The sequence below is a fragment of the Mixophyes fleayi genome, chromosome 1 (genome assembly GCF_038048845.1).
Source record: "Mixophyes fleayi isolate aMixFle1 chromosome 1, aMixFle1.hap1, whole genome shotgun sequence".
Taxonomy (NCBI): domain Eukaryota; kingdom Metazoa; phylum Chordata; class Amphibia; order Anura; family Limnodynastidae; genus Mixophyes; species Mixophyes fleayi.
The window spans coordinates 420,873,761-421,162,118 of NC_134402.1; the positions used below are offsets into that span (position 1 = coordinate 420,873,761).

The 288,358-nt window shown below is 41.4% G+C and overlaps 5 protein-coding genes across 8 annotated transcripts; 4 read left to right on the forward strand and 1 right to left on the reverse strand.

The window, feature by feature from the left end:
- Positions 1-28,679: 28,679 nt before the first annotated feature.
- On the forward strand, positions 28,680-118,519 carry PLPP1 (phospholipid phosphatase 1). 2 transcript variants are annotated; one of them, XM_075183567.1, is made up of 6 exons: positions 28,680-29,391; positions 64,225-64,379; positions 83,548-83,828; positions 110,665-110,722; positions 113,922-114,098; positions 117,820-118,519. In XM_075183567.1, exons 1-6 carry the CDS (start codon positions 29,334-29,336, stop codon positions 117,943-117,945), a joined length of 855 nt encoding a protein of 284 aa, XP_075039668.1. In that variant the 5' UTR covers positions 28,680-29,333; the 3' UTR covers positions 117,946-118,519. The 2 variants fall into 2 exon arrangements, with proteins under 2 accessions (XP_075039668.1, XP_075039677.1); XM_075183576.1 differs by lacking the exon at positions 64,225-64,379 and adding an exon at positions 72,289-72,440.
- On the reverse strand, positions 118,377-165,815 carry MTREX (Mtr4 exosome RNA helicase). Its single transcript, XM_075183552.1, has 27 exons — positions 165,579-165,815; positions 163,146-163,286; positions 162,042-162,108; positions 161,600-161,662; positions 161,248-161,360; positions 160,384-160,558; positions 160,201-160,291; positions 159,817-159,941; positions 158,228-158,326; positions 157,921-158,023; positions 156,227-156,358; positions 155,679-155,758; positions 155,072-155,182; positions 154,247-154,348; positions 153,631-153,756; positions 140,622-140,772; positions 140,011-140,183; positions 137,206-137,274; positions 133,439-133,567; positions 129,964-130,074; positions 127,663-127,851; positions 126,786-126,949; positions 126,465-126,570; positions 124,296-124,352; positions 123,110-123,272; positions 120,748-120,852; positions 118,377-118,692 (listed from the first exon to the last, which is right to left on the reverse strand). The coding sequence occupies exons 1-27, from the start codon at positions 165,680-165,682 to the stop codon at positions 118,640-118,642; spliced, it is 3,102 nt and encodes a 1,033-aa protein (XP_075039653.1). The 5' UTR covers positions 165,683-165,815; the 3' UTR covers positions 118,377-118,639.
- A 151-nt stretch (positions 165,816-165,966) lies between these two features.
- Positions 165,967-199,578, forward strand: DHX29 (DExH-box helicase 29). 3 transcript variants are annotated; one of them, XM_075183590.1, is made up of 28 exons: positions 165,967-166,143; positions 167,927-168,146; positions 170,308-170,381; positions 171,335-171,448; positions 172,878-173,007; positions 173,155-173,294; positions 173,518-173,643; positions 174,352-174,478; positions 175,346-175,501; positions 176,277-176,442; positions 176,545-176,668; positions 178,579-179,181; positions 183,497-183,640; positions 184,318-184,494; positions 184,628-184,768; positions 186,987-187,131; positions 187,642-187,762; positions 187,974-188,058; positions 188,297-188,385; positions 189,679-189,807; positions 190,038-190,113; positions 190,556-190,780; positions 190,944-191,080; positions 191,485-191,575; positions 195,260-195,568; positions 195,874-196,005; positions 198,101-198,197; positions 199,305-199,578. In XM_075183590.1, the coding sequence occupies exons 2-28, from the start codon at positions 167,963-167,965 to the stop codon at positions 199,352-199,354; spliced, it is 4,092 nt and encodes a 1,363-aa protein (XP_075039691.1). In that variant the 5' UTR covers positions 165,967-166,143; positions 167,927-167,962; the 3' UTR covers positions 199,355-199,578. The 3 variants fall into 3 exon arrangements, with proteins under 3 accessions (XP_075039691.1, XP_075039705.1, XP_075039698.1); XM_075183604.1 differs by having other exon boundaries at positions 165,967-166,136; XM_075183597.1 differs by lacking the exon at positions 165,967-166,143 and adding an exon at positions 166,150-166,242.
- Positions 199,579-224,748: 25,170 nt separating this feature from the next.
- On the forward strand, positions 224,749-228,440 carry CCNO (cyclin O). The gene is made up of 3 exons (XM_075193638.1): positions 224,749-225,598; positions 226,697-226,882; positions 227,660-228,440. The coding sequence occupies exons 1-3, from the start codon at positions 225,227-225,229 to the stop codon at positions 228,131-228,133; spliced, it is 1,032 nt and encodes a 343-aa protein (XP_075049739.1). The 5' UTR covers positions 224,749-225,226; the 3' UTR covers positions 228,134-228,440.
- Positions 228,441-256,490: 28,050 nt separating this feature from the next.
- Positions 256,491-262,551, forward strand: MCIDAS (multiciliate differentiation and DNA synthesis associated cell cycle protein). Its single transcript, XM_075193647.1, has 8 exons — positions 256,491-256,589; positions 256,680-256,758; positions 256,877-256,962; positions 257,820-257,828; positions 259,469-259,541; positions 260,002-260,210; positions 260,324-260,434; positions 260,888-262,551. The coding sequence occupies exons 1-8, from the start codon at positions 256,491-256,493 to the stop codon at positions 261,353-261,355; spliced, it is 1,134 nt and encodes a 377-aa protein (XP_075049748.1). The 3' UTR covers positions 261,356-262,551.
- The last annotated feature ends 25,807 nt before the right edge of the window (positions 262,552-288,358 follow it).

Here is a 288,358-nt window from a genome sequence, read left to right on the forward strand (position 1 = left end):
AGATCAATTTACCACTTAAACTATGGGTTAAAGCAGGGATAAAAGAAAGACCTTTAGTCAAAATGTAAAGTTTGCAGCCATTAAGAGGATATGTGCTCAAATTGAAAGCTGTTATTTCTTGTATACCTGAGGGTTTGATTTACTATAACGTCTGCCCCAATGTCTAGCTGGTTTACGAAGGCCTTCCCTCCAGCTCTGGTGAACATTGTGCCTTATTCTAAAAAAACAGGTCTCGCTTTAGTAGATGTGTTGGTTGTACCAGTGTCACTTTGAGATATTTGCCTATGTCCGTAAAGTACTTCTGAGGGTCTCCTATTATACCCGAAAGCTAAATTTCAGGGTCGTTTAGTTTCAGTTCCCAATACCAAACGATGTACATTGTGTTCTCTGTAATCTTGTTTGACACTTCTATACTTTTTCTCTTTAAATCTCAAGAGGCTATCTTCAAAGCGGACAACGGGGTTCTATGGTGTAAATACCCAGCCACTGTCCTAATCTGTGCGCAATGTCTCCACATCAGTAGTCTCAAGAGTTTTATTCGCTCGTCTCAAAATATCTACTGGTGAAATTATCCTACATGGGAAAGGTGATCTGGGTCCAGTGTCCCACGTGATGCAGCATGTAAAGTGTTTATATACTCTTACATAGGATGGGATGTTTACAATGTTTTGCATATGCTATACAGCAAAAAAAATAACTTAATACCGCTAATTAATTAAACAGCAGGTCCCACAAATGTGAATAAACACAGGCTGTAATGAATAAATGATCAATTTATTACAGATAAACATGCACCTCTAAACCCATACTGTCCAATCTTGTACATAAATGCAGAGATGTACAAAAGTACATTGTAATATGATGTAATATGTGTGGTTTCTGAGATAACTTTAGTGACATTGTTATATTGCATTGTATCACTGAATTTTGCTACAATACATTGGTCCAGCTTCTTGTCAACGAGTCACATGTAATGTAAATGCACATTTATTGGTTAGTTTGTGATGCTGGGTGACTTGATACCAGTCTCGGCACTGGCAGTGTTTAAATTAACATTATATTCCTTATCTGGGTGACCGTTCAACAGATTCTGTCCCCATAAAGTTTCCCATATATTTTGCTGGCATCCCATCATTGAGTGGAATGTGTAACTAATAGTGGCAAGCAGGGGTTCGGTTAGGGATTAAACAGCACAAGAGATGTACTGCCATAATACTAGCTTCTTGAATCAGAAGACAAAACTGCACACAGAGTGCCTTTATACAGGACACAGAACTCCAACATGACTTCTAACATTCTTACAATTCAAAGTATATGATGCTCTGTTCCATATAGGATTTTAGCAAGCTGTGGCTTTCTTTCAGTGTTCTGGCCAAATCCAGACATTTTGTCAAACAATTTTGCCTTCACCATACCAAATCCGTATCTGGATCCAAAGGATCTGTGCACTGGCCATGCAGGATAATGAAGGTCATTTGCTGGGTTGGGGAACTGTGCTAGATATGATGTGCGTCCTTTGAATGGATTTATTTTATTTATTTATTTTAAAAATGCAAGTTAGGTTTATCCTTATAGAAATGAGTATTGGTTTGATATCCAATTGGGAAGAATACTTTGCATCCAACATAGATACAGTCTAACCCCTCTTCCTTTGGGATGCCTTCAAGGCATTCCTCAGGGACACCTTGATAAATGTAAGAAGGCCACCATGGTAAAGGAAACTCAATTGGAGCAAGTATATTGTGACCTAGAAAGTACCTATCTTTCCACCCATTTGGTCTCAGGATGCAATGGCTACATGTTCAAAGGGAGTGCTTGATAAATCTAACCGTACACTCCCTTTCTACAGGCACGCTGTGTGTGTATGCTGAAGGGGACAAAAGCAGCAGTCTTATGGCTTATCTGGCCAAGACGGAACAGTAGAATAAAATTATCTTTGTCATTTCAGACGATCAGGGTATCAAATACTTTCACAGTGAGCAAATTGCTGAATTTTGTTATGGCAATTAAAAGCATTTGTACGGCTCCTGGGCGCATTATTCACATCAACAGCTGACAGATTATCTTGATCAGGTATGCCTTCCTACATTAGATGCAGAATTGCTTCAGTACCTTAATTTCCCCCATTTCAATAGATGTTACAGATGCATCAATCCTGTCATTCTGTAATAATAAGAACCCTGGGGGTAAATGTATGAACGTCGGCGACTTTACAAGTTTGCTTTTACAAGCCATCGCCGATTTAAATTTTCAATGCAAAGTCGCCGATTTCCGGCAAGTTGAAAAAATTGGACGTTCATACATTTACCCCCTGGGGTGGTTGGGTTGCCCGTGGAGGGGAGAAAAAAAAATCCCATATTTTTTGTATTTTTGGATAACAAGTTCTTGAAGCTTTTAATAATTTATGAATTTATTAACCACAGCCTCAGTACAGTCCTCTATGTCTGAAACCTTGAACTGTTGTCATTCTAAAACAGGGCTAGGACCCATTGTCTCCTGAGTCTACCCAAAAGATTGAATACTGTAATATCTCAAATAATTAATCCAGACCAGTGTCACGGGCACTAGGAGTTTTGACCCAGAATTTACCAGATGTAGCTTTACTCACCAGATGCGTGGAGTCTAACACAGTGGCTGGTCTTCTCCAGGAACTCCCGCAAGGAAGTATGGGTTTTAGCGGCTTCCACTGTGCAGGTCGCGACCCTCTGCGGAGTATGGTAAATATGCGGATACAGCTATACACAATGAGAACACGGATCTCCTTGAGCTGGATAGGAGACGGAATGCCAGAAGATATATAGTCTCTGAGTAGTAGAAACAGTAATGACACAGCGAGTATGATGACCAATAGCAACTGGAAATGAGAAGTTCCGAAGTGCCTAGCATGCAGGTAAACTTGAAACAGATAGATGCTTGACAACTGAAGGAAAGTCTATACGAGCAGCCAATAATACAGTGTAGAAGAGAAGTCAGCGACTAGCAGCTAAGGTGCAATTAGCCCCGCATCCGCAAATTGCGGGGCTAAAATGATCCAATTTGCGGTGAATTGCATCATTTGGCCCCGTCCCCGTGACAAACAGCATATTTGTCGCGGGGGCGGGTCCAAAATGACGCGTTTGGCCACGCTCCGCCCCCTCCCACCCTCTAGACACGCCCATCTCTCGGATACAACTTGCCAAAAGTAAGCAAGTATGTGTTATCTTTGTCACTCTGGCATGGGCGATGGATATCCCAAAATGAAGACTGTAGTGAAATATATTATTGTTTGTCACTGTCCTTCTCTGATATTACTGGAAACCCAAGAAAATGATGTCTCAGATTTGATTACACACGTATTCACACCATTCATGTATTACTAACAGATACCACATGTGAAATTATATTATCGAAAAGGCTTACAGGAACTCAGTGCTCGCAAAAAGAAAAAAAATATTCTTTAAATAAAACACTGACAAGATGTCAGAAAATGTGTATATTAGGTGGTAGCTGAAATGTTAGAGCTTTTTATGTGGGACTAAAATATTATGAAACCCACAGCAGCCTCTACTGGCAAAAGCAAAGTACAGCGGTGATGGAAAACGTCTAAGTTACACACTCGGGTAAACCACATCTATTGCAGTATAACCTTGCACATAAAACTAGAATGTTGTCTCAGAAGGTCTTTTTGTAGTTCATGGAATGTGTTTCCACATGTCAGCGCACTATGCACTCACAGCATCCCACATCTGGGAAAGAAAATCAGACTGGAAGCACCGGCCATGAATCCACAGATCAAAATCCAAAGAGGAAAGAAAAATGTTGCCATTGGCTTTGATCTATTTACTGTGTGCAAAAGGTCCCATTCAGTACCAGAATTATGAATAATAGTTATTAAAATATATTTGGTACAATCCAAAGCAAAAATTGTACAGGGTTGAGATCTTTCTTAAATAGTCCCAGTATCCAGTGTGTTTTCCAAAGCCACAAAGGTTAAACTGCACCTAGACAAAATCACCAGCAATTCTTCTTCCAGACACTTTGAGGAGCACTGCTGTAATAGTTAATTATTATTAAAAAAAATTATATAGTGGCAGAATTTTCAGCACACTTTACAATTGCTGCTGGTAGTGTGGGGGGAGAGATAGGTATGGTTTTTTTTATCTGTTTTAGACATATAAAAGCTAATTGCCAATTGGTTAGTAATGTTAGCCACACTGTAAGATAATGTGGTTAGCAGTGGAGATTATTTGACAGAATATTACATTAGTAACAGGGCATATTATCCAATAGGCTAACTAGGCAAGGCGTTTTTTTGGGGGAGGGGGGCTCAGAATTGTGGCAGGAGGTAAAAACTGAAATTTTAAAATATAAGAGAATAGTTGTTTTTAAAAGTAGATAGAAAACGTGAAAGAGAAATGTAGCAAGGTTTTATTCTTGGAGCATTACCAAGGTAAAGGCTGAAGACAATGAGCAATCCTTGGGTGAGCGCTTGAGGATAAGCGTGTCGGAGAGACAAGGATGGCGACAGCCCCCTCCACATCTTCACCCACACTAGTACTTGTTCATGTCTGCGTTCTGCTATACATTTCCAATTTTAATGAAAACTAAATAAGTGACAAACCTTGCCGTACTCTCCTTATTAGTGTAAAGTACACTGTGATTGGCATGCAGGGAGTATATGAGAAGGTCTGATGGCATGTATGAGGAATTTGGGTATAACTGATGGAATGTGGGAAAGTTAATGGCCATGTGGGGAGGTCTAATGGCATATCTGGAGAATTTGGCTAGATCTGATGGCAAGTGGGGAGGTTGATTGGTAGTTAAGTGGCATGTGGTGAGATCTAGTGGCATGTGGGAAGGATTTTATGATTATTCTGAACATTTTGGCAATGGGTTGGATATTTAGTTTTTTTGCTTAGCAAGTTATTGTATTGTAAATTATGTTATATTTCCAATGTATGTGTATGCCCATGTTTACACTAGGTATATGTATATGCAGTGTCGGACTGGGGCATGAAGGGCCCACCGGGGAATGTAGTGATAGGGGCCCACTACATTGGGGTGTGGTCAACTGTAAGAGTGGGTGTGGCCAGTCAAGGGGGTGTGGTCAGCCCATGGAGGGCAACTCACAACGTAAAGAACAAGGACACCTGGTAAATATATATATATATTCATAATAAGGTGCCATTTAGATGGGGTCTGCAGTATGTGTATTGATTCCATTCCCCCATTTCCCTCAGGGCTTCTCTGCTCCTTTCTGGTGAAAAAAAAAATGACAGGCTGGCTGGCTTGGGATGGCACTCACCTACCTGTGTGGAAAACTCCAGCATCCTGCTCCTCTGGGCGGCCGTGATACCAGGAAGATGGCACACTCCTCCCCTGCTGAAGTGAAAAACACACTACTGCACAGATGCAGAGAGCTCAGACATGGCTCTCTACACCTGCGCGGTAGTGAGTTTGTGACGGAAATGGCCCCGCCGCCCAGAGCTGGATTAAGGCTTTGGGAGGGGGCCCCTGATAATCTAAAATTAAGAGCGTCTTCATTGGGTATAATGCTGTAAACATTGACACATCCTGCATTACGACACCTGTAGCCCGCTAGTACGACATTTACAGCTCTCCCAGAGGGCTCACCTAGCTTGTCTGCACAAGAAAAGTCATTACTTCCACAAACTAAAATACTTTACATTAAAACAATCATCAAAACCCCACATTAAAATGGGCATTGACACCACACATTAAAACCAGCAATGATACCGCACATTAAAAATACAACTGATACCGCACACTAAAACTAGCAATGATACCGCACATTAAAACTAACATAAAAAAAATAAACATTGATAACATAACACCAATTTTGACTATATATGTCTGTATGTGTGTAGCTATGTTTGTATACCCTTATATAATGCAGCGACTATGTTAGAGGATCCTCTATTTTATTAATCAATAGTAAAGCAATTGTTGAAGCCTGCCACTTATATTAAATCTTTTAATTAGATTACACACACACTTTATATATATATATATATATACATACACTAAATTCTCATTCAAGCTTTAATATAAGTGGCTGGCTTATGTCATTACTTTACTAATGAAACATTAATATCAATGTTCAGTGTATATTTATTGAGATATAGCTGATAACAAAAATAAACATGTATATACATATTTAAGAAGACCCTTCATATCATGATTATTACTTGACTGCTTGATTAAATATGTCAAATGTAGCCACCTATAGCAGCAAGAAAATATATATATTCTCACTGCTATAGGTAACATATTTAATCAAGCAATAAACATGCTATGCTGTGAAGGGCCTTCTTGATATTTATTTATATGTGATTGATTTGTTTTTAACTGTATAAATATGTGTCCAGTGAAACTGACACTCACCTGCTCACTTGTTGTTGCTTCCTGAATCTGCTTCTGCTGCACATGCGCAGAAGCTCCAATTCAGACATTTTTGACAGTAGTACAGCAGCACCGCAGCTGCTGTACTACTGAGGAGATCATCTGATGCGGGCAGCGGGGGGAGCCTCGGAGAGAGGGGGGCCCAAAGCACATGCCCCCTATGCCCCCCACGATGATAGCTGACCTCCGGTAAGCTCCGCCCCAACAGCGGAGGGGGCGGGGCTTAATCGCGCCCTGGCCTACCGGTGTATAGCCCGGCTGGCCGGCAGGCCAGTCCGAGGCTGTGTATATGCACACACGAGTGGGGTACGGTAATCCCGATGCTCCAGATACCGTACCATGCAGCATCTTTAGAATTACCATGCGTCGCATACCAGAGTCTTTGTAAATCCACGCCGTCGCTGTAAAGGCAAGTGTATATTGTCATCATGTTGTTTTTTAACAAATCATTTTTTTTTGTAGGAATAGTGGTTGTCTGTATCCCAAGCATCGGGATACCGATTACCACAGGCACACACATATAAAAGGTAAAGTTGGCAGAACCTACAGATATTTGTTTGGCTCTTGGTCTCTTACTGGTTGACCACCTCTGCTGTATGCAATCCATATGCTGCAAGATAAAATGTAACAAGTGAATACCTTTTTGCTACAACATCTACCAGTTGAAATGGAGAATGTACATTTATTTTAAAAATTATTCAATGAAGGTTTGAAGACTAATGGAAAGTCTTGTTGTGAGGGGGAGGGTCTACCACAAAGAGGATGCAGCCCCAAAAAGGTCCTGTACCGGGACCAGTGCCAGATTAAGGGAATGGAGGCCCCTGGGCTAAGAGGACCTCCATTCCCCCGTGAGGCCCCCCCCCCGTGATCCGAGCTGCCCGCATACCCCCCCTACTTCCTTCCCCGGCGCGCTGTACGCTCTTTACTGAGGAGATCTCGTGAGAGTGAGACTCACGAGATCTCCTCAGTAAGGAGACTACAGCGCGCCGGGGAAGGACCGCAGGGAAAGTGCTCAGCAGCACTGATCGCGCCGGGGGCGCCCCCACCCCCGGCCGATCAGTACTGCTGCTGAGCACTTCAAAGGGCCCCCTGGATGCCATAGGCCCCTGGACTGTAGCCCAGTCAGCCCTATGGTTAATCCGGCCCTGACCGGGACTGAGAGCAGATAACGAGTGTAGATGAGAGGCACAGATCTTGTGCAGAATGGAGGTGTCGAGTTGGGAGATATTTTGAGACAAGTGAGGAGATGTATGTTGGTGCAATTTTGTTGAATGCTTTGTATGTTAGTATAAGAATTTTATATTGGATTGGTTAAAAAAACAATGTAGAGACTGACAGAATGGATCGGTAATGGAAGACGATTTGCAAGGAATATCAATCTAGCCGCTGCGTGCAAAAAATATATATATAACACAATCAGGAAAATATCCATTCATGCTGGTTAATGTTCTTTAAACAATGATATTCTGTACTATTGCTCATGTAAAGATATTCATGTTATCCGATGACCTTTAACATTTGTACATTGACCCCAACTGTTTTCCTATTTTTCAGACAAGCGTATTTTTCCACTGATGTAATGGGGATAATTACTAATGACATAATTCAGTTTGTTTCCATTGCACTTTCAAGTTTTCTAATAGTTACGACAGCTTAGGACAAAGGCCACAAATAAAAGATAAGCTCATATCTAAAGATATATTCTTCTGCCAAAGGGAGGAAAAACGTGCTGTAGCCCCATGTATATGTCATTTACACTTTCCAAACCTGGCAGTATGTGTGCCAAGATGAGCAAAAATCATCACATGGTGAAATAGAACATGAAATTTAGAGCAATTCCATAGAAAAAAATATATTTATCTATCTATCTATGTATATATATATATATATATATATATATATATATATATATATATATATATATTGTGGCAAGAGCCCGCTACTGCTGAAGCACACGCGAACAACTTCTTCCTTTTTATGTAGCTTTATTGTCAGGATGGTAAATGTTTTGACACTGTATACTTTCACAGCAATTATGGAGACCCTAAACCCTAGCTATACATAGACCAGCTCTCTCTCAAGACCAGCCAGCTTCCCCAGTGTTGGTCTCAGTGAACAAATGACACAAACAAGCTTTTATACATGATACTCCTCCCCCAGCCTTAGCTTGATGGACAGGTGACACACCCACCTTCTCTTTTAGAGAAAACGCCCATCACTGGCTCTGTTTGAACTAACAGACACACCCTGTCTGTTTGCTGAGAGGAAGCAGCTTTCAAATCATGTAAGTTAACCAACTTTAAACTACACATAAGTCTTTACTTGGTTTAACCTGAATCTAGGTGCATAACTGCGCCAATGTCTTACTCTGCTTGTATGTTTTCTTTGCATCTTGTCAGATAAATGCCTCCCTTTGTTACAATATATATATATATATATATATATATTTAATTTTTTTTAGAAAGCAAGTTCCTGTTATACTTTAATTGAAATTGATAATTATTTTCCCCTAATTTCTACTTTTGTCATTGATGGTCAGTCCAGAGGGAATGTGTAATATCAGAGCCATTTACAGGGATCAACAAAGGCATTGTTGGGGTCTCCGTGCATATATGTGGGTTGGCATTGTACATTGGCTGCTAGATAGTTCTCTGCATTGTAAATTAGTAACTACAAGGCTGTCTGTATTAAAAAGGTCAACAGAACGTTCTTTCAGACATAGTTATTAAACATGGAAAAGCTCTAACTCCAGTGAACACAGGGCTATCTATCAAAGGCCCTTGTGCTATGGCCGGTGGTAGCCCCTTGCTGGCGAAGAGATTTGCCGGATTTCTCCAGGGAAGGCTTACCCACACAGATCATGGGGAGTCTTATTTAATATGTTCTGCCGCAATCCTCCTTTTGATATTGCCATCATAGGATGGCGATAGCAGAAAATAATGAAAGGAAGTAAATGCTTTATTTAAATAAAGATATTTTTCCCCCAAAGTAAATATTTTTTAAGATTTTTATTCATGTTATAGATTTTTTTTCTCACTAAGTGGAATTGAAAGTAGAATACGGGGCTTTCAGTTTCACTATGCATGTGTGACATGGCTAGCCAGGTCACGCATGCGCATACGTATGCCCCAACAATGCGTTAAGTAAAGCCTTAATGGTCTTGGCCAGTAACGTCGTGCAGCGGAGCATCACTTAGCAGCTCCAGCGATATCTTAATAATAAATTGTGGAGATCTCTGGATATTAATATTGGGGCAACACGGTGGCCTAGTGGTTAGCACTTCTGCCTCACAGCACTGGGGTCATGAGTTTAATTGCTGACCATGGCCTTATCTGCGTGGAGTTTGTATGTTCTCCCCATGTTTGCGTCGGTTTCCTGCAGGTGCTCCAGTTTCCTCCCACACTCCAAAAACAAACTGGTAGGTTAAATAGGTTGCTATTCAAAAAATTAACCCTAGTCTCTGTCTGTCCATATGTGTGTGTTAGGGAATTTAGACTGTAAGCTCCAATGTGGGCAGAGATTGATGTGACTGAGTTTTCTGTACGGTGCTGTGGAATAAGTGGCGCTATTTAAATAAATGGTGATGATGATGATGATATTGGTAAATGAGGGCCATTGTATTGTATATGGGTCACAAGAATACTCACTGTATTGTGAACTAGTAACTAGAATGCTCTCTGTATTGTAGAGATTACCAGAAATCTCTTTGTATTATAATATATGTCACTAGAATGTTCTTTGTATTGTACAGTAGTCATTAGTGTACTCTGTGTTGTGTATTAGCCACTGTAATAAGCTCTGCATCAGTGGTGAATCAGTGCATCATTGGCCCCACAGAAAAACTTGGGTAGATGCCCGATCTCCCGGGACCCTCCACTCTGCAATGAAAAGAGCATGTGCAGTCCAATGCATGCGCCCACTGTGCAAGCTCAGCTGAGAAGAGCAGAGAGGGTTCTTGGGGAATGCTGCAGGAGCTTAGGGAGTAGTACGGGGGCTTTTGCAGGGGCAGGAGGAACCGGCGTGACTGGGCATCCTTCACTCTATGCCCAGCCTCACACCCTGCACCCACAGTAATTCAGCCACTGCTCTGCATTTAATAGTAATTGTGACTGGATCACTCATAAATATCTTATGGTATGAATTTATTTAAAGGAAATAGCGCAGGACGATTATTTATATAATTGCATATGCACTTATTTTTTATATTGTATATATGCTGAGATAGGAAATCGTTATTACTGAGAACAGGGTAGAAACTAGTTTTTCCTGTTTTAACCTTACTAAAGGATATGCCTTATTTCTGATGTATATATCTGATATAATAGGCCTTTGTAGATGGAGGTCTTTTGTGTATTGGGATGTGTTTTGTATGGAAGTGTCATTGTGTGGGATTTGTAAGATTGCTAGTGGAAACCTCCAATTAGGCATGGGGAGGGAGTCTAATAGCAGGAATTGCTAAATAAGTTTTGTGATGAAGTGTCGGATACCTGCTCTGGTCAAAGGCCAGCAGGGGGTCGTTACTGTGTGGTCTTTGTCGTTCAAATCTTTCTGAACAGTGTGGACAACATGTTACGCAGGTCATCACAGCATTTCTAGAATTTCCAAGTGTAAATATTGTTACCTTCCCAATACATGTAAATCCATGTTTGTGTAAATAGGTTACATCCTGATGCTAAAAATAGCCTGTGTCTGAACTGTATAAAAGGCACTAGCTTGTATTTGAAACTTGTTCTTCTGATTTTCATCTGATTTGATCACACTAGTACCTTCAACCAGTGTGTGAGAGCAAATAAACATCTGCTTCAATGACCTGCTTGAAAACATCTTCAATATTGCTGTATTCCTGAATAGATCCTAAATCTAATCCATTCACCGGCTGACTCTGAGGTTTGGACCCGAGCTTTTCCAGTACTACTGCTCTGCCTGCTACCCATGCAGTCCTGGTCAGTGTGATAGGCCAGGGGGAGATCCATCCACAGCATCCCTGATCCATAGTAAGAGGTCAGGAGTACCAGCCTAGGTACACCAGCAACAAGATATGCTAGGAGCGTCAGTTACCCAGAAGAAACCGGGTTCTGGATGCCGGTAAGGAGTCCAGTGGTGGCAGCTCGTGTAAGCCCCTCCTACTGCGGGAAGAGGGCGCATTTGGGATAACGAAAGGGAACGGTGGCAAAGTAAGCCCAGCCGGTTCCCAGCAACAACAGACAGGGTGGCATAGGCGGTCCATCCTGTCACACTAATCAAAAGGGACTGGATTGTATTGTATTATCTCTCCTTGAAATAACAATGTTTCATGTATATTATTGGTTGTGTACAACCATCTCACATAAAACAAGTCATGCCAACAGATTTTAGTCATGCCCAAGTTTTGCAGCTACGCATTTTATGGCCCACAGAAGTCCCTGATTATCAATCGTCCTCACTGGCAACAGGGCAGTGTCATAAAGTGAGGAGGAGAATGGAAACAAACAGTAGGCGACAGAGATAGTTAAAGAGCAGGGTACCCCAGCAGAACAGGGAAGTGATATGAGGCTCTTGTGAAGCTGATGCAGAAATTGAGGTGTCAAATGCATTTCTATATGGCATAAAGTTTTTAAACAACTTATTTTTTTTCTTACATGCATAGTGCTGAGGGCATTATGTAAGAAGCACTTTTAGAGAAAGGTGATAGGCTCTCTTACTCCATTACAATCCTAGACGTGCTCTATTTCTGATTATGGTCACAATATCCCCTTTTAGATCCTTGGTTCAATTCCATGTACAATAGACTAAACCAGGAGAGTATTTCTTATATAAAATGTACGATGGTTATTACACAGTCAATCACCTATTGGTCCTTATAGTGATTATTATCCTTGTGCATTTCTCTGTAACATTGTCAGTATGTGAACCTCATACAAATCCCTTCACAATCACCTGTGTCCGATGAGTCCAAAAGCTATAGATACATTGGTTTCTTAATATGTTCCATAATTTTCCCACAGTTCCTGATGTCTCTAACAATATACATATAATCATATATACTGTATATATAGGCTCCTATACCGATTTTGCCTTATTCGGGGCCTAAAAGAAAGTGTAGTAAGATTTTTTTTAAAAAATTATGTGAGCTATGGGTTTCACTATGTTTCCATTAAAAGTACTATAATAAATGTTGTCTTCTCCTTCTCGTTTGCATATGTAATTAAGAAACACATATTTGCCAATTTGGACAGTCTCCTGTTTTAAAGATTTGTCCCTGGAAATGCATGTTTTTGTTTGTTTTGTTTTTAACATTTATACAATGACCCTAACTGGTTCCTAATTATTGGCAGGCAGGTAATTTTCCACTGATGTAATGGGGATAATTACTAACTAATGACATAATTCAGAGAGTTTCCGTCGCACTTTCACATTTTCTAATGGTTACAACAGCTTAAGACGAAGGTCACAAATAAAAGATAAGCTCATGTCTAAAGCTGTATTTCCCTGCCAAAAGGAGGAAAACAGGTTCTGCAACCACACTTTCCAAACCTGTTCATCACCTTGAAGAAATATAGTGAAAGAAATAAAACATATCATTTAGAGTGATTCCATACTACACAACAATTATCCCCTAAGGGATCCCCCCGGCGCTAACAGTCAATAAAGTTTTGATTCCAAAGTGAAAAGATGGAAATATGTAGGTGACCCTGCAGCTAAGACACGGTTCACCAAACCATTAGATCAAAGAAATGCACATAGTAAGTCAAGCGCTGGTGCACCTACAATACTGATATTAATCTGTCCCTATCATAGGGTACAATTTATGATGAAGCCAAATCAAAATTTAAAATTTATTCATACACCATCTAAAATAACATGTATATATAAAATATAAAATATCCTCAATTAGGAATACAAAGCATCACACAAGTTAGTAAATTCTACTCAATGCATGAAACAGAACATATTTCTTATCTCATGAAATCGTTGTAGAGAGGACCAATTACCTGCACCTTCTATATATTAATAACAGGTGAAACGAATCCCTGTATAAATATAGATATTTTTATAGATGGATCCAATATAATGCAGAAACCCAAAAAGTGGTTAAAAAATATGCATTTCCAGTATCTAGAGAACGAATACATGCATGATTCAAAAAAAGGGGGGTTCCATACTACAAACACATTTGTTTTCATTCAGCAAGTTCCTGTTACAATTTAATTGAACTTGACAATTTCCCTCTAATTTCTACTTTTGTCATTGCTGGTCAGTTCTGAAGAAATGATTAAATCCACTCACTTTAAAGAGCCCAACAAGTACATTGCAGGGTTCTCAATGAGTACATGCATTTGGATGGACATTGGACTAGCAATGGTACGAAGAAGGACACGGCCAGTCGGTGGATGTGTTGAGAAGATGGAAGAGTTGACAATAACATCCAACATAAAGAACAGGATGACTGACAGGATTAGGGAATTGTATAGAGAAATGTTTTGCTGGAGATTACCTAACGAAGAACTCTTATCAAAAACGTAAATTGCAATATTGGGTGGAGTTCAATATAAAATCCAACATCATCCTGATGGATCCTGTTGTGAATTCAATCAACAACAGGACTCTGTAGATATCTTTTTTTCTGACCATCAAAATCCTGTGTCATGTGCTGTAACCACCCCCTTTTTGATTGTTCCGTGTTCTTTTATGTTTTCAGAAATGCTTTTTCTTTCAGGCCCACTTCTAGGTTGAAGTAATATAATTGATTATGCTTGAATGGGTCTCCCACTTAGCTTTTAGGGCTTTTCACCCTTTATTAAAAGGTCTTTGTCCACATTAAGTTGTACATCTATAAAATCTGCATAAACTACTACATTTTACCGTGTATTACAATGCTGAACTAGTCTCATACATAACTGCTAACACTTTACAACCATTCCCAGAGACATTGCTGTTGGAAAGATGTAACTAAACATGTCACATGAGGTGTAGTCTACATGGAACTTAGTGTGCCTGAACCCCTGCCCTGACATGTTCACTACACATGACACATGAGGAGTAGTCTACATGGAACTTAGTGTACCTGAACACCTGTCCTGACATGTTCACTACACATGACACATGAGGAGTAGTCTACATGGAACTTAGTGTGCCTGAACCCCTGTCCTGACATGTTCACTTCACATGACACATGAGGAGTAGTCTACATGGAACTTAGTGTGCCTGAACCCCTGTCCTGACATGTTCACTTCACATGTCAATTTGTGCATCGCGGTCAAGCTCCGAGAAGCTAAGCTTTTTGGCACTTGATAAATTTGCCTAGACCAGAGTCCCCATTGAGAATTATAGGACTGCGGTATTGTGCGCTACTTTGCCTAATACAGATCTCTTCTCTTACAGATTTTGTTAAATTACCTAGATGCTTAAACCCTGTGGAAAACGCTGTTTCCACATGGTTTAAGGCTTGATAAATAAGCTCCAATATGTTCTTTTCCTTTTTTTGTCTGTTTTTTGAGCGCCATGGCTGCAGATCGTTCTTTGATTTCAGTATTACAAGGTTCCAGAATTTGCCAGGTATGAAAACCTTTTGCTTGCTTGCACTTGCCTCTACTCAGTTTCTCATGATCTTTCAGTATACTACCCTCTTACTACCCTCTCATACAGTATACTACCCTCTTACTACCCTCTCATACAGTATACTACCCTCTTACTACCCTCTCATACAGTATACTACCCTCTTACTACCCTCTCATACAGTATACTACCCTCTTACTACCCTCTCATACGGTATACTACCCTCTTACTACCCTCTCATATGGTATACTACCCTCTTACTACCCTCTCATACAGTATACTACCCTCTTACTACCCTCTCATACAGTATACTACCCTCTTACTGCCCTCTCATACAGTATACTACCCTCTTACTGCCCTCTCATACAGTATACTACCCTCTTACTACCCTCTCATACAGTATACTACCCTCTCATACAGTATACTACCCTCTTACTACCCTCTCATACAGTATACTACCCTCTTACTGCCCTCTCATACAGTATACTACCCTCTTACTACCCTCTCATACAGTATACTACCCTCTTACTACCCTCTCATACAGTATACTACCCTCTCATACAGTATACTACCCTCTTACTACCCTCTCATACAGTATACTACCCTCTTACTACCCTCTCATACAGTATACTACCCTCTTACTACCCTCTCATACAGTATACTACCCTCTTACTACCCTCTCATACAGTATACTACCCTCTTACTACCCTCTCATACAGTATACTACCCTCTTACTACCCTCTCATACAGTATACTACCCTCTTACTGCCCTCTCATACAGTATACTACCCTCTTATTGCCCTCTCATACAGTATACTACCCTCTTACTGCCCTCTCATACAGTATACTACCCTCTTACTACCCTCTCATACAGTATACTACCCTCTTACTACCCTCTCATACAGTATACTACCCTCTTACTACCCTCTCATACAGTATACTACCCTCTTACTGCCCTCTCATACAGTATACTACCCTCTTACTGCCCTCTCATACAGTATACTACCCTCTTACTACCCTCTCATACAGTATACTACCCTCTTACTACCCTCTCATACAGTATACTACCCTCTTACTACCCTCTCATACATTATACTACCCTCTTACTGCCCTCTCATACAGTATACTACCCTCTTACTGCCCTCTCATACAGTATACTACCCTCTTACTACCCTCTCATACAGTATACTACCCTCTTACTGCCCTCTCATACAGTATACTACCCTCTTACTACCCTCTCATACAGTATACTACCCTCTTACTGCCCTCTCATACAGTATACTACCCTCTTACTGCCCTCTCATACAGTATACTACCCTCTTACTGCCCTCTCATACAGTATACTACCCTCTTACTGCCCTCTCATACAGTATACTACCCTCTTACTGCCCTCTCATACAGTATACTACCCTCTTACTACCCTCTCATACAGTATACTACCCTCTTACTACCCTCTCATACAGTATACTACCCTCTTACTACCCTCTCATACAGTATACTACCCTCTTACTACCCTCTCATACAGTATACTACCCTCTTACTGCCCTCTCATACAGTATACTACCCTCTTATTGCCCTCTCATACAGTATACTACCCTCTTACTGCCCTCTCATACAGTATACTACCCTCTTACTACCCTCTCATACAGTATACTACCCTCTTACTACCCTCTCATACAGTATACTACCCTCTTACTACCCTCTCATACAGTATACTACCCTCTTACTGCCCTCTCATACAGTATACTACCCTCTTACTGCCCTCTCATACAGTATACTACCCTCTTACTACCCTCTCATACAGTATACTACCCTCTTACTACCCTCTCATACAGTATACTACCCTCTTACTACCCTCTCATACATTATACTACCCTCTTACTGCCCTCTCATACAGTATACTACCCTCTTACTGCCCTCTCATACAGTATACTACCCTCTTACTACCCTCTCATACAGTATACTACCCTCTTACTACCCTCTCATACAGTATACTACCCTCTTACTGCCCTCTCATACAGTATACTACCCTCTTACTGCCCTCTCATACAGTATACTACCCTCTTACTGCCCTCTCATACAGTATACTACCCTCTTACTGCCCTCTCATACAGTATACTACCCTCTTACTGCCCTCTCATACAGTATACTACCCTCTTACTGCCCTCTCATACAGTATACTACCCTCTTACTACCCACTCATACAGTATACTACCCTCTTACTACCCTCTCATACAGTATACTACCCTCTTACTACCCTCTCATACAGTATACTATCCTCTCACTACCCTCTCATACAGTATACTACCCTCTCACTACCCTCTCATACAGTATACTACCCTCTCACACAGTATACTACCCTCTTACTGCCCTCTCATACAGTATACTACCCTCTTACTGCCCTCTCATACAGTATACTACCCTCTTACTGCCCTCTCATACAGTATACTACCCTCTTACTACCCTCTCATACAGTATACTACCCTCTCACTACCCTCTCATACAGTATACTACCCTCTTACTGCCCTCTCATACAGTATACTACCCTCTTACTGCCCTCTCATACAGTATACTACCCTCTTACTGCCCTCTCATACAGTATACTACCCTCTTACTGCCCTCTCATACAGTATACTACCCTCTTACTGCCCTCTCATACAGTATACTACCCTCTTACTACCCTCTCATACAGTATATTACCCTCTTACTACCCTCTCATACAGTATACTACCCTCTTACTACCCTCTCATACAGTATACTACCCTCTTACTACCCTCTCATACAGTATACTATCCTCTCACTACCCTCTCATACAGTATACTACCCTCTCACTACCCTCTCATACAGTATACTACCCTCTCACTGCCCTCTCATACAGTATACTACCCTCTCACTGCCCTCTCATACAGTATACTACCCTCTTACTACCCTCTCATACAGTATACTACCCTCTTACTGCCCTCTCATACAGTATACTACCCTCTTACTGCCCTCTCATACAGTATACTACCCTCTTACTGCCCTCTCATACAGTATACTACCCTCTTACTGCCCTCTCATACAGTATACTACCCTCTTACTGCCCTCTCATACAGTATACTACCCTCTTACTGCCCTCTCATACAGTATACTACCCTCTTACTGCCCTCTCATACAGTATACTACCCTCTTACTACCCTCTCATACAGTATACTACCCTCTTACTACCCTCTCATACAGTATACTACCCTCTTACTACCCTCTCATACAGTATACTACCCTCTTACTACCCTCTCACACAGTATACTACCCTCTTACTACCCTCTCACACAGTATACTACCCCCTTACTACCCTCTCATACAGTATACTACCCTCTTACTACCCTCTCATACAGTATACTACCCTCTTATACAGTATACTACCCTCTTACTACCCTCTCATACAGTATACTACCCTCTTACTACCCTCTCATACAGTATACTACCCTCTTACTACCCTCTCATAGAGTATACTACCCTCTTACTACCCTCTCATACAGTATACTACCCTCTTACTACCCTCTCATACAGTATACTACCCTCTTACTACCCTCTCATACAGTATACTTCCCTCTTACTACCCTCTCATACAGTATACTACCCTCTTATGCTTCAAACATTACTTGCAATAGACATTTAAAAGAAAACAGGTTCCTGGTTCACACCTCAATTATCTCTCTATTTAACTTGTTATCTTAATCTGATTCTGTCTTGGGACCTCTCCACTATATGCACAATACAATTTATTTAACATGTTAGTTCACATTGCTTTAATATGTATGCATCTGATACACAACTTTACCTGTTCACACCTGGCATCTTGCCTTCAGGATGATTTCATGTAAATCTAGCCCCAAAGCAAATCTCCCAATCTATCGCCTGCACCCGCTGGTTCTGCATTTGCTTGTCTGGAAAAAAAAAAGTGTAGGCAGGAGAGAGTTTCATAATCATTTATATATGGCTGCCAGTTTCGCAGCGCTGTACAGGGAATATATGTCATTCACATCAGTCCCTGCCCCCATTGGAGCTTGCAGTCTAAATTCCCTAACACACAAATACTAGGGTTAATTTTTGTTAGCAGCCAATTAACCTACCAGTATGTTTTTGGAGTGTGGGAGGAAACCCTCACAAACACATGGACAACATACAAACTCCACAAAGACCCCTGTAAGGCAGCAATGCTAACCACTGAGTCACCTTGCTGCAGCAATCTCCTGGCTCCTGCAGCCCCAGTCTAATGATAACACACTGCCAACAGAAGCATGCACTACTGAGATTTCCATGGAATAATGCTTTGTAATAAACAATGTCCAAAAGTGAATTGCTCAAAATTCCCCTCGAACAATCTCCACCAATTGACTTGCCTATCACAGTTGGTAATACAGTAATTAGTCCTACTTCACACGCTCAGTATGTATGAGTCACAATACTTCCATCTCTTTCAACACCGGCACATCCAGTAACTCCCTGGTAACATTGCTAAAATACCACCTGGCTGATGTTCAAGTTCATTCCCTGGTTCTGTATCTGTTAATCCAATCTCTTGCCTGGCTCTATATAAAATTTCCTAGCAGTTTCATCCTAGTACTTCCTTCACAACTCTGCAGTATAAATCTGTGCATGGTTCTCCCTGAGCTCTCCTTGTGCTGCAAGTACACAGTGCAATGTGACTGTGGTGGCTTCTGGCAAAGGACATTAGAACGAGGGAGCATTCTCAAGAAGTGAACTTCACTTAATCTCCTGCTTCACTCATACTGCATTAATGTGCTCTCCTGTGCCTAACCTACTTTATTCTCCACATGCTAGCACAGTGATTTCATGTTTATTCTTCAATGCTGCTCTATATCTCTGGTTCTTCCAACATCCGCCTCTCATCCTTCTAGAAGGCTTTTCAAGCACCGCTTGCTAAACAAGGCAATGACTATATATATGCACCACCTCTATTTGGGATTACTGCAACACCTGATTAATCTCTCCTCTGAAAACTTACTTATGAACCCATATAAGACAACCCAGATTTCTCGTTGGGAATGTCAGGTCCCCACTTTGATCTGGCTATACAGAGTCATTGGGCATCTCTCCAGGACATTCAGCAGAGATCCCCTCCTTCACACCTCTGTTTTTTATTTTTTTTTCAGTTGAGATATTTCCCTGTCTCTTCCTACAAGACCCTTTGAGGAGATCTGTCTGAAGTCTCCAGTGATGTCGCCCTTGGCTCTCGGAGGGGCTCATGAGAGAGAGTGGAAAAGAGAGTCAGGTCGCCCACCGGAAGAATCAGACTGGAAGGATGCTAGAGACGGAGTAACAAGCTCCATTTCCACCCACATCACGGAAACCACATACAAAGTCTACTAGAGGTGGTATTATACCCCTGATAGACTATACAAAATGTTTCCTACAGGAAGCTCCAATTGCTGGGGTGAGTGTGGCCACAGGGGAGCTATGGTTCATATCTGGTGTATGTGTAATTCCTTTCTGGGAATGCTGTTAGCAACAGATAACGAGAGATCTCTGGTTCTTCCAATTCTCTCAACCTCTCCAAGATGTCAGTGTGGAAAGCCAAAAACTTGTTTCCCACATACTGTGTATACATAATATCTTAGCAACCTTACGTTCAAAACTTAGGTATCATAATACCAGGTGAATTCAGACAGACTCAGGGCTTTTTTTTGTCATAGAACGCTCAGAACGGCGTTCCGGCACTTTTTTCCATGGGTTTTCAAAGTTTAATTTACTTTATACCATTTTTTTTTTTGTTCTCTGCGGTGCTGCTACAGTGCAGCACCGCATCTTAGTGTGTGTCCTGCTTCCGGCTCCGGCAGCACTACACTGCCATTGAGAGGAGCCGCGATCAAGCAGAGAAGCGAGAATATAAGCATAGACAGTAAGTACAGACTACAGAAAGCGGGGGAGGGGTGCAGAAAGAGAGGGCTACAGAAAAATGAGGGGGCAGAAAGAGTGGGCTACAGAAAAATTAGGGGGGCAGAAAGAGAGGGCTACAGAAAAATGAGGGGGCAGAAAGAGTGGGCTGCAGAAAATGAGGGGGCAGAAAGAGAGGGCTACAGGAAAATGAGGGGGGCAGAAAGAGAGGGCTACAGAAAGATGAGGGGGCAGAAAGAGTGTGCTACAGAAAATGAGGGCAGAAAGAGAGGGCTACAGGAAAATGAGGGGGGCAGAAAGAGAGGGCTACAGAAAAATTAGGGGGGCAGAAAAAGAGGGCTACACAAAAACGAGGGGGCAGAAAGAGGTGAGTTCCGGAACCTTTTTTCTTACAAAAAAAGCACTGGATAGACTTAATGTGCTAATTATTAAACATTCCCAAATAAGAACAAAGGACAGTTCTTAAATCAAATTCAAGGTGTCTCAGAAATCCAGAAGGATTAGATCAGAGGAAAAACACGTTACTGTTATTCAGCTGGTAAAACGATCGTGCTGGCACATGTAGTAAAATAATATTTTAATCCCTTTGTCTGTTCAAAGAGTGTGATTGTAACTGAACAACGATTAAATATTGGACATTATTCATAGGGCAAGAGATAAGCAAACCTCTATCAGATTCTAATGAAAACCTCCGGAGATCACATAAACACAACCATTAATAAAAAAAAGGTATGTGGACATGGATTAGCAAAAAGAGAAATAATTGCAGTTATCTTCAGTGTCTTGTATAGTTTCTCTGAGTCTCAGGCTGCTTAAATCTATGTCTGTGAACAATCTGGAGGAATCTGAAAGTTGCCTCAATCCAGAATACCAGGAGCTGGTGTATTACTTATCCGTTGCGATCAATCCTGCATTTCTGGAGATTTTTCCTGGAGAGACTTATTAATAAAAATTAGACAGAGTCCTTCGTACAACAAAGTAAATCTGCACAATTTATGTTATGGTTTTGTATTAAAGAAAATGATTTATGTATCTTTTTTGTACCATTTCTTCAATAAACCTTAAATTGAAAAATAATTAAAACAATACAGCAATGACTTCTAAACTGCACTTGGACCCATGTGGTCTATGCTGAAATACCCCCTAAATTGTCACTTACCATTTTACCAGACTGTATGCTCCTCAGGACCAGGGGCGCACACAGGGCGGGTTTCTGGTTCTCCAGAAACCCCTCTCCTCCGTGAACGAACGGGCACTAAACATTGCCCCTACACAGCAGCACTGTACAGCAGCTGCGGCGCTGTCAATACAGCACTGTCGCGAACACTTCTTTGACAGCGCCGCGGCTGCTGTACTATTCAGCACTGCCGAAATGGAGCTGCTGCGCATGCGCGGCAGCTCTATATATATAAATAGATTATTATTATTATTATCTTTGACTTATAAGGTGCCACAAAGGGTCCGCAGCGCCGTACATTACATATACAGAAAACAGAACCAAGACACAACATGATACACAAATATATACAAACGCAGTTGACAGGGTAAAGCAAATCAGATTATAACTGACAGATAGTGAAAGGGATAGTAGAAATCAGCAAGAAGAAGGCCAAAGCTTAATAAAACAGGGAAAACAGGGCTAGCGAAGCAAGCCAAGAGGTACAGAGGGTGAAGGAACAGTAGAAGGAGCACACAAGGAAAAGAGAGCCCTGCTAAAGGGAAGGGGGAGACACATAAAGGGTGGTACTAACTGGGGGAGAGAGCCAGGACAAGAAAGTTAGGAGGACTGATAGACTTGAATAAAGAAATGAGTCTTAAGGGCACGCTTGAAGCCTTTGAGAGTAGATGCTAACCTGATGGAACGTGGAAGATCGTTCCACAGCAGGGGAGCAGCCCGGGCAAAGTCCTGAAGATGAGAGTGAGAGGAGGTGATCAGTGAAGTAGTGAGGAGGTGGTCAGAGGCAGAGCAGAGGGGGCGGGTAGGAGTGTAGGTAGAGATGAGATTGGAGATGTAGGGAGGGTGTCACGGTCGTCTGAATTTCTTGATCTGATTCGGGATCCTTGGGCCTAGCTGGAGCAGGACTGAAACAGAAACTAGCAGCCTGGATGATCTTCCTGCTCATGTTCTTGCTGGATGTAAAATATAGCAGGGGAATGAGCAGTCTGGAAATGCTGACAGGAGCACTGCACTTTAGTTATGCAGACAGGAACACTGACTTTAGTTATGCAGACAGGAACACTGCACTTTAGTTATGCAGACAGGAACACTGGAACCAGGAGCCAAGAACTATCCTCTGGAGAGAAGTGTGGAGAACGGGAATGCAGCAGACGACCAGAAGGGACCCAGGTAGCCGTGATATGACAGCGGCGGATGAGGTAAGTGCAGCTAAGATCCCGATTTGTGACAGAGGGGAAGATTGACTAAGAGCTTTAAAGGTGAGGGAGAGGAGTTTAAATTTAATTCTGTAGGGTATGGGGAGCCAATGTAGTGACTGTTGGAGGGAGACTGCAGAGATAGAGCGGCGGGAGAGAAAAATGAGGCGGGCAGCAGCATTGAGGATAGACTTAAGAGGATCAAGGCGAGAAACAGGTAGGCCAGAGAGAAGAAGGTTACAGTAGTCAAGGCGAAAGATAATAAGCGAGTGAACAAGGGTTTTCGTGGCTTCCGTGGTGAGAAAGGGACGTATCTTAGATATATTCCGAAGGTGTAAGTAGCAGGATTTTGAGAGGGACAGAATGTGAGGCTTGAATGAGAGGGAGGAATCAAGGATGACCCCAAGGCATCGGACTTGGGGGACAGAAACGAGGGTAGTGTTATTAACAGAAATAGAGAGGGGGAGGTGGGAGAGTCCTGGCAGGCGGGAAGACTATAAGCTCGGTCTTGGAAATATTGAGTTTAAGGAAGCGTTGGGACATCCAAGATGAGATGGCTGAGAGACAGGAGGAGACATGAGACAGAAGGGAAGAGGTCAGGGGATGAAAGACAGATTTGGGTATCATCAGCATAGAGGTGGTACTGGAGGCCAAAGGAGTGGATGAGGACACCAAGGGAGGAGGTGTAAAGGGAGAAAAGCAGGGGGCCAAGAACGGAGCCTTGAGGAACGCCAACGGGTAGGGGAAGAGGGGGTGATGTAGAATCATGAGTAGAGACTGAGAAGGAGCGGTTGGTGAGGTAAGAGGAAAACCAGGAGAGGACAGTGTTACATAGGCCTAAAGATTTGAGAGTTTGCAAAAGGAGTGCGTGGTCAACGGTATAGAAGGCAGCAGAGAGGTCAAGAAGGATAAGAAGGGAGTAGTGTCTATTGGATTTAGTGAGGAGAAGGTCATTAGTGACCTTAGTGAGGGCAGTTTCAGTCGATTGGAGGGGGCAAAAACCAGATTGGAGCGGGTCAAGAAGTGAGTGAGAGGAAAGAAAGGAGGTGAGACGGTTGTAGACAACCCGTTCAAGGAGTTTGGAGGCAAAAAGAAGAAGCAAAATAGGGCGATAATTAGAGAGAGAGGTGGGATCAAGGGACGGTTTCTTGAGTATGGGGGAGACAACAGCATGTTTAAAAGAGGAGGGGAAGATTCCAGAGGAGAGGGAGAGGTTGAGGAGGTGTGCAAGGTGGGAGCAGGCTTCGGGAGAGAGGGAGTGGAGGAGGTGGGAGGGGATTGGGTCCTGTGTGCAAGTGGAGGGGGGAGAAGAAGAGAGAAGGGTATGGACTTCGTCTGCAGATACCGGAGTGAAGGAAGAGAAGAAGGGTGAGCTAGCTGGAGGGGAGGGGAGAAAGGAGATAGCAGCAGCAGCAGAGGAGGGTGAGAGGGGGACAGAATGGGCATAAAGGGGGAAGAGGGTGGGGAAAGAAGGGACTGCTGGTAGATAAATAGATAAAATTCGGGTGGGGAGGTCCTTAAAAATCCTGTGTTTGCCCCTGAGGGCATAGATCTTTCCATTATATTTCTCCAATGCTTGGGACTGATCTTAATCTCCTAGTATTGTACATTGCTTTCCATACTATATTCTTGTAAATGTACTGTATACCCAGTAGTGCAATCTATATATATTCATTTGATGCAATGTCACACATGAATCTGAGCCAATACAGATGCACTAGCAAGTATGTGTATATATCAGGGAACAGCAAGAAGTATGAAGATACTTGTGATTCAATGAGTCAGCACAAGGCTTGTATCACAAGTCATTTTTTATTGTTCTTTTCTAAAAGAAAAAAAGTTAAATAATTCATTAGAGGTCCAAAATGTATTTATTATAGTTTTTTTAATTCAGATTTTGGATAATTAAAAAACATTTATTACAATGTTAGTGTTTTTTATTCTGTTATTTATTCACCACTATCACAAGCAATTAAGATCCCATGTTTCTACATGGGAGACCTTATTATCCGATTGGTTATCTTCCTTTAAGCCCTGCTGCACTATACAGCCTATAGCAGCATGCCACCTATACAGTACACAATCCCTCTCTAGCGGAATACTGCATATAGTGCTTTAGGTTCCACCTGGCGCTGCTGGACGTACACCAGGATGCACTAGATCCTCCACTTAGGTTGTTTATGATAATACATCGGTCTACATTTTCTTTTATATATTCTTTATAGAAAAAAGTTACTTCTAGCAATGTTTACAACCAATAATAAATCAAACAGCAAGATGCAAACAAAAAAAAAAATCTTATTGTTCAAACACCAAGGGGGCAAAAATAATAATCCAGAGGTTATCAAGGACCGAGCGTGGTTAGAGTGGGTTAATATGCTCTCAGGAAGCTACAAGGAAAGGACTCACCCCTCTGTGTAAGTCCAGGATTTCTTAAAGTCTAACCACCCAAACCAAGTTGCTACAAAATCAAAGTATATTTCTGCTGCCAATAGGATTAAACCATCCATTGCCATAAAAATCTATTCGGTGGAACCAGACTCTGATTATGGGTGGGGAACGAGACCACCGATGTAGTAGATTTAAGGTCCTTACTGCATTGTTGAAATGCTTCAGTAAGGATTTCTTGTATCTTGAAATGGGTTTGAGATAAAGAGTAGTCAAACACTAGGGTCTGTCAGAGCTGGGTTCCCTAATAATGCACTCAAGGGGGAAATAATCTCACATTATATTAAAGGCAGCACGGTGGCTTAGTGGTTAGCACTTCTGCATCACAGCACTGGAGTCATGAGTTCAATTCCCGACCATGGCCTAATCTGTGTGGAGTTTGTATGTTCTCCCTGTGTTTGCGTAGACCACTTCTCAAGATGTTTGCCTTTAGCAACCCCCTTTCTGAGCAACTAGATACATTCCACAGTACTCAGTTGCCCCCAAGAATTAAGCATGGGTAGTAGTAGTTGTTGATTTATAATTGCCTGCTGCCGTGGAAAGAACACAGTAGGGGGCATTAAGCAACCTTGATAATTTTGTAAAGTAAACTGAGAATCAGACTGGCACTTACCCAGTGGAGAAGGCAGCAGGTAGTGAGTAATCACGATGTTATTGACAAAACTCAGAGGCAGACAGTCAGAGGTTAACACAGATTGATTGGGCACTTGACTAGTGAAGTGGACAGCACACAGTAGCAGGTAATGAGCAACTACATGGTGTAGTGTTGCAAACTGACAATCAGACAGGCTGGTGTTAATGCAAATAATAGACAGGCCACGATCAGGAGTAGAGAAGACAGTAGTTCCTATAAACAAGTCAGAAGTCAGGGCAAGTAGAGCTATATATGCAGATCCATTTAACAAATCAAGGGTCAGGAGTGGAGAAGACAGCAGAATCCTTTAAACAATGCTGGTCGAACACAGATATCAGAACAGGCCAGGATACAAGGCACACTAGGTCAAGCAGGAACTATCACCAGCACTGGTATGAAGTCAGAAAGAGGTTTATAAAGGCAGCAGCACCAATCATAAACTGCAGGAAAGTGATGGCACATCTGAGACTGCCAGAGTGAGAGATGAAGGAATCTTGTAACTATTTACGTAGCCCAATCAGTGAACTGCAGAAAAGATCCTACACTTGGTAGCAGCAGCAATTGCACATATGACAGATCAAACAGGAGAGATCCTTATTTCTTAACAATTCCCACCATTTATGGAAAAGGGATCCCCTGGACTTATTACAACGCCAGCATAAAGGGGATACTATCTGAGCAAATCTGTGGCTAGAGTCAGGACATCTGTACCATCTGGTGAGGAGTTTAGAGTGGGTCTCCATCCATGAGTTGCTTGGTACACTTTGATCCATGGGATTTGGTCTCCTCTAGACTGAAGGTCACTGTCCCACTTGTTTGTAATGCTAGGTTTAGAATCGAATAGTTCCTCCAACAGATTTTTGTAATACAAAATATGGTATGTGCACTGTGGTGTGTGCATTATTTCAAATTGTGATAATTCTCTGCCAATAACTACTGAGCCTCTCAAGGACATTGCAAAGTGCTGGAGCTGGGAGAACTTCTACACCTCGTGATCTGGAAGGAGAAATTTCTGCATTTCTAGAAAGTATCTAAATCTTCCACTGACCATCAGCTGGCCCACACGCAATACTCCTACTTGACTCTACAATCTAAACGCATCTCGACTGAGAGAACACCAGGTGGGAAGTCTGGATTACAAAATATTAGGAAAACCCAGCGAAGAGAACGCCTTCTGCAATCTGAGTCTCCTCCAATGGTCAAGAGTCTGACCTTTTGTGGAATAAAAAAAAACCCTTTGCATCTTTTGGAGCAAAGGTTTTTTTTGGTCTGTCCCTGGATAGAGGAGGAGGCCAGAACTCTCCAGCTCTACCCGGGGTAGACCAACTTTTTTTTAGGGGGAGGGGTGATTTTCCACAGCCATGCCCTCCTTCACTCTGAATGGTTAGTGCCATCCCCTCCTCTCTGCTGCAATTCAAAGGTGTGTAGAGTGCTGCTAGGGGCCCCCGATCGCCCCCTCTGGATCCGCAACTTCCTCTACCCACTGTTTCCAACCATCTCTTCTGGTCCAGTCAAGAATTCTGCTTAACAAGATAAAATGGTGATCTGGGCAGCAGGGTGGCTCAGTGTTTTAGCACTTCAGCCTCATAGCACTATGGTCATGAGTTTGATTCCCAACCAGAGCTCATCTGTGTGGTGTTTGTATGTTCTCCCTGTGTTTGTGTGGGTTTTCTCCAGGTGCTCTTGTTTCATCTCACACTCCAAAAACATACGGTAGGTTAATTGGCTGCTGACAAAATTAACCCTAATGTGTGTATGTTAGGGACTGTAGACCATAAGCCCAATGTCGCAGAGACATTAAATGACATGTAAATGACAAATATTATCTGTAGCGCTGCAGAATAGGTGGTACTATATAAACTGATGATAGCTAGTGAACATTTCTAGCTGCAAGACTCCTTGGTGCAGCGATCTACATTTAAAGAGAAAATCCGTTTTCAAGCAGTCGTTGAGGTTCCTGGATTAATTTTGGGTTCTGATTTGGAATCTGCTTTAGTCTACACAGAGACAAAGTCCTGCAAGACATCCACCGTTGCAATCATCAACACCTATGTTTTATACATAGGCGGCGATGAGACATAAACAAAAGCAGCCCACGTGTGGCAGAGTCTCCGCCGCGCCCTTATGACGTCACAATGCGACACTCGAAACACCGCAAATCTAAGGTGCAGGGATGGAGATATCCCACTATGTCCCCACAGATACGCCCACTCTCGCCTAGACGTCACGCCCACTACACAGAAACGCCCCACCCATCCCACTAACCACGCCCTCCCGCTCACTCCCTTACTATCAGGCATGGGCTGCTCCGGCTTACCCCGCCCAGGGCCACGCCCTCCTGTAACACCTCTTGGAAGATCTGATTGGGTGTCTGGTTAGAACCCCAGACTCTGCTCGTCATATCTACTCTTCCATGTCTTCCACAGCAACATTAGGAGGACAGGACAGTCTGAGCTTACCCTGCAGGCTGCAGATAGGCAGCAGCTCTACAGACCTCTGCTCTGTGTTATGTGAGGTGCAGCCTGAGATAACCACAGCAATACTGCACTGTTACCCGGGACTGGCACCTTGAGGACCCCTCACCTGGGACTGGCACCCTGAGATCCCCGCAACCGGCACTGGCAGCTTGAGAACCCCTCACCTGGGACTGGCACCCTGACATCCCCTCACCTGGGACTGGCACCCTGAGCTCCCCTCACCTGGGACTGGCACCCTGAGAACCCCATACCCGGGACTGGCACCTTTAAAATCCCCACACCCGGGACTGGCACCCTGAGAACCCCACACCCGGGACTGGCACCTTGCGATCACCACTGCAATAGTGGACTGTCATCCTGTGATCCATATACCAGTGACTGTCAATATCAGTTACCCCCACAACATATTGGACTGTCACTCTGAGATCCCCACACCCGGGACTGTCACTCTGAGATCCCCCCAGGACTGTCACACATGAGAGTAGTGGATAAGTTGCAGTGACTTGGGACTTGTCTGTGGCGGCCATATAGTCTTAAACAACAGACCTACAAGCCGGGAGTGCAAGATGTTTGACAGAGCCAGGATCCCATATGTACTCCTGGACATAGTGTGTGTGCTGCTGGGTATGTGCCATGTGCTATGTTTTAGCATGTCCCCTCCTCCCTCTATCCTTATACAGATGGGTCCCCACTATCTTCCAGGGGCCCCTCTGCTGAGCATGTAACATACTGTCCTGTCACACCCGTAGCTTTTGCTTTGCATGCTCTTTATCACTTCTAACCTACCTGATATAGACTTTCACTGTCACATCTATGTCTGCTCTCTGTGCCTTTCTATTAATATTTGCCTGGTAAAATCTCAGTAAATTGACTTGTTGCTATTGCGAAATCTATATAGTACTTTCATTTTTTTTTTATAAATGGGCAGCTTTTTTATATATAATTGATAAGGATTTTACTTTTTCTATATATTCTATTCTTTTATTTGAAGACTTTATAGCATTGAGCACTTTCCCAGTAGTATTTGTCATACTGACCAAAGTTCAAGGTTACTTCACACAATATATTGTCTTGACAAACGTTTATTGGTAAATATTAAGTTCATTTGTTTTAACACCTTCCAATACCCATTTATTTTTAATTTGGTTGTATAGGAAATGGTATGTAGATGTCAGTTGGCATGGGCATTGAGTATGTGAGCTGTGGGTCTGTTCCTATAGCGTGTATGTTGTTTGTAAAGGGTTATGACCTGGCTCATTGATTTTTGTCCTACTTACCAAATACTGTAAAAAGTTCATGAAATGTTAGATTGTGTTGTGCAATAGACTCGCGAGGCAATGCTTTTGTAAGCATTGTCATACCCAAGAATCAAAGTTATGCAATATCTTGGTACGTTGTGTAACCATAGTTGCATATCTTGCTTTGATGTTTGTTATAGATATCAGATGAATTAAATCTAACATGTGGTTCCTTGCACCACTGTAGAAAAGGTACAAAGCTGCTGTCAACTATACATATGGGAAAACCGTTTAGTATAACACAAGGATAATGACAATGCACATAGGTGCTCCATGAGTGTCTTTAATTTGTTCCCTTGTGAAGTTGCATTGAAAGCAGCTCATACCCGTGTTCAGCAAATGAACTGAGCATTGAATGCTGTGTAGTTTATTATTTTTCCCATGGCAAATATACATGAAAATTGCTTTTCCTCCTTTTTAGATGACTGTTCTTGGTTTGTACATGCTCTCCTGCCAGGATTCCCAACATATGAACATATGTTTTACTGACAAATTTATTAAAATAATTACTGATGACTAACATTTTCTACTGATGCATTGTCATGCACTAAGAGAATCTGTCTAAATCTGATGCATCTACAACAAAATGGGGGGACAGTGATTCTAAGAAGATGTTTCACAAATCTACATAATCTCACACTAATTGGTGTCACCTTTCTGGGTTTATCTTTGTTATTTCAGGAAGGAACAATTTTTAACTGACCAACTGTTTTATATTGTCTAGGGGATATTTTGCTACTTTTTTTTTATTGGCGGTTAGTTCATTTACGGATTGTTGGTAACCCCACCTGGCTAAATTCCCTAAATACAGTGTTTTCCTCTCCGGCAGCCCTCTGTGCTTTTCAGGCATAACTTTAAATCAACATGCAGAGTGGTTTATTTTTGTTGCGATTGGATACAGTAGAGCTGTGTTGTATCCGGAGCAACAATGACCACTGCCTGGTCGTATAAATACATGGTTATAAGGCAACAATAGAAAGATGACAACAAACTGCTTTAAAGGCTTAGTAGGACATGTACAAAACAATAACTTTTATTTCATGGTGGAAACAAGAGTCCTAACATCCTGCTGTTATGAATAGGGTTGCGGTACTAGGCATTGATATAATAAGTAATGATACAGCATATTAAATGTGTGTAGGTATAGATCACTTCTGGGGATGTCTTATTTGCTTTAACAAAAGGGTTAAGGGTAGTCTGAGAGTTTAATAGCTGAAGTGTATAGAGGAACCGGCTTTCTAAAGTTTGCAAGTGTAGCGCCTCTAGGTCTGAAATAGATCTCTACACTATAATTAAATCTATAAATGATCTATAAAGCTGCATCACATCTGCAGTCAGACTATACTTGTCCTATGTTCCCATGTACCGTCAGGGTGAACTTTGTAAAATGTCATGGCAGTGTAATGTGTAGATGCTGGAAAATAGATGCACACGCTTTTGTATTTGTTGTGAGTCACAACTTGGCTTTGTGGTGAAAAGTGTACCTTATGTATTGTGACGTTGTAAAAATCTGGCCACTGTTTTTTGTTTTGAGCATTAATCTAAGTTTATTTATATCTTGGCAGACTAAACATGTGACAGCTCCCACTCATTTACAAATATACATAATATATACCCAAGCTTACTATTGCCCTATAATATGCAAAGAAAATTGGGTTGCAAATGAGTTGACTGCATATGTAATGTGAAGAATAAAATGGGGAATTTTTGGAGGCAGTTTATTATAGTTAATAGAAGTCTTTTCTTTCGCAATCGTTTTGTTTTGTGTAAACTGTACACATCTTCAATGTCCTACTTCAGATTTCTCATTTATATGCCGTACTGCATGAGGTAATGCAGCAATAATTAATGGATGATCTGTACAAGGTACTCATTAAAGGTTGCCTACAAATATGTGGGCAGCCAAAGCATTTAATTTTGTGGTAATGCGCTTAATACCACTTTACTTTATGTCCAAAACTAATCAATAGAGTGTGGTGGGGGGGGTCCTGAGGACTTTTTTTTCTTTGTGTTACTATTGCACATTTTAATGCTATTTTCAGTGTACTCGGAGAAAAATGTTCTGCAGTCACCTACGAACTTTGGAACATCCTTATAAATGTACCATCTCCGCCCCTTTAATATGTCCAATAAATATCTTGTCAGAAACACAAAGCCTTGCTTTATATGTGCCCTATAAGTGCACCTGACCCAAATTTAGTTGCCAGTGCTCCCAATCTGCTGAGCCTCTCTTATAGGAACATGCAAAACTTTGCGCCCTACAGACGTTGCCATTTTGACATGCAAACTTTGTGCACTTCCCATAAACACAGGCATGATAGGTATTATGTCCTTAGTCTTCATTCATGTGACTCTAGAGCTGCTATAGGCGACCTTATACACTTCATGGGTCACCTGGGCGCCCCTCTAACCTTCAAAAGAGTTGCATGTTGCCCTTGATCTCAGTAATAAGATAAAACAATACATTTAATCAAAGAAAGAGACTCTGAGCTGTAATATATCAGCAGCATCTCAAACAAGCGTTTAACCAAACAAATCGTACAATAAAGCAGGAAAGAGCTGGGCTACGCAGGTGAAGGGTTGGTCATCTGCCTGTTACCCATCACTGCTGTAGAGTGTAGACAGTATTTAATTGGGGGCATTTTGCTGCTTGTTCAGACCACAAGCAAGGAGTGAGAAATAGAGGGCCAAGTGACTGGTGAAATCCATTAGTGTGCTTGTAACCTACACATAAAGAGACAGACATTTTGTGGGCTGATGATGCAGCTTATCCATGAACTACAAATGATAATTACTGAATTTGATTGCCTCCATGATGTCACTAGCAGAATTAATATTCTGTATTGTCATGAATATGACAATGTTCAGCTCACAAAATGGCTGCCTCCAGTATGTGTATGAGGCAGGTAAACTTTGCACTTATGAGAATTACCCCACAGTGTAGTTATTAAAAATTTTGTAATACATACTTGCCAACTCTCCCTGAATGTCAGGCAGACTGCCTGAAATAGGGGTGATCTCCCACACTCCCTGAAGAGTCTGGTATTCTCCCTGATGCTGAGCCAGTACAAGACGTGGTTGGCTTCGCCATCTGTGGCATGATGACACAGTTCAGAAATTGTGTCCTATGTCCATGTATTGATGCCTATGGAGGTGGCCATTTTCATGGAGACCAAGATTTAATCAATGACTGACAGGTAATGGAGACAGAAATGATACTTCAGTCTCTAGAGATTCTTTCATTGCTTTTCTTTAACGCATACTACTCTCCCAGAATGTCCGGGAGACTCCCACATTTCTGGGAGACCTGCCGGGAGAGCAGGGCAACCTTCCGGTTCTCGCCCTCGCAATAGATAAGTGGCGGGGGGGCATAATGACGCAAATATCGTGTAATCTTAGCCCCACCCCCTGCTTTAATTGGCCAAAATTGTGACAATCGTTTAGGGGGCAGTGCCAAAATGATCTCCCTGAAGCCAACGAGGAAAAGGTGGCAAGTATGTTGTAATATTCTAATTTAACTTTTCAAATGTGGTTTGTTGTTTTTGATGTGGTTTTTTGTTGTTGTTTTGTGGTCTATTGTCCTCTGTATTCCACATTTGTGGGTTACCCCCTGTGTTCTGCAGGGTTTGTCACACACAAGAAATTTTCAACCTGCTTCTCCATTTGCTTAAGAGAATGTTTTCTCCACATACACATGTATTACAATGAACTTCTCCATCCACAGAAGCATTGTGTGGAATAGATAGACAGCTCATACTTGGCTGCTTACCTCAGAAGGCTCTCATTCTATTATTCAGAGCTGAACTCTAGCCATTGGGTTTATTTAGAAAACATGGCTGTGCCCAGGATTGACATCACAGTAAAACACAGATGAGTGTTTAAGTTTAGGTTGATGTAATTTACATAGCAAGGAATATTTTTTTTTTTAGGGAAAATCTACCTTATGTCTACTCATTATTTGTGTTCCCATACATGTTTAATACAATATTTACACACTGTGTTTTATTCATTTTTTTTCTATGTTATGATTACTGTGGGAAACCATATAGTATTTGTTTGCTGGTGTAAACAGCATTGCACCAATAGAACATAGCCATTCTGTGACCACATTATTATGACCTGTTTTTTTTGTTGTTGTTGACAAGAGCCATAGAAGATATAGATTGTGTTAGTATTTTTTGGTACATTGTCCTTCCTGAGCATTGCAGTGCATGGATGCAGGATTGCTATATTCAGAGACTTGTTTGATGCATTTCCCATGGACCACGAAGAAACCAGCTTGCTTGTATCCGGCATTTAGACATATTCCCATGAAATATATTGCCATTACGCTTGTATGGCATTTTAGGCAGATCTATCAGACATATTCTTTGCACCTTTTTGACAAGTTAAATTAATGTAAGCACACTAAGCTTGATTACAACATTATGACTATTCTGTCCAAAGGAAGGACAGACCGTGCAGACTCGTAGTCTGAAAATGAGCCAAAGGTCAGGTTCACCGTCAGACCGAGGTGGTCGGTAAACATATCAGGTCAGGAAGAGGAGATCGAACAAGTAGTTCAGAACTAAGGATTAGTAGCTGCCTTGGGCACTACAGTAGCAGAGTGATCAGCATTGCTATATCAGTGCCAGGACTCTAAGTTCTATTCCGACCAGGGAGCTATATCTGTACAGTTTGTATGCTCTTCATACACTGTAAGCTTCACTGAGACGGGGACTGAATGATTAAACATTCCCTGTAAAAAGCTGCATAATATGTTGGCGCTAAATAAATTGGCGCAAACCAAGCCTTGGTGTCCTATGACATCAGCAGGTGAGGTCACACTTTTACAATAGGTAGGTAACGATGATGAGAAGGACTATGTGGTGCACTGCTGAGCGTGATATGTGATAACTTACTAGTTAATGCAATCTGTAGGGATATAATGTTAAAAAGCCACCCTTTTTATATAAACCTGTAAATCAATTTATTTAAATAAAAAAAAAAAAATGCTAATTTTCCTTTTCTGAATTGAACAATCAGACTGATGGTTCTGTTCTAGAAATCTGCAGTTTATTTTTAGTTTTTATGATCATACAACTTGCGCAGTAAAGCAGCCTTCTTTGGGTTGGGTTAAAGTGGGTAGTGTTTATGTATTGGTAATATGTGACATTGAGTCATGTATTTCTGGACTGATGTTTACTCACATGCACATTAGTGCTGCTAAAACAAAGGCCTATTTCGACACATACCTGTCTCTTATTACATGATCTCTATTGGCAGGGATAGATAATCGTCATTACAGGATGCACACCTTGTGTAATGTTGGTTAATATCCTATTGTTAGACATAGTCTGCTGTCATGCTGGACTTTGTGCTATTTAACAGGTTAAACTATAGACACATCCTGACTAACATCTTTTAAAAAAAAAAAATGATTTATACTATATTTTCGTTTACTCGAATGACATGAAATATGTAAAATATATTGTTATTTCTGGAGGGTAGTGATGTCACATGACTCATATTCAAAGTGTTCATTGATGAAATGCATAACTGTCAGTGAAGGCAATCCCCTTATACAGGTAACTATCTTTCATATTGAAACTTGTATATTGGAAGCAGTAATGTCCCACCTACTAATAAGTCTCCTTCGTGTACTGTGACATGTGTTGTGTCCCATTGTATGAAATTTTATACATTTCTGTTCTTCTCAATATTCTTGATTTAGAAATTGAAAAATTTTATTCATCATCACCATTTATTTATATAGCACCACTGATTACGCAGTGCTGTACAGAGAGCTCATTCACATCAATCCTTGCCCCATTGGAGCTTACAGTCTAAATTTCCTAACACACACAGAGAGAGACTAGGGTATCTATAGTATAATGATTGCTTGCTAGGAGGGGATACCTTGGTCTCCAGCTGAATTGAAGAAAGGCTGGGTACACGCTATAGAAAACTTCTCCCGATGCGATATTGTTAATGATTTTACCAGCGACTGAAAGTCCCAATGCAGCTTCATGTGTACACAACTACAAGATTTAGCCTCAGATCTGTGATCTTCATCTGTCAGAACTATCTGCTGAAAAGATTGTGACTCTGTACACTCTACAGATATCTGCCTACACTGCTGGAGATGAGTGCGTACACATGTGCCCAACATACTTTTATAGAGATTTTTAGTCCGTTTTATAAAATAAAATGAAACAATACAAAACAGGATCTAATGCGATATCTGATCTAACGGTCATTTATCGTGTGGTTAGCACGAATATCAGGTGAAAAACCTGTAGTGTGTGCCCAGCCTATCTCTGTGGCCTATGCAGTGAGGCAGGAATAGTCCTGGCCTAGTGCCGTTGTTCCGTGTGGTCAGGATCTACAGTGATGAGGAGCGAGTTCTAACACAGTCTTGTGCCTCCATTTGGAGGCTATTTACTGATGTACAAATAGGCCCCTTGGTGTGATCAAAGGGAGATTCCCCACTGTTGACTGTAATATATTTCCCAGCCTTTTCCAGTGTGTAACTATGGAAAGATGGATGAGGATAATAAGACCATGTCCCTATATAAATGTTCTATGTAAGACATTCATTCAGCAAAAAGACACATTGTGCAGACAATGTTTGACTCCCTTTTCACTGTCCTTAACCTTACCAAGTCCCTGAAGAGCTTACAGGTATTTGTGGATACCAATGCTGCATGAGATTCTACACTTCAACTTATTACAAATCTTGTGCCTTGTATGCATTCTATTAACAAATGAAATCATTTAGTTTTATCTTAATAATGGTTGGAGTAGTGAACTGCTCCCATACATATGAGGAGGAATTTCTGCTGCTCGTTACCACTGGCGCTGATTTGTTCCACTCTCTAAAAGTGTTTCAAAAACTAGGAACATGCACTGTCACCATCCAGTATTTTGAAGAATGCTTGATTTAACTATCGTGGTGGTTTGTTTGCAGTTTCCATATGCAAATAAAAAGGAGGCTTTCACCCCTAGCTGCCTGATATCTGAGCATGTAAGTCACTTGTGCCAGGCTCAGCGAACCTTTAAATATGGCTGTTCGGTATGTCGGACTAATGGTGCAGTAAGTGGGCCCAATACCTGGAAGTGTTCTGAAAGTTCACAGGTCCAATGATGTGGCAGGAACGATTCCATTCGATTCCTGAATATATATATATATATATTTGTGGCAAGAGCTTGCACAGCAATTATGGAGACCCTCAACGCTTACTATACATAGTCCAGCTCTCTGTCCAGATCAGCCAGCTAGCCCAGCGTTGATCTCCCTGAACAATGAAACAAGCAGAGTTTTATACCTGACACTCCTCCCACAGGCCTAGCTTGATGGACAGGTGACACACCCACCTTCTCTTTAAAAGGAAACGCCCATCCCTGGCTCTGTTTAGACCAGGGGTGTCCAACCTTTGAGCTTCCCTGGGCCACATTGGAAGACGACGAGTTGGTTTGGGCCGCACATAAAATACACTAACACTAACGATAGCTGATCATCCAAAAAAACCAGAAAACATAGTTAACATATTAAACTTACTTGGAAATGAAGTTAGTAAGAGTTAGGAAACCTGTTGCAGAATCATGATTAAAGCAGTAGTCTCATTACCAGCTGCAATTTAACTTACCTGCATCTGCCCCTTAGTGGGGTTCGGGGGATTAAATGCCAAAAACTTTTTTTTCCTCTCTTTCTGCACCCATGAATCATTTTTTTTTTATTGATAATTTTGAAATGGTCACCGATATAGGTAGCATCAGGAGGACTAATAGAAATCTACAGAGATTTAAAGATACGGTGGCGGGAAAAATGGCTCATGGAGCAGCCTCCGATGAGGGTAACAGTGGGTGATAATTTCACCCTACTCAGCACTGCACATTTAAAATGGTTTAAAATATTAAAAATACAATCATCTCTTAATATTTATATTAGATACATACAGAGAACACAGCTAGTTCATAATTGCATGGTGCAGAAAGTCCAAATTCAGAGTAACAACAATAAGATACTGGATAAATCTTTCACTGCTGCTGATAGTTCGCGCGAGTGACTCCTCTGTGCTGCGCTACGCAATGGATGTCTGGTGTGATGACGTCACCCCCGACATTCACTGCGAGCACCGCACGGAGGAGGAGACCAGGGAGGGAGCCGGAGCGCCAGCTGACGTGACCGCAAGATAAGTATTTTTTTTTTGCAGGATATTTTTTTCATTAACAGCGCTGCCCCCTTGTCACAACCGCTGGGCCACATTTACAGTCGCGCTGGGCCGTGGGTTGGACAATCCTGGTTTAGACTATCAGACCCACCCTGTCTGTTTGCTGAGAGGAAGCAGCTTTCTCTGCATATTGCCAGCTAAATGCCTCCTTTTGTTACAATATATATATATATATAATCTGTACAATGAAGAAGTAGACCATTAATAGCAGTGAAGAATCAAAATGTATTTTTACTTTCGTATATCTTTCTTTCTTAGTTTTTTTTTCTCGCATACTTGGCGCATTAGTGCTATAACTGTCGATGCAGGACAAACGAATTGTAATTTAGTAGTCTGATTTATATTATCAAAGAAGGTGGAGGCTTCCAAATGTCTTTCGGACAACCTCATTTGGCCTGGTGAATTTCCAGTTGAGCAGCCCTGCAAGATGCTACAAGATCCCGACCACCCCACCCCCACCCCAAAGATAACACAGTGGAATTTGTCTCTATTTAACCATCTCTCACAGCAAACCTGTAAAATGTGTTTTGGTCCTAAAGGTATAAACTACCCCAAAAACATGGGAGCATAATATATTTAAATAAATGAAAGCATTGTGTTTTAGATTAGATGCTCATGGAGAAGAAAGTAGATTCCTCTGGTGTTGGTAAGATTAGTATTAAAAAGGTTTACCTGAATTCTGAATGGAGGGGGCGTTTTAGATGATGACAGATTGCTGTAAAGCTTTATATATTTAGCTGCTACAAGGCTCGAGGACTTGTCTGTGGGGAAGCAGATGTATTTTTTTGCCTAATTAGGCAGTGTATGGTGGTGTGAGACAGTTGTAGTTTTATCATTCTTAGCTGCAGTGCACAGACAAACCACATCCTCAGATGTTCGTAAAGGAAAACCACATTACGGGAACATCAGCTGATATATTGCTAGGATCTATTGTGAGGGGGAGGCGGGTCCGTTTTAACTGTGCCAAATCAATAACCCTTCTTTTTACAAGTTATCAAACTGCCTATTTTCACACCTAATGTACATCAACCACAATCCTCCATTATATCTTCATGTTGTGTCTCTTTTCACCTTTGGAACTTTAGCCAACATGAAAAGCTAGATAAGGATTATTAGGTTACCAGCTGTCTTGAGATCATCATCAACATTTATTTATATAGCGCCAGCAAATTCCGTAGCGCTTTACAATTGGGAGCAAACATTAATAAGACAATACTGGGTAATACATACAGACAGAGAGGTAAGAGAACTGTGTATATTGTATGTGGTTAGTATACATGCCTGCAATCTATGCATTTTTTAAGAAATGTGTATTACTCCTCTATTCAGTTTAATTTTAACACATCAAAAGTGCAGGTGAGCAAGACTTCATTCATGGAACAGTGTTCTGCAAGTGTTGGCCTCCACTTATTTTCCTTATAGGAAACAAAGATTCTAAAGAGCAAGTAGAACCACTACATGAATATACATCAAGAGCTGTGTGTATTACTGACTCAAAAATATAATTTATTTAGCAGAAGTGTTCATACTAATTCTGTCCACCACACTTTCACTCCTCTGCAGCAGGCAGAGTGTGAGTGACAGTTTTGTGGACTTGCTGTCCAGAAATGCACAGTGTTGATTGGTTAATTTGTACACAGGGCAAGTGATATCATAGTAACCCCAAATTTCCGTAGAATCGGCTTTTTGTCCTAAAGAAGTGGGTGGAGATTCAGCCATGTGGTGTAGATAGTGCATTGGGAAGTGATGTTAAACCTGAACAATGAATTTCCCTTTCATGATTAATATTTAAGTATTTCAGTTTTGGGGTTTAACATTCGTTTAAGACTGTTTTGTTTCTAAAGCCACCACTACATTTGCCACAACTAACTACCTTTATTTGACTTGTATGTTAGTTATAAACTTTTGTCCCAGAGTCTCTCTACAATAATTGAGATTACATATGTGCAAACGTGTTTGTTTGTACCATTTTGTCAACACATGGGTTGGGGTTGAAACATCTGTCTGTCCTAGTGAACATAACTTAACACTGTAAATTTATGTGAACTTCCATGATCTTTTATAACTTATTTCTTCAGTTTGTTTTATATACGTCCCTGAATATTTATATTGAAACTAGGGATGCATCAAATCCACAGTTTTAGGATTTGCCTGTGCTATAAATGCCTTTCAAATGATACTGCCTAATACTAAACTAAATTTGAACTCCCATATGCTAATGTAAAATCGGTAGGTCTAAATGAGAACATTGTATCGTAAAATTATAACTTGCAGGATGTAAAAATAAGTGTCCTGCACTAAAATTGCAGGAAAAACCAGGATTCTGGTTTGGTTGAATTCTACTGATTTAGATGTATCTTATTTAGCTATAAACCAATTGTTGCACTGAATTATGCATTCTGTGCATCGCCATTTGAAACCTACAATAACTTCCATTTTCTGGTGATACACAAAAATTGAGTCCAAGGATTGGATCTGCGGGGACTATGTTCTACAGCTGTGCGGTCTTCTGGTCCACAAAGGGTTTTCTGTGGCCTTTTGGCTTCCCTGAGGACTGTCAAAGACTCTATTGTATTGTCGCATGACATCATTTTTTTTTATGGGACTGTATTTGCCATTGATCAGCACTGGTTTTGCAACTGAATAACTTAGACAGCACTTGTTGCACAGGAAAAACTTAAAGCATTCTTGTAGGAGGAATCTGGAGACTCCAGAATCACTCCTAAGCTCCTTAATATGTTGAGCCATAATCTGTGGGGTGTCCCAGCTGCCTAGAAGACAGGGTAAACTAATGCATATGAAGCAAGTGAATAAAACAAAGCTTTATTTTCCCCCTGCCTGCTCAGTTTGTCCGGTTTACATTTGTATAGTGCGTGCATTGGAGAAACACTCCTGCTGCCTTCCTGACTATTGTCAAAGAGAATGGGGAGAGGGGGTGGAGTGATTGTGTTTCCCTTGTCCTCTATCATGGCAAATTGTTGGCTACTGAATAAAAAATTGGGAGACAAAGTAGAGCTTTAGGGAAATGTTTGTATTCCTGTCAGGATCATTTCTTGACCATTGAGCAAGATTTATTTCTTAATATTGAAAACTGCAGGGAGTATCTTTCTATAATAGATTTCGGAATTCAATTCCCTCAGAGTATCGGAGCGTTAAACCTATTACCATTATTACAGTAAATTCAACCCGGCTTTCTGCTCGCAGCTCAGGGAGCTGGGAGGAAAAAGCCGGCGTTGAAACTACCGTAATAACAGTATGTGAGCGCACTATTACTGTAATAACGGTAATAGTGTGCAGGCCGCCTTACTTTTTACAGTAACTCGGCCAATTGAATTCCACCTTAGTAAAACAAATTCTATGAATATATCTGTAGAAATCAGATTAATAAGCTAAACCTTTTTGACTTTGTCTAATGGCATAAAGTTGCCTAGATGAGAGCTTGTTGATGACTTCAAAAGACTTCATGTTGTACCTTCCAAAGTTAAAATCTTAATTTCTCAAATTTGTTCTCTGCTCCAAAAGAATAATAAATAATGGTTTTGTTTTGGATTATTTTGGCCGTTTTGTTCAAGATGGTGCTGTTAAGAATACTTTCCATTGTGTTCCATTTGAGAATTGCTGTATCTTGTGTGTTGCTCTCTTAATAAAATTGTGTGGGAAAAATAAATAAATAAAAGTAATACTTTATTTAAAAAAAAAAACCCAAAACATCAGTAGATGAGACATACTTCATTCTTACACAGCTCTTTCTGACCACTGTTTTACAGACATCAGGCAGATCACTGTGTGCTTTTGTCAGCCATGCCTGGACTGAGAGGTTTGCTATAGACAGGTATTCTGAGCTGCAGACTGGAGGAGTCAAATGAGAGGCTTCAATATGCTCAGGAAAAGGGGGTGGGGGGGACTTTTTCTAAAAATTGCTCGAGGTGCTAAATACTAGGAAGAGCTAAATTGTATCTGTCCATAATTAGGGATGTGCACCGGCGACTTTTGAGGTCTCGTGTTTTGTGTTTTGGATCCGGATTTTCGTTATTTTTGAGGTTCGGATTTGTCTCGCAAAACACTTGACGAAAGGTCTCGGTTCGGATTTAAGGTATTGGATTCGGATTTTTTTTGAAAAAAACATAAAAAGTTTAAAAATCAAGTTTTTGGGCTTATTTTCACTCCTAGGCTATTATTAACCTCAATAACATTCAATAACAAGCATTTCCACTAATTTACAGTGTATTCTGAACACCTCACAATATAGTTATTAGTCCAAAACGTTGCAACAAGGTATCTTTCTGGACTGCGTAGAGGAGTGGGTCACCACAATATATATTAAAAACCCTGAACTTTTATGATTCGCACCAATAATTGTACCTGGACTGCGTAGAGGAGTGGGTCACCACAATATATTAAAAACCCTGAACTTTTATGAATCGCACCAATAAATGTACCTGGACTGCGTAGAGGAGTGGGTCACCACAATATATATAATAAGAAAACCATCAACTGGTTTGATTCGCACCAATAAATGTACCTGGACTGCGTAGAGGAGTGGGTCACCACAATATATTAAAAACCCTGAACTTTTATGAATCGCACCAATAAATGTACCTGGACTGCGTAGAGGAGTGGGTCACCACAATATATATAATAAGAAAACCATCAACTTGTTTGATTCGCACCAATAAATGTACCTGGACTGCGTAGAGGAGTGGGTCACCACAATATCTTAAAAACCCTGAACTTTTATGAATCGCACCAATAAATGTACCTGGACTGCGTAGAGGAGTGGGTCACCACAATATATATAATAAGAAAACCATCAACTTGTTTGATTCGCACCAATAAATGTACCTGGACTGCGTAGAGGAGTGGGTCACCACAATATATATAATAAGAAAACCATCAACTTGTTTGATTCGCACCAATAAATGTACCTGGACTGCGTAGAGGAGTGGGCACTGGGCACCACAATAAAATATATAAAAAACCTTCAACAGGTCTGCATTACACTACACATACGGCTGCTCCTCCATCCTCTCCATCATATACATGTTGGAGTTTTAGCATGTGACAACCTCTTGTTTTTGATAATGTCAGTGCATTTTGAATATTTTTCAATTTGCCCCACACCACTGAATGTACTTTATCTATGATACGCATCTATCTATCTTGACTGCGTAGTGTGGTGGCCCCGGTACACAATTTGGTACCGGGGCCACAATAAAATAAATACACCCTCCACGTGTCAGAATTCCACCAAACAAGTATCTGGACTGCGTAGTGGGGTGGCCCCGGTACCCAACTTGATACCGGGGCCACAATAAAATAAATACACCCTCCACGTGTCAGAATTCCACCAAACAAGTATCTGGACTGCGTAGTGGGGTGGCCCCGGTACCCAACTTGATACCGGGGCCACAATAAAATAAATACACCCTCCACGTGTCAGAATTCCACCAAACAAGTATCTGGACTGCGTAGTGGGGTGGCCCCGGTACCCAACTTGATACCGGGGCCACAATAAAATAAATACACCCTCCACGTGTCAGAATTCCACCAAACAAGTATCTGGACTGCGTAGTGGGGTGGCCCCGGTACCCAACTTGATACCGGGGCCACAATAAAATAAATACACCCTCCACGTGTCAGAATTCCACCAAACAAGTATCTGGACTGCGTAGTGGGGTGGCCCCGGTACCCAACTTGATACCGGGGCCACAATAAAATAAATACACCCTCCACGTGTCAGAATTCCACCAAACAAGTATCTGGACTGCGTAGTGGGGTGGCCCCGGTACCCAACTTGATACCGGGGCCACAATAAAATAAATACACCCTCCACGTGTCAGAATTCCACCAAACAAGTATCTGGACTGCGTAGTGGGGTGGCCCCGGTACCCAACTTGATACCGGGGCCACAATAAAATAAATACACCCTCCACGTGTCAGAATTCCACCAAACAAGTATCTGGACTGCGTAGTGGGGTGGCCCCGGTACCCAACTTGATACCGGGGCCACAATAAAATAAATACACCCTCCACGTGTCAGAATTCCACCAAACAAGTATCTGGACTGCGTAGTGGGGTGGCCCCGGTACCCAACTTGATACCGGGGCCACAATACCTCCTCCAAACATGCTACAGACAATTCGTCATTGAGATCCCATTAAGTATGTTAAAGACAGACAGGGTCCAAGTGTTATTAGTTGACTTTGTAAAGAAAAAAACTGTCCCTGTTGCACATAGTCGTGCAATGAAGACTTACTTTTTCATTTAAAGGCACGATCTTTCAAGTGTAGTGTTTGTAAGTCTAAGTCATATTATACTTTTGGTAAAATTGGTTTTTTTGGTTCCTCTTTATGTTAATTAATTAGTAATAGAATTAAAGTAGGAAATAGAATTAAATAGAATTAAAGTAGGAAATAGAGTGGTATAGAGTTGTAGTGTGGTATAGATAGAGTGGTCCACACAATATAATAATAAAACCCTCAACTGGTCTGAATTCCACCAAACAAGTATCTTGACTGCGTAGTGTGGTGGCCCCGGTACACAATTTGGTACCGAGGCCACAATATAATTAAAAAACCCTCCACGTGTCGGAATTCCACCAAACAAGTATCTGGACTGCATAGTGGGGTGGCCCCGGTACCCAATTTGATACCGGGGCCACAATACCTCCTCAAAACATGCTCCAGACAATTCGTCATTGACAGACCCCAGACAGACAGGGTCGTAGTGTTACTGTTTGACTTTGTAAACCCAAAAAAATGTCCCTGTTGCACTTGCACATAGTCGTGCAATCAAGACTGACTTTTTCATTTAAAGGCACGATCTTTCAAGTGTCAGAAAGAGAGAGAAGACACAGGAGAGGAGAGTTGTAGCTGGGGACCTGGGGTGGAAGCTCCCAGGCTCCCCCAGCATTGCCTGGAAGTCTGAGCGTGGTGACTGAGCCAGGGCAAGGAATGTGTGCCCTGGATGAGGGGGAGAACTCCATGCCACTATAGTGAACCCAAGAGAGAGGGGGACACTGCACATGGAAGAGGCCCTGGAGTGAGGGCTGCTACAAGAGGCATGGTAGCTGTAGTGTCAGATCCTGAGGCTGAGAGTACACAGAGTGACGTGTCAGAGCACAGGAGACATTATCCCCGCAGAGGAGGGATGAGCTGCAGTTGAGAGGTCTGCTGTTGAAATAGGACATGCACACTTTAACAAACCAATCATTTCAGCGACAGGGCCTACCAAACAACTTTGACTGAAATGATTGGTTTGTTTGGGCCCCCACACCAAAAAAGCTATTCATCTCTCCCTGTACAGACTAAACAGGCTCTACTGAGGCAAGATGTCGTCCTCATCCTCAACCTCTGATTCCTCTCCCCCTACAGTGTCTACTTCCTCCTCATCACACATTATCAATTCGTCCCCGCTGGACTCCACAACCACAGGTCCCTCTGTAGTATCTGGAGGGCAGTGCTGTACTTCATTGAGGAATTGATTATTCATTTTTATAAACATCATTTTTTCAACGTTGTGAGGAAGCAACCTCCTTCGCCGCTCACTGACCAGGTTCCCCGCTGCACTAAAAACTCTTTCCGAGTACACACTGGAGGGGGGACAACTCAGGTAAAATAGAGCCAGTTTGTACAGGGGCTTCCAAACTGCCTTTTTTTCCTGCCAGTAACAATATGGACTGTCTGACATGTCTACTTGGATGGTGTCAGCAAAGTAATCATCCACAATTTTTTCTATTGTGACAGCATCCAATGCAGCGAGAGTAGACATGTCTGCAATGGTTGGCAGGTCCTTCAGTCCGGACCAGATGTTATCAGCATCCCCGCCAGTGCCTCTTTTGGGAAAACTGAGCTTTTTCCTCGCAGCCATAGATGTGGAAGAAAATGAGGGTGGAGCTGTTGGCATGTCACGGTCCTCTTCAGAGGACAATCTCCTGACCAGCAGGTCTTTGCACCGCTGTAGATTTGTGTCCGCCGGAAACAGAGACACAACATACGCTTTAAACCGAGGATCGAGCACGGTGGCCAGAATGTATTCCTCTGACTTTAAAAGAGTGACCACCCTCGGATCCTGGCAAAGCGTACGAAGGGCTACATCCACAAGAGCTACATGCTTGCTGTAATCGCAATGGCTTACCAGCTCCTCCCTCACTTTCTCCAGCTGCTTCTGCAACAGCCTGATCAGGGGAATGACCTGACTCAAGCTGGCAGTGTCGGAACTGACTTCTCGTGTGGCAAGTTCAAATGGCTGCAGAACCTTGCACAACACGGAAATCAGTCTCCACTGCGCTTGACTCAGGCGCATCCCCACTCCTTTGCCTATGTCGTAGGTGGCTGTGTAGGCCTGAATGGCCTTTTGCTGCTCCTCCATCCTCTGCAGCATATAGAGGGTGGAGTTCCAGCGCGTCACAACCTCTTGTTTGAGGTGATGGCAGGGCAGGTTCAAGCTTTTCTGATGTGCCTCTAGTCTGCGGTAGGCACTGGCTGAATGCCGAAAGTGTCCAGCAATTTTGCGGGCCACCGCAAGCATCTCCTGCACACCCCTGTCACTCTTGAGGTAATGCTGCACCACCAAATTAATGGTGTGGGCAAAACATGGGACGTGCTGGAAATTGCCCATATTTAATGCCCGCACAATGTTACTGGCATTGTCTGACACCACAAATCCCCATGAGAGTCTAAGTGGGGTAAGCCACTGGGAGATAATTTCCCTCATTTTCTCTAATATGTTGGCAGCGTTGTGCCTCTTATTAAAGCCTGTAATGCACAATGTTGCCTGCCTTTGCATGAGCAGCCATTTTGTAGATGCTGCTACTGATGCAGCTGTTGCTGTTGCTGCGGAAGGGGATGCATCTACCCAGTGGGCTGTCACAGTCATATAGTCCTTCGTTTGCCCAGAACCACTTGTCCACATGTCCGTGGTTAAGTGGACAGTGGGTACAACCGCATTTTTAAGAGCACTGAGGACACTTGATCGTACTTCTCTGTACATTTTTGGTATCGCCTGCCTAGTGAAGTGGAATCTCGAGGGGATTTGGTACCGGGGACACAATACCTCCATCAACCCTCTAAATCCCACTCCACTGATGGCGGACACCGGGCGCACGTCTAACACCAACATTGCAGTTACAGCCGCAGTTATACGCTTTGCAATAGGGTGACTACTATCGTATTTGGTGGTCATGGCAAACGACTGTTGGACGGTCAATTGTTTGGTGAAAGACTTAGCGGTCTTACGACTTCCCCTCTGGGAAGATGACCGACTAACAGCAGCAACAGCAGCAGTGGCAGTAGTAGGCGTACCGCTGCAGGATTCCTCGGATGAATCCCGTATTGAGGAGGACTCAGTCTGGCTGGTGACTTGGGCTGCAGGACTGAATCTGATGGAGATTGTGGAGGAAGTTGACGAGGAGGGTGTTGCTGGTGTGTATCCAACTGGACCACGGGATTTAGGTGTCCCTGTACCGATGAGGGTCCTAGCCCCAGTTCCTGAACTAACCACTGAACTATGAAGGTTATTCAGGTGACGTATAAGGGAGGATGTTCCTAGGTGGGCAAGATCCTTACCCCTGCTTATTTGAGCTTTACATAAGCTACATATTGCCATACATTGGTTGTCTGGATTTGGATAAAAATAACTCCAGACCGAAGAGGTGCATTTTTTGGTCTTCTGACCAGGCATGACGATGGGCTTTTTCATCCCATGGACATCAGCTGTTTCCCCCCCTGGTGCCTCATTTACAATAACCACATCACCATCCTCATCATCAAGTTCCTCCACAGCGCCAGCTACATCATCAATAGCCTCCTCCCGAGCCACCTCTTCCCGTACAGTGATGGGAAGGTCAGGCTTGACAACCACCAACACGCTTGGACTCGCCTTGGGGATTTGTGATAATTTCTCTTTAGAAGGCAGAGTTGTTTGCTGTTTTGTTGCTGACAGCATAACTCTCTTCAATTTTTTGTAGGGGGGGGGAGGAGGAGGAGGGCTAAGATCCGTGGGTGAAGCTGAACCACTAGTCATGAACACGGGCCAGGGCCTAAGCCGTTCCTTGCCACTCCGTGTCGTAAATGGCATATTGGCAACTTTACGTTTCTCCTCAGATGATTTTAAGTTTCTCTTTTTGCTACTTTTTCTTAACTTGGGCTTTTTGGATTTTACATGCCCGGTACTACGAGATTGGGCATCGGGCTTGGAAGACGACGTTGATGGCATTTCATCGTCTATGTCATGACTAGTGGCAGCAGCTTCAGCATTAGGAGGAAGTGGGTCTTGATCTTTCCCTACTTTATCCTCCAAATTTTTGGTCTCCATTATATGTAGCACAAGATACTGCAGAATGTGTGAACTTGGTAATATTGCAGTACCAATGGACTTATAATGCTGGATTGGTTTTGCAAATTTGGTTATAATTATTATATATATTTTTTTTTTTTTAATTTTTTTATTTTTTTTTACTTTTTTTTTATTTTTTACAAACTTGGGAATAATGGGGAAATAACTATGCCCTTAGAAGCACAGAGCACAGGACACAGCACCACTGGACTGAACAGGACACGGCACAGGACCCAGCAGCACTACGGAACTCAGCAGGACAGAGCACAGGACACAGCACCACTGGACTGATACTGCAGAATGTGTAAACTTTGTAATATTGCAGTACCACTGGACTTTTACTGCTGAATGTGTGAACTTGGTAATATTGCAGTACCAATGGGCTTATACTGCAGGATTGGTTGTGAAAATTTTGTGGTAATTAAAAAATATTAAAGTAGTTTTTGGTATTTTATAAAAAAAACTTTTTTTTATTTTTTTAAACACAGGGGAATATTGGGGAAATAACTATGCCCTTAGAAGCACAGAGCACAGGACACAGCACCACTGGACTGAACAGGACACAGCACAGGACCCAGCAGCACCACTGACCTCAGAAGGACAGAGCACAGCACACAGCACCACTGGACTGATACTGCAGAACACAGCACAGCACAGCACAGCACAGCACTAAACAGCACAGCACTAAACAGCACAGAACTAAACAGCACAGAACTAAACAGCACAGAGGACCACCTAACACACCCTCCCTCTACCCTGATCAATGCCCGAGTGAAGATGGCGGCGACTAGCGGGGAATTTATAGGATCCGAGTATCGCGAGATCCGACAACGGGATTATGAGTCAGAGCCTCAGTTTCACTTTTGAATTTGGCGCCAATACCCGGATCTGTCTCGGATCCGACTCGGATCCGCAACGTTCGGGTGGGCTCGGATTTCAGAAATCCGAGCGCGCTCATCCCTATCCATAATCCTAGGTTCTGGAAATAGAATCTGAGAGCCGGTTCATCCAGGGGCAGATTGATACAATTCACTTCCAGCTCTTTCCTGTGTATGTGTTGCAGCGGAGAATGACATCTGTCCCATTGCTAAGGGCGAGGTGGAGAATTCCTCTCTTTGTGCTTGGGTAGACTTTCTGCAAGTCAATATATTAATTTACATACTAAATGCATACATGTTAGGAATGTATATACTTTCGTGTATCTGTATAATTATCCCTTTTTACGATGGGGTTGGGTCATTTAAACAAAACAGCTCTTTAACTCTATGCAATACGCCAGTGGTTGCACTGAAGAGAAGTAGCCACATGAAATGAATTGGGACTCTGATATTGGGACGCACTTGACTTGGGGGGTAGGCTGATATGTGGCATGGTGTGGTGAAGTCCTCCATAAAAGTTTGTATTGGTGAAAATGCTTAACGATTTACTTCTTGGATGGTACGTTGTCCCAGCCAAAATACCACTATTGGAGGAACTGTGGTTATATAGAGGTTTTGCACACGTCTGCTGGAGCTCTCCGAAATGTCAGCCCCTGTGGATGGAGACTAGAAGCTTTATATTTCTCTATCCTAACTGTCATAGTCCCTTTTAAATCTCAAATTCAGAGTTTATTATTTATTTAGAACAGATGTCATTGTTTATCTTGCTTTTGCCTCATCTTCTTTATATTGAACCTGTTTGTATTTGTTGAGTGGAACACTGTTTTCACCATATGTTTTGCTATTTCTCAGCTTTAATATCACTGTGTATTGCTGCTGTTTTGCATTCAAAGCTTCTAATAAACAGTACTTCTAAAAAAAAATGTTTTATTATCTTTCTTAGTTTAGTATGGATCAGATGCATAAATGGATGGAAAAGCTGCATTATGGGGACATTTCTTGTTTTCTAGGTAGACGTGCAGTCCTTTTCTCCTTACAAGATATTACTTTTTCATTTCCTCAGAGTGGCTGATGATTACAGAACATTTTATAGTTTCAATATGACACATCTTGAATCTTCTAATTGCAGTTTTATGGGAAAAAAACATTTCTGGGCACATGTAATAAAACCAAATTCAAACACCCAAAATCCAGTCCCAATCAGTAGTTTCACTTATAGGGTTTTTTGCCCTGTGTCCTGGTTTCCCCACTTCCGGGATTTTTCCAGGTTTTCAGGAACAAAAAAACTTTCAAGACCAGGAAATCTGGAATTTGATAAGTGGAAAATAGTTCCAATGTCCCCTCAGTATCATGATTTAAATTGAGACTTAACTTAAGCTTTACTGAGCAGTGTTTTAGGAGACCAATGTATACGTTGAATTTAATGAAGGGTGTGGTCCTATGGTAGTAGCAGGCAAGACCTTGATATGATGTGTTCACCGTTACCCATACTAGCCAACTAGGGGCGGGGCATGACAAATTGCATCATTTTGGCTAAGATGACGCAATATTTGCATCATTAAGCCCTGCTTCTGCCACTTATCTATTGCGGTGGCGAGAAACGGGAGGTTGCCCTGTTCTCCCGGGAACCCTCCCAAAAATACGGGAGTCTCCAGGACATTCCGGGAGAGTAGGCAACTATGCGTTTAAAGAAAAGCTAATGAATCTCTAGAGACTGAAGTGTCTTTTACATTTCTGTCTCCATTACTGAAGTCATGTTGTCTTACCTGTCAGTCTTTAATTAAATCTTGGTCTCCATGAAAATGGCCACCTCCATAGGCATCAATACATGGACATAGGACACAATTTCTGAACTGTGTCATCATGCCACAGATGGCGAAGCCAGCCTTGTACTGGCACAGCATCAGGGAGAATGCCAGACTCTTCAGGGAGTGAGGGAGATCACCCCTATTTCAGGGAGAGTTGGCAAGTATGCCGTTGCCATCATGTGCAGGTTCCAGAGTATATAGAGAGAATATAACGATACAATGCGGGCCAGCATGTCTTGCTATTTGTAAATGAGCCTTAATGTTTCATGAAGCAGTGTATACCTAATGATTAAGTGAAATCCCTGGTTCTAAGTGAATTACTGGATCCCACTCTCAAACCACAAACAAATTAGGAGAGAGCCTAATTTATTTGTGGTTTAGGAAAATCAGCTGGCTTCTGCAATAGTGATTTTGGTTTTTATCATTGGAGGACTATTCTAGTGCTACTTTCTCCTCCTTTTATGCTCGTATTCTGATAAGAGTATACAGCATCTCTTAAAGCACCAGCTCGATATTCCTGCAGTAGATTCCTTACATAATCAGTAGCTATCAGTTTATTGTTTTGTCTCTCTTTCCATTCCCAAAATGGCAACATGTTCTCTTCAAATAAGCTCGTTACTTGTAGCTCAGACTTTTTTCCTATATGTTTGCAAAACTTAATTTTCTTGTGCATACTTCACGTAGATTTCTGCCGATCTTCTGCCATGCCAGCGGAGGAGCAGCAGTTTACACAGGCAGAGGGGATGAGTATTGCAGACAGTAATTCCTGGCATTGTGGAGCAGTACACAAACAAGTTTTCAGTTTGTAAATCGAGACTATTGTAATGTGATTGAGGGCATATTCCCTGGGGGTATTTCTTCCTTTTTAAATTCAAATTTTGCACCCGCTCATGGCTGGTGCAGATTGGGTTGTGTCATATAGTCTTTCTACCTCCGTGTTGCCCTTCAGTGAAGCGGCTCATTCTGTGCAATATAATAAAACTTCACACACACATTTGCCACCTGTAGTGGAGACGGTCCTCTCATGATTACTATAATCGTAATCAGCAGCTATATAGCGCCAATAATTCTGCAGCACTGTACAGAGAACTCACATTAGTCTCTGCTCCATTGAAGCTTACAGTCTAAATTCCCTAACGCACACACAGAGTGAGAGACTAAGGTCCATTTGATAGCAGCCAATTAATCTACCAGTATATTTTTGGAGTGTGGGAGGAAACCCACGCAAACACGGGAAGAACATACAAACTCCACACAGTTAAGGCCCTGGTCAGGAATCAAACTCTTAACCCCAGCCACCCATGCCCATGAAAGAGGCTAAATCCAGCAATATTCTTGGAGAAAAAACTGAAACATGAATTTGATTACATGAGGGACATAATACAGGGTAGGTGACTGGGCTTCTATTCTGACGCACCTCTTCAAAGTGGAGGGTGTGCACTTTATACATTACCTCCATTACTGAACATCCGATTCTGTTCTACGCACTATTATTATCTGTGAAAACCTTTCAGCTTGTGAAATGTCAGTTTGGAAAGTATGTGTCTAGTTGGCTACAGGCTTGATGGGTTTGTAGGGAGTTACTGTGTTGTCTTACACAAACACTTCCTAGATATATGTTACATACTTCTCAGCATCTAGTCTGTCTAGTTTTACTCTCTGGTGACAATGGAGATCAGCCAGGCCAGGTAAATAGGGTGTAACGTGGTAATTATTATTGAATAGCTATTTTCCTGGGTGTTTTACACTGGGGCTGGTTGTGAGGGAAGCTCCACTGTACAAATAGTAAGAATAGTTGGGCGCTTGCATATTATTTGGTCTACAAGTTGAGTACGTTCAACATAATACTGAGAACGGGAACTCTCATTGTGTAATGCTGGTAGATGTATAGGAAATATTTGTGTATTTCACCATGGAGCATCATGTTTAGATAAGTTCTGCAAATAAAGGTGTCTGGTTATTGAGTGTTTACAAGCAGGATAAGGAGATAATTTACAAGTAGTAGTTGATGTGCTGTGCAGGACGCTTGGTGTTGCACCCATGTTTGTAGATGGTATGCCCAGCGCACATCAATGTGCCCGCCTACTCTCCAGCCTCAGGAGACGCCTCCACAATGTAGAAGTGCACCTGGGTATAAAGGTGAAATGATAAACTACTACCACTTCAGAACACTTTTTAGTAAATAGAACTTACATTTTTTATTAATTAAAATGGTGCTTAAATTAACCAGAAAGGGGACAGGACAGCAGGGCTGTCTTTATCACATGTTGCACTTTTGTGTGTTGAAACCTTTTTTGTTTTGCATCATAATCAACATTTATTTATATAGCGCCAGCAAATTCCGTAGCACTTTACAATTGGGAGAAGTGTGCATAGAAATACAATTCTCCAACAAAGGCTCAAAATATGCCTTATTAAAAGTATAGGGCAAGGCCTGATCTCGTACAGCTCCGTACCGAAAATGAAGCGGCAATGGCTGTGTGTCTCTGCACAGCCAAGAAGACCCCTTTAAAATGTGTCTTCTTCACCCCTTGTGCGTACAGCACTACCAAAGAATATTTTGCTCCTTAGCTGTTTTGTGCGTTGTACGTGACCTCCTGATTAGGCAAATGTAATAGTTTTCTTTTTATTTTTACACACCTACAAATTCAGGACTCTCTCGAGTCAGTTTGTTTCCTGTTTCAGTGAGCTGAAGTAACTGTATTCCTGGCAATTTCATTTCATAACTGGCAAGAACATAATGCAGCAAAGTATTAGTGGATTTACAGACACATCGCCTAGTTGAATGCAGTGAGCCTGTCCTGCTGCATTGAAACATTCTGTGCCAACATTACTATTACAGCAGCGACGTTACCTTGTAGTGATGCCATTGTACGGATTTGTGGAAATATATTTAACTTTGGCCATAAAAGTGAGCAGAGCAGTCAGGAGCGCTGTAAATCTACCTGACATAGTGGCAGTCTCGTGTCTGTCTCCTAAATTTTCCATTTTACTCCTTTTACTTTTACTTTTTCTTTCTTCTTTTCCATAGAAACGGTTTAGTGTCTCTTGGCATAAAATTATCATTTGTTATGGTTGTGCATCACTAATGCCCCCCTTCTTTGGATGCGCAAATCCATACCTCCCAACATTTGGGTTTGTGGCCTAGAGACGGGGGCGTGGTCATGATGGGGGTGTGGCCACATCATGATGGGGGGTGTGTCTAGCATTTTTGAAGCCTTAGGCTGCCCCATTCTCTCCTGCCCTCCCCTCTACTGCTGCTCTCCATGGCAATGAATAAACAGACAATACTTACCAACTTTCTCACTGATTGGGATGGTGGGACAGAGCCCTAAATCCAGGACTGTCCTGCCTAACTCGGGACTGTTGGGAGATATGGCATAATTACTTCCATGTTGTGCATTCTGTCCGGTAATGGTGATCAGACCGTTACCATTGCTTTCTTATGGATGCCTTTTATGTAAATTATACTATAAAATGTGAAATAAATTATACCGTCATGACACCTAAATATAGGCATCGGATCAGCAATGCTACAGGAAAACGAAAAAGTTGAAAAGAATGAAATGGATGATCTGAGAGGACTTTGATGTTTTAACTTTTGCCCGCACATCTATTTCTAGAACAGACGTCTATACCTCTTAATGCCGCAATGCATCTGCACAGATGTAAATGAAAGTCATATGTACTAAGTGTTTGGAGCTCAAATAAGCGGTTTGGCACAAAATAGACAGAACATGTCCACATTTCTTTATCCAAGTTTACAAATGTCCTCTGTTTTATAGATTTATCCCTGGAAACCTTTGTATAAACTACACAGTTCACTGATCAGGTTATGTCCATTGAGAGTGCCAACAATAAGTGTCTCTGGACATTTAGGTTAGACGTTGGCAAATATGGGTAGATTAGAACTGAATGATTCAAAGCGCCAGTTAAATAAATCAATAAGGGTTCATTTCTGAAATTGGAAGAGAGAAAAAGTGCAGGAAATCGTTGAGTTGTTTGAGAATTCTAAGATCCTGACTATGGAATTCTCCAATAACATTTTAATCCAGTTGTTGTTCTTAACTTGCATTTTCATCATTGTCCCTGATATATTTTTTAAGTAGTTTGTGATTTGTTCTAGAATAGCTAACAATGCTTTCAAGTTTTTTTTATGTCTGGTAAAATTCACTAGTGCATACAAGCATTCTTCGTGCGTAAATCAAACTGCTGATTAGAAGGTTGTTGACTGCTAATTTTTAGGTTTAAGGTTTTAGTTTCAACTGAAATCCCCGTAAAACTTGTGTGTTCATGCAGGTATCTTAAGGTATAGTTGATGCTGGTGCTAAGCTGTTCTTTATGTATATCACTATCCTGTCAAGTTAGTGGGTGCAAATATTGCCATATTTTGAAATTGTCTACTAGTGCTTCAAAATACTAACCTGTAATCTTTGTTATTGCCAAAGACTATATTTACTAAACTTCGGGTTTGAAAAAGTGGAGATGTTGCCTATAGCAACCAATCAGTGTCTAGCTTTCATTTATTTAGTACAGTCTACAAAATGACAGATACAATCTGATTGGTTGCTATAGGCAACATCTCCACTTTTTCAAACCCGCAGTTTAGTAAATATGCCCTTTAGTGTTGTGGCTACAAAACTGCCGATGCCTCTCCATCCTTCTCACGATTGGCAGTCCCAGTAGTCCTCTCTAGTGATTAGTATAATAGCTGCTATCTGATTTGCATATTATTACTTTACCTATTTTTGTATCTTTCGTAAACCAGCAAAATATACCATTCATTGGCCCTATGAGGTTTTTATTTATTTAAACCGTTTTTTGTTTTTTTTGGGATGGGGTGGCTTATTGTCAAGGTTTATTATATTCTTGTTATACTTCTCCTTTAAAGACTAAGAAAAGCCACAATTTGACATTAATATGTGTCAAAGGCTGTGTATAACTGAAATAAATAAGCTACATGGAACAATTGACTTCTTTATACTTTGCTAAATATGTCTGCAGCAAGTTGCTGTAATAGGAGGGAGGTGCTTCTCTAACTTGGTAGGCAGAGAGTGTATGACAGGTTTGTAGACTTGCTTTGCAGAAGAGCGCTGTGTTTAAAGGTTGTTGTGTACACAAGGGCAGGTCCAGTGATGTCACAGCAGCTTAACATACTGCAGCATTTGCTCTTTCATCTATATTAGATCCCATTAGGACACTGTCAGAAAGATGAGCCTCAGCTGTCTGTGACTGAAGGGGAACTTATACTTTACCTTTTAATGGAATGAAATCTCGCGGTTGTATTTTACCTCCATGCTCCATACTTGAAATTAAAATTTTGTAGGTTTAGTGGAAATGTAGCAGGTTGTTTTTCAATGTGATTTAAATCCTCTTCTTTTTTTTTTTTCCATTGCGATGTTGTATCTTAAGATGATTTGTTCCCTTAGTCACCAGGAAGTCCATGCTCCTCAGAACACTGCATGTGTTTGCATGTTGGCCTGTGAAGCAGGTGATTGGAATTTTCCAAGTCTCAAATTGGCAGCTATATTATGCAAAGCAGTGCACATTGGAGTAAATGTATTGCCAGTAACTTCCCTCATTTGCAATTCATGAACCACTGACTACTCTACTTAAACCATTCCGTAGATTGGTGTAGAATAATCCGCATGTTCATGAAGCAATGGCAAAAATAAAAATGTGAAACCCTTGCAAAGCGGACTGTAGGCACTGTGATTATGTCTGTAATTTGTACAACTGTATATAATACTGAAGATAACAACATTATTACATTGTGAGCAAAAAATAAATAAAACAGATGTCTTGTGACATGAAGTATCTTAAAATTTGTAACTGCTGCAGTTCCAAGCAAGGCCCTTATGTGACTGCAATTATGTATTTAAAATACACACATGATGCTAATATATGTAAAAAAAAACAACAACAAAAAAAACCACCTCAGAGTTCCTATATGTCATTGAACAGTGTTGTGGTGACAGAGCATCTCTCAGCAATGGACATATCTGCTTTTGCAAGAGAGTAAAAATTAATTCAAAATATTGCTTTCAAGTAAGTATTTTTTTCAGTTGAATATCCCTTTTAAAATTATACTATCGCTGTTAGTACAAATAACATATTTAGCAGTCTTAGGGGGGAACTCTATCGGCTGCGTTACTGCTGAAAGTAACGTGGCCTGCACTCTATTACTGTTAATAGAGTCATTTTAACCCGAATTAAACGGAATTGAAAATCACCGTACTAATGGTAATACTGCACACTATTACTGTAGTAACGGTAATGGTGCGTAGGCCGCGTTACTTTGGCCAGTAAAGTGGCCAATTGAATTCCACCCCCCCCCTTAATGTCTAGCTGTTAAGTTGCACTCTCCACAGAGTGTATTCATCAGTTCACTAGGAACCAGTGACATCACTGAGGCATGAAGTGGAAGAGGGGTCCATTTTGTGAACTCGACCCGTATTTATGGGACTGCCACCTATTAATTCACTCCTCATTATCATCATCGAAACCATTTATTTTTATAGCGCCCTAATTCTGCAGCGCTGTACAGAGCACTCGCTCACATCAGTCCCTGCCCCATTGGAGCATAGTCTAAATTCACACACCTACACACACACACACGTCAATTCAATAGGAAGTAATGTACTGTGGAAGTAGTGTACTCTGGAAAATATTTAAATTACAGTGCTCATTTTCCCAGAATCCCGGTTTCTGAGTCATCTAGATAAGCAGGTTTAATGTGAATGGGAGTTGCAATTTTTTTTATAACTCTTGCTATGTTTTGGCCACCAAATGTAATACATGTGGTGCATTATATTTGCTGGACAAAAATTGTCATATTTGAAAGCTTCCTTTCTGTTTCAGAATAGTGCAATGTCACTAGTTTGTAGTGAATCGATAGGCTGCATTTTCCTGAATAAGTTCACAAAATGGCTGCCTCCTAAATGCAAACGGCTACAGTGACCTCCATTCTTGTCTGGTAGCAAAGGAGTTAATGGGTGATATATTCCATTTACCTCATGCTGATCTTCTCAAGTGGTTTCCCGGCACATGGCGTCTTATAAATATTAGTTCTAGGTAAGTTCTGTTTAAACAGTAGCTGGAAGAAATGTCTACAACATTCCGAATATATTCAGACCATATACTTCTGTAAATATGTCTATATTCCACTTTTCTGGTAATTGTTGAAATGACTGCTTTATGTTAGACAGTATTTTATTATGGTTCCCTGAAGCAGTAGTGTAGTGTTTATGAGCATCTGGGGAGATATTTAACATTTTAATATCGTTGCAAGTACCTATTTGGCAAGTAAACATTGCTGTGACTGGTAACGTCATATGTCATGATTGCATTAAGGCTGTTAAATGTCAAGACTGACAATAACCCTGTCTGATCTGGGCACACAGAGTAATATCTGTGCGTTTTATAGATGATTTCTTGAAATAAAACCCAATATACCAGTTGAGATAGGCAGTGTCTGGCATTTGTTTTATTATTTCTCTAGTTCATTATTTCCAGGAACTGGGAAGTAAAGATAACTGCGAACTGCTGATAGTGATAGCTGCACGGTCACGGAATAGCAAGATGGCCACTAGCTGGTATTGGTGCAACTGAACAGGGATTTGTGGAGTCTAGTGTACCTCTGGTAAATAACCAGGGACCCACGCAAGGGAGTTTGGTCTTAGCTGCAAAGAGGGCGCAGATCGCGGTTCTGCGAGACAGTCACCAGCGTAGTGACAGGAGTAGACAGGCATTGTCAAACAATCTGGGTCAGAACTAGCCAGGCAGGGCAATACACAGGGAGGATCCAGAGAATAGTCAGAACGAGCCAGGATTCAAAACCAAATTGAGCAATAAGGCACCAAATCGTAAACCGTGAGAAAAGTAGAGGAAGCAAGCCGAGTAACCTACAAAATTGTGAAAACCGTGGGATATTACCATGGAGTCTTATCATGCCGAAAAAAACAGGTTCTTTCGAGCATCTGCTGGACAACCATCTCTGTTCCACTGTTGGACCCATTAAGGTCATCTGTCATTGTTGTTGCTTTCTCTGCTCGGTGCCGGACCAATTAAGTTTTAATATACGTTGACAGATGATCCTGACTAGCCATCTGGACTAATCTCTGTATAAAGATTTGATATCTCAGGGCAGTTTACCCACCTGCTGTCTCCTAGACCAGCAGTCGTTAGACAATTGATAAATTTATTTGAGTGATAACAATAGGGAAAAGTGCAGCTCCATAACTAGGAGCAGCCGATGGACCAGTGATTTAGCATTCCACCTGTGCTCTGATTACAGCTTTGGCAGCAGGTATTCCCCATGTCCAACAGTCCACAAGAGTTGAATAACATAATAATAATATGTGATATAAAGAGGTAATTCCAAATACTTTTTGCAATATACAGTCATGCCCAAAAGTTTTGAGAATAACTCAAGTATTGGTTTTCACAAAGTTTGCTGCTTTAGTGTTTTTAGACCTCTTTGACAGATGTTGCTATGGTATACTGAAGTAAAATTACATGCATTTCAAGTGTCAAAGGCTTTTATGGACAATTACATTAAGTTTATGCAAAGAGTCAATATTTGCAGTGTTGACCCTTCTTTTTCAAGACCTCTGCAATGCGCCCTGGCATGCTGTCAATCAACTTCTGGGCCACATACTGAGTGATGGCCGCTCATTCTTGTCTAATCAATGCTTGGAGTTTGTCAGAATTTGTGGGTTTTTGTTTGTCCACCCACCTCTTGAAGATTAACCACAAGTTCTCAATGGGATTAAGGGTTGGGGAATTTCCTGGCCACGGACCCATAATTTCAATGTTTTGATCCCTGAGCCACTTGGTTATCTCTTTTGCCTTGTGCAAAGGTGCTCCATCATGCTGGAAAAGGCATTGTTCTTCACCAAACTGTTCTTGGATGGTTGGGGGAAGTTGCTCTTGGAGGATGTTTTGGTACCATTCTTTATTCATGGCTGTGTTCTTAGGCAGAATTGCGAATGAACCCACTCCCTTGGCTGAGAAGCATCCTCACGCATGAATGGTCTCAGGATGCTTTACACAGGACTGATGGTAGCGGTCACCTTTCCTTCTACGGACAAACATTTTTCCAGATGCCCCAAACAAACTGAAATGGAATTCGTCAGAGAAAATGACTTTACCCAGTTGTCAGCAGTCCAATCCCTGTACCTTTTGCAGAATATCAGTCTGTCGCTGATTTTTTCCCTGGAGAGAAGTGGCTTCATTGCTGGCCTTCTTGACACCAGGCCATCCTCCAAAAGTCTTCGCCTCACTATGCCTACAGATGCACTCACACCTGCCTGCTGTCATTCCTGAGCAAGCTCTGCACTGGTGGTGCCCCGATCCCGCAGCTGAATCACCTTTAGGTCTTGGCGCTTGCTGGACGTTCTTGGACGCCCTGAAGCCTTCTTCACAACTATTGAACCTCTCTCCTTGATGATCCGATAAATGCTGCTAGAAAGATTGCACCTAAATCAACCAATGTCCTTGCCTGTGAAGCCCTTTTTGTGCAAAGCAATGATGAATGCACATGTTTTCTTGCAGATAATTATGGTTAACAGAGGAAGAACAATGATTTCACACACCACCCTCCTTTTAAAGCTTCCAGTTTGTATTCTAACTCAATCAGCATGACCGAGTGATCTCCGGCCTTGTCCTCGTCAACACTCTCACCTGTGTTGATGAGCGAATCACTGACTTGATCTCAGCTGGTTCTTTTGTAGCAGGGCTGAAATGCAGTGTAAATGTTTTTTTGAGATAAAGTTCATTATCATGGCAAAGAGGGACTTTGAGATGAAATGCAATTCATCTGATTACTCTTCACGACATTCTAGAGTATATTCAAATTGTCATCATAAAAACTGAGGCAGCAGACTTTGTGAAAAATATTTGTGTCATTCTGAAAACTTTTGTCCATGACTAGAGCTTAAGATGTAATTTTTTTATAGAGGTTCAAAATACAGCAGTGATATGAGATACCACGTAGACACACAGAATAATTGAGGTTATCAAATATAAATTAGAGTCCATTAGTGGATAGATACATCAAGTTATCACAATATTGTTGAATGAATTAAACAACTCTAACCATAAAATATTCATTAAACAAAAAACTAAATACGTGAGTCATCAATTCTCAGTTAAATAGTTGATTGATTTAATGAATTCAAGGAAAGGGAGGAGCAGGGGAACCAAGTGCCAAGACTAATTGTAGCATTTCTCAGGTAATAGGCGGGTCTCTCTAACCATGTGGTATAGTGAAAACCTGTCCAAATCTATTCTTGACTTATCTGTATTTATCTTTACAATACCCAGTATAAATCGCTCCTTCTCAAATGAGAGCATAATCTTGAGAGATATCAAACATTGCTGATGATATAGAACACAATGCCTCCCCAGAGGTGTTACAATCCATCCTATGGGAAGCCCCCAAAGCCACTATACATGGTATCCTAGTTGGCAAACAGAGAGGGAGCGTATAAAGGAGCTTGAACATCAAATGCAGCAGGCGATGAATCGCCACCAAATTAGCCCTAAGAAACGTTTCTACATAAAGATTATTTCCCTTTTAAAGGGCAATTAAATCAAATATTATAAACAAAAGCAGCTGAAGCACTACTATGGGTTCAGCAAAAATACTATGAAAAGGTGATAAAGCCAACACCATTCCAGCACCTAAGCTCCGAGCTCGCTTTACTCGTAATATATTTATGAAAACCCAATCGGTTTCCTTCTTTACTCATAAGATAGTCTAGAGATTTTGAGATATTATGCTTCTCTCTATAATTTACATTTGACAATAGATGACCCACACTTACTTAATGATAGCATAAAGAGCCACCGACAATCGTACCACTTGCCTAAACTTACGGGAGTGCAATTGGCAACGCTTAACTCTTTGAAAGAGATCTCTGAAGCCATAAAAGCATTAAAGCGCCAGTCCACCCTATACTACACAAAATTCATTGGGCTGCTGAACCTATGCTCATCTTGATTCTAGATGGAAACAAATTGGATGTGGCACCACTGGAGCAGAGATAGTGGTTATCCCCACGTAATCCTGACATTACTGGTATCCCCACAAACACAGGAGACCACACAGTTGCCCTATATGCCAATGATGTCATTTTAACTAACTCAAAACCCCACATTAAATGACCTTATCTCTTTAGAGAAATAACTGAATATAGCTCTCTGTAAAACTATAGAATAAATGCAGAGAAGTCTCAAATACTAGATCTCAATATTCCCTACGATGTTGCTCAAAACCTTAAGGCTAATTATAATTTCCGCACAAAAAAACAAATATCTTGAGGTTTACTTGACCAGGACTTATTCACAACTCTATGCAGCCAATTTCCCAAGACTCATTAATGTGATTAAATTAGATCTTACACAATGGAATAAACTTATTCCTTGGTTTGGCAGCATAACTTCTGTCAAAATGAATATCCTACTCAGGCTATTGTACTTATGGCAGGCAGTGCCAATCCAAGTTCCCACACATTCTCAAACACCTACAGCAAACTCTCCAAATTTATGTGGGCAGGCCTCAAACGAGTACGGATGCGTATTCTTTTCAAACACCAGATGTCAGGAGGTCTGGTCCTGGCTATATGGACTTTTCGATATCTATTCAAGTTAATATTTACACAATATTTAAAATGCAATTTCATTTGTCCATGACACATGACATCATATGCAGAATGCTTGTATATAAAATGTGAATTGCACTAGTGGTGTGACTTATTTATTTAGCATTTTATGCAGTTGATGGTTTTTGAAGGTATGGTTCTTCACCACAGCAGCCATTTGTCTAGGGCAGACTGAGGGGTACACAGGAAATGCTGTGATAGATTATAAAAGAAGATTCAAAGTTACATGATGGCGTGGTTTAAAAGAACCCACATATAGTCACCGGTTAGTTGTTGCTGCGGTATTTATAACTAGGATTCTTATTTTCCGTTGTTATAGAGTAGGACCCCATCTTGCTTTTCCCATCCTTTTGTAACACCATTTCCTTACCGAATCCCCTGTTGTTTTCTGAACTCTCTTGGCTTTATTTCCGATTTTATTTTAGGGGCTGAAAATAACTTTTCTGGCTCTGCATGAGTGTCTGTTATTCTAAACCTGCTAAATGTGCCTGATCCACTTTACTGCACCAGATTCCTTTTTTAAAGTTCTTTTTTTAATAACAAAAGAAAAATTCAAGGTTCCCTCTGACATGAAAACACAACCTACAAATTGCATAACTCTTATTTGGACCATTGATGTTTTCCGGGTGGAGGATACATAACTGATTGACCAGTTATACTATATGATTTTCCGTTATGCTCTTTTAGCCCTATTTAGACAACTTGGTTCCTCGCCAGCAGAAGTTTTATATTTAATTTTAAGAAATATCCGTTTAGGAGGAAGCGGCGTCTTTGAAGATGTCTAGTGTCAACCTGTTCTGATTTGTATGTTGGCGCCAAATTGCATATATATTATAAACTGACCTTGGTTTCGTTATGGGCCATAACCTGCAGAAGTTTTTTGAAATATGCCAACGGTTTCATGGTGTTTTCTTTGCTCCCTGTCATATGGTAGATTAAGTCTGTTATTTCCTGAGCAATCCTTTCTGAGAAGCAAGATTATGTAACAGTGTCACAGCCTGCAGTGTAGTATGACAAATGTACAATATGACCCATTTATTACACAGAATACAAAAGTGCGCTACAATCCACCTGCATTATAAACATTCTAAATAGTAGGTGGAATTTATATCGGAATACCTTGAATTTTTTTTTTTGTGTTTACATGACTTGCATGGACCTCACATGTTGCAGAAAGCAGCAGACTTATCAGTCTTTAGCTATCAGAAACTGGTGAACCAGGCTTCTTAATATTTCTGTTTTCTCCATTCCCCCAACAGCTTCCTTACCTCTGGGCGTTCTAAAGTTGATCACAAAAAAGCCGTATCAAAGAGGTTTTTTCTGTAATGACGACAGCATCAAGTATCCATTCCATGACAGTACCGTCACCTCCACTGTACTCTACACAGTAGGGTTCACTGTGCCCATATGCTCTGTAAGTAGCTGAGAAAATGTTCCTCATGCCCGTAGATCCCGGGAGAGTGTTACAATACTCTCTGCTGTGACATTGACCGTGTTGTGTTTTCCATCATTGGTGACCACATATTCATATAGTGTTAGCGGTTTATTATTTGATAAATTAGTCACAACTGTGAAAATAACTTTGTATGAATTAAAAGTTGCAGATTTCTCTTTGGGCAATGTTCATGGATGTAGTTCACCTTAACTACCTGGTTGACTCTATTATTTAGTGTGTGTCATTTATTGAGGAGCACGGATATAAGTAAGACAACCAACTACTCATACCTTCCTCTTTTTTTGATTTGTAATGGAATAAATTGCTTTAAAGGGTGACAAAATTGTTCTCATTCTTTATGTGGGCTGGGAGCCTATTTGTAGCATTTACAATGCCGTGATATTAGAGAAGATTAGTGGTAACTGTAACTGTTGCATTGAACAACTGGTTGTGTGTGAGGTGAGAGCCTGCTTGCGTGTGTGTGTAATATAAATATATATATATATATATATATATATATATCTATCTATCTATCTCTATTAATTAGTGCCTGATCAGAAGGAATGTAGGACCTCTTTACTCATGCTGTTCACTTATTATGGAAGTATATTCTCAGTATGTTTTTCTCTCTGGGGGCTCCGGTTTCCTCCCACGTTCCGAAAACATACTAGTGGGTTAAGTGCCTGCTATCAAATTTACTCTAGTCTCTGTCTGTGTGTGTGTGTGTTAGGGAATTTAGACTGTAAGCTCCAATAGGGCAGCGACTGATGTGAGTGTGTTCTCTGTACAGCGATGCGGAATTAGTAGTGCTATATAAGTAGCTGATGATGATCTATAATGCATGAAAATATGAAACTGTGTAGTTATTGTGTTTGTGTTTATTAATTTTGTATGCTGGGTTAAGGTAACCTGTGACTTTTCAGCTGTTGTGTTACTACAAATGCAAGCAAGCATTGTCTTCTGGGACTTGTGGTTGTACCACAGCAGGATAGTTGCCCCCTAAACGGTACAGCAGGTCCCACTGATGTTTACAGAAGAAAAACAGAATTATGCATGAAAATAGGGTTATCAGGTGGTGTTGTGTGCAGCATAACCAGTGATTACATATGTTACAGAATATTTATAGAGAATTACAAAGAATTATTAGTATAATATAAAGGGGGATTTATGAAAATCCTTGTATGGATAACTGACAAGTCCTGTAACCCAAATCAAGGAATTGGATTCTAACTATTCAAATTCAGAAGGTACGTTGAACAAATTCCGAGCACCTAGCTGATTAGATCATAGGAATGTTCCCAACAGTGCAGAGTATGTCAGACGAGTGAGCTGACATTATGGGCAGGAATGACCAGACCACTTGTGTGATTATTTTAGTGGGGGCAGGGCTGGTAGTGTCATTAAGGGGGTGGGGTACTCATGTAAGGTTCCTGGGACACTGATAAAAGGGAAGATTGTGGTGTCAGACACAACACTATATGAAAACTAAGGACATTCATCCAAATGTACAGGTTTACAGTTTATTGTACAATTTAGAACTTAAGAGCAACATTTTGCAGTCACCTGTGCTATAGTTCTCCTAAATGCCTAGAACTGTTTCTTTATTAGTGTTCTATAATAACACTTTTTTTTTTTTTTTTTTTTTACATTTCTGATGAGGATGTTTTACTGTTTTAAGGACAGGTTCCGTTTCTTTTTGGAGAAGTCATTAGATTTCTCTTTTCTGTTCCCTATTATGAAGCGTTCCCAAATATGCTGGTCCTACATAAATAGATGCTAATAAAACAATAGATTTTCCGCCATATGTTTAGATTTGAAGTGTATAGGTTGTTTCTTGTGAGTAGTAGCAGAACATATGATTAAACTGGGTACACACTATTGAAAATGGCTTCAAATGCAATTTCTGCACCAATTTTACCAACAATTTAAAGTCCCGATGATTATGCAGAATTATGTGTGCACACCTACATGATTTACCTTCAGATCTGTGATCTTCATCTTCATAACCATCTGCTAAAAAAAATTGTGACTGTACAGATATCTGCGTACACTGCTGATAGTGAGGGTGTACACACTTCCACATTTGCCTGACATCGTTCCATCGTTGGTCATGATTTTTAGGAAGTTTAGAGAACCAAATCAAACTATGCGATGTGCTTTGGTAGAGTAAAACATGATCGTGGGAGTGTACACACTTTTGCAATATAAGCGGTCACTTATATTATGCACGATAATTACATCAGTATGTACCCAGCTTTAGGCCATGACTGCAAAACATCGGTTGGCTTTCAATTTGACTTTTCATGTGTAAACCAGATTTCACACAGTGAGCCCACATCTCCTGGAGATCGAGTAGATCTCCTGTCTTTTCTAAATACTGAAGCTAGTTTCCTTCTGATATCAACTGTCTGCACACTTTGGGGAATATTCAATTCCGATCCGCGCGTTACCGCGGAAAATGCGCACTACTGCCGGTAATACCATATCGCAATAACGCGGATTTTCGTACGCAGCCCTATGGGCTGCGAACGAAAATCCACGTTATTGCGGTACCGCGGATTAGGTTCGCGGCCGCTCCGGCGCGATCCCGCGAATCGGGATCGGAATTGAATATGCCCCTTTGTGTTATCACTGCACACTTTGTGTTATCACTGTTCGGATGTTCTTAAATGGATTTAGCAGTGTCACTCCCAGAAGGACAGTTTTTGCCTTGTTAGGCTACAGTTTGCTTTCTAGCAGTTGTATTTAAAACACAGTCAAGATTTTCAATCGTTTGCAATGGACACGTTGCTGTAGGTCAGATGTACCTACATATGCAATGGTTGGTACGGTAAAGGCCTTCACGGCATACAGTACGGATACTAAGTATTGCCCCAACTTGGCGAACAGAGGAAGTGGTACTGTGGAGTTTGTTAATAATGAGAATGTTCACATTGTGCAATGTTTTGATGTGTTTTGGAAGCAAAGTCTAGCATTTATAATGAGATTATTGCTGGTTTCATTAACTTTTATGGCCATCCAGATAGAACTGTGACCATGAATAAGCAATCATGTGACTCAATAAATCTTAATATTTTATCACTGTAACTTAGCAGATAGCAGAGTGTGTGGATGAAGAGGGGGGGGGGGGGGGCAGAGTGTGTGGATGAAGGAGGGCGGGCGCAGAGTGTGTGGATGAAGGGGGGGGGGGGCGGGCGCAGAGTGTGTGGATGAAGAGGGGGGGCGGGTGCAGAGTGTGTGTGGTTGAAGGGGGGGGGGGGCAGAGTGTGTGTGGCTCTGAATATTACCTGTGAAGTATTTGACAGAAATGTAATTGAAAAAAATATATAAAAATATTCTTTTCCCTTGGATTTATGTGTATTATTTTTGTAAACTTATTATACTTATTATACATTATTTTGACCCAACTACTTATAAAAAGGGTCTGCTTGGTAAGTATTTTGGTGGGGTGTCTTGAATAAATGATGAGACTCCTGAAACAGTTTTGGAACCACCGGCTTGAGGGCTCGTACACCCATTCATAGCAAATGCTGGATGGACCATGAATTCCAAGAAAACCGTATTTGCTGTGAACATCCTCCCATTTGGATCAATGCTTAAGTCTGCTGGAGGCAGACTTATGATCCGTTCCAGATATGGATCACTGCTAAAACCCTTTCTTGGGTGTTGCATGGAAAAATCATGAGCAAAACGTGGGCCAGTTGGAAACTGAACCTACAGGAATGGGCAGAACAAACACAAGGTCCCTTTGTTGGACAACTAGTAATTTGTATATAATGGCTGATCACAAACCATTTAAAAACTCCTTTAACAATTTCTATAGGATTAAATGAAGCCTTTGTTACCACCCTGTGTTCAGCACCAGCAGTGCATTCCTTTTCCCTTTCATAGATTTCTGTGAAGAGATCACCAGACTGTGTGGTTCGTGCATATATAGATTAATTATTAATTGTAAGTACATGGAACTTATGTTATTAACATGCACTTTGTAATCCTCACTAAATATTTATTGAGCTAATGGTACTTGTTTTGTTTGCCAACATTGACAGCACAATAGTGCAACACACCCCAGCACCACCAATATTGCAAAATCTTCTTTAAAATAGATTACAGCAAGGCCAAAAGGAGGCGTTTCATGTCAATGAATTAATTGATGTCAGGTGATGTTCAAGCTGGGAACTGCTCCTTATAGAGTCCCAGGATGAGTACACATGTATGTCTGTTTACTTTCTGCCACAACAAAATCCTCTGATCTTCCAGTTGTGTGGTAATTGTACAGCAATTGTGGAACTGCAAGTTCCAGCATGCCCTGTCAGCCAGTAGTTCAGCAATGGCTCTGGAGCCACAGGCTATCCTAGCCTAAATTAACAAACCTGTTAAACTGTATTGAGATTATCCGTCTTTCTGCGATTTGTATTGTCTGTATAACCGTACAACATGGTTACAGGGCTGTTTTTAAATGTAGTTTTCTGGAACTTGACTGTCAGTGACATAAATAGCTTTATTTGTTGTGTGTTGTTTCTCCTTTTGTTCTTATTGAGGAAATGTAAAGGAAGTGCATTTAAAATAGTCACTCTGACTTTGGACATTGACAGGAAAAGGAGTTGTTGTTTTTTTTTTTGGACTGTTGATGTTTTATATAAATTAGAGTGCTAAAATAGAGCTGGTTATTTTGAATGCTGTTTAAATAGGCAGCTATCTGCAACATAATAATATATATGTACTTTTAAGGTATTTATGGGTGTAGATTTAATCTTTTTGTAAGTTTGGAAAGAGAGGTTGGAATTACACCCCAGAATAACAAACACTGGCTTATTGATGGACATTTAATTTGTGCTTTAGATTAATTTTCAGTCCTATGTTTTTAATGCGACTTCCCCATACTTGCTAACTCTCCCGGAATGTCCGGGAGACTCCAGGATTCCGGGTAGGTCTCCCAGGAGAATATGGCAGCCTCCCGCTTCTGCCCACTTCCTAGTGAAGTGGGCAGAATTAGATCCAAAATGCTGCGATTCTCAGCCCCACTGTAAAATGAATGGCATATTTACCAATAAAATGCAATACAATTAAATTGTATTGGTAGCGTGTGATCACTCATGAAAAGTAGGGTGTACTGCATTCTAAAACACTTTACGCAAAGTGTTTAGAATAGTGTTGGCTAACCTGTGACACTCCAGGTGTTGTGAAACTACAAGTCCCAGCATACTCTTCCAGCAATAAGCTGCTATATATTGGCAAAGCATGCTGGGACTTGTAGTTTCACAACACTGGTTTAGAATGTGACGATGGAATCGGCACTTTTTTTTTTTTTTTTTTTTTTTTTTTTTTATTAATGTAATTTTATTTTGCATAAAGATACAAAAATAAGGACATAACATTCAAATGTCACATAATACAATACACAATGAAACATAAATCGGTCGTACTTTATAGCACAATACAAGACATGGTATACGATATGACCTCCTACAATCAGGGCCGGATTAAGGGAATGGAGGCCCCTGGGCTAAGGGGCCCTCCATTCCCCGCGAGGCCCCCAATGTGAGCCGTCCGCCGCCCCCCACCCCCCGCGAGGACCCCCCCAAGCACTTACCTGTCAGTGCAGTCCTCCGTCCCGGCGCGCTGTAAGCTCCTTACTGAGGAGATCTCGCGAGAGTTCATGAACTCTCGCGAGATATCCTCAGTAAGCAGACTACAGCGCGCCGGGACGGAGGACTGCACTGACAGTACTCAGCAGCATCGATCGGGCCGGGGGCGCCCCCGCCCCCGACCGATCAATAATGCTGCTGAGGAGTTTGAAGGGCCCCCTGGATGCCCGAGGCCCCTGGGCTATAGCCCAGTTAGACCTCGGGTTAATCCGGCCCTGCCTACAATATACATCCAGTACTACACTACATCATACTTGCCTACTTTCAGTAGGCGATGTCCAGGAGAGGGGCGCCTCAAATTGCGTTATTTTGGCCCCAACCCCACGAGTAAAATGACGGTTTGTCGCGGGGCCAAAATGACGCGATTCTCTGTGAATCGCGTAATTTTAACAACGGGATGCGGGAGAAATGCCAGCTCTCAGGGGAGTCCGGGAGACTGACCTGAATTTCGGGAGTCTCCCGGACTTTCCAGGGGAGTTGGCAAGTATGCACTTCATTCACACTACCAGCAATGGATGTGAAGGGAAGGTAGGTTAAGAGGGTAAGGGAAGGTACACACAAAAGGTTTACTGATAGACACATATAAGGGCACAGTACATAAATAGAGAAAGACAGTCAACAAAGTTCAAGCAGTGTGATGGTGGAGGGGGAATTTAAGGCCCAAGGCTTTATTAAAAAACACACACATAGGCAGAAGGAGAGGTGTTCAGTCCTGGACGGACATCTTCACCCTCTTCAATATGAGGCAATTTCTGGCAAGCTATAAAGCTTCCTTAACACAGTGCATTAGACTAAACTTGCTAAATAAGATTCTAGCTGTCATTGTGTACAATGCACTAAATAAATGAAAGCTAGACTCTGGTTGCTATAGGCAACATCTCCAATTTTTCGCAGTTTAGTAAATCTACCCCCAGGTCTCCTGGATTGCCCCATAATTATGGGTTTCAGGAAATAGTCCATTAACTTCCTGGTGGTCTGGCATCCAGGTCCTGGGCACATTGTCTCTGAGTTCATGTTCCAGGGCACCAACAGTGCCTGTGCATGGGGCAGTCACACAAGATATGCTGTGATGTGCGTATGGGACCATTTATCTCTCTCCCGGTCCCAGGGCCTATATTGACCTTTATAAGTTGAAATGTTAAGCTGCTGCAGAATGTGTAAATGCGTCTCCTGTCGCCCCTACCCCACCCTACTGTACGGATACATTTCTGGGAGAACTAAGATTAGACTGGGTGTGTGACCTGCTGGTCTCTGGGCGGCTGCCACTTCATTGTGGTTGTTAATGTCTTAGTTTTGACATTATTAAAAGCATAGTTTGATATCCATTACACAGCTCCAGGGTCATTTGGTGACAGATATAGTAAAGGATTTGTCACGTATAAAAAAAATAGCCAAAGTTAGACAGCTGAGTCACTCCTGATATCTGTGTTTAGGAGCTTAGTCAGACTAAAGAAAGCGAATATAATGTGTTCTATTTATACCATTTTACCAAATAAGCCCATTATGCATTGACTGTATACTCACGATAAGGAAGTAGTATGCATAAATGGTCATAAATCTGTCTCTATCTGTATTTGTTGAGGGCGATTCAATTAACGCCGCAAAGAGCCCCCGGAACGTCTGTGAGACACTTTGCGGCAGAGATTTTGTCAGAAATCTCTGCTCATTTTTCCTCGCACCAAATAGAGGTGTGTGGAGATTCATACCATAATTGCCGGCAAAGTGCGCGGAATGATTCCTTGCGCCACCTCGCTGGCAATTTAATTCCCCCTATTATGTATTATAATGGTGTTATTTTCAACTTCCTGCTGTTGCAGCTTTCACAGTGCCACCAACCGGCTGAAAAAAAATAGACATTTAAATTGTTTTTTTAACTACCTGGTAGCGGGGTCCTCCAAGCAGGCCCGGACCCCGGTAATTTGTAAACCCCCCCCCCCTTCTTAGCGCCCCCCGAGGTTACTATGAAACAAGGTGCCCTCATATTGTGTGTATGTCTCTTACAGTATTCCTACTACAAAAACTCCTAATGCAAATTATTCTGGGATGTAGTTTCTCTTTCTGACCAAATAAAGCATGCGCTATGAGCATACTTTTAATGTAAATGATTTTTCTACAGTCAACCTCTAAAGCTGTCCTTCCCGCTTCCGCTGCTTTCTTGCAGTCATTTTCCACTAATGCTGCATTTCCTTGTGTTATTGCTTTTTGCCTATATTAATGCATATTTTTCTTCCTTTTGCTAGCTGGATTGCCTTTTGCAATTCTCAATTTGAAGCATAGCTCCTTCAAACGAGGATTTTTCTGTAGCGATGATTCCATCCGGTATCCGTACAAAGAAGACACCATTTCTTATCAGTTGTTAGCAGCGATAATGATACCATGCACTATTCTTATTGTAAGTTCTAACCAAATCTGTATTATGTTTTTAACTGCAGGGTTATTTGCTATTAATGTCATTTAAATTTTTACTTTTTGTTTTTTCTTGTTATGACTTTTAAAACATAGTTATAAGACAAAAACCCTACATTAAAACTGAGAATACACGTAAAGACTCCTGTCTAACGTTTGAATTGGGGATCCCCACAAATAGTTGGTGGCAGATCTATCATTAGTACATCTGATAGTATTCAATGCAAAGACTATTCTAGTGACTAATATATAATAGACAGCATCTTAGTGATCAGTATAATACAGAGAACATCCTAGTGTCTCGTATATGATAGACTACATTCCGGGCCTGATTCATTAGGGAAAGTTAAGCAAAAAATTGAGTAAGTTTTCTTACTCAAGTTTTCTGGACAAAACCATGTTGCAATGCAAGGGGTGCAAATTAGTTTACTATTTTGCGCATAAGGAAAATACTGTCTGTTTTTTGTTTTTTTTCATGTAGCACACAAATACTTGATAGCTTATTTATACACTGAAATCTAAAGGTGATTTAAGACATGCCCTGCCCCAACTATAAATCTGCCATCACATTTTAAATTGACCTCCCCCTCCAGTGCAACATGGTTCTGCATTACTTGCTTACTTTTGTTTAACTTTCCTTAATGAATCAGGCCCTCTGTCACTATAAAATGTGGCTCCTAAATCTATGTGGCTTTACAATACAGAGTTCCCACAATGACACAATGCTGACCCAAAATTAAGCATCATTTTACCGTTTACACCCTATATACTTGTGAGCTTGAAATTTCAGCTGATGTGTAAATAAATACATCCATGGCTAAAAAATATTGGCACCCTTTTTCTAATAATGCACCATTTCTTCCAGAAAATTGTTAACATTAAAAACAATATTTTGATATCCAGCTTTGTTTCTCTTTGGTTTGCAGTGTAGTAAATCGCAATAAGTTGAAAAATGTACTAAGTTGTAGCTTATTCCACACAGAAATCCTTAAATGAGAAAAACTAAATTATTGGCACCTTTTTTAGAAGTTGTTAGAATTAATTTTATTTGAAGCAGGTGATTCACCTTCACTTTATAACTGAACTCGCCAGTGGTGAGCAGGAAGTGCCTGCAATATTAGACATTGCTTCTTAAACAAGCTTGAATAGAGAAAAGGACTCATTCTCCAGTATGGTGTTACTTTACTGCAATGAGCATGGAGAAAAGAATTGTCTGAGGTGGTCAGACAGAAGATTGTAGCCAAGCATGGACAACCTCAAGGCTACAAATCAACCTCCAGAGACCTCCATGTTCCTGTTTCCACCATTCATAATATTTTTAGGAAGTTTAAGGCCATTGTAGCCAGCCTCCCTGGAAAGAGAGAACTTGATTGGAGATTGCAGCGCATGATTGTTCGAATGGTGGAGAAAGTAACTTGCACCATCTGTCCCAAGTCAATGAAAGGGGGTTATATGGCAAACATCTCAGGAGGGCTCCACTGTTGAGAGAGGCAAAATAACACCAGACTGGAGTTTAGCAAAACACCCGAACAAGCCTAATTGTTTCTGGGAGCATGTCCTCTGGACAGATGAGGAGAATGAGAGCTTTTTGGTAAAGAGCATCATCCCTGTGTTTACAGAAAGCACCTTCCTTACGGTCACACATGGGGAAGGTTCACTGATGCATTGGGGTTTCCGTGCTGTGTTTGGCACTGGGTGTCTTGATCGTGTGCGTTCTATCATTAAATCTGGGGTTTACCAGGCCTGCCAAAAGGTTTTGGTTTGGATTTAAGGTTTTGGATTCGGATTTTTTTTGAAAAAAGCATAAAAAGTGTAAAAATCAAGTTTTTGGGCTTATTTTCACTCCTACGCTATTATTAACCTCAATAACATTCAATAACAATAATTTCCACTAATTTAAAGTCTATTCTGAACACCTAACACCTCACAATAATTTTTTTTTTTTAGTACAAAACCTTGCAACGAGGTATCTTTCTGGACTGCGTAGAGGAGTGTTCCCCACAATACAATTAAAAACCCATCAACTGGTCTGAATTACACACAAAAATAGTATCTGGACTGCGTAGAGGACTGGCCACTGGCCACCACAATATAATCTATAGAAAACCTTCAACCGGTCAGAATTACACCCAAAAATAGTATCTGGACTGCGTAGAGGACTGGCCACTGGCCACCACAATAAAATATATAGAAAACCTTCAACAGGTCAGAATTACACCCAAAAATAGTATCTGGACTGCGTAGAGTAGTGGGCACTGGGCACCACAATAAAAAATATATAGAAAACCTTCAACAGGTCTGCATTACACCCAAAAATAGTATCTGGACTGCATAGAGGACTGGCCACTGGCCACCACAATATAATATATAGAAAACCTTTAACAGGTCTGCATTACACCCAAAAATAGTATCTGGACTGCGTAGAGTAGTGGGCACTGGGCACCACAATAAAATATATAAAAAACCTTCAACAGGTCAGAATTACACTGCACATACGGCTGCTCCTCCATCCTCTCCATCATATACATGTTGGAGTTTCAGCGTGTGAAAACCTCTTGTTTTTGATAATGTCAGTGCATTTTGAATATTTTTCAATTTTCCCCACACCACTGAATGTACTTTATCTATGATATGCATCTATCTATCTTGACTGCGTAGTGTGGTGGCCCCGGTACACAATTTGGTACCGAGGCCACAATATAATTAAAAAACCCTCCACGGGTCAGAATTCCACCAAAAAAGGGTATGGACTGCATAGTGTGGTGTGCCCGGAACACAATTTTTTACAGCACCAACAATATAATTAAAAAATTGGGCATCAACTGTCACCGTTGTTTAATATCTGATACACCTAAATATGGACTGCACAGTGGAGTGGCCCCGGTAGTAAATTTGGTGCCGGGGCCACAATACCTCCTCCAACTTCCAAGTGTAGTGTTTATAAAGACAGACAGCGTCTAAGTGTTATTAGTTGACTTTCTTAACCCTAAAATTGTCCCTGTTGCAAATATTCGTTCAATGGACAGTTACTTTTTTTATTGAAAGACTCAAGCTTTCAAGTGTAGTGTTTATAAAATATAAACAACAATACAGTAGTTTTAGAGCACGTCAATACCTCTTGTTTTAAATTATGACAGGGCATTTTACTTTTGGTTTAATTTCTTGAATTTGTTTAAATTTGGTTTTACTTTTTGAACATGGCAAACGACTGTTGATTGGTCATATAATGCAAAAAAAAAAGTTCCAAGATGGAATTGTCCTTGGGCCCTCCCACCCACCCTTATGTTGTTGAAATAGGACATGCACACTTTAACAAACCAATCATTTCAGCGACAGGGCCTACCAAACAACTTTGGCTGAAATGATTGGTTTGTTTGGGCCCCCACACCAAAAAGCTATTCATCTCTCCCTGTACAGACTAAACAGGCTCTACTGAGGCAAGATGTCGTCCTCATCCTCAACCTCTGATTCCTCTCCCCCTACAGTGTGTACTTCCTCCTCACACATTATCAATTCGTCCCCGCTGGACTCCACAACCACAGTCCCTCTGTACTGTCTGGAGGGCAGTGCTGTACTTCATTGAGGAATTGATTATTCATTTTTATAAACATAATTTTTTCAACGTTGTGAGGAAGCAACCTCCTTCACCGCTCACTGACCAGGTTCCCCGCTGCACTAAAAACTCTTTCCGAGTACACACTGGAGGGGGGACAACTCAGTTAAAAAATAGAGCCAGTTTGTACAGGGGCTTCCAAACTGCCTTTTGGAGTTCTACCACGTCACTACCTCTAGTTAATTTAGATTGCAAGGCTTGTAAATATAAATACTTTGAAGATAAAAAAAGCAGGCTGCACAGACTGTGGAGCTAGAAAGTGAAATTAAATGGACCACGTTACTTTGGTGGCTATCTATGCCCCCCCCCCCCTGCCCTACACTTGTAGTTGAATATAAATAAAGCAGCCTGCATAGACTGTAGAACTAGAAATTCAAATATACAAAGAAATGGACAAAGGCAGTTTGGTATCTGTCTGCATCAGATCCCCTCTCCACTAGGAGTAAAACAGAAAACTTTTCAGCCGTTATATAATCTAGAATATAAGTAGAAATTGAGAAAGGCAATTTGGTATCTGTCTGCATCATAATCATCAACATCCTCCTCAGCGCCAGCTACATCAATATCCTTCTCCCAGTGTACAACATTCACACCTTCATTAGCCAAATCTGTAACTGGACTGTGGGTGATCCTTCCAGCATATGCAGAGGGCATGCTGCAAATGCTGGATGGAGTCACCTCTTCCCGTACAGTGATGGGAAGGTCAGGGTTCACAAGCAACAACACCCTTGGACTCACCTTGGGGATTTGTGATGTCATCTGTTTAGAAGGCAGAATTCTTTGCTGTTTTGTTGTTGTTGCTGACAGCATAACTCTCTTAAATTTTTTGTAGGGGGGGGGAGGAGGGCTTAGATCCTTGGGTGAAGCTGGACCACTAGTCATGAACACGGGCCAGGGCCTAAGCCGTTCCTTGCCACTACGTGTCGTAAATGGCATATTGCCAACTTTACGTTTCTCCTCAGATGATTTTAAGTTTCTCTTTTTGCTATTTTTTGAGAACTTGGGCTTTTTGGATTTTACATGCCCTGTACTAGGAGATTGGGCATCGGGCTTGCCAGACGACGTTGATGGCATTTCATCGTCTATGTCATGACTAGTGGCAGCAGCTTCAGCATTAGGAGGAAGTGGGTCTTGATCTTTCCCTACTTTATCCTCCAAATTTTGGTTTTCCATTATATGTAGCACAAGAGAGCGTACCCCTAAGCCACACACACTCGGCAAAGCCTTTAAAAATTATATGCGGCACAGGAGAGTAGCACTGGACTTATACACTGCTGAATCAGTGAACTTTGTAATAGCAGTATCACTGGACTTATACTGCTGAATCAGTGAACTTTGTAATGGCAGTACCACTGGACTTATACACTGCTGAATCAGTGAACTTTGTAATAGCAGTACCACTGGACTTATACACTGCTGAATCAGGGAACTGTGTAATAGCAGTACCACTGGACTTTTACTGCTGAATGTGTGAACTTGGTAATATTGCAGTACCAATGGGCTTATATACTGCTGGATTGGCTTTGCAAATTTGGTTATAATTATTATTTTTTTAATTTTTTATTTTAATTTTTTTTATAACTTTTTTTTTTTTTTTTTTTTTTAAACTTGGGAATAATGGGGAAATAACTATGCCCTTAGAAGCACAGAGCACAGGACACAGCACCACTGGACTTAACAGGACACAGCGCAGGACCCAGCAGCACTACTGAACTCAGCAGGACAGAGCACAGGACACAGCACCACTGGACTGAGCACAGCACAGCACAGCACAGAACTTAACTGAACAGCACGAGATATAGCAGGACAGAGGACCACCTAACACACCCTCCCTCTACCCCGATCAATGCCCGAGTGAAGATGGCAGCGACTAGCGGGGAATTTATAGGATCCGAGTATCGCGAGATCCGACAACGGGATTATGAGTCAGAGCCTCAGTTTCAGATTTGAATTTGGCGCCAATACCCGGATCTGTCTCGGATCCGACTCGGATCGGCAACGTTGGGGTGGGCTCGGATTTCATAAATCCGAGTGCGCTCATCTCTAAATACAATAATGAATAAAGGATACCTCCAATTGGCTTATATATTTAGTCGCACTAGTCTAGGAGGGCTTTTTGAAAGGCATAAAGAGACTGGGAAACATATATTTAAGGGAAGGTTGTAGGAGCTTTTAAAGCTAGGCATTGCATATTTCAATGATTACCCCAAAAGACTAGACTTCTAGATGAAAATTAATGGCCTCTTTTTGGCAAGCATAAAATGAATGAGAAATGCCTAATTCCAAATCCTCCACAGACAGGCAGACAGCCAATCAGCTTGTTTTCTGTGCAACCCGGGTTGAAAAACCCGGGTTGCACCATTCATAGTGCAGGCAACCTGGGTCCGACCCGGGAATTACCCCTCGATAAATCCCGGGTTGAAGACCCGGGATTTTTGACTTGTACCATTCATACTGCACCAAGACCAGGGTCGTTTGAGCTCGCCCCGGCAAAAACCCGGGATTTTGGTGCAGTATGAATGGGGTATTAGCTGCATCCATTGCTATTGATTTGTATGCTAGTCACTAAACAGAGGAACAGATCACAGTTTAGGTGTGTCCTGCTCTAAGTATGAAGGTTGTATTTGCCATCGAGATCAATGGTGGACACGGCTAAATCCAGATGCTTCTATTTCTCAGTAGGTAGATGGTGAATGACAGCTGGGGGACTAGCTTTGCAGAAATGCACAGTGTGGATCGTTTGTGTCATACACAAGGGCAGAGACAATAATTAAAGATGTGGAAATATTACTTTACTTTTTAACAGAGCTGCTGTTACATACAATGGATTTCATATTTGCCAACATTTAAAATTAATTTCTAGGGTCACCTTACTGCTGAGGTGGCATCACTAAGCCAATCACTCATCATACTCCCTTGGACCTTGAAGCACTGCAGGTCCCATCATTTACTCAATTTGATTATAACTCTTGTAGCTTACATATTTCTCTTTAAGAAATATTGTCTTCTACAGCCAAGAGAATAAAAACAGCTGGTAGGAATTGCATCTAACATGCAGACAATTTAAACATTTCATTGTTCAGATGGTTAATATTGAAAATGGACATTTCCAAGTCATTAAAAGCTGTAATCGTCCTTGGTAAATTCTGGACAGTTGGCAACAGTGATATTTTACTTTCATTGGTCAGATCTGAAAATGTCAGTGTTGGAATTAGTGGAACTTTAACAGCCTTAGAGGTAATAAATGATCATTTATATGTACTGCGTTGATGTAATTATGTACTTTAGCCTTCCAGTCTCATGCCTGAACTCCCACCGGTCGGCTACCTCTCTTTCTCATCTCTTCTTCCCTTCTCGACTCCGTCTCCGTTTCTCCCGTCTCTCCGTCTCATCCATGTGTCTGTCTGTCTTCCCCTCCCTTTAGATTGTTCGCTCCTTTGAGCAGGGCTCTCCTACCACCTGTTTCCATTACTTTTAACTGCGCTCTCCAGCTACTCAGTTCACCTCCTCTCGGTCCCTCTGCCCTCTGTCTCCTCTCGCTTCTCTCCGCTCCCCTCAGTGACTCTCAACCTGTCATCCGTGCTCACCCTCTTGGGCCATAGTTACCTGCCTGTACTCACTTTTCCCCTCCCTCCCTCTCTTTCATGCTGTGCCTGAGCCCCCAGAGTTATAGTGCTTACTGTTACTTGTACTGTGCTGTTTCACCTTGTACTGTGCCATTGTTTGTCCTTGTACGGCGCTACGGATACTTTGTGGCGCCCTATAAATAAAAATTAATAATAATAATGTACTGCGATACTCCCCTCCCATCACCTACTATTATCACTGATAATAGGTAATGGGGAGGGGAGTACCGCAGTACAGCTGTTGTCTTTGGGTTAGAGGGGTCCTCTTTAGCGAAAATGAATGTTAGTGTGAGGTGACTGCTAAGGCAGCTGGACAAATATCATCTTTAGAGGGTTAGATAGAGGCCCTGCAGCTTGTTTGTATAAGTGCTGTGCCGTGTCTGTAGCATTCGTGACACAAATAATATTTGCCAATCATTTCATTGTTCCAAAGAACCATCTCATTTCCTGATGTATGTGAAAGTATGTGATAGTTTACTATACATCCGCTTCCAATGTACCTTACACTATCACTACAATGTTATATACATTTTTAACTGATAGGAAGTTGCAAAATATATAAATTATTTCAAACTTTTACATGAGGGACCGTTTACAGTTTTTATCAGCACTAGAAGCTGTGATTGACCTTTTATGACTTGCTTGGTTTTAAATGTTGCTTAAAATGTACCTCTCATCTTCACGTAGTCGAGGCAGCCAGTTTGTGACGTACTTTATGTCAGTGTCTGAGCTTATGAACCATTGATAATAACACTAGTTTTGTATTATTAGCGTCTTCATCTTCTAAATACATTGACCCCAAAACATTGCATTTTTTGCTTTAAACCACGTTTCATATTAATCTTGTAATATGTGCAAGAATGAACAGAATATATCAAGTTCTGCTTTATTTGTGTATTTATTTAATAGAAGTGTGCAATACATTTATTTTAGGAGTTTTTCCAAAAATGTTAATCCCATGCATTGTATTTCTGTTTCACTCTTACTGTAGTAATATAGTTGGGGTTTTTTTAGAGGAAAGAAGAGCTTCTGGGGCAGTTGCAGCCTTTTTTGAGTGTTTTAATCCTTTAATTTTTTTTGTTTTGTTCCCACCCAGGTATTTTGGCTCTTACTTTACAACCTTGTTAGTTTAAAATTGAGCCTGTGATGATAACTTTTATCCTTTTTTTTTCTTGAGGACTTTGCAACAAAATTAAAATATGGAACGTAGACCAGCAGCAGGTGGGCCGCACTCTTTCACCCCCAATCTTATTAGAACGTGGACAGCCGCCTTCCACGTCATGTGAGCTTCACTGCACAGTGCAGAGGAGTCATGCGGCATACCTGGAGGAGGGTATGCTGCCGTGTTGTCCTTCGAAGACTGAAGGGCCGCAACTCTTTAACGTTGCTCAAAACTGACCTAAACCCACTGTTACTCATTTGCCGTATGTTTGTGTTTTTTTCCTTCCCACCATCAATTTACAGATTATTTGATTTTGATTATTTTATGTTCCAGATACCAAGTAGCTTGTATATCTACAAACATCCTGCACAGCAGGTTTTAGGTAGAAAACAGGACTAGCCACATAACTGGATATGTTTTGTCCCCTTAGGTCATGAACACCGGCATTATATCCACCAGCAGGCCACCCAGCCAGCATTACTTCAGTCAGCTTAGTCCTGAGTTGCGTAAGATCTTTCTTGCACAGCTCTGTAACTGGTGTTCTTAGGAAGAACCTAAATAACCAGCATTACACACTTCTGACCATAATATGCTCTCTTCATATCGTTTATCTGTCAGAGTGGAGAAGAGCATTGCAGAGCTCTGCCAGCACTTCTGACAGCAAGAGGACATTAATAGGTCCTTTTTATTTTCCAAGATTTTATCATGGATAATCCCAGCTTGGGAAGCTTGTCAAGAAGCAGATGGAAATATTAAGCACCACAGAATGTTCTGCCCAAAAAAAGTGGTCTCCAGGGGCCAGACATTCTCCTGGGTTTGGACAATTTCCATTGTTGCTAAGTAGAGCTCTTGTGCCTGATAATATTAACCTCTTGTTCTTGGACGGTGTTTTTCATTTTCTGAATGCTAGGAAGGAAGAGATAAAACTGGTTCCTGCATGCAATACAAGAAGGTGCCTGTTTAGTCTGCATATCCTGCCCTTAGCATGTAGACGGGTTTGCAAGCTGATCTTTTGTTTACCTTTCTTTGAGCGAGTAAAAAGAATAACAGTAATATGGTGACAGCAGGTTGAAAAGCTAATAAAACCTCTCACAAGTGCAAAGTGCAAATAAATGGGAAAGAAAAATGACTTTGGCACATATCTGTGCATCCCCCTGGGCACTGCAGTCCTGTTCCTGGCCCCCAGACAGGTGGTTAGGTTACCAATCGCTCACACTATCAGCCGTCCAATCCACGTGCTAAAAAAATTACTCCTGTGGACTGTCGGGCTACGTGGCAGGATTCTGGGAAATCCACTAGATTCTTCTCATTTGGACCTCGCGTATCTTGAAACTCACAACAAATTAGTGTGAAGATTAAACAGCTGCAAATCTGAAAACCTCTTATACCCTCTTCTTATAAGTCGTTGTTCTAATCAGTTTAACACCATGAACGTGAAGAATAGTTGCAGTAGAAATGGGACCTGTATGTTTATCAGTCCTGGCTAATATGCTAGGAAAATGTCAGGACAAGTTGTGCTGTACAATAACACGTTTTAACATGCATAATGCAGGAAAACCAGATGAAAACAATCTTTTTTAATTCAAGCCGAGTCCATATGTATATGACATGTTTTTACAGTTTATCTTTTCTTCCATGTGTTTCGTTTAAACCTTTCTGCAGTGTAACCTGCCAGAAATATAATAATTTAGAATGTTCTGAAGAGTCTCAGTATGTTAATGCTCATTTATAGTGCTTGGAGCTAAATTTAGTATATGAAATCAAGGGGTGAACTAAAGTTTAGAAACTTGGGTCATAGCCAGGAGCGTTAGAAGAAAAGAGAGTAGTCATTTAGGAGGCAAAATGATGCACCCCACGAAACGTCACTATTATTTTATTTCTTTTACGGTATACAACAGATTAAGGCCAGTTGGTTAGATGTGATGACGTTCAGAAGAAACTGTTTGCTGGACTACAATGATTATGCAGCACTTTGTGTCTTTGGAGCTGGAATAAGCAGCACGCAGCACACTAGGTTTTGGTGACCCACAATTCCCATGATGCTCTACTTAGATTGCACAATTACTGGCTAATGACAGCTTCTAGGAATTGGTCCATGATTGGACCACAGAAGAGGTATATCTATCTGGTTTTCCAAATAAGGTTTTTTTTTTTGTTTTTCTTCCATAATTTGGAGCACAATGTCTAAAATATACTCCAATACATTTAAGAATTAAACCTGCCTTCCCCACACCATCCCTTAAATTGTTTAGCAGTGCTCCTCAAGGTGACTGTGAGGCACTTGGTGATGATGTCTGTGTGTGTGTGTGTCATTTATTTTAGAGCAGCAGCAATGATTTACTTTTTTAATTGCTGCTTTTGTGATCTCTATGGATAACCCCCCCCACCCCTGTGCGTTTATTACAAAACATTATCCCTTTAAAATTAGTTTTCGTTCAGGGCTGAAACAATCAGTATAAGAATGTTAAACAATTGCTCTGTCTTTCAGGTCACGCAATTTGTTTGTTTCTTGGCAGATAGGGAACCTGTGACACAACTCATCATGTGAAAAACTTATTGCAGACTGTACAACTAATTACTGCCTATTCTAATATATATATATATATATATTTGGAACTGATTAAATTATCTATTGCAAGCTCTGAAGAAAGGAGGCTTCTTGTGAACCTATCTCTCTCTCTCTCTTCTGCAGATAATTTTAGGAGAGGTCCTGTCTGTATTTTATAACCGCTTGCAATCTAATGGCTTTGTCAGGAATCACTATGTGGCCACGATTTACAAGGCCATTGGGACGTTCATCTTCGGAGCAGCAGTGAGCCAGTCGCTGACGGATATTGCCAAATACACTATAGGTCGTCTGAGGCCACACTTTCTGGATGTTTGTAAACCCAACTGGTCCAAGATAAACTGCAGCGCAGGGTACATCGTCGACTTTGTGTGTGAAGGGGATCCTGTGAAGTCCAGCGAGGGACGGTAAGTGTAATTTCTCTTGCTTGAAATCATTCATTCTAAAACAAACTGAAGTAGTAGGGGGCTAACACCTGAGGAGTGCGTTCTGTACACATGGGGCTTATATAAACTACTTATTCGGGGAAGTCCAGGCTGACGTGTGGTGATAAACCTGCTCTCAGAGTTGGTATTATGAACTGCAGAGTTATACTTATTTTCCTCCTTATATAGTCGATTAAAGTCTGGTGTCTGCCATTTGAAAATCTGAGTAATAGTCAAGAGTAATAATACTGAAATGTAAGTGTATTTATTAATTAATTTGCTGTAATAGTACTATTACCAAGGGCAGCACAGTGACAGTAGTGAGCATCTGTTGTATGTTCTCCCAGTGTTTGTGTGGGTTTCCTCTCACTCTCCAAAAAATACAGGTAGGTTAATTGGCTGCTGACAAAGATGGACCCTTGTGTGTAGTATGTTTATGTGGTAGTGAATTGTAGACTGTAAGCTCAACGGGGCAGTGGCTGATGTGAATGAGAGATAATATTCTCTGTATAGTGCTTTGTAATACGGTGATGCTATATAAATAATATATTTTAGTGTGTTTTTTTAAACGTTATAATCCCCTTTTTCATATAAAGCATACAGGTTAATAGCAGACACACTCGCATCCCAAAATAATATGAGGGGAAACTGTTTACTTTGTCAGAAATCTCTCCTCTCTGGCACTTTGCGGAGGAGGAGTCGGGGCTGAGCAGAGAGCGCACCCCACCCGCATGGATATGAGGTTTAGCTTTACTTTGCGCCAGTTTTTCAACAGAGCTGTGTTGTATGTAAGACGCCATTCTCAGCTCCAAGCACCGAGCACTCGGGCAGCTCAGGGCTGTATATATATTAATACATAGCCCTTAAATACAGAAGCGTGGTATATATGACTAAGATGTCCGTTTTGTGTGGAATTCCAGAAGTCAGATATTTATCACCGAACATTACTTACCTGGGGTAAGAGGTTCCACTCAATTCAGTGGTCTCCCGGTGTCTGCCACATTCCTGGTGCCCACTCAGTATGACTACATCATACTGACCACATGCTGCTGGCAGGAGTGAGAGGGGTATTGGCGGACCACAGCAGACATCGGGGACCCACCCAATCAGATGGAACGCTAGACCCCAATTAAGTAATATGGTAATTTTCAGTTTTGGGTGCAATTAACCAACAATGGTGTTGAATACATAGTTGCAAACTCTACCTAACTTACAGGTAAAGTCCCAGGTTTTGGCAGTCACAACCCTGAATTTTCAACTTTGGGTTTAGTTATTGTTCATTAGGGTCAGCTTACAGCAAAATTATTATGCACATATTTTTCCACATTTATTTAAACACGTTTAATTATCCAAATACGTTGTGTATTAAAACATAGTTCATTTATAATTTCTGTAAATAAATTAGACAACTTAATATTTCTGTGTTCGGATGCTCTTTGTCTCTTATATCAAAAAAAAATAAAAAAAAATGGAAAGACAACCCATTACAATGTCAAGAAATCTTCTATAACCTTTAAATATACGCACATAATCATAAGGCGTTAATCATATGCATTTAGTGCAAACTTGAAAAACTAACATCGCCAAGACCTTGAGATTTTTTTATTTTTTTTTGTTTGTTTTTTTGTTTTTTCTTCTTTATCATCGGAGTAATGGCAACATTGTATTAAAGCCTTTTATCAATAATAATAATAAATAATAATATTCCTGTGTGTTTCTCTTCTCTCTGCCTCCTATCTTAACAAATGTTTAAGAATCAGGTTGTTACAATTAAGAGTGGAACTATTTTCCATGCCTTTTGTAATGGTTGCTTTTACAATCTTTACTACAGTAACATTTACATGAAATTCTTACAATGTAACCTTTGTATGCATATATGTAATTTCATAAATATGAGCACTTTGTTCCATACGTATAAGATATCTATCCATCCATCCATCCATCCTCAGCTGTATACACACTATAAGTTACCACTGCTGGTTCTTGGCACATTGCTTGCTGACTTCTATGAGTATGGGAACGCTCTGCCTGTTTCTATAATTAAATGTAATATGACCGTTGGTGAGGTTGACATTATATTACAGCTCCTTTTATTTAAAAGCCTCTATAAAGGGCTCATTAACTCTGCTAACAGTCTTAATAGCAAACTTTCCCCAATGTGTTTCGACGATTGTCCGCTTAGATAGGTTTCAAAAGAAAAGTAAGCGTTTACAATAATCATTATAAAGCTTTCAGTCCTGGACCAAATAAGTCCAATGGGTATTATAATAAGAATGTGTTAATACAGGGCTTTCCCACTGGTAGCCTCTGGGCCAATGTTCTAAAGACTTTTTATGTGGCTCTCTGCTTCTCTGATAGCCACATAGACTATGTTGGATGTCGTCTTTTGTTTTTAAACAGTATTTGGTTCATGATACATAGTTGTAATAGGGATGTGGCCTCTTTATTGAAATACTTGGACAGAACTTTTTTTTTAATGCAATGATATGTTTTCTATGGTGGATTAGTCACTTTACAGCAGAAGGTTCTGCTTATAGTCCCATTCTAATATAAGATCTATAAAACAATACAGTTTTGCTCAGTCAATGTGTGTGTTAGAGAATGCCTTGGAATAATCCATCTCTACAAATAATATTTTCATCCAGGCGTAATGAAGGAGAAGGAAAAAAAAAAAAAAAGAGTACAAGGAAATGGCAACAGTTCAGAGAGCAAATTATTTTCAGAGTTATATGACAAATTAGTCCTAAAATGTAAGTTTTCACATGCAGCTCTGTTGCCCTGAGACCATTGAACTTTTGAACCTTAGTGACCAATATATTAACATGTAGAGTGAAACCATCAACAACTGCCGGCAAGAAAGGTCCGTGCAGACCATGCGATATTTGATTGTAGTTCAGTTGGCCATTTTTGCCGATCATCAGAGAAGGAGTTTATTGTCAGCACGGCAACCACTTTGTGTTGTGTTTTGTCGTCATGGAGCACAATGTAATCCATATGGCTCACTAACTCAGTGAGGGTTCTTTTCACTAGGGAGGCCAACCGCATTCCAGCACTGTATGTGGACATGTGACTAGTTTACCAAGACACCATAGATTGAATCTGGTTAGGACATGGAGAGCTTTCCTCAGGAGGCCAGTCCATACCACACCATTACATTCATCATGGTGGAATAATCTCTCCAGGCAACTGGCCGAGACATCATCATCATCATCATTTATTTATATAGCGCCAACGTATTCCGTAGCGCTTTACAATTGGGCACAAACATAGTAAACTAATAAACAAACTGGGTAAAACAGACAAAGCGGTGAGAAGGTCCTGCTCGCAAGCTTACAATCCGCGGATCAGCTAGTTCAATGTCTCTGCTGTTTCTACATTGGAACTACCGCCATGCCAGTAACTCACCTGCTATTCTGAATCACCATTCATGGATCAGCTAAGTTCTATACCATTACTGCCTCTGTTTGAACTGCTGCTATGTCAATGATATTACTGCTATGTTCTGAGTTATTATCTACGGATCAGCTAAGTTCTACTTTACCACTACTTTTTGTCTGAACTGTCGCTGTATCAGCGATTCACCTACTATGCTTTGAGTTACCATTTTCGGACTAGCTAAGTTCTATCTCCGTTACTACCATTGTTGAACTGTTGTTCGATTTGTATTCCTTGCAGTCTCCATGAGTTACCAATTGTGGATTAGCGTGTTGTATCTCATCACTCCTATCTGACCTGTTGCCGTGTTAGTGACTGTCTGCTGTTGCCCTGAGTTACTTACTACGGATCAGCCAGTCCTATACCGTTATTTCTTTCATTCAACTGTACTGCATCAGTATCTATCTGCAATTTTCCTGACGTGTCATCTATATCTCTGCTATCATATTTCAGCATTTCTACTACTTGTGTTACCACTGAGCCAAGGACTATTAGCTCGTGTATCCAGATTCTCTCTGACCACCTGTACCAATCCATTGTGTTTAAAGCTCCACTATTTGCTCTGCCAGCATTCATTCAGGAGACCGCGACCTACAGAACAACCATTCCCAGGGACATTGCTGTTGGAAAGATGTACCTAAACATGTCACATGAGGTGTAGTCTACATGGAACTTAGTGTACCTGAACCCCTGCCCTGACATGTTCACTAAACATGTCAATTTGTGCATCGCGGTCAAGCTCGACCTCTAAGCTTTTTGGTACTTGATAAATTTGCCTAGACCAGAGTCCCCATTGAGAATTATGGGACTGCGGTATTGTGCGCTACATTGCCTAATACAGGTCTCTCTGAAATGTCTGCATCAGGATTTTGTTAAATTACCTGGATGCTTATACCCTGTGGAATCTATGGGACAATGGGAGTTTGATACATGAGGTTAAGTCTACGTTTTGCATTTCGGCCCAGCCAGACTGCAAAGGTAAGAGCGACTCGTAAGCTAAATGATCCTGTCGCACAACAATGTTGGTCAGGGGGTAGTTGTCTTGTGTGAAATTTTGTAACGGGTGGTAATAGGGTAATGTAGTGAGGTTGAGGGTGGTTGAGGAATACTATAAGCTTGTTTGAAGAGGTGGGTTTTCAGAGAACGCTTGAAAGTTTGTAGACCAGAGGAGAGTCTTATTGTGTGAGGGAGAGAATTCCATAGAGTGGGTGCAGCCCGAAAAAAACCCTGTAACCGGGAATGGGAGGATGTAATGAGGGTGGATGAGAGACGCAGAATGGAGTTGTCAAGTTGGGAGATATTTAGAGACAAGAGAGGAGATGTTGGTGCAGCTTTGTTGATGGCCTTGTAGGTTAGTAAAAGTATTTTTATATTGGATTCGGTAGAAAACAGGCAACCAGTGTAGAGACATACAGGGGGTATTCAATTGTTGCTCTGGGCGCCGCCGGAACAAGCGCGTTAAAGCTATTACCGTTTATACGGTAATATTGCGCGTAATTACCGTTCATACGGTAATTTACTCGCTCAATTTCAGCTCGCTGCTCAGGGAGCTGCGAGCTGAAATTGAGCGAGTAATTACCGTATAAACGGTAATAGTTTTAACGCGCTCGTTCCAGCGGCACCCAGAGCAACAATTGAATACCCCCCACAGAGTTATTCAGCAGAGAAATAACAGTTTGCAAGGAAAATCACTCTTGCCGCAGCGTGCAAAATAGATTGTTCATTCCTGGACACTGCTGTCTCTTAGGCTCGATCCCCAATAAAACGATTAGGAAGAACTTGATAAATGCAGAACACAACTTAAGCTAGATCTGACAGGGTTTGACTGCTATATGCGTATACAGAGCTGATATTGTAACAAATACCTATAACCATGTAAGTACTAGTGTAGCTGGATAACTTATTAATAACTACCCTGCAGCTCCGGCCAGTGTGATAGACCAGGGGAAACCATCCACAGCAACCCTGATCTAAAGGAAGAGGTCAGGTGTACCAGCGTGAGTTACCCAGAAGGAAGCGGTTATAGGTGCCCGCAAAGAAGCCTAGTGGTGGCAGCACCAAACCCCTCCTACTGCGTTTAAAGGGGCGCAATTTAGGATAAAGAAAGGGGACGTTGGCAAGGCAAGCCCAGCTAGTTCCCAGCAACACAGACAGGGTGGCATAGGGGGTCCATCCTGTCACAACTAGTAATAAGTTATGAAGACAAATTAAAGTATAATGATTATTGTATACAATGTTTTCCACATGGTAACCAAATAACAAATAAATACATAAAGTAGCAAAGGTCAAGTACAGGAAATAGATACATGAAATTAGCAAAGGTCAAGTAGAAGAAATAGTCAGCAAATAAGTAAAGATGGTCATATACCCAATATACCAAAGGAGATCCCATCAGAAGAAATCCCCAACCCTTTAATATGCATTTGTTTATTTGACTATGATCATTGGCTTTTTTTTTTTTAAGTAATATGTTTCCATTCTATTAAATGTGCAGCTATCATGCTATTGAATTGCTATCCTGGCCTTTTCCTTTGTAAGCCTATAATTAAGCAAAATGGTTCAATAAAGAATCAATTTGAACCTATATTGTTCAATTTCAAGACATACAAATCTTTTGCATTATTTTGTTGATCCCCAGTGGGGACAATGAGTAATGTATGTGTGTGAGTGTATATTATATTTGTGTGCAGAAGGGGATTTTTAACAGTCAGTAAGAGGAGCTTTTGGTCCAAAATCATTCTTCTATTCTTTCTTACTCCTGCATATAAATTATATTTCTCCATAGATGACGCAGGATTCCGAATAGCATTGAAAATGCTGCATAACATTTGAAGCTGGGCATTTTGACAGATTAATGTCATCTGCATCTGGCAATACAATCAGTGTAGACTTATGTGGCCAAGTATGGTGCAGTTAGAACTGTAGATTAAAAATAACATCTGTTTTTCCAAAGCATAAAATCCCTAGTTACAAATAAATGATGCAAAGCAGCACTGACAGTTTAATCCTAGTACGCTGAGATTACTACATCACTTGCCCCCTGTAGGAGTCCAAGCTTTGCTGAAATCAAATTAAGTTTTGGAGCTTGGGGGTACAGCTGTTACCTGTTTGTTGACCTTGTTGCCTTTTGACTTATGGAGCAAATGTTAGAACTGCTCTCAGCTTTCTGAGGATCTGATTGGCTACCGGTGTTCTATCCCCTCCTGCTCTACAACTATGACATTTAATTGGAGAGGATTGGGTCAAAATACCCCTTTGACAAAATTTTACTGCTGCAGATCTCTTTTATGGAGGCAACTGTCATGAAAAATGTATATCTGGTCACTGATGGTTAATAGATTTTTAGCTTTTGAGAGATATGCCTTTTTTTTTTTTTTCCTTTTTTAAACTGTTTATCTTGGAACCGCAACAACAGATTACATGAGTTTACAAGCATACAGTTAGTTTAACAGCATGATGTTGCAAGTGGTACAAATGTTCGAACAAACATGGTAGAATAACATAACTTGCTTCAGATATGAGATAATCCAATGTAAATAAAAGAAAAAAGAAAAGCACAGACTCGTGTGCGAAAGATGGAGGAAAAATTTAGAGTGGAGCCGTGGTTTTATGTTTTACGAAGGGGGTGAAGGAGGTGGAAGGTATACTCGGATGTAGGGGGGGGGGGATGAGTGTTACATTCAGGTAATCCAAGGTACTGGAGAGTGATGTGTGATGATGTGTGTGGGCGGTGATATATTCCATGGAGGAAGTGATCCAGATGTGATTAAGTAGTTCTGTCTTCGAAGGGGATCTGGGTTGTTTCCATGCACGTGTGATGAGCAGTTTGGATACCTGGCATATGGGTGCTATTAAATGGTTGGCAGCTTTGCTGATACCAGGGATGGGTTGGTTAAGTAGTATCTGTACAGGTATCTTGGGGACTCTAATGTCAGTTGCTTGGCGTGCTATATTCAGGATCCCAAATGGCCTGAATAACAGGGTATTCCCACCAAATGTGTAACAAAGTGCCCTGCGCTCCGCAAAGGCACCAACATCGTTCTGACCCTGGTGCGTACATACAATGAAGTTTTTTGGAACCAGGTACCAATATGTGTGTGTGTGTGTGTGATATATATATATATATATATCTCCATTTTCCTGTACACCTGCTTTGATGGAGACCATAACCGTTCGTGCGTGGATGATGGATCACTCCTCGCTGTCCAGTGAGACCCCAAGGTCACGTTGTCCTGCTTCTTCCTGAGGCTCAAGACTTTTGGTCGGGTGGAGCAGTAAGCATGCGGTACAGAATTGATATGTTGCCTCTGCGTCTGGCCTTTTTTTAGTTTGATGTAAAAGATAGGTAAATTTATATGGCTAGGTATTTGATAAAGTGGTGTAACAGGAAAATTAACAATGAACTATCGGCATAACCCGAAATTTGGACTCTTAGTTCATAGATCACAGGCCGTGGTTACTCACAAAGCAGCCTAAGTAAGTGCCTTGGCCTCTGTGCTGTTAAGGTTACCCAGAGGCAGTCTTCAGGCCTGAAAATTGCCTCGTGATTACTGTGTACAATTTATAGCTGTTGGACTGAATTGCCGATCATCTGAATCTTCTAACGCTGCCACTTGGTGAAATCTGCACAGACCTGAGAGCTTGGGGGCAAAGCATTGTTAAGGCTGGAAGGGTAGACCTTGGGGCCCGAGGAATGGATACTTAGAGCCCGAGAGAGACTTTAAAGCTATACGTAGCCCAGTTTAGCTTGAGTTCATAACCTGGTGCTATATCCATATTATTGTAAAGTTTTAATAGCTAACCACAATCAGGCTATAAAACACAGCCAGTGAACCTGGCTCAACCATCTAAGCATACTTATGTGTTTAAAATAAATACGGCAAAGTGCATCTAGCAAATCTTCCTAGATTGGGTAGTGACATTCAATTTCATACAGCAGTGAAATATTCACGAGAAGGTGAATTAATTTATACAGCTAGGGACAAAAAGGCATATTATGATGGCTTTTAAAAATGGATTCACAAAAGAGATGTTGTCTCCTATTTTGGCTTACCTAGGCCACGGTGCCAACTCACCATGGTAACTGACCACAGTAATGCAAGCAGTTCCAAACGTAATCCCTGGTTGTGTGGGGGACTCATGAATCGAGGGTCACATAACGGATTCTTTTTTTTCTTTCTTTTTTTGAGGACATCATTTCACTTCTATATCAAATTTAATTCCCTCCTAATTCTTCTGTGTGTTAAGGGGGAACGATACTCGTTCTTTCATAAAATGCTAATAAAATAAGAGAACAAAACAAAATTATTATTAATAAATAAAAGGATGATAAATTGCTCCGGTTCATTTTGGTCAATTTAAAAAAAAATATTCTTAGGGTCGTGCTGCAGATATGGTGAGAATATTTGATGGATGATGGCGCAGAAAGGATTTTCAAAGACTGGTATAAAGCGTATATATAAACAAGTGTAATTGTACAAATTGGAAAGAAAAGAGAAAAAGGTCTTTAGATTTCTTGAGTTGTTTACTGAAGGTAAAATGAGCTATACTTCAGGTTGAAATTGGGAAAAAATCCATTTAATCATGGGAGATATAAAATTATGTATTTAGGCTATGACTGTCAGTGTATAGCAGAGTCACAATCTACAAAACTAGGTGAAATGGGCTGTGCTGTGTAGATACAATCACTAGCCTATTCTTATAGAATGATTGTGTTTCGTGAAATCTCTGAGAACTCCTGGTATGATTTTGTGCATAACTACTAGAGTGGCAGTTTCCTGGGAGTTGGCTTTGTAAATGGTATTGACTTGGTGACGTAGCCATTCCATGATTTGCATTGGCAAGAACAGTATATAGAGCTATGCAGACGTTTTCTGCCCACGCCAGTTAGTGGCTGAACTGTAGTCCATTTAATTGGGTGGTCTGTTAGCTTATTGCCCTCCCTTGGACCCTTGCACCAGTAGTCTCCAGTAAGATGGCAGCTAATGAAGTAGCAGTGTGTGTAGATGGGCCCTGCTGCATCATCTTCATCTCAGACTTCATTGCACATACTGCTGCAAAACTCTGTGACCCCCCCCCCCCCCCCAATAATGCAGTGCTACAAACTGTGGAGGGTCTTTTAAGAGCCGAAAATAACTTCCCAGGGAGACATCCACAATATGGGGAGCGTTAAATGTAGACAATACCTGACTTGGAAATCCACTTAATTAAACACTTTTATCATCCATTCATTCATTGAATTCAGTCCATGTTATTTTAATAGGGAAAAAAGTGTGAAAAGCAGAACATTATTACATGGTGGAGTGGATCATGTTTGGTGTGAATTAAGTCTTATTCAGCTGTTCTTGCCTCAAAACAGCCGGTGAAATATTAGTCAGCATATTGTAATGCTTTTAAAGTAATGGCATTATTTATATCGACCCTATGCACTGTAATGTTGTTCCTGAATCCCTAATATGACACCAATTCACAGGAGACAGAGAGAGAAAATGGCAATGTCCCTTTTATTCTGCATATTGCTGAAATTGAGCTATTAGAAGTACCTGTCTTTGCAGCAGAATCCGATCATATTTGCTTAGCCCGGTCATATTATCATGCGAAGGTTTTCTACTAGTGGGTGGATATTGTATATAGAATTGGGGGTGAATTTTACAGACCACTTGAATATGTCTGAATAATGTTTGTTTAGGTGTTGATATATCTTTAAGGTTGTTCTTTTGTCAGTTTTGGCACAAGAAATCCTGGAAGTAGCTGCTGGCAATACCAAGGCTGAAAGGTCTCTGAGTAATAATGACTTTTCTCAAATGGAACACATTTGTTTATGACGGTTATAGAGCATGTCTGCGTGCCAAATAAATACAACTGGAATAAGTGGTGATTTATACTATGGAGCTTTTTATACAATTTGTCATTGAATTAATCACAGCATGGATCGTCAGTAGCCGCTGCCAATAATATGTTTGATGTGTCCAGAATATAATCAGTCCATCTTTTACTCTTAAATTAAACAAAAAAAGTCGTCATTGTCCCAGTTGATACTTTCTGTATGTCTGGTTTTAATTTCTGAAGCAGCGTTGTAAAGTGAGAGGACGTCAACCCGTGATCGTCTAACGGGAAGTTGTGACTTGATTCTGAGCTGAAACATTTTGCGGATAATTGAATCCCCCCCTCCCCCAATGACTGCGTTTTAACTACGTGACTTTGAGAAACAGAAGAAATAGGGTTGCGTCTACTCCTCAACACTGCGAGAGCTGCGCTAACTAAGGGTATCCCTCCCTTAGAGCCAATAGATAAGAATAGTTATGCGCTCATTGACTTGGTATTTCTTTATATACGCACTCCAAGGTGCTGTTGTAATGTAAATGATATGAAGTTTAAGTGGTAATTCTATATCATTGTTGTATACAATGGCAACTAATTATTGTACCAAGGAATTTATTAAAATAAACTGGCTGACATATATCAATTCAATCATACACAATACTCATATCTATTTAAGTAAAAAATTACAAATACAATTTTTTGCCTTAAATAGATATGAGTATTGTGTATGATTGAATTGATATATGTCAGCCAGTCTATTTTAATAAATTCCTTGGTACAATAATTAGTTGCCATTGTATACAACAATGATATAGAACTACGTGACTTTGCCACTTGATGGGCACAAAAAAGACCAATGACCCTTATTTTCAAGTGTGCCCACAAGTCAGAGTTTTAATAATTAAATGTGTGATGAGTTCCAAGTTTCATGTTGATAAAACATCTAAATGGAATCACCCTTGTGACCATCAAGTAAACTACATTGGGAGCTTCTTTCATTAGACCCTGTCATACAGAGTGTTCATACATCTGTATTTTGGAATTTCTGCCGCACTATTGGTTAAGTTTAAGACTGGATGACCTGGATTGTTGATCCCTATTTCTGTTGGCAAAGAAACAAAGCTGCACATGGCACAAATTAGATGGTTATGACAATGAGACTAAGTGAAAGGTGGGCTAGGAAGACACTGGTTGTGTAGATTTATATATTACCCTTCAGAAGATGGGCGTTTATGTGGCTCTCTCTGCAAATCATAAGAAGCTGCACTAGTTTCCCTCAGGGAATTTCCCTGGGGCTACCGAATAAGTAAGGGGCGTTATGTCAGCCCTGTGGTTCACCACAAGACACACTATTTAACGTAACTTATCTACACCACATCTCCCCATGTCACACAGCACATTGTGGTTAAAGACAAGTCCACAAATGGAAAGGTCACTCTGGTGTAGTCTCCCATAGACCAAGTATTCATTTTCCCCTTGTGATCTCAGCCCTGGCATCTACTCCGATTATGACGTTATCTGAGAAAAATGTTGGTCTGGGAGATGCAGAAACTGAAATGACGTAGTATAGTTAAAAAAGAACACATCTTATCAAACCCATACTCAATTGTTGGATGACACAGAGACCGATCGGTAATCCACATACTCCATTGTGACTTGTTGGAGAACTGTTGGAAATGACCTGGTTTATTATTTAACAACTGTTTGTTACATGTAACACACACATTTCATTCAGTTTCAGAATTCTGCTTGTTAGTTACAAAACTAAACATGCTTTGTAAAGGACTGAAGTAGAGTCTATAGTAATAGTTATAATAATCTGCATTACTATTACTGCTCCTTATGACCTATTGATTGGTTAAATGATTATTGATTTTCTGCTCTTATCAATATTTGGCCACGTCTTGCAGTTATAATGATCAGCACATCTTATCATTTAGCTGAGTGTGCTTGTACGGGAATATATAGAAGGATTGGTCAGACATGTCCAACCATGATCTTATATTTGTATTTTTATCATATCAACTGTTTTCTTCTAATGAGCACAATGGGTTATTGACGTTAGAGCCTCCAGGCATATTAATCTGTCCAAAAGCCTCATGAGATATCGACATCAGATTGAATGGATGGGACACAGGTTCCACCAATGTCGGGAGAATTCCAAGTTGTGTGTCTGCATCTCGGTAACCTTTGTGGTCTCATAGAGGAGAGACACCATCTTCAGCTTCTCTGGGAGTACGGAAGTTTGGTTAAAAAAATCAATATGGCATGTCCATTTCTTTTATAATATTGGTGTAGGAGGTTCAGTGTAAATTGAGATACAAATATTAGGGGTGTGCACCGGCCACTTTTCGTATTTTGGGTTCTGATTACCTTGAGGTTTTGGGTTCGAATGTGTTTTGCCAAAACACCCCACTCAAGGATTTGGTTCTGATTTTGGGTTTTGGGTTCTGATTTTTTTTTTTAAAAAAAGCCTAAAAAGTGCTAAAATACAGATTTATTTATTTTTTTCACTCCTACGCTATTAACCTCAATAACAATCATTTCCACTCCTTTCCAGTCTATTCTGAACACCTCACACCTCACAATATTGTTTTTAGGCCAAAAGGTTGCACTGAGGTAGCTGGATGTCTAAGCTAAGCGACACAAGGGGGCGGCACAAACGCGTGGCCCAACACGTGGCAGGATCAGTGAACTTATATAGCAGTACCACTGGACTTATACGGCATGATCAGTGCCTTGCTTGCAGTCTCCTCGGTAACGCAAATAATCTGTACAAATATGCACACAGGGGCATGGCCAGTAAAATATGGAACACATACTTTATGGATACTACCATTGTAGCAGAGGGCTGTAAAACTGGATCATGAAAGCTAATCATAAATAGCTATAACATTATAAAATAACACACCATTCAATAATAATACAGCAGTTAAACAAAAATCATTCAACTGTAAATTTAAAAATACACAGAAAAAAAACACAAAATATACAGTTAACATGAGAAAATGTATGTAACAATATGAAATCTGCCAGACCCAAATCAGAGTTCAATGTAAAGCTTTGCTATTATAAAGCATGTTTAACAAATATAAACTGTTTATCAGGATGTATTTTCCTGATGAATGGACAAAAATACTGATAGTTGGATTGTGAGTTTTGTTCATAATGCACAACTTCCATCCCCTTAGAGATCTCACATTATATGTAATTTTTAATACATTCTTTATAAAAAAAAAAAAAAAAAAAAGCACCAACTTCCAAATTTAGAATGCTTTGTAGCAAAGAAAAGTGGACAAAGTCATAACCACAAATTGAATGATGGTAACAGTCATTAACTTATAAGGAGCATTTCTTGTCATACACACATAGTAGGTATTTGCCCAATTTTTGCTTCGATATCCCAAAGATGGGCTTTAAGAAAATACATCTGATTTCGGTCCTCTGTCAATAGCGATTTACCTGTTCAATTCCATGTCAAATAAAGTGTCTAGCTCAGAAGTATTGCAAGATTTAAACTTCAATTTTAAAAACTTAACATAAATACAGTGAAAAACTAAATAAAATTATATATACACATCTCAAATGTTCATAAAATAAAACTTACCAACTGTGTCAAGGGCCAGTCTTGCTCCTTTCATCTTAGCTGATAAGAATCCCTACCACAAACTGAGGCCATTCACACTTACTACAGAAGGATCATTTGCCCAAGTATATTAAAAAATAATAAAAATAATTTAAACATTTAAAAAAATCCCTAAAAGTTGTGCAGATCCTCAGGATGTAGCGATAATGCAGTCCGGGTATAGAGATGAGTGCAGTATGAAGATGGCGGCGGCAAGCGGGGGAATAATATGAATCCGGATCTCGCGAGATCCGACGGCGGGATTATGACGAAATTCCTCGTTTTGAGATCGGCGGGAATACCCGAACAGTGCTCTGATCGGGCTTGGATCCGCACTGTTCGGGGCTGTTCGTATTTAGAAAATCCGAGCCCGCTCATCCTTAACAAATATATGAGGGGCAGCATGGTGGCTTAGTGGCTAGCACTACTGCCTCACAGCACTGGGGTCATGAGTTCAATTCCTGACCATGGCCTTATCTGTGTGGAGTTTGTATGTTCTCCCCGTGTTTGCGTGGGTTTCCTCCGGGTGTTCCGGTTTCCTCCCACACTCCAAAAACATACTGGTAGGTTAATTGGCTGCTATTAAATTGCCCTTAGTCTCTCTCAATCTGTGTGTGTGTATGTTAGGGAGTCTAGATTGTAAACTCCAATAGGGCAGGGACTGATGTAAGTGAGTTCTCTGTACAGCGCTGCGGAATCAGTGGCGCTATATAAATAAATGGTGATGATGAGGTGGAGAGCTACATGCTTGCTAATGCTGGCCACATTAATTTTAGATCCGCACTGCAGAACAACCGGATGGGAGTCCAGTCTAGCCACACAGTGGATTACCAGATGTTGGTTGCTCATTGGTTGAACGGAGTGACTCAGTCACATGATAATACAACATGACTTTGAAGATTGTAGTGATTATTAGATTTTTTTTTTTCTTTCCCTTTACTTCCCCTTTAGGATAACATTTTTTTTTTCTTTTTTTATTATTCCAGACATTTGTTACTGATTACTGTGCACACATATATAAGTTCAGCCAATTCAATTGAAATCTTCCAAATTGCCACATTTATTACTTACTAAGATGGGTATAGACCTAGCATAGTGGCTTTTTTCCTGTTACTTGAAGGAACACTATGGGGCATATTCAATTAGCTTTCCGGTCCGCAGGATCGCGCCGGAACAGCCGCGAAACTTAATCCACGTTACCGCAATGGGCTGCGAATGAAAATCTGCGTTATTGCGGTACCGTAATACCGGCAATAACGCGCACTTTCCACAGTAACGCGCGTTACCCCGGACCGGAACCCTAATTGAATTTGCCCCAATATGTTATGCCATTACATGCGTATAATAGGTACATTACATGTTTGTACGCAGTATGACCTAATTATACAATTGCTAATTTACATGTCTTGTCTTCATGCAGTGTGTATTATGTACAAATATAAGTGTATTTATATCCTTTTTGGATGGCCTCAGAATATTGATGACACATTTTAGAATGCAGCGATCATTAAGTTGTTGCACAATCACATACGTATCTAATTTCTGAACCACTAAAAAAAAAAAAAAACTTTTTTTTTTTTCTCCTTCCAGATTTGATTTCGGTTTCACAACTTGCATCTGATGTTGATTAAAACATCCTCTGGGTTTTTTGGTTTTTTTTGTGTTTTTGATGACCAGAGTGTGACAAACTATCAACTGTAATTTACGCAATCCTTCTGCTGAAACGTGTTTTTTTTTTTTTTCTTAGTAAAACTCTGTTTACAGTTAGTCTATATCACGTCGGCTCTGGCTTTGAATCTGCATTATTCGCCTTTCACATTGAAGCCTCTTTTTAGAATGTTGATTTATTATTCAAATGTCCTATCATCGTCATCATCATTTATTTATATAGCGCCACTAATTCCGCAGCGCTGTACAGAGAACTCACTCACATCAGTCCCTGCCCCATTGGAGCTTACAGTCTAAATTCTCTAATATAGACACACACACTCACACACAGACGGACAGAGAGTGAGAGACTAGGGTCAATTTAGATAGCAGCCAATTAACCTACCAGTATGTTTTTGGAGTGTGGGAGGAAACCCACGCAAACACAGGGAGAACATACAAACTCCACACAGATAAGGCCATGGTCGGGAATCGAACTCATGACCCCAGTGTTTGAGGCAGAAGTGCTAACCACTAGGCCACTGTCCTATGTTTGCGTTTATACACACACGGTGGAGACAGGCATTTAGTGAGCTCTATTATTGTTGTTGTTATGATGATGATGAGAGACTTATTGAGAATGAATTCACTAGGATACCAGTTAAACCCCCAAAATGGGAGAGATTCAATTAGACGTGAGGTTCCATAGGAAACTCGCACAATAAGGGAGATTCAATTCGGTGTGAGATGTCTGCGGAGACACTTCACTCCGATGTTATGGCTGGAATCGACCCTCATTTGTCCTTACCCCCTGTAGAGGTGTGAGGGGAAAAATGAGCGGAGATTCCTTCCGTAATTACCGGTAATGTGTATAGCCGGTCATTGCAGTGATGTCTGTGCACCGCATCGCCAGAAGTTGACTCTCCCCCCAATGTGCCTCACTCAGCAGGATGTTTCAGGTAATAATCTTTGCTCAAAAATGAGCAATGTTTTCTGTGCCGTAATTGTGGAAGATGTGCCGAAACACTTTGCAACTAATTGAATCTCCCCCAATGAATGCTCCCATTCTGACATGCAAGTGGTAAAGTTTAACAGCCAATTGTTATGGTACCAAAGTGTACTTCAGTAGTTAGCAGTCTCGGAGATCAATAAGCAAGACTGCTTTGGAAGTAACTTTGTCACACACTATCCAGTTGGAAAATTCCTTTGTTCTAAAAACTAGAGAGCTGAGTGCGAGCCGTTGTATGTGGAACTTGTGTTATTGCAAATCCATCAGAAGAAACCGGTTTACAGGTTTCTTGAGTGTATTTTCTGGACAAGTTTTTGTTTTGTTTTTGTGTAAATTAGCTTTGCAGGGGCAACATAATATATATAATCAGGCTTCGTGCTGGATTTTTGTCTTAATGATCAAATATTTCTCTAGGTCGGTGAGAATATCAATGTAGTATCGTTTCCCAGCGGCATGCTGGGCAGGGGGGTATCTGGACTACCTTGGGCTGGGTCACTGGGCCGTCTTCATTTTATTTCCTTAAAAATAGGCTGCTGAGTTGAGTGTTGCCTCCTTTGGCTAACATTTGCCAGCCCTCCCCTGTCGTTTCCTAATAAGCACGTTCTATGATCGGATGTACTTACAGAGTAACTAGATAGGCTGGCTGGGGGATGTAGTTTCTCTGAATCGTGTTTCCTGCTGTGATAATGTAGAACTGTCATCATTTCCAAAATGAATGTAGGTGTATCAGGAGTCTGAAATATGGGGCGATAAGCAATGTGAGTTACATGTTTCAAGTAGAAAAAGTGACTGACTTGGGAAACTGGAGACATATTAAAGTTATGCAGCTCAGTTATTTGAATCTGGCAATTACAGAAATACCATTATGATGGTGGATGGAAAAATATATATGTAAGCAAGGGAATATTCCTTTCATCCCCCCACCACCAAATGAAATGCTGTGGGGAGAGAATCTTTACTGACATTTAGTCTTTATGCAATGTGAACCTATTTTGCACGTAGCATTTACATGCAAGCTCAGGGTGGTGAACACATGTAATTCACATCAGGAATACAGGCTGGCGTAGGGATTGGTGACCACCTGACACTGCAAGATCAGGACAATACACAGAACATCAGGCACGCTCTTAGCCATGTATATGAAGTGGAGCGGGAGCGGAGCAAAATATAGCTGGAATTTCGTGACAACTAAATTGCTTTGAATGCGTGGCTTTAAACTAGAATTTCCATGCTATCCTGTGGTCTCTTGAAACGTCACCAACAACTCCAGAAACTAGACATTTTAATGACTAGTCAATTATTTTATTTTAACCACTTTTGCATTTTTCTAATACATTCCAATAATTGGATCTTCACATCAAGAAGTGTACAATACCGTTTACTCTTAAGAAGGTTTCTAAGACTTTGAGACAATATGGGGTATATTGACAGGAGAAAGATTGGCTGTTTTATGCCCCTGTGAGTACAAAAGCCTAGCCTAGATCAGAGGTCATCCTCTTCTAGCCAATTGTAAACGAGCACTGCTTGACAAAGATGTGCCTTTAAGGTAATATTAATGTGGGGCTGTCACGTACATAAAGTGGAAGCCGTTTTGCGGGATAAAACATCATTCAGCCCATCAATTCACTAGTGACATCACTGAGGCAAGAGGCAGATAATTGTATTTATTAATATTATTACTTTATATAGAGTCAAAATATATTATGTAACACTTTAAAGAGAATATTCAATCATTCACAGTGCTAGCACGGTGCCTGTATGCACCAGCTGCCCGGAGCTAGCACAGTACCTGTATGCGCCAGCTGCCCGGAGCTAGCACAGTACCTGTATGCGCCAGCTGCCCGGAGCTAGCACAGTACCTGTATGCGCCAGCTGCCCAGAGCTAGCACAGTACCTGTATGCGCCAGCTGCCCGGAGCTAGCACAGTACCTGTATGCGCCAGCTGCCCGGAGCTAGCACAGTACCTGTATGCGCCAGCTGCCCGGAGCTAGCACAGTACCTGTATGCGCCAGCTGCCCGGAACTAGCACAGTACCTGTATGCGCCAGCTGCCCGGAGCTAGCACAGTACCTGTATGCGCCAGCTGCCCGGAACTAGCACAGTACCTGTATGCGCCAGCTGCCCGGAGCTAGCACAGTACCTGTATGCCCCAGCTCCCCGGAGCTAGCACAGTACCTGTATGCCCCAGCTGCCCGGAGCTAGCACAGTACCTGTATGCGCCAGCTGCCCGGAGCTAGCACAGTACCTGTATGCGCCAGCTGCCCGGAGCTAGCACAGTACCTGTATGCCCCAGCTGGCCGGAGCTAGCACAGTACCTGTATCTGCCAGCTGCCTGTACCCAAGGATTAGCACAGTGGCTATATCCATAAACTTGTATATCCACCAACATCTGTAATGGTTATTCTGCCACCTTACATATCAAGTGTTTCTTCCACCTCAGGCTGGGTAAACAGCCTATTATTGGGACAACCACCCGATAAATGACTGTTCGGCCTGATATTGTATAAGTGTGTACACTGCAGTGATGAATGATTATCGTTCTAGAGCACATCGTATTGTTTAGTTTAATCTTTAAACCGAACTTAAAATCTTGTTCAACGATGGAACGACATCCTTCCAATCTTGCAGTTTGTAAACTCTATGGAGATCCTGATTATGAGCGCATACAGAGTCACAATCTTTTCAGCCGTTGGTTATGACAGATGAAGAGCACAGATTTGAAGGTAAGCCTTTTTTTTTTTTTTTTTTTTTTAAATCAGTCGTTGGTAAAATCGTGTTGGATAACACATTGGGAGAAAATTTCTGTAGTGTGTACCCAGCCTTAGATCGTAAGCTTGTTGGGGCAGGGTACAGGAGATAATGAATGTCCAGGGGTCCTTAGATAGTGACTGTTCTGAAATGGCATTAAGAACAGACCGAACCAAGCTCCAGAATGGGACTATACGCGGGCAGGTCCACCAGATGTGAAGGAGCGTACCCCTCTGGCCACAGTTCCGCCAGCAGCTCGGAGTAGATGTAGAGAGCATTTTGGAGAGTTTATCAGGAGTATAGTACTATCTGTAATACAGTTTGTAGGCTGTTTCCTTAATTTGCGTGGAAATTATCTGGTAATTTTAAAGCACCAACATAGTACTCGGCTCTGTATATTGAGGTGATTGTGGTACAAACAAATAATATACAATGGCATTACACAGGATGCAAACACCCTATGCCTGAAGAGAGCGCTCTATCTAATAAATTGACTTCTCGCATCATTGCGGCTGCCAAATTCTTGATTTGCCAACCACTGGAAAAACCCTGACAACCCCCCCCTCCTGCCCTCAAGAACTTTCTTTGGCATATCGCAGGCATAGAATCTATTGCTACCTTCATGGCAAGCGGCACAAGTTTGATGTCACTTGGGCCCTCTGGTACCTTCGGGAAAGCCGTGATTCCTTGTCCACCTATGCCTCGCCTACGGCTCCGTGACTTACTGTTCCTCTCAACGTTTGGGCTCTGAGCCTTCTCGGGAACCTCTGGTCTGGATGCCCCCCCCCCCCCCCCTCCAGGCAGCCTGTATCTGGGAATGTATTTGTCATTTTAATTTACTTCGTACCTGTTCTCCTTCCCCCTCCCTACTTAACCCTACCCCTATGCTGTCGTCGTCGTCGTCCCCCCCCCAATATATATATATATATATATATATATGCAAGAAAACCTTGAAGGGAACAACTGTTTCTCTGATATTGTTTACTGTTTTTGTTTCCATCTGTTTCCTTTCTAAATAAAGAGTTAAAAAATAAAATGAAAATAAAAGATAACATAATTGTTATTTGAATAGGCGCTGAGCAGAGAATGGGAAGAGATTAGAGGTCAGGACGGAGGTTACTTGCTGAGCTTTCCATTTCACAAGTCCCCGGGGAATATGTATCTACAGGAATAATTTTCCTAGCCGGATAATCCGGGAGGCTTTCACATTGTGCAGTTTACCAGAATTGATAAGGAATGGAAACTGATTTCCTGTGAAAACCTTTCTTGCATAAGAGACTTGTGGCGCATTCATTGTACAATATAGGATTACACTGGTTACCCAGAGACGGGTGTCTCGCAAGCTGCCTGTTGGATGAATTGTTAATGATGTTCCATAGTTAGCCCGGCACACAGCTGCTGGCTCTTGTGGAATGACGGCTGATATCTCAGGCTGTATATACACGTAATGATCTGTACTTCTAATGGTGGAGGGCTCTCAAAGGGGATCATATGACCATCCAGATTAGAATTCATGTTCTAGCTGCCCTTTATAAGCCATGTGATATGTAAGGGCCATTGCGGCACCTTCAGAGATGAAATTCATTTTATCCAGTGGCCAGCAAGCCCACCCAGTGAAGAATGAGCCCGCTGTGGTAGTATAGTGTGACATTACTGTGTTTCCCTGTGACATGGGAGCACTTCTGCATGTGATGTGACATTCCTCACACTCATGGCTTGTTCACCTCTCTCCGCTTCTAATAAACGTTTCCACTAATGCACGAAAAGCTTATTTACTACAGGACAGATAAGTGTCAGTGGCGTAGTTCGGTATCATTGGCACTATAAAATATTATCTGGGTTTTTAAAATTGCAGGGGGCAGATTCAGCATACTTGCCAACGTTTTAAGAGGTCTTTCTGGGAGATCCCAGGCAGGGGGCGTGGTTGGGGGGCGGGAGGGGCGAAGCGTGGTGAATCGTGTCATTTTGGCCCCGTCCCCACGACAAAATGATGCAATTCACCGCAAATCGTGTCATTTTGACGGCAAGAGGCCGTTTGCGGAATATTTGCCTGCTCTGCCGGGAGTCCGGGAGATCTACCCGAATTTCATGAGTCTCCCGGACATTCCGGGAGAGTTGGCAAGTATGAGATTCAGTTAGCCGCGAGGTGCCGTCGGATATTGCCTTGATGTCTGGCTGCGCACATTGCCGGCTCGCATCGCTATGGGATGCGTGACTATTCCGAGACAAACAATTCTGCAAGAGCTGACGCAGTATCGCCAAGGAAGCTGCAGGCTCAGCACGCATTTCCACGTTAGAAGCAAACAGTACAGCGGGCTGTGTCGCTAACTGTGCAATGCATGAACGCACAACAATTTCTAATGCGTCTAAAGCACCCACGAGTTTTCCACTAGTTTTCAGGTTTTTTCCATACAGCGCATATGTTGGTACATAAAGCCCTCATTGTAATGTCACTGAGAGAATGCCGCTCTCTTCTGGTTGGAAGGCTGCAGCTTTCCAGACTGTCAGCCCATACTCTCTGAACAACCCAATAATGATTTGTTTTACTACTAGCTCAGGCCAAGGGCTTTATCCCTACGTCTGTCTCCACGCTTTTTTATAATGTTTCTAAAATCTGTGCTGGATTACTATGGTCATATAGATTGTAAGCTCTCATGAGCTCTGTGCTGTTTGTTGTGTTTGTATTTTCCCATTGTTATTTACCTGTAAAGTGCCATACAGCCCTGTACAATTAAATGCTGTATAATGATGACAAATGCTTTACAATAATTCACTGACTTGTGGCTACAGCTATGCAGAGGTCCCCCAAATTAATGCAAGTGAAACGCGTTTGTATTTTGTAGTGAGATAATTTGAGGACTTTTGGTTTACAGACAAACATTTTTAAAATGTTTTTTGATTATTTTTTTTCCCCCATCTTTGTCTTCAACATTCCAAGATTTTTTGTTATTTGTCATCTTTAAAAACAACAAACATAAAACAAAACTGTAAATTCTTGTAAATCTTCAATCAATTAATTTTTTTTACTGTTTTCTCTTCTACAATTTTCAGCTCCTTTTGTTTCCTCTACATATTATTCCTCATTTCCCTTTCACTTAATGACAGTTTCTCATCCATCACTAATTAATTTTTCCTAATAGCATCTTTCATCTCTCTGAGACACTTATTAATAATAGCTCCATCCAGCCTTGGAACCTCTCTTGTCATTTCCTAAAGTTCAGAAAAAGCCATTTCAAAACCGATATCTGCACTAAACTGTTGAAAACAACCTGTCTTCCTTTTCTATAAACTAAAAGTGTGTGTGTGTGTGTGTGTGTGTGTGTGTGTGTGTGTGTGTGTGTGTCTATTCACTCAGTGACATCACTGAGTCACGAAGCACCTGACATCACTGGTTCCTTGTTATTTGATAGGTTACAGGCAAGAAAACATCCGCTATAGCTTATTGCAGGCAAAAAATATTATAATTTCGTGCCTGCCAAGTGTCCCGATTATGGCGCTACATCCTGATTGTTAAGCACCACCCATTTTAGAACCCCTCAAAAGTTTTTGGAACTTTACATAAATTCCACATTTATGGGTGGAGCTTGTCAGATGGAGGTGTGACTTTTGTCCCATTTCCGTGATTCTAAATGTTGGGAGGGTTGATGTTGTTATTAATAATAATAATATTATATAGCGCCATCCTACTCCACAGTGCTTTACAATAGGGAACAAACACCGTAATGACCAAACAGAAAAGAGGTGCATGGATGGTCCCTGCTTACATTCTAGAGGACAGTATCAATCATCATCATCATTTATTTATATAGCGCCACTAATTCTGCAGCGCTATACAGAGAACTCATTCACATCAGTCCCTGCCCCATTGGAGCTTACAGTCTAAATTCCCTAATATAGACACACCGACACAGACAGACAGAGACTAGGGTCAATTTTTGATAGCAGCCAATTAACCTAGGAGTATGTTTTTGGAGTGTGGGAGGAAACCGGAGCACCCGGAGGAAACCCACGCAAACACAGGGAGAGCATACAAACTCCACACAGATAAGGCCATGGTCAGGAATCAAACTCATGACCCCAGTGCTGTGAGGCAGAAGTGCTAACCACTAGGCCTCTGTAATTTAAATGTTAGTCAATAAAATAATTAGTCCATTGTTCTCAAATGGAAACAATGTAGAAATCTTTGCAATCATTGTTTTGTAATTGACTCTGAAACCAGTGTGTTTAATTATGTAGAACTAAAGCTCAGACATAAAAGGAAACTAGGCAGCTTTTCTATTCTTCTTCTTAAACATGATAAGACCTGCTGTAACTTTGTAGGAATTATCCACGACGGTTTAATGAAAGATCAAAGTTCTGAAAGTTTCTACTCTCTAAACATATTGTGAGACAATCTGCTCTTGTTGCCCTGTGAGTCATTTATAGCCTGCGGGGTATTCTAACCTTACACAACTTTTTTTTTATTTTTATTTTTTATTGAGGTAAAATATGCAGAGAGTGCGGTTTCTCTTCTCTTGCAGATTACCTGGTTGTAAAATATGTCCTGAGTACAGATTGCATCTTTGAGGTTCCCCAGACGCTTTTATTGCAAACATTTGTACATTACGTCACCACTGGATCCTCTGCTGTTTGCTTGAAGCAGCCAGGTCTCCTAAGTAATGTTGGTGGGGACCCTTACTGGAAGGACCTTGGTGTACTAGTGAGGGGAGATAGGACCAGTGTATAGGATAGGTAGATAGGACTGTGCACGAACAGGAACTACAAACCGACAATATATGGTGATCAGTAGTTATTTAGTTTTTTCCCTATTTCCTGATTCCCTGTTGCTAGTAAGAGGGAGGAATCTCATTCAGCAGAGGTTATAGCAGTTTGTGCATAAAGATGGCATCCTATAATTTCTTATACACTTATTCATGAAGTAGGAAGTGTTGCACCTCAGGCAAGACTTAAGTAGTGCATTTGTGCTGTGGGCTGACTGTTCTGATTAGTATTCATTTGAGATGATCTAGTTTATTGACCACCCCCCCCCCCCCCCCCCCCAAAAAAAAGAAGCCAAAAACACATTTCTGCTTGCCCCATGAAATGAGATTATCACCAGGTCTTAGTTTGCTATAGGGAGTGACTGGTGTTATTTGGCAATCATTATTAGTTTTCTGATTTTGATGCATTTGGTGTGCACTATTTTGGATACCGAGCACCACCAGCTGCTGTGCAAGAACTTTGTGTGTCCGTAATTGGTATCTTCTATATGTCCGTGTTCATGTACTCGCCTGCCAGAGAAACAGGTGCGAACATTTGTGTAAAATGAAACCGCTTGTGAAGTGACACACTGCCATAGGAGACACACAACACATTTGCATGGGCTGTGTGTACAGCTTATCTACAACAGCTGGTATGACCTGTCTGACTGGAAGAGAGATGATAAAGCTATGGATGGATTGTGTACTTGGAGGTCCTGTTCACATGACATTGATAAAGGTTTTTAGCAATCCAAGGCAGAGTCATAGCCTGGGATTTCTGCTTTGTTAGGCCCGGTAAACTGGTTTTATGTTATAAAGGTTTCTAAATGGACTCTGTAAAATGTAACTGTTGTTCTGTGAGGTTATTTTCCTGCTGATTGACATGTCCCCAGGGGAGGAGGAAGGGGCACAGCAGCTAAGGACACTGGAGACCCAGGATGAAATCACAGCATCGGGTCCCTGTGACTTTGTACAGACCACATTGTCCCCCGGTGATCAGTAGGGCAGACAACTAGTCCCACATCACTTGTCTAATTTGTGAGGAGAGAATACCATTCTTGTGTGGCCTTGTATCCGGAATAATGCCCCCCCATGTTGATTTGTGTTCTGGTCTGTGTAGTGGGTTAATGAATAGACATGGGCTGTAGTGGAAGGGCGGCTGGACGTCACTGTGTGCCTGCATTAACACATAACTCTGTAGAAAAGATTGGTTTCTAAGGAAACACCATTGTTGGTGGTAGGAGTGCCCATTGGAAGACTAGGAGCTGATTCCCAGCGTCCAGGCATTATACAACTGGACTCATACATTATGAAAAGGAAATCACATTATGTAAGTGCATCAATAATAACTACGTCTTGCTGGAAATGAGTAATGTGAGGATCCAGAAGCTTTTACATCCACTTAGGCTAATTTAGGAGCATTGATTTCAGTATGTGAGCTGTCGTCTCTGTGTGGTCAGTGGCCAGTAACTGTTACCTAGTATAATGCAGCTTTATCATTTGGTTTGTTTGGCTTGTACTTGACACTTACATCTGGACTGTAATGTTTCATGAATCCCTTCCAAATATTTGTTACTGTGGGTATTAAACCATGTGGAATGCACAACGAATGTGTATTCTTTATCCATGGGTAGGACCGCATTAATTCACTTACTAGAAGAGATCCCAGACTGGGAGACTGCAGACATGCGCTCTCTACAAACCATGCCCTTTAATGGACGTAGTTATTTCCTAATGCTTTGTGTACTAAATTGTAGTGTCCTCTATACAAAAATAAAATGCTGTTTTACTTGTGTGCTCTGTTGATATGGAATTTTGTATTATCATTTAGTTATACAGTATCTGCATATTACACAGCTCTTTACTCACTCATCAGTCCCTGACCCAAGTGCAGCTTACAGTCTAAATTCTCTAACACAGCCACACAAGATCAGAAGTCTATTAATATATGTGTGTGGACTGTGAGAGGATGGAGCACCCATGAGCAATCTATTATCAGTGTGTCTACATGAGCCTCACAGGTCAGTCCGCCTCACCTTGCTCTATTCACTATTGTCCTGGCTTAGGCTACATATGCTACAGAACACTGTCAGCTGCCTACTGAAAGTACATCTGTTTTATCACTATCCGCACTGTGAAATGTGATAAATCATAGAGAATGGAGAAAACTCTACTGGGATAACATAAGCAGCTCACTAATTTAGAGACATTTGCTATGGGAAGAAAACATGAAAGTTATTAACCTCACTAGAGAACAAAAATGTGCTCCCTGTAGTCTTGTTTAAATGTGAATTATACAGGATATTGATCCTAGTTGCCCAGAGGGGAGTTGAAGTGCAAGTACAGTTGGGGGCATAGCCTTGTCGTTTGGCCCCGTCCCTGTGATGCAATGCTGCATGATTTTGCCATGGGGAGGGTCTGAAATTATCCAATTTGTGATGACCCATGTCATGAAGAACCCCATCCTGCCCACTTCACTAGGAAGTGGGTAGGATGTGGGAATATAGCCTGCTCTGGTGGGAGTCCTGGAGACTTACCTGGAGTATGGGAGTCTTGTGGATATTCTGGGAGAGTGAGCAAGTATGATATTGATCATGGTGTCTCTCTTTAAGTACAAACAGAATATTTTTGTATATCCGGTTGTATCGTAATTTTTTTACTTTTTAATATAATGTGTGTTATGGACAAGAAGTGCATTGCTTTGAACTAACTTAATAAAATGTATTATTTAACCACAATGTTCTAATAATAGAATTTAAATGGCTTATGTGATTTCTATATTTTTTCTTTATAGGCTGTCGTTTTATTCCGGTCACTCCTCTTTCTCCATGTACTGCATGCTGTTCCTAGCAGTAAGTATGATGGGCTAAATGTTAAGGTGAATTTAAATGGGATATCCACATTTAGGTGACTTTAGTTTACTAGATGTATATTTTGTTGCAACTTTTGCTAAGTACATTGCTTTTATCTTTCTGTATTTTGCCATGTATTGTATTATCAGACAGAGTCTAATAACCTCATCCCACTCCAGAATTCAAGACTTCTCCCGAGCTGCCCCCTTGCACTGGAATGACCTCCCTCGCTCCATCTGTCTATCCCCTAACTTGTGCTCCTTCAAACGGGCACTCAAAACTCATCTCTTCCTCAAGGCTTACCAGCCTTCCACTTAACCCTCTTTCCATGCTCGCTCTCATCTCATGGATCCTCCTTTGAAAAGGGTGCGCTTGCTCCCCTCCTCTGACTCCCTCTGTGCTGATTGTCTGTTGCCTTCTCTTTAGGATGTAAGCTCTAATGAGCAGGGCCCTTCTCCCTCCTGTCTCTCTACCTTCTCTTCTGCTCCAACCTCAATATTCTTGCTTTTCCTGGAGCATCTGAAGTCTCGGTATTACTCGTTTATTGTTCTGTACTGTTATTCCCTGTACTGTCCATTGTTTGTACTGTGTTCGGCGCTGCGGAAACCTTGTGGCGCCTTATAAATAAATAAATAAATTAATTAATTAATAATAATAATAATATTGCCCTGGGATAGGACAGGACACAAATCCGTTCTCTGGATATAGTTGTTTGGTTTATTTTCATTGATCTAGGTTCCAAACAACTGTGCTGCATAAATACATATCTAAAAGCAGAGACAGAGGCCAGAAAAGTAAGGAAATGCCCTAAACAAAAGTTGCAGTATGTATGTACAAGTCAATAAAGTCATCTGAAGGTGGTAGGGTGGTTTTAGATCAACCATTCTGCTCTTCTGACTAATCAATGGGCTGATTTTGGAGCTCATTGAAATCTGCATACTGTTCTTGCGTTGAATGGCCAATCCACCTTCAATGCATCTAAAATGCAGCTGTTGTAGGGATCATTAATCCATATAACATCCACTCCTGCCTGTTTGTCCAATGTGAGCGTAACCCTGCATACAGCCCATTCAGTTGTTGCCTATAGATAGGTCCCTATAAAAATCTCCATATTGCAGAGTGGTTTGGTGGCAGTGAATATTCCACAGCCAACGCTCACATGTAACCGGGCCCAGGAGTGCCGATCTCTGCAGAATGGTGACCTGAATGGCTGGTGTTTATGTGGCATCACTCAGCGTCTTCATGGGATATTTGTACATAGATCATCATCATTACTTAGTGTCAAGGCACCACAGATTCCATAGATAGTACAGGTATGACCAACATTAGTACAAGAAGTATATGACAGATAAAGATAAGTGACACGAATACAAGCATAATAATGTCTTGTTGGATGGTCTCAAGCTGATGCTTAATAGCATCAGGTGGCGGAGAAGTCCACTTAAGGCATAACAAGGTCGTATGAGGGAGACAGACGAGGAAATTTGATTTTTAAAACTGGCTAACAAGGTTTGTAATCTTATAAATGGTTATAACTTCGCTGTATTTCCTCTTTTAAGCAGTATTTTACCGCAAGTTACCTTCTTGCTTGTGATTGTCCATGCTGGTTTCTCCTATTTCCTTTTTATAGTGTAATAAAAGCATAGTCATGATGTGTATTAGTACAGTACTTCCTCTGTAGTGTAGACTGGAAACATTGCTGCTGTAAGCACAGGTCACAGGCTCTAAAGATCTTTAGTTATCTAAGGTTATTTAGAAGGAACTGGAGAAGTATTGCAGTGTAAGTATTAATAATAATAATGATGGGTCAGTTTTTCTCCACAAGCTTTATTATATAATATATAATTCATTTTTTATTATTGCGCTTCATGCTAAGGACTTTTAGTAAGATTCAGGACTCCTCCAACCGCGTCGTCATTTTGGGCATTAGGACACATTATCCTATTGGTTCCCTCCTGCTTAAGCTTAATAGGTAAACTTGCGTTTGGATTTGGTTAATTAAAGAAATCTTTGGATTCTTATTTTTACAGAGGGGTAGACGTTCTAGACCAGTGATAGCCAACCTGCTACACTTCTGGGGCTGCCGTCTAACTTTCAAAAGGGCCATTACCCTTAAGTTCATTAATAAGTTAAAACAATAGCTGTCCCTTTCTTTGATTAAATCTCTCTGTAATAACATATCAGCAGACATTTTAAATAAGTCTTACAAGCTACAACAAATACATCTGGTGCAAAAGCAGGAAGGAGCTGGGGGTTGCCTGATGCCTATCACGGTTATAAATTTACAGCTCCCCCCATGAAGACAACACTCAAGTCTGTGCTTGAAATGTTACCAATATATTTGGCGGTGATGGTGTTAATATTCATGGAGACTTATTATTAAATTGGGGAGGGGGAGAATCTCCACTGGGTAAATTTTGACTTTACCAGTGTCTGCAAGATGTGACCACACACCACCGTGTCTTGGTATTGTGTAACTAAAGATAGGTTTGCTGGTAATTATTCTTCCTGGTGGGGCTGAAATTTAAGGACATTCCCCACATTACTCTGTATTTATTTACTGATTGATTCTTGGCAGATATCAGTTTGCTGAAGCTTTTAAGAATTTGAAAAGGTACCAAGATTATTAAATGCTATTAAACAGCATCTGTGTGTGGTTACTATGCAGTGCCAAAGTAAAGCTTTCTGAATAAGAATCCTTATTTAAAATGACACTATCTTTAATAGATGTTATGGTTTCTAATATTGTAACATTGATGACAGTATATATCTAGAGAAAGGATGAATAAGTCAGGCAACCTTTGTCTGGGCCTTGCTCTGTCATCTCTGTGGTGTCTTCCTGCAGTGATCACAAGTGCATATAGTGACATACTCCGTGGGAAAGAGCAGACACAGACCTGGTTCTCTATAGACTTATCCTGTCTCTTCACCTGTAGTGACAGTGTTTTATAATAACAGCTGCTACTATAATAGATACATGCAAAAAAACAAAACAAAAAACCAGTACAAATACCACTGAAAATAAATAATATTTACAGCCCATTGTTATAAGATGCACTTTACACTGAGTCTGGTAGTTGGACGTCCGGTCACATTGAAAGTTTCGGTGGTTTAATGCACTTCTCCGTTCTCACACTGTCCCATGATACAGTCAGTCACGTACTTACTGTGGGTTTCTTGTTTTTGTTTCTTCTTCTAGCTCTACCTTCAGTCTAGGATGAGAGGAGATTGGGCCAGACTCATACGTCCCACCGTCCAATTTGGGCTTGTTGCAGTATCTATCTATGTTGGTCTTTCCAGAGTTTCAGACTACAAGCACCACTGGAGCGATGTTCTGACTGGACTAATCCAGGGAGCGATCGTAGCTGTTCTTATAGTAAGTGCGACTTGTCCTCTTTCGCTCTCGAGGTCAGCGAGTATCCAGAATACACCAGGTTCTGGACATCACTCAATCTCAGTTGTTACCATTGTGTAGTAGTTTTTGTTGTCCTCACTAATTATCTTGAAACAGAACATGTCCACCAAAAAAATAAAAGTTTCCACTTGCATTATAAAGCTGGTCACATACCCACGTTCCAGTTTCACTTGTGAGGTGATAGTACAGCGATATTTTATTAACATGCCATTGACTTTGTATACTAGAGGTTGCCAGGTTAATAAAAAAAAAAAAGAGAAAAGTTCAAGCTGAATCCACACTGCCCGTTTTCGGTGCTAGCAGTGTCAATCCAATCAGACAGCTGCCCATTTATCCTCAGTGGGGTGAGGGTCCTTCCTGACCTCGTTAAATGTCCAGATTCTCTAGATGCATCACCCTAATACATTGTAATAATTAGAGCTAGATATACCATCTGTTGGAAGAAAGGGTTCCAGTCCAGTTGTAGATGTGACTAATGAACTGGCCACAACCACCTCCTATAGTCCGACTACCCCTAATGAGCGATGACCTCCCATCCACAATTGGCAAAAAAAACCAACACGTTTCTCTATCAGCAATTAATGTTCCTGCCATCTGCACAGACCTAGGTATGAAAAGCATTCATTGAATTTTTGTATGAACATTTAATATACTCATCTATGCTAATTAGGTGCTCTCTAAGCTGCTGCCTTTTCCCATTTATACAAAAAGGTTAAAATTGGACATCTTTAAATGTAACCCCTACATAAGTTGTCTGCCTCTGAACCCTTTCACATTCAGTATCGCGTGCATGTATCCAGTTATATGCATTCTGGGATTATATCCGCCTTATTGTCAGGGTTCTGCTATAGAGACGTTCAACTTTCTACTAGTATCCCAATGCTTTCATCCTAATTTAATGTGCGAGTAGCATAAATGTAAGTTACTACTGTATAGCCACTACAGTATCTACTTTAAGAGGTCACGTAGCTACTCCTTTACCTACAAAACAAACAGAAAATCTAACCGGAATCTGTATTATACTATCACTAAGCCAATTATCTACCCATGTACATAGTTTTCACCCCTAATCCTAACCTTGTCAGTTCATGTACCCAGCTGTTATGTGCAACTGTCATCAAGCGCTTGAGTATAAAATCCAAATATATGAATTATTCTACCTATATCCCTTGTGGGAAGATATATTTCACAACACACTGCCACTTCCTAAGAAATGTGTTATTGCTACAACTGTATATAACTGCTCCCACAAGCAGAGGCAGGCAGGACAAAGGGCTTAAATTGATTCAAGTAAAGTATAACTTGATAGACAAATATAGTATGACCCAGTGTTCCCCGCATTGAGCATCAGATAAATATCCTTAATAGATCAGCAGAGCTTATGCAAAGTCCCCATACTATATAATAACCAGACCTTCATAAACATATGCCAGACACAATAGATTTCTTAATAGGATCCCTTAAAATCCCTTTATTTTTAACCCAGACCTTACAGCAGGCAGACTAGTCCACTTTTGTGGAATCCAATTGTGGGTCTTAAAGGCAAGTTGCCAGATCTGCTTTAAGGCAGTCATGTAGTACTGACCCTGGTGTGAAGGAGTCGTCCAGTACAAACACGGTTCTTAATTTCAATCTTGTTTAGATGTATCACTTTCCCCTGTGTTAGGCTGGCAATGGGCAATTCTTTCACAATCACATTTCCCAGGTTTTCCCTCCTTTGTGAACACAGGTGAAAAGAATGTATTGAAGAAGTCAGCACTGTTTATTTTAGGGGCCTTAGCCAAACAGTGTTAATTGTACTTAAATGTTTCTTCCCTCTTAAGGATTAGCCTCACATGCTTTAGCAATCAGTTTAGTTTCTATTTTTAATCAGGGAAATAAGGATGACAAAGATTTCTGAACAATCTCTTGGGAGATGCTATCCTTGAAGTTTGAGAAAGAACATCATTAATCTAACCGAAGCAGTGATCATCAGCGTATGATCAAGATACCAAATATTCAGCAGATTGCAGTAGTCATATTTAGAGCCTTTACTTAATGTATTGAAATCGCTGCTTCGCAAGCTTCAGCCCAGCCTCAATAGGAGATTTTGTTTACTGAGGCTGAGAATAACATCTAGTCAATCTTATATCCTCTGCATGTCGCTGGATACCATGAACCGATAGACTGAGGGAGACTGCAGGTTCCTCAAAAGGCATTTCCTAGGAACCTACTATTGTGTACAGTAGATGAATTGTTTTGTATTTCCTGTTAGAACAGCTCTGATTAAATAATTCAGGAGTTGCTTAATGCACAGTGCCACATCCTTTGTTTCTAATTGGGATAAATAGCCAGCAGTATTGACATGAATGTAGCATAGAGCAGACACTTTTACTGGCTTTACCATTCAGATAACATACGGTCTGTTTTTAAAATCAGGAGAGATCATGTCCACCATTTCCCTTAATATCCGTAATAGTATAGACTCTCAGTGGGTGGTACTTATTCTAACGGATGCTATGATTATTCCTAATACATGCGGGTATAAAAGTATTGTCTGTACACTTCGCAGTAAGTTGTATTAACGCTAAGAGGTATCTTATATGCAATCTGTGTAATAGACAAATCGGTCTGTCCTGGTGCAGAGCATTTGCCCACCAGACTGCACAGGAATCACAACCTCGACAGATACTGGAGACAATTACATTGGAAGGCCCAGAGAATCCCTCTGCACCATGCAGATTGTAATCACATGTAATACTCACCATTTATATAGAACATAATTGAGGGTAATCAGTCATTTAAGTCTACATATTGGGTATCCTTATAAAGGTTACAAGTCATTTTGGGGTAACACCATCTCTGAAAATAGGGAAAAAAAATACATTTGACCATAAGAGTGACAGGAAATGTGAAAATTGGGTGAAACATGTGGGTTTAAATAAATGAGGTTCCTGTATATGATAAAATTGTATTATTGGGAAACATTTGAAACAATAGCTATGATTATTTGCACCGAAAGTCACTATTTAGGAGGATTATGCAGCTGTCCCTTTAGGGTGAAACAGGTATAGGTGAGCTGATGTCCTGGAGGGTCGGATGCATTTGTAAAATAGACTCCTGATTGGATTTGTGCACAGCCCTTCTATAATCAGGAGTCTTATGTCATTTAGGGCCCAGTGCATTGGATCTCAACTGTTAGAAGCTCTTTACATAAGGTGACTTGCAAGAGTCAGTGCTCCTTATTCACAATATGCAGAGATATCACAGCTGGACAGATTTCTAAATGATTTGTTTGGTCATAGAAATTGTAATCATTATAAATCGACCAATAGCGGTAATCTGTATGGAGTCCTCTTCCATCTGCATTTACCAACACTAGAGGAGGTAATAATTCACTCAATCTGATTATGTGACATTCCGGTACTTTATCTGTATATACTGCAATATTTGGCCAATGGCAACTGCATTATTGCAGAGTGTGGCCAGAACTACATATTTGTGAATGTTACATATCTTTTATACAAGACAACTTGAATGTTGGATTTAATAGTCCTTTAGGCATAGCAAGAAGTTAGTTAACTTGAAATAGACTTGATCAATTCTATAATGGTTCACCAGTTTGTGTCTGCATTTAAACTGGTTGTAATAAATCTACATGATGGATCATATCTGTACACTCCTGACTCACTGTCTCTCACAGGTCGTGTATGTCTCAGATTTCTTCAAAAACAAAAAAGGAGCTTTTAATCAAAAAGAGGAGGATTCGCACACCACACTGCACGAGACGTCCACAAACGGGAACCACTACAATTCTCACCAACCGTGAAAGCCACTTCTGAGTCCACATAAGAATACATATCCTGCTTTTAGACAAAGTATTAAGAGTTTAACCTCTTAATTAGCCTTCAATCCCTTCAGTGCTGAAGACGCTGATCCTGCATGGCACTTCAGCATGTAAAGTGCACCCACCACACATCACGTAAGCAGCCATTGTGTGGGCTGAACCAAAATGTACAAGAATGCAGTGCCTCAGTAATGTCACTGCCCCCTACTGGCCATTGGCTCAGCCCACACGATGTCTGTCTCCCACAGTGTAGTGGGTGCAATGGACTGCTGCTGCTATACCTGTTCAATGCCCACTTTGTATATAGTTATAAAGAACACATTTTATGTATATGTTAAAGCTTTAAAAAATAAATAAAAAAAGTTAATTGTTTAATGCTTGTATCAACTATACACACACAAAACAGTGAAATGTTATTCAAATTGTAAATTTTTTTTTTAATTAAAATAGTGTGGTAACAGTATGTACAAACACTTGTGTAATATTGCTTTGCTCGAACATTGCTTGTTCTGCAAACTTATAACACCAAAACATTAAAAAGTTTATAGCAAACATCTGTCCTTTGTTAGTTCTTTGTCTCAGGAGCTTACAATCCAGACGCACTGATGGAGCTTAGTAAGGTGGACTGTGGTACACTTCAATACGGAAGCGGTTTCAGATTTTATATCCATCTCCACTACAGATACAGACTGGCAGCAAACACAATGTCCCTTTTGATTTTTGTGATTCCTACAAGACAAAAAAAAAAAAAAAAAAAGCACTTAAAGGATTTACAAGTTCAGTAAAAATGACTTCAGCTTCTGTATTTCGGTCCATTTAAATATAAAAGCTGTGATCTATACAATTTTTTAAGTATTTTTGTTTTAAAGCTCTCCATTCTCCCACTCCCAAGAACAAAAGGTGGAGCCGTGTGAAAAGTCTGGTAATTATACTTTTGGAAATAACACTTTATTTAAAAATTAAATATAATTGCTGGGTGTAGTCTGTAGACTTCACATCTTGTATACTATTGTAGTGGGCTTTGTGCAATGGAAAGTGCCACTTAGATGGTTTTTATTCTCACAATTCACCTTTTTCTGTAACGACGACACTTTGATGTTCAGACTGACGGATGGCACAATGTGTGGCCACCGAGGGAACCTTCTGTACAAAGGAAATCACAGCTACCTGGAGCATCATTAAGTGTTCAGAGCATTTGTAGAATATTGTAAAATAGGAGTCTAGATCTCACTAGAACATTATTTCCCTCTTTTTAATTTTTTTCTCGGATTTTACACCAATTTCTCCGGACCCAGGCCCGGCGCTCCCATTAGGCAAGGTTAGGCACTTGCCTAGGGCGCCGGGCTCTGGAGGGTGCCACAAAATTCTAAAATACTTTAAAACTGTGCGGCGACCGCTGACCATACCTGTCACGGCCGCCGCACAGCATTCAGATGGATGGGGAGGGGGGGGGGGGGGGGGGGGGGGGGGGGGAGAGGCTATTTTGTCACCACTGCCGCCTCTCTGCTCCGTCTCCTCCCCTCCACTTACTAGTGTCAGCGAGTGGAGGGGGGGGAGACGGAGCAGAGAGGCGGCGGTGGTGAGACAAGGTAAGGAGAGGAGGGAGGAGGGCGCCGCTTTTTTTAAAATGCCTAGGGCGCCATGGACCCTAGCACCGGCCCTGTCCGGACCCCATGAAAAACCATGTCAGAAGATTGTGATTAATTAGGACTTGACATTGGCAGCAGGTGACTTAAGGTGAGTTAATCCAGTGATATCTTTCCTTCACACAAGTCCGTCTCATTACATCAAAACGCCAAACTTGACAATATTTCAGTTGCCAAATGTGTTGCGTAATATAAATATCTCACTAATCCTGCACATGCTAGTAGTCCTACTGACTGTTACATCCTAAATGACACATTGCACCTTGTTTGACAGAACAAAGTCTAAGGTGGTGAAATCTATAAAGATATGGACATGTGGACATTGTTGAACACAGCAGGGCGAGACACTGTTTATCTATCCCATGTGTGGAGGTCTGGACTGTGATCTCACACACAGCTTTGTTCTTAAGAGCATCCAATCAGAATTTATAGTCTGCCTTCGGGTCATATAAATAAAAAAAAACAGGCACAGTATAATCCTATATATCCAGGAACAGCCAAAGCAATCTATTGTGACACTACCGACAAATATCCCAGTGGCAGCAAAGTCAAAACTGTTCAGACTGTCCACTTAGTTCACTCAGGAGGAAAGTGTTGCATATTGTATCTAAGGAAATGATGTGTCTATTGCCACGTATCTTAGAGGAAGGCAGCCCTGAACATTACATCCTGTATTGAAGGCAGAACAGTTAGTGCAGGCGAAGGCCAACAGCACTGCTTGTAATGGAGGACATAGGCCATTAATGCACAAGTATTTGTGTCCTCTTTTGGAAATAAAAGGGGGGACGGTTTGGAGCAAGAGGCATCCAAGGAGCAGGACACACTGGACCAGATTTGTTCTAGGCCTTTTAATGGAGGATAAAGCAATAGAAATGTCAGGTTTTATGGTATACTGTATTAGCTTCCAGAGTTAGTGTCAACAATATTACCTATTAAAAAGTTAAAATTGCACTTAAGTATATTACACCATATAAAAATATTGATAGGTACAAAGTTATTCGGTGTCCTTTATAAAAAGGTCTCTGCTCGCATCTCAATGGTACAATTGACACAAGGGTACATTAGTCCCCATCGTGGTTGATACAGCTATATACCCAACAATCATGTTGCAGTGTGTAAAACCCAGCATCGCACTCACCTTCTGCAAACTTGTTCTCCAGTTCTGTATTTCCAATGGCTTTGGCAGCTTGGCACATTTGTCGTAGTAATTCTTCCAGACGTCTCATACAGCGAATGATACTTCCTGCAAGACATGTAAAATAGGATGACGCTATATAAACAATAATGGCTATTACTCAGCACTGTACAATATGTAATTATTCACGTCAGTCCCTTCCTCATTGGTGATCTACCCCACACCCTCTTGGGTCCATCAGCCAATTACCAGTAGTTTTTGGGCAGTCTGTGAAACACCCAGCAGAATCCCATGCAAACATGGAGAGAACATATAAACTCCACACAGATAGGGCCTGCTAACCACAGTACACTACAGCTATGGGCAGTCTCAGTGTAACTGGACAGAAAGGTTATTAATAAAGCAGTGTTGTAATTGGTTTCTGAACACAATAGCATGTGCTAGCCTTGTAGGTCAGGCTCTGGCACTAGTGCAGTGTTGGCTAACCTGTGACACTCCAGGTGTTGTGAAACTACAAGTCCCAGCATGCTTAGCAGCTTATTGTTGGAAGGGTATGCTGGGACTTGTAGTTTCACAACACCTGGAGTGCCACAGGTTAGCCAACACTGCTCTAGGTGGTGCTGTGGGTCTCACTGCACACGGATCATCTCTGGAGTGTCTCATAGGCAACATCTGCTGTATATACCAAAGTTTGTACCCTAGTTCCAAACATCTTAAAAGATTCCCTGATCAGGTGAAAGACGTAATAAAACAGACTGGAAAGGGACATTAAACCCATTGCTGTCATTCTGCTTCAGTATAATGAACAAAATGTCTGTTTTGCTGGAGTGGAGAAAACAAATAAATCACAGAACTCTGAACATGTAAAGAAATATGAGCCTCTGGCATGTCCCCCACACTGCGCGGTTCTGTTCCAATGCTTACTGTAAAAGTCATTAAGAGTAAACTACTTCATGCATAGAGCGTTAGAAGACATGCCAGGTTCCCTCTAGCATAAAACACTAGGTCAGCTCAAAACTAGCATTAACTTTTGACCACGGGTGCAGTGCACTGCGCAGAACTGTGGGAGTAATCCGTGTACTGGAAGACATTCATTACTGAGATCGGGTACAGGGAGAGAATCAAAGTGGTTTAACCAATTGCAGGGAGCAGTTTGTAAAGACTGGTGAGGACAATTACTATGGCACTGCAGGTTTAACACAAAAATATGTGGGATGTGATAACGTTCATAAAGAATGTAAAAATGTGGCCATGTTATTCAGCACAGAGAGCTTTAAGAAACAAATGGAAGGAACCGTACAGGCTGCTCTACAGAAAGACAAATGTAACAGTCGGACAATTTCTACAGATGGTCCATATATAGAGCAGACCATGTCACACTGACAAACAAGTGTCATCACATCCAAGTCATTCACTCCCCATTTATGGTAGTGTGCTTCTATAGAGCTGTACAATTAATAGCTATTCATAAATAGGATTAATATTAAATTGAAAAGTATATGAGTGCTGTCATCTGGGAATTTTCCGTTTAAAAGGTCAGGGTCTGCTAGGTGCAAGACTCCACCCTGCATCGTATTGTCCAATAAGAATTTTTGTTTATTGCCAAGCTGTACTAGTAGATTAACAAGTGCAAGTTTCTGTAGTCATAATATGGTTATCCTACATCTCAGAGTGGATAGGGCTTAGAGTTAGAGAAAGCACCTGTGTGACATTAGCTGTACGGGAAGTGAGATTATATAATGTTAAAAAATATGTATCTATAGCAAGCATAGGAAGAACAGGAGGATAATAAACAGGCGCTGTGAGAATGCTATTTTACTCTGTTCGCACTCAAAAAGTACACACACATTGAACCAGTGTCACCAAAATCTTTATATAATCTAAGTAGAACATCAAATGCAGTATGGGACCAATTCCACATATCACTCGCTCTTATAGAAGAGTTTATGTATATCCATTGCTCCCTGTCATACCATGACCTGGATCTTCAGTGGCAAAGAGGAAACCTAACTAGGACCAGTAGAAGTGGACCCATGTCATCATTCTTTGTCCTTATTTTTATAAAACCAAAATAAAAGCCAAAATTAAACTGCATGATCCATTTTATAGCTATAATGTACTTGAGGCTAACTACCTAAAACCCATGGTTGAATTTCCTATACTTGAGACTGGGGAAGACCCTTGATGTCCTTAATCTTAATAAACTTTTAACAAGGGCACCATCTGGTATATGTACTGGTTATAATATTTTACCACTGTGCACCTCAGTTTATTTTTCCACACAACTATAGCTACTATCAGATGGTTCAATAGGTTACAGTTACGGTAAATTATAATAAATTTATGGTATAACATTGCCACTTACCTTCAAAAACATCGGTCATTTTACAAATCTGAGCAAATGTTGCGCCATTCGCCCATGTATAGACAACATCCATGAGGTTGGGCCGAAAAGAACTTAAATACATTTCTTCATCAACTTCTAGTTTAGCTTCTGCAGAAACTTTTGCAATCCTCCGAGCCGTTTCCTGAACACAGAAGTACATGCATGAGCGTTACATCTTTACCAACTGGGGAACTACTTAGGATAGGCTTAGTAATGGCAAAAACACCAGGTAGAACAGTTCAGTTTCAGCTTATTTTAGGATTCAACTTTTAGTTCTACGGTTCTTTATTCCATGGACATCATGCAGCCTATTTAAGTAGGTTGGTACAGTTGTGTCTGTTTTTTATAGATATAAAAGTTTACAATTCTAACGTTGGAACGCTGGTTCTACATATGCAGCTAATCTAGAGTCTTCCTTCCTCTGCCTCAACCATCTGACACTTTCCACCCTGCTGTAAAACCTCCCTATAGTAACTAGTTTAATTGTTTTGCAAAGACACAACATGAAGAACGGAGGGAGAGAGGTGGGTAAAGACCACAACTGGGCTTAATTCCAATAATACCAAGAAGCATTCAGAGTAATAGCTACCAATAATGGAAAACACAGAATAAAGTCAGAAATACAAAGTATACTCTATGCATCAACAGAGATGGTAACTCAGCTCATACACAGGCTCCTCCAGGTAGGTCAGATTAGCGTCCTACTATATCAATAAATGATCCATTTAGAATAGTGACGGCTTCTACTGAGATTCATGATTTTAGGATGTCCAAAAATCCCTTAAAGAAACCTGAAGATAGCCTTCTAATTATACTCCGTTTTGTAGCATGTGCATACAATGTGACAAACTGGATGTGTCAAAATAAGTTAGTTCTAGGTGAAATGATAGGTGTTATTAACTAATAAAATCATTCTCAACGCTTCTTTCTATTTGCAACAATTGTGGCACGTGGCACAGAGGTTAGGAAACCTTATACTAGAACATAGTTGCTGATCCCTCGTCTGGTAATGTGATGCAGATTCTCCTAAATGGGAGCAAGTGACAACTGTGTTTAATGTGCACAACTAAGTAAATCCACAAAGTGGGGCGCACTGAGAAAGGGCTCAGAACACACACGCATCTCCCTGATAAACATTCAGAGATACAGTGGATTACAACATTACCTGCATTTGCCGCAGAGGTCCCGCCAGCTGCTCTGTTAGTTTGGGCATTTCACTGGACTAAAACAAAAATAAAAAAGGAAGATTAACTCCATGTTTGTACATTTAGGAATAAACAAAAATGTTTAAGTGGCAAAATAGTCCTCTACCCTTATCTGATATTTGCTATAGTCAACAAGAAACGATTGTGCTCACCCACAGCACTACTCTGTATGAGGGACGCTAACCCTCCCACTTTGTTATGAATGTGTAGGCAGACAATGTTTGTCTCACAATACAATGTAGGGAAGTAGGGGAAACGAAGGTCAGCTAAACAGCACTAAGCATTATGTGCAATGCAAGGTACAGGCAATCATCCAAACAGATCACAATACAGACTACACCTTAACACCTTTGTCTTGTATTCAGTGTCAGGAATAACAGAGAATCCTCAGCAGCTCCACCTCCTAGCACAAGCATTTCATCCATACAATCATGGAGCCCACTGCTAGGCAGAGCCTGGCTGCTTTACACACCTCTCACAAGCTGCAGTGTTACAGGTTTTACAAGTAATCTCTGTGCCAACAGACAGACTGAACGACACAGGTACAAGGAGCTGCACAGGGTTCCAACGAGGGTCACAAACATAAAAGTCTAAACGCACCAGTTCAAATTAAGTTTATGTATAAACCTAATACATATGGTACGATATCACAAAATCTTGCAATGTTAAATAAGGTTATTACCTAATTTAGGATGGTAATTTAGGTGGTAAAAGAGGGGACAATGAATGATTATCCAAGTTATATAATTCATTCTGCAGCTGACCTTTAATATTCTATGTTCTAAAATATTGTTGAATATCTCTCTATATATCTATCTATCTCATTTTACGGTGACTGACTTCTAAGATCTGCCCCCATACCCCTTTCATGATGATATTTCTTGTCATATGCTTAACCAAAGAAAGTACGGTGATAGGCCACAGTCTAATAATGTAAAATGACAGCGGCTCATATCTCTGTTGTGGGGAATTTCAACAGTTCCTTCCAATTTCTAAATGTGTAAATGTAGCAAAAGGACGTATTTGATATTTTAAACAAAACAATGTAATTGTATGTAGGTGTGATGAGCACACCAAGTCTTTCCATAAATTACACTTGTTTCCCCTAATAAGGGCTGACATCAAGTGTCCTGTGTAAATGGTGCATGTAGCAGAGAGAATGGACACATTTGGTCATGTCAGACAGAAAGATGTCAAAGAAAGGGAGGAGAAAAAAAAAAAAGCAGCCATTTTTTTTAATGAGATGTAACTAGCGCTACGATTGCTAAAACACGTTACGTAGTCAACTAATCACTACCACTCAACCTCGAATATCATAGAGATGCAGATTTAATGGGTAAATGTATTCCAGTGACATGGACGCTGCGACGGTGATTACATTCCCCAGTAAAGAGCAGCACCGGGTATCCCCCTTGGCTCGTATACTTCTAAAGGCCGGCAACTTCCTCTGGAGAAACAGCTGAACAAACAGAGCACTTAACCAGAAAATGCCCCCTGGTTCCAGCTGGACTCTGTATGAAGTGTGTTTAGAAGGGAAGATAAAGTGTTTGAACTCTCTGAGAGGTGGCTGAGCACGCAGAAAGCAAACAGCTACCAGAAGACCAGCTTTCATCAGAAGCGAAGGCAACGCAGATTTACCAGAGGAACGGATATGACCATCTTTGCAGGCATTCGGTTTATGTTTAAATGTGAGACTTGTGGGGATGGCTTTTCAAATTAAATTAATTAAAATTGACATCAGAAGTAATACACATCTAAAATTGTTAAAAAAAAAACACAAAAAGTTTGCTTAAAGAAAAGAAAACAAAAAGAAAAGAAAAAAAAAACCCCATAACAAAACAAAAAAACCCAAGTTATATAAATTGTATTGCAGTCATCAGATACCTGGAGACACAAACTCTAAGTAACTTCATAAGCTATTAAACTTTTTGTCAGGATTCCCGTTCACCAAGGAGAGCACAAATTTGCCCAAACACTGTAATAATCATCACAATGCAGAAAGGGTCCCCTCTTTGTCATTCATAAAACCCCCTAATACATCTATCTCGCTCAAATCCAAATGTGAGCAACAGACTAAAGTAAACACAATTCATCAGCATGAGAAGGACGGGCTGAGAAGCTGGACTTACATTCTCCTGAAACACCATGCAGCTGAGCAGGGCAGTCGCTTGTTCTGCTGTCAGGTCATTAAAGAGTCCATTAAACATAATCTCAGTGAGGAGGAGCTCGTCGGCGCTGCAATTTACAAAATGTATTAGTTATCAATCCAGCCATACATCATTATATTAAAATAAAAGAGACAGACACACAGCATCCAGTATTTGCACAGATATAAAAAAAAATATACCCAGAACAGTTTACATAGTTACTGCTCTTAAAGAGAGAAAATTAAGGTATAAAAAAAGGGTCAAAACAAGAAGCCGGATACTGAAGTCACTAGGAAGTGTTACCTGCTGATTTCACACGCCACTCGGCCTTTCATCTCTATGACATCAGAGGAGGAGGCAAAACCCATGCGCCTCAGCACACGCTTCCTGCACTTCAGCTCATCCATCTGTAACACGGTGCGGGCTTTCTTCAGTTCACGCTTCGCAGCTCTGATATCCACTGCAATCTGCAGGTAACAGACACAGCTGTAGATCAGCCTAGTGCATTGGTTGGATAGTGGCAGTAGCCAACCAATCAGATAAACACCCTGAGAAGCCTCATTAACCTTTTAAAACTACTCCTGACTACTATTATTGGAGTATGGAATGATGTGATGTAGACAAGCTCATTAATTACAGCGAAAGCTGTCCCTAGAAGTATTTCAGATTATAGCACACATATAACTGAAATATTAGTATTAGTAATAATATTGGTATCACAGTTTGTGGCCAGCAGTGAAACTAGACCATGTGTGGTCACTGCATTTGAGAAGCAGCTAACTTTATATTTCAAAATGCAGTGACCACACACTGGCTGGTGGCAGTGCTGGCCATACAAACTGTGATACTGCCACTTGTGAAGGGGTATCAGACAGATTGGTAAATGTGGTTGAAAGATGAGCACTGGTTGCCTTTGGAAATCTTCTGACAGCATTAGCAGACCCCAGTGACGGTGGTGTGGCCAAATGGAGAGTGATTTGGTCAGGTCACGTGCCACAATGGCTTTAAGATAGGTTGTAAAGTGAAAAACAGTCCCTATAATGATTATGGGGTTGTTTTAACCAGAAGGTTACAAATAAAAACACAAAGTTATTCCATTTGTACTCCGATTTTTATACTGAAGTTCAGTTGTCATTTCAAGCAATCACACATGGAAACAGTCTCAATGGATATGGTCTACCTGGGCTTTCTTCTCACACAGTTTGTACACAGACTCCAGATTAGGGTCATTGTTCAGAGAGTGTGAATACATCCGGTGTTCAAATGCTTCTATTTTCTGAACCACTTTTTTCAGGCCTGGATCTTTTATGCCCATATCATCAATAGGATCCAGCAAGGGTACACCATCAGGGAATCGCTTCTGAACCTCCTGTAGAATAATGGTAGGAGAGAGGCAGGTTGGTGTATTGAAGAATGACTTTATATTTCACTTTACAAGATCCTTAACAATAAATAGAAAAGATTCCCATAATAAGGAGAATAAAGTGGAAGAAAACTGCACCGTAATATATACAGCAAAAGGCTTGAGAACAGGCTGGATAACTTTGTGGCTCTCCTCCATCTGAACTACAAATCCCATCACATCTGGAGAACCACAGGTTGCCAGCCTCTGCTCTAAAACACGCCTATGTCAAGCATTTACCGTACATGTGTAAGTTGCATGGGAACACTACGGAATGATTGACACGCCTGTGCAAGCAACTCACAACCTGTTTATTTTTGAGCATCTGTCAACATTCCGCTTTTCCACAAACAAACCATTTAAATACAGACTCCAACATTTCACTGTGATCTTCAAGGCTGTCTAGTTTGCTGCATAACAGCCAAATCAGGTTCATACACAGCCCTTTGTACCACATCATCATAAAAAGAAAAAGCCTCCATACAATACAAAATGGAAATGAATTAAAAGGCAAATAAACCTAAAATCTAAAATAAAATAAGCTAACAACTGACAATAACAGCCAAGCAGAAAACCAAGAAACAGAATCAGAACACAGCAGCTTGGCACTCAGACCAAGCAGCCGGACCCCACAGCGGTCATCTACCAACTGGATTTATGGCATGCCCAATAACTATTTGGGTGATTCAAATTATCAGGTATTGTGTCTACACTCTATGGGGAACATATGCCAATTATACTACAAATGCAATTTAAAAGTGAACAGTCTTTGCCAACAGTTACTGACATTCCAATCTTAAGTTGTTTACCAGTGCTCCTCACAGTGACATCCATGAACATGTCTCTATGTAGGTCTATCATTAAACAAACGCATTTAGTTTGATTACTTTGACATTTGAAAATGTGTTATTTCAACCATTAAAGAGACCTTCAAATGCCCATCTTAAAATTATTAGTCTGATTTTCGTTTGTTTTATTAACTACATGAAACTGGATGACAATAGACTGCGTGTTCCTGGCTATATTCCAACTGCCAGATCTCAAGCCATTAGTTTTCCACTGAAACATTAATAGTGCCCGTTAGGTCACAGAATAGGATGTGCAGTCATGAAAGAGGTAGACAGGAGCACATAGGAAAAATCATTCCCACAAGGGTAACATATATACATAAATATCCTAATTTCATAGCTATAAGCTTATTTAGCCGTTTGGACCAGTTAGGCAGTGAATATAAAAACAGGTATATGAAGCCCTCCACATATGCTCACACCACCACATCAGCTATTCATGGCTCTAGCACCGGATACATGACACGGCAGTACACAAAGCACTGCAAACGCCATATTCAGTATCTCGTATGTGGGTGCTTTAAAATTAAAATTAGCCATTATCCAATGATCTCTGTATATCTCCGGTATACATTATGAATACATTAACCTTTGTGAGGGAAAAAAGAAACACGTATTTTATACTGAAAGAGAAAAAGGTTACTTAAATGAATGAAATGTGTACAAGTGACTAAAATCATTTGAGGCGGCAGCCAAGGACAAATGAGACCAATGTGCAAGTGGAAACAACAGAACAATGTTGTCCAGTGCTCACAAACAAACAATATATAAATCACTGTGTCAACATATACACAAAGGAGAATTTGTGTCACAATATAGCTATATTGGATTAAGCTCACCTGCCAACATCAAGGCACTTAAACTTGGGGAACTTAAAGACCAATTTAATATAAATTTAAGAGTTTTGCAACTAAAATAAAAAGATTATTGCTGCACTACTCTGCCAGAAGAAATCTCTATGGGTTGCAAATAAAATAAAAAATGGCCAAGAAATAAAGTTATTCGTTGTGAAATGGGTACATCACTAAAACTTGGCCTGGTCACGAGGGAAGGGGGGACGGGCACCCGGGCATGAAGGAATCTTATGTCAAGCATGCTCAGTCCAGTGCATAACACATGCAAGGTTACACTTTAGACTAAGGAAAAAGAAAAACCCACCTGAGATCCCATTTATTAAAAACAAAAAGTATTCAATTAAATCAATTTTTCCCCCAGAAATTCTGCAAATTACCTGGATAGACTTTAGCACACTGTGTCTGTTGTCAAACGGACGGAGATCTTTAGGAATATACAGACGCACACTACTAATGGCAGACAGCAAGTGCAGCAAGACCGGAACAACCTGGAGATAGAAAAGCAAAGAATATAGTGAAAAATGGAGCGTCTGCTGTATCTCTTCCCTCTCATATGGATAGATTGCAACAAGGGCAGACAGATGTCATGTGAAGTAAGCCTAATTGTAACACAGCAAGCATGATACACAGAATATATATATTATTGAACAAGAGAGGACTATTTTAAACCCAGGAAAAGCACTCTGCAATGTCTCAGATCTGAGCTATGACATGAATGACATGACACTGTAAGAACTGGTGTGTACCAGATACATACTTGTGCTGTGTTTATAAATAGCCTACAGCAATCTTACATGGATCAGCTATCTTTCCAGAGATTAAATACACAGAAATGTAGTAAGTCAAACACTGGACCTTAAGACAAATTGCAGTTCTTTAATAGGCTCTGAATGTTTCAAAAAAGACCATTTGAGGCAGTGTTGGATCTGCCATGACTAATCCATACATTCATTTAGATCTATGCATATACAAGAAAGCGACCTAATTCTGGAAAGTCTAAAGTGCCTCTGTGCACCTATATATTCATTTTTATATATAGAATCAAAAGGAAAAAATGCTCCCCAGCAAGTGGCTGAGGCATGTGTCTGGACCCTGATGGCTCAGTGAGTGAGAAGAGCCGCCCTGGTGAATACTAGGAGACAGATGTTCTGAGTTCTTACCTGCCTGACACATCACAGATTCCAGGTTCAATTGTGCCCACCAATCTCAGAGCAAAATCAGGTGTAGGGTACAGGTGGGAGGAACACTCTCTGAAGGACTGTGCCATAACAGAGACTTAGGAACACCAGGTTTTGTGATGGTTTATATTTCAGCGGTGTGATCCCAGACAATAAGCTTGGGAAGGTCAATCACCCTCTTTCTGGATCTGGTCCTTATCAGGGTATCATCCCAATACAAAACAATTATGACCTCCTGACAATAAAGAAGCACCACTATGGAAGCCATGACGCATGGCACATATATTGGTCAAGACATGCACAGCTGACAGGACAAGGAGTTCATGTCCAGTTCTGGGCATTGCCTTTTGTCCTGTCGTAAGGTGCACCGCCCCAAGAAAGCAGCCAGGGGCCTTGATAATTAGTCTCAAGACTGTTTCATGCTCGGGGAACAAAGGAAGCTCTGGCAGCAGAAGGAAGGAACTGCTTCCTTGATCATCGTCAAAAGTTCTGGTCCAAATAGGATCATCAGTGAAAAGGGTAGGATTTTGCACATCGCTACCAAATTAGCTGAGGATCTGTTGTCTAATGTGGTGTAATCACATGCTGCGTCTACCATGCAGGATACATCCAAGATATTAGAGGAAAGCTGGACTCCACAACTGGAAAGTTTGAAAATAAGCTCTATAAAACACTGTTTAAAAACTTGCTCATGGGCTCCATAAAGTTGCTGCACCCAAAAGAGGAACCAACAATTGAACCAAAGCATTCCCACAGGAGCCTAATCGTCTAGTAAGGGAACTGTGAAACAGCACCGATAGGACCAGCTACATAACCCCTTTGCACTATGTTCCTCCAGATATCCGAAATGGCGATTCGTACATGAAAGTCACCTTTACACTTATGCAGTGTATTAACTTGACATGTACGGAAATAGCTTATTAATACCATACAAGTTAACATTAAAATAACTAGTTAACAGAATTTAAAACGTCTCAGACTCTTCTTTGCAATCAGTGGACTTTCCATACAAACTAACAGTATACGCAGAAGGAAGTGAACAAAACATTTTGTAAAGACTTCATATTAATCCCAGCAATAATTGAAAGCAGCATATGGTGTCCAAATGTGCAGTTTAGTCGGCTGCCAAACTCCATGAGCTGCAAAACTTGAATTGTGGCATGTTTATGTTCTTATTTTAAGATGTCTATTAAACACATTTATATTACACGTCAGATAACACATACATACGCAAAAGCACAGGAGCTACATGCAGTGGAATATATCAAAGTAGAAAAATATGCTGGAAAAATATTTAACACGCACTGGTTTGTGCAGACGGCCATGGCTTTGCAGACTTCTCTTTTCATGCATTATTCTGAAGGAACTGAAGAAATGAACAACCTGGTCAGATCCAGCGGGGAAACTGCTGCCCCCAGATCTGAATGACCTCCTGCCAGCAAATGTGTACAAACTGTCTAAAGAAGGCAGAACAATCTCATGTAATATACTCTTGTATGTCACCAGGGTGTATAATCACTAGTACACCGTGATGTGTGCTTGTCCTTTAAGGGCCACGTATGAGCAATAAGCATTACTCTTCCTACATCCTGCATGACACCTATTATCTGCTGTAACCCTGTGAACTACAGATAAGGGCTAACCCACCAATACATTTCCACAGCAGTCCTGTGTTTAACCCAGCGACAATGGTCTGCCTGCTACCATGTAGTACTGATCCCAAGTAAGCGGTCAGAAGGAACCAGCCACAAGTCACCAGCAAAGAGGTGCTGCAGCAACTTTACACAAGAAGAAAGCGGTTACAGGTGCCAGTAAACGAGCCTAGTGGGGGCAGTGACTACTGTCCTACAACTGGAACACAGTTAGAACATGTCTGGTGGTTGAGTAACACCAGTAGAAGTAGTCGGTAACGGTAAGGTACCGTCGGTAAATCAGAACTCCAATATAAATCAGTAAAACCACAGATAACACTATGAAAAACACAGGGTAGCAAGGAAAGTGCATACTGTCACATGTTCTCAATTCACAACACACAAATATATGGCCTAATAAGTGTATTCTCCTTAGATTAGGACCATCCTATTAACAGAAGCTCAGTTAAGTGGTGGATGTCAAAAATGTCAATCTGTTTAACTAAAACGTCTACAGTCCAAGCATATAAATTTTAATTAAAATGCAAACTAGGTTAATTACTTGTCATAAAAGTGTGAAGAGGGGCAGGTATTTAGCATACACACAAGACTATGAAGCACTTATTAGGTAGATGTGGATAAGCTGGTGTATAGATCACCAATGGAGATCCGTATTCTTCAGAGCTTCAAAAAGGACTACATTCAGGAGTTGCTGGTGGTATAGTGTGCTGTGTTTATTAAACAGGATATCAAGACAGGTTGGGGCTTCCTGGAGACAGATATCACTTACTGCAGTAATTGTCATATACTCGAAACTAAGCAAAACCTTTTCATTTACATCTAGTTGTTGTTTGTCATTAAAGTTGTGTAGACCGAGACTCTCAAACAGAATTCAAGGAGGCAGTTTAAATTAGTCTTACTGGATCTTCTCCATTTTTGTATGCAAATAAAACGAGAATGTAAAGACGTGTAGACTTGCAATATATAGTCTGTAAACCCAGAATAGTGTGATAAAACATATATAATCCATAAAAGCCACAAACCTGCATCTCCCCCTTTTCATCTGGTCTTGCAGGCTTCGCAGCTTCTGTTGCAGCATTTTTCAGACTCTCTTTACAGCAGTTCAGCAACACTTCTACCACATATATAGGGTCCAAATCTCCAGTATTCGGCTACAATCAAAAAAAGCATACGCATTATGCAATATTAAAGACTCACCTGGAATGTCATGTGCCTTGCAATCATTTCTGAGCACACTTGGAAATTAAGAAAGCTAAAATGAATTTCTCCAGCTGTTTAACTGCAGCAAGTAGCGTTTGTATGTTCTGCTAGTCAACAGGCCAGGGGACTACCACCAGAAGCCTTCCAGTTGTTTAACTGTGCATGCAATGCAGCAGATCTAGAGATTTCTGCCCACAACATATCCACTGCGCCAAGTGCAGAATTCCTATTAACAGGTTTGTACCCGAATCGCTGTGCAAATGCTATATGCAGACAAAGCCCCGACAGGCTACAGCAATGGCACTGTTTTGTCTGCTCCTGGTTTAGGTCACATCTATACAGTACACATGTTAGAGAAGCTTTAGGCAGTCTTAGTAATGACAATTTACTTACAGTGTTATGTAGAAGATTAAATCGGAAATAAAGTTCACCCTCCAATGAACACAAATGTTAGAATATAAAAATCTAGACGCATATAAATAATTATAAATAGCACATTGATTACACAGCCAACAGATGGCTCATCAGAAAGTATCACAGTTAGCCTAAAATCTGAGATAAACATGTTTATCAGAAAGGTGTGAGCCAGGTTTCCCATTTCTAAGGCTGGGTACACACTATACAAAATTTCTCCTGATGCAATATCATCATCATTTATATAGCGCCACTGATTCCGCAGCGCTGTACAGAAAACTCACTCACATCAGTCCCTGCCCCATTGGGGCTTACACTCTAAATTTCCTAACATACATACAGACTAGGGTAATTTTTTTTTTTTTTTTTTTTAGCAGCCAATTAACCTAGCAGTATGTTTTTGGAGTGTGGGAGGAAACCGGAGCACCCGGAGGAAACCCATGTAAACACAGGAAGAGCATACAAACTCCTCACAGATAAGGCCATGGTTGGGAATTGAACTCACGACCCCAGTGCTGTGAGGCAGAAGTGCTAACCACTGAGCCACCGTGCTGCCCGATATCCTTAATGATTTTAGAAATGATTGAAAAAAAAACAAAAAAAAAAAAACCCCAATCAGCATGTCGATTCATGTGTACAAACTAAACATGTTTTACACCTTCATATCTGTGCTCTTCATCTGTCATAACCATCGTCTAAAGACTGAAAAGATCGCAACTCTGCCCACTCCATAGAGATTTATGGACACTGCCGGTTGTGAGTGACTACACACTGCAACATTGGAACGTCATCGTTCCATCATTGAACAAGATTTTTAGTCTGGTTTAAAAACTGAATGAAACTATACAATGTGCTTTGGAACAATAATCGTTGCAGCGTACACACTAATGAGATATCGGGCCCAACGGTCGTTTATCGTTTGATTGACCAGATAATTGGCTGAACACACTAAGGGGGTATACAATTACAATTCACGGCTGCGCGTATAAAGCGCCATTACGGTAGCACAATATCGCGGATTTCAGGGTACGCACAGAAACCCACGATGTTGCGGTACCGGGACCTGAGCAGCCGTGAATCGTAATTGAATATGCCCCCAAGTGTGTACCCAGCCTAACTGTTGGATTACATATACTGCTTTTGAGCATCAACTTGTTAAGATGGTCAAGGAATGAATTTATTAAATTCCATACTGAACATTGGTTTAGCCATATTCTCTCTCCACCTACTCAAAACCACATCCCTCACTGTCACCATCTTGACTTTGCTAAATTGAGGACTTGGTGGAAAACATTTATGAAAGTGGAGTAAAGAAAAACTGTAAATTAATAATAAAAACAAAACACAGTTACCAGGGAATTACAAAGTAATAATAATGACATTTTTAAGTGTTACTTGTACACTAGTTTTTCTCAACTCCACTTATAAGTGTCCCCATAGGCTGGAAAAGGAAACCTAAAAATACCGGATTTTAACCGCTCAAAAATTCTGGCACCATATTCATTGCTATGACAGGAGTGTGAATTCTTTACCAGAAGGAAATCTTGTGATTGCGTCAGCCAACTGCTTCCAAAGGAACTTCTTCTAAGAGATAAACGGCATTTACACTACAGGATTTCAAAGTCTTGCAAAATGCAGAGAGCAAAGGGCAGCGATGAATTAACTAGTTTGTGGCAACTTTACAATTGTAAAAGAAAATGTCACATTTTGGACAGAGTCAGTAACAGTAATAAACCCCTTTCAAAAGATTTTATATTTTTCAGGAAAAGTACAGTAAAAAATGCCAGTGTGTGAACATGGGCGACATCAGACTTGTTACAAAATTCTAAGATCCGGCAGAAGGTAGCACATGATATCCCAAGGACGTGTGTGTCTCAGTGTGACAATAGTTCCTGACATACTATGCAGGGTTTATTAGACATGGGCAGTATGTGAAACATGTTCACACTTGAGATGTAATTATATAAATCGCCAGCTGTTATCTTCCCTGCACATCAGAAACAACCAGGCTCCCCAGCACTACAAACTTTCCATAATGATATCACATTGATTCCAGCTCCAAAAATCTAACCTTATTGTGTAACCTGCCAAAACATCCTGCATCATTGTGCCACTGGATTGGGTGTGTAACACATAGCTTGCAAATACCTAATGCCAACCAAGGCTTGTTATCATGTTTTTCCATGTTCATACAAAAGATTACATAGTGTTCATTGCATCACTGTCTACAATGCTATTCCTCATCTGCTACACATCCTGCTGCTGGGAAAGTCCTCATTTACCCCAATAAAACAAGCTGCCATCGCATTACCTTCATACATTTACAATTATTTATAATTTGGGAAAGTACAGAGAACAGCTTTTGCATTATTTATTATGCAACATAATTTACTACTAGGGAATTTTTTAGTACTTGCTGTTCTATCCTTTTCTCCAGGTGATGGGTTATATTGTACCTCTAGGGGAATTAAAACATGCTCTCTCTCACCCCCAGGATCACCATTAGCTGAGCAATTAAACACAAGGGAGGAGCAGATACAAGGACATGACCCACATTCCTGGTTGGGCTGCTCTCTGCACCTCTACAGCACTGGAGAAAGGTTTAACAGGAAGTACAAAGCAGTAATGTCCAAACAGTGTCTTAGTGATGTGCGAAAAGCACACATACATATGCTGCTTGGGCACTTTAATTCCTGACTTCGTACCGACCTCTTCACCCATTTCTTCCACTTTGGAGGTATAAAAAGGTTAATCTCCAAAACAAATTCAATTACAAAGAAAAAGTATGTTCTAAATAGGGCACTCTGAATAAGATGAGAAATGCGTTGATAAGTTTTATTCACAGTGTCCTGTTTAGAACATTATTTTTCTTTGTAATTGAATTTAGTCTTATGTTCTGGGTGCACCAGCCGATAAAGAATACTATAATCATATTACAGGTACTTAATGATCGGGAATGTGAATACCTAGTGCGGTAATGACCCTTCTGTTAATAATCTCCAAAATAAAACGGATTATCGTCTCTAATTTTACCTTGGTTAAGTAAGCAGCTCAGCAGGACTCACATATGCTATTTTTACATAGTACATATCTTAAAACCATGTGCTTCACTAAATAAAACTAAGAGTCCAAACAAAAGCTATTTGGAACAGCATCAATTTAAGCTAGGACTTACCTTTACGTTTGACTTTTTGGAAAAGTTTACGACCACACCCCATCCAAAATCATCCTCTTTACTCTTAACCTGTGAAGGAGCAATAAGAGACATAAGATACCATGTGGCTGCAGGAGCTACAGATAAGTCCTCGTCACAACAGACATCAAATCAATGAGAGGCAATGAGATCAAGTTCATTGTGGAACCCTCCATCAAAACCTAATACATTTATAAATGACTAATGGAAAAGCTGTAAAATTGGATTCCAACTGGCAGGGAAACCAAGGGTGACAGCATTTATTGAGAAAATGCCCGGCTAACAGCTGCCTGGGCTGAAGAGAGATCTAAGCACAACGCTCTGAGCAGCCATGTATAATATAGTACGTGATTTTCCACTGGTGTAGACGTGAAAAGTGACAGGCTGATGTCAAAATCTGAAAAGGTCATTTCCAAAGCAAGAGTTATGAAAATAGGGAGACCGAACCAAATTAAAATTAAATACATTTACCTAGAAAATTTCCCATATATTCTACATTAATACAAAGTAAATTCTACCAGCTACATATATTGTACTGTCATTATAGTCTCCTTTCCCTAGGAAATTGACTAGTTCAGTGGTTCCCAAACTTTTGCAGTTCGCGGCACCCTTAGAGTCTCCAAATTTTTTCAAGGCACCCCTCCAAAATAATTATTGAGCAGTCCTGTTTTAGAATTAGTTGGGTCAAAAAATTGTAATAAGTATTTAGGTCAGGACAGAAATACTTTAGTTGTATGCAAAAATGCCCTCTGCATCCAGACACTCTGCCCTCTCACGCTGTGCCCCTCTCACGCTGCGGCCACTCTCACTCTGCCCCTCTCACGCTGCGGCCACTCTCACTCTGCCCCTCTCACGCTGCGGCCACTCTCACTCTGCCCCTCTCACGCTGCGGCCACTCTCACTCTGCCCCTCTCACGCTGCGGCCACTCTCACTCTGCCCCCGCTGTCACTCTCACTCTGCCCCCGCTGTCACTCTCACTCTGCCCCCGCTGTCACTCTCACTCTGCCCCCGCTGTCACTCTCACTCTGCCCCCGCTGTCACTCTCACTCTGCCCCCGCTGTCACGATCCCTGTCACTCCTCTGCCGCGGGCCAGACATAGAAAAAAAACAAAAACACAGAAACTTACCAATCCGCCAGGCGCCAGGACCCAGTAGCCTCCTCTCCCCGGGGAGAGGAGGCTGCTGGGTCCCGGCGCCCGAAGGATTGGTAAGTTTCTGTGTTTTTGTTTTTTTTCTATGTCTGGCTCGCGGCACCCCAGTGACAGCGCCGCGGCACCCCTGGGAGCCACCGGGACTAGTGCATTAATACATATACTATAAAAAGGTTTTTATATTTGTCAAAGTTGAGACATTTTTAAATGTAACAAGTGTAAACAAAACAAAAAAACAATTCTGAAAAAAATGCTCATACTGGTTAGGGAGTTTTTCTGAAGCACTTTGGCTTCTAAATGCCTCTTATTCACTTGAATGGAATTCTTTCAAGATTAAATAAAAAAAATAAAAGTAAAACAAATCCTCAAAGTTCTGAGAATGTTTTTTTTCCCCTTAGAACATGGTGATACACGATTAACTCTTTTTGCACCTCTTGGGAGGACTGAAAAGAGGGAAAATGATAGAAATAATGATAGTGTATGCAAGACTGATATACTCCATTAAACCTTCCTGTGTGAGAATACTGAAGAAAACTACAGGGCACAGCTTTGGAGTTTCAGGTCTGATTAAAAGGATTTTAAACGTCTTTAAAAATTTTGCCTTCTGCAGCCTGCTGCCAAAACCCACAAACTAACCTCCAGTGCAGATCTCAGGGGGAGAAGGTTTACATGAGCTTAACTGATGTGTGCAGTTCATCTGTAAATGAAACTGCCTGGAGTCCTTCTAATGCATGGCTTTTATTATAGCTTTCCCTGTACATCAGCACATTATACTTTGCTTTGCACACAAAAATCATAGACTTCAAGAACAATAATACCGAGGTGTGAAAATTGAAAGCACCAAAGCTTAAACCAGTTGGGATAAGGTAACATTATAATACAAGTCCCAACATCGTATTCAGCGTTGTACACTGAGGGGTTGAGAACACTTGATACATAAAAGTTACAGAACAACAATTGTAGCCATCAGTGGGGATACATGTTGACGCATGCAGCCAAGGTGCCGATTCCTTGGCTCCAGGACAGTTGACGGACGCAGCCAAGGTGCCGATTCCTTGGCTCCAGGACAGTTGACGGACGCAGGTACTGTGCCGATTCCTTGGCTCCAGGACAGTTGACGGACGCAGGTACTGTGCCGATTCCTTGGCTCCAGGACAGTTGACGGACGCAGGTACTGTGCCGATTCCTTGGCTCCAGGACAGTTGACGGACGCAGGTACTGTGCCGATTCCTTGGCTCCAGGACAGTTGACGGACGCAACCACGGTGCCGATTCCTTGGCTCCAGGACAGTTGACGGACGCAACCACGGTGCCGATTCCTTGGCTCCAGGACAGTTGACGGACGCAACCACGGTGCCGATTCCTTGGCTCCAGGACAGTTGACGGACGCAACCACGGTGCCGATTCCTTGGCTCCAGGACAGTTGATAAGACAGCCCCAGTTCCTGGCTCCAGGCACCTGGCAGTTACTAACTACACACTGCACTACCATTATACATAATAACATAATACATATATTAATTTTTGCTTTGTGAAATACAAGGAAGCCATGGGCATGCATATTTGCAGCAGCTACTCAATATCATTTATTTATATAGCACCAGCAGATTCCGTAGCGCTTTACAGTATGATCTTACCTTAACTAACCGGCCTGGCTGCAAAAATGGAAGGCAATATTTGGGTTTGTGGATGTAATCTTCAATCTCTTTGCCAAGTTTAGCCAGCTGCTGGCGGATTTTGTAGTATGTCACAACATTTTCTTCATTGGGAATTTGTATACCGTTATACTGCTCCTCCAATTTCTTCACCTCTGTAAATCAGGAAGATTTCAATAAAGGTTAATATTCTAAAAAAAAAATAAAAAAAATAAATTAAAAATAAGAGGGTCTATTGCTCTTAAATACTGGCATATATAAAGAATAATATATATAAAATTAGTATAGCACTTACATATTACACAGCATTTTACAGAGAATATGTAATCAGTTCCTATCCCAGTGGACCTTGCAATCTATGTTCCCTACCAGATGGACACATGTACATTAGTCCACGTGGTGTCAAACAGCTTTCAGCCAGGGCAGTGAGATGAAGGACAGAACCTCAGGGGCGGGGCACAATCACTACTTGAAGCAAGTACCGGGACTCCGCAGGGTAAGTTTTGCATGTTATCTGGGAGTGCAGCTTAAAGATGAAAATGAAACACTGACTAACAGAATTAAACATTGAGAATTAAAAAACAGCCACTTACTTTCCGCTACTCCAGGTATGGCCCTGTAATGTTGGAATTGATAAAAGGATTTCTCCAGCATGTATTCAGGGTTAATTTCCTCCACACGCAGAAGATTCAATACCATGTTGTAAGTAAGGTGGAAAGCACTGTTTAGCGGATCAGCTGAACCCTGGGAACAGAAAAACAAAAAGGTAATTTTCCAACTAGAGAGACAAAGCTAATCTGTGTTAGAGCAGAGGCAGTTCACCTGTACCTCTGCAATGCTTGTGGAACTACAGGCCCCAGCAAGGCTGGCAGGGGATGTAATATCACAACAGTTGAAGTGTCACAGGTTGCCTGAGCATTTGTAAACTGTAAAAAGAACATTCTAACTTTCACAATTCAGTATATCTTCATTTACATTGATGATCTACTTCCTTCTCTGTCTACAATTTTTAGAGCCATACAAATGTGAAAACTATGTGAACTTTATATAAACCTAGTTGCCACAGCAATGTTAGTATGAATACCTTCTGTCTACATCTATTCCACTGGGTTGCACCATTGTAAACACAGCTCCATTTTTGGCTCAGCTGCGTCTCAGTATATTTTGGCTATTGATAGAATCCATAAAGCAACTAGATGATACAATGCTAGAAGCCATTCCAGATGCATAGAACAAGAATGGCTTTTCACAAGTCTTACTAATCATGCACAAATGTGTTGAAGAGTTAATGGAATACACAAAAGAAGCAACAGGTGGTTAGATGAGGGTGTGAATACCCTTATAAAGCATAAGACAAGGTCTAATGGAATATTATGATCTATTATCATGCATATGTGAAAAACAGTAGTAGGATAAGTTGGATGTCTGAACTTCATTTTATATAGAGATGTATCTGGCATCAGTATAGCAGGAGCCTCACATTACTAGGCTGTGCTGATAGGGGCCGGCTTCTTCAACTAACTCAGCCTGTGGCCCACAGCCCTGTCCTCACTACAGTCACACATGTGGACAGGTCCCTGATAGGCTGAACATTAATGAGCTAAAGGATTATGAAAATCCCAGATGAGCAGAAGATTGAACACCACATACATATGGCGATAGTGAAACTCAACATAGAAACATTAAAGACAGCTCTACAGGTGACCACCTACGTTTCCTTTGTCTGCCTCAAACGCCTGATGTAATTGCAGCTTGCTGCGATTACGTCCAATAGTTACAGGCGCTTGCCACGCACTTCATGTGATTGATTGTGGGCCAAAATGATTGCTCATGCAGCCTAGCTCAAACACTACACACAAAGCATTGTGTGATTAGTATTCATGTGAACGGCTGTAATCAAATTAAAAAGCAGCACACGGAGAATGTGTCGGACAAATGCTTTATAGTGGGACATTATAAAAATAATCTCACATGTAGCAGGCCCCAGGATACAGTTACAAATCTTGAGGGGCTTTAACTCTGATCACACAACAAAAATTTAATTCAAGCAAGATCTTAAAAACTCAGGGACTACATCTGTATTTAGTATATTATATGCCTGACTAAGGAGCACCAAAAAGGCAAATACATTAACCAAAATTAATAGAATCAACATAACTCATACTACAGTCCCCCCCTCCCAAGAATAGGCTGAACTTTAGTCTTTAGTGGGTAAAAAGCACAAAAAAAATCCAAGAGACTCACAAAGCACTAAGGATTGTTTGCTCAGAGTATAGAAAACATATAGCTATCCTCTCGCCCTGTTTAACCAAGGCTAAGTGAGATGAAAATTACATTTTAACTAGATTTTGATAACAATGTTATATACCGGTAATCTAAATTTCTACAACACTACATACATCTTTCCTCTCCTTTGTAAGAAAACAAAGTGACATTTTAACAAATCATGCTCACAGCTCACTGACTATCACGTGGTCTCATGCAGATAGAATATTTAAGTATATAAAAATAAAATTAAACTGCTGAAATACTGGGAGGCCAAAAATGTCAGCAAAACCAGTTATTTTGTTATAACACATGAATGAGGTTTTACAGAAGAGAGAAACTTGCAATAACACTCACATATTAAACCTATAAATCAACACATTCTGAACTCTTCCAATTTAGAAATTGGAGTCACTGGTCCAATAAGGAAACTGTTGTGAGTAACGATCATGATGGAAAATCTATCAGTCACATTTAGTAATATTCTCTGGCACATCTACAAGTGACTTGGCAGCCAGAGCACCACAGGTACATTAGTGTTCTCATTTTAAAATTAACAGGTTTTTTTTCCAGTCTATTGCTATTATTACAGTTGATTTGTAGGGAGTCGCATGTTCCGCAGCGCCGTACAGTGGTGGCAATCTGGACTTGCATAAAAATAGGGACATACAAGGCCCTATTATACAAAGACAATATAAATGTAGACATTAAAACAAAGGGTATGGCGGGCCCTCCTCATGAGAGCATACAAACTAACTGAAAGGGGGAAAAGCGTGTGGCTCAGAGATTGGGATAGTTGTGAGGGTGCTCTAATAAAACTATGGGTTTTTAAAAAACATGTCCTAAAATACCCAAAATGATCTCTATCATAATACTACCTATAGTGAGTTATATGCACATTGAGAAGTGGATGTCCAGTGATCTAGGATGGAACTCCACTATGGTGGCAGGAAGCAGGGGATGTTCTCTTAGCAAAGACTGAACGCTTTGTGTTACAGCCACCAAGACTGCCAGGTATTGCTGTTCTCCACACATTACTCTCTGGAGAACCTGGTGTAGAAGGAATGGTGATAAATGAGAGATGCTACAGCTATCCAATACGGTGTCCCTTTCCTGTGGTCTTTAGAATATAACACATATCCACTTACTTGACCTTCAAATAGACAAGGTAGAAATAATGAAAATTGAAGTTTACAACTGATTCACTATCTCCATACAGAACAGTATGGGCATTTTTAGAACTTTAGATACAGATTTATCTATATAAGCATACTAGAGATATGAATAGGTAATGGAAAAAACGTCTTTGCTCTAAGTCTCCGCTACATAATGTCCATCATCCTCTCAGTTGGGTAATGCTGGAGGCAGGATCACTAGAAAGAGGAGCGAACATGGTTAATTATAAAACCACAGTCTCCTCGTTGTTTTTGATGGATAGTGTCACGAACACCCAGCCAGTCCCAGATACAGCAATCTGAACAGCTGGCCGTGACTGACGCCACCTTCGTCACTTACCAATGAATACACCTTTTCTACCACCACAAAGGATTTAGTATGGTGTCCTTGCGTTCACCAAAACCACTTATTAATGTTTCACATTTAAATCCCATACACGTGTAGCATGAGCCTCCCTGGGCTTCGTAAATTCACAAAGAATCACAGAGAATATGCTAGATTAAATGTATTTTAATCCCAAAAATGTTTCCTAGACTTCATTACAAAAAGTTAATGACAAGACATACTATAAGTTGCACAAGTAAGTTTCAGAAAAAACAGAGTTTCTACTTACTAGTTAAGACTTGGTGTGTTTGAGGAAACACAATTTAGAAAAATGAGACATTTCAGTCTTGATAGAGCCCCTCATGAAAATGCACACTAATGTCTATGGCAGAAGATTTTAAACCTTTGGATAATTCAATGTCGTTGGCACCTAGTTACATTACAAGAACAGATACAAATATACATGAATCTGAAATCATCCTGCTCCACTTATTTTCCAATCCTCATCAATAGGAATGTTATTTTTCCGTTACATGGGGAGTGCTGATAAAAGGGTCAGGAAGGCAATGCCCCCAGGCTTCTCTTGTTTTCACAGCACTGAGAGGCGTATCTTCCTTTGAACCAGGCAGTGCAGTATATTATATCTGTGTGATCATTTTGACATTTACTAATTCTTCCTGGCTCACAGCAGAAATTATAGTTTTCATTTAAAAGGTGTCAGGAGAGGAAACAGCCAGTATATCCTGCAGGAGAGCACAGCTCATCAAAAACCAAAGCGTGCCTGTCAGCAGAGCTGTATCTTTTTGTTGTGCACCATCACAGCCCAATATTTTGTTCACATTTCAAAAAAGAAAAAAAATGAAAAAACGAGATGAAAGGTTACACTCTTCCTAAAGCAACACCCTGCTCAACTCCGTCCCTGCACCACGGTCACCTCCTTGTCATATGATCTCACCCATGAAGATGTATTTACTACCCTGTTCTTTACCCTTATGGGTTCTAGTGTTCCAATGGTCAATCATGGTTTGGGAGAGGACCACCAAATAAGTAGAAAGTCCCCTCTGACAGGTAACCCCTCACACATTCGCCAAATTCTTTTTTTTATTTTTTTTTTGGCCCCCCTCATATGTCTGTTTCCCCCATACTCACCCCAGCAACAGAATACTTGCAATATGCAATCACAGAACACTGGTCTTCCAGAGAGGATTGTGAAACATCTCAGCTGATTGAGTCTGCCTGATGGCCAGATGCTGTACAAATACCGCTCACTACAGCTCCTTACCAATGTTTTTTCCATTAGCGAAAAAAAGCAACAAAACTAGGTATAATTTCTTGCATAACAGGTTATAAAATCGCACAGATTCTTCAGAGCTTAGCCTGGTTTCACAATACATATTCTGAACGGGTGATATTTTAAAGGAGGGCCAGGACCTTTGAAAAGGTCACATAACAGTAAAAGTAAATGCATCCGCCCCCTTCCCCATTACTAGAAACACAAAAATCACAGCACATTCTAAAACTCCATGCAAGAGATAAAGATTTACTCCAGGTCTACAATCTCAGCCTTGCAAATTGTAAATGCTGCAGGGAAATTCTAGAACTAAAATGATCAGATTGTCCATTGTGAGATTTTAAAAAAGAAACAGACGACAAATTAAAAAAAAAATACAATAAATAATACAGCAGCAAACATTTAAGTCTCTTCTCACCCTAACATACCAACCACCATCACAGCCCAATATTTTGTTCACGTTTCAAAAAAGACAAAACTGATAAAAAGGAGATAAGAGGTTACCCTACTCAAATCCTTTCCTGCACCTTCTCGTCATATGATCTCACGCGTGATGATGAAGTTGCTACCCTGTTCTTTACCCTTCTGGGTTCTAGTGTTCCAATGGTCAAGCATGGTTTGAGAGAGGACCACCAAATAAGTAGAAAGTCCCCTCTGACGGCTAACCCCTCACAAATCAGTCTTTGCCATCTCCTGTACTCATCCTAGACTTACTAACATCTGGAATCTCTGTCCCCTCCACAGGTATCTCTCCATCACTAGACAAGAATTTAGGGAGAGCTTAACAGGTTGTAAATGCATTAGGATTTCCTTAACATTGAAAGAGTATGTTCCAGCTGATAGGTAGATTATATTATATATCCCCATAGTTTGACCTGGTCTGTAGTATTTGATCCCATGTGCAGAGCACCATAACAACCTGTTGAGAGGGGATCAATCAGCTCCCTCTCAGCAGGATGTATATACATCATAGTGAAGTGCAGTTTTGCACTCAGAGGGAGGTGATGATCACACATCCACGCCTCCGAGTATAGAGCCGAGCGCACAAAGCAGGAGTGGCGACAGTGCTCAGAGGGGAACTTCAGCTCTCTTCTAAGGAAAAAATTGGTGGGTAAAAAAGAGAAAGTGAAGGAAGGAGACTCCTGAAAAAATCCAAAACACATTGAACTCCATAATATAGCCTAGTAATGACTGATACAACATATTCTGTGTCAATCAGGTAAACATTGGGATATCAAAACACAAAGAAAATAACTTCTGAATCATCTATCGAAGAAAGAGCACACCATGGAGGCTGCAAGATGAATTCCAATCATCTCCTTTGTTACAATGGGAAAATATTGCCAAACGTTACGTATAACTTCTCATCAGGAGGGGGTGACAGTTCTTACAAATATTTAACTACAACAGATTTGGCTGCACTCACTTTGGCAAAGACTAGTTTAGCGTGAACACTAAGGTTAGAAAGATAGAAGAATTTTGACTACAGGGACAAATCGGATAGAGACCCCAAAGATCCTACCAATTAAAGACTACACATCATTCAAAAATGAGTAATTCTGGGAGAGGACCACCAAAGAAGAAGAAAGTCTCCTCTGACAGCAGCTACACCAACATAGAGAGGAGGAAGAAGGAAAATTGTGTCATGTGGGTAATAAACACAAACTTGTATAAACCCTGTAGGAACTTTCCTGCATAAAAGATAAATAGTAGACTTGGCCACTCTGCCCCTAATACAGTGCCATGCATCCGTGTCTAGAGGAGGGCCTTGCGTTTTAGTCTCCTAGTTAAGTAGGGTGCCCCAAAAGCTCTTACTTGAAGAGTACCTGCTGGGTAAAGTGGTCCTGCTACCTATGCCATGTGTATAACCATATTAACAGTTACAGTGAAGTGAAAACCTTCCACCTTTTTATTACAGGTCCTCGGTTTCCACTGACTGGGCTTAAATAGAACATCTTTTACTGGTGTCTGCTTTGTGGTATTTGGTTTGAAAGTTTGATCTATTTTGAAAGTTCATTTCATTAAGTGTTAAAAATCATAAAGTTAACACACTGACGTGAAAGACTATTACGGGATTAGGAGGCGAGAAGGTATTACAGGGGTGAAGTTTACACATGTGGATACCATACTAAACCCCAGAGTTTTGGTGACTCAGAGTGGACCTGTTGGCAGGTCCTAGATTACCACCCAAAGGTTCTGCCAAGAAAAATGTTGTCACAGATTGTGGAGAGGGGGATGAAAATGGTTCATTTAAAAACAAGCCATGAGAGAGAGAAAGTCTCCCATCACTTCAGTAGGGTCCAACATTGTATGTTTTAAACTGCACTTATAACAATATCTACACCAGAATTGGAGATGTTTAGCAAGAAAAAAAAAAAAAAAAAAAAAGTCATGCAACACACCACTATTTAATATTTTACTATTATTGTTGTTGTTGCACCAATTTTCATACCATCTAAAACAAAAGTTTTTCAAGTGTTGCTACCAGAAATCATACTATGGGTGGAATTTAATTCCACCCCGAATTTGCGCGGCGTTAAAGCGATTATCGCTATTACGGTAGTTTTAACCCAGCTTTCTGCTCGCAGCCAGGGCGCATTGCAGAGGTCTTCAAGAAAAGAAAGTCAAGACTGCAAATATTGACTCTTTGCATAAACCTAATGTAATTGTAAATAAAAGCCTTTCACACTTTTGAAATTCTTGTAATCTTACTTCAGTATACCAGAGCAGCATCTGACAAAAAGGTCTTAAGACACTGAAGCAACAAACTTTATGAAAACCAAAACTTGTCATTCTCAAAACTTTTGGCCCCGACTGTATGTGTGAAAGACAGGCTTGTTTGATAGTAGTTATGAGACAATGGAATCTATAAGTGTAACAATATATATTGCTGTAAACATAGAAATGTGGTGTATGTCCCATAAGGTGACAAATTGTCTCAGGCACCACAATCCTAGGGGGTGTTACGAGATTAATCACCCAACTTTCTCACTCCTTACTTTTTCCTTTCCCCTCTCCTTCTACTGCACTGCCCAGAGTCTTCTGTGTGCTCAGACTCTACCCCTTCCTCTTAATGAACTGTGCCCCTGCTGGTCTTACATTCTCACACGGCCTCCATATTTCATCTCTTACTCCACACTACCTGCCTTTGCTATCACTTTTATCCTCTGGCCTCTTGTTGCCTCATTACACTGTTAATTCTGTGCCACGTCTCCCTTTAAACATGCTTTGGTCACCACTGAGGCTCTGTTTTTGATGATTTCACCAGGCCACACTGTCCTCCTATTCATGGTCAGAGCCTGATCACCCCCCCTACCCCAAGGGTTGCAATCTCCAGCTGAACTCAGAAACAGATTTCAGGAAGAAGCAGACGACATGAACATTGTGTAAGGACCATGGCGAAAGGTAAGCTTCCTCCTGCCTTTATAGCACTCATGCAGTCCCTCGCAACAGTCCTGTCTCTGTGCACTCTTGTCTATTTCCACCCCTGCACCTGTCCTAATCCTTTTTAATCCTTTCTTGGAAAAACAGAGTAGTCAGTTTACTAGATGTATGCGACTACACAAACTATACGGGAGGGACTCCTAACTTCCTCAGAGCAAAACAGAATCCTGAATGGTGGAAAAAAGGATTTTTAATACTCACAATAAATCCGTTTCTCTGATTCCATCTGGGGGACACTGCTACAATGGGGTTGTGCGAGGGGGAAGAGGAGTTTTAGCTAGTTAAGTGCCAATTTGTTAATTATGCTGTGGACAAACCCCTCCCCTCCTCCGCAACCCCCCCTGTAGCCTTCAGTTTAAGTATAAAGCCCCAAGGAAGGGGAGCCAACCAACCAAAGACCAAATAGCATAAGGGAGGGAACGCAGGGTCCCCCAGGTGGAATCAGTGAAAAAGATTTATTGCGAGTATAAAAATCCTTTTTTCTCCTTCATCCAATCTGGGGGACACGGCTACCATGGGGACTTTCTAAAGCAGCCCACTCAAGGGTGGGCGGTACATATGGAGGCTGGATATGCAGGACTCCCTGTAGGAAAGTCCTGACATCCAGTATGTCTGCCAGGGAACGGTGAAAAAACACTGAAAGAGCCAAAATCTGCACTTTTAGGGATCCTAGGTGAAGACCGCCATCCTGGAGAAAAGCAAGAAACCTAGAGAGGCGGAACGAATCCGAGTGGCAGGTCCGGTTCTCACACCATCTAATGTATGTAAGCCAGATACGGTGGTAGATCCGAGCAGAGACTGGTTTTCTAGCTTTAAGGAGGGTATCCACTACTCATGAAGAGAACCCTCTGGATTTTGAAAGGTTGGCTTCAACAGCCATGCCGTTAAATTCAGCAGCGGTAAGTCCCAATGTAGGAATGGTCCCTGAAGTAGAAAGTCTTCTCGAAGAGGTAACCGAACACCTGGACCTACCGCCATCAACAGTATTTCTGGATACCAGACCCTCCGCAGCCAAGCTGGAGCCACCACTAGGGACGCAGGGAATCATGGAAATGGGAGGGAATAGGTATCTTAACCTGAAGTCCCAGAGCATTGTCATTACATCTACAGCCACTGCAAAGGGATCGCTTACCCTTGGGCAAAATTCTAGGACCTTTCCGTTAGGACGAGACCCCATTAGGTCTTGGTCCGGAGTCCCCCATCGGACGACCAGAGACTTAAAAGCCTCCGGATGAAGAGACCATTCCCCCGGAGAATTGCATGCTGGCTTAGATAGTCTGCTTGCCAGTTCTGGATGCCTGGAATAAAGACTGGTGAAAATCTGAGTCGTAACCTCCATTGCTCATGCACTCCTGGTGCCTCCCAGTCTGTTGACGTACGAGACTGCTGTGGCGTTGTCGGGCTGCAGGCGGACTAGTTGGCCCTGAAGGATGGACTGTGCGCCCTGTAAGACCTTTAGCATGGCTTTTAGTTCCAGTATGTTGATGGGGAGAGAGGTCTCCTGAGCGGACCAGAGCCCCTGAAGTCTAAGATGAAGGGCCACAGCCCCCACCCCCGAGGGCTGGCATCTGTGGATACTAAGATTCAAGACAATGGGGCAAAGGACCTGCCGACTAGCAAGTTGTCCTGGGTTATCCTCCATCTGAGGGATGGTGGATAGCTTTCGGTGACAAGCGAATTCAATTGACGTTTTAAGTTCTGATGGGATCCTGACCATTTTTTTTATTTTTTATTTTTTTTAAGGAGGTCCCATTGGAAGCAACGAGAGTGGATTCGACCATAAGGGAGAGTCTCGAAGGTCAACACCATCTTTCCTAGTAGGCGCATGCATAAGAGGACAGACTGTCTGCGGCAGGACAAAACTCGAATTGCCGAGTCCCACAGGGATCGTATTTTATCCTCTGAAAGGAATACTTTGAATGTTGGTATCCATTATCAGTGGCCATTATCCATGACCAGAAAAGTCACTCTCTGGCAAGGGGTTAACTGATATTTGGGGCGATTTATGAGCCACCCATGTCACTCCAGGATCCTGATGGTAAGCTAAAGATGCTGCTCGAGCAGGTGAGCCGAAGTAGCCTTGATTAGTAAATCGTCCAGGTAGGGCACTAATTCCACACCTCTGGAATGACGATAAACCGCAATCACCGCCATAATTTTTGTAAACACCTTTAGTGCTGTTGTAAGGCCGAATTGGAGAGCCGTGAACTGGTAGTGAGAAGATCCTACCGTGAATCTGAGAAGAGCCCGATGTGCCTTCCAGATAGGAACGTGGAGGTAGGCGTCTCTGATGTCTATTGACGCCGTGAACTGGTTTGATAACTGACCTCAGGGATTCCATTCGAAATCTGACCACCTGCAGGTGAAGGTTCAATATGGGGCGGAAGGAGCCATGTGGCTTTTGGACCAAAAAGAGGTTGGAGTAGAACCCTTGTCTCATTTGGTCTTCTGGAAATTTTCGGATAACTCCTGCAGAAACGAGAGGCGCAACACAGAGAAGCATTGCCTTTCTTCTTTGTGGGTCGTGGGGCAAGTTGGTTGCAAAAAACCGACAAGGGTCTGGACCCACTAGGTCTATTATGTAACCTCTTGTCAAGATCCCGCAAATCCAACTGTCTCTGAACAGAAGCAGACGTCCCCTCACTTCCACCCCCGCTAGAAGGGGGGGCGTCACTCTGCCAGTTTATCCAGGAGCTTAGAAGAGGGACAACTTGTGGAGGAGGAGGAGGAGGACCTACCTCGATGCAAGTGTCCTCTGGTGCCAAATGGTCTGGGCCTGTGTGTCTGGCCCCTACGAGATGGGCCTCCTCGAAAGGGCTATCTAAATGAGCCAAACCTGGGTGTCGTAGGCTTTGGGACATTGACTGGTAAGAAGGTACTTTTGCCTCCTGTGGCCTGGGAAATTATGCTGTCCAATTCCGGCCCAAATAACACTCCACTGGAATAAGGGAGAGACTCCAAGGACTTCTTGGATTCAGTGTCCGCATCTCAGGACCTCAGCCATAGGGCCCACCTTGTCGCTACGGCTGTTGCTGAAACAGAGGAGGAAATGGAAGCTGCGTTCTCGGCAGCTTCATACACGTACCCTGAAGCCTCCTTGAGGTGAAGGGGCTGGAAAAAGTAAGTCAGAATCTTGCGAAGCTGTAGCCAACTGGTCAGCCCATGTTTCCATAGCAACCCATGCTGATGAAACCATGGGTCTGAATTAAGTACCTCTGCTGCTGTGTAGATGGACTTTAAGAAAGCCTCTATCTTACGGTCAGTGGAGTCCTGCAAGAATGCTGACCCTGGAACAGGGAGTGTGGTGTGGCGAGCTAAGCGTGCCACTGCCGTATCCACCCTTGGGACCGGTTGCCAACGGATTAGATCCTGTAGCGGGTATAAAGCCAGGTTACCGGCACACTCTGCCTCTGTAGCAGCGCCGGTAACCTGTAACGTTCAGTGTGATAAGCACTGTCAGCACTGTATAGAAGCCAGCACAAAAGTTAAAAAAGAATCTGTCTGCTTTCAGTGAGCCGTCCAGCTCTCAACTGACAGCTGCTTCTCCAACTAACGAGTTCCGCTCTGTAAGAGTACAGAGCACACCTGTTATATATATATATAAAAAACACTCAACAGAAACTAAAGGCTACGGGTGGGTGCGGAGGGGAGGGGTTTGACAGCAGCATACATTAGCAGATGTAACTAGTTAAGTGCCAAACTCCCCTTCTCCTCACACAACCCCATGGTAACAGTGTCCCCCATATTGGATGAAAGAAATGGGATTTTTCACACCTACGTTAAATCCTTTTCTCTGAATCCAATGGAGGACACTGGAATGCTGGGGCATAGAGTGCAGTGACAGGAGCTTGAGCACTTTAAATTTACCAGCAAAAGCTCAAGCTCCTCCCTCTCTATATTCCCATTGGCTGCTTAGGACTGCAGTATTTTTCTAACAAAGCCCCAAGTAACCCACTGGATTCAGAGAATAGGATTTAGTTCTGAAATCTCAGAGGAGCACTATGAATTAGGTCGTGTGGTACTCCTACAATTCCAAGAAAGGAGCAAAAGAAAAGCACTCAAAAGCCTTGTAGCATTTAGAGGGTTGCAGATAACATTTGTGACTACTGCAATCCTGATTGTGACAGTCGCTCAACCAATCAGCAATGAAGGAACATGCAGTAATTTGATATCAGAAAGGTAAGCTGATAAATGGCTGTGAAGCATACATGCCTTATAAATTATGTTCAAAAAATGCAGACAGGATTGACAGGGATGCTCAATGATTAATGTGTGTAGTGAACAAGCTGCATAAAAGGAGCATACCTCAAAATACAACAATGATCATTACAATAATCTAGGAATGTTATACATTGTGTAGAGTAGGGTTGTATAAAAAAAAAGTCCTTTTAAGATTCTTCCCTTTCCCACTTTCATTAAATTAGTGCAACACACAAAAAAATACACCACTAAAATTATTGTTAGACTTTCCCATAGTAACTGTAATACCAAATATGCACATCTCATCATCATCACCATTTATATAGCGCCACCAACTCCACAGCGCTGTACAAAGAATATTTGTCACTCACATCAGACCCTGCCCCATTGGAGCTTACAGTCTAAATTTCCTAACACACAAAAACACATTAGTTTTGTCAGCAGCCAATTAATATACCAGTATGTTTTTGGATTGTGGGAGGAAACCCACGCAAACACGGAGAGAACATACAAGCTCCACACAGATAAGGCCCTGGTCGACAAACTCACGACCCCAGCCCTGTGAGGTAGAAATGCTAACCACTGAGCCAGTATGCTGTACTTCGTTGGAGATGTAAACCAGTATAAGAAAAAAAATAAAAATGTATTTCTGAAGCCTGAAGAGTTTGTTTTTCTTTTTTTTTTTTTTTTATATTAAATAACTTTATTCTATTGTATACATTTTTTTAACTTTTAGTTCGTAAATTATATGGTAACATGCAAAACCATGTTGCTCTTTAGTATCTCAGCAACTTCCACTTCATCTACCAAGAACAGACATTGCTTGTTTAAAAAGAAATCATTCCATTAAACAATGGCCTAAAAGTTAGGCAAATGTGAGATCTCGTAATACAGCAAGTTACCTTCAGCAGCTGTTTCCCAATTGCAGGGCTCAATTTCTCATCAACCATAAGAATCACTATTCCTCTTTCATCCATCCCACGTCTCCCGGCACGACCAGACATCTGAATATATTCCCCTGAAGAGATCTGGCAGACAAGAAACAAATTGGATTTGCCTGAGGTTATTTAAAAAAGTTTTGAGCCGTATTTACTATTCAGTAGACTGGAAAACTCCATGATTGAATACTTTAAGACTATCAGAGATACTGAGAAATGGTTTTGATAGGCCCGTATCAAATAAAGGGGCGATTGGAGTACCCCTACTCGTTTGGGCAGATTAGTATTTGCGTAGATGTACCCTGTGGTCTTGGCCTCCCCTTCCCCCTCCCAAATCAACCCTCTTATGCAGAGTCAATGGTACCTATGCTTCTTTTACCATAAGGATATATTATTTGACAAGCCAATTATTTTGTTTGTATCAGAATTATTGTCATCCCCTAACCATTCTGACTTGGTGTGTACAAATAATCTGCAAAAATTAAAACCTAAAAAGTAGCATTAAAAAAATATAATATACACTTTCTTTCACACAGAATAAAATGCAGAAAGTGTAAGGAAAAATAAAAAAAATAATCACCCAACGAAAGTCCTTTCCATCATATTTTCTTGCATTTGTGAACAAGACCGTCCTGGCTGGCATGTTTATACCCATAGCAAAGGTCTCTGTGGCAAACAAAGCCTGTTGAGAAACACAAAATGTTTAATACAGAGCATCTGATCACAACTAGACAAAGTAATATTCCATATACATATTGACTGAGTCACTGTTGCCTTCCTGTCAGCTTGAACCAGTCTGGCCATTCTCCTCTGACCTCTCATTAACAAGACAATATTTCCCAGAGAACTGCCACTCACTGGGTGTATTTTGCTTTGCACACCATTCTCTGCAAACTAGAGACTGTTGTGCGTGACAATCCCAGCAGATTCCGAGATACACAAACCACTCCATCTGGCACCAACACTCATTCCACAGACAACTTAGACCACATTTTTCTCCCCATTCTGGTGTCTGGTCTGAACAACTGAACCTCTTGCCCATGTCTACATTGAGTTGCTGCCACATGATTGGCTGATTAGAAATTTGCATTGATGAGTAAGTGCCCCTAATAAAGTGACCAGTGAGTGAATGAAGCATACTAAAGTATATTACATATTAAATACAATGGTACTGCATGGGTGTAAGTCCAATGGACTCGTACAACCCATGATCTGAAGCAGTGTCTCTGATATCTGCCTTTAGGGGACATTAAGCTACAAATGTAATGTTGGAGGTATGGGGTAATACCTCCTCAGTACCCCAAGCTCCAGGCATCTAGTCCCTGATGCATGTCCACAAGTGATAGTCATGATGAAGCCCAACACAGTGCTGAACGTGACTGCACTAACATGGTCACACTGTTACCTTAATCAAACCTTCAGAAAAAAGGATCTCTATTGTCTCCTTAAGTATGGGAAGTAGCCCACCATGATGTATCCCAATACCTCGCTTCAGAAGAGGCAGCACATGTTCCACCTATAAAGACAGAAGAATCACAATGTCACCTTGCAGACAAGTGTTGTACTTGTGAAGATTATATATGGGTAGAACATTATCAGCATTACAGTTATTTGCAGCACTGATCAAACCTTTAACCTATTCTAGAAGTACTTACCAAGGTGCTGTTTTGGGGTAAAGAGCACCTTTGGCTCAGTTAAAAAGTAATACCGCCCCATTCCATTACAGAATGCTTAAAGACAGGGTCCTAATGAAATTAGATACAGGTTAAAAACCTGAGACTGCAGTCATTTGTGATGCTGTGACATCACTAGCCCTGCCTGTGTGTGTGAAGCACAATGCTCTTCTGTAAAGTGCTCACCCTCTCTTCCTATCGAGTTAGAGAAGCAACTCAATCCTAACATGTCAACCTGCCGCAGAGGAGTGAGAGCATGGTAAACACAGAAAAGCTCACAGCTAAGAGAGTAAGAGAGGTCTATAAACTAATTATATGATGAAAAGTCAAACAACCGACCTGTGGGAGCTTCTTATCCTCGTCAGACAGACAATCTATGGCGTTATTGAACACTTCCTCCACCATCTTTTTCTCCTCATCTGCAGACAAGGGACAATTTTATGTGAGACGGACATAAAATATGATTTATTGATTTGATAGAAAGAAAATGTTCACTGTAGGAAGATACAAAAGCCCAGGAAAACAGGCTAAAAAAGGAAAGCGAGAAAATGGAAGACATGATTCACGTCATGCATAGGTGGTTTTTTTTTTTGCTGTTTAAAAAAAAAAAAAAAAAAGATAAAATATTCTAAGTTCTCCAATAATCCAGCAAATAAGTATTGACCTAAGGCTATTAACCCCCCAGCCCCATATCAAAACACCCTTGAATTATTCTCAAGGGTAATATCATCCATCTTTTTCAAACCAACAAAAACCCTGGACAAGAACATCTGCCAATGCCTAAAAGTATCATTAACAAGACTGAATAGAATCAATGTCCTCATTTTCCATATGAATTACATTAATTCCACTGATAAATGACATAGTACACAAGGTCCAGACAGTACCGGAGTTGAAGTCCAGCTTAGACATCTGCAGAGCGTAGGCCTCGCAATCCTTCTTGCTGAAGCTAAAGATAATGACCGGCTGGAAGTTGCGCTCCATGATCATCTTCACAATCTTGAAGACATTAGATGGTCCTGGGAAGATAATGTACGTAATGAAACAGTGCAGGTGGTGGGAGATCACATTTCTGAGAACAGTGCCAGGAGCACACAGATAGGGCTGTGCTGCTGGTGGTGAAGGGGTTTACATGTATTACAACATAACAAAAGAAAGGTTAACATGGTTATCACAATGCTGATCCCCAGTACCTGGTATCATCTTTAAACATTTTAACGTATTCAGAATTTGGTGCTCCAAGTATGGAAAACCACATGGAATCCATTATATAAGACAATGGGCTGCACACCTAATAGAAAGTACTTCAAAAGATATATGAAATATAAAGACTTTCATATCAGTGCATGTTTGCTCAGCACTTGCATGATCTTGTTCATAATACGAATGAGTGGGCTCCACATTTTAAAGACTGACAGCTCAAGCTTTTGTATTGGGGTTGGTATTTCTGAAAGTCCCATTAAGGTCTCCAGGATTCAGCATCCACTTCACAAGCAATGTGAACATTGAAAACACCGTAGGAATGACTGAGCCCTGTATCACGGTGTGCTTTACAAGCAGCAGAGATCAGTGCATCCTGCACCACTTGTAAGGTGGAAGATAGACAGAGGCCCAAAACCCATAAACTTTTTGCCCACAAGTGGATACAGTGACTGTATTTCCGGTGAAACATCATCTCCGCTACAAGGTTTCCCTATAAGTGTACAACGGGCTCTTTTCAGTCAAATAATAGAAAGGAGATCTATTTTCAGAGCCAAGAAATGTAGCTAGTAAATCAGTGCAAGGAAAAATTTAATATAGTTATAGAAGAAGAATAGGGTGTATTAAATATATTATGCCCTCACTATTTCCATATGTTGCTCCTAGATAGTCTCGTTAATTACCTACACACTCTGCTTAAAAGCCATGCCTACTCCAGTCCTTTCATGTTCAACATACAACACTCACAGAATTCTCTATACAATAGTCACTGTATTGAGGTGGTATAAAACCCACAACCACAATGCAGATATATGTATACAATAGTATCTTGTACTTATACAACAATATATCTTCAATAACATCTTCCATATCAAGCATATATTGGTTCAACATAACCGATACAAGATCTGTGTGTAGTCAAAAAACAGTTGCCCAATACTGTTAGATACTATAAATTTTAAAAAGCAACAAAACACATTATTGTCCGTGCAATGTTAAATACCACTAGAGACTGAGCAAAGGCTTTCTCCCCTTTGATTCTGATACAATCTAGAAAACATAACATAACATCTGTCTCTACCCGTTACTCACCTTCACTATGACCTTTTATTTTTGTATTTCTGTACCTTCTCTCAGTGAAACTACTGTTGATTTTTCTAATTTATTGTCTCATGGTTCGACTAAATGCAATATAAACTATTTTGAATGGATGGAGGGGTATAGAGTGGAGGAGCTACATAATAATGCCTTCTACTCCAGCACAGCGCCCTCTATACCCCGTGGTTAGTAGTGTACCCCAAATAAGATGAAGGAGAAATGCTGGATTATAACAGGACAGGGAAGGATTCTTCACAGTAAAATCTACATTTCTCATCTGTACCTTTAGTTCCACCTTTACGTCCTTTTTGGTCTCCCTTGGCTGCCTCCCCTGCGTCTCTCAGAACCTGCATTGCTGTATTGAAGTTGTCTTCTCGGAAATCACCCTGACACAAGATAAAGATAAATTGTTCCAATGTGAGCAATATTTAGAGAAAAAAATAAAATAGAAAATAAATAAATAAATATATATATATATATAAAAAAACAGTAATTTTTGCAGTTTATAAAAATAATTATTTTTTTTTTTTTTTTTTAAATATTGCAGTTGAGAAACAGAAAACATTTAAGAGCTCCATAGGACAACTTACATTTTCATCCACAACAAGATGCAGTCCATCACCCCCTGCTGGGAATATGTAATGCTGTAAGGGAGTTGGTCGATAATCTGTGTAGATAACATGACAAGGCTAGTAACAAAATAAAAAATAAAAACAATTAGTATATAGCCGACAAATTTTGATGGCAACAGTAAATCCACAAATAGCAATGTCTCCTTGGTATTAAAAAAAAAAATTGGAGGAAAAAAAAAGCCACTACCACAAATATTTTTAATAACTTTTTCCAATACTAGTTAATTTGGATTGTTAAATGTCTATCTCCTATACACGTAGTGTAGTTTTAATGTATATGGTGCCAGCATATTAAGCCATATCAGGGGGTAAATGTATGAACCTCCGGATTCTTCAACTCCGGCGAGTTCAGCGTCTTCAGCGCTTAAATTTAAAGCGGCGCTGCCTTGTAAAGGGAAGTCTCTTACTAGAATATATTAGCCTCATAAAATGAGAAATACATACATACATATATACATATATACATATACATATACATATACATATACATATACATATACATATATATATATATATATATATATATATATATATATCCGTCGAGAGGGGAGGGGGCGGCTACAAATTGCCTTTGGCCTGCTTGGTGGCCCGAGTCCCCTCTGGAGACCTAATTTTGGAAAAAAAAACTAAAAAAAAAAAACTTTTTTTTTTTTAAAAAAAATTAATTATTGAGTGCAGGGGGATCGATAGTGGCTAAATCCCCTTCAGCTCAGGTACCTTCAGACACCAGGTCATGTGACTGCAGTGGTCACATGGTACTCGGCGGGCTGCTGGATATCTTCCCATGCTGTGCAGTGGAGAATAAGGTAAGAAGGTGGTGTGCTGGAGAGGGGGCATTTGTGAAGAAAGGTGATGGAGAGGGGCATGTGTCACTAAAGGTGCTGGGCAGAGGGGGGGGGGGGCAAGTTTGATTAAAGCATGTGGGCAGAGGGGACATATGTGAGCAAAGCTGCTAAACAAGGGGGCATGTGTGAGTAATGCATTTTTCTGTAAGAGGGTGGCCTGGTGCTTCACACCTCCAACTGTACGACCACTTGCATTGTAAAAAAAAAAATGTTGTGCCGACGCAACATTTTTTTTTTTAACCATGCTTAACTATAAGGGAGGACCCATGGAGTTGCTGTACTGGGGCCATGAATTTTTCTAGGCAGGGGGGGGGGGGTGTGTGTGTGTGTGTGTACGTGTGTGTGTACATACACACACACGGGTTTGACTAGATTTTAGCCAGCACTCCGATAGGAAAAGGTTGCCAACCCCTGCCCTTTAGCGCCATCTATTGGTGCTACATGAATGCAGCATCTTCACAAAGTGATCACCGAGATGTGTGGTGTCTCCAATATGTTCGCGAGGCACCTTGCGGCGCCAATTTGAAAGAAATATCTGCTCATTTTTCCCTCGCACTTCTATGAGTGTAGATTACTACCGTAACGGTCGGCAATGGGCGCAACACAATGACTGTGCACCACATCGCCGCCAATTAAGTCTCCCCACAAATGTCAAACACACACCAACAGCAGTCAGAACCACAGAGGTCATTATAAACTTACTTGCTTATGTAGATGGCAGATCCATTCAGCAAACTGACGGGCATTGGGAATAGTTGCAGATAGAAAGACATAATGCACATTGTCTGGCAGTAGAATGATCGTTTCCTCCCAGACAACTCCCCTCTCTGGTGAAGATAAAGAGATTTACATCAATCTCAAACCTCGCTGACAAATAGAGAAGACTAAAGACTGTACACCATGCAGGACATAAAACAACCAATGAAGCAGAACTATCATCTATAAGATATAATATTTAGCGTAGAGCAGATCTATAAATGCATTCTTGATGAGCCACCATAGAAGTGACAGGTAAGTAACTACCAGCGGTGAGGCTGAAAGCTATGTGAAGTCAGGGTGCACACAAAACACTACACATATACATACCAGAGTCTCTCATGTAGTGGATCTCATCAAATATGACCCAGGCAACTTCTCGCATGACTTCAGAGCCTCTGTACAACATGCTGCGCAAAATCTGCACAAGGTACACAAGAATTACCCTCCATACAAGGACAACGGCAGCGCAGGAGCAATTGTCATAGATATAATATAAAATATTTCAAGTACCTCTGTGGTCATAACAAGGCAGGAGGCGGTAGGATTAATGGTTACATCTCCAGTCATTAAACCAACATCTTGAAATTCTTCAAACATCTCTCTGTATTTCTGGTTACTGAGAGCTTTGATGGGGCTGGTGAAAATGACTCGTTGCTTCTCTCGGAGAGCCAATGCGATGGCGTATCTATCATGGACAGAAAGGAGAGAGGAAGTTGTACTGTTATTAGCTTGATTGCTATGGAAAATCTCTCCACTGTGTAGAAACTTTGCAAATAAATGGTAATAAGACTTCTTGGAGAAGATTTATATAAATGACATCACCTATGCAGTGGAGGCAGACATTTTTTAGGGTGAACCTATAAGGATGGAGTCTATCAATTCATTAGGAACTAGTGAGTTTAGTCTGCATTCTCACTAATATTGGAGCAGTAGGGTGTGGGCATTATTTTTCTGGAATTGTGTTGTTTTAAAAAGGTGATTTATAGGAGTTCTCACGGTTTGTGCGATTTTACCCTAATATGCTCATAAAATAAAAAGATATTTAATTCAATAGCCTACCATAGCCATATTGTTCAACAAATACTTCCAAATAAAAAGTTTGTTTAGTTTGATTTAGAAATAATACAAAACAAAAAATATGTTGTTGATCAAGCGCAAAAATTGCTCTGGTCATCAAGGTTCAAACTAGCTCTGGATATATAGGTGTTACACATTACAAACTACCTAAGTGCACCTGTCATCAATTACTGTACTGTATTCTGACCAAATTTTACCACAAACCACATACAGATTTATTACCATATTTATTTTTCTACATTACTAGGATAAAACCTATTTGCAGACAATGAAAACAACAGTAAACTCAATACATACTCCGCACAAACGGTTTTTCCAGCCGATGTATGAGCAGATACAAGAACAGACTGATTATTATCAATGCAAAGAATGGCCTCTCTCTGAAATGCATCCAGTATAAACGGATATTCCTAAAGGAAAACAGAAGACAGTTATTACCTGATTGACAGAATGTAACGCAATCCAAATGACATTATCTGCTCTCAGCACAGTAGCATGCCCAGACAGATCACCATAACAGCCTTAAGTCCGATCACTAACACTTAATGTTTCCTATTAGTTCAGCTGTAGTAAATTGTTTATTTGAAATCTTTAAGAGCAATAGAGTAAATCTGGCACATTATAGGAAGGCTCAGGACTTAGAACACACCTTTGAAGCTTTGCCAACTCGTGGTTTTAGAGGCATGTACTCCTCATCAGCAGGAAGTGCAACCTATGGAGAGAGTGAGAATTAGCTTTACGACAATCACCCCTTGCTGACATATGTGCCGATCTCTCATCTGTTATAATACTGAGGCTTATTCATTTACATGGTGCTAAGTGCAAAAAGGGTTTTGTAATCCACAACAACTATCGTTTACATGTTCTATACTTCAGTAGAAAATGACAATTAGGATTTATGACCATAATAATCAATCAAATCCTATGTGTTTATGTAGCAACATTTTATTCAGCCCAGCTGAAATCTGGTGCAACAGTGAGCGCATCTCACATAAGGGAGGATGAATCTCTGCACTTCTACATTGCTGACCTCATGTACACAATAGACAAACAATGTCAAACTGCTTGAAATGACTATCATGAATTTTTACCTCATGGGTGCAACCCTCAACGGTGTCCAGTTCTTGCACTTTTATTCTTGGCATTAAGTCTGCCAGGCTGTAAATAGAAAATGTTTAGGATTAGAAGCCTTCTAATGCATATCACAAATAGACAAAATTCACAGGTTGAAAACTATGTATATTGTCTTTACAACACTGGCACCTGGTGGTGAGCAGAAGTAGTAGCAGCACTAATGCTGTCAATCCAGTAAATACATTTTGGATAAGGCAGTTTAAAGCAGGGTTTCCCAAACCCAGTCCTCAGGGCTCCCCAACAGTGCAGGTTTTCCATATCTCCTTGCTGGAGCACAGGTGTTTTCATTACTGTCTGACACATTGTAACAGATTCACAGGTGGTCCTAATTATGTCACATGTGATCCAGAAAACCTGCACTGTTGGGGAGCCCTGAGGACTGGGTTTGGGTTTGGGAAACCCTGGTTTAGAGCCTACTCCAAAATTGGGACTTCCTTTGTGCAGGCCCTGATTTCTTCAAGGACCACTACAGTACAGTCAATTGGGTCATATGGGGTAGGGATCCCCACAGTTAATGTGGAGCAAGGAGGTGCATACAGTCCCCCAGAACTGTGACTCTTCTGCTTAAATTGGCACAGTTCTGAGGTATAGGACAGGGTTACTAAACAGATGTTGGCCAGCTTTGCATGGAACTTGATCCAATGTAATTGTCCATCTGCATATTTTAAACGAGGAAGGTTTGCATAGTATCCCAATATATAGGGCTAGTATATTAGTGGGGGGTTTATCCGTAACTGGCATATTATGTGCAAATTTCCTGAAGAGCTGTTCGTGAGTTGAAGAGGAGAAGGAAATGGGAGCACAGCCTCAAATGATTGACAGATACTGACTGTGTGAACTGCAAGGGCCCAACAGGACTATGCCAAAAGAAATGTGCAAGTTATTAATAGTTACAACAGTTATTAAAAGAATCAAAGTGTAAATGGTACAATATATTGTACCAAGAAAACTAGTGGTATAATAAATTGGCTTAAACAGTTTAAATACAAAACGTTAGTTTGTTAACAAAGGATTGAGAAGGTCTATCCTGGGTGTAATCATTACAAGATGTCAGTTCTTACTTTATATCATCCGAGGACGATGGCTCAAGTTTTAATTTCTTTCCAAAGATACATTCTTCTGCAACATCAATACTACTGGCCTCTCGCTTGGTTGTTGGAGCAGGTCCTGTGATTGCGCCATGAGGCTTAGCATTTCTTTTCCTGAGAATATAAGAGATTATAAAAGTAAAACTACACTCTAACATAACAGTGCAAGTGTAAATATAATCAAGTAACAGATCCATGAAATCAGGTTTTTTTTGTTTTTTTTAAACATTACCGTGGAAGGCTATTAGAAGAATGTTGAGGCATGTATCATTTCCCTTGTTTAGTTTCTTCAGGCTGCCATTAATGATTTCCGATTCTGGGAAACCATGGTATCCAGAGTCACATGATGTGGTGAACAGGGAGGATTTGGATTGCTCCTCCGAGCTCTGTCTGCACTTGGATATCCTCCTTTTCCCTCCTCTGCTAACACATGACATGCTAAGAGCTGCGAGCCTATGTTTGTCAGCCATTTTTGTTTGCCAACTAGAGGGCTTTTGTAAAGGAGGCAACGATTAATAGGAGGATAGCTAACAAAAATTACAGGTGCATGCTTAAAAAGGTACGTGACTTGCTATTTAAAGCAAAACAAAAATCTTTGTGGGATAGTTGCTTTCAGATATCGAACAGAATAATGAATGAATACAAAGTGTATTTTCTTAAGGCCATCTGATCTATTTCGGCATCAATTTTAACTAGAGTTCACACATGCAATGAACATAAAATAGTACTGTAAACACCAGCAACATTATAGTATAATTATCATCACAGGAACAAAATTAAGACTTGCTATAATACGAGAAATCTATGAAAGCTAGTGGTAAGAAAAAGGGTGGCATTACCCATAACAACCAGATTCTACCTATAATTTTTCTAGTGCATGCGCTATAAGAACCACCATCATTTTTTCACTAGTTTCCTAAATGTCCTCCAACTTGCACCCACACCAAAATGGGAAGAGATGAGATCACTTATTGTATGAATTTAATTGCATTATCAGTGCGAGCCTGGTGTATATTATTGTATTGTAATGCAGTAAGTGTGTGCCACTTTTGGAAGTAGCATTTTTTGTAAAATTGAAACAAGAACATACATGTAAATTAGCATCTGGCCTGAAGCCAAGCTAGAGTTAATGCATAACCTTGACAACTCCATCCCTTTGCTTAACAAGCTAAAGACTCATGTGTGTGTTTGCTATAGATAAAAGGGAAACTGACCCAATGTTGAACCATGCTGTTATTTCTAATCTGTGTCAAGACTAATCATACTTAATATTCATTTGAATCTACCATTTTTCTTCCTTGAGGAATGGAGGGTAGTCTTTAAAACAAGACTGTGTGAGTGTCATGGAGAAAGCATTTTTTTTTTTTTTTTTTTTTAAAGAGAGTCCCTTAACTGTAACGTCTTGTGAAATACGTGCTATAGCTGATCAATGTGAACACTGCTTATAGCAATGTGTAACAGTACTTTCACGGGCCACATATGAGCAATAAACAATACTCTCCCTACAAGATCCTGCAAGTTGCCCATTATCTGCTGTAGTCCTGTGACCCACAGATAAGGCTGACCCTCTAATAAATCCCCTGCTATCTTATGTTGAAACCAGCACATCAGTCAACCCTCCTGATCCAAAGTAAACAGCAGAAACCAGCCACTGTCACCAGCAAAGAGGTTCTGCAGCAACTATACACAACACTCGGAAATAAGCGGTTTCAGCTGCCAGTGAAGGAACCTTGTGGTGGCAGCGACTACTCTCCTACAACTGGTGCACAGTTTGTATTTGCAGTGGATTAGTGTTTAGAAACACTAGTAGGAGAGGTCTGCAATGGCAGGTTATAAATGGTTAAAGGGAATTCCGAGACGAATCAGTAAAACCATACAAAAAAATGCAGGTAGAGTCACAGTCATAGTCTCCAAATGTATCTCTCCTATCTGATCACAACACTTCCTGTAACTCTACTTAGTCAACTATCTAATTGGAAATAACAATCTTACATTGCAGCTAACAGGTTTGTGAACAAAGTCAGAAACAATGCAGAATGGACTGCAAAACAGCATTAAACAACCTCTTTATAATTCTGTAAATGAAGAGCTGATCAGAACAGCTTTAGTAACAGTCATCAGTGTGTATTTTTATTTAGTTTAGATACTTAGTTACTTTATGTATATGTTGCACTAAACCTGGGTAGTGTTTTGTTTTCAACCTTTTACACAACCTCTGTCCTCCCCACCCCATCTCATCACTCAGACTGGTCCAGGACCAGGGGTGACAGTCCATGCTGGGAGTTGTAGTACCCCAGCAGCTAGAGAGCCAGAGGCTGTGATTTATATTACATAATGTCGTACTGAAGTGTAATAAAATCGTTAGTAAATGTAACGGTTAGGGGTTGTGTCAGCCCCTCGTCTCACCCGGCTTTGGCGGCGGCGGCAGGCCCGGGCTGCCCGCTCTTGCTGGGCGCTGGAGTCTCCTCTTCGAACACACTAAACAGATCGTCCCCGAACGCGTCCGCCATTTTCCGCGAGAACCCAGGTGAGTGGAGGCGGCCGGTTACAGGAGGGAGGACTGAGGGACGACACTGACCGGGGAGTGCGTGTGTCAACCGGTGATCACGTGTAAGACTATGGCGCACACATATGACGTCATGTGCGTGCGCTGCTTGCAGCAGTAATGTGGGCTGCTTATTGTCGGTCACAAGAGGTAAAGGCTTTTAAGAAGAATGTTTCATGATGTGTCTCCAGATTGACAATAGAGTTCAGGCCCGTCCGCCATTTTTCTGAAGCTAAAAAATCATTACGGCACAAGGCTTTGTCTAAAACAAAATGGCCGCTATTGTGAGGCCAATAACTTACTAACGCACTATACCTATAGTATCTGGGGGTGTCGAGGGACGGGTGTAGTGGAAGTGCCGTGACGTCAGCAGCGCCGGGTGTTTGGGTTGGATCGTGACGTCATGCTCTTTGAGATGTGTGAGTGGTGAGTACACTGATATGTCTGCCCCGGCTCTCACTGTCAGACACATGGCAAGAAGTGGGAACCATGGGAAGAAACTCCCGTGTTAACTAGGGCTTCCAGGTCTGTCATCATCATTTTAATTTACCATACTCGTCAGTGATACCCAGGGACAAGCCATGGCTCTAATTTCTGGTTCTTTTCCTGAAAACCACAATGTACCACCTCTGCATGCAGTTCTGTGTCTCATCTTATACTGTTTGCTGTATATTGTGGAATTGAGTAGGAGGTGTTTATATTGCTGGGACACTGTACTATAATAATATTCAGTGGTCATCTTATGTTGGGAGGTGACTGCTGGTGTGTGTGTGTGTGTGTGTGTGTGTGTGTATGTATGTATGTATGTATGTGTGTGTGTGTGTGTGTATATAGATATATAAATATATATATATATATATATATATATATATATATATATATATATAATTATCTATATTTTACTGTATTACTATATTTTTTTCCTATACCATTTTAAGGATTGCACAGAGATATACACAAGTTATCTCAAGTCCAGTTTGTTGTCAATTCGCTACTGATCTAAAGATCTACACTTATGCATTTAGAAGTATTTTGTCATTGTAGTGCAGTTAGATAATGGTATTCAGCGTTGCATATAGTACAGACAGATATGATATGTTATATAAAACTGATAAAGTTATGTGACATTGCATATAATACAGATAGATAGAGGTATATTTATTCACTTTTTTTTATATATAGCATCTACATGTTGTGCATCAATTTCCGTGGAACATTTAATCATTTACATCAGTAATTGACCCTAGTCTCTCTCTCTGTCTTGTGTGTGTATGTTAGGGAATTTAGATTGTAAGCTCCAATGGGGCAGGGACTGATGTGAATGAGTTCTCTGTACAGCGCTGCGGAATCAGTGGCGCTATATAAATAAATAGTGATGATGATCAGTCCCTGTCCCTTTGCAACTTACAGTGTAAATTCTCTAACACACACTAGAATTAATTTCATCAGAAGCCAGGTAACCTAGCAGTATGTCTTGGGACTGTGGGAGGAAACCTGAGCATTGGAGAAACACACAAACTCCACACAGATAGTGTGAGACAGCAATGCTACCCACTGTGCTGTCATATATGACATTTTATATGATACTGATAGAGACATATGACATTGCATATCATGAGTAGAAGTATATGACTACAGTATAATATAGAAAGATAAAGCTATATGACGTTTTATTACTGCTTAGCAATATGACATTGCATATAGTATACATATATAAAATGTCATACAACTATATTTAATACTGGTAGATATATGTGATATTTCGTATAGTAGAGATATATCACATTTGATATATTACTGATAGAGATATACAACATGTCGTGTAGTGCAGAATGCTAGAGGTACTTGTCATTTTATGCAAAAATGGTTTAGCACAATACATTCAATCCATGGGTGACCATTTGGTTTCTGTCACATTAGAAAAACAAAATGTTACAGTATCACACTGCGTTTTTTTAATTAAATTACAAAAACTCCAACTCAGGTTTGGTAGTGAAAGTTTAAAGCACTTAAAATATTGAGTAGGAGATATGAAATAAGAATGATTATCTTACACAAAAAAGTAATTCAGTAATTCTATTTATTGTATTTAAAGTTAATAGTGATTGATCGGGTCCTTATTTAGAGATGCACCATTTGTAAACATCCGTCCACATTTATTTTTTTTATACTTCACATCATCAACAATATTTGTCTTCTCATGTTTAAGACACCAGCAGAGATACCCTCCTGAGATCCTAGAAGAATGGGTGGCAAAAATAAGAAAAATCGGCACAGCAATACTCCGGCTGTCCAGGGAGTGATTTCCGCAGCTAACAAATCCAGGGCCGCTGCAGAATCAAGGGGTGCCGGGGAAGATGCATTGAAGAAACAGACAAGCAAATCTTCAAATGTGTCTTCTGTAAACAAGGAGACACGGAGCAAGCAAGGTAACATGGAAATAGATGGGAATTGTTACAATACCAATGCTGTATAGGAATATAAATGATCAGTTACGTGTTACCCACATGGTGCTATATTTGTATATGGGGTAATTTTGTCAATTATTTCTAAGGCCGATAATTGCTTTTTACAGCAAATGGAAACATATTTTCTTTTTCAGACATGGGGACCACGGGCCTAACAGATGGTTTGAAGCGCCATTTGTTGAAATGGGTTTTGACAGTTTTCTTTTTGGTTTAATTGTGTTTTTTAATAAGTCTGCTCTTCAGAGCTATATCTAAGAAGTATAGTGCCCTGGGCAAGACCACATTTTTAGGGTTTGTCCCCCCAAATCCTGATTTTTATTTTTATTATTATGAGGAAGATATGTCATTTTTTATTTTATTTTTTCTTCCCACCTACCGGCAGCCTACTGCAGTGGCAAACACATCCGCCTCAGTATTCATTGGCCATCCTCATTTCATTGGATAAAAGAGTCTGTGTGTGTCTATATCAAACAGATTTTATACAAAACAAACATAGACTCTGACTCCTACTTCTGTTACATGCAGCTTTCCCCGTCCTTTTTCTCTCTTCCCCATCTCCAACCTGCAGTTTTCTCTTTTTCCTCGCCGTTATTATTATTTAATGATCTGGTGCCACAGAAATCCTCAGTCCTGTACAATAGTGATTTAGAGCATATTATAAAGATTTTGAGGAACACCAGGCAAAGTACAGGGCATTCAAGACGCAAAAATTCAAGAATAGTGGGAAATTGAGCATAATACTGTACATAAGAAATAATAGATAAGGTATATATCAAGCAAGTATTGTACAGAACATGCAAGAGGCATAATACAAAGATACACAGGTAGAAGAGGTGGGGCAGGCAAGAAGACAGGAGGAGAAAGGGTCCTGCTTGTGAGATCTTACAATCTAATGGGTAGGGGCATGGCTGAGACCAGAAGGGGGTGAGAATGTGGGCAGAGGGTGGCTGGGTCAGGAAGGTGGAGTTAGATGGGAGATCGGTAGGGTTTGATGAACAGTTTGGTTTTTAAGGAGTGTTTAAATCTTTGTAGGCTGGTATAAAGTCACTGATCATGAAAGTGTATTCCATAGGTATGGGAGAAAACTCGGAGGGGGGAGTGGGATGTGGTTATGAGCTGCTAGTTGTAGTGCTGGTCTTTGGCAGAGCAGAGAGGGTGGGAGAAAGTGTGGTGAGATGAGTTCAGAGAAGTACAGAGGAGGAGAGGGCTTTGTAACTGAGGGGGGGGGGTTAAATTTAATTCTGTAGGTAATGTGGAGCCAGTGTAGAGATTGGCAGAGTGAGAGGCTGAAGCAGAGCATCAGGAGAGGTAAATCAATCTCTCGGGGTGTTAAGAATTGACTGACTTGTGGAGAGAGAAGGAGGCCAGAAGGCAGGAGGTTGCAGTAATCGAGGCTGGAGATTGACAGATTTGGAGCATCACAGTGCAGAAGGGCCTTACCCTGGTGATATTCCCAACAGGCTTGGTAGAGAGACTTGATGTGGATAGAGAGAGGGTGAGTCATAATTTCTCCTGCTGCAAGCACAGACCTACAGCTGATCAGTAAGGCAGTGACTGACATGTTCCACATTTTTCCCTTTCACACATTTTACCTAGTGCTTGTTGCCATATTAGCAGAGGACAGTTTTGGAAAGAAAGTGCTACACTCTGTGATTTCCTAAGGGAACATTCTGCCCTCTCCCTGCCTGAGACCACCACATCTGTCATGTCTGTTCCCGTGTCTGAAGATGAAAATGGGATTTTTTTGTACTTTATTTATACTTAAATCTTTGTCTGTGCTATCCATGAGGATCACAAACTGTCCAGACTAGACTGTCCTATGCTGTGATTGTTGTTTAGCCTTGTGATTTCCATATGTGTGGGTGGCTCTTTCTTGGCCTAACCTGACGGATCCATTTCATAGATTATTGGTTTGTTTTTCTCTGTGTCTTTTTGCTATTTAAACTGAGAGCAGCAGGAAAAGTGTCAGCTACTGGTTTGTTAGTTTATTATGAGTTCAGCCACCTGTGAGATGCTGTTTACCTTCATCTGTTTTTGTCAGCTTGGAAGAAAAGGAATTATCTATAGTTATAAGTGTGATTGTTACAGTGATGTACTTGTGTTTATGTTTTGGTTTTTTTAGGTCCAAAAACATACAGTTTTGCATCATCTGTTGAATCCGGAGTTTCTGCAAATCATGACAAGTCTGTGTTGAAGGTTAGAACCTATTTTCACCATATATAGAACAACGATCCCTTTATAAGACGAACAGTCCCTCTTTTCTCATAAAATTCACCTCTATTGTTCCAACCTGATCATCTGTAGCATACCTTATGTAGATCTGCATACTCATCATTTAGGAAAATGGCATTTTTCTTGTATTGTATTAGATGTTTTAGTGCTTTGCTTAGTAAGCTGAGTTTAATGGAAATTTGTATCCAAAAGGGTGTCAAGGTGCATTAATATGTCTTAGAACTTAAGAAAAGGGATATATTTCTTCCAACAAATGTTAACTGCCTCTCTTTGGCCATTTTGATGTTGGGATGTGTCACTATAGGCATTAATGTGCTGTACATGATATATTTCTAACTTAATAAAATTCAGATATATGGCTTTTTTTATTCATTTTTTGGTGTAGTGTAACAAAGCTGTTGTCTGTTTTTCCACAATACTCTAAAACGTACAATACACTACAAGTATGTGCTGAGCAGTTTATGTTTTAATATAAATCCTCTAAATACAGAAGGTATAAGAAAGCTGAGCTCATTGACATATTGAACATTTATCCATTGGAAGTAATGATATTTGTAGCGTTATATATTTCTTAAAGTGATGTATGTTTCTTTTTTATGAAGAATTTGTATTTGTGTTCACTCACAACGACTGCACACCTCCAATTAAAACCATGATCATATATTTAGGCCTGTGTGTAAATGGCTGGCTGTAAAGCAATGGTAGACAACTGTATATTCCTAGATGTTCCTGGTCCGTGACTGCCACGGCAATCTGACAGCTAGTAGCTGTAATTCAGTGATAGCTGGAGAACCCTAGCCCTAGCCCTTTGATCCCAGCTATAGATTACTTCTCCATGCAGACTTGTTTATAGAATGAGAAAATAGAGGCTTTTCATCCGCTAATTGTATTTATTTAATTTGTTCATCCCTCAACAGGTAGTGATTGAAAGCAAACTGGAGAAAAGGATCATCTCTCTAATTAACAAGCACAAACAGCTTCATTGTGATAAAGGAATGGTGTCTGGAAGACTGACTTCTAAGAAGTTACAGGTTTGTAGTTCAGTTGTAATTCCATATCACTGTCCAGGTAGGGACTATGATGTATAGTATGGCTACCAGCATGATGTGCCAGATATTTCAGGGAAGTACTCTTTTTTTTTTATTATCTACTTGTTCTTTCCCAGATAACTTAGTTCAGTGGGTGGTAAGTTACTGGGTGGTCTTCCTGAGCATTCATGTCCAACTTTTAGGAGCCCATGTTTAAGATGAGGGTATCAAGACCCCTACATTAGTAGTTTATGTTTACAATTGTGCAAAATACCAGACTTAAGCAGGTTGTGGGATAAACGTCCTCCTTTTACGTTATACCACAGGCTCAGGAAACACACTCTAAAGGAGAGACATTTCAGATGATACCGAAGCCAAAGTGGGCCCAATCCAATTCTTATTCTGTGGACCTCATTTCCCACATTCCATTCCAATCCTTGTAGGGACGCAGGGGACTCTATGACAGCAGCAAATGCGTCTGGTCCGAAACCTGCATGGACCAGATCACTGATTTAGTCAGTTGCCGACCTGTTAAGAGTGGCCAAAGACTTCCAGGACTTGCACTCTTCAAACTTTCCTTAACTCCTGCTGTTAACTCTAGGGAAGTTTTTCGGCATAGTTTATGGTGGGACCACTCCTCAGACAAGAAGGAGGGAGAGACTGGGAATATCAAGGATGGCACCAAAGATACATTTTCCAGACTTCTGTTGACTGTATTATCTGCGCAATGCATCCAGTATCCTGGACAGTAAGGATCAGAACCATCCTCTTCGTTCTGCTTTTAGAAAACATCCAGACCAATATTTTTACATTGCACAATATTTTGGAGCATTTTATACCTTCGACCAGGGTGACCTGGAGTTATTGGACACCTTCCCAACAGTAGACCTCCCAGTCTAACAACTATCTAAGAGGACCAGGAATCCTTCAAGATCTTTTCAGACATCAATGGAATGCACTCTCAAGTCACTTTTTCACCTTTAGGGCTGCATCTTGGCCTACTTTTTCCACTACTTTAGATGGCCTTCACGTGGGCAAAGGGTATGTTTATCGTAGTTGAAAGATGCGACCTTAGACTCCGTCACATTAGCGACAAGAACCTCAGCCAACACGGTAGTGCCATGTAGTGTCATGTGGCTAAAACATTGGGCAGTGAACAACACATCCAAGATGTGCTTGTCTGTATTATGCTTTTCAGGCTTCCGCTGGAAAAGATCATAATGGACACCACAGGTAGGACTTGACATCTGCGGGTCTTGCTGTATATCCAAGCTTTGGGTGCTCAATTTCCCTAAACCAGGTGTACCAGATATCCTCAGATCTCTGCTGAACCTGATGATGTTCAGGGTGTATTTGCATATATATGTTTTCCTTTAAAGAAAATCTAGGTTGTGATTTCTCAACTCATCTGCTGTGTCCTGCTATCTCCTAGGATCTGTATATGGCCTTACAAGAGTTTGGTTTTAAGGCAGAACACATTGAGGACGCAATGAACAACACTGTGCTATATGGTGGAGATCTGCATTCTGCACTTGACTGGCTCTGCTTGAACCTACTGGATGGTAAGCATAACACTATTATATGAATACCTGAAGAACCAGGGTACCCTGTTACTTATAGTCACATGATCACTCCAGTAGAGAACAGATGCATTTCCTACAAGAAGTGCTGCCTACGTTTTATTTAGTAATATAGCTTCCCTTCCACAGATGCACTCCCAGAAGGCTTTAGTCAGCAGTTTGCAGAAGAAGAGCAGAAGACTAGAGCAAAGTTTCGTCCCCCTCCTCAGCAACCAGTCCCTGACAATGTCCTCGGCTCTGGCAGATCAGAAGAAGCACCTGCTGAACAGGTGAGTGAGAATATAAACCAGTCATTACAGAAGAAACTCAGATCAGCTGTCTAATCAATTTCTTAAAATCTTCCAGTGTAATGCAGTGTCCTCTAGTAAGTCTATCACATTTAAACGAGACTTGGGGGAATGATCAGAGAATTAACATGTGTTTTAATATCGCTGTTACAGTTTTGTGTATATATCACCTTGATTTTACGTCATAACCTTTTTTCTGAGACAGACCAGTAATGAGAAGGATGAGGACCTCAGCATGAAAGAATGGATTCTGCGATACGCCGAACAGGGAAGCGATGAGGAAGAAGAGGTAGATCCTGTGGTAGATCCTGAGAGCGAGAAGTTTGATCCTGTGAGTTACACAGAACACTGCATATTTACATAATGCAAAATATAGATTATTACAAATAATGGCTAATAATATATTTTAATAAAGCAGAAATGTATCAGTTGATGAATTCAAATCCTTTCCCAAATTAACTGCAATTATAGCCAAGCAAGAGACTTCTCTAAAAAGGAAAGATACAATGAATACTTAGCATGACTGCATAGAGAGACCGGGAAAGAAAAGAATAGAGTTACAATGCAAAATCAAATATGTATATAGTACATGTTATAAAATTATATTAATACAAAATGTGTTTGTGTGTGTGTATATGTATGTGTGTGTGTGTGTGTGTGTGTATGTATATATATATATATACAATCTCATATCATATCAATATGCCACTCATAAAAAGCAGTACTGCAAAGTGTTTAAAACCTCTCCTATAATAGCCTAGTACACATACATAGACAGAAATAGGTCATATTCTGTATTGGCAATGTAAGCAGTGTTTAATAAAAAGAAACATTTCCCCTACACAAAGGTGCAATGTACAAGGGACCTAGTGGCTGTTTTTTTGCATTATATCACTCACCTGTTAGAGCAGTGAAGAGAAAAGGCACAAAATCTGCAGATTTGTAATCCACAAAGTGTATTCCCAGTAAATCCTCATAAACATCACTGTTACATGCTGACATGCTTGTTTTAAGTACACGCCTTGTGTGTTTCCAACAGAATGAAAAGTATATAGAGCTGACAGCCAGGCTGTTGGATGCCAAAGCACAAGCTGCTGGCACCAAGCAGGACAAAGACAAGGTGGGCCAGAGAGAGGCACAGGACAAAATCCGGACGTATCAGCAAGGTTGGAAGAAAGAATTCTATTGTTATAGTCAAATCAGACCATTCTTATGTAATGGCCAATCAACACCAATAACGTTACTAATCAAAGTGTATACCTGGTCTGACTGGGAGCATTTCAAGTTCACCACACTGTATGTTGTGGGCTTACACTATGCATTTGGTATTATCAGCAGCAGGGGGAGCTGTGTGTACATTGTGCATCAGCAGCAGGGGGAGCTGTGTGTACATTGTGCATCGGCAGCAGGGGGAGCCGCTTGTCCATACATTGTGCATCGGCAGCAGGGGGAGCCGTGTGTACATTGTGCATCGGCAGCAGGGGGAGCTGTGTGTACATTGTGCATCGGCAGCAGGGGGAGCCGCTTGTCTGTTAGACATCGGCAGCAGGGGGAGCCGCGTGTCCGTTAGACATCGGCAGCAGGGAGTGCTGTGTGTACATTGTGCATTGGCAGCAGAGGAAGCCGCGTGTGTATATTGTGCATCGGCAGCAGGGGGAGCCGCGTGTCCGTTAGACATCGGCAGCAGGGGGACCTGTGTGTACGTTAGAAATCAGCAACAGGGGGAGCTGTGCTGCTTTCCTGTCACCCTAACATGCCTGTCTGAGAACACGTGCATATAGCTATGACTATATCATAGAAAACTCTGTATCATGTTTTTTTGAGAATCTATGACCTTTTTGTTTGCTAGAGCCTATAGCAAAAGGACTGTTTCAACTCCATGATGAATCTTGTAGATTTTTCCATCTCTTTTATTAAGATCTACACTACCTGTTGATATGTATTTCTACCTGTTTCTAGTGGACCAATCAGGTAATTTGCACAATGTGTATATTTGCTGGAATTCTTTACAAATAATTTGATCTACTATACAGAGATGAAGATCTTGGAGCAGCATCCATTGTTTAATCCTGCAGTGAAACTTCCCGAGGTTAAAAGTGAAGCTAAACAGCCTTCGGCGCCACCTCCGGATGAGGAGCCTTTAAACTTCAATCTGTTTAAGAGCGTTGGGGATGTGCCAGAGGAGAAAGGTATGAATCAGCGGAAAACCTGACATTAATTCTGTGTGAGAGCACCTAGGGCACACAGCATTGTTAATGTTTATATTGGGCAGTGATATAGTCTTAATCCATCATGGTCAAGCTTATTGTTGTTGTGCGGTTGGCCCAAGATGTGAACAGTAGATGGTTATGATATGTAAATTAGGGTCAGTATAACACTTCATACCAGAGACACAAGACATGGAGAGAGATTGACGGTAGGTGGATTCCCTGACATCCTGTGTGTGCCAGTCAGGTCAGCAGGAGTGAGGAGAGTCTAGCTGTATTTGAATATATACTGCCTGTGGACATGTGCTGGAGCAAGACAAGCAGCTATGGGTGCAGGCGGGATGCCAGGGGACCTGCCAGTTATCCTGAACACCAGATCCCAGGCTAATATGCTTTAGGAACTGGATTTTACTTAAATATATTCCTCTTAACACTGAATTTTCACTTTTGGTTGGAATTATCCCGTTAGTTTGGATATAGCAGGTTTCAAATGACTTTGAAGTCACCATTACATCTTAGTATATCTGGCCTAAATACTAGTGTAACCAAGAATAATAAACATTGATTTTTGGGGGGGGGGGGGGGGGTTCATTTTTTTGGTTGCATAAGAGACAAGAGTTATCCTAAGCAGCTATAAACAATATCCACAAAGTTTTGTACAGATTGTATATTTATTACTTTTCAATTAACTTTGCCTTTTACTTCTCGTTTCCTCTAATCCAACTCGCTTAACTTTTGTCATCCAATCTAAATTCAGATAAAAAGAAACAGCCTCTTGACATCAGAAACTTTGACTACACATCTCGCAGCTGGACAGGTAAATCGCCAAAGCAGTTTCTGATTGATTGGTGCAGGAAACATTACCCTAAAAGCCCAAACCCGTCCTTTGAGAAGGTGTCTGTGGGCAGGTACTGGAGAAGTAGGTAAGTGTCCTCATCCTATTCATCTGGCAATATTCTACTTTAGTATGGGCATTTACTTTATATATGATGATCTGATGGTATTATCTTTATGTGCCCAATTAGGGTGAAAATCGTGAAGTCAATCGAGGATGTGATGTCCGTGTGTCCTACAATTGTAACGGAGGACAGTATGCAAGCTCAACACTTGGCAGCCACATTAGCTCTGTATGAACTCACCAAAGGCCAGGTAGAAGAGATTCTTCTTTTCTAGATTTGTCATTATTGTTTTAAATTTTGTTATTTATCATCTGTTTGCCTATACCAGTGGGTCATAAACGAATAAATAAAAAAAAAAAAAAAGTTTATTTAGTAGGGCTTGAGCATAGTACCAAGCACAATAAAAAAGCAGGTCCAAGAGTCCCAAATTTTTCACAATATATCAAAGAGGTAAAGAAACCTATACAAATGAAACAAAGTTGGGGGAAATAAGTTGGGGAAGTCTAAGGGGGCTAGGGCAAGGACCTATGTTCACATTGGGGTCTTAGGAGAAGAGTCATAGCCCAAACTTGAATGAAGGTACTTTCTTTATCTTGGAGGTTATAACTAAATTTGTCCATGCGGGCTAGAAACCAAATGTAAGACTTAAGGGCAGAAACGTGGGGAGTGTTTCCAAGACTTGGCTATGAGGCTTTTGGCTGCTTCCAAGACGTGGGAGGCCAGTTTAGCATAGTGCTTATCAACATCCTGAAGTGGGTGGCAAAGGAGGAAGGTCCAAAGATATTTATGAATAGGAATACTGATATTTTGGGGCAGGACCACCAAATATGAAGGTATGTGCCCATCTGACCACAGTCCCTCCAACAGAGTGGAGTGGCAGAGAACATAGTCATGAGCTTGTCAGGGGTGTAGTACCACAGATGGGTCCATAACCTTTTTGATATTGTGTACACCTTGGTACTCATCTGCCCACTGATATTTTTTGTGAAACAATCATTTTGGGAAATAAATAAAAAAAAATTGAGTTTCTATCAATGTATTACAATTTTATGTAAATCTGTATACATAACTATGTAAAAGAGTTGTGAGTTGAATTAAAACGTCATGAACAATAACAGTTACACTGATCTGGGCTGAACTAGTAGTTGCGAGCATGAAACCTAATTGTAAAACGCTACGGAATTTGCTGGTGTTATATAAATAAATGTTGATGATGAAACCTATCCATTCGGTAGAATTCTGTGACGTCACTGAGGCACAAAGGGTCTAAATGGGTAAATATATAACACAAGTTAACCCGTGCATGATACTCATGCATTCTAGTCAAATCAAGCTACTTAAGGTCTTGAAAAGGTTCTTATCATGCATTTGGGCCTAGCCCAGGCCTCCTCAGGGGAAGAACGTTACTTCCCGACACAAGCGCCCTTTTTAATGTGTGTTCATGAGGTAAAATTACCTCACGAAAATGAGTTTGACCCCTCAACTCGTAAATTTAGCCTTTACTACCCCTCCCACGGGGGGAAGGGGGGAGGATGGAAGTTAACTGACTTCACTATTCTAATTTTTTTGTCAAATAATGTCAGTATACCAAATTTCAGGTCAATTGGATGAGCCCTTTCTGAGAAAATAGTTTTTTACACACACACTAACACACGCCGCTAGGCTTTTACTTTTATATATTAGATAATGCTAAGAATTTAGTAGGTCAGTGTATAACTCCGCCCAGCAGGTGGCGCTGCAGCTTGTTTGTTTTTTTCCCACACACAGACTAAAACACGCCGCTAGGCTTTTATATTATAGATTTTGAAAAAGGTTGGAGGTGTTGCCCATAGCAACCAATCAGATTCTACCATTTTCTGGAATTTATTAGATAAATTATTTGCTAGAATCTGGTTGCTATGGCCAAACCTTTTTGCTTTTTACAAGGTTTGCTAAATCTATCCTTAAGGGTTATAAATGTTTGGAATGTATTGATAGGCTCCATTATGAAAATAGTAATAGTATATACCTATAAATACTTGTGGTACATGCAGTTCAATATTTTAACACAGAAATGTGTCCCTGCACATTTCAAAGTCATGAACATATTTTCATTAATAAATTGTTATTTATTTATCTATTTAATCAGTGTTGTCATGAGTTTTTATTTTCTATCTACAGTCTGTGCACCAACTGCTGCCCCCAACATACAGGGATGTTTGGCTGGAGTGGAGCGATGCCAACAAAAGCAGACAGGAACAGGACAAAATGGAGACCAACAAACCTCGGGACCAGTTTATTTCCAAATTACTAAATAAGTTGAAGCTGAAACAACAGCTCCAGAAACCACCAGAAGAAAACAAAGTATCAGAGGACCCAGAAGACTCCTGGGAAAACTTGGCCAGGGATGAGGATCTAGAGCAGAAAACAACATGTCCAGTGGAGAAGTACAATTTAGAGCCTATAAAAAACATTTTTATTAAATGCCGTGATTCACCCAAGTACAGGCGGCTGCTGAGTGAGAGGAAGCAGCTTCCAGTATTCGCACACAGGGACATTATTCTGCAGACCCTAGGCAGGCATCGTGTTATTGTCGTAGCCGGAGAAACTGGCAGTGGTAAAAGTACCCAAGTTCCGCAGTTCTTGCTGGAAGAGCTGCTTCTAAACAACTGGGCCTCAGGGAAATGTAACATTGTGTGCACCCAGCCTCGCAGGATATCTGCCATGAGTCTGGCCACTCGAGTGTGTGAGGAGTTGGGAAGCGAATCAGGACCAGGAGGGAAGGTAAGAGGATAGGGGGGGTTTGTTATTTAAAATGCTTATATTGCATCATGGGGAGTGTTATTTTATTATTTTATTTTATATTGTGTTTTGATTGTGTTCTCTTTATTGTATTCTAAATTCCCTGCCTTTCTCCTATGTCTGACAAGGCGAATTCTGCCAGAAGGTAGCTTCCGTAAAGATATTTGCCATGTAATTTGTAATTGCGTGTTAAATTGCCTCTGTGACAGTCTGGCGCGGATGTCTTAAGGGCAAGGTGTACGTAATCCTCAACTACTAGAACAGCTTCTGGAGATGTTCGGCTTTAACAGCCCCCTTTCAGAGGAACTAGATACATTCCACAGTATTCAGTTGCCCCCAGGACTTAAGCTGGGGTAGTAGTAGTTGTTTTACAATTGCCCGATGGAGTGGACAGAACGCGGTAGAAGGTAGTGAGCAACCAGATGGTGTAGTGTTGCAAACTGACAATCAGGAGCTATTTAGGGATGCAGCTCTAGATGCCGGACTGATTTGAGCTAGGGTATCCGCTGGTCGCACTCTCTGGCTTAATTCTGGGAAACTGACTCTAGAGTCACTTCCATTCTCTTAGGGTGCATTATTTAGGCCTGAACCTAAAATTATCAGCCTGGACTTCCGGTGGGCAGTACAACTTAGATAGCTGCATTTAATTTACGGGTCATTCCACATCAAATCAACACAGGGATGCAAGCTGACCGTTTCAGATTGTAGTAAAATTTGGTATAATAAATGCTGCCATAGGTGTAAAGAAAACCCCCAAATCTTAGGCTGATATGAAGGAGAACAATTAAAATTAATGAACAGGCCTAGATAGTTCTCATTTTCATTATTTTAACAAACAGTCCAAAATGTAGCAGATGATCCTATCATGATCCCAAAATAAAACGTTGGGTATATATTAACAACAGTATGAACAATTTTTGAGATGTTGAAAAATTTAAATATATGGCTTTTTGAGAAAATCAAACTTTTGAGCTACAAATGCAGTTTACAAATATGTTAAAAAGCAAACTTTTCGTTAAAAACTTGCAGCTTTAAAGGCCTATAGCTTCAAAATCAGTATACATATCGGACTAAGATTTAGGGGTTTTCTTTATACCCATGGTAGCATTTATTATACCAAATTCAATTCAAATTAGAGAATATAAGGTAGAATTTTTTTCTAAAATTGTGTTGATTTGATGTGGAATAATCCTTACCCTCTGCACACTGCCCAAACATCTACTGCTGCTTTCAGTGATTGTTTTGGGAACTACAAGACCACCCCTATATCGGACTTCACCTCGAGAACATCTGAGTGTGCTTGTTTGCTTTGTTGAGGGCCTCGTTCCAATCCCTGGGGTCCGACCCTTTCTTCGGGCCTCGTTCCAATCCCTGGGTTCCGACCCTGTCTTTGGGCCTCGTTCCAATACCTGGAGTTCGACCCTGTCTTCGGGCCTACCGTTCTGTGCAGACACGTGGCCCCGCCGTCGGATAGGGCTTCCACCAACCTCAGCTGCGGATATACAAAACAGAAATGAAAGTTGCTCAATCAATTTTATGGGTTGATAACAGGTGCTTGAAAGGACGGAGTTATCCTGAAAGGAGCAAATACAGACAAAATTCCCCCAGCACACTGCTATAACCAGCAAAGGAGCTGCTATTTTTACTTGTACATAAAAATGCTGAAATCTCAGTTGCACACATTTGCAAGTGTATGGTAAGCCGACCGCCCCATCAAGGCACTTCTGTTAATAGGGTGGTCCTAACTCTAAACAGTGAGAGTCCCTATTTTCGGGCCATACATATGTGTTTTTTAAATTGAGAGATAACTTACCAAGAGGTACCCCAAACTCCTCAAAATGGCAATACAGCACCAGCACTCCCCATCAGCGACTGATGTCAAAAACGCCTCTCAAACACACGAAACAGAAGTGAGAGTCTCTCAATCAATTTATAGGTTCATAGCAGGTGCTTGAAAGGGCGGGGTTATCCTGAAAGGGACAATACACAGAGGTGTGGATATACCCCGCCTGAAGCTCAATAATCTTTTTCTATACTATGTGTGCCCAATATTTCTTATTTACTCACAAGCACTGGTGTAGCTTCTCTCCTTTCCCTTTCTTTTAGAGAGAGTTCACCAGGATAGCTCAGTCTCGGCAGTGAAGCATCCCTGACTTGTAGCACTTCGCCTGGTACTTGGGCACCAGTGGTAAATTCTAAACATGCAGTCAGTATAGCTGAACATTGTAAAATGGGCAAAACTAAACCTGTCGCAAGTAAAAATGTTTCCCCTCCTGCCTCACCCCAATCAGCAGGAAACACAGAGGATGGAGTCAACTTCAGGGACTTACCCCAGATCTCCTTGCTTCCCAACCCGAATTAGAGACAATCTCTCCTCTGATTCTGGCCTTGCGGGCGCAGTGAACTTTCTCTTTCTTCTCTTTCTTTCTCTTTGGTTTTCCACACAATGTATGTTATGTTATGTTTTGGGATCTCTGGAATTAGATCCAGAGATTCTTGGTTATTTGATTTGTATAGGAAAATATTAGAAAATGGTTTGAGGTTTGAATATTGCAATGCACTTTTACTATGTGCGCTCTTTCAATGTCCGTTATTGTCCAGAATTTAGGTAGACGTGTCCCTCATCATATATTTCCCACACTTTTTAATGGCTTATGACGGGGCTGATTATAGTCTCCTCTCCCACATCGTTCGATTTCCATCTCACCTTGACGGGGATAGGTTAGCTATGCAGTCCTCGCACCCTGTCCTTCCCCCACCTGCCCATCCACAGTATTTCACCCTCACTCCCTGGAATGTCAGTGATCTCAGCTCTTCCATTAACGTAAAAACGTCTGTTAAAGCCTATTTGCAGGAAACCCATTGAAGGGACACAGACGACATTGTCTTGTATTTCGGCTCCCTATACCTCAAAATCTCAAGGAGTCACTGTGGTGGTCGGTCGATGCCTCCAGCACACCATATTGAACACAGTTGCAGACTATGATGGCCATTATTTATTGGTTCAAATGCAGATAAACGACCCTAAATTCACATTTATGTTCCCAACTCTGCACAACAGGAATTTTTTCGGTCTTTGATTCAGCTGGTTATACAATATGATACTTCCAACCTCATAATTGCTGCCGCCTTTAACTCTGTCGTGGATCTGAAGATAGACAGATCCAGTACTCCCTCTAAAGTAGGACGGTTTTACAGCTGAATATTACAAAAGTCTACGCGAAGAATTGGTCCCTATCCTGTCTGACCTGTTCCGCAAACTTCATAGGGACTGCCTGGTATAACCATCCTTTAATACAGCACATACAGTGCTCATCCTAAAACCTGGCAAAGATCCTCAGTTGGACTGCATGGCTTCTTATCCCTTCACAGACTGGGAAAAATTGGGCATCACTATGATCCAGCCATTGATAGATAGGTCATGTTAGAGGGTGTAGACTTTCAGGGTGTCATGTCATGTTAGAAACACAGTCTTTGGGGTTACACACATGTTTTTAAATTGACTTTAGAAATGAACAGAAGGAAACTCACCAGATGAAGTAGCAAATGCAATGAGCTTAAGAACAGAAAACCACACACACGAAGCCATCTTGCGTAGTCAAGGAAGCGAGACTAGGTTTTGTATCATGTCACCTCTGTATATGTGTGTGTGTGTGTGTATATATGTGTGTATATATATGTGTGTATATATATATATATATATATATATATATATATATATATATATATATATATATATATATATATATATTAGTGCTCTCCTGTGGAATCATTCATTTATCATCACTTATAATGTAATAATTTGCCCACCCTCTGGGGCATATTCAATTGTCTGCGGAAACGCCGAAAATCCTGCGGTCCGCGCACTATTACCATTATTGCGGTAATAGTGCGCGGAAAAACCGTTACATCGGTGATTTTCTCACTGGATTTCAGCTCGCAGCTCCCTGAGCCGCGAGCTGAAATCCAGCTAACTACTACCGTAGTAGTTTTTACGCAGCGGGACTTCCGGACAATTGAATATGCCATGAGTGCTATCTTACTCTTTATATGAATTAAATCAGGAATAGACAAAATAATGTAGAGCTCAGGTATCAAATCTAGGAGCCTCTGGGGTTTTTTAAGTTGCCAGGGATGTCACCAATTGACATCAACAAAAATTACTCCCAAATGTTAGGCGCAAGCAGCAAATGCTTTAGCAAAGGCTCCTGGGATTTGTCCTGGATTGATCAAAATGTATAACCCACCCAAAAAGTCTATTTTACCAAAATACAAGTGAAAGTCTTTCTTCTTCTAGAATTCGCTGTGTGGGTATCAGATTCGGATGGAATCTAGAACAGGGGAATCCACCAGACTCCTGTACTGCACCACAGGAGTCTTACTGCGCAAATTACAGGAAGACAGTCTGCTAAGGAACATAACTCATGTCATTGTGGATGAGGTGAGTAGATAGAGGTCTGCATGCTAGGCCAGAGATAAAGGCAAGTTTATTTATGTTATTGTTTAATTTTACAAGAAAAGTACCACAGTCAGGGAAAAGAATTACAGGATTAACAAACCGTAAGGGTCTTTTAGTGCAAGACCATTGTGCAAATGCTCTTTTGTGATATCATGTACCTACTTTTCTGCTATGGCCCCTGGTCTGACAGGTAACTACTACATAGATTTGTGAGCCAAGCATCTGCAGGCATACAATGGGAGGATTTGGGTGGCTCGAGGTTGTTCCTAGCGAAGTGCAGATTAGACAACAATCAAGTTTACACAGAATTTCAAAAACAATGTTTCGTTTGCTTGACAGGATTATTTAAATTACATTAAAGGGATGGAAAATGTACACTTACAGGGGCTGCATTGTAGGATGATGCACATCCTTTTCTTTCCCAGATAGTGCTGAACTTCTCCCAGAGGGTCCATCCTTTATTCAGCCCTTCCTCCTATAGCTGTAAAAGCAGCATTGGCAATGGAGGGTGTAAAACCCCTTAATGTGCCCATTTTTAAGAATAAAAAATTAACTTTCCAGGTTGTGGCAATAAAGTTTTTGTCCGATGTTCAGGGATATGTTTACGCTTGGTGTTTGCAAGTCTACAGTTCATACAGTGTCTGACTGTCTGGATACAGGTACATGAGCGGACGGTGCAGTCGGACTTCCTGCTGATCATCCTTAGGGAGATCCTTCACAAACGTGCAGACTTGCACCTCGTGCTCATGAGCGCCACTGTGGATAGCGACAAGTTTTCCAGCTACTTCTCACACTGCCCCATCATAAGGATTTCAGGAAGGACCTACCCGGTCGAGGTGTGTATGTCATGATTATTCTATTCTGCAGGCATGGTACTATTTACTTGGTAAATCCGCCTAATCAGGAAGATTGGATAGGACATGGTAAATGTATTTTGTGTACTGATATCCAGGACTCTGTTTCCTGAAGGTTTTCCACCTGGAAGATGTTGTTGAAGAAACCGGTTTCGTCCTAGAAAAAGACTCAGAGTATTGTCAGAAGTTCCTGGAGGATGAAGAAGAAATAACGCTTAATGTTACCAGCAAAGGTGGAGGCACCCAAAAATATCAGGTGCTGTTTTCTATCTCGTAAATATACCACGGGAAGGGACTGGGTATTGGATAAACATTTGAATTGTAAAAACAGTGAGTTGCTTATGTTTGAATGCACAATACAGTGCAATGGCCTCATCACATTTATATTGGAGCCTTGTCTTGAAGTCCTCTGTGACCATGTTTACGGTACATGCATTCTGGAGTGTAACTTAAAATGCCCTGGGGAAACTTTATGCCCCATAATAAAGTCATATTCACCACAACGTCTGCTCCATCCCCAATCAGTATTCAATAAGGCAGAGTACTAATTGCGATAGTACTATAAATCATAAAACTGCCTGGATAAATTCATGTGACAATGTCCCCTGGACTGTAATGACTATAGTTAAGACCTTGTATACATGTAATTTGTCATTTCATCCTGTGATTTCACTTATCAATACCTATTTATGCAAAAAATCCATATGCACAGATAGTACTACATCACCTCCTATATGTAAATTGAATCAACTTCATTAAAAGACTAAACTTTTGATTAAATAAACAAATCTGCACATTATTTCACACAAACCACATCCTTTAATTGTTGTTTCATATCTACTTCTGTGCACCCCTCCAGAATAAGTCGTCGTACTGTACCTGACACCAGTATCCCGGGCAGGCTGGGCTACACAATGGCTTCCCCTGGCAGACAGTGCATTTCATATAAAGGGAGCTAGTAAAACGCCTTGTCAGCGTTTTTTCCAAGTTGGCAGTCGTTGGAACAGAGGCAGAAGCGTGAGTCTCCAAGTGGTGTCCCTTGGAAACTCCTGCTGGAATAGTGTAGGCAAGTTGGGTCCTACACATGAGGCGATCAGCCAATAGTAGCATTGCTGTTATAACAACAGCTCCTTTGTGGTCAGTGTGACTGCAGTTTTAGGTTCCTGTGTCTGCTACAGCCTGACTCCTGGTGCTCCAGCCTTTAACTTGCCTTCAACCTGCAACAGCAGCCTGGACAATCCACCACTCATCAATCCAGTCATCTCACGGGTTGAAGTGGTACATGGTCAACAAGGACTGACTCCTGGTCCAACAGCCTCATTCCTTCTACACACATATACCTCTGCCCTACCAATTCGGCTCCTGTGGAATGAAAATGAAGCCTTAGACAATTTGGTAGCTCTACCAGATTCTGTCAACAATCTTATTAGGGTGATACTGTAAGCCAGTGAAGGCCAACAGGTGGTGCTCCAAGCCTTCACCTGTGGCCCACAGCTCCTTTCTGTTTTATTGTCAGAACTTTTTGTTGTAGCTTGTAACACTTGTTTAAAATGCCTGCAGATATGTTATTATAGATAAGTGTTTCCTTATTTCATTAAATGTATTTCTTAACGTATTACTGAGATTAAGGGTAACATTTTGAAGGTTAGAGAGCTGCATCCCTGAAGTGTATTGGGTTGCCTGTTTAGGGCTTACAGCAGTGACAGTCGGGAATCACTGAAGTACTCCCTTTTTAGAAAGCGGTCCCATCACCTAGTTGTTTCTCACCAAGACCAGCTGTTTAATGAGTTGATATCCAGACAATGGGCGGATCCAGACAAACTTTTTCCTCCTCACGGTGCTTTGAAACCCATCACCCTTTTTCCCAGGAGACTTGAAAATGCTCTACAGCTGAGGACTCCTCAGATAAGTGCCAATTTAGGAGGACCATTCTTTTTCTTCTGGGCTGGGCTTCAATTGGTTCTCCCAACACACCTTTTCAAATCTTTGCAAAGTGGATATTGCCATCTCAGTCTTAGTTGCCTTTGGTAGGAACGTCCCCTGCCATTGAGGGTGGCTTTGGGATATCCCACCATATTTGTCCCCCTATTTGGGACTCAATGGTATGTCGCCCGCATTAGCCAAATTATCATAAAACATGGTGGAATGTTTGCTTAGCTGTACCAAGGAATAATTTAATAAAATGTCAAGCATAACAGTTTATATCTATTAAATAAACCATTGTTGTTCGTCAAATTCCACAGGTTTGCTGATAGATGCAAGTCAATATGACGTTTGTATGATTTCATTATATATTAGGATGGTTGGATTTCGTGCTTCTAGGTCATTGCTGATGTAAACACTAGAGCATAACATTTTATATATATAAATTGCTTTTACATTACATGTATGTAGAAAGAGCCACAGTCTTTCTTTCTGTTAATCCATACAACTAATAATGCTACATCTATTTACAAAACTAGTTTGATTTGCAGGAGTACATCCCTGTTCAGTCAGGTTCTTTGATGGAAGTAAATCCCTGTTATCAGAGGTTTAGTGCCCGGACACGTCACGCTGTCCTTTATATGAATCCCAACAGAATAAACCTGGACCTGCTCCTGGAACTGCTGGTGTTCTTGGGTACGTTAATAGTCCGTGTTGTTATCCATTTACTGTAAATTCTGCCTTTATTTATATCCTCTAGAGCAACATTTCCCAGGTGCACTTGTAAGATACAATTTGAAAATGATTGTGTTGTCCAATTACAACAGCTCTTTAAATATTAAACATTTCAATATTATTCAGAACTCAAAAGTACAATCACTGACTATTACAAGTCTACAAAGCTTTAATAGTATCATGGACTTGTATTTTCTATTTTGTAGTATATTGTCCACACTCTGCATGCATATGTCATATGAGCATATATGTAATATGAAGAGAGGCAATTAGTTAAGCACTAAACAATCAGTTATATTCTCATGTTTTCAAGTCTTACAACTTTTAACTATGCTAAAATCATTGTCTATTTTCAAATACAAAGCTGCATTAGTTGTGCCTCCTCTTGTCTATTCATATGCGCTATAGAATGTATATACTGAAGATCCACCTATATGTTTTTGCTGTGATATCTACCTTTTATCTCGCCAGACAAAAGTGTACAATATAGGAATGTAGAGGGCGCTGTGCTGATCTTCTTACCTGGCCTGGCTGATATTCAGCAGCTCTATGACCTGCTGTCTTCTGATAAGAGGTTCCATGACAGGAGGAGGTAATGGTTGATAGTATTCTGGCTTGGTATTCATCCGGATTAAAGAGATTCCCTATTGTTGGACTTTATATTTCATGTTAACTGTTATGTGATATTGTGTATATATAGTGTCTACGTCTGTCTGGTGATGATGCCAGAAGAGTACACAGACGGCTTCACCACTTTCTGGGAGGGACTGAATGACATGGGGGGTATTGGTTTCTTGTTTCAGGTACAAGTTGATAGCTCTGCATTCAATACTTTCCAGTCAGGATCAGGCTGAAGCATTTGTCCTGCCTCCGCCTGGAACCAGAAAGGTGCGGATGTAGCAAATCAAACATAGGTTGAAATTATTCCTGCAGACTTTGTATTATTATAGAAGGTTTTACACATGGCCACGGGTGATGAAAACCATCATGAGTTAATCAGTTTATGAACGGGTGAAACCAAACATGCAAAGTACAGCATTCATTTCTAGGCTGAGGCAAAGCTTGAGGGTGGGGGGCATCCAATCATTAGTTGCTTATGTTTTTAAACGGCTATTTCTGTTTGCAGATTGTGTTGGCAACGAACATTGCTGAAACGGGTATCACAATCCCAGATGTGGTGTTTGTCATAGACGCTGGAAGAACAAAGGAAAATAGGTGATTTGTCTCTTGTGTTTTATGTGCAAATCCGTATTCCAAAATGCTGAAGTAAATTTCTTCTTAGGTTACATAATGTGGTCTATAGTATTGAAGACCCTTAGATCATAGTAACATAGTTGATGGGGTTGAAAAAAGACACCAGTCCATCAAGTTCAACCTATTTTGGATCTCCTGCGATCCTGCACTTATATTTGAAATTGATCCAGAGTAAGCAAACGCCAATCTGTTTCAATTGTGAAAATCCCCCAAGCCCCAATATTGCAGTCCTATTTTTTTTCCTATATCCACTACTATCCTTCATTTTAATTAACGGTCGTATCCTTGGATACACTTTTCCGCTAAAAATTTGTCTAACCTTTTCTTAAACATATCTATTGAATCTGCCATCACAACCTTCCCTGGCAATGAATTCCATATCTTGACTGCTCTTACTGTAAAGAACCCCTTCCTTTGCTGATCGTGAAATTTCCTCTCCTCTAACCTTAGGGGGTGACCGCGTGTCCTGTGTATAGTCCTTGGGGTAAAAAGTTCCCATGAAAGTTCTCTGTATTTGTACATAGTAATCATATCTCCCCTTAGACGCCTCTTTTCTAAAGTAAACATGCCTAACCTGGCTAACCTTTCATCATAACTTAATGACTCCATACCCTTTATCAATTTTGTCGCCCTTCTCTGAACCCTTTCTAGTTCCAAATTATCTTTTTTATAGAGGGGTGCCCAGAACTGTACTGCATATTCAAGATGAGGTCTTACAAACGATTTATACAGTGGCAAAATTACACTGTCTTCCCTTGCATCTATGCCTCTTTTTATGCACGCCAATACTTTATTTGCCCTTGCAGCTGCTGCTTGACATTGAGCACTATTGCTAAGTCTACTGTCTACGAGCACTCTCAAATCCTTTTCCATTATAGATACTCCTAAATTAATTCCATTCAATTTATAGATTGCGTTCTTGTTTTTGATCCCTAAATGCATAACCTTACATTTATCTATGTTAAATTCCATTTGGCTGTCCAATCCTCCAGTTTATTTAAGACCCTCTGTAGAGAAGCTACATCCTGCTCTGATTTTATTACCTTATAGAGTTTAGTGTCGTCTGCAAAAATATAAACTTTACTCTCTAAACCATCACCAAGGTCATTAATAAATATATTAACAAGGAGTGGCCCCAGCACGGAACCTTAAGCTACTCCACTTAAAACTTTTGACCAATTAAAAAATGATGATGATGATGGTTGTTATTATGTGACTAATGAATGCATTATGCTTTGTTGCTGTTCCTGACAGATATCATGAGAGCAGTCAGATGAGCTCCCTGGTGGAGACCTTTATAAGTAAAGCCAGCGCACTGCAGCGGCAGGGGAGAGCCGGCCGTGTCAGAGACGGGTACTGCTTCCGGCTTTACCCCAAGGAAAGGTAAATTGTTTGTCCGGGATATCCTGTACTTTGCTGGAGATTGAATCCTATTTTGTGGGGAGAACTCACTAATGACATGAATATGAAAAGCTGAACGTCACAATATCTCTGCTGGTTCGTGCAGTCTATGTTCTCGCGCATCTCTCCTGTTTCCACTGGTTCTCTGGGGGGTTCTGACATGATTCCTGTTCTAGTTTCCAATTCATGTTTACTGTTTTCTTCTCTCACAGGTTTAACAGTTTTATGGAGTACTCTGTTCCAGAAATATTACGAGTACCTTTAGAAGAGCTGTGCCTACACATTATGGTGAGGGTTGGCAGATTACTGAGCAAATAGAACAAACTGTATTGAAGATCATTTCAGTAACAGTACTGTACCCAGGCTGTTGTGTTGTTTTCTTCAGCGGTAACAATGTTTAACATCAGGCTTATGCTTCATTTAACCTGGTAAAAAAACAGCAAACAGAAAACTCTTATGAACTTCTATTAATATAATGCTGTTCCCTCCAAATGGATTTATTATATTTGAGGCCACATATATACAAGTACTCTAGTAAATTTAGCCTTTAAATACAAGTAAAGCCACTATTTGAATTGATTGGCCCTGTGTCTCTCTGTATGAGTCAATCATGTCACGTTAACGCAGATTACTGAATTCTCAGCTCTTCACTTCTTTCATATCCCAATGGCTGTCCCATATTATATGTTGTTAATATTTACTGTATTTTTTTTATATCTCCTGCATCTAGAAGTGTGATCTTGGCTCTCCAGAGGAGTTCTTATCTAAAGCATTAGACCCTCCACAGCTCCAAGTGATCAGTAACGCAATGAATCTACTGAGGAAGATTGGAGCCTGTGAGCTCACTGAGCCCAAGCTCACTCCTCTGGGCCAGCATCTCGCTGCCCTGCCGGTCAATGTGAAGATTGGGAAGATGCTCATCTTTGGTGCGATCTTTGGCTGTCTGGATGTTGTAGTAAGTAGAACTTTGTAGTTGTTTAATTTATCACCTGGTTATAGAAACAAAGAGTTAGGAAACTGCTGCTAAAATTGTGATGATAATTATGTCCTATCATATTTTTGACACAGTAATTGTTGACAGATTTAATTACAAAGTGTGATTGTTTTCCTGGTAACAGGCAACTCTGGCTGCCACCATGACTGAGAAGTCGCCGTTTGTAACGCCTATTGGTAGAAAAGATGAGGCCAACCTGGCCAAATCATCCATGGCTCTAGCAAGCTCTGATCATCTGACCATCTTCAGCGCCTATATGGGGTAGGACACATTAAATAAAAATATTGGGATTAATTCATAGCACATGTACTGTATTTTATATGTGATGAAATAGATTTATACCAATGTAGATATTGACTATGAAACTTTTATTATGATTTTACTAAACGTGAGGCAACATCTGTTTGTTCAGATGTTAAATTACATACAGTGTGTTAATATAGGAATTTAAAAATAAGTATTCTTCTTTTTCTAATGTCATCATAAATAAATGTCAGTAGAATAGTGATACATATTCTATAAATCACCTTGGAATATTGCAGAATGCTTTCATGGCATTACCAAACATTTTTAAACAACCACCTTAGTCTTGCTTACCGACATCTACACAATAAGAATAGTTGCATTCTAATCTGCTTTTAAGTGTCGAATCTTTCTCTCCACAGATGGCAGATGAGCAGAGCAGAAGGATATGGCTCAGAGACGGCTTATTGTAGGAAGAACTTCCTGAACAGAAAGGCTCTTCTGACAATAGAGGTATAGCTACATGATAAAATGTTTCAGTTGTCACAAACCCACGGTAATCCATAATTTTCTTGTATTTGTGAATCGTGTTTTTAAACGAACCTACGTCTGTCTTCATACCAATGAATGTAGTCTCGGTTTGGCCGGTGGGTGCTTTGATCCTGGGGGAAATATAGAAGTTAGTACCCCCAGGTACTACAGCATCAGTTAGATATTTATAATAATAGGTATTATGGGATAAATGTATAGGTATTTAGCCATAATGGTTTGGCAGCTGTAGCCTCCGGCTAGATAGACATGGATATGAATATCTCTCTCCTGAAGTGTTGTAGTGAAATCTATTATATGGCCCAGTGACATCCAGCTACCAGCCAGATATGTGATCTACGGTAACTGTGTGCTATATCAGAAAGACTCATCCACATCTCAGTATTGTTAAAGTAATAATTTAATTTCTTCAGCAAAAGAAACTTTAAGAATAAAATTATATTGTTTATTTACAAAAGAAAAGCTTGCGCTGTGATAATATCACTATCAATTTCAGTCTCTGAAATCTCTGCCCGTTCACAGACCAGACAGTTTTTATCAATAACAAAAGTAGGTTGGATTACAATTGGCTGAGATGGCAAATAGGCGTGTCTTGGTCCTTTTTGGCTCCCCTGGATTCAATGGAGATTTTGGAGAAATTCTTACAAGTCTTTGTTCACCATCTCTGATTAGAAATATCTGAAAATCTATTATTAAGAGTGCACATTTACCGAAGTGTTATGTGTTAGTGGAGTCTGCAGGGCCTTTGCACCCTTCCCTCCCTCTCCCACAAACTGTTGATTTTTAAACTGTTCTCATATCTCATTTAACTCTTTTTGAGTGGCCTTAGAGGGATGCCTCTGGGTCTGTGGATTAGATATTGTTTCTTTAGCTGGAAGCCTATCTGAATAGCTTTGCCCCGGAAAACCGCCTTCAAGGAACACACCAGTGTGTAGAAACGGAGGTGTGCTCCAGGTTGTTGGTTTGGGTGTATAGCGACTGAGCTCCTGAGAGGACAACCCTGTGTTCCAGGGAGGACAGAGGGTAAGCATGCATTTGCCAGGGTCTCGGTGGGACATTGGTGAGGTGCAGGTTCCAAGTCCATACTAACGGGGCATGATCGGACCAGATGATAGGGAGAATTAGATCTGAAACTAGTATGTTGTAATGTTCATACAAGATTATATCAGTCCTTGAATACGTGTTGTGGACCATAGAGTGATAGGTGTATTCCCGTGCCTCCGGGGAGCAGACCCTCCTTAAAGGTTGTGATTCGCTAACAGTTTCTGGAAACGCAAGAGAAGGGCCCAGGGTAGGTTCAGAGGTCCATGTCCCAGCGGCACATGACTTATCTAGCTTGGGGTCTAATACCAAATTAAAGTCCCCCAGCATGATCAAGTAGCCTTTCCATACCTTATGGACTTCTTCGCACAGTAATTTAAGGAAGGGAACCTGGCCGGGAATTTGGGACATACAGGGAGACCAACTGATATCAGCAAACGACCAGACTTGTCCTCCAGCTTCGTCTGAAGATAAAATTGTACACGGGAACTGAATAAAATGGTAACCTCATTCCTCTTGAATGGGTCATTATCGGGATAACCCACAGGAAAGCACAAGTTTCTGAAGTGGGATGAAAAGTGGGTCTCCTGTAGGGCTACCACATCTGCTCTACGCTTATGGAAGGTGTTGAGGGCCAACCTGCTTTTATGGGGAGAATTAAGACCTTTAATGTTCAAGGAGTAAAACTTGACCATTGGTTAAGGAACAGAAGGGGATGGGCAGATTGTTGTCCCTGGCAATAGAAAACTGGAGCAAAATCATCATCATCACCATGTATTTATATAGCGCCACTGATTCCGCAGCGCTGTACAGAGAACTCACTCACATCTGTCCCTGCCCCATTGGGGCTTACAGTCTAAATTCCCTAATATAGACACACACTCACAGACAGACAGAGAGGGAGACAGACAGACAGGTAGAGACTAGGGTCAATTTTGATAGCAGCCAATTAACCTACTAGTATGTTTTTGGAGTGTGGGAGGAAACCGGAGCACCCGGAGGAAACCCACGCAAACACAGGGAGAACATACAAACTCCACACAGATAAGGCCATGGTTGGGAATTGAACTCATGACCCCAGCGCTGTGAGGCAGAAGTGCTACCACTATGCCACCGTGCTGAGTAACTGGGAGGGGGTGGGGGCGTAAGAAACAGGAAAACAGAACTGAGGGGTCAGAGTATTTTCCACAGAGGGAATAGTGTGGCAAAATAGGTAACGTGGAGGATGGAAACAATACGGGCCACCGCCCACGCTACACCCATAGCACATAAACAGGTATAACAGATACAACCAAATCTAACATAAATGAGATGACACAACAGAGTAACAGTTAAACATTAAAACAGATTACGAGATGCAATAACATCTAAAGTGTAACATCTTGATTTTTATACATGCTTGGAGGTGGCAGAGGTCTGGTCTTGTGCTATACTTTGAGGTACAAAGTGGAAATACCTTTTTCACGTTCAACGGATAGCACATTTATAAACACAGCCGCTGTACTAAAGGGTGGGGTACTATAGTGCGATTAACAAAACGCTGACAAGACTTACCCCAACATCGTCATAGCGTAGCTGTCATTCCCGACATACTGATAATCCTGAGTGTTTGAAAAACACTCAATGCAAGGAGGCGCCGGCTGTACAATGTTTTTTACGAAGGCTTCTACAATGTACAGCCGGCGCCTCCTTGCATTGCCCCCTTAACAACAGGAATAATAGTGTCGCCCTTGAAAATAATGTCTATCTGTGGTGTCGGAATGTTCATCGGTTGCAATTGTCGGAGGTCAATTTTTCAAACACTCGTGATTATCAGTAGGTCGGGAATGACAGCTTTGCTATGACGATGTCAGGGTAAGTCGTGCCGGCGTTTTGTTAATCGCCATATAATAACTATCACTGATAATAAAAAGGGTGGAGTACGGTGTAATGACGCTGAATTATCCGACATCACTTACCACGACATCATGACAACAAAGGGCTCCTTGCCAACGAGGATCGTTGACGACTGTTGTGTGAAGCGACTGGAACCAATCCCGATGAAGCAAGGATCCAGCATGACTTGATGATGTCAGTTAAATCCGCGACGCTATTATCGCTGCTGTTAAGGGGGTAATGTATGTATGCGCCCATGTAGAATGTACAACGCTTTGTAAAGTATGTTGTACATGCGCGCATACTTACATAACCCCCTTAATAGCAGAGATAACGGTGTCCCAGATTAAGTGATGCCATGAAGTCGCACCAGATTCTTTGCTGGGATTGGTTCCAGTCGCTTCCCACAACAGTCGTCATCGATCCTCGTCGGAAAGGAGCCCTTTGGTGTGAAGATGTCTGGGTAAGTGTTGTCGGGGTAGTCAGCATCGATGTGCTGACTACCACCAAATAAAAACATTCCAGTGTATAAAGAAGAATATATGTGTCTGAGAAATGGTAATAAACATGTAGAGACATTACTACTCTACAACTCTACAACTCTGCACAGCAAAACATGAAGTCACTGAGAAATGGCCATAAACATCTGGTTTCATGCTTAGTGTTTAAGGGAATCGCCTACATCTGCAGTAGAACAATGTTTTCAGTATGGTAACTTTATATTCTTCTAAGGATGTGAAACAAGAGTTAGTCCGGCTGGTGAGGGCGGCAGGCTTTGAATGTTCCAGAGGGGTGGCCTCCAATGGTGTCCATGGAAATGGTGACAGAAGAGCCCCTTCCGTGGAGGAGCTCTCTCTCCTTAAGGCTGTTTTGACAGCTGGTCTGTATGACAATGTCGGCAAGATCCTGTTCACAAAGTCAGTGGATATCTCTGAGAAGTTGGCCTGCATGGTGGAGACGGCACAGGGGAAAGCACAAGCACACCCGTCCTCTGTGAACAGAAACCTGCAAACCTATGGCTGGCTGCTTTACCAGGAGAAGGTGAGGCCTATGTTAGTACTTAGTAATGTCTGTCTAATGCCTTAACTACAAATCTGAATAAGGCGATAATGAATGTAACAAGTATTCACGCGACTGTAGAAAAAAATACCTGCTCACCTAGTACCTGTGTTTCAGACTACTACTGCCATCATAGCATATATGTAACATACTTGCCCATTGAATGACATCACTGTACCATAAAAGAACAATATTAATATTGTACATATATAGGGTACTCTTGCGTTGTACGATGTATGTGCAGTTTCAACACTTCTGTCATTACAGTTGCATTGTGCTTATTGCAGGTTAAATATTCAAAGATCTTCCTAAAGGAAACAACACTGGTTTCTCCCTTTCCAATACTCTTGTTTGGAGGTGATATAGCCGTACAGCACCGAGAACGTCTCCTGACTGTAGATGACTGGATACATTTCCAGGTATAAACCTGTAGATACAACATGATATCACCTGTAATGTTTGTACTTTACACCTCTGTGAGATGATAGCTCAATATACAGTTAATAATTTCTGAGAAAATATAAAGGCTGTGACAGCCGCAGGTATCACTGAATTTTATTCTTTTATTTATATTCCATTTTAAAGTGTTATTTTGGACTGTGTACTAACAATACTTCAGACTGGCACACCTGGGGATTATGTTGCATGTAAAATGTTGGTATTTCAGTGCCATGTTTAATACCAATTAAACAATAAATTACATATGTGGCCCTAAAAGTACTACAATGACCAATAATGATCCTATTGAAATTGATAGAATTATTATTGGGCATGTTGGTATATGCAGGTAGACGATGAGCGCCATCGACCGGTGTATACAGATCCCAGTTAGGCTGGAAGTGATCCAGCCCCAAGGCCCTAGTGCTGGTCAGCCAGTAAGTTATTAGTGCAGTGGCTCAGTAATCAGTACTGAGGTCTGACCTTTTAATCTTTTGATTAATGATTTTTTTGTATGGCCTTGGAAGTAAAGTTTCCATATTTGCCACCAACAGTAAAGCTGGGTACACACTACAGAAATTTCGACCAACTTTTTATGCCGAGCTATTTTACATGCGATTGATGGTCCGATCGCTCGGTCCATGGACTGCATACACACTAGCCTTGTTTAGGACGATAAAGGGAAGAGCGACTTTTTACAGCCATGTTGTCGTGAGCAATGACTGTAATTTTGTACTCACTGTTGTGGATCGGTCGGAAACTTATACACACTACACAACAGAAACGAGATTGGAACGAAAATATTAAACGGTACGACCAACCATAGAGGCGACAATCGTCCATTTGGGCAGACTTTCGACCATCGTGTCACTGTACACACTGACTCGACTTTTGAACGAGCGGTCGTATGTCTGCTGATTCAGCCGATTATTGGACGAAAACCGTGTAGTGTGTACCCAGCTTAAGTTTTGTAAGGATAAGAACAAGCAGGACAGGCCAGATGCATCCAAGTATACTGAAAGAGATTAAAGGAGGTGCTTGTTGCTTACAAAAATAGAAATATTCAACCTCAATTCACTATTACCATAAGAAGGTTCAGAGGACTGGAGTGAATGTAGTCCCTTTGTACAAAAGTAGAAGTAGATAAAGAGCTGGCAACTACAGACCAGTGAGCTTGACATCAGTAGTAGGACAATGATTGGAGATCCCAAGTATCATAAATTTATTCGGAAGAGATCATGTCAAACAAATCTGATTTAATTATTTGACTGCATGACTAAGGTAGTAGATCAAGCTGTAGATGTAGCATATCTAGATTGTATTACGGCCTTTCACACAGTCTGAGGTTATCAGTGATCAAAAAAAAAATCTAGATGGGCCAAACGGTTCCCATCTTGGGTCAAGTTTTATGTTTCTGTTTTGCAGAGATGTTCTGCTTTATTGAAAGTAATGAAAGGGTTAAATTATAATGAGACTTGACCAACTGAGTCTGTTTACGTTTGGAAAAGGGCACGTTAAGATTATCTAATTAATGTCTGCAAATATATAAAATGAGAATACAAATATTTTTACACCTGCAACTGTACATTTGACGAGGGGGCATCCGATGCGACTCGAGGAATGAAGTTTGAACTGCCAACATAGAAAGGGATTTGTCACTGTACGGGCATATACTGAGGAATTACATGGCGAGTGAGAGATTCTTGCAAAGAATGTTATTAATAGTTACAGCAAGCAAATTAAACAATTAGGGCAACTGATCCAGATAATTAATTTGAGGGCAATTTCTGAAGTCAGGAAGGAATGTTTTTCCCCTTTGTGAGGTTAAATTGGAAGATGTCTCGCTTAGGGTTTTGTTGTTCCTTTGGATCCAACAGATCTATAATTTTTAAAAGGACGAACTTGATGGACTTTTCAACCTAACTTATGTGTAAATAATAACTCGGAATAAATCCTTAAAATCCAAAATATCACACAGGTTAACAAAGTAATAACGGGATCTTCACGTATTTATGTGTATATAGGAATGAGCACTGTAATATCATTTTATGACCTGTATGCTGTATTTTTACACAGGCTCCTGTGAAGATCGCAGTCATTTTTAAGGAATTACGTGGTTTAATCGAATCTGTTCTAAAGGAAAAGCTACAATACCCAAAAATGTCTCTTGAAGGTATGATCTTATTCAGAACTGTTACCAATACAGTCAATTCCATGTGGAATTTTACCATGCATTCTGCTAAATCAGTTTATTGTGAAAAAAATATCATTATCTCACGCCAAGAAGACATTGAGCCCCCAGCTCAGTAATATATGTTTCCGTACCTAACTCACTGTTATAAGTTGTAAATCGATGTGATAGTAGATTTGTATTGACCTTAAGCTGCCCACACTTGCCCACACTGCCCTGCACTTGCCTACACTGCCCTGCACTTGCCCACACTGCCCTGCACTTGCCCACACTTGCCCACACTGCCCTGCACTTGCTGTAATTACAGTTTTGTCAGTTAGAGGAAATTGACAACCATTATACACTTTGGGGCAGATGCAGAGTGAATACTACGTCCGTTTCCGTAGCGTATCTTGTGTGTAATTGCTCTGCGCATGCCCAGAAAAGCGCCTAGATTTGGTGATTCTGTCCCTTACGCCCGCTTGCATCTGGAGAGGTGGGATGGGGAACGAATTACAGCTTTTTTTAGTGAACGCAATTTGGGGCACAATTGAGGCCAACTCTGCATGAGCACCTTGTGTATTCATGATACACAATGTAAAAAAGAATTTATTGATCAGTTTTCATCAGGTATGGTTGAAAATCAGGTCAAACAACGATCCCACACAGGCAGCAATGGTAGTCATGGAAATGTAGACCAGACCTGTGGTGATTCTATAATTCTATAGTGGACCCCACTTCTGAACAAGAGAATCTCTGCAATGCAGCCACACCTATTGGTGACCAAATTGCTCCCAGTTTGTGAACAACCAAATTGCCCTGTATGTTGGGAGCATTATGGAAAAAGTAGGAAATTGCATGTTATCCCACAACATTGCACAACTTATTCCATGCAGCTCTTATTTTCTTTTAAAGGAGATCCGCACACTAAAAAAATTAACTCTTAAGTTCCTCATTAGCCAGTTGTTTTTTTTTTTTTTTTAACTTAAACTGTGTTTATATCCTCAATTTCTACGAATACTGTCTTTGGATCAAGTTGTATTTTAATGTTACTTTCCTTTAATTGCGTGAGAATGTAATTATTAGTTATTCTTTTTTGCACTTTCACAGATGATGAGATTTTGAGTATAATCAAGGAACTGATTAAAACAGAAAAGTGAATCACACAGGATTCCAATCCCAAGGATTGCTCTACACGCATGTAACAAGCCAATCAGTAACATGGTCATTTAAATACTGTGCATTTCAGTTCTACTGTGTATGGTTCATTTTAGACATCTTCTCAATGTTGCATGCAGCGTTGAAGAAAATAACTGACTTTATTTTATGCATTTAAGAGTATAAAACATTTGTTGAGTGTAAAATAAAATAATGTGCCATACTCCTATGGTGTCTGATTAATTTATTATAATTGAACTTTGGTGTCTTATAATGGGGTTGTGTAGTTTTGGGCAATCCCTTCTCGTTCAGTAGTGCCTCAATTAATGATTCAGACCTCCTCCTAAAAAAGCCATACTGTTACATGTTTGAGAATATTAACTCTAGTAGGTGTGTTCATGTGCTAGGGAATATAGATTGTAAGCGCCACTGGGGCAGGGATAGGGGACTGATGTGAATAATTAAAATATTATGTTTAATTTGTAGCTGCTATATAAATAACACTTAATAAATAAATAAAAAGATATCTCTTAATAATAAATAAATAAAATACTAATAAAAAGTCACCAGGATTGAAGTCCCAGCTTCACTAACAACCGAGTCAGTTTTGCTGGCAGTCAGAGGAAGCTATAGAAAGGCAGGCAGGAATTTCACACTACCTTTAAACAGGTATCCACTAGCTATGTTCTGCTTCTATTGATATTGCTGGACTTTAGAGGGCTTAAGCTAAAGCTCTGAAGATGGATAGGCCGAGTATCTGCTCAAGGCCAGGTGATCATCATTCTATGTGCCCAGGCAGTACGTTTTATTAAGGTATTTTTTGATATTGGTGAGTCGCTATCTACCCTCACAGCAACTAGGTTTATAACGTACATATGACTGAAGATCTCTCCAAGTGCTCAGCGATATTAAGTATCACTACCCTTATAAGGAGGGGAGTTTTGCTGGTTATTGGAACGGTCTCCACAATCCAAGCTTCTTTTCAGTACACACCGTAATAGATATATACGCTCTGTGGTACTTATTTACAAACTGGATCACTACCAGTGACTATGAACATTGAGAAGTACTCCAAATAGAGCGCGACTGTCAAATATCAGTTGACATTATTTGAATTGTGTAAATTACAATATTACAGATTATCAACTTTATGAATTGTTTATGTATTTTTCTAACTTTATTAATAAATGTGTACTATTTATATGAGATGAGGTCATGATACATACAGTGGATATAAGCTTACACACCTTCATTGAAATTGCAGGTGTTTGTGATGTAAAGCTGATCTTTGGGTTAATCACACTTACATTACTGGTGGGTGTATGCTAATTACCTTTGAACACTATTTTGAATGTGATTGGTTAACTCTGAACACAGCTACATACCCATTAAGGAAGGGTAGGGTGTGCACACTTATGCAACCAGGGTATGGTAGGTTTTTTATTTTCACTTTTTTCCTAAAACTGTATATGTCTTTCCACTGAATTTTGTTGGTTGCAAGGACATATTAAAGATCTAACATGATTTATCCTGATTTCAGGTTTTATATGACAAACACCTGCCATATCTATAAGAGAGTGTAGACTTGTTATATCCACTGTATGCTCTGAAGCACACTCTAACATGTCCATGTGACACAAGTCTAAATTGTATGATTTATATATAAAAAAATAAAGTCCAGGTTATATTTCAGGAGGGAATTCAATTCAGGCGCGCTCAAAGCGGCATTAATTCTATTACCGTTAATACGGTCATTTTAACCCTGATTTCTGCTTGTGACTCCCTGTGAGCAAAGACCAGAGTTAAAGAATACTGTAGTAACGGTGATAGTGCACACTATTGCCGTAGTAACGGTGATAGTTCGTAGGCCGCGTTTCTTTCAAAAGTAATGCAGCCAATTGAATTCCTCCTGAGAATGCTGTCCTTCAGGATACTTGATGAATTTTACTTCTGCCCATATGCAGAGCTATGCCGAGACATGATATGGCGCCTTTTTTCATCACTACAAACTAAACATGAACACTTTATATATAACCTGTGTGTACAACCATATACATACTGTACTTTCCAAGCATTATTAGGTCTATAAACAATAAAATCGTCATTTTAACCATATTTCCTTCATTGTGTTGCCCCTTACCCCCCCCCCCCCCCCCACCACCCAAATAACCTTGCTGACTGTGGAAGTTACTGCAGGTTGACTCATTATAGGCACAGCCCTGCCCAAATATTTTGCAGAACTTCTCTTTAAGAATAAAATAGTGTAAGTAAACATAATTTCTGTATTAGATTTATATTATACTCCATACTTTATAATAGCTTGGGAACACTTTCTACTCAATTATTACACAAATATAGATTGAATTATTGTTTAAGTGTTACGTTCTAAAACAAATATAAGTTATATGAACAATACACTATACTTATTGGGCCATAGTGCCCCTCTACCGTACTAAAAGCTATTTTATGTTGTGATTATGGTGATTAAATATGATTTTGTATAAATTTGCTACATTGAATGCACTTAATATGTTTCCTGATTGTCACTGGTAAGTATGTAAGAGAATAAACATATAAAAGTACATTCTTTGCACTTGAAACTTTCCTATAAGAGAACAGCACCTGTCTTTATTTTGGTTACCTTGTAGGATTTAAAAAATCTCACAAATACGCAGTTTTCTGCCCTGTGTTTGCTCTAGCTCTTATAATACTGTCAGAAATCTAGTGGATTGACCTGATCGCATTCATTACAGACATCTCAAGAGCTCTCAACATTCGAGGGTCATGGACAGCTTCCAAGCAGCTGTTAATCTTTAGCTTGCTACTTGCTTTTACTGAATGGGATACGGGTTCAGGTAAAGTTTCACCAGTACTTCCTTTGGAACTTGAGACAAAATGGCTGGCCACCTTTATGGTAATTGTCACTCTCACATAATATATATATATATATATATATATATATATATATATACACACACACATACACACTGGCTGAGTGGTTAGCACTTCTGCCTCACAGCGCTGGGGTCATGATTTCAACTCCCGACCATGGCCTTATCTGTGTGCAGTTTGTATGTTCTCCCCGTGTTTGCATGGGTTTCCTCCCGGTGCTCCGGTTTCCTCCCACACTCCAAAAACATACTAGTAGGTTAATTGGCTGCTATCAAAATTGACCATAGTCTCTCTTTCTGTCTGTCTGTGTCTATGTTAGGGAATTTAGACTGTAAGCTCCAATGGGGCAGGGACTGATGTGAATGAGTTCTCGGTACAGCGCTGCGGAATTAGTGGCGCTATATAAATGAATGTGATGATGATGATGATATACACACTGATCAGCCACAACATTAAAACCACTGACTAGTGAAGTGAATAACATTGATTATCATGTTACAATGGCACTTGTCAAGGGGTGGGATATATTAGGCTGGAGAGGATACAGATCTCTTCCTCATACTGGTGGAAACCCTTGTTATATACTACAGTGACAACACAATTTTCGGCCTACTATTTTAAAATATGACTATTGTGCTGCTACTTTAAAAACATGTCTCGCCATTTAAAAATGGCTAAAGTGGCACGCAATATTTACATACAGTACATTTTGTTTTGCCTCTATTTACATACACCCACATACTCTTCAGTAGACTTATGGATTGAAATGATAACAAATCACAGCTGACTTTATTGTTTTGTGTTAGTAACTAGGTAATGTGTCAGTTTGTGTGGTTTTATAAATAAAGACCAATCCCTCTAACTGCTGCTGTGAGAAGACAGAAGACTTGCAGAGAGATAAAAAGAGAGAGAAGAGACTAGGGGAGATGAAATGAGAGATATAAAATGAAAAGGAGATAAAAAGAGGGAAAGAGAACCCCATAAAAGCATAAATTAAAAACAGTATAAAACAACATCCCCCCCAAATGTTAAAAATGCCAAGTAGATGTCTGCAGACGTGCAGAGAGAAGAGCTTCTGCAGCAGTCCCACCAGTTGTTTTAACTTGTGTGCTGAAACTACTCTACATCCCCAAAGTTGTCAACTGTTGCTCGAAGTGTTGCCTGGTTTATGGCAAAAGGTTGTGACATAGTACATAGTTCAAACTCACTTGCAATAGTTGTTACATATAGAAGTAACGAGCGCTGTAGAATGAAGATTTGGCGAAGCAAATTATGAAGGTGCAATTTGCGACATCCAGGGACTGGCTGGGATAACGGACAGGGGGACACCTGCCACCTGGGCCGTTTGCTGGGTTACCCGGCTACCTGCATTTTCTTTCCTTTAAAATGTTCTGAATAGGCTGCTCAGCCATGTTTCACCCCTCCTCCCCTTCTCCCCAGGCTAAAGTCTGTAAGCCAGCCCCTGGCGGTATCAGATACTTTGTCCCATCAACTTGATGACACAAATTTTGTTATGTGCCTGTCCATGTCTTCTTTTCATACCTTTTCCTGGAAGGAAGATGAATGTAAGAAAAGTTGTAGACTAACCTGAATATGTGATATCTGAAAATTTACCAGAGCTGACTTACTGTCTGTACACAGGAGACCAGGGCTGCCAAGAGGAATTCAGGGCCCGGGTACAACAAATTCATGGGGCCCCCCTCATAGTCGAGTAAGCCCTAAAAAATTTTGAGGCTGTGGTCATACATTCAGGGGCGTGACAATGCACCGTTGGGGGCGTGGCTAGCCTAACGCCGGTGCAAATTTTTTGGGGGTGTGGTCATACATTTGGGGCGTGGCTAGCACTAGGTCCTGAATTCACCAGAGCGTCACATATGTCCCAGCACTCCTGACTTTTAAGACATCTAGCACCACAGTGTAGTATACAAAGAATGCAGTGTGTACACAAAGAGTTCAGTCTTGGCCTGCACCTTACATTGGGCACGACACTCACCAAAAATTCCCATTGTCCCTACTAGAATCACAACATTTCACACACTCTGCTGCTCTGTCCTACCTGTTCTTCTCACTTTCACCACCTGTGACTGCTGCTTTCTTTAGTTGCGGCTTGTCCGGATCCTGAAATGTTGGAGGACCTATTTGGGAAAAAAATGGCTACATTTAGAAAATTACAGCCAGCCCCGGTGTTAAATCAATAGCACCCACGATTAATATTTAGGCCTTCCTCCAGCCCCAACATTAAAATAGTAGTATTCACATTTAATAAATAAACCTATTTCCCTTCCAGCAAACAGCCTACCAATACCTATTTCCCGCAACTATCACTGCCATTAATAAATTCATAGTCACATTTAATAAATAGACCTCATTCTCCCTAAACTCACCCCCATATTCAATAGCCCCCAAACCACCCCATCTTAAATTAATAGTCCCCACTATTAAATGTGCCTCTCCCCTTTTTTTTTTTTTAACTCTGTGTTTCTCTCCCCTTTTTCATTTATTCTATGTTTCTCTCCACTTTATTATTTATTCTATGTTTCTCTCCACTTTATTATTTATTCTATGTTTCTCTCCCCTTTTTTATTTATTGTTTCTCTCCCCTTTTTTATTTATTGTTTCTCTCCCCTTTTTTATTTATTCTCAGCCTCTCTCCCCCGTTGTTTTACTCCCCCTTCTTAATAGCACTGTCCCTTTCCTCCCCTTGCCTCTCTGTTTCTTTGCTTACCTCCTGTCAGCTTCTTTCTTTTTCTCTTCTTCTCTTCTGTCTTCTCTTCTTTCTTCTAGCTTTGTCTTGTCCGGCGCTCCTCACTGACTGACGGGCGTGACTTGATGATGCCATGCCCTGCAGTCAGTGTGAATAGAGAAGAGGAGTAGAGGAGAGGAGGGACGCGGCGCCGCGGTCACGTGAGTATTTTTTTTTTTTCTTTTTTATTGGTGCAGCTCCCCCCACCAACGAACCGAAATTTTAAATTAGAACCGAGGGCCCGACCCGGGCCCCCTGGCAAGCCCGGGCCCGGGTAAAATGTACCCGCTCCCCCCCCTCTCGGCGGCCCTGCAGGAGACCATATAATACTTCCCTTGTTACATGCTGCAGAATTACAGCTTCCATTTTTTTGTATAACCTGTATTATCCTGTACACTGTGAAAGGATATAACAGTTCCAGTGAACTAAGACTGAACTATTCGAAGTTGTCAGTTGGCAACAATGGGGGTCCTGTTCCATCAAAGTATGGCAGCTCTGATTCACATTAATAAATGCAAATATGATTAGAATCTAGAACTAGATTCTATGGGGGGTATTCAATTGTTAGCGAGTTTGTAATTTCGAGCGAGTTAAGTAATTTTTTATTATTTTTTTATTATTTTCGAGCGCAGAAACTTCTCCCGCAATTCTAATCTTTTTTTTTTTTTTTTACCGAAACGGTTTTATCGCGCTCCAAACTGTTTGTCAATGTTAAAGTATAGGCTGGATGCGAACCCTCAACGGAAAAAGCTATTCATTGTTTTTTAACGCTGTGGGTGAAACAGGCAAATCTGCTGTTTCATCTCGCACCTCCTTGGTCTGCTCAAAGAAATTTTTTTTTTATTAAGTTAAGAAAAATATACATTAAACTGAAAAAATAGGTGTAAAAGTTCATAAAAATAACCTAAAAACTGAAAAGTACTATTTTTTTTAAAAAATAAAAGTGTAATAATTAATAATTTTTTGAAAGTTCCCCCTTTAAAAAAATCCATTAGTGGTGCATGTATTTAAACGTTATTAATTTTTTTTAAGGGGGGGGGGTGGTTGTGCCTGACCTCAGTCAGCTCTCAAAATGGTGAAAAGTAGCATGTTATTTATTTATTTTTTAAAACAAAAATCAATTGCTCCCCACTCTATTTAGTCTTAACCCTAGTGCTGGCAGGCTATTGCTGTGTGTGTTAAAATCTTTGAAAAATTTAGCGTAGAGTTCCCCCTATTTTAATTGAACCAGCACTAGGCAAACCAGCCGGGGTGACAGGCACTATAGCAGGGGGGGGGGGGGGGGGGGGGGGACGCAGTTTGGGTCCCACGGCCATAATGACTAAACACCCACAGACTGTTCATCGCTGGCCTGGATTCCCTAGGGAGTGTGGTCCGCTGAAAAATGTAAGCGGCCCACCCCCCTAGGGACACCCAGCCCAGTGCCGATAGCACTAGGGCTCTTCCTACTACCCCATGGCTGTGGGTAGTAGGGTAATAAATGGGGATTTTGTATGAAAAAAAAATTTTGACCCAGCCAGCCATGTTGGCCTAAATAGTGTGGGCATGCTGCTACTTGTCTACAAGCACCAGCGTACCCGTGGCACCCAGGGCATGTTTGCACTTTAGAACCACAAGTGCCAACATGCTCTTACACCCACGGCTGGCTGTGATCTGTAGTTCCACAAAGGTAAATGTTAAATAAAAGCACAACACCCTCATTCCAACCACAAATCTTTATTTAAAATAATTAAACCCCAAGAAATACAGTAAACACCCTCATGTACACCATAGATTTTTATTAAAAAAAAAAAAAAATACTCACCATGGACGAAATCCTCAGTTTTCTGATGCTTTACTTACACACACTCATTTACGCAAAGTCCCAACAAATATTTGTACCTTCGAAGAAATGTCCGGCTTGCCAACTGTCCCACAAAAATTGTCCATGCTCTGCCAGTGTTAACGAAATGTTTGTAAATGGCAAAAAATTTAAATCTGCTGTCCGGGGGGGGGCATTGTTGCTTGCAGTGCTGGGGCCCTTCTTGATTGCAGTGTGGGGGCCCATTCTCTTGTGCAGTGCTGGGGCCCTTCTTGATTGCAGTGTGGGGGCCCATTCTCTTGTGCAGTGCTGGGGCCCTTCTTGATTGCATTAATTTGCATTAATTTTTTATACTAAAATGACTGCCTTAACCACTCCTCACTTCAAACTTGCTAGGACCAATAATAGAGCGCGAGGGGGTGGATGCAAAGTTAACAATTGAATTGAGCGGGTTTTTTTTTTTTAAAAAAAACAAGCGCTCGAACAGGAAAAGACGAGCGCGGGTTTTGGTTTTTTTTTCGAGCGCAGGATTTTCACCCTTCTCGCTAACAATTGAATATGCCCCAATATGCCTGTGCGTTTCCTGAAAATCTACACAAAGTAAATCCTACTTACAAAACAGAAGACTGTGGCTCCTAAATGGAGTTACAACCATTGAATCAGGTGCAGCCATTTGTCGTACACTAAGTAACAACACCTTTGCCAATCTTCAAGACATCTATGCCCAGAAACTGGAAATTGCAGCAATGTGAGTACTTGCAGTAAATCAATAGCTTTTGGGGGTTAAAGGAGGACCCCACAGTACCGCTACACGAGTGAAAAGATAATAGACGTAAAATGAGGAATTGTTTTCATAGTGTTACGGTATTTGTTTTGGGTTTTTTTTAAGTTCAAAATTAAATCCAGCATTTGGCACATTGTCATAAACACTGCATTGATTTGTGGACATTATAGGTCTTTCATCAGCTTATGTAATAAGGTAATAGTTAAACAAAAGAATCTCCTTGCATTATTTGTTCTTGTAAACCACTGTATAGATCTTGCTCCATCTTAGGCCCACAGTATTAAGTAACTGAAGGAAATGTGTTTGCTGAAGGTACCCAACACCTTTACTGAATAAAAGAAATTAACTGTAGCATACCTGAACGGCTAGCTCATCGTGTTACAATATCTCACACAATAATCTCTTGAGACACGTCTATTATGTTAGGACATCGTAGGATAAAAGCTTGAAAACATTTTGAGAAAAACATCAATTCCAACCCCCCATTCCCCAGGATCCTTAGTCCATAATCTAGTCTTTATAGGTCCTACTGAAATGGTGAGCCTGACATTACACTTTAAATGTGTTACTCGCCTCTAAATATGTCTCATTCCTTCCCCCCGCCTTCCCTCCCTTGCAGCCTCTCTCCTCCACCCCACCCCATCTATTTCTGGCTTATGTTTTATCTTTCTGTATGGTTTATTCATTTCTCTTTAAGCAATACTGATTGTACTGCTTTCTGGATTAACAACTGAATTTTGTATATATTGTTTTGTTTTATTTTTTTGTTTTATTTCAAAAATACAATAAAAAAGTTTTTTTTTAAAAAAGGAAAACAGTAAATTTCAAGGTGTAACCCTGACCATGCGTTAATTTCAGACCAGGGCATCTGTGTGCAGTTTGTATGTTCATGTTTGCATGGGTTTGCTACAATTTCCTCCCACAGTCCAAAAACATACTGGTAGGCTAATTGGCCCCTGACGAAATTACCCAAAGTGTCTATGATAGGCTGATGTGAATGATTAAACACTCTAAGTAAAGCACTGTGCAATATGTAGATGCAGTATAAATAAAGGACAATAATTGGCTGTGCAAGGCATTGTGGGCCAAAATTGGTTCATTTTATCGGGATAGCTTTTGTCCATTAGGTGGCACTATAGAGCCAAGTATTTCTACATTACATTCCCTTATACATAAACACAGCAGAGGTATGACAGAGGTGGTTTGTGGTTAACGTTGTCCATTACATTTTTATATACATATAAGGCAAGACTTTACTGTAGATATCCTAAACTGGTACAGACAGCTATATAATGAATGTATATATAGCATTTGATCATGTTAAGACTGACCAGAATGGGAAGACTTTGGCGTGAGTTGGTCAGCTTAACATATATTGCAATTTGTGGAACTAACATTCCCTGTTTTTACTATAGAACAGTACTTGGTACAGCATTCATTATGTGTTTGGAGAGTGCAGAGTATCCCTGTTTTCTTGTCTATACAATGTGGGCAACCCCCTCTTGCACCCCAGTCTGTACATGGTGAGTGCAGAGGATCTATGTCTGTTTTTGTTTATACAATGTAAGTCCCATTAATCTTGCACCCCATTCTTTACATTAATTAATTCCAACTTGTGTCAGGTGAGTCCCAGGTCTCCCATGGCTGCTAGTGCTAGGGAAAGACTTGCCTTTAAAAGCTGTGTGCAGGTAAGCCTTAAGCCCAGATAAAATAGCATAGCATTTGATCATGTTAGGACTGACCAGAATGGGAAGACTTTGGCGTAAGTTGGTCAGCTTAACATATATTGCAATATGTGGAACTAACATTCCCTGTTTTTACTATAGAACAGTACTTGGTACAGCATTAATTATGTGTTTGGAGAGTGCAGAGTATCCCTGTTTTCATATATATATATATATATATATATATATATATATATATATATATATATATATATATATATATCCACAAACCAAGCCCACCCGAATATCGCAGATCTGAGTACTTTCGCAAGCCCTCGGAACTGACAACGAGGCAAAACGTGATTGTTGCGTCATCGGATCTGGCAAGTTTTGGATTGGATCCGGCTCCATTTCACAGACAGACACATAGAAGAGGTAGCAGTGTTCTTGGTAGTCTCCAGTGCAGTTGGCCAGTGCCATAGCTAAAACAGAAAGAGGTGGGGTGGCAGTGTTCTTGGCAGTCTCCAGTGACATTGCTCAGTGTCATTGCTCATACAGAAACAGAAGGGATGGTAGCATTCTTATAAGTCTCCAGTGACATTGCTCTGTGCCATTGCTCGTACAGAAACAGGAGGGGTGATAGTGTTCTTTTCACTATCCAGTCTCAGTGCCACTGCTCGGTGCCATTGCTCACATAGAAGCGGGTGGCAGTGTACTTGTCACTCTCCAGTCTCCACTATTTGCTGGCAAAGGCCTTCCTCGTTGAATTTGTAGTTCATTTTACAGCAGTGCTGTCACGATTTTTGGGCAATTTCTTTTCTACCAGACCAGAGGTCAAAATGTTGTGGTGACTCATCTACATCACCACTGGGTCTCTTCGGAAAGCTACATTTTTTCCTAGCAGCAGTTGACTGAGAAACTGAAGGAGGAGACATTGTTGTGTCATGTACCACTTGATCTGTCAACTTTCTGACCAGGAGCTCCTTGCATCTCTTGAGATCTGAGTCAGCTGGAAAGAAATAGAAGCCGAAGATCAAGCTCAGTAGCCAAAATGTAGTGATCCGATTTTAAGATCTTGATAACTCTTGGATCCTGGCAAAGCGAATAAAGTATTTGATCTACAAGTCCAACATACTTAGCGTAATTTCTGTGTTTCATCTCCTCTTTCCATTTCTCAAGGTGCTTTTCCAAATGTCTAATTAGAAGAATAACTAGACTCAAGCTAGAAGTTTCTGAACTCACTTCACAGGAAACAACTTCTAATGGTTTCAGCACCTTGCACAACACGGAAAGTATTCTCCACTGCACTGGACTGAAGTACATTCCCTCTCCTTTAATAATGTCATGTTTTGCTGTGTAAGCGTGGATGATTTTTCACTGTTCCTCCATACTCAGAAGCATATAAAGGGTGGAATTCCATCTTGTTACCATCTCTTGCTTCAGTTGGTGGCAGGGCAAATTGTATTTTTCTTGTAGCTGCTGCAATCTCATACATGCTGTTACAGAATGCCTAAAATGTCCCGAAATATTTCGGGACACAGACAGCATCTCCTGCATGTCACTGTCATTTTTTCAAAAGCTCTATACCACCAACTTGATTTTGTGAGCAAAACATGGATGGAATTCGCCCCGCTGTAATGTTCTCACAATATTGATAGCATTTTCAGAAATCAAATCACATATCCTGAGGAGAGTCCAAGTGGGATAAGCCATGTAGCAATCCCTTAGTTTTTCGAAAAGGTTGTCAGCGGTATGCCTCTTAGTGAAGCCGGTGATACACAGAGTAGTCTGCCTCTGAAAAATCTGGCTGTTGGGTACATGCTGCTGCTGTTCCTGCTGCTTAAGGCAATTCACCAACCCAGTGGGCTGTCACAGTCATATAATCTTTAGTTTACCCAGTTCCGCTTGCCCACATATCTGTGGTTAAGTGTACTGTGAGTAGATTGACATTTTGTAGCCCAATAATTACATCTTATCGAAAATTCTGGTAGAGGTGAGGAATGGCTTTCTAGTAAAATGGTGTCGTGATGGAATTTGGTAACTAGGACACAAGACCTCAATTAACTGTCTAAAACCAGCTGCATTAATAGTGGATATTGGACGCGGATCTAATACTAGCATAGCTGCCATGGCGTCTGTGATCTGCTTTTCTACTGGGTGACAGTTTTCATACTTTCTTCCTCTTGCAAAGGATTGTTTAACAGTCAATCGTTGTAAAAACTAGTAGTAGTCGTCTTCTTGGTCTGCTTCTGGGTTGAAGATCCACCCCCAGCAGCACCAGCAGCAGTGGGCCTAACGCTCAATGATTCTTCTGGGGAATTTTGGATAGGGGAGGAGATATATAGCCTTAGCAACTTGGATGCAGGACTAACTCCGATCACCAGTGAGGATATTGATGAGGAAGGTGTTGGCGGTGTAGATTGCAGGTGCTGGGATCTAGCTGAGAGAAGGGAGGTAGCTGATGCTGTCCTGCTTGTTGGTATTTTTTTTTGTTGGTAAGTTTCTTATTTGTAAGCTCCAATGGGGCAGGGACTGATGTGAATGAGTTCTCTGTACAGCGCTGCGGAATCAGTGGCGCTATATAAATAAATGATGATGATGATGGAGGTAGCTAGAAAGACCTTACAATCTACTCTCACGAAATGCTGTACCAATTTTGCTCTTTTTTTGTTTCTGCTGTTAGATCACCAACTTACAGAACCAGATGGTGGAGGTCTTCACCTATAGCAGCCGCCTTTCCCTTAGAGCTTTATACGCTCACAAGTACTCGGATGCCCCCAGGACTTAACTCCAGATGTAGTGTAAGTTGGTAATTCAAGACCGTAGTGGCAGACCAGGAGGTTGAATAGGTGCAGCGGATAGTCAGACGGAAGCCGAGGTCAAGGGTCACTAGCAATGCAGAATGGTCGAATAACACGCCAAAGGTCAGGGTCACAAGCAAAGTAGCAGAGTCCAAGGTACAGGCCAAAGGGTCAGCATCATGGGCTAGCAGGCAGGGTCCAAGTACAGGCAGAAGGTCAGAACAGGAGATCTGATAGAAAAGTAGCAGAGTATCCACAGGCACTGGGATCAAAAGGAACAGGACAGGAGCAGGTCAGCATACAGCGTAGTAAGCGCTATAACCGGCAGGGAGGCTAAGCCCTCCCTGCCTTAAATACTTGAACCAGCCAATCAGGGCTTTGCCCTGAAACTACACTCAGGTGCAGGCTAATAAAATAATTAGTCGGCGTAATCAGCCCGCAGGCTGTGAGGAACCCTGCGCATGCGCCCGGCTGATATTAATGGCCGGGGCGGAATAAGAAGAACATCGGCGTACGGCCGTTGCCCCTACCCAGAAGTGACGTCCCAGTCATCATGGAGACGACCGGGACGCCGTGGGAGAGAGCAGGGATTCGCGATGGTGCACGCGGCCGCAGCATGCTCCTAACATCTGCAATATTAGGTTCCATAACAACACATTTCAGGAGAGCAAAACTATTGTTTCTAGTAAAGTCCTGCTGCTCTACAGTTACTGAAATTTATGTTGTTGCAATTATTTTAATTAAGATGCAGTTTTTCCTGTAAAAGGTGGACTATTTGTGATGACATCCATGTACTTTTCATGTCCAGTTTGCTGACCATTACATTTGCAGTCTGCAATAAAGCTCAAGATGTACAGATTGAAAAAACCTCTACACTCGCTCTATATAAGCAAGTGATTAATGGTTTGAAGTCAGGGAAACAGAAATGTAAACAAAAAGCTTTTACCTTTGTAAAGAAAGAAACACCTGTAATCAAGGCAAAGTTAATTGTAGAAAAACATAAAATTGCCAACATGCCATTCTACACATGCAGTGGCAAGGAAAGAATCCGGCCTTTGCCTTTCTGTATGAGTGCTAGTTCAACTTCTGCAACTGTCAGTGAGGGATCTTCTTCTAAGGTCTATCATGACGATGCAAGACCTTGTCCAAAAGAGGTGCCCAAAAAGTTTTATGTGTAAAAGCAGAGCTGGAAAAAACAGTAAGGCAGTAAAAGAAACTGTAGGTTCAGAAATGACACAAATTCCTGAGCAGAGTCTATCCACGAGTGCTATGTCTAAGCCTGACCTTTCTGATACTGTACTCATAAAGAAGCCTCCTTTCAGCATTTCTGGAGATTTGTGGATGAGTAGCCCAAGTGTAGTCGGTGATACACAAATTGAGGATGCCACTTTGGATTTGCAACAGGATGAGGGGGATATTTGTGTACCTGACGACAGCACTGATGAGGATGTTGATGACAATGATATTGTTTATGTAAGTCCTGCACCAGTGGAAGCCGTTCTTGTATGTGATAAGAAGAAGGCCATTGTCATGCCTGGGCATAAGACCAAAAACTCCACCTCTTATGTGTGAAATTATTTTTATCCAAATCCTGACAACAGTTGTCTAGCCATTTGTAGCGTTTTGTAAAGCCACAGTTATTAGAGGTAGGGACCTTAACCATCTAAGAACCACATCCATGTTACGACATTTGAAGCGAGATCATGGTAAGCTCTTGGCAAATAAGAAACTTACCAACAAAAAAAAATACCAACAAGCAGGACAGCATCAGCTACCTCCCTTCTCTCAGCTAGATCCCAGCACCTGCAATCTACACCGCCAACACCTTCCTCATCAATATCCTCACTGGTGATCGGAGTTAGTCCTGCATCCAAGTTGCTAAGGCTATATATCTCCTCCCCTATCCAAAATTCCTTAACATACACACACAGTTTCACGAGCCGCGGCGGTACTCACAGCCGCCACGGCTCGCTTCAGAGTCCCGGCCATCACCATGACAACCGGGACGTCATTTCCCCTCAACCCCCGACCGTTGCCAAGGCAACGGCCGGACGCCTCTTCAGCGCTACGTCCCGGCGTACCAGTACAACAGATAGCCGGTAGGCTGATCTATGAGGAGGGCTGGATTTACAGGCATTAGCCTGCAACTGTGTATTTCAGGGTCAAGCCCTGATTGGCCCTGCTCTGTCTAAGCAATTAGCCTGCAGGAGTGTATCAACTCCTGATTGGTCTGTGTCAGTATTTAAGGCAATGAGGTCTGCTGCCTCATTGCCGGTTATAGCTTCTGTCTGCCAGTCTGCTGACCTGCTCTCTGCCTTGTTCCTGTCTGCTGGACATTCTACTGACTACCCGTGTATGACCCTTTGCCTGGATTTTGACCCTGCCTGTGTTTTTTGTGACCCTGACCTCTGGCTTGAATACCGACCTCCCTGTCTGCTCGTGACCCCTGACCTTGGCTTGTTATCGGATCTGCTGCCTGCTCTTGACCTCTGCTTGGACCTTACTCTGCTTGCCTGGATTCTCCCCAGCCGGTACACACTTCACGTCAGTCTGCAGCCCAGTCTGTCCCCACCATCAGGGGCTCCAGTCAACACCTGATTGGCAGAGTAGACTCCGGGTTGTGTTGTGCCGGCTGGAGGGGTTCCTAACACACAGACAGCACAGACAGACAGAGAGAGAGACTAGGTTCAAATTTTGATGGCAGATAATTAACCTACTAGTATGTCTTTGGAGTGTGGGAGGAAACCGGAGCACCCAGAGGAAACCCACGCAAACACGAGGAGAACATACAAACTCCACACAGGTAAGGCCATGGTCGGGAATTGAACGCATGACCCCAGCGCTGTGAGGCAGGTGTGCTAACCACTTAGCCACCATGCTGCCCATACCTCCAAAAATGTACTTTAATTTGTCTACCTAATTTGGAAGAGAATGGATGCAGTGTGGGTTCTGTCATGGAACATTACAAAAGTGGTAAAGGGGAACACTTTATGTGAAAGACACAACTGCAAAACGCATCAGTTGTGACATAAAGCAAACATTTGGCACAGATTGGCCAGCTGCACCTGTAAGCATGAAGTTTCACGCTGCTGTAACAGAATACAATAATGATTATCATGGCAATTATATGGTAAATGATTCTCTGTCAGCGACGTGAGGCGACAGTTGAATGCCTTGCTCAAATTACTTAGCGTAAAGATAAAGTTTTAGATGTAACAATGCTGCGGAGATTTGAAAGAATTTTAAAAATGTGTTTTTGCCATTTCCTTCCTTGTTGGGCAATACAGAAAAATTCTAAATTAATTCACAATAGAAAAACATGGACTGTTAATGAAAATAAAGGGGCAGATTCACAAATATTTGAGGGGCTACGGACACTACCAGTAGGGGCGCACGCAGGATTGTTAGGGGGGTTTCCCCCCCCCCCACCGAAGAAAAAAAACCAAAACACAGCGAGAGGCAGCAGCTGCGTTTCGGCAGCACTGTACTATACAGCAGCCGCGACGCTGTCAAAGAAGCGTCCGTGTATACAATACAGCATGGCCGCGGACGCTTCTTTGACAGCGCCGCGGCTGCTGTATAGTACAGTGCCGTATGTAGAGGCACCTCCATAGCGGAGGGGAGGGTTTCTGGAGACCCAGAAACTCCCCCTGCGTGCGCCACTGACCAGTTGCAACTACTGAGGGCCAGACCACACACTGCTCTGACATGTACTCTGCAGACTGTTGTCATTTGTGACAGAACAGTCTAAATATATTAATGTGTCCTCTAATCGGAACTTAAAAGAGTTAAATGCTGAAATGTTAATGCCATACAAAACTAAATTTGTGGTTTCAGTGGTGCTCAATGAGCTAATATAACACTCGAAGTTGCACTTAGTGCGTGGATGCGCTGTTCGTCAGATCCACTGGGACCTCCAAAGGCTGTAATGGTCACATGCCATACATACCATGCCACCCCCCCCCCCATTAATTTCTCATTTATGCAAATGAAACACCACTTTGAAGGACTGCATTAAGAATCTGCTGTTCATTGTAACCCTGTACAATGGGTTTTACTAACAAATTCAGTTTTATAACTCGGTTTTAGATCGCTTAGTCAAGCAGGATCAGTGATATTGTTCTGCACTACATGTTCTGTAACTATTGTTATTATGAAGAAATATACTGTCCCTTCAATGACCCACCAATATTTCCCTCATAGACATTACATAAAACACTTTACTCTAAAGTCCTCTATGCTAGGTATCAGCTTCTGTATCTCCTATTGCACTAGGCAGTGAGCATCTTCATCGATTTGGCTCAAGGCTGTCTGCATTCATTTCAGTGGCCACCATGAGCTCTGTTTTAATCTTCTGTACCATTATTTATGTTTGCTTCTTCTATATAAATTATTATTTATCATTATCTTTTATTAATAAGCGCCGTACATGAAATTTATACTAGTATAAAATATACAGACAGAACGATCCATAAGACTTTTAATAATGCATTTTTAGACTAAACATGATAATACAAGACCAGACATCTACTAATTAACAAGTTACACAGATAACTTTGTAATGCAGATCAAATTATTTATGTGACAGCGAGTAAGTGTGAAGGTAGGTATAGGCTCAATAAAACAGAGCTCGGGAAGCAGGCCTAGACATAGGACAGACAGGGTGTGATGCAACAGTAGAAGAATACGAGAATCACAAGAATGAGGACGTTGCTTGTGAGAACTTACATCCTAAAGGGGAGAGGAAGACACAAATAGGGTGGTACCAAGTGGGGGTGTGAAGGTTGATATCCGAGGAAGAGAGGTTTGGAGGAGCCCTGATAGGCTTGAGTAAAGAAATGAGTTTTAAGGGCACACTTGATGCATTGGAGAAAATAGGCTAATTTGATAAGGTGTGGGAGATCATTCCATGGGAGAGGGGCAGCCTCTGCGAAGTTCTGGATGCTGGAGTACAAAGAAGTAATCAGTGTAGTAGTGAGGCTGTGGTAGTTGTCAGAGCAGAGCTGGTGGAAAGGACTGTAGGAAGAGATGTAGCAAGGGGGATTGACTGAGGGCTTTGTAAGTGAGGATGAGAACTTTACATTTAATTCTGTAAGCCACAGGGAACAGTGTAACAACTGGCAGAGAGGGGCAGCAAAAATAAAGCAGCGGGAGAGAAAAATAAGTGACAATATGTAACTTACCTTTAATTTTTTATTGTGTTTTATTGTTGTGCAAATGCTTACATCAATCTAGGTGCAGTGAGATTGCATCCATGAAAGTTTACTGAAACATGACATATCTATCATCATCATCATCAACATTTATTTATATAGCGCCAGCAAATTCCGTAACGCTTTACAATTGGGAACAAACATTAATAAGACAATACTGGGTAATACTTACAGACAGAGAGGTAAGAGATCCCTGCTCGTAAGCTTACAATCTATAGGACAATGGAAATTTGAAACACAAGGGCACTTGCTACATCATATTGCACACTGGACCAGCTAGAATGCAAAGGTAAAAGTACTGAGTGGGCTGTGTGTGTGGCAATGTTGGTCAGAGGGTTGTTGTCTTGTGTTAGCTATTAAGAGAGTGGTAATAGGGTAACCTAGGGAGATTAAGATGGTGGTTGAGGTATATTATAAGCTTGTCTGAAGAGGTGGGTTTTCAGTGAACGCTTGAAGGTTTGGAGACTAGAGGAAAGTCTTACTGTGCGAGGGAGAGAATTCCACAAAGTGGGTGCAGCCCGAGAAAAGTCCTGTAACCGGTAATGGGAGGATGTGATGAGAGTGGAAGAGAGATGCAGGTCTGTGCAGAACGGAGGTGTCGAGTAGGGAGATATTTTGAGACAAGTGAGGAGATGTATGTCAGTGCAATTTTGTTGACGGCCTTGTATGTTAGTAGAAGAATTTCCATTTGTTATTTTCATATAGATACTGTAGTGTCAGCTTTCTCAGGATCATTTCTGTGAACATCAATAAATAGTCTACATGTTCTGAAAACAGCCCCTTTTCCCTTAGTGCTAGATATGCTGAGGATACAAGACTCTTGCATGATGGTAAGCATGGCCATCAGAAATGGAACGTGAGGACATGAATACGGGAGTGAGATTTCGCACAGATACCGAGAGGAGGTATCAGGAGTAACACTTAGAAACCTTTTCACATCTATGGTATGCAAACACCCAAATGCTTGTGCACTCTAACAATTATCTATAAATATAACTAACATTGTATTGTTACGATACAATCCTGTGTATACACTCTTTTGCAATAAAGCTTCCATTACCAATACTCGGACACTTGTCAGAGGATTTCCTTATTTGAATGTTTTAATTTCAGAATAAAGATGATTTAAGTTTGACACAATATATGATTAAAAGTTTTTATCTCACATTATCATCATCACCATTTATTTTATATAGCGCCACTGATTCCGCAGCTCTGTACAGAGAACTCACTCGCATCAGTCCCTGCCCCATTGGAGCTTATAATCTAAATTTGCTAACATGCACACACAGACAGAGACTAGGGTCAATTTTAGCAGCCTACTAGTATGTTTCTGGAGTGTGGGAGGAAACCCACGCAAACACGGGGAGAACATACAAACTCCACATAGTTAAGGCCATGGTGGGGAATTCAAACTCATGACCCCAGTGCTGTGAGGCTGAAGTGCTAACCACCATGCGGCCTCAATTAAAATTAGGTGAGTGGTATCTAAGTTAAACATTAAAAGATTAGATTTTTATTTATTCTTCTTGTGATACCCCATGGAGTGGTGGATTATACAAAATCTAAGGACACAGTGATTTGTATGTAGAGTGCAATCATTTTTTTCATTATGCTTGCAAGTTAAAATAAGTGCCAACTACCACATTTCCTGCTTAGAGGGGAATTCAATTCTCAGAGGTAATTTTTTAACACCATGGTAAGTGATTTTAACACCATTTTCACTCATTCTGGAGTGCGTTAACTTTATCCCTTATTCAAATCTATTTTTAACGCAATGAGTCATCTACTTGTCTGCGATGGTACCGTTTTCGCTTAAAAACAGCGAAAACGGTACCATTGCAGTCAAGTAGATGATTCATTGAAAGTATAGGGAGGGAGGGAGGGGAAGCGTTAAAAGCTATTCAATTCTTTTTTAACGCAGAGGGGTAAACTGTCAAATCGGCAGTTTTTTTTACAAAAAGCATGTAAAAAAATAAAAATAAAATAAACACAATAATCACTTATTAATGTATGTATGTACTAATGTGTTTAGTGATGCTTATAGATAATTGTATAGTAAAAAAAAAATATATATTAAAAATAGTACTGTATGTAGATATTATAAAATAGAAGTTTGTGTAATGCAATACAAATGCATGCCAAGGCATTTTTTTTTTATTATAGATGGCCGTGTTAAACCCTCCCCTCCCCTAAAAATTTGCAAGCACCAATGGTTAACGCGTGGGGGCGGCGTTACCTGTTTTTAATTGAATAGCATGATTTTTTACGCTGCGGTAGCTAAAAATGGTCGCATCTGCGTGTAAAACCTGTGCGGATAATTTTAATTTGTTAACGCTGCAAAAAAATAAATGCAGTGGTCAATTGAATTCCTTCATTTATTCTTTTTGATAGAATAGCATTTGTGCCTGTTGTAACTTTTTTTTGTCCACAAAGTGTCCAGTGGTTTATTATTTAAGACAGTGGTTCCCAAACTTTTGCAGTTCGCGGCACCCTTAGAGTCTCCAAATTTTTTCAAGGCACCCCTCCAAAATAATTACTGAGCAGTCCTGTTTTAGAAGTAGTTGGCTCAAAAAATTGTAATAAGTATTTAGGTCAGGACAGAAATACTTATTTAGTTGTATGCAAAAATGCCCCCTCTGCATCCAGACACTCTGCCCTCAGGCACTGTGCCCCCTCTGCATCCAGACACACTGCCCCCTCTGCATCCAGACACACTGCCCTCTCTCATACTGCCCCCTCCTCTGCTCTCTGTCACGCTGTCCCCCCTCCTCTGTCCTCTCTCACGCTGACCCCCTCCTCTGCCCTCTCTCACGATGTCTCCCTCCTCTGCCCTCTCTCACGCTGTCCCCCCTCCCCTGCCCTCTCTCACGCTGTCCCCCCTCCTTTGCCCTCTCTCACGATGTCCCCCTCCTCTGCCCTCTCTCACACTGTCCCCTCCTCTGCCCTCTGTCACGCTGTCCTCCTCCTCTGCCCTCTCACATGCTGTCCCCTCCTCTGCCCTCTCTCACGCTGTCCTCCTCCTCTGCCCTCTCTCACGCTGTCCCCCTCCTCTGCCCTCTCACATGCTGTCCCCTCCTCTGCCCCTCTCACGCTGTCCCCGTCCACTGCCGCTCTCACGTTGTGTCCCCCTCCACTGCCCTCTCTCACGCTGTGTCCCCCTCCACTGCCCCTCCCACGCTGTGTCCCCCTCCACTGCCCCTCTCACGCTGTGTCCCCCTCCACTGCCCCTCTTACGCTGTGTCCCCCTCCACTGTCCCTCTCACGCTGTGCCCCTCCTCTGTCACCCTCCTCTGCCCTCTGTCCCCTCCTCTGCCCCTCTCACGCTGTCCCCTCTGCTGCCCCTCTCAACGCTGTCCCCCTCCTCTGCTCTCTGTCCCCTTCCTCTGCTCCGCTGTCCCCTTCCTCTGCTCCGCTGTCCCCATCCTCTGCTCTCTGTCCCCATCCTCTGCTCTCTGTCCTCTTCCTCTGCCCCCCTCCTCTGCTCTCTGTCCCCTTCCTCTGCTCTCTGTCCCCTTTCTCTGCTCGATGTCCCCCTCCTCTGCTCTCTGTCCCCCCTTCTCTGCTCCGCTGTCACTATCCTCTGCTCTCTGTCCCCCCTTCTCTGCTCCGCTGTCACCATCCTCTGCTCTCTGTCCCCCCTTCTCTGCCCGCTGTCACCATCCTCTGCTCTCTGTCCCCCCTTCTCTGCCCCGCTGTCCCCATCCTCTGCTCTCTGTCCCCCCTTCTCTGCCCCACTGTCACCATCCTCTGCTCTATGACCCCCCTTCTCTGCCCGCTGTCCCCATCCTCTGCTCTATGACCCCCCTTCTCTGCCCCGCTGTCACCATCTTTTGCTCTCTGTCCCCCCTTCTCTGCCCGCTGTCCCCATCCTCTGCTCTCTGTCCCCCCTTCTCTGCCCGCTGTCCCCATCCTCTGCTCTATGACCCCCCTTCTCTGCCCCGCTGTCACCATCTTCTGCTCTCTGTCCCCATCCTCTGCTCTCTGTCCCCCCTTCTCTGCCCCGCTGTCACCATCCTCTGCTCTCTGTCCGCCTCCTCTGCCCCGCGCCAGCCATAAAAAAAAGAAAGAACACAGAAACTTACCAATCCGCCAGGCGCCGGGACCCAGCAGCCTCCTCTCTCCCACAGCAGCTTGTCACTGACGTCGATATTCAGTGACAGCTGCGGGAGAGAGGAGGCTGCTGGGGCCCGGCGCCCGGCAGATTGGTAAGTTTCCGTGTTCTTTCTTTTTTTTTTTGTCTGGCCCGCGGCACCCCTGGGAGCCGCGGCGCACACTTTGGGAACCGTCGATTTAAGACATTATTTTGCAACTGTAATCAACCTCAAGGGGGAGACAGAGTGCCCCCTTCTCTCTTGATTTCTCTATTAACATGCTGTGTCAGTGTTTCTCAGAGATGACATTACTGAAATCTGAAAACAGTTTGAAAAGCACTGGGTGCATGCCCAAGTTCTGCCTGTTTTGAAAGAGGGTAAACAGCTTTTCCTAATTTACAGCTGCTATATGCAAGAACCTTGAAGCGACAAAAATTATATTTACCATACACCTTAATATTGCTAAGGTCAACATTAATTTGCTTACTGTGACCAATGTTGCAAAATAGTTTAAGGGCTAAATGGCATACTCCAGGAGAAATGACATAACATAGTAAGTATTCTCTAAATAACTTTTAACACAATTTCTATTATAAAGTGTAGTGGTTAATATTCCCTTTGATACCCAGTTCTTAAAATCATTCTATTTGTTCAAGTATCCTGTTTGGGTTGTTTTTTAATTATCTCCTACAATTGAAATCACATTTTATTTAAATAAACAATTGAGAGCAGACCATGGGCTGCAGTTTAGGTAGGAGTGTGCTCAGTGTCGGACTGGGGCATGAAGGGCCCGCCAGGGAAACCAATGACTGGGGCCCACCTAATACCATGTAGCGCTGCAAAGGTGGGGGTGGGGGGCCTGGTGCAATTAAGACAGGGGGTTATCATTTTAGACAAATTTTAGACAAATACACAGGCAAAACTATGTGCACTACTGTTAGTTGCACACAGTTCTGCCTTCACAAGCAATACAGTGTGGAGCAGGACATACCTCTCAACTGTCCTTCTAGTCGGACCAAATCCTGACTAAGCAAGACAGTCACCCAAATTTGGGACTGCCCCACCAGATTCAGGACAGTTGGCAGTCTGTCCTTACCTGTCTTGCCACTTTCACCACCTGTGGCTGCTGGTTTCTTTAGATCAGCTGCTGCTTGTCTGGATCCCTGGAGGCCCTATTGGAAAAAAAAATGGGTGAATGAAATTTAGAAAACTCTATTTATTCTCTTTATACTCCACACACAATTCACAATCCACACATCCAGATGAGTGAGCAATCTGCCCAAATATTCTTTGGTAAACAACCAGATGCTGCTACTGGAATCAAATCTGATCTATGGGACTGACTTTTGCTTGAGTACGACTAGCCCACATTATGTCCAATAGTTGGTTAGTTTGGTTGAAATTAGTACAATTTGAACCAACCCAAATTGCACTGTGTGTGGTTTTAGAAATGTTGGGACTGTGCTATATAAAACTTCCCAAATCCCAGCCCTTTACCACCTTTGAAAAAGGTGTAGGGTACACCTGATTGAAAAAAACAGATTCTATCTTCTCTACTTATAAATAATTCTGCCTATTACGTGTCCTGAGGTTTCTGTGTGATCTGTTTAATGTGAGGAAGCTAAAAGTGTTGAGAAACTACCTCCTAGTTAATAGATAAACTGTCAGTTGTCTGCTTTTTGCTCATTTATTGATCTTGTTCTAGTAAATCCATACAATACAACTTTCTGGAACACTTTTCTTATAATCTGCCAGGAAATTGGCATAGTATAAGAAAATAACTTCTCAATGCTTTCAGTTGTGACAATGTCCACCAATACATCCACACAATTCTTGATTGTGAAATATGTACTCAAACAAGCTTTCAGTAAATTGCAGTATTAAAATGCACAAAGAAGACAGTCGTGAACTCTTGAAAAGTACAGTGAAAATACTTAAACACATAAGGCACAGCGCCGAAGCCAGTGTATTTTCCCAACCTATAAGTCCAAACTGGGAGTGTCAGAATATAGGCGATAAAAAATTGAGATGCACTAAACTGCAATATGTCCATTTTTAAGGGCAGCACAATTGCAATCATGTTAATTGTAAGCTTGACCGAATTTCTACTTGAGTACATTAATTTGTACATCCTGCATATTTAAGATGAAACCTGTCGATTGTATAATTCAAACTATAAATTGTGTGTGAAACAACTTATTTTGTTTGAGTTGTTTAAAATCAGACATTATTGCTTTATACTTAAAGCTTTATTATAATCTTATACATTATAGCACTTACTAAATGAAACATACATTCAGAAATTTAGCTAGAAATGTCTGACCCAATAGCAAAATTGTGATGTGCCCTTAAAGCATTATCATAAAGTCTGCTCCATCCCCAATCAATACCAAATAGCGCCTGATTCAAGCTTTGGGCATCTCAAAAGTACATGTTTTTCTGTCGTATAACTTGCACCAGCTACTGGTCGGGTGTAAATGCCAATTTACAGTTATGATGCCTGAATATGCTGCTAGAGCATGTGTTTGCAATCAGGAGCAACTGTACAAATGCATTTTATGCACAGTACACATCCTAATAAATGTATTTCATGGGGGGTGAAAATACAACTTTTTTAAAAAATGTTTCTTAATTAATTACTATATTATTAACAGGTAACAATAATTTAGATATTTTTTTCTGTGCGTTTTGCTGAGACTTTATATTCCACATATGTATTATATGAATTCTGCAGTGTGTTGTCTGTCAGCACAGAGCATTTTTCAGACCTGCTTGTAGTTGAATAGACGTGTGTATGGCCAAATTATGTGCGTTTTTAAAAAAGACGCACAATACGTTTCTTTTTCGTGCCTTAATGAATCAGCACCATTAGGTTTGTATTGTAAGGCATAGGGCTAGATTTACTAAACTGCGGGTTTGAGAAAGTGGGGATGTTGCCTATAGCAACCAATCAGAATGCAGCTGTCATTTTGTAGAATGTACTAAATAGACGATAACTAGCATCTGATTGGTTGCTATAGGCAACATCTCCACTTTTTCAAACCTGCAGTTTAGTAAATATACCCCATAGTGCTTTCCTCTGGGACAGGGCACTGTACTGCAGGATCCATTAGCAGCTGAATGGACTTCAACAGCAGGTTACACCAGTGCATACATTTTTACTAAGTTTCTATGTTGTAATTGCAGTAATGTGATTTCCATGTCGATAATGAAAACAACCATTTTCTGCTTTTTTCTTTATTAATGTCTCTAACAATTATGTGTAAAGCTAATATTATATAGGCAATAACAAGAAAAGCAAATGCTTCTGATTTAAAACAAGTTGTTACTTCACTCATGCAAATGAGGACATGTAAATGTTTGTTCACGTCTTTACATTGGCTTTCAACGTTTCTGTCTGTCCTTCCACGACTCTGCACACAGGTAAGTCAGTGTCACTGAGTCGCAAGGACTAGGACAAAACGCCCTATTATTGTGTACATAAACACCGCCATTCATTAGTTAATTGGCTGCCCTCGATGAAGGTGTACTGTAGATGTTTCGCGCCACAGTTTTAGTCAGCAGACAGCCGACCCCCACCAGGGGGGCCCAGACAGTCACTGCCCGCCTCAGGCTGGCGCTGCTATTTATAGGTCCGTCGTAACCTAGACAACGTCCCCGGCGCGTGCCTGCCTCAGTAGCGGGAGAAGCAGAGTACTGGTTTCCCTCGCGAGCGGCTCTTTCGCCGGGAAAGTTCTCACGGTGACGTCATGATCCAGAGGTTCCCTGTCTCAGCCAATCAGCGGGGAGCACAGCTGGATATAAAATGTGAGCGTACCACGTTAAGCGCAGATGAGAGCAGCTGGTCTCAGGAGCAGCAGCTCTGTGTAACACTCTGCAGAGATGTCTGATCTGCAGCTGCTCAGTCTTAGCAAGAGGAAGAGACAAGAAGCCACTCCGGAGGACAGAGGAGACTGCAGACTATGTAGCAGCGCTGGTGTAAGCAGAAGAGTCAAGAAGGCCAGGTACCTGAGACACAGGAAGCAGACTCTGCAGCTTAGGAGCTGTGACTCGGGGGTCTGTGATCTGTATGAGACCCCCAGCCCTTCAGTGGAGATCCGCAGATCAGTACTTGGTACCCATGATCCCTGTCCAAAGACCTCACGTAGTCTGTGTGTACAGAACTTTAGAGACTATGGGGAAGAGTGTTACATGTTCAAGAAGAGTCTGGAGAACAAGTATCTGACTGCAAACTGCATGGCCAACCAGCCACAGGTGAGATTCCTACCACAGTCTTATTAGTAGTACTTTACTTTTCTATTATTTTACCTTGGTTTACATGATAATAATGATAGGGACATGAAATACAAATAATAGATCAGGGGTGTCAAACTAGCGGCCCAAACGCATCATTTTTGCTGCGCCGCCTGGGCCCAGGAAATTTTGCAGTGAGGAGTGTACAGGGAGCAGCCACAAGAATAAGAAAAGGAAACAGAAGAAAAGAAAGAAGGCAACAGAAAGTGAAGGGCAGCAAAAGCAGCATGGAGGGCACAGTGTCAAGCATCGGGAAGAAAACATTAAGGGGCATATTCAATTGTTTACTTTTTCCGTTGTGGAAAAAGTATTACTGTTATTATGGTAATAATAAGCCGGATTTCAGCTCGCGGCTCAGCTGAAATCCAGCGTGAAAAGTACCGTAATAATGGTAATGGTGCACGGTGCGCGTTACTTTAAGCTGTAACGCCAACAATTGAATATGCCCCTAAATGTTGTTTTTGTTTTTTCTTAATAATAAACCCTACAAAATTGCATATGAGACTTCTTCTTTTTCTTGCAGCCCACACAATCTTAGACTTTGATTATTTGGGGGTGTTGAGTTTGACATGCCTGTGATTGTGTGAAATATTGTTATTTAGTATTGGGCAAACTTTCTTACTACAACCTGCAAGTTGTACAACAAATTGTTTACATTAGCGAGTGTGCCTTACAGCATAGATTGTAAGCCCTCTCAGTTATTTAATATACATACACATTTTGTTATTACAACTTATATAAAAAAAATGTATATATTTTTGTTTATTATTTTATATTGTTTGCATGTACATTTCTTTTTATATTTAGATGTATTTAATATAATGGCATATCAGCCAGTTGCTACTTGGGAGAACCTTACAAACATGCTATAGGTCATTGAATTTAGAACAATACATACATACACTCTGGGAGTTTACTATCTTTTATATATAGAATTTATTCATTTTTTTGCCCTTTTCAGTAGTGGGGGGGTTACTTGAAAGAAAATGTTGTATCATTTAGTAAAGTGATATGTATTATGTTTCATCCAATGCTGATTGTGATTGTTTTTTTTGACAGCTCAAGCCAGAGTCTCGCTGTAAACTTATCAGCTGGCTGATTCCAGTGCACAGACACTTCAACTTGGGCTTTGAGTCTTTATGCCTTGCAGTCAACATCCTGGACAGGTTCCTCTCCTGCACACCTGTGGCAGTCGATTGCTTCCAGTTAGTGGGTGTCACGTCCCTGCTCATTGCATGCAAACAGGTATGTACCCCCTGAGAAAATAACTCTTACATTGTACCATAGGGTAATGTGTTTGGGGGTTAATATACATTTTAAAGGTTGCACAAGCTTTGGGCCAATTCTCAATTTTGTTTGGAATTTGGGCTTATATATACTATTGTTATAATTGACCGAAAACTATACAACTGTGAATTAAGTTTTGCTAATATTACATAAAGGTCGATGACATGGTCATGAAAGATTTCCATTAAATAAGTAAATCATTTTATAAAAGCTGGTCATCAATACTATAAACCTTGTTTTTTAGCTGGTTTGCAGAAAAGCAAGTTGTAATGATAGATCAGCCTATTAATCCATATTCTCATCACTGTTTGCAGGCTATTTATGTCTGTAGACTAATGTGTGGGCAACACTGTGGCGCAGTGGTTAGCACTTCTGCCGTACAGCACTGGAGTCATGAGTTCAATTCCCGACCATGGCCTTTTCTGTGAGGAGTTTGTATGTTCTCCCTGTGTTAGCTTGGGTTTCCTCTGGGTGCTCTGGTTTCCTCCCACACTCCAAAAAAAAAAACCACACTAGTAGGTTAATTGGCTAGTCAATTGGCTACAAATTGACCCTAGTTTGTGTGTGAGGGAATTTAGACTAAGCCCCGATGGGGCAGGAACTGATGTGAGTAAGTTCTCTTTACAGTGCTGCGGAATTAGTGGCGCTATATAAATAAATGGTGATAATAATAATGTGTATCAGTACTTGCAACCCATTCTTAACACATGTTAATAATCTATTATTCCCCTTCAGGCGGAGACACGGCCTCCACGAGTGAAGCATATGCTTGCCCTCTGTTGCAGCGCCTTCTCCCGTGAACAGCTCTGCAATCTCGAGCGCATCATCTTACTCAAGCTCCAATTCCAGCTGGGAGCCCCAACGATCAACTCCTTCATGCAACATTTCTCACTTTTGCATGTAACTGATGTCAATCTTGCTCAGGTCAACAAATCCCTGGCACTAGCCAAAGGCATAGCTGAACTGAGTCTGGCTGATTATGCTTTTAACTCTTACCCACCATCCTTAATGGCTATTTGCTGCTTGGCACTGGCAGACCGCATGTTGTGCCAAGAGAACAGTGTCGGTTTGCTGGCCAGCGGGTATCATGATGGCATACTGCAGGAGTGCATGACCAAGATTGACATACTTGTCTCCTTAAACCAAGAATCGTTGCGCTGTCTGCTGCCCAGCAATAACACAGACAAGAATATGGACTTGGATAATTAATGACTGAATTTTTTTCCAACACATATTGAAGTTGTTACATGAAGTGAACCGTTTTAAAATAACTTATAACATAAACAATGCAACTTAAAAGGCTGCTAAAAGTCTACTAATTTATTTTTTAACACATAGAGATACTTGATTTTATTGAAGGATATTGACATGACATGCTTCCTATCTAACAGTATTGCATTTTAGCCAAATACTTGAATATTTTTAATTTATTTATAGTGCAATATATTTCTGTGCTGTATGATTTTAAAAACAAGCTGAAATGTGAAGTGTAACTAGCATTGTTTTACATTGTTACTAATGTACTATTTTTATTTTGCACTTATATAGTTCACATTCACATAATTTATTTGTATTTAATTTAAATAATTAAATAATCACACTGTTTATATTAAACAATATTTGTGATGTAGGAAAATAATGTTCTGTTAAAGATACGTAAATAAATTATAATTATTTTTTTTAGCAATCTACTCTGTTTGATTTTACATTCATTCCAATACACAATTACATTTTGTATTAGTTGTGTGTGTATATGTGTGTGTGTGTGTGTATATATGTATATATATATATATATATTCTCTATCTATCTCTATCACACATATACACATGTGTGTGATGCATAGTGATCTCACTTGTGTTATGTGACTTATTTTTAAAGTTCTCCATGTCTAAATGTGGGAAGAAAAACAATTAGATATAAGTAGTACCTCATACAAGAAATTCGCTTAAGGATGTAGATATAACCGTGTTACTTACAGTTCAGACATATACTAGTGTCACTTGTGTATTACTGATATTGGACGCTAGCAAGGAGTGATGTGACAATGTTAAAAGTTGAGGCCTCGGAGCGAGTGACTTTATAAAGATTATGGAACACATCTGATAGCAGCCAGTTAACCTACTAGTATGTTTTTGGAGTGTGGGAGGAAACCAGAGCACACGGAGGATAAATACAGTGATTTCTGATGTCATCACTTATAATTTCTGGGTTCTGATGTCATCACTTCAGTGTTCATTAGGAAAACTTATGTATTAAAAGGAATAATGCACCTTTTACTGTAAATTATTCTGTATAATGACACCTCATATTTCTGTGTGTAAAACCACGATCAGCGTCCTGGGACGCTGTGCTACCAACGCAAGTTTTGATCACGCTTTTTCAAGGTATCAACCAGTCTCTAGTTGTCAGAAGGTTTTTAAATCCTCTATAGCCAATCCCTATACATGCTGTTTAATGGACATCACTTAGGACCTATCCTTGTGATCCTAACCTGTCTCTCAATTATAATAAGGCTGGAAAATAAATAATTCCTGCTTAAATTGTATTAATTATAATGAAGAGAGTATCGACAGATTATATTTGTTGATAAATATTTAACCTAAAAATGTATACATGAATATAGTAAGTATGTTTGATTTTTCGTTGCTGCAAAGTCGTTCCTCAATCTTATTCAGCTACTACCTAGCAATTTGATGATCTCTTCAAGTTAGTTATAAATAAATTTATATGCAACATCTATTAACTAGAAAAAAAACATAGGTGTCATCTCACAAATGTATTTATTGTAATGATACATAAAGATCACTCGCGCTGTTTAGAGGTTCAGCGTGTGCATGTTGTTCATTATGGGCTGTCATCAAACAGTATCATACCTCTTATGAGGTTAACAGTCATATTAATACAGAAACAAATTAAATTTGTGCGGCTACATTTACAATGGAGATCTTACCTAGACAAATTCACTTAGATCATTAAATCCATTATGTCCTCGTAAGGCAGCCATCTTCCTCCTATATTTGTCCGCATCTCTCCCTACCTAAAGCTTTAATTCTGTAATAACCTAAAAATAAGAGATACATTTCTCCCTTGTAATTTACAATGTATGTTTTTCTGTTTTTTTTGTTATGTACTATGTAACCAAAAGGAAAAACTTTAATAAAATCATTATTGAAAAAAAAATAAAAATAGGAGATAATTTGCACAATGACAGTTGTTCTTGTTCCTTAGGACCTCTCCATGTATTCCTAATCTATCGCCAGATAGAGTAAAGCAGGAGAAGACTGATCCCTACTTAAATTATATTAATTAAAATAGAAAAAATATAGAAAAAGAAAGAATGCAGATAATTATTTAGAATGATAATTGCATCATGTAAAGTATTTTTTTAGTATATATATATGTATATATGATGGTGATGTATCCATACATACTCCATTTTGTCCTCCACGGTTGGCCAATGACTGTCCTCTCCTCTGGTAACCACATCTCCCTCCCTTATCCAATACTTCTCCCGTGCTGCCCCCACCACTGGTATGATCTCCCTTGTTCTCTCAGAATATCCCCTAGCCTGTATAGCTTCAAACGGTCATTGAAAACCCACCTGTTTATAAAAGCCTACCACTCCTCCACTTATCCATTTCACCATGTAGTATACCTCACCCTCTTTCATCCTCCGTTTCTCCCACTCTTGCTTCTTGTCTTCAGATTCCCTTACATTGACTCACCCCAATGTGTCAACCGTTTGTCTTCCCCTTTCCATTTAGAAAGTAAGCTCTAGTGAGGAGGGCCCTCTTCCTTTCTGTTCTCGTTAACTATAACTTTTGCTCACCAAGTACACTTCGCACCTCCTCCTTGGGCTCTCTGCCCATTGACTCAACTCCTCCATTGTGCACCTCTTTCAGTGGCTCTAACCCTGTTAATGGGCACAGGTTTCAGTCTGTGCTGAATATACCCCATGCACCCCAGTAGCTGTGTTGAAAGTTGTAGTGTTATATGTTTATTGTATTGTACTGTCTTGTTTTCCCTCTGTACGGTGCTGCAGACCTAATGTGGTGCCCTATAAATAAAGCTTAATAATAATAATAATATGAACCCAATCAGACTTCCAATTACAGTATACCTGTAATGAAGCTTGTTGGCCAACTTGAATCTCAGAAATTCCTTACTGTGTGCTCAACCTTTGGCGATTTGGAAACCTCTGAGCACTGTCCGGTAACCCAGAGTACCATTGATGATGACGGTATGCAGAATGGCTTGGATTATTAATGTCTTTATTCCATGGAATAATGTGTTAACAAGTAGCTCTAGAATAAAACTTGGTACACAAGTGCTGAAACTATTAGTCAGTTTGGCCCAAAGTCATTGGGTGTAAGCGCATTAAGATCAGATTGAGACTGCATAGTATCTCTCCATCTGGTCGTCCAGCTCCACTTTCCACATATGCGGCCACATAAAGTAAAGATGCAGTTGTTCACAAGTTGGTAGGTATATGATCAGCTTCAAGACAGCCTGTCATCTATGAGACACGTCACTTCTGAGATAGGTCCTCTTTTGTTAACTTTGAGAAAGCTTCATATCTGCGCTTCTCAATGGTCTGGAGCACTGATGTTCTCTGTCCCCCTGCTTAACAACATTCTAGATGGACTGATTAGCATGCTAATTGTCCATCCCACTGAAGCCTCTCTCTTTTTTTGTCCTTACGCTCTGAATAGCCTGTTGTTAAAAGAGAAGCTGTTTTAGGGATGACAGGTCCTCTTTAAGTCCTATAATTCCACGCTGTAGGAAAGTATTGTAGCATGAATGTAAGCTGGCTGTAGATTCTAGGGCTGACTAAAGAACAGCATTAAATTATATAAAGAACTCTTAAAGTCTGTTTAAGGTGCTTTGCATCAACATCTCCTGATTACTAACCTTGCTTGACTTTTTCATGCCCTGATTACCGATTTATTAACTATTCTATTTATGGACCCAGATTTTATACCTGATTTGCCTGCTTGACTGACAGCCTTGGATTTCTTTTGATAACGTTTTACTTCTGTCTTTCCTACTGTCACGAGCTGCGGCAGTACTCACAGCTCACTTCTGGCTCCCCCTGGCGTCCCGGCCGTCACCTTGATGACCGGAACGTCATTTCCACTTCCTGCCCGGCCGTTGCCAAGGCAACGGCCGAACGCCTCCTGTGTAGCATTGCGTCCCGGCAGTGCTGCAAGCCGGGCGCATGCGCGCAAATGATAGCCTGTGGACTTAATAACTAAGGGGGCTTGGCCCTTTGATTGGTGCCTCCTGTAGGCATTTGCAGAGCTAAGCTCTGATTGGTGGCTACCAGTATTTAAAGCAGTGAGGTCTGCAGCCTCACTGACGGTTATAGCTTCTGTTACCAGTCTGCTGACCTGCTCTGCTCCTAGCTCCTGTCCTTTGGATATTCTGTTGGATTGCCCGTGTATGACCCCTTGCCTGGATTTGGACCCTGCCTGTGTTTCTTGTGACCCCGACCTCTGGCGTGTTTACCGACCTTCCTGTTTGCTTGTGACCCTTGACCTCGGCCTATTTATTGGATTTGCTGTCTGCTGCCGGCCCTTGACCTTTGCCTGGACTTCACTCCGCTTTCCTGGGTTCTCCCCAGCCGGTACGCACTTCACGACCCTCTGTCAGTCTGCGGCCCAGTCTGATAGCCCCTGATATTACTCTGGAGCGGTGTCTATTTGTTCTAGTCCATTTAAGGAAGGCGGTTCTTGCAGAGGCGCATAATAGTAGGACTGCCGGACATCCTGGAATTCAGAAGACGCTAGAAATCCTTTCCCGTACTGTCTGGTGGCCATCATTGTCTGCTGACGTCAATAGTCATGTCCTCTCATGTGAGGTTTGTGCCAGGAATAAAATCCCCAGGACTCGTCCAGTAGGCCAGTTGGTTCCATTAGCCATTCCTGCAAAACCTTGGACACACTTGTCCATGGACTTTATAGTCGATCTGCCACCCTCTGCAGGACAAAATACTATTTGGGTCGTGGTAGACCGGTTCAGCAAAATGTCACACTTCATACCGCTAACCAGACTTCCTACCGCTCGAGATTTGGTCTTATTAATCCAACATATTTTCCGTCTCCATGGACTCCCTACTGATATCGTTTCCTATCGTGGTTCCCAGTTCATAGCACAATTCTGGAAATCCTTTTGTACCCTTCTCGGATTCAAGATTAGTTTGTCATCTGCATACCACCCTCAGTCAAATGGGCAAACTGAAAGGGTTAACCAGTCCTTAGAACAATTTTTCTGATGCTGCACATCGGAATTTCATGATAACTGGTCCTCCTTGTTACCCTGGGCAGAATTTGCTTATAATAATTCATGTCACTCATCTACCAAAACTTCTCCATTTTACTGCAATTTTGGTTTTTACCCCAGATCTAATTCCTTGTACTCGCTCAAGTCCGCTGGTGTTCCGGAGATTCGGTCCACTGCCAGGGATCTCAAAGTTATCTGGAAAAAAGTGCAGTCATCATTGAGACAATCCTCATTTGTTGCAAAAAAAAATTCGGACCGCCACTGTACCACCTGCTCCCTCAAAGTGGGCCAGAAAGTGTGGCTTTCTACAAAAAATATTAGGCTCAGACAGCCTTGCAGGAAGTTGGTTCATCGGTCCGCTCTCATCATTAAGCAGGTTAATTCTGTTGCATTTAGGTTAAAAATTCCTGGGTCGTTGAGAATCCCCAACACGTTCCATTGTTCCCTGCTCAAACCTATACTTTACCAAAGTCCATATGGACAGAGTCGGAACAGACCTAGAAAATTTGTTGTTCAAAGCATTCTTGATTCTAAGAAGGTACAGGGTCAGGTGCACTTCCTGGTGCAATGGAAAAATCGAGGTTTGGAAGAGCGGTCTTGGGTTCCAAGCCACTAAACAGCTGAAGGAGTTCTTCAAGAAATTTCAGCAGAAACCTGGGTGTTGGGGTTACTTAACCCCTCCACAAGGGAGGGGGGTACTGTCACGAGCCGCGGCGGTACTCACAGCCGCTGAGGCTCGCTTCTGGCTCCCCCTGGCGTCCCGGCCGTCACCTTGACGACCGGGACATCATTTCCACTTCCTGCCTCCTGTGTAACGCTGCGTCCCGGCAGTGCTGCAAGCCGGGCTCATGCGCCCAAATGACAGCCTGTGGGCTAATTAACTAAGGGGGCTTGGCCCTTTGATTGGTGCCTCCTGTGGGCACCTGATGGTTATAGCTTCTGTTACCAGTCTGCTGACCTGTTCTGCTCCTAGCTCCTGTCCTTTGGATATTCTGTTGGATTGCCCGTGTATGACCCCTTGCCTGGATTTGGACCATGCCTGTGCGTCTTGTGACCCTGATCTCTGGCTTGTTTACCGACCTTCCTGTTTGCCCGTGACCCTTGACCTCGGCCTGTTTATTGGATTTGCTGTCTGCTGCTGGCCCTTGACCTTTGCCTGGACTTCACTCCACTTTCCTGGGTTCTCCCCAGCCGGTACGCACTTCACGACCCTCTGTCAGTCTGCGGCCCAGTCTGTCCCCACCACTAGGGGCTCCAGTGAACACCTGACTGGCAGAGTAGATTCCGGGTTGTGCAGTATCGGCTAGGGGGGTTCCTAACACCTACCTGGGCTATTTGGGGAACATCTGGGACTACACTCTCCTGTTCTGAGGGCATCATAGTACTAGATGAGCATATTGCTCCAATGAATTGGTAGCTGATATAAGTAAAAACTAGGCAAGGTTCTCAAATGTTCCTTAAGGAAGTTTCAGGAGCATGAAATTGCAGTTCTGCTGCCACATTACATTATTCTAGTAGAAGTCCCAGCCTGTCTCTTTATTACAGTGATACCATTCCATCAGATTGGGCAGCGAAGTGCGAACTCTCCTCCTTTAAGTCACATGATTTATTCAATGACATCAGGACAGACAGAATAGTTTGTTGTGCTGTGGCATTCTGCTAACACAGGCTGAAGGACAAAGTGGGGGTCAGAGGTGTAACTAGATATTTGTGAGCCCCATAGCAAAAAAATTATAATAGCTGTCATGTACATAAAGCAGACAATTTCTCACTTCCTCTGGCTTACTGAAGCTCCCTCTATTAATCAGTTATTGGCTGCTGTTATAGTAACCATTAGGAAGCAGCCTACACTGGTAATCAGTCACAGATACAAAGTACCAGGGCTCCCTTGGGGACCTGGCAGTGGTGATTGTGGGGAGTCACATTGGGTCCGGCCCAATCTGTGCTGGAACATGAGGTGAAGGAAAGTGACTGTGCATACTAATAACTTCCTATAGGTCTGTGTAGTCACACTCCTTCTATGCTTTGAAGAAATTTTAGAGGGGGCCCCAAGAGGTGATCACACTGGGTCCAGGCCTGGGTGGAGCTAATCACAGGATTCATTTTGGGTACTATGATAGCAGCCATGGCCTGACAACTAGAGGGAGCTTCAGTAAACTGAAGGTGGTGAGGAATAATGTGGGGACAGAACATTATTATATATGGATATGTTCTTTAAGAAAAAAAAATACAAAAGACTGATAGTGATTGTTCTCCTTGCCTCTCGTTATATTAGTATTCCACATTAAGTTATGATTAGGTCACTTCAAGTTACAGTTAAAGCCTTTTTGTTTGCTTAAGGTGTAGTGATACAACTGTTCAGATTGTCCCTGCAGCCAACTCTTCTCATTAACCATGACAATAAGCTACTTATTGTTAAAAGATTCTATTTAATAAGGAAGCACAATGCAAACAGCACATAGTGCAAAGTGGACCTATAACTGTTCTTTGTTGTGTATAACAGCACAACTGGAATAACTTCTTAAAGGAGGAGTGAAATTCCACCTCTTTATAATGCACAAGTAATTCCATATCTCAACAGTTCATAAAATGCATGCTTGCAAGGTGGAGCTTGTCTACACTGGAGAGAAAGGGAAAGCCAGCGGCATAACTAAAGGACCAATGACCTTGGTTCTAATTTGTGGCCTATGTGACACCTCTACGCAGACAAAACATTCTTGCCCTATCCGCATTCCCATCACAAGTCCATTCACTGTTTGGACACTTTTTTCACATTTCATTACTTTATAATGTATTTTTATTTCATTATGGTATTACTTTTAACAAGACCACAATGTGACACAATAGGCTTTAATAAGTCTCCCCTATTGTCAGTGTAACTTGCATCTAACAGTAACTGACAAGCCAGCTACTATGAGTTCATGTTTTAATGGAGGATTCCCTTATCAAATGTGTTGTGCTGGTGATGTCAGCATGGGACATCACAGGACTGTACATTGTTCATTCTGTGTACAGAGGCTGAAGCGTTGTAAATTGGCATGAACCCTTTGTCTAATACTGGACCCAGATTGTCAACTGATATAATTGGTTGACCTTTATATCCATGCTACTTACCTCACAGATACAGATACACTATATGGACAAAAGTATTTGGATGCTTGGCCATTACACCAACAGGAACTGTAATGACATTGTATTCAAATACATATACTTTAATATGGAGTTGATCCCCCTTTTTCAGCGATGACAGCTTCCACTCTATTGGAAGACTTTCCACAAGATATTGGAGTGTTTATGTGGGAATTTGTGTCCATTCATTCTGTAGCGCATTTATGAGGTCAGGCACTGATGTTGGACAAGACCTGGATCGCAATCTCGTTCCAGTTCATCCCAATGATGTTCGATGGAGTTGAGGTCAGAGCTTTGTGCAGACAAGTCAAGTTCTTCCACACCGAACTCCTCAAACCACGTCTTTGTAGTCCTTGCTTTGTGCACAGTCATGTTGGAATGGAAAAAGGCCTTCCCCAAACTGTTGCCACAAAGTTGGAAGCATAGCATTGTCCAAAATGACTTGATATGCTGAAGCATTGTCCTTCACTGGAGATAAGGGGCCTAGCCCAAACCCTGAAGAACAACCCCATATCATTGTCCCTCCTCCACTGAACTTTACAGTTGTCATAATGCAGTCAGGCAGGTAACGTTCTCCTGGCATCCGCCAAACCCAGAATCGCCCATCTGACTGCCAAACAGAGAAGCGTGATTTGTCACTCCACAGAACACATTTCCACCGCTTCGCAGTCCAGTGTTGGTGTGCTTTTAAACTACTCCATCCAATGCTTGACATTGGTCTTAGTGATGTGAGGCTTGGAATAAGCTCCCACTGCACAGATTTTGTGCATACATTAATGCCAGTCGAAGTTCGGAAACCTCCAGTTATGGAATCAGCAGAGCTTTGACCACTATTGGGCACCATGTGCTTTAGCAGTCATTGACCCCGCTCTGTGATTTTCCGTGGTCTTCCACTTCATGGTTGAGTTGCTGTTGTTTCTAAATGCTTCCACTTTCTAATAATATCACTTACTGTTGACTGTGGAATATCCAGCAGGGATGAAATTTCACGAAGAGTCTTACTGCAAAGGTGGCATCCTATCACAGTACCACGCTTGAAGTCACTGAGCTCTACAGATCGAACCATTTTGTATCACAAATGTTTGCAAATGGAGACTGCATGGCTAGGTGCTTGATTTTATACACCTCTGGCAACTGGTCTGATTGAAACACCTCAATTCAATAATTAACAGGTGTGTCCAAATACTTTTGTCCATATAGTGTAGATTGAATCACCTTGTAAAATACATTTAGGATAAATATTAAACTCTCTCAGAGAACCCTTTTTCCACATAGGCTTCACAGTGAGCCCTGGGTCATACCTTGTCTTTAGGAAAAATGTGTTAATTGTTCTGTTTTTGAAAAGACTTTCAAAGCTGTAGTGAAGTCATGAAATCAGTGTCACAGTATAGTAGAATTGGATCCTTAGTCTGCCCAGTTTAACACTACTTCCAACAAGGTGTGGAATCTAACGGGCAGCGAAACACCAAAACAATGAGTTGTATGGAACCAACGGGGGTACTAGCTGGTTGAAGACACAGGAGGCAGGTAGATAGTCTGCGGATGGCTGATATACTACAGGGATGATAGAGATGACTCTGGAGACGTATAGTCTGCAGACGGCGGATTTACCACTGGAATGGTGGAGAATACACAGGAGGTGTAATAGTCTACGGACGGCAGGTGTACCACTGGAATGGTGGATAATAGGAGGTGTAATAGTCTGCGGACGGCAGGCGTACCACTGGAATGGTGGAGGATACACAGGAGGTGTAATAGTCTACGGACGGCAGGTGTACCACTAGAATGGTGGATAATAGGAGGTGTAATAGTCTGCGGACGGCAGGCGTACCACTGGAATGGTGGAGAATACACAGGAGGTGTAATAGTCTGCACACAGCAGATGTATCACAGGAGAGGTAGAAATCCAGCAGGAGAAGCAAGGAGCCATGTCTAGCACCTAGGGGAAGACGAACAAAAGAACAGGCACTGAGCTGCAGGAGGAAATGCCTTTTAAACTAGGAGCTAAATTGCCAGCCAGGGAGGGAGCAGCAGAAGGAATAAGGAGATTGAGTCTGCGCATGCAGAACTGACGGGAAGATGGCGGACAACCGGAATGGAGCATGGCGGTCAGTGGCGAGTAGGTAAGCGCATCGGGCTTCGGTTATGAAAACCGAACGTCCGGCGTGTGACAATCAGTTACCTGCCGTTGTCATTTTTCTAAAATTAAAAATAATAGCAATAAACAATAGAAGATTTATTTGCAGGTATTAACAATTAGTGATTGAAATTGTTGTGAAATTGTTGGACATGAACACATTACTCGTTTCAGATAAATAATTTTTTTTACAAAACAGGACTTTTAACTGAATACAGTACCCGAAGGTAATAAAGGAGTGATATCACAGGATGGTTAAGTAGCATAAGTGCACCAAAATATAAACAAGTTAAGGAAGTTTTCCACTTTTATGACATCCTTCCTCCTTAGCAAACTACATTATATTACCGAATTAGTAAACAATTGGGACCCCCACATTATTTCAACATTTCAAAATTATTTATTTTTGCTATTACAAACAAATGAAAAGTTCATAAAAATAAATAAATGCAAAGTACAAAAGCGTAAAAGTAGCTGCAAGGTCTACATGCCAGCATGTAGAACATAGCAACGTTCGCAAAATATTTTGAAGTTCTATTTCAGTGGTGGGCAATAGGCGGTCGGCCGAGCCTTCCCTTGCAATCCATTCCCCCCTAACTAATGTGGCTTTGTAACAAAGAATAAGGAAGATTGGGTGCAGCCGGCTTACAATTACATTTTTACCATTTTTTCCAGAGTTTATTTTTATGAAAATATGTACTTATAATGGAAAATATCTGAGCACAAAAGATAAAAATGTACCAGAGATTCATTGAATACATTTGTTGATAAAAGGGAAGCAATGACTTACATGTGTTGCTTGATCTCATTATGGCAGAACACATTGCAGCATTCCTCTTGAAACTATATATTCAGTCTTGCAGATCATGAAGGTGATAGGCAAAGTAATGGAAACACCTAACAAAAAGGACTTGCATTTTAAAAGTAATTAAATCACAGTTAACAAAAAGGTGTGCATCATATTACCGGGGGAGAGATTTCCCCTATGGACATAAATAAATTTGCTAAACAAACCATAATTTTGATGGACAACTGGCTATTTTAAACCTGATTGGTCACAAATCACTGGGCACCAAAAGACCACAGGTTTGGACTATGATCACATGTGACTATATATGTGTCATATGTAGTGCCATATCTATAATGTTGTGTGTGATGGAAATTTTAATTCCTTGTTGCAAAGAGCCTAATGGCGGGACCCACAGCACAACATTTAATAAAAGTTAGAGAGCAGTAAATAAAAAATGGAACTTGATCCTTGTGAGCCTGTATACTGTATGTGCAGTGAGAAGAAAAGCATTTGTAAACTTAAATTAGTATGTTGCATTTTATGATACAGAAGGATTAAAAAAGTGTTTACTACAAAAAAGAAGGATATGGTAAGGCTGTTCTGGAAAGTTAGGCCATACCCAGGTCCAACGGAACACGGTAAGCGCACTAAGCGCGGCAGGATGGCACCGCACTTATCAGGAAGCCCCGCTAGCTCATCCACGCCTCCCCCCTTAGCCTCAGAGTTCCCGCTCTGAACAGATCAGGGATCGGGATAGGCACACTGCGTATGCACACACTCCGGTGGAGAGCGCTGGAAATGCAGCCACTCGCCCTGGCCACAGCTTATACAGAACCCTCATATCCACCTGCATAAGCCACTATACAGCAGACATCGTGGTGCATTTGAATTCAATTAATTAAAAAATTAGAAGTTTATCATGCTACCAGTTTTATGATAAGAAAGGTACATCTGACATTTACAATCTTATTCTTTGCCCTGTGTCAGTTGCCCATGTATTCAGTAATGACTACAAAATATAAAAAGATTCAAACACACAAAAGTAACACATGTAATAAAGACAGATGTGTTGTCCCATTACTCTCGTGAGTAAGTATGGTCAATTACTCATAACAGCTATTTGCAGAAAATGTGTGTCTTGGTATGAAAATAGTGTTTTTATGTTTAATAAGCTTGTTTGTATACCAATAACATGAATGAGATGGGGATTTGTGATGTGAGTGTAAACCTCCCTGTCCCGATGTGTAGTGTGAGGTGCACGTTACACTGAGCACCTCCTTCTCCAGCCCTGGCTGGCTCATGGGCATGGGTGTAAATTACCAGGGGGTCTATTCACATGTGGGTATTTTATTACAAAGTCTCTTTGTAGTTGGTGGGACCCAGGTGATGTAATTTGGTGGTACAGTGCAATCAGATGTATCAATAGTTTGGGCGCCTGATAATCTCTATATGGCAAAAAAGATTTATGTACTTACGTTAAATCCGTTTCTCTGATTCCGTCTGGGGGACACTGCTTACCATGGGTTGTGGAGGGGAGCTTGGGAGTTGGCACCTAACTTGTTAACTTTAGTACTGCCTACAGACCCCTCCCCTCTACAATCCCCCCGCCTCTTCCTCCTCAATTATTTAAAAAGCCCCAAGGAGATAGGTCAATCAACCAAGAGCATATAGAGGAAAGGCAGAAGGGAGGGATCGCAGTGTCCCCCAGACGGAATCAGAGAAACGGATTTAACGTAAGTACATAAATCCTCTTTTCTCTTTTATCCAGTCTGGGGGACACTGCTTACCATGGGGACGTTCTAAAGCAGCTCCCTAAGGGTGGGACTACTCTGAAAGCCCCCGCTCGTAATTTGCATCCGCAGAAGCAAATATATTCAACTGGAAATCTCTGTAAAGGTGTGGACAGAGGACCAGGTGGCTGTCCTGCAAAGCTAGTCTGCAGAAGCCCCATATCTCGCTGTCCATGACGCCCCTACCGATCTGGTAGAATGGGCCGTAAGTCTCTCTGGCATCGGACGGATAGCCTTATGTAAGCTTGCCTAATGGTAGCCGTAATCCATTTTGCAATGGACTGTTTTGAGGCTGGCTAGCCTCTCTTATTAGCATCATAAAGAACAACAAGGAAACAGTACGCCTCATTAGAGAAGTTCCTTTGACATAAACGCGGAAAGCCCTAACCACATCTAACTTTCCATAGACTCTGAATCCGAATGGGAAGAGGGAGAAAAGACCGGAATTACAATTTCCTGTTTCAGATGGAAGCCGAAACTACTCTAGGAACGAAGGAAGGGAGGGTTCTTAACCACTCTGTTCTTGAGGAAAACCAGATATGGTTCCCGGCAAGACAGAGCTCCTAATTCTGAAACCCTACAAGCAGATGCAATAGCCAAAAGAAGAGGACCTTCCAGGTCAACCACTTCAAATTTGCCACAAATAATGGCTCAAAGGGAGGCCCTTTAAGCATGTCCAGCACCAGGTGAGATCCCACGGTGCTGTAGACGGAACATAGGGAGACTGAATATGCAAGGCTCCCTGAATGAAGTCCTAATATCTGGCAAATCCGCTAATTTCAGGTGAAAAAAAGACTGAAAGTGCCGATACCTGAATTTCTAGGGAACCTAAACTAAGGCCTGCTTCCAGGCCATCTTGAAGAAAAGCCAATAAACGGGGAAGACGTAAGGAGGACGTGTGACATGTCCTATTATCGCTCCATCGGATAAAGGCCTTCCAAATCCGAAGATAGGTGCGAGCTGAGACCGGCTTTCTAGCTCGCATCATAGTGTTCGCCAGGCTGAAGGAAAAAAACCTCTAGCCCTCCAGAGGCTAACTTAAACAGCCCTGCCGTTAAACTGAGCTGAGGTAAATTCTGGTAACGGAAGGGACCCTGCAGAAGAAGGTCGTCTCGAGACGGAAGACGTAAACCCTGTCCTCCCGCCATAGAGATTATGTCCGCGTACCAGACTCGGCGCGGCCATGAGGGAGCTATTAGAATTACTGGCAGACCTCCCTGCCTTACTCGTCTGAGTACGCAAGCATGGGGATCGGAGGAAACTGGTATCCCAACCTGAACTCCCATGACATCGTCATGACGTCCACTGCCACCGCTAAGGGGTCACTTGCCTTGCGCAGAACCTGTGAACCTTTCTGTTGTGTCTGGAGGCCCTGAGATCTATGTCCGGAAGACCCCATTCTGAACCAGGGACTGGAAAATTTCCGGATGGAGTGACCACTCCCCCGGTTCTGGCCAAACCAAAATTTGGGCTGCAAATTCATTGCAGCTGCACTCCTGGTTCCTCCCTGCCTGTTGACGTATGCCACGGCCGTGGCATTGTCTGACCGAACTCTGACAGTGTGGCCCTGGAGGAGGGACTGGGCCCCCCGGAGGGCCAGTAGAATTGCCTTCAACTCCAGCACGTTTATGGATAGGGCTGATTCCTGAACCGACCAAAGTCCTTGGAGCCTGAGGTGAGGTGCAGGATTACCGCCCCCCCCCCCAACCTTTTAGGCTGGCGTCCATCGTGGCTATGATCCAAGACCATGGAGCGAAACACCTGCCCACTGTCTTGTGATCCCGAATCAGCCACCACTGAAGTGAATCTCTCACCCTGGAGATAGAGAGATTTTCTGGAGATCCAAACGTAGGTGGGATCCTGACCATTTCGTCCACAGATCCCACTGAAGACATCGAGAATGGGCTCGACCGAAGGGGATGGTCTCTAAGGAGGCCACCATTTTCTTCAGCAGCCGCATGCACAAGTGCATTGAGGGGCTGAGAGAGGACAAGACCTGAGTAGTAATACTCTGAATAGAACTGATCTCCTCGACAGGTACATCCTTTGCTGGCTGGTGTCCATAATGAGTCCTAGGAAAACCATGCGTTGACACGAAACCGTCTGGGATTTCCTTAAGTTTAATAGCCATTCATGGCCCTCGAGAACCGCCAAGGTGAGGGATAAGTGATGACGTAAGCAATTCTCCGTGGAAGATTTGATGAGCAGGTCGTCTGAATAGGGCACGACCTGAACTCTTTGAAGGGAAGACATGCTGCCATAACTGACATGATCTTCGTGAAAATCCCTCGGTGCCGTTGAGAGGCCGAAGGGAAGGGCCCGAAACTGATAGTGGAAGGATCCCACCGAGAATCTTAGAAGAGACTGATGTTGGATCCAAATGGGAATCTGGAGGTATGCATCTTTTATGTCTATGGACGCCATAAACTGATTCTTTAGGGATTCCATCCGAAATTTGTCCACCCGTAAGTGCACATTGAGGCCCTTTAAGTTTAGGATGGGACGAAAAAGAGCCGTCCAGCTTCTTGACCAGAAACAGGTTTGAATAAAAACCCCTGTCCCTTCTGGTAATCTAGGACCCTGCAGATAGCTCTTTGAGAAAGAAGAGAGGCGACACAATCCTGTATCGCCTGCCTTCTTGATGGATCTCAGGGGAGCGGGGTCATGAAGAAGCGATGTGGAACCGGGCCCAGCAGGTCTATCCTGTAACCCTCTGATATAATGCCCCGAATCCAAGAATCTTGGGAGGACGCTGCCCACTGTTCCTGAAACAAAGACAGACGTCCCCCCACTGGCGCCCCTTCCAGGAGAACAGAGTGGTCGTCAGGACGCATGCTTTTCCTGGGTCTTGGAGGCCTGGCGTCTAGCTGCAAACGAGGATCTCCCCCTGGCAGAAGAGCCTCGAGAATTGTGCTGTCTGCCTCTAAAGGACTGTCCTCTAGGAAGGAGGTCCCCCGAAAAAGGCTGACGAAAGGAGCTGACCCGAGGGAATAGCGGCAAGGAAGTACTTTTGCCCCCCGTTGCCTGGGAGATCAGGATATCAAATTCTGGACCGAACAAACCTGCTGCAGAAAAAGGAATGGTTTCCACTGACTTTTTTGATTCCGCATCTCCTTCCCAGTATTTCAGCCATAACGTTCTTCTTGCTGAAATAAATGCAGCCTGAATAGAAGAGGATACAGCCGCTGTGTTCCAGGTCGTCTCATAAAGGGACCCCGATGCCTCCTTCAAATGCAAAGCCAGGGGAAGTAAATCAGAGCCCTGCAAGGCCTCTGCCAGCTGGTCTGCCCATGCTTCCATGGCTCTAGCCACCCAAGCCGAAGCAAATGTGGGCCTAAAGGAAGAACCCGCAGCCGCAAATATAGAGTTTAGCTGGGATTCCACTCTGCGGTCATTGACATCCTGCAGAGATGCAGAACCTGGAGCTGGGAGTAAAGTGTGCTTGTCCAATCGGGTTATGGAATATCCACTTTTGGAATACTCTCCCAGCGAACCACATCTTCCTCCTGCAATGGGTACAGGGAAGAGAACCTTTTGGGAACAGAAAACCTTTTATCAGGCTGTTTCCAGGCTCCTTCTGCAATATCCTTAAGTTCTACGGAAGGGGGAAAACGGATAGCCTTTCTTTTGGCCTTCTTAAAGAGACTTCTGTCTCTAGGAGTAGTATCCTCCGGTTCTGGGAGGTCCAACTCTTGTCTCACTGCTAAAACCAAATCATTAATAAATTGGCTTTTAGAGCTTTCTTCCTGTCCCAAAGGTTGAACCTGGTCAGGATCAGAAATAATTTACCCCTCTTCCTCTGAAAACTCCTCAGAGTCTTCTTTTAGCAGGCGTAATGTTTGGGGATTGAAGTAACTGATTTAGTTTATCCAAACCCTTTATAAATGCTGTAGACCATGCCGGTTCTGTGGGAACAGGGGCTAGGTCTGAATGAGAAGAGGAAAGTCCTGGTATAGACGTTCCAATAGAACCTGTGGTAACAGGGAGGCCCAACTGAGTACTAGAATTATTAGCCACCGAAGTAGCCACATAGATAGCAATTGATTAGATAGAAAAACCATCTGTGCTAAAGAGGAAACCGACTGTGTCAGGGAGGTCACCCAGGCCGATTCCTCCGTCAGTGGGGCTAAAACATGCTGGGTTTGCGCAGGGGGAACCCCTGCCTCGCAGACAGAGCAGAGCGCCAACGGGTCCATCTGCCCACAAGGTAATTTTACATTACATTTAGAACATGTAAAATATTTTGCAATAGGGCCCTTTCCCTTATCTGACATTTCTAATAAAGGAAGGCACACCAAACACACAGACTTAAATTGATAAATTTAGCTGAGTAGAGAGAGAGAGAGATAAATGTGTGGAGAGAAACGTGTAACTACAAGTAATCAACTAATCTACATATAAAAGTTGTACTTGTAATATTTTAAACACAAAATAATACCTAAGCAAGTAGGAGAACTATAGCATAACCCATACTAGCTCACTTGTATACAGCAATACAGAGTATGTGTTTAAATAAATCTTATACTTAGCCCATAGGCTCAACAGGGGAGAAGTCCAACAGCAATATCCTGGTGCCTGCTCCCTCAGATCAGTTCTCTCTTCCCGGGCTTCTCCTTGGCGCCAGAAGACCGGGTTAGACCATCTCTCTCTCTGGAAGGAGGGGGAACTCTATTTCTTAGCTCCCCCCCTTCAGTAATGCTGCCTGTTAGCGATTCTTCCATAAAAAAATAAGAGGCATTTAAAGGCAGAGTAGTGGAGACCTCCAGGGGAGGTCTCCGCAGCAGATAATACCTGATGCCCCCTCCTATGCATGAGGGGGGATCCAGGTATAGCCCCCTTCTTTTTCAGCCACCGCAGCACTCCTGTGCCAAAATCCAAGATGGCCACCGTTATGTAAAATGTCCGATAACCGGTGCTCTATGCCTGCAGTGGCAGCGCCGGTTATCGGGGAGGCTCCAGGAGTTACAGCGGTCCGTGAGACCGCTTGTCACTCCCAATTCAGGCACTTGTTTCTTCTGTCCCTGTCATCTGACATGGGAATGCCTGCGCTACTCTGCTGTGAGTGTGTTCTCTATAGTAGAACACACTCCAGCGCTGCCATCTGTGAAAAAAAATTCAAAAGAATAAAATAAAATTGTAAATTTAAACTAAGCACTAAAAAACACTGCCCAACTCCAAGGGCACCTAAAAAAAACTGAGGAGGAAGAGGCGGGGGGATTGTAGAGGGGAGGGGTCTGTAGGCAGTACTAAAGTTAACAAGTTAGGTGCCAACTCCCAAGCTCCCCTCCACAACCCATGGTAAGCAGTGTCCCCCAGACTGGATGAAAGAGAAATATAATATCTTTATTTACATACCTTCTTCACTCCAGCACTTTCTTAAAATGTTGCAACAACAAAAATAAATATATACAGCTCCCTTTCTCCTCCTGCATGGATCATAACAGTCTGCACTTTGGAGGAGAGGTGATCATTACCACAACAGTAACTCCTTACTCCTCCTGCACTTCCACTCTCATTTCAGCCTCTCCCTGCTCCCATTTGCAAACATATTGTGGGCTGCTTCTCTACTTTTCTCCTGAATCCACATTATGAAGACAACAATCCACTTTGACTTTTCCATAAGTACATCTAAATAACTAATAATAAGTACTTATAAGTAATAGCACCCTCTCTTTCAGCTACAGCTCCCCTTCCTCTCTTGGGGCTCCTCTGTTGTATTGGGCTCTCTACAGGGGTGTTCTGATGCCTTCAGCATATATTGCAATTACCCCCCCTGAAGACCCAGGACTTCCCTCCTCCTCCTCCTCCCAGGTCCTGGTGCAAACTGTCCTCCACCAACTGTCAACTGTCACACTCACTCTCCACACAGATTCTGAGCCTCCAATACCAGTCTTGTTGCTAAGCAACCCTCCTGGTGTGTCTCCGCTGGGTCCTAGTGCAAAGCCACATATTCAGCCTCTGAGAGGCACCAACAACACCAGAGGGGGTGTCACATAAGATAAAGCATAATCTATCCCTTTGACAGGTACACATTATAGGATAAACGGGAATTTCTGGACCGTAAAGAGTACTCCTAGGGACTTTCTAAATATCCACCTTAGCAAACATCTAAGAAAGAGATATATTATATTATGAATATCTCTTGGTGTCAGAAAAGGGAAAAAACACTAAAAAATGCAGCAAGGCAGCTTTAAATGGACCCACAGCAAAGATTACATGAATGGACTAAAAGATCTCCGTGCAAAACACAAAGGAGGTCATTTAATCATGTATGAAGTGCATCCGATATGCAATGCAAAACACCATGGTTCTGTACCAGTGAACCTTAATACTCCATCCAGCCTCCCCATGTAGAAAACGCTTTAGGGATACTGTAAACGTCACTTAAACATCCAAACTCCTACGACTTTAGTACAACCCCTTTCAACTCAGCAAACTTTTCCTTTCTTTCTCCTAAAAACTAAATAAAACAGTCCCCATGTACAGTACTTAAAACAAACAAATGAAAACCAGGCAGCTTGTTCCCCCCTCTCCCAAATCCCTGACCAGCGCCAGCATTTGACAGCCTGCTCTCAGGGGCGCACGCAGTGGGGGTTTCTGGTTCTCCAGAAACCCCTCCCCTCCGCGAGGATCGGAGGCTAAACAGTGCCCCTACATAGCGGCACTGTACTGTATTGTACTACAATACAGCACCGCCGCGGATGCTTCTTTGACAGCGCTGCGGCTGCTGTACAATACAATGCCGCCGAAATGGAGCTACTGCACATGCGCAGCAGCTCTCTCTGTATTATTTTTTTCGGAGGGGGAAACCCCCCTTAAAAATCCTGGGCGCCCCTTAAAAATCCTGCATGCGCCCCTGCTTCAGACATCCATTTTAACAGGGAGACCACAAGTGTGCCACAGTAAAAAGCCTTCCCAGGGTAACGCTAACTGCTATCTGAGGATGGCGCCAGCAGCTAATGCCCTGTGCTAAAGCCAGATGGAGAGGGTACAGTGTAGAGGGATCTTATCTAATCCCTCCCTGGCAGGCTGCACGCTGCTCCCCATCCACATTTATTGATTGTTAGATCGACTTTTAGCAAAGCCAGCACATTGGACACTAAATACCAGCACCTGACTATATGTGACAGACAGCATCTTCTGAAAAAGAGAGGGCCGGTATAAGTAACATTTATATTTGATATTTGCTTAATGGTTAACATTTCTGCCTCACAGCACTGGGGTCATGAGTTCAATTCCTGACCATGGCCTTATCTGTGAGGAGTTTGTATGTTCTCCCCGTGTTTGCGTGGGTTTCCTCCAGGTGCTCCGGTTTACACCCACACTTTAAAAGCATACTGGTAGGTTAATTGGCTGCTATCAAATTGACCCTAGTCTCTCTCTCTCTCTCTTTCTCTCTCTCTGTCTATGTGTGTTCGGAAATTTAGACTGTAAGCTCCAATGGGGCAGGGACTGATGTGATTGAGTTCTCTGTACAGCGCTGCGGAATTAGTGGCGCTATATAAATAAATGGCGATGATGATGATGATATTTATTAAAAACGATATTTAATATTTGTTGAAAACAATGACATATTCACATGTAAAACTTCATGTTGAGCTGAGAATTATTTAAAAAAATCTGCCTTTTTATGGGCTGTTTCATTAAAGGTGAAACCGCCCATAAAGAGGCGGAGAAATGCGCCAGTTGTCGCTAACGTGCGCAGGCTTTTACAACAATTCTCAGCTCTACATAGACTTTATTGCATTAACATTCATTTTCTGAACAGAGTGTTTTTAGAAGTTCCAGCCTTCCTTATATCCAGGGAGACATTTTCCGATATACAGGGTTCAGCAATCATTATATTTAATAACGACAAGGAACATTGACTTTCCAATTTTCTATTGCTGCCTAGAAAGGATTGAATTGGTTGCTCTCTACACTACATGTTTATGGAGCACCTTTGTGGAGTACCTTAAATTTGCCAATTCATCTTGGTTTTCCTAAGTAAAAATTAGGAACTTTGCATTACAGTAGCTTGGAGAACTTGAGTGATTTAATGCTTCTCCTAAGGACTGTTATATCCAAAGGATTGGAGATTGCCAATGATCATATATTTATATATATATATATATATATATATATATATATATATATATATATATATATAAATATATATATATATATATATATATATATATATACTCTATGAGCATTGATGAGCTAGAGATATAGACAATATATTTTGGAATTTTGATATTTACCTATATATCTGCCACGTTGAGCTTGTATGAAGTTTTATATGTGAATATATCATTGTGTTTTTAACAAATATTAAATATAAAGTTTTTTAATAAATATCAGATATAAATGTTACTTATACCAGCGCTCTCTTTTAAATCACTTTTGTTATGTGATGGACAGGCATGGACAGAAGTGATGGTATATCTGTTCAGTTCCCAGATTCCCAATCTTTTAGTCGGTCTAGCACTGTATAAACAGGGGGCAGTATCACACTATGCCCAGCATCAAGATATCATTCTGCCATCCCAGATAACCTCTCTATGCATACCATGGGGCTAGATTTACTAAGCTGCGGGTTTGAAAAAGTGGGGATGTTGCCTATAGTAACCAATCAGATTCTAGCTGTCATTTTGTAGAAGGTACTAAATAAATGAAAGCTAGAATCTGATTGGTTGCTATAGGCAACATCCCCACTTTTTCAAACCCGCAGCTTAGTAAATCTAGCCCCATGTGCATGTGCATATGCAGTCAGGGCCGAAGCAGATAAAGCCATTGTGTAAAGTGAGCAATGAAAGATTACACTGGACCAGTATGTTTTTGCCGGGACAGCCATTTATCGGAGGTACCGTCCTGGCTGAACTAAAATGATAAATTACTACAAAAAAATAATTTCTTATTATTGCAATAAGTGGCGATAACAAATGATAATTAACGAGCAAAAAATGTGGAGGAAAATAAATAGGTTCCACTATACTGCAAGGAAGAAAAATGTGCTTGGAATGGACAATATACTAGTAGGTATCAAAAAATATCCATCTAACCAATAATGGTGGGTGATGGAGCAGTGATGCCAGTATGATATTATTCTGTAATAAGACACTGCCCAGTGATTAATGCCAGATTGCAGAAAATGTTCTTTCAAGAAGTCATTCCAATATCTGATTAAAGAGTTCCTGGCATGTTAAAGATAAAGTCCAATTAACACAGTGCTTTGTATGTATATCCTAATAAGAGTGGTCCCCCAATGCTGCCTCCACCTGGGATCTTAAAATATGTTCATGCGCTATAAGTAAATGTGGAGTGTTGGCTGCATAGATTGACTCATGGTCACTTGGGTGGGTTAGGTGGGGTTGGTGTCTGTCTCTACAACTACTTTATGTTTACCAGCATAGGGGGAGTTTTTCTTTTCAGGACACAGAGTGGTAAAGACCCTATGTAAAATGGACATGATAGGTCCGCTCATGTGTATTACTATCACTGTGTTTCTTATATATTGGTAAGAAGAGACATGTTTTAGGAACACATAATGCTCCAAGACTAGGGGGTCCATTTATTAAGCTGTGATGAGCCAAAAAGGTGAACAGCTGTTTTTTCCGAAGAATTCCCATCACAGCTTTTCTTTCAATTTATAATCAGATGTTTATCCTTCCCTAACCTATTTTACGTTGGTCATTGCTGTCCCCATAGACCTCTTTGGGGACTGAAACTGACACCGTCAAAACATGGCTTTAGCTTACATTGTCAATGGAGTCCGTAGGTCTCCATCACTGCTGGAGAAGATGCCGTGGATCCAACGCCAGGTCCTATTGCTATGCACATGCGCGACCTTCATCATCATCATCATCATTTATTTATATAGCGCCAGAAAATTCCGTAGCGCTTTACAATTGGGAACAAACATTAATAAGACAATACTGGGTAATACATACAGACAGAGAGGTAAGAAAACCCTGCTCGCAAGCTTACAATCTATAGGATCTTAGCTGCACATGCACAGTAACCACACAGGGGTCACTTCCTCCTATCGCCGGCTGCGTTAGGCTGCCGGTGAAGGAGTTTTCAGTTAGTTTAGGAAGGGGATTTTGCCAATAAGCCATGGCATGGTAAATAAAAGCATTTTGTATTACTGCGGTATGCAGTGATACAAAATTATACTACCCTCCTCTAGCCACCAGTGTTCAATAGACCCATAGAAGTTGTAAGGATTGGTTAATAGTAACTGTGCCGTTTGTGTTTTCGGATGGGTGGTAGATAATACAGTAGTTTAGGCAGCACGGTGGCTTAGTGGTTAGCACTTCTGTCTCACAGCACTGGGGTCATAAGTTCAATTCCAGCCCATGGCCTTATCTGTGTGGAGTTTGTGTGTTCTCCCTGTGTTTGCGTGGGTTTCCTCCGGGTGCTCCGATTCCGATTTCCTCCCACACTCCAAAAACATACTGGTAGGTTAATTGGCTGCTAACAAATTAACCCTAGTCTGTGTGTGTGTATGTTAGGGAATTTAGACTGTAAGCTCCAATGGGGCAGGGACTGATGTGAATAAGTTCTCTGTACAGCGCTGCGGAATTAGTGGCGCTATATAAATAAATGATGATGATAATTTACATACAGCTGCAGAATTAGTGTCGCTATATAAATAAATGATGATGATGATGATGATACAGGATACAGCCAGCAATATACCTGCATGCTCCAGTGCCCATAGCTACAATGTGAGGGTGTAGAGCCTAATATTTGTCCCAACCAGAAAAATATCTGGACCATCACTAGCCCTAGCAACATGTAGTTAGATACTATGCAGGAAATGTGTCTTTGGCAAACAAAACCAGTTATATTACATAAAATACAACCAACACTACACTACTGTGAGGGGGGAGGGAGATATCATGTCTTCAACACGGGTTTATTTTTGCCACAGGAATATACTGTATATATACAACTGATAGCCCAAGGATTTTTAAAGTATATCTTAGCAAAAGGGGTGAGTACTTATGTTCAAGGGCAGAACTCTGCATTGTAGGACCCCATAGCAAAGTTTTGGTACCCACGGTAGTCCCGCCATTGCTTACGTTACATGCATGTTACTGTTGTCTTATAAGTATTGTATCTATTTGTAATTTAGAAAATGATTTAGAGCTTTTTTTTTAGTTTGATCTAACAGAGTATACTCTGCTGAGATGATTCCATGATGTAAGAAAATAAAATATGGAAAATTACCAAAAACTTGAGTATTTTTTTTGTTTGAATAAACATTTTTTATTGGGTTTGACAAGTGAAGAACAAAGGAAGGCAAGAATTAGCAACCAATGCAGGTTGAGTCATTTTTATAGACTCTCTGGGCCTGATTCAGGGTGGAACGAAGCATTTGTGTAATTTGCACCTGAAAAAGTTGCACGCAGTGTATGCGTATGTACGCCGCATTCATGCGTCTTGGCCTGAAATAGAAGCGGATTCGTCCACTTGACAACAGACACTTACGTTCATCTAGCAAGCATGTATTATTTTACAAATCATTATTACACAATTGTTTTATATTATATGTTACCAATGCGATTGCTATGAAGCATCATTTAAGCTTGAATAACCTAGCTAATACAGCAGGAACAACTTCCCAACACGCATAAAAAAATAAAAATAAAATGAATGTATCTTTGCAACAACATGCTCTGCAAATTCTAATCTATAGCTGAGCAACTACTAAAGTCTCAATAAATTTCTGTGAATCATTCACAAACCTCTAATTACAAGTGGTTGCCTGGTTCCGGTGTTGGTCGTCATCATCATCATCCGCTACACCTTCCCCATACCACCAGCAAATAAAAATGCTCTTTCAGCTGTATCTGTCCGCACTTAATACCACGAGCTATAAACATACTTGCCAACTCTCCCGGAATGTCCGGGAGACTCCCGAAATTCAGTTCAGGCTCCCGGGCTCGTTGGCATTTCTCCCGCATCCTGGATTTCACAGAGAAACGCGTCAAATGACGTGATTCTCGGTGATTGACGCCATTTTGGAGGGCGGGAGGGGGCGGAACGAGGCCAATCGCGTCATTTGGCCCCGCCCCCGCGACATAAATTACGTTTTCGTGGGGGGCGGGACCAAAATGACACGTTTGGCCTCGTCCCGCCCCCTCCCGCCCTCCAGTCACGCCCCCTCTCCCGGAAACTTGTTTCCGAGAGTTGGCAAGTATGGTTATAAAACACCTCGCCAAAATACAGAGCCTAAAACACTGTATTTAAATCCACCAACTATACCACAAGGGAACACACAACCCAGATACCACCCACTTTTAACATACCACAAGCTATAAACATCTTGCTTTGAATACAGAGCAATAACCAGGCCCGGTGCTCCCATTAGGCAAGGTTAGGCACTTGCCTAGGGCGCCGGGCTCTGGAGGGCGCCACAGATTAAAAATTTCTTTAAAACTGTGCGGCGGCCGCTGACCATACCTTTCACGGCCGCCGCACAGCTTCACATACATCCACAGGGAGGGGGGGAGGGACTATTGCTCACCACCACCGCCGCCTCTCTGCTCCGTCTCCTCCCATCCACTCACTGACTGACTGTCGGGCCGTGACATCATCATCACGGCCCGGCAGTGTCAGTGAGTGGAGGGGAGCAGGCGGAGCAGAGAGGAGGCAAGTTAGAAGCAGGTAAGAAAAGACGCACATTTTCAAAATCGGTGCCCCCACCCTGCACACTTTCACACTATTTTGTAAGAGTGCAGGGTGGGGGCGCCGATTTTGAAAATGTGCCGGGCGGGGGGCGACGATTTTGTAAATGTGCCTAGGGCGCCACGGACCCTAGCACCGGCCCTGGCAATAACCACTGCCCCACTACCACAAGCTATAAAACTTTGGGGCTATAAACATTAAGCTATAAACATACTCCACCCGACATAACCCCCAGGGCTCATAACTAATAGCAGTAGCTAATAACGGAACCACCACCGCATACAATATACACTGCATTAGAGCTATAGGCAAAAAGCAAAAGAGTTATAGACGAAAAACACTGCAAAAAAAGCTATAATCAGCTGCTAAACATCTTAGCACCGTAGTATATTGTCTGCATCACCTTCACTGCTATTTTCCCACCCATCTCCCACCCCTATTTATCCCCACCACAGGTTGCTCCACGGCAGAACCAAAGAAACAACCAGCTGTATCTGCGTCTACGTTCCAGTCTGAATCAGTATGTAATTACTCAAATACCTGTACTGTACATTGCCTATGTTAGGACACCCCCTTTCCTCCCCAGTCACAGCTCTTCACTCTTCGGGCATACCGAGTCACAAGTGGCAAAAAGTTGCGGGTCTGAATAGCCGCTGTTGCTTAAATTCAGTTGCTGAGCATGCGTAGTGCAAATAAACATAAAGATACGCTATGCAAACAGGTGTACATCTCACTCTGAACCACGCCCTATGGGGCATATTTAACAAGCACCGCAGAAAATGAAAAATAGTTTTCAATCCTTATCGTATTGATAAGGATTGAACTATTTCTTATATTTATTAAAAAATCTTCACAGGAGCAGCAGTCACGAAAAACTGCTCTTCCTGTGTAGTTAAAGACTTACCTTTTCACTGCCTCTTCGTTCCCAAAGCTGCTGTGCGATTCACAGAAGCCTTGTGCGCATGCTCCGTCTGAAAACTTCTCTGCACTTCACTGTTGCAGAGAGCGGAGTGTGACAGGGAGGGATCATGTGATCTCTCCACACATGCGCTGTGTGACAGGGAGGGATCATGTGATCTCTCCACACATGCGCTGTGTGACAGGGAGGGATCATGTGATTCCTCCACACATGCGCTGTGTGACAGGGAGGGATCATGTGATGCCTCCACACATGCGCTGTGTGACAGGGAGGGATCATGTGATTCCTCCACACATGCGCTGTGTGACAGGGAGGGATCATGTGATGCCTCCACACATGCGCTGTGTGACAGGGAGGAATCATGTGATCCCTCCACACATGCGCTGTAAAGCTCTGCTCTTCAGAGCAGAGCTGAACAGTGCTGAAAAATAGCAGAAACGGTAAGGTACGGCAACCTGAGCTGGCGTACATTACCATATGTGTAAAAGGATTTTCATTCATTGTTAAATTGTGGTACATAGCAGTCCCCATAGACATCTATGGGGACTGCTATGTATTAGGAAAAAAAGTGCAAAGCAGCAGATGTCTATGATATCTGCTGCGATGCACTGTTGATAGATTAGACGAATACTTTAATTGACGTCTATTGAATTGACATGAAAATGAGGTTTAATAAATAGACCTTATATGTGTAACTTCTTAGTGTCAGACAACTCTCATATTTTTTTTGATCACTAATTTTGGTCAGTGAGGCCCAAGAGTTATACTTTTTTTCCAGACTGACAGCAAATGTACAGGTAGATGGTACACATTATCCAGTTAAATAAAATAACTTTATTAGTCTAACAAGATTATAATTTTATTTGTAAACAGAGATGATTCTATGCCAAATAAAAATCTTTATCTTGTATTTATTTATATTTTTTTAAATGCATCACTGAATACAACTAATAGCATCTATAGGTTGCTGTGCACTTGTAGTGGTCAGGGCCATCTTTTCCATTGGGCATGATGGGCAGCTGCCCGGGGGCCCCACGGGCAACGGGGCCCCATAGGCAGGGCTCTTAATGAGAATAAATAATAATGCAAAAGAAAAAACCTACAAAAAAAAACCTACAAGGGTCACTGAGCAAGTACATTTATCTATCTCTATCTCTATATATCTATATCTATATCTGTATCTGTATACATCTATATATTTATATCTATATCTATATCTAGGGGCCCTGGTGCACTGCTTTGCCCGGGGGCCCATAATGTTGTTAAGATGGCCCTGATAGTGGTAGATTAGCATTTGATCCGTTGTACAATGATGTTCCTCATTGCCGCTAAAGGTGCCATTATCAGCAGCCATCAAATTGCAATCATAGCAACAAGACGTTTACAGTAAATGAGTGATGTCTGGCAGGAGTCCAGTGTGAAGCCGGCGGGGAAGAAGATAGCTGGTGGCTAATCCTTGTCACCTCTAATTAGATGTTAGCGCTCCTTTACTCCTATTGTCCCAGTGTTATTAGCTCCACTCCCAACTTTCACTGCTCGCCCTCATCTCACCTGACAGTTGTGTGCAGCCCGGGCACTGGCGGGCTCCCCAGTCTCCAGTGCGTGTCTGAGTACTGCGGCTGCCCGGTCTCTGCTGCTAGGGACGCCGAACCTTAGTGACCAGCGGGGCTGCTGCGCCTGTGATTGGAGAACGCGATATATGTCTGTTACTAGTCCCCACGTATAAAGTTAACTCTATGAAGATTCCATTCATTTCAATCTGCATAATATAGTATCCTAACATCAACTCCTACAGAGCTCATTGTATCCCTCCGGTGATCGGAGAATTATCGCTGCAAATATGCAGAACAGAAGAAAAGCCTTTGACAGGCTTTGTCCCAATAGGATAGTTGATTTACCTAACAGAGTTAATAAGAAGCAAGACAAGGCTGAGAAAAAGGTAGGAGTCAAATGTTTCCTAGTTTGCCATTGTATGTGACATGCGTCTGTTTTATACACACTGAACAACTGTACACTTATTTATACACAGGTATCAAAGGGGATATTCTCAGAGCCCCCTGGCCCGGTGATTATATATGTGGACCAATCTCCAAGCACAGTAGATGCAGGTATATCTATATATTGCTGCATTAGAAATATCATGTCAGGCTCTCATGTAACTTGCGGTTGTGTTTGAACCTCAGATGAAAGCTGCTGATGTGACTTTTTCTCATGTTTGCCCTACAGCGCTGTCCGCAATTGATTGGCAAGATCTAGCTGATTGCAACTCTGTTATACAACAAGACGCCGCTAGGGGCAGCCTCACGCAGCAGGTAACAAACACAAGAGTGTACATCAAAGTCTGTCCCACTTACATGTTGTTAGTTACATTATCGCTGTTAAAGTGAATAAGAGATGTTAATTTGAGTGCCAATACACACTTGATGTGTCACTACACATACTCATTCCCTTGTAACTACTTTGAGATGAATTAGCATCCTGGTCTGTAATGAGAGTGACCTACTCACACAGTAGATTTTACATTATGCGGAACATTTACTAGTGCACTTGGGAAATAAAAGCCCAATAATTTAAAATTGTAGGAATCCCTCAAGAATAAGAAGTCTGCCTTTATTATACATTTATATGGCTATTTTTTACATATCACTAGTTTGTCTATACGTTTGGGTATAATGTATAACTATGCATACCACATATTATTCAGCGTGTGAAAGTTTCACCAATTGCCCTAAATCGTACAATAAACATACAGTATTTACTATGAGCCCCATATCGCTATAAACTCCACATATGAATCAATTATTACCAATACTGGTTATATATATATATATATATATATATATATATATATATATCTATATCTATCATGAACCTCACACCTCTACAAATGTTAACACATGTGAATCATTATAGTTTACTATGTTTGTCCCCAATTGTAAAGCGCTATGGAATATGTTGGCGTTATATAAATAAATTATGATGATGATGAATTCATAATTACCAGTACCCTTCATATACATCTTTTATTTCATGAACTTCACATATCTATGAAAGCTTAGCAATTCCCGACATATCTTTATACATCCCCTGCTTTCTGTAACTATATAGTGAATGTTGTGATATATTTCATATATTAATATAGTAAATTGATAGTTCTAGTTAAATTCAGCAGAATAAAGTACCTCTGCGGTATTAGAACATGTGTATATGTATGTAGTGCATTAGATTCATGTTGGACAAGCTGTGTGATTCTGTTTTGGAAACGCTTTGATGTTACTACAGAAACTAATGTTCGTTATTGAATGGTGAAGCCAGTGTGATCACTGCATGACCTGCACACTCCTATAACGAGCCCGTGCAATCTGCTAACCTCCCCCATGCTCTAAGCACCGCTGCTAGTATATGGAACAGCATGCATCGTTTTATTAACCCTTTGCCAGGCGTGATAAGAGTATACTTAAGGATTACTTAAATTATGAATTATACGTTGCATATAATATCGCCTTCTCATTTTGCTACAAATAATATATCTATGCAATGATTTATATTACCCTGCATGTACCCAGATTTTAAGTGAAGCAACTTGAGTGCGTGTGATTTGTTGCAATCATACCAAAGTAACCCTCACCATTATTTGCTGTTCTCTCCCAATTTATGTGGCCTTCAGTTACACCCATCTGCAGGTAGCACACATCCTTTTCTATATATAGACGTTGGCACCACATCCCGTGCTATTGCCTAATGGCTGGCACTTTAGTGTGTTTGGAAGAGGATTATGAGCAAAATTCAGTTATGTGTTGCAGTGTTACTGCCAAGTGCACTCATAGTAAAAGAGACAAGTTTTTCTGTGTCACACCAAGGTATGACCAGCATTAATACAGTAACTCTCCCTAGATTAAACATACAAAAACTGACTCCATCGTCACAGGAAAATAAAAAGCCCACTGCCAAGCTACTATTAATTGGTGTTGGATATAATATAATATTTAAGGCTGTGAGTGTAAAACAACTATGTACCCTTGAAGTCCGAGCAGTGGAACTACAAGTCACAGCATGTCCTGCTAACTAACAATAACAAAAATGAATTAAAAAAAACAATATTTTGGTTCTGACATATTTATGGGTTATTGTATTTTTCTTGGACCAGTATTTGCAGTGTTTTGACTGGATAGAAGGGTGGTGTATTGTACTATAATAGATCAGCGTGTACAGCAACATTACCTGCAGTGAATAGACATTTAATGACCTGTTCTGCGCCATGTGAAGTGCTTTGTACCGTATGTGATCAGTGCAATTAATGGGAGGCTCCTAATCTAATCCTTAATCTCTCTTTGTGTGGATGCTAAAGTCCCCCAGGCAGTTTGTTTGCCCGGTGCCCTGAGGTGAGGCTCTGCACATTGGAGAAAGCAGTCTGGGTTAATCTGTCACTGAAGGGCTTTAAGGAATGTTCCCCTCTAAGGGACAGTAATTGGCCAAATATCGACCAATCAGAAGCCAGCACTGGATGTATAGGAACAGCACAGACTGACAGGTTTAGTAAACGTTCTCCAGAAGGATACCTGGCTAGTTACACCTCCCATACACCTGCCACTGGCATCTCTCACTGAACGCTTCCACTGTTCACCTGGTCACCAACTTCTGGGAATTGGAGATACAGATAAATCGTTGGATATGGCAGTGCAGACATGTCTCTTTAATTTCCCAACATATGGATATGAGCACCAGGTTTGTGGCTGTATATTGTGCTAGGGACCCCCTCTTATCACCTACGGGGACGTCAGTGTGCCTGTACTTACTCGTGTATCTCTGTGTTTTAAGGGACATTGCTTGCAAGGTGGATCCGATTTTGATCTGCAGGAATTCAGAGATGCTGTGGATAGCTTTATTGCAGGTGAGTTTTACCTATTTATGTTTAATGTAGGCTAAGGCAACTTGTGGTTCCTCAGCTGTTGTGAAACTACAAGTTACAGGATGTATGTTAACTTCTGTCACGGCATGCTTAACCTTGTAGTTCCCCAGCTGGAGAGTCCAAGCTACTTCTTCCTCTGATGACTTTCCATAATAACAAAGTATATCTTGTAGTATATAACAAATTACTACAAGACTTGTGAAATATATAAATGTGCATTATATTTTTTGGGTAATAGTAGTTTTCCCTTATGTTATATTTAATTGGAAACATTTATATTACATATACATATTTAATTTAGTCTTAATGGTAGCATTTATTTACTGCATTTGAACAAACTATTTCAACTCATATGCAGAGCAGGTCGTCTTGGTCTATTCATTGTGGAATATTTTATACATATATATTAAAATATTTTATATTTATGCCATTCTCTTCCCAGACCAGTCCACTCACATGCAGACGGGATTGGGCGCTGCAGATTTCCATCTCCAACCCTGCGATGTGTCGGTGTTTGAGCAATGCATGCCAGCCCCTATGCACCCGCAGCCCAGCCAGCTCATGCAGCCCATCCCCACCGAGCAATACTGGAGGGATATGGCTGATCACAACCAGAAGGCACTTGGGGATGCTTTGGTGCAGAACAACCAGGTATGCACATATATCTGTCAGTAGTGATAGTAATCAATGATCCACGATGCAGCGTGCTGCAGTCTGTTAATTATCTATTTAACCATTTCACTAATTTCCTTATCCCAATCCAGCTGCATGTGACACTGAATGAAAAGCAGGAGGAGATCGATTCCCTCAAGGAGAAAAACGATCAGCTTAAAGAACTCGCTAACCAGGCGCAGCACTTGGCGTCTGTACTTGATGTAAGTACAAATGGAACAGCTAGTATTAGCGCTTGCAAAAGATGCATGCTGCAATTTCGTATTTTGTCCACAGGGGGCGCCTGAACACCAGCGAAAGCATCAACATAAAATATTTCTTTTCAAGTGTACAATTAATTAGACCTACACTCAGGCGTGTTCCTATAATGAGGCAACACGAGGAAGCTGTCTCAAGCAGCAAGTTTTTTGGGGGAAAATGCAAGGAATTCTTCAAGAAAAGGGATAATTTTCACTATGCAAAATTGAAGATTTAATTTAGTTTTATTTACTTTGTTGGTAACTATAATATTTGACAATATTTTTCTTTTAAAGTACACGTTTTCCGTCTATATGGTTAATTGTATCAAAGTAATACTGTTCTCTTTCTATCTAATTATGTTATTGTTAACTATAGTGTTTCTTGAGCTAATTTTAATAATATTGTCTATTGTACAGAAGCTGATGGGTCATCAGTCCAGAGGTAATGGCAGAACTTCTTCTGATGGTTTATTGAACAGACCATCAGTCAAAAGAAGTTTAGAGGAGTTCTACCCACAGAGCAGTAATCAGGACTCTAATCAGGTGGATGAGCTATTAAGGGAGATTTCAAAGAAGTGCAATGCTGCCCACATGGGGAGTGACCACAGTGAAGCCAAGCGTCCTAAATTGTATTCCAAGGAAGTAATGGACTGCAAAGAAGAGGTCACCACTACTATCAAAATGTGTGGAGCTTTTCATGGACTGAAGACCTCCACAGCACAAACCTCAGTCAACTTGTGTGACACTGACTTAGAAGAAGATATCTCATTCAGGACCTCTATCAGGGACCACTGCACCATCCGGACACTCTCCTTCCCCCAGGGAAATGCCTTCACCATTAGGACCAATGGAGGGGGCCACAAGTTTAGATGGGTCCCCAACTAAGTTTAAACACAATCAGCTAACTACACTTCCTAAGATTAAAGACAGTGCTTGCAGTTTACGCTGCTGGGTATCAGGACTACCACCAGAGGGCGAGCAATGCTAGCTATGGTCTTGGACATGAAGGACCTGAGTCATTAAGGAGAGCAAAGCATAAAAAAGGAGTAACTTTGAACCTGAGCAAAACCATGTTGCATTGGAGGGCGAGGTGAATTTAAAATGTGGGGACAGATTTATAGTTGGAATAGGGGATGTCCTAGATCAACTTTACATTTCAGTGTAAAAATAAAGCTATTAAGTATTTGTGTGCTATATGAAAAAACAGCCAGCATTTTCTTTATGTGCAAAGTAATACACTAATTTGCACCCCTTGCATTGTAACATGGTTTGTCCCAGAGAATATTTACTTATTTTTTTGCCTTACTTTCCCTAATGAATCCGGCCCGAAGATTGCTGAGCACAGTCATGGATAGTTTTTCACATTGACTTAGTTTACATGAAGGAAATCTGTTTCTCTCACTAAAACGGTTTATGTCAAAGAAATTGACTTTTTTTGACTAAACATATTTTAACTATGTATGCCTTAACATCAGTTCACATGTCAAAGTGTACTGAGTAAACTTTATTGTATTTTAGTGAACAAGGTACCTGCCAAGATGGACTAAATATAAAAGAGGCCCGTTTGTACCAGTATTAAATTAAATGTGTTTCTAATTACCTTAAAATGAATTTAAAATGCTTCCTACACATAGTGGGGGCAGCCATTTTGTGACCTGAACTAATAGGCATTAGAATGCAGAATACCACTATGAACTTTCAACATTTGAGAGATGTGAGGCAGCCTATCAAGTTACTAGCCGTTAGTAACCTAACTGGGGCATGATATACAAGGTGGTAAATCTATAAATATTGGTTCAGCCCACAAAATTCCTGCCTTCACTGTTTGATACCATAGGTAATAACCTCCTATATTTCCATAATGATCATTTTGGAATTACAACCACCATAATGCTCATCAAACATGCAAAGGAGTCTGGGAATAATATTCCACAATATAATCAACAGTCTGGTTATTTGTACACATCTATTACAGGGATTCAAAGGAAATTTTCATTGCACTGACCCCAATTCCAGAACCTATTTATATACTCATGTAATCAGTTCATCTTATTTCAAACTTTAGTGGAAAAAAAAACTTGCTGCTGTTTCACCATGTAACTGTAAGAACATAATTACAGATACTGTAAATATTTTATTTTCATTGTAAAAATGTAATGTAACGTAAAGTTGTCAATTTATTTTTGGCATGTTCTTGAGTTTATAATGACATTTTGTTTAAGACTGCATTATGTTCTATTTTTTGAAGATGTTTTCTAAGTAAAATTATTTATACACATCATCACTAGTTTGACTTTGTTCTGCGCTTAAAAATATGGTAAAAGAAAAATGGTAAACAAACCAGTGACAGTTAAATACAATCCAACATTTTGTCGGGGTAACATTTCACTTTTAATATATTGCTATTAAGTAATGTTTTCAAGGACATGATGTGCACATATAATTGTAATTTTTTATTGGATCTCACAACTATTTTCCAGAGAACAGTACAGGTAATTACCAAAATAAGGGAAACACTTAGTAAATGGATAAAGAGATACATAGTTCAGGAATATGGTCTCTTATCTGGAAACTCTAAAACGAGACACATGTAAAAACCAGAAAGAAAAATGGAGACAAGGGGGTATATTTACTAAACTGCGGGTTTGAAAAAGTGGAGATGTTGCCAATAGCAACCAATCAGATTCTAGTTATCATTTATTTAGTACATTCTACAATATGACAGCTAGAATCTGAGTGGTTGCTATAGGCAACATCTCCACTTTTTCAAATCGGCAGTTTAGTAAATATACCCCATGATCTCCAAGTCCCACTTACAGTCACTGTGAGGAGCACTGCTAATAATTTTAATGAGGGGGATAATACCCATGGCAGTGTGGGGAAAGTCACTGGCATTTTTCAAATGTAATTTAGTTAATTGAGACCATTAATCAGGAAATCCCTGCATCCAAAGCATTCTGACTAATAAACCCAATGTCTATGCACACAATTATGGTTCCTAAGTTAATAATGCTATTAAAAAAATATCTTGTGCTTTGGATCATGCACAAAAATGCTGGATTGGCTCATCTGCCCAATATTTACATCACAGTGCCTAGATAAAGAGACCTCAGGTGTATTCGAGACAGGGCAGGAGTTATAGTAATGAAGACTGATGAGCTTACTGATGGTTCATAAGGAACAGTGACACATATTATGCTGGCATTGAAGATTGAGAAACAGACCTCAGCACCTAGGGGTTACTGATAGAAATAGGTACTGGAGCAGTGGCTGATACAGGCAGCATGATGGCTAAGTGGTTAGCACTTCTGCCTTACAGCACTGGAGACATGAGTTCAATTTCCGACCATGGCCTTATCTGTGAGGAGTTTGTATGTTCTCCCTGTGTTTGCGTGGGTTTCCTCCGGGTGCTCTGATTTTCTCCCACACTCCAAAAACATACTGGTAGGTTAATTGGCTGCTGTTAAATTGACCCTAGTCTATGTGTGTGTTAGGGAATTTAGACTGTGAGCCCCAATGGGGCAGGGACTGATGTAAGTGAGTTCTCAGTACAGTGCTGCGGAATTAGTGGCGCTATATAAATAAATGATGATGATGAGGATGTTCCTCCTTCATTAGTAAAGTACATGAGTTGATGAAATTTCTTGCGTATGAATGATGCAATATTGTTCATTACAGTTTCGATCTATTCACTAGTGTAAAGCCGTACCTAAGCATTGCATACTTGTGTCACATTTGCTTGCACTCCTCATTATTAAATCAACATGGCGTTAGTATGGGAATTACACTACTCTCTTTTACTTAATACTAAAGAAGTCAATGATTTAAGGATAGAAATAGGATATGATAAAAGAAATATGTATATTGAAACTTTCACTTACATACTTTATTGAGTACATGTCTTTAGTTGTGACAGGTGAAAAATAAGGCCTGTTTCCCCTTTGAAACTAGGAGACCTCTTACAAAAGAAGGAAGCACATTGAACTTGGTGCATTCAACTCCACTCATTTAAGTGTCAGTCTCAGAAATCTACTATGTTGGCTTTGTTCTTTGTCTGCTGCAAAACAACGCCTACTCACTTACCGAAAATCCCTATAGTAAAGGCTACGTCTATGCTCATGTGCAGACATAACCACAAGCTATGTATGTGCAATGTCATGGTAAATGGCCCCCATCCTCTTCACTTGCTGGATGTATTTAGAGGCTCACTCCATAATTGCAATAATACTGGAACTATAATGGGGAAGCATGACGGTGTATATGAAATGATAGCTGCAATCACACAATCTAATCCAATGAAGCAGTGTTTCAATGGACAGTATAAAGGAATGTGCCGCTGCCTTTGTTTGTTCAGAACCTGCCAGTCTAAGCTACAGGTGCATAAAACTCTCCTACTCAAAATCAACACAATTACATTCATTACACAGAAGTCATGACTTTCCTGTATAACTGATGTTTGGAAATTCATGTAACCAGGCAATGCAAGACACGTGTACATAGGGAAATAATTCCATATTTTTATTTAAGGAAATATTAAAAAAAAAAGTTCTGAGACTATTCACTTATGTTTGAAGCCCTACAAAGATCTGCACTCTAAAAACACTTCTTATTTCTTTTCGTTTTATATTACACGGCTGCTACAACATATGTTTTTATAAGAAAGTACTTCTTGTGCTTTATTAGTGATTGGTTAGCGATTGGAAAGAAAGTAGCGACAATTTCTGCTGTCTTACTATTAATATTATACTATATCCACCACTTACACACATTGGAGTTCATCATACCCAGAGACGTCAGCAGTCCGTACTGAATTGAAAGGCAGCATTCATATGAATATTATTGAAGTCTCCAGTGCAGGTAGGGAGCACTTTAAGTAAATAACACATTATTTGTGCACAAACATTATCATTTATGAATCTTTAATAATGTAGGCCGTAATGCAAATGCTGCTGTGTGACATCATGCACTTGTTCTACAGTGAAGATGCCCATTTTTACATGTAACTATGTGGATTAGGGTGTCAATATGGCATCAGCTATGGGGGTGCAGCATTTCCTCTATCTGATGAGAGAAGGTGGGTGGATTGGGACATTTTGGGGTGATTGTATGATAGGTGCACTCATACTCTTCATACTGTGTCCTCCTGCACAAACTACGTTCAGGTGGATACCTTATGTTCTAGGCAGAGAATTGTATTAGTAGGCACAAAAAACCAATGTAATATTAATATGTACAAATGTGACAAATTAAATAAAGCCGTATTTTATATAAGACATAAATGAAGCTATAACGAGCTGTATTTTAGAAGAAAAATGTAAAAGTTATAATTAATTAAGAGTGTAGTCCAAAAGTAATAGTAGGCAGGTCTTAGAAATGACATTGTTACTTTAACGCAAGCACATTACTATCTAGGACTGCAATCCTGCAAATGGTCATGCAAAACATAATGCCACTGTAGAGAAAGATTTCCCTCCCCATGGATTACCCCTAAAATTAAAAAAAGGCATAATGCAATAGCACCTAGAATATTCAACAACCTGAATGGTATATAAACCAATATATTAAAATGTTACATTTTATTCTGCCTCAAAAGATGGCGTGACAATATTCTATAGAAAGTGTTCATATTGAGATTATTTATATATTGGGAACAAACATTTACTATGCAGGCCAACAGGCCAAGGTAGGCACAAGCCTAAGTAAGCACTGTTTAAGGGGCAGCAGGGGAATGTCAGTGAAGTTTCTTTATATCGTTTTGTATTTTTCTTTTTATGTTACTGTTTGGACTGTGCTAGGCTGATACACTCAAGTTCACATTGGGTTCAAAATGTCTAGTTTGGGGCAATTTTTTTGTGAATACAGCCCTGCATTTAATAGAGCATGGTTTAGACATTCACCCTGTATACACAGAAAACAGGCCATGCTGTTCATGGATAGAAATACATTACACATTAGTCTGGTCCTCTCGCCAACTCAAACTCAATCTTTCAAAAACAGAATTAATAATATTCACACCCAACAATAGAAGCTTAGTGCCTGACATTTCTATTTCTGTTGACAACATGACCATAAATCCCACCCTGCAAGCTTGCTGCCTAGGTGTAATCCTTGACTCGCAACTATCCTTTGTTCCCCACATAAACTCTATATTTACATCATGCTGCATACATCTAAAAAACATTTCCAGAGTACTCACATATCTCACACAAGACACTGCAAAAACTTTAATTCATGCACTCATCTTCTCCCGCATCAACTATTGTAATTCCCTCATTACTGGTCTTCCAAAAATCAGTCTCAAGCCAGAGCGTTCAAGCTTTCAAGTGCTCTCTGAAAACCCACCTCTTCAGGCAAGCTTATAATATTCCTCTACCACCCTCTAACTCTCCTTATGTTACCCTATTACCACCCTCTACACAGCTAACACAAGACAACCCACTGACCAACATAGTTGTGTAACTGAACATACAGCTCACTAAATACTTTGTAACCTTTGCATTCTAGCTGGACAAATATTTAATATGATGTAGCACTTACCCTTGTATATCAAACCATTGTCCCATAGATTGTAAGCTTGCGAGCACGGCCCTCTTACCTCTGCGTATGTATGTTTTAGCCAGTATTGTTTTATTACCGTTTGTTCCCAATTGTAAAGCGCTATGGAATCTGCTGACGCTATATAAATAAATGTTGATGATGAATAGTCTGTTTCTGTTATTTCTATTTATTTCCCAGCTGGATTCCCTGCACTGGATGTAATACTATTAAATAAAACACCTGTAAGATGAATGAATTCAGCACACATTGCTGCAAAGAGATAAAGCAGCAAGACTGAGAACAGATCAATGCGATTTGGGTGAAATTGACTGTGATTTATTAACAAAATGCAAATGAGCAATAACCCATAGCAGGGCCCTCTTAACAACCTTTTGGGCCCCCGGGTAAAGCAGTGCACCAGGGCCCCTATATATATATATATATATATATATATATATATATATATAAAAAAGTGGCTATATATATATATGGGCCCTGCAGCCCAGGGGGGCCCGTCGGTGGCAGCACAAAAAAAAAACCTGAAAAAAAAGAAGAAATAAATACTGACCTTGCTGTCAGCTGGCGATCCGGCTCCCTCCCTGGTCTCCTCCTCCGCATCGGATGTCGGGCGGGCGTAATGACGTCACGCCCGACATGCACTGCCAGCGCCGCACGGAGGAGGAGACCAGGGAGGGAGCCGGATCGCCAGCTGACAGCAAGGTAAGTATTTACTTCTTCTTTTTTTTCAGGTTTAATTTTTGTGCTGCCTCCGACGGGCCGCCCTGGGCTGCAGGGCCCCCGGGCACCTGCCCATTGTGCCCAATGGGAAAGACTTCCCTGACCCATAGCAACCAATCAAACAATGCTTTCATTGTGCAATATGCACTAGGCTGATCAAAGCTAATTAAGGATTACTTACTGCACATTTGCATGTTGACAGTAAATAACACCTTTGTTGTTTTGCTTCTGAAAGAAAACCTTTTAGTCAATGTCATGTTGCAGTACTGCAGTGCTTGAACCAAATATGCAGGGTTAAGAGGTTTGATGCTTAAGGGCAGTATACAAATGGAGAAGGATTAGCAGTCGTTTTTGATCTGATCAGTGGCATATGGGCATTTACACTGAGCCACCACTATCAGAAACTGATCATTGATGTTGCTTGTTTGTGAGTCTACACTCACAATGATTTCTATCTGACAAAAGGATTGCGTATATACCAGTAATGGATTAAGACGATCTGGCATCCAGGGCTGTGTTTTAATCATGAGCAAAAATAAAACATAGGGGAAAAAATTGACACCCTTCTGCAGTTCTGCACAGTCCAGTAATACAGCAGCGTCGGACAGGCCTGCCGGGGGGCCAGGGTATTCCTCAGAGGGCCCCAGTGCCTGATAACCCCGCCCTCCTCATTGGTGGGGCAGGGCAGAGTAAAGCTCACCCCGACTGACCGGGCCCCTTGAATTTTACTTGCTTTTTAAAATTGCTATCTTAAACATAGCGGAACGCAGTAAGTGGGGTAAGCAAGGCGGGGGAGGGGCGCCAAGCCTGAGGGGTGCTCCCCTCCACTTGTTATCCCCACTTGTCTGCCAGCAAAAAAACAAAAAGCTGTATGTGGCGCAGCGCCCTCCTCCTCCTCCCTGCTCCGTTCACACTGAAGGTCGGGCGTGACATCATCACGCTTCAAAACTCAGTGAGGAGCGGTGCAGAGAGGAACCTGCACATCAAAAGAAGAGGAAGAGAAGAAGAAAAAAACTGAATAGAGGAAGACAGAAGAAGAGAAGGAAAGAATGTCATAGAAAGGTAAGTAAATAATGGAGGCAACAGCAATGTTGATGAAGGAGGGAGGCAGCAGTGTGGATGAGAAGGGGGTAGCAATGTTGATGAAGGAGGGGGCAGCAGTATTGATGAAGGTGGGGGACAGCAGTGTGCATGAGAAGGGGGCAGCAGTGTGGATCAGAAGGGGGCAGCAATGTTGATGAAGAAGGGGAGAGCATTGTGGATGAGAAGGGAGGTAGCAAAGTTGATGAAGGAGGGGGCAGCAATATGGATGAAAAGGGGGCAGCAGTGTGGATGAGAAGGGGGCAGCAGTGTTGATGAAGCAGGGGGGCAGCAGTGTTGATGAAGCAGGGGGACAGCAGTGTGGATGAGAAAGGAGGAAGCAATGTTGATGAAGGAGGGGGCAGCAATGATGATGAAGAAGGGGGCCAGCAATATTGATGAAGGAGGGGGGAGCAGTGTGTATGAGAAGGGGGCAGCAGTGTGGATGAGAAGGGAGTAGCAAAGTTGATTTAGGAGGGGGGAGCAGTGTGTATGAGAAGGGGAGCAGCAGTGTGGATGAGAAGGGGGCAGCAATGTTGATGAATGAGGGGGCAGCAATATGGATGAGAAGGGGGTCAGCAGTGTGGATGAGAAGGGGCAGCGGTGTGGAAGAGAAGGGGAGCAGCAATGTCTAAAGACATCTGCTGTAAGCTACTTTGGGAGTCGGTTTGTAGTGGCTCGGGGAGGGGGGTTGTGCTTTCTTTTGAAATTATTTGTCCCTTGCGATGTGATGACTCCCAGTTACAGATAGACTGGGAGCCACTGCATCGTATCAACAACGTCTTGGTAAGTGGTGGAGAGGGACAGGGAGGGGAAATATATGATAAAAAGGGACAAGGAGAGGGATGTATGATAAATTACATGAAAAAATATATTTGTGAGTGAGGAAAAGAATGTTTCGGTAGGGAGTTCTGGTGAGCATGTAAGGGGCATGTGTGGAGCATGTTGGGAGGTCTGAGGGGCTATTTTGGAACATGTGGGTGGTCTAGGTGGCATGTGTAGGCATTTTTAGATGAGTGATGTGCATGTCTTTAGGTTCTTTTTACAGTTTCAAAATTAAGGGTAAGGTTCAGCTCTTTAAAAAGTAGGATGTATGTACTATATACTGTAATGTACTCTGTTTACTTATTGCATGACTTTCCATATTTCATGTACCCAGGGCTTTTTTTGTCAAAGGAAGCTCAGAACGGCGTTCCAGCACCATTTTTTCATGGGTTTTCAAAGTTTAATTAACTTTTTAGCATTTTTTTTCTCTGCGGTGCTGCTACAGTGCAGCACCGCATCTTAGTGTGTGTCCTGCTTCCGGCTCTGGCAGCGTCGTGACGTCACAACGCTGCCAGTGAGAGGAGCCGCGATCAGGCAGAGAAGCGAGAAAAGAAGCATAGAAGGTAAGTACAGACTACAAAAAGCGAGCAAGGGGGGCAGAAAAAGAGGGCTACAGAAAAACGAGGGGGGCAGAAAGAGAGGAATACAGAAAAATGAGAGGGCAGAAAGAGTGGGCTACAGAAAAACGAGAGGACAGAAAGAGAGGGTTACAGAAAAATGAGGGGTAGAAAGAGAGGAATACAGAAAAATGAGGGGGCAGAAAGAGAGGAATACAGAAAAATGAGAGGGCAGAAAGAGTGGGCTACAGAAAAATGAGAGGACAGAAAGAGAGGGCTACAGAAAAACGAGAGGGCAGAAAGAGAGGGCTACAGAAAATTGAGGGGGCAGAAAGAGAGGGCTACAGAAAAACGAGAGGGCAGAAAGAGAGGGCTACAGAAAATTGAGGGGGCAGAAAGAGAGGGCTACAGAAAAACGAGAGGGCAGAAAGAGAGGGCTACAGAAAATTGAGGGGGCAGAAAGAGAGGAGTACAGAAAAATGAGGGGGCAGAAAGAAGGCTACAGAAAAACGAGGAGGACAGAAAGAGAAGAATACAGAAAAATGAGAGGGGCAGAAAGAGGGCTACAGATATATGAGGGGGGCAGAAAGAGGTGAGCACTGCATGTACCTATATATTTTCCAAACAGGCCCCAACATGCCAGGATCCAGACAAGTAACCAGCAGCAGGTTGTGACAACTACAGTAACAGGTAGGAGAGTACAACACTGTCGACAAGCAGCCTCATCCTTTAGCCCTTCTAATTTTGTTTCCTAACTTCTCTTGCTCGCTATCTTCTGCTCTTTTTGTTCCCCTGCCTTTGTTGTCTACACTTTCCAAGTCCTGTCCATCCACCTGCTGTGTTTCTACCTTCCATTTACTTCATCATACTCCTCATCCTCTCCAATCTTACCCTATCTCCTCAGACATTCAGACTGTGAAAATGAGCTTGAGGCACAAAGACACAAAGCCCAACCAATAATCTTCTTGTAAGTGAAAATGTTATTTTCTTTCAGCTAATGTTTACATGTGCTTGCCTGGGCAACAGGCCTTCATGCTACACCTCCTTATCCAGCGGGGAGAAATGGGGAGGCGGGGGTTGCCTGCTTCCGAGAACTTTCCTTTATAGACTACACTATGATGCTATACATTGTCCTCCGTGGGCTGACCACATCCCCTTTAATGACTGACCAAACCCCCTCTTGCCACACCCCAATGTATTGGGCCCCTACCACTGCATTCCCCAGGTGGACCCTTTAAGTTCCAGTCCGACACTGAATACAGCGATAAGAAAAATACTGATATCGCCTTACCATCATTTTGTTATTACCGCAGTGTTGCTATACAACTTGTATGTATGTTGCCCGTCCCTAATGTAGATGGGGCTGGAGTTGTGACCCTCCTGTTATTCTGGGACCCAGGTGGTCTCCCCATCTAGCCTTAATATAATCAGACTCTGCAGTACCAAGGATCATTGACAAATTTCCCAATTTTGAATTTACAGGCACACACAGATAAGGCGACCGATGGATATACTATAGTATACTAAACTATATACTTGCCTACTTTTGGGATCTCTCCTCTGGGAGATCCTGAAGGAGATGTCCAAGGGGCAAGTTAGTGGCTTGACATGATTTGCTGCTTGATTACAGCCACGCCCCTCTGCTGAATAATACTCTGATAAAGCATAGTTGCCCACTCTCCCAGAATGTCCGGGAGACTCCCGAATTCCGGGTAGGTTTCCCAGACATCCCAGCAGAGGAGCCCATTCTCCCACATCCTGCTCACTTCCTAGTGAAGTGGGCAGGATGGGAGCCTCCATGACGCGATTTGCTGTGAATCGCATAATTTTGGCTCTGCTCCCAACAATGAAATGATGCTTTCGTGCCATTGTGTTGCAGGGGTGGGGCCAAAATGATGCAATTTGTAGTGCCCCACCCACTCCGTCCACACACTTTACCTCCCCTCCAGGATCTCACAGAGGGAAAGACTAAAAAGTTGGTAAGTATGTGATAAATGTTCCAAATCCAATAATCCCATTACTCTAACCTCTTGGAAGACTCTGTAAAGATTATCATATGCTAAATATAGTATGGTGTCGATTCTTTCCATGTGTTTGGGCCCACACATGCCATCTAGACCTCCCACATGTTTCAAAATAGCCCCACATGCACTCAGGCTCCCATATATAATAAAATGGTGCAATGTGCACAAATGTGTCGTAACCCAGAGCAACCAATCAGATTCTGTTATTTGTCTAATTGTACATTGTAACAGTGTAGAAAATGAAAACAAACATCTGATTTGTTGCTATGGATTACCGCTCATTTATGCGCAAGGCATGAACCAAGTTGTGCTCAGCGCTATAGCTTCTTTACGTGCGAGCAACTTTGAGAGCAAGCTGAGCAGTCAGTGACGCTATCGGCTAAGGAATTTTGCTTTCTGTTAAAATATTCTGAGTATTTGTGCTATCGCTCAAATCTGAAACTTTTTGAATCAACTGATCTGCAATGTGTTTTCTTACCTGCTTCTTAGTTATAGCTCTCTGCTCCAGGCATTGTATACAGTAGGGTGGAGGAAGTATAAAGCACGCACTTCTGACAACAATATTGTTCAAGCAAACATCACAAGGGTAAGGTTTATGAAAGTAAAGTATTTAAACAGAAACATCAGGCTTAGCTTAATGCTGGTTTCAGAGAAACTTACATCATAAATCTGTGTGTTCACTGAGAGTGTTTGAAAAACTGGTAAATGTTACACATAATTTACAATAGCACATTATGGGGTTCATGTAGAGTTGGCCGTCGATCTGTTTTTTTTTCTCAAGAAACGCAATTCCATACTGTACATACGCAGCAAAAACAGTAGGCTTTAGTGCAGGGCCGCCTTTAGCAATCATGTCCCCCGGGCCCCCCCCCCCATGATCTGCCTGTGACAGCCAGATCACATGATCGCAGGGGGGATGAATCCTCCACCCCTGCGATCGCATCCTGGTGCCTGGCTGTCACCGTGACAGCCAGGCTGAAGAGTAGCGGAGACCAGCAGGGCCCCAGGTAAGTCTGTGCTGCGCTGTTGTACCGGCCCCCCTGGTGAGCCCGGGCCCGGTATAACAGTACCCCCCGTACCCCCCTGATGGCGGCCCTGCTTTAGTGCATGTTACACTTTCCACTCTTTAGGTCTGTTGAGGTTGAACAGGGGAGAGAAGGGGTAGGCAGGCGCTGGGCGAGTACACTAAGGGTGGGTTCACATAATTACGACTCAAATGGACCTGGACACATATCAGGGCAATTTCCCATGCCCTGATCTCAGTGTTGGTTTTGGAAATTTCATGGGAAATTACATGCTTTTCTTCGTCCAGATTTTGCCAATATCTGCTTAGGCTGGCAGCACCAGAGTTGGTTTGCCTTTATTTTGGTGGGAGGTGGGGGAGCTCCGGCTTGCCTGTTTAAAAAATTATTTAATCATTTTTTTACAGTACTCCTTTATACTGCACATGTGCAGTGTGGAAAAGCGCAGTTTACGCTTCTGACTCTACATGATCCCCTAAGCCTCCAAAATGCTAACAAACAGCACTCTGGGCCTGATTAAACAAGGCACGGATATGGATACTGAGTTTCTGAACACATGTAATTCGGGTCTGCACATGCCTGAGTTCATTAAGGAACTGGTCTGAAGATACATGTGCTGACGAATACAAGTCTAAGTACGCTTTACTGCAAGGTAGATTTCTAAGAAAACGTGGGACTGTAAGGGAGGCCAGACCTTCCCCATTCAAACTTTTTATACAAATACATATATATAAGTCAAGGCTTTATTGTCTGGTTTTTTTAAATCACATTTAAAATGCCAGTCCTTATCATCAAGTTGATGATGATGACTGACATATGTAGAAGTGTAACTTGATGCGCCCACATTCTAACAACTATTTTGAGTTGCACTTATTTTAAGAAACTCCAAATAATACAGTAAGAGGAGCCTGCAATTCTGTTTTTTAAAGTTTTATTTTTGACATGGTCAAACAACCAACACCGAGAGCACGAAAATATAGGCATAATAATCATACAGTAACTACGACCAGCATAGTCACATGATCACTCAATGCAGAGGAGACATCAATATTTAAGAAAAAAATGGTCGACCAAGGTTATTATATTAAGGAATAGAAAGGTAGAGAAGAAAGGAGAAAAAAGGATAGGCCTGAAGAAAAAAGAAAAGAGAGAGAGAGAGAGAGAGAGAGAGAAGAAGAGTGGCTAATGTCCGTGGTAGCGATCAGGGTAAATGGCAGGACGAGGCAGGGATAGGGAGAGAGCAGAATCGGGTGAGGCCACAAGTAAGGAGAGTGGGCTTGGAAAAAAGAGAGTAATGGGTTCCATACCTTGCTGAAGGCTCTCAAAGAATTGGGAATAACGCTGGTCATATATTCTATACGTTGGGTTTGCCACACCTTATTAATAATGGCGTGGAGGGGTGTCTGTTGTCACAAGTCAGCAGCGATTTGGCAGGTAGCTGCCGAGATGATATGCCGAGTTAACTTGTTTTGATGACAGGTCGCCGAGGGTGCTCCCAAGGTTAAAAGAAAAATTTGGCCTCCAGAGGGATATCAATCTGAAGGATCGATTAAATCAATTGCTTAACCTCAGTCCAAAAGCGAGTAAGCTTTGGGCACCCCCACCAGATGTGGAGGAAGGTGCCCTCCTGGGAGCAACCCCGCCACACTGGTCAGAAGAGTCCTGGAGAATCTTACGGAGACGCGAGGACACATAGTACCACAGAGAAGAAAGAAGAGGGAATAAAAACAGTGAGTCTAATTGGGCAACAGCCCTGAATGAAAGGAACACATAGAGGGTTCAAAGACCTGGTGGAAAGGCTATGCATAATACAATGAACAATATCAAAGGGTGCATGGGGGAATGTTCCTAAGCCTGTGGAGGATAGACGCCAGGACCGGAGGACCCACAAAAAAAATACATTTTTGTTTAGAAAAAGATAATAACGATAATAACAAATCAAAGAACAGTGTGTGTAAAACAAACAGTATGTAAATACTAGACATGTTGCTTTAAACAGTTAAGCAATTAGGTAAGGGAGGGGCATAAAGGGTAAAGTAGGGGGGAAAGGGGAAAAGGGAAAAGGGAGAGGGTCATAGGGACCGAAGACAGCATTTAAGGCAACATGATATAAAGGCTATTAGAACCACTCGGGTTGCAGGGGGGCTAAACGTTGTAGGTGAAGACTGCAGGGTAGATGACGTGGGCAGAATGTCCAGCTTGGTAAGCAGGTCTTGACCTTGGTTTAGAGTTTTGACAAAATGAGAGGTGTTGGCTGCAAAAACCTTTAGCTGAAAAGGGAAACCCCAACGATAGTGTATGTTATGCTGGCAGAGTATCCTTGTAACAAGTTGTAGATCTCAAAGTACCTGGATCATTGGTGGGGCAAGATCCTGAAACAACTCGAAAAGAGAGAACAAACTGATCTCTAGTTGCTTGTAGAATGCGGTCCCTAGTACGAAAATAATGTAAGCGGACAATAATGTCCCGAGGAGGTTGACCAGTAGTGGGTTTGAATCTCAGAGCCCGATCCATGAAGCAGTCTGCATCAGTGAGATCTGGTAGAATGTGAAGGAAGAGGCCTTTGAGAAAAGGTGGCTTTCTGAGAGACTGGGAGCGTGTGGAGCCGGGAGAAGCGACTTCCGGTTCAGCTGCGGTACTTCTGGTACTCAGATCGCGGGGACGGATGATTTCAGTCCTTCAGGACACTCAGGCAGCGTGAAGACTCGGCCGGCGCTCCACAAATCCTCCAGGCACCCCCAGCTAGGAGCAATAGGGGTAAGTCCTGCTCCCGATTTGGCAGTGTGGTGTAATGTATGTTTCACTGCTTATTGGGCGGCCCGTGGTCCTCAGTGAGCAGCGAAGGGGTCACAGTATACTCCAAGAGAGCTCAGAAAGTATTTGCCAGTGTAGGTTAGATGTGGAGCGAGGGTGTTCCCGCAAATTTCGCTTTAAAATCAGCGATAGTGCGGAGCTCAGTAAGAGTGCTGCCATCAGTGATGACGTCCAAGCCACTCCCCCTGCGCAGCCTGCATTTTACGTGTACATTCAGGACACAAAATTGGGCTCAACCCTAAATGTTGAACTAAGAGCACTACAAATAAATGTATTTTTGGAAATTACCTGGCATTCTGGGGTCTGCTTCAGCCACCTATTATAAACACTGCCTACAGGTGGCTCTCAACAACTTGTCATCTAGGTATAAGTAGATACCTAGATACCTCTGAAGAGGCATGCTGTGCAGAACTATAAACATCAACAGTTTCATTGAAATAAACTTTTATGTTTTTCTCCAAAAAAAGTATTCGGATTAGTCTAATTTATGTCTTTTTTTAATGTGTGTAAGGACACAAAGAATATAATAGCGGTGAAACATTTGTGTGTGTGAAGCTCTTTGTTACATTGCTGATTGCATCTGGGAATGCGCTTCTCTGCCATGAAGTGTAATACGGAGGCGCAAAATGGGTCCCTTTAAAAGTATAGGCCAAGACTCGATCTCCACTGGCTCAGAGCTGCTGCAAAATTAGTTAATTTTTTGGAGTGGAAATGGCCATGCATCCTTGAACACAGCATTGGGCAGCACAGTGGTTAGCATTGCTGAAGTTCCAGTGCTGGGGTCATTTTTTAATTCTGACCAGAATGCCTTATCTGTGTGAAGTTTCTATGGTTTCCTCCCACAGTCCAAAATCATACTGTTACCTAGCATGTGTGTGTGTTTGTGTGTGTGTTTGTGTGTGTAGTAGGGATTTAGAGTGTTAGCTCCAATGGGGTAGGAACTGATGTAATATCATTGCCACCATATAAATAAACAAACAATAACAATAATAAGGAATGCCCCTGAAAATACCCTCTCCACTTTTGCTTGCCAATAATGAAATCTCATTTCTACAATGAGCTGCAAAACAAGGCACACGGGAGCATGTACTCCGTACTTAAGAAGTTCAATACTTCACTCCACCAGCAGCCCCCTCTGCCTGTGCAAACTGCTGCTTCTCTGCAAACAAGGACATCTTTCCCTTTAAGCGTAGACACCCTTGTCGGAAACTATGTACACTTGCACATATTGAGGCGAACAATGGGTCCAAAGCTACATTTGCATTTTGCGATTCGTAAATAACCTCCTCTTTATGCCTCTGATTCTTGTCTGGATTTCAATCACTCTTCTGTTGTAATTTGGTAGCTGACTTCCTTGTGATTTTATTAACTTTGGTCTGTTTGATTTCATTGGTCGTTTTCTACTTGTCTGTTCCCATTTATCCTATTATTGGAAATTGCTGACTTCACTTTAAATTCATCCTTTCCTCCTATTATTCTGCACTCTCTATTGCCAAACAAGCAATTTCACATCCCTCATGTCCTCCCTGTCCAATAAACCCTGACACCTCTTTGCTACCATGAATACTCAACTCTGTCCTCCCCCACCTACTCCCCCCTTGTCCATCATGACACCTAGTTCACAGACAACACTGACTCTATCCACAATTATATCTGTTCTCGTCAGACTTGTCTTCCCCACCTGTCTTCTCTATCACTCACACTGCCACATTTGGCTCCTACCCTTATGTAACTGTCCCTGAGATCCTCTCTCCTTCTCTTATTCTACAATCTGTCCTCTCGTTCCTGTTCCCTCCAAGTTTCTCTGCTCCCTCTCTTCCAATGCCAATTGTCACCTGCTCACCTCTATAACCTGTCTCTCTCTACTGGTATCTTCCCCTCTGCCTTCAAGCATGCTCTCATCTCCACTATTCTCAAGAAACCTTTCTTTGACCCATCATCTTACTCCAATTGTCACCCCGTATTTCTACTTCATTTTGCTTCTAAAATTCTCAAGCAATTTGTCTTCAATCGTCTTACCCACTTTCTCTCTTCCCATTCTCTTTTTGACCCTCTCCAGTCTGGCTTCCATCCCTTTCACTCAACTGAAACTGCCCTCACTAACAAATGACTTACTCTTAGTTAAGTCCAACGTTTTCTTCTCCTCACCACCCTTCACTCTCTAGGTCTTCACAAAACAGCTCCCTCCTGGTTTGCCTCCTACCTCTCTGCCCACTCTTTTAGCATGTCTGCTTCTGACTCTTCCTCCCATTCACTTTCCCTTTCTGTTGGAGTCCCACAAGGCTCTGTCCGCTCTTCTCTCTCTACATCACCTCTCTCAGTGAACTCATTAAATCATTTGGCCTCCAATACCATCTCTATGCAGTTGACACACAAATCTATCTTTCCTCCCCTGACCTATTTCCCTAACTTGACCTATGTCCTATGTCTTCCTAACTCAGGTATCTAGATGTCTCTCTGCTGTAACTACCTGGATGTCACAGCAAATCCTGAAACTCAAAATCTCCTAATCCGAGCTCATCATCTTTCCTCCTGCCAATGTTGATATCTCTCCCAATATCTCCTCTTAGTTGACAACACCACTCTTTCTCCTGTCACTAAAGCCTGCTGTCTTGGTATCATCCTGGACTCAGCCCTCAGCTTTAGCTCTGATATGCAGTCCCTGCAGGGGCGGACCCAGACATTTGCCCTACCCAGGGCGATTTTAGGGGGGGCGATTTAGGCCCCGCCCCTTTCTGTGTTCTAAGGCTGCCGGTGGCTGCACAGTATGTGCAGGTCCGTTCAGCAGTGAAAGTGTGCTGTCCCGCTGCTCTGATTGTGTTTAAAACACAATCAGAGCAGCCGGGCAGCATACTGTCCCTGCTGAACGGACCTGCACAGTGTGCAGCTGTCGGAAGCAAGCCCCTGGTAGGGGGGGCGAACGCCCCGATCGCCCCCCCCTGGATCCGCCACTGAGTCCCTGACCAAATCCTGCCACTTCCTCCTCTGTAACATCACGGAAATCCATCCCTTCCTCTCCCAGGAATCAAACAAAACCCTGGTCCATTCACTCATCATTTCTCGTCTCAACTATTGCAACCTTCTTCTCACTGGCCTTCCTGACTCTTCACATCTCTGACTTTCAATCCATACAGATTGCTGCGGCTAGGCTCTTCTTCCCAGGGCTGCCAAGAGGAATTCAGGGCCCCAGTACAGCAACTTCATGGGGCCCCCCATTGTAGTGGAGCAGTGAAAAAAAATTTGCACCGCCGGAGTGGTCATGCAAGGTGGGAGTGGTCATACAATTGGGGGCGTGGCTACCATGTTAAAAGCAGTAGCCCACCCTCCTACCGAAAAAACCCTGCATTGCTGCGTACACCATTGGCAAAAGGGTACAGTGCCGGCTTGCCGGAGTATTACATATGTCCCAGCAGTCCTGACTTTCGGGACAGTGACCTAAAAACAGCTTGCTTTGTAGAGAATGTGTCAAGGAGCTTTATTACCTCCAATCTGCTCCATTCTCACTTGTCAGCGACTTATTGCAAATCAAAGCAGGACATCTGAGACAGACAAAAGTGTGTGTGTGCCACCTTCTGTGGGGTCATTGTCCTGGGCCGTGACACAACCTGCACAACTTCTGCATTCTGTAAATGTGTGGGGCTGAGGGGACAGGAGCCTGCTCACCCTGATAATGAGGGATAAGGTGAAGGGTCTGCAGACTGAGGCTGCGATTCACAGCTCTGGTTCTGTGTATTGTACAAATGTTTATTTGCGTTCAGACCACTTTCCTACACATAAACCTAGTTTTACACGTTACACCTGATGAAATAGCTGTACACAACATTTTTCAGTTTTACTCACATCAGCAGATGATCATGTCCCCAGCTGCAGCCTGCACCGAAAGCCAGCCTCATGACTCGCGCTCCTTATAGGTGCGGTCAGAGGCTGCAGTAACCAAGCAGGACCACAAAGTCACGCGAGAGCACAGCAAGGCACTCTCGCGTGACGTCATTGTTCAGGGAAATAACGTTTCCACTCACTAAGGCACGATGATATTTTAGTATGATCTATTATAGTTCTTAAAAAATTATAGTTAGATGAGATTGCTCCCTTTTTGGAAGGGGTGGCTAATAGCAGTGTGTCAAAAGGATCATCCCAGTCAACGGCTGTAAAAAGGGAGATTACTTCTTGTGCATAATATTGAGCCTGAATAAAGGAGAGGCCACATGGTCCCAGAAAAGGGAATGAAAAGGGAATGTTTCCTCCTAGTCCTATCTAGTAGTTATCCAACTGTCCGTAATCCCTCATTTTACCATCTAACGAAGGGGCGAGCCGCCATGCCATCCAGAAATGCCGGATTTTAAACTAATGGTAATTGCATAGATTTATAGGGGTTAAGATTCAGTTTATGCCGTAATATATGCCAAATCTTTCTAACAGAAAAGTCGAGGGGGTTTTCAACAATATGAGTAGGTAATTCCTGATCATGTAACTGAAGAAAGGCCTTTATGTGGATATCAGGGAGAAACTTTTTCTCTACTGCTAGATTAGTATAAATGCTCTGATCTGTTAGCCAATCTTTCAGGTAACGTAGTTGGGCTGCATGGCCATACTGGACCACATCAGGGAAGTTTATACCCCAGTTTGTCTTGGGTTGTTGGAATTTGATAAGGCTAATCCTAGGGTGCTTTTTGTCCCATATAAATCTACGGAACAAATAATTTATTCGCTGTCTTTTTGAGTTAATAACAGTGGTAATGTTTGTAATGGGTATAACATGCAAGGAAATGATATCATCTTCAAGAGGTTCGTTCTACCTAAGTAAGAAAGATTGAGTTTTCCCCAACCATCCAGTTCCTTCTGCATATCTGTTATGGCTTTACCAATATTAAGATTATAGAGAGTGGTCTTGTTCCTCGGGAGTCGAACCCCCAAATACAATATTGATTTCTCAGCCCATTCCAATCTAAGAGTTCGAGCCCATGGAGATTTTGAAGGGCCTTTTCCTAAAAAAATAGCTGTTGATTTCTCGAAGTTCACCTCAAATCCCGAAACTGATCCAAATTCCCCAATTTTCTCCATTAATTGACTAAGACAGGATTCTGGATTTGAAATGTGTAACAGAATATCGTCGGTGAACGCCGTGATTTTAGTATATTCTATCCCTATGGCAATGCCCTGAAGCTGGGGCCATTGCTGGATTATTCTCAACATTGGGTGAGAGATTAAACAGCAGTGGAGACATCGGACATCCCTGTCGAGTGCCCCTTGTCATCAACAATGGGTTTCCCAATAGTGTATTAACTATCAAAGATGTTGATGGAGTATTGTAGAAATAGTCTATCAATGCTAAAATATCCGGCCAAAATTCCCTTCTTCTTAATATAGCCGATAAATAGGACCATGATACTGTATCAAATGCCTTATGAGTGTCCAGACTAAGTACTATATCAGACGAATGAGATTTTTGGGATGATGCTATTATCGAAGCTATTGCAGTGCGAATACCACATACCGAGTGTCGCCCATGTACAAAACCTAGCTGGTGTGAAGTCAATAGAGAGGGTAATATTGATTGGAGGCACTTGGCCATTATGCGAGAAAGAATTTTGAAGTCTAGATTTAATAATGTTATAGGGCGGTATGAGGACATTAACATAGGATCCTTATTTAGTTGTGGAATTAGGGTAGTATATGCCTGATTAAAAGAAGGATACCGTGGGCTCTGACAATGAATTGTTCGATAAAGCTCTGTCAGAGTCGGGATTATTTCTTCCTTTAAAAGTTTATAATATTCCCCAGAATAACCGTCAGGGCCGGGGGATTTATGAAGTTTCAAGTCAGAAATAGTGTCTGAAATTTCTTGGGGAGTAATCTCAGCGTTTAGTAAGTCCTGTTGTTCAGAGGATAGTCTAGGCAAATTGGCTTCCAGCAAGATATCATTTTACAATGGTTCATTAAGTGCAGTGGTACTGCTGTATTTTGACTTACATGCATCACAATATGTGCAATATTAAATTTATAGCACAAAGGTATTTGGAGCAAATATATGTCAATCATCATTAACTTGAAAAACTTCACCCATCATGTGTAGGTGAAGAATTTATGCTTGGTAATGAACATATATAAAACATATGTAGAACCCATTATAAGACACATTTCAAGCTGTGAGTAGAGTCATGATGACAGGAACCCAATATCTTGAACAGAGCCTCATAATGTGTGCAACACCAATGTCCAGGGAACATGAACATTAAGGGAAAGATATTTGTCAGATGTCAAGATAGAGATGCTACTGCAGAGGAAAACAATGAGAATGTTTATCCCTTAGGTTTAAAGTGTCAGCTCTTGGGTAATAACATTGATGCACTGATTTTATTGCAACTGACAACCTTGTGCAGGAGTATTAATAAAGAAGGGATTATATTAAGAGATGGGCTTCTGCCCATGGTTATACCAACTATACCGTATTGCTGAACTTATAGGGGCTTGTTTAGAGTTGGGCGAAATTGTACTGTGTTCAGTTGGACGCATTTCAAGATGCGTCCAGCTCAAAACCAGAAGCATTTGCACCAGGCGTAGGTTAGTTGTCACAAAGAATAGTGTCTTGACATTTATTAAAGAATGTCACATTTCCATATAAAATGTAATTAAATAAAAACACAAATATAAAGGAAATTAAGTAAAATTAAATAAACACATCTCTTTTCCCCTTAAAATCCAATGGCAATCTTCTTTTCTGCAGTAGACAAAATGGATATGTCAATTAATTAATTAATTAATGTGAATAGATAACCACAACTTTCTATAATACAATGATTTAAGTACTATCAGCTGGAGTGGTCAATAAGCAATTAGGCAGAAGTGGCTAGATAGTGCTGCTGATAGCCATCATCATCATTGTGTATATTTGCACCAGCCACTCAGCAAGTGAAAGAGATACGCCTCCTGATTGGTGTAACTGTGTATATATTCACACCTAATTGAGTCACAAGTGAACACATCCTTACTATACCTGGCCTATGCTTGCCAAGCAGATGGTAAGTGGACCCTTACAGATTGGGCATGAAGTCAGCACCCCAGTTGTGCACCTATGCCACTAATACCTGTGAAAATGGGGCTATTACTTTATCACATTAACCTGCAACATTCTTGTGACAGGTTTCTTTCTTTTAAGAAAAAAATATACATCAAGAACAATTTTATATGACAGTTGTGAAAAGTGCCTTTCATGTCCTCCAAACATTGACTTACTTCTGGTCAGTGGCTGCTATTTGCATTTTGCAATGTATAATCCCAACAAAAAGCAAAAGTAAGTTTGAAGAAGGTCATAGTTTGCTTTGGCTTAACTATATCATAGGCATAGCAGAAAGAGCTGCTAAACCTTCCTTGTGTTAGACACCTGTTCAAACTTCAAACACTAATGACTATTTATTTTCAATATTTACTTCATACTGTTCAACCAAGCACTCGAGAAATCAGCACTTGTTAATGTCCCAAGAATAATCCTTGCATTTTATGTATTGCCGAATAATAAGGTATCTTGTGCGTTCATACTTGAAGATACTGATACAGAAACAATTAAAAAAATGTATTCTTCATATATGAAGTGAAGAAATGACCAAGCTTATCTCCAGTGATGCCTCACCCTCTAACCCACACAAATAAAGCTTTGTGGTTTCTTGTGACAGCATGCTGTGAATGGCACCCATGTGTAGGTTTGCCGTAGTTTCAAACAGTTTGCAAATTATCTTTCCATAACACTGGATATATTTTTCACACCTTACCTCTTTAACATGAGCAGTTATTTGTTGTCATTATTGGTTGAAGTATTATATTATAGCATAGATTAACATTGCTTAATGTTTCTTTATATAGCTCACACAACTTTTTATGTTATGTAATGTTTACTTTAGACTGATACATTTATCTCATATATAACTTTTTGTGATGATTTATTTTGTGACGAGCCGTGCCGGTCTGTGTAAACATCATAGATTATATAATGTGGAAGATGCCTTCTGTATGGTTAACCTGGCCTTAGTTCTATATTTACCATGTAAGCCGACTACTGCAGGTACATGCCTAGAATAATATGAAGGAATTATTAGAAACTGAAGGTATCAAGCTCCAAGTATCTGCTCATTAATATAATATACAGGTAAAGAGCATTCCATTCTGGCCAGCTTGCATTAAATAGAAAATGATATGTAAAATAAACCTGATAATAACACCACCTAGCAATGCTCACAAATACACAAACACACACCCCCACATACTTGTTTTTATTGCATTGTGAGGACCCATGTATGGTGTATGCTTCATAGGAACAGCCCTTTCCTAATGCCCTATCAACAGGACAATCAAATGGGTGTGTTTAGGAGCTGTCGGTCACCAGAGTTACCACTTGAGATTTTCAGTTTGACTTAGAGCAAAGAATTTCCATGGACTGCCTTGTGGGGACAGTCTCATGTATTGTGGCCATCTGAGGACATGCACACAACCGACTACACCGACACCTAGCCATGGCTAGTCAAATAGGTTAGAGTCATGGTCAACCGCTGCATATCTTTTCAACTATTTTTAGTTCTCTTTATAGTTGTTATCTGGTTCTTTATGTAGAATTTCACAGCTAACCAGTTTCGATCTCCTAGTGCGGATGATTCATGCTTTCCTGGCACCTTGCATTTCTGAATAAACTTTATCATGTACTTTTTCCCAGCTTGGACCTTGTCTCTGTCCCAGGTTTTTTCCGCACTTCTTGACAACTTGAAGGGAATCAGGGTTGTCCTTTATGAGTCTGCAACAAGGAAAGCAACATGATTTACATAACAAAACCATGTGCTACACCAAACTTTGGAAGCCATGGCTGGGCTTGCTGGATCCATACAGAGTCTCCCTACTGACAGGAAGGTGTCAATCAAATGCATGTTCACTTGTCTTTTTGGTTCGGGGGATTGCGCATTCTACGACTCATTGCTCTGTAGCTGCACTGGTTCTAAAAAAGAACGGATATATAAATAACTGAGGTAAAAGTGAAAACCATATTTCAGATACGAGATTCCCAACCTACCATCTGGATCAATGTCCATCTCTTCCAAATTCTTACCTCTGAATTAAGCCAGCTGTCATGTGCAAGCTAGTTTCTAGGCATATAGATAAGCAAATATGTGTTTGTGAATTAATTCCTAGAAATAGTGTGACATGGCTCAGAGGAGCTGTTTAAATCAATGTGTTTGATTATGTTGAACTTCCCAGAGGGTGCTGGTAGATAAGACCCCAGATCCACTGTAGCGCCTTGTATCATTTATGGCAGGTTGCAAAAGTGAAAGCCTTTGAAAATATCTCTTTCAGGACAGTGAAATCTAACACCTCTCTGGGAGGCTTCAGACATGCCGACCACAGAGACAGGGTTATATGTGAATGACAAATTCAAGCTGAATAGTGTCCCAGGAAAATATCATATCATTTTCTCCAATATCATACTTACCAGGGACATGTGTGGTATGCAGATGAAGGGGAACTTACGACCCATTGTGTGGAGATAAAATCATGTTTGCACGCCATACTGGTTAAAAATTAGAACAGGGTAAGAGAAACCTCACTTAGAAGGTGTTTCTCCAACAGAGGTCATAAAACCCTAATTTGCATTCACACAGACCTTTTAGTTCTGACATCACAGGAAGGGGGACTGTGGGCCCTGCAGCTTGGTTTTAAAACTGCACTATGACTCTAAGGATTTGTTCACTTTTGGGAGTTAAATCTGATATTGAAGAGTGTCCCATTTTTCTGCTTCTCCCAGCACCAGAAATTTGATTATACATGAGTTATCAAATATGTGTTTTATCCTTTTTATTTTATGAGAAACAAGTGCATTATATTTGTATGTCATTTTATTAAATGTTTTATTTTAAGCATTGGGGATGTAGTTTCCTTATTAAAATACACTTAATAAGTTCATGTCTCTGTGTTCTTGCGAATTCACTCGAGAGTTTGGTGAAAACGCTACATAATTGAAAGCTGGGGAGAACATTGTGGTTAATGTTAACTCTGATTAAAGTAAATTATGCTCGATTATTTCTAAGGGTGAATCGAAGGCTTCCTAAATCAGCTCTTTATAAAAAACCTTGGTGGAGGCATAGTTTGTACGGCAAAGCCAGTGTGTGGCATATATAGAGACGGATTTAATCATTTTAGACAGACCAGGTGAGTTCATGACACCAGCCTACCACTCTCTAGAGCCATTAAAAGGATGCTGATACTGATACCTTCTGGAAGGTGGTTAAACTGCCGGTGCACCCTATGCTCTGCCCAAAGAAGTCTGCCAATTCTGTGTCGTTTATGTTGAGAACCTTTGAAAGAATGGCAACATGCTTTTGAAGTTTTCTGGAAGACAATGAATTTTTAGCTCCACATTCCTGGGAAAAGAGGCGTATGCAATCGGGGTTTCAGAAATATGAAAACGCAGCTGGTCTGGCAAACACATAGACATTTTCAACAGTCACTCCACAATCCTCCCACTTCTGTGCAAGAAGTTCCATTGTGATTTGCATTGCTGGTATCAACAGGATTGGAAGTTTTCTCACTGATTTTCACCAGATTTTAATCTGTGTGAAGTGCAAGCAGAGCCTCTTCTCAAGCTTGGAAAGTGCTAGGACAACATCTTCATGTCTCTCAATGAGAAGGTAGTTGACATCATCTTGGAAACTTCCCCATTTTCATGCCTGGGGATTTGTCTGTACCCAGCCTGGGTTGTGCCTCTGGAGTTGAGCTAGTAGCTACATGCACAAAGCTGGCTGGTCTGATCATGTCCTCTCGCAGGAGAGGGAAAGAACAAGTGCAAGTAGTGGTTGCTGAGAGTTGAGGAGATCACTAAGTATGAGTGGCACAGGAGACTGGCAAGAATTCAAGAGTAGCAAGATGGTGAACAGAATAGCAAAGAAGAGCAGACTGGAACAGAAATGCTGGGACTGGAATGCTCCACTGTCTGGGCAGAAGGAACTGAGTAGACTGCACACTGCTAGAAACCAGGTTGGCATCTGCGTAATCAATGTTGCACTGGCAACAGGTTAGGGATCTAGGAAGTCCTTTTATGGTAACTGCTATCTGCTGATTTTAGGCTGCAGTCAGCTGAGGTGAAGCAGCACTCTGACCTGGCTTAGAGAGATCAGGTGATTTAATCCAAGATGGCAGCACCCAGGCACTGGTCTTGGAAGGAACTCTGGAGTGGAGACAGACTGGGGAGCATCCTGCAGAGAGATCTGAGACCAGCAGAGCCTGCAGACTGCAGGGAAAGACAGCGGAGGGGTAAGTAACAGGACCTGAGTGCCTGGTGCGTGACACCCATCCTTTCTTTGATTGAATAAAATCACCTGTGCCAGGAAGACCTTTGCAAGCAAAGCACAGATTTTAAGTGAAGGCTTGGTGGATAAATCACTGTGGTACGTCTGCTGTTTCTCATCAAGATACAAGTGCATCCTTTTCACATCTTTAGTGAAGTATAAGCCAGTTACCAACTTCACCGCTGCTACTACTTGCAGGGAGTTTATGGAATGGTAGTGTCTTCCATCTTCCCCAAAGGGGTAGCTCTTCTGACATGTCACAGCAGTCTTTCCATTTCTCAAAGCTTCTGATAGCCCAGATGTAAAGATGCTGCCCCATCTGCATGATGCATCTGTCATCTTATTTGTGAGCAAAATTTCATCTAGGGTCATGTCACTCAATGGCTTTCAAAAGCCAACGTTGATGTCAGGAGGAACAGGCTGAGCAAAGGCCCACAGAGACTGGACTCTGTTTTTGCCAGGTTTGGATTGTCACACCTTTGGTTTAGCTTACATGTCTTGCCACAGTTATTTTCTTGCAAATAAGCAACACAGTGCATGAAACCTTCAGGAACCATGTCTTTGACTAGTTATTTGCATAGAATTAGAACACTGCATCCTGTCCTTATTACCGCAGAGTTGTGCACAAACTTGCCCAGGCAACTTCAGTCTCAGTGAAAATGCTCGCTATGCCAGGCTATTTTTGAGAAAGGTTTCTCACAGTGCAGGCAGTATTTCTTTTTGTTATATGCCCACGAGCCTTCACTTTTTTGGGAAAGTGTTTGGACAGACACCTCATCAGCTTTTCGGTATTCTGTGATTAAAACACCGCTGTAATCAGATTGGGAATTGTGCGTAGAATGAGTCTCTGTGCTCCTTCACTTTGTAGCACTACCATGCACTGGGGCCTCACCACTGGTGTCTGAACCACCCTCCTCTGAAGGGTCAGGAACATACCTGTCTCTACTGCTCTCCAGGATATAGTCAGAGC

Excerpts from the sequence above, each read along its gene's own strand:
- MCIDAS (XM_075193647.1), top strand. The coding sequence starts at position 256,491 with ATGCAGAACAGAAGAAAAGCCTTTGACAGGCTTTGTCCCAATAGGATA. Across the intron at positions 259,542-260,001 it reads TGTGGATAGCTTTATTGCAG|ACCAGTCCACTCACATGCAG; the intron begins GTGAGTTTTACC and ends TTCTCTTCCCAG. Across the intron at positions 260,435-260,887 it reads ACTTGGCGTCTGTACTTGAT|AAGCTGATGGGTCATCAGTC; the intron begins GTAAGTACAAAT and ends TCTATTGTACAG.
- CCNO (XM_075193638.1), top strand. The coding sequence starts at position 225,227 with ATGTCTGATCTGCAGCTGCTCAGTCTTAGCAAGAGGAAGAGACAAGAA. Across the intron at positions 225,599-226,696 it reads GCATGGCCAACCAGCCACAG|CTCAAGCCAGAGTCTCGCTG; the intron begins GTGAGATTCCTA and ends TTTTTTTGACAG. Across the intron at positions 226,883-227,659 it reads TGCTCATTGCATGCAAACAG|GCGGAGACACGGCCTCCACG; the intron begins GTATGTACCCCC and ends ATTCCCCTTCAG.
- DHX29 (XM_075183590.1), top strand. The coding sequence starts at position 167,963 with ATGGGTGGCAAAAATAAGAAAAATCGGCACAGCAATACTCCGGCTGTC. Across the intron at positions 173,295-173,517 it reads AAGAAGCACCTGCTGAACAG|ACCAGTAATGAGAAGGATGA; the intron begins GTGAGTGAGAAT and ends TTTCTGAGACAG. Across the intron at positions 187,132-187,641 it reads GGAACTGCTGGTGTTCTTGG|ACAAAAGTGTACAATATAGG; the intron begins GTACGTTAATAG and ends TTATCTCGCCAG.
- PLPP1 (XM_075183567.1), top strand. The coding sequence starts at position 29,334 with ATGTTTGACAGAGCCAGGATCCCATATGTACTCCTGGACATAGTGTGT. Across the intron at positions 83,829-110,664 it reads GTGAAGTCCAGCGAGGGACG|GCTGTCGTTTTATTCCGGTC; the intron begins GTAAGTGTAATT and ends TTTTCTTTATAG. Across the intron at positions 114,099-117,819 it reads CGATCGTAGCTGTTCTTATA|GTCGTGTATGTCTCAGATTT; the intron begins GTAAGTGCGACT and ends TGTCTCTCACAG.
- MTREX (XM_075183552.1), bottom strand. The coding sequence starts at position 165,682 with ATGGCGGACGCGTTCGGGGACGATCTGTTTAGTGTGTTCGAAGAGGAG. Across the intron at positions 160,559-161,247 it reads GGAAAAACCGTTTGTGCGGA|ATACGCCATCGCATTGGCTC; the intron begins GTATGTATTGAG and ends TGTCCATGATAG. Across the intron at positions 153,757-154,246 it reads ATGGAAAGGACTTTCGTTGG|ATCTCTTCAGGGGAATATAT; the intron begins GTGATTATTTTT and ends CTTGTCTGCCAG.